We start from the raw sequence: 288,358 nt of genomic DNA on the forward strand, positions 1-288,358 counted from the left end.
GTTCTTCTGAACACAAAATAATATATTTTGAAGAATGTTTGTAACAAAGCAGATAGAGCAACCATGTACTACCATAGTATTTATTTCTCTACTATGGTAGTCAATGGTTGCTCTATCTGCTTGGTTACCAGCATTCTTCAAAATATCTTATTTTGATATTTATCAAACCCACTCATTGTCGTAATCATACTTTAGACCGTGGTACAACGAGCACACTCAGGATCTTAAAACAGCAGCCAGAAAAATGAAGCGCAGCTGGAAGAAAACAAAACTGGAGGTTTTTCACATTTCGTGGAAAGGGAGCATGATTGCACACAGAAAGGCTGTAAAAACTGCTAGATCTGCTTATTTTTCGCCTCTCTAATGCAGAGTTCAGACTGCATGATTTTCAAACTCGTCGGATCACTGTTCTTTTCACACTGCATGACTAGCATTCAGTTGCTGCTGTGTTCACACTGCACGATGGATCGGCGACAGGGGATTTCACACTGCATGACTGTACAAGAGGAAGAATCACAGACAGCTCTGTCCCGTCCGCAAACTACGTTTCACAACAAAACACAAGCGAGAAGTGAGAAGGAGATAACGCAAGATCACACAAGATGGAGTTCTCGCACGAGACTGGAATTGTTATTAAAAATATAGACTGCAGTGCAGAAACTTGCGATCCAAATTATCTGTGCGCTGATTTGCAGCAAAAAGCAGAAAAAGATTATGGTGGATGAAATGGTTGGGGAGACATAGGGAGCAATGATTGTGTTCTGCAAAGAGAGTTTGAGGTAAATAAATAATTTTGCAATGTGCTACTGTTGCGGCTGGTCAAGCAAATGTTTGTGCTTTGTTTCTGTTTGATAGAATTGCAAAAATATCTATTAAAACATTGATATTCTCGTCTATAACTCCTCCCAGAACCTCCCGCTGCCCTGTATCTTGTTCTCTCATTGGCTGTAGGTCATCGCCGATGTAATTTTCAGACAGAACACATTTCACACAGCAGGAGTTTGAATCGCCAATAGGTCCAGATATTTAGCATGCCAAATACCTTGCGGGCGTCGGCGATTCTCTCAGAATGATATCTTTGATCATTCACTCAAGTGCACGAGCACCGATTTGCCTATGATTTCGGGCATTTGTCTGTGATTTTGCAAAACCTGTCGGCGAGTTAAAATCGGGAAGTCTGAAATTGGCATTAGAAGAAAACAAACACAACCCCAGGTATTTATTTCATATAGTGGCTAAATTAACAAGAAATAAAGCTTCAACTTCTGACGTTTGCAAACAGCACAGCTGTAATGACTTTATGACCTTTACGTGCAAGATTGACAATATTAGTTAAACAATTATAACTATACAACAACCATCTACTACAGTATCGCATCAGACAGTGCATTGTAGTGTCACTGAGGAAAAATTCCACTCATTCACTGTTATAGGAGAGGAAGAATTGGCTAAACTCGTTAAATCATCTAAATCAACAACATGTATGCTCGACCCTATACCGACTAAGCTACTGAAAGAGATGCTGCCAGAGGTCATAGATCCACTTCTTAAAGGCATATGTGACTGGTCTGGATCTTCGCTCTGCGTTGTGTTGGCAATTAAGGCAGACCGGACAACAGAAATTCCTCAGACCATTTTTTATTCTGGGTGAATAAAACACTCAAAGTCAAGACAAACCAACTCCGTAGGTGTAGAAGTTTTAATGCTTTCCAGAGGAGCTCGAGCAGCTGGCTCAGGTGTTTTTGCTAGAACACACCTCTTGAAACACTTCACGTATTCTCTGATCTCATGCTCCATCTTGGGCCAGAAGAAGCGCTGTCTCGCCCAGTGAACTGTTCTAGCCTGTCCTTGGTGTCCAGCAAGATCATGAAGACAGTGTAGGGCTTTTTCTACCATGCTCTGAGGCAGAACATACTGATGTCTTCTCTGTCTGCTTATTGGGTCCTTAGTTACCCTGTATAAAATCCCATCACACATTTTAGCTGATCCCATTGCTTGACAAGGGCCAAAGCTCTGTAGTCAAGCTTTTCTCTCTCTCTCTTCTTGAAGGGAGTCTTTTACGAAGTACAAAAGGGAGAACCTTGGAAATGGTGAGGTAGAGTTCTTGACTTCTTTGCAACTCATCATGAGAGAACATAGGCAAATGCTGTTAACCTTGGCTAGTGTCTGCAACCTGCTGAACTAACTGCACTAATTGAACTGCTCGCGTCATTGTCGCCGTTTCCCAGTCATCCTGGACTTGGCAAAGTGTCTCAACAGTTACTGGATCACATGACTGCAGATGACAACTTGATTGACATTCAACCTGATCACTCATCTTATGGCACTCAACCTTCAGACGAAACACATCCTGTATTCCTCCTTCACCTACAGCATCGGCTTCAGTAAGTAATCGTTTGTAACTCTCATTCATGACTAATTGACCCCGGAATGGATCTCTGCTTAAGGTATCAGCCACAATGTTCTTGACTCCTGCGATATGTTTTATGTCGAAAGAATAAGGGGCTAATTTCGAAACCCACCTTTGTTCACAGGCGTCGAGTTTTGGCTTAGTCATAATGTGCGTAAGTGGATTGTTGTCAGTCCAAACTGTGAAGCTGTGCCCCTTGAGCCAGTGGCTGAACTTTTCACACACTCCACTTCAAAGCCAGAAACTCGAGCCTGTGCGCAGGGTACTTTTTGTGTGACGCGGACAGGGTTTTGCTGGCGAAGGCAATTGGCCGAGCTATTTCTTCCCCCAGCTGGAACTTGGGATAGTACAGCAACTAGCCCGTCTAGAGATGTGCCAGTTGAAAGAATCAGAGGCCTAGAGAAATCAGGATGCGCAAGCACAGCACAATTCAACAACTTTTCCTTGAGTGTATTGAAAGCAATATCACATTCTTCTGTCCAATCACTTGGATTCAGCTTTCTGAACGTGCCAACAGGCTTCTTAACTTTCTCTTTACCTCTTCTCTTCTGACCCGCAGTTAGAGCAAAGAGAGACTTGGCAATCGAAGAACAATTAGAAATAAAGTGTTGATAGTAGAAAATCATTCCTAAAAATGACTATGAGTGCAACCATCTTCCTCCATAAGTTGCAGCTTGGACATTTTGGATATAACATCCACCTTCGTGAAGTCCACAGAGACACCATGGCCAGAAATAACATGACCCAAGAATTTCACTGAATCACGCAAGAAATTACACTTTTTGGGACTCAATTTGAGGTGATGTAACCTTAGCCGCTGAAAAACCATTTCAAGCCTGCTCAAAGCCTCTTGCTCAGTGGGTGCAAACACAAGCAAATCATCTAAATAGCAGAGCAAACTGCTGAAGTTCATATCCCAAAAATGCTAAGCATCATCCGCATAAACGAAGCTGGGCTGTTGCACAGTCCTTGTGGCATGCGGTTATACTCATGTAGTCCCATGGGAGTAATGAAAGCCATGTATTTTTTTGTCTTGTTCATGAATGGGCAAGTTGTAGAATCCGGAGGTTAACTCCAGAGTGCTGAAGTAATTGTTACCTCCTAAAGCAGCAAGGCAGTCGGACTGATGAGGGAGTGGGTGAGCATCTTAGAGTGTTCTTGCATTAAGCCACCTGAAGTCTGTACAGATGCGGAGGCCTCCATCCTTTTTCCACACAAGTACCAGTGGTGATGCGTATTCGCTTAATGATTTTCTAATTATTCCTTGCTCCTCCATTTCAGTTAACACCTGACGCAACTTCTGGTAATGATCCTCCGATATGGCAACCGGAAAGGCCTCTCATCTGTAAGTCGGATATGGTGTTCAAATTCCTTAGCCTCACCACAGTCTAAAGGATGCTTAGAAAACACGTCATTGTAATTCACCAATAACTGTACAAGTTTCTCTTTGGATGCATCAGTGACTTTGCAGAGATCAATGTTAATTTTGCTCAACCCAACATCTTGCAGTCTCAAATTTGAAGCACAATTGGAGTAGCTTCCCAGATAACAATTTTTGGTTCCCAGAACAGGCATCCTAACGTTCTCTATTGGTTAGCCAGGAAAGTTTTCTTTACGTAAATGGAACGTTCCCTGTTGGTTTGGAGAACGTTCCCCTAACCTTCTCAGAACGTTCCCGGAACGTTCCCCTAACCTCTTTACTCCGATATAATTTACCCTGCTGTATGTCAGTAATCGTCCAGCAATGCCCGCGTCCCATATGGTATAAGCGGCATGGAAAACGGATGAATGGACATCAATAATCAGTAGCCTACTACAAACCATGTCTTGTTTTGAATTTATTTACTCAATAGAAATAATTCAAGCACATAAACCTTCATATGGAGGATTAAATAAGATTGAATTATGCATTAATATGTACATTTCGTAACTTGTATCACTGACACCTACTACCACAACTAGGTTTTACGTTTAAGTGCCAAATAACAATGACTTCAACACAATATGTGGTTTTAAAATATGAATTTTATTCACAGACATTACAGTATTTCACAATTGCTAAAACACTAAACCCCATTCTCTGAACCCAATGCTCCCATTTGTCAAATCAGTCACCTTGTAGACAAAACCTTAAACAAGTTCAGGTAGTTAAGACACTGTTTGCAAATCTCATCCACTCTTTTTGCAAAACTCTAAACACATTCTTACTCACTAAAACACATTATGCAGTGTTGCAAAATGGTACATACATGTGGCAAAAGTTAAACACAACTACAACACAGCTGTCATTTACACACAACAACCCAAAATTGTTCACACTTGTTTCTATTGATGTGATCAGATCAGTTATCTAGAATATAAGCCAGTTCAGAGCACACAGGTGGCCCAGGTACGTTGAGTGTTGATACCACAATGGATGGAAACCATATGAGAGGAAGAGGAGGAAGAGTAAGAATAGTAATTTCAGATCAAATTTGGGCAACTGTGATAGACCATGTTCCTGTTCATGGAATGACAATGAGGGAAGCAGGACAAAGATTACAACCCAATTTGTCCAGATTCTCTGTGGCCACCATAATCAGGACATTCAGAGAAGAGAACAGGTAAATGTATTGTTTTTCTAATTTGTGCGACTGAAAGTTTACTGTATACATTTGATATAGTACATCAGTTTGTCAATAGATAAGGGAGTGGGGGAAAAAAGAAAAAAATATTTACAATACACTTTACATATGAATGTGATGTCCATTACTATTGTTTCTGTATGTATATATTTGTAAGAGCATTTTCCCTTTTGTAGAATTGCAAGACTACCAAATGAGGCTGGAAGGACTCTTTTGTTCTCCAACAGCAAGAGGCACTCATAGACTTTGATTTTGCAATTGCACAATATTTTGTGTAATACGCTTTTCATTTAGAGTTGTCTTTGTTCTTTGGCCTTTATTTTTATGCTGAAAATACAGAAATTCAAAACTGTATTACTTTCAGTACTTACAGTATGCAATATATTTGCTGTACTGAGTTGTGAATTATTTACTTTTATTTATGGTATGGCAAAATTACTTTCTATATGCAATAAAAAAAATTTCTCTGTAACTACATGCCCTGGACGCTGTGTTCTCAATTTTGATGTAGTGTCTAATGAATGCTGATGAGTGTTTATATATTGACTGGCTGTTTTTATGATTTGAAAGTATTGTTTGATTTTGAGCACAGATCAAATGGTTTTGAGGCAAGTGTTTGATTTTGCCAGAAGAGTCAGGGGTTTTGTGAATGTAGTTTAAAGACTGGGTTTTGTGTTTAAAGTTTTTAGAATATGGGTGAAGGTTTCAAGAAATGTGTTTTAGCAATTGAGAAATACTGTAATGAATAAAGATTACTTTAACTGGGATAACATTGCATTATTTTCTTACCACTGAATTAACGGAACGTAACTTGGCCTACTTCTCTCTTTTGGTCAGTAAACCAAAACTCCTCAGTTAACATCATGTTGTCTTCAATTACGTGTCAAATCTCTCTGAAATCACACTATTTACACTGGTATATTTATTAATTAGAACCCATTATTCAATAAAGATCGATAAACTAATGTAAGTCAGTCGGTAAAAACATTCCCACGTCTAAATGAATTTACAGGTGCAGAAGGGCTTTGCATGTTTTGTTTTAGCACACGATCGAGCAAATCGATAAGAGACTGAGTACAGCTGTCACTTGTCGGAACTGGTGGTGTAACTGGTAACCCACCTTGACCTGCTGACACATTCGGCTCATTCCCAGATGTTCCATCATCTAAATTCGGCATGTGGGCATTAGCAGCTACAGTTTTCGCAAAGGCAAGACGGTTGGACTGTGCCTTCATTTGAGCTCTTTTCTCAGCTTGATATTCATCAAGACGTTCTTGTATTTCAGCCGCCGTCCACCTATCAGCAGACTTGAACCTCAAAATGGTAGAAAGAGATTGGTCAGGGCAATATTTGACAAACATTCGTGTCACCTCACGCGTAGGCTCCTCAATATTTCTGCCCTGTCTCCTCAAACATTCGTCAGCGACATCAACAGCTTTAAGCCGAATCCAATATTCCATTGCTTTCTCTCCTGCTACAGGTAAAGTGCCATAAAAGTCAGCAAGTGGCATGGATGTTTATATGGATATTAACAGGAACATGGATATAAAACATACCTGGGTGAATAAAAAAGACACTTTGTGAAAAAGAGGCCTTCACCGTTTCACCATTGGCCTGTCAGTCAAAACGGATAATTTTAGTCACAGATCTTGGTAAAACACATTTTCAAAACGAATACATATTTCATGTTCCATTACCCTTCAATAAGATTAAACTTAATTTCTAGCACAAAAATAGATATTTAATGGCAAGAAACAAACAAATTTTTAGCTTCTTTGAGGGAGCTCAAACAAACCTCCCCTTTCCCCAGCCGCATTTACCGCGAACTGAAGGAAAGCAACCGGAACTAATTTCTTAAAGGGGACATGTACCAAATTTAACAATTATTTTTACTCACCCTTAAGTCATTCTAGGTGTATATGACATTCTTCTTTCAGACGAATAAAATCAGAGTTATATTAAAAAAGTCCTGGCTCTTCCAAGCTTTATAATGGCAGTGACTGTTGTTCTGTTTTTGAAGTCCATGAGAAATGCATCTGTCCATCAAATAACGTGCTCCACACGGCTCTGGGGGATTAATAAAGGCCTTCTGAAGCGAATTGATGCGTTTGTGTAAGAAAAATATCCATATTTAAAACTTTATAAAGTAAAGTTCCAGCCGATCACCTTCCGTGGAAAAGTGTTGAAAGTGCCTTTTCGCAATTCAAGATACGTACGTGACTTCTGACGAGCGTACCTGGTAACGGAAGCCTTTTGAACGGCAGAGGCACTTCCAACGCTTTTTCCATAAATGGAATATGGAAGGCGATCGGCCGAAACTTTTAAAGCTTGGATTAGCCAGGACTTTTGTAATATAACTCCGATTTTATTCGTCTGAAAGAAGAATGTCATATACACCTATAATGACTTGAGGGTGAGTAAATCATGGGCTAATTTTCATTTTTGGGTGAACTACCCCTTTAATATCATTAATTCATCCTTGTCATTAGGACATTAGGAAACTTTTAAGCTGGCTATTATTAAACCACTTATTAAAAAAACGCAACTTGTTTACAGGCCAATCTCAAATCTACCCTTTCTGTCAAAAATACTAGAAAAGGCAGTGTCTTCACAACTATGCTCCTTTTTTAGGAAGAAATGCTATCTATGAGGATTTCCAGTCAGGATTAAGACCGTATCACAGTACTGAGACTGCTCTCATTAGAGTTACAAATGATTTGCTCTTATCATCCGATCGTGGTTGTATGTCGCTATTAGTGTTACTTGATCTTAGTGCTGCATTTGATACTATCGACCACAACATTCTTTTGAATAGACTCGAAAATGATGTTGCCATTAATGGAATTGCATTGGCATGGTTTAAATCACTTATCTGACCACTTTCATTTTGTAGCAGTAAATGAAAAGATGTCATACCGATCACAAGTTCAGTTTGGAGTACCTCAAGACTCAGTGCTAGGACCGTTGCTTTTCACCCTGTATCGGCTACCCTTGGGAGATATCATTAGGAAACATAGCGTTAGTTTTCATTGTTATGCTGACGATACTCAGCTCTATATTTCTTTGCGCCCTGACGAAACTTACCAAGTCACAAGATCAACGGAATGTATAGCTGATGTAAAAAAATTGGATGACTAGTAATTTCCTACAACTTAATTCTGAAAAAACGGAATTATTAATTATTGGACAAAAAAACCTCTGCACGTAGTAACCTAGAATACTGTCTAACACTTAATGGCTGCTCTGTCAAGTCCTCGTCGTCAGTTAGGAACCTGGGTGTGCTCTTTGATACCAATCTTTCTTTTGAAAGCCACATTTCTAACATCTGTAAAACTGCACTTTTCCATCTAAAAATTATTACATCTAAATTATGGCACATGGTTTCAATGCAAAATGCTAGGGATGCACCGAAATGAAAATTCTTGGCTGAAGACGAATAAAAATAAAACACTAGGCCGAAGCCGAATTCCGAACACGTTTTTTTCTATTTTTTTTTTCATTTATTTTGCCAATTTTTTCACCATTGCATAAATTAAATAGTAAAATTAGCTTTTTATTATTTCGTCTTGCTTTTTTTTAAAGAAAAATAAATTACAAAACTACAATTTAAAAATATTTATTTAACACTGAATTTTTTTTGCATTCCAGCAGATATTATACAAACAAAGCACAATATAACAAAAAAAAACAACAAAAAAAGTATAGCCTAATAAAAATATTTTTTTCTTGGTCATCTTATGCCATCTTACCTTTCTATTATGCCTACAGGAATCGTAATCAAATCACTGAAGGTGCTTCTGAAATCACAGAGGGTGCTCTTTTAAAGTGCAGATGTAGGCTAAGCAATGGCTTCGCCACAGCAGTGAGTGTACAGTGAGACATTTAAGATTATATAGAATTTCAAAAATGTTTTGCAACAAATTTTCTATTAATCTATTACTCTGCCTTTACATTGCTTTACTATTTCACTATGTCACTGTTGAAACTTTGCTGCGTGCAATTGGCCATTAATCCTTTTAGCAACATGTAAAACAAGTTTTATTTAATGGATTATATAGACTGTAGACTCAAAAGCAGGGCCGGATTGGGACTCATTTTCAGCCCTGGAGTTTCATGCCTTAGACCGGCCCACTTTAGTTCACGACTGACTATATTAAAATAATGTAATTAAAACCTCAGAATATAAGTCTGCAATAGGCACACTGTTCTCTACAGCCTTGTTATTCTTTGTATTTTTGAAAAATATCATCATTTTCAATTCAGTGCCGCAAGAAATCTGATCGAGTGCCGCGGGAATGCAGACCAGTCAAATCCTGTAGTCACCAGTGTGCTATGAATTCTGGGATAGGGTAGGCTGCGTCTGCTGTACCCTTCATTTGCCTGAGAAATGGACGGAGCATTTTGAAGTCGCTTTCGAATTGCGGCAGCCTTCGTTGCGCCGCTTTGACGCAATCGCACTTCAAATGCGTTCTTCAGAGGTGCAGCTTTCACATTAGGCTTGCTTGAGATGCACCTCGCCTCGCCTCGCCTGTAATTCAGCCGAGACCAGGCGGCTGCAGTGAGGGGAGGAGTGAAAAAAGTGCAGGCAAGACGGACAGTTCTCTTTTCTCGTAGTGGATCAGACACCTGCGAGATCAAAGGCGGATATTGCGGGATTCACACTCGTGCGCTTTGTTGCTGATAAACTGGATGTAATTTGAGTTATTTTGCTTTTATATGAAAATAAATATGATGAACAAGACACCCAAAGTTTTTGTTATTTATTTCCATTCGAAAGACGTGTTTATCAATCATTTTTACTTTAATTACATACTAGTTTTTTTTTATTTGTATGACTGCAATCACATAACCCACAGAGAGATCGCACTGTCCGAGAGTTTGGGAATATTCAAACATAAAAACATATCAGAGTTTTAAAATCAAACATTTTAAAAAAGAACCATACATCATGGTTGTTTAAACCAATAAGCATTAAGCTGTTTCGTCAGCAAGTAGTTTCCCATCATGCTTTTGCTCAGCGCAGTCGGTGGAGAGCAACTGCGCTCGACTGCAGAATCCGACACATCCGCCTTTCGCTCGTGAGAGTTTTTTTTACAAACGTCAGCATGACATCAGAGCAAGGCAGACCGCCCTCGGACACATTTCTAACCGGCGTGCATCTCGCGCTGATCATCGGTGATCGGTTCTGCGCAGATTTTGCTCATCTCAAACAAGCCTATTGGGATAGCCTTCGTAGTGCCGCTATGACGCAATCGCACTTCAAATGCGGCCTTCGAAGTGCGTGCCCTTCACTTTGGGACACAGCTACTGTCTGGTCTTGTTTGAGTAAGGACTCACCCACTTGCTATTACCTACCTGCGTCACACGAAGATTACCGTCACCATCCACGATTTCCACATCATCGTACAACAACAGAGACTGTCAGTATTCTCATTCTTCATTCAACTACCATCCCTCATCTCTGATATACTTACCTATTCATCTCCATACCCATCTGTTATCAATAAACTCTTTTATATTTACATTATTCCTGGTTGTGAGTCTCTATTCCATAACACAAAGAGACTAACATTAGCATAGATGCCATTCTTTTTATGGTGTTATGGGAAGTGTTCCTGGTTCCGGCAGACCTAGTTTATGCAGCCTAACAATCATTTAACTAATTTAAATAATACAAATTGATAATTGTTCTTTTTGTATGTCATAGTAAAGAGATGTGTTTTTTTAGTCTAGATTTAAACTGACAGCATATGTCTGCTTCCCGAACAATGCTAGGAAGACTGTTCCAAAGTTTAGGTGCTAAATAGGAAAAGGATTGACTGCCTGCAGTTGATTTTGATATTCTAGGTATTATCAACTGGCCAGAATTGAGACCGCAATAGATGTGATGGAGTATAATGCGTTAAAAGCTTGTTCAAATACTGGGGAGCTAACCATTTAGTGCTTTGTAAGTAATAAGCAAGATTTTAAAATGAATATGATGTTTAATAGGGAGCCAGTGCAGTGTTGACAGAACTGGGCTAATATGGTCATACTTCCTGGTTCTAGTAAGAACTCTAGCTGCTGCATTTTGGACCAGCTGCAGTTTATTAAGCGAGCAGGGCAACCACTCAGTAGAGCATTACAATAATCTAGCCTTGAGGTCATGAACGCATGAACTAACTGTTCAGCATTTTGTAGGGATGCACCGAATGTTTGGCAATTCAAATTATTAGGCCGAATAAGTGAAAAGACAGAATATAATTAACCGAACAATGATGTTTTTGATGACACCATCAAATATAGCGACCAGCGCGTGTGAGAGGCGCGCACGCTTCTAAATGCAGCAAATATGTCAGAAGTGTGGAAGCATTAAAGTGTCCGAGATAAAAAAATGGCCGTTTGCAGACACTTTCTAAGCACCCTCAAATGCAAGCCAAAGCACCATCAGTTGATACTGTAATAAGATATTGCCAAATGCTCCAGTGCAGATTTGTGTCTGTAGAATGTCAAATGTATCCATTTACGTATTTCTGCAGCGCTGATAAGCTCGCAAAACCTTTTATGAACAAACAAACTGTAGAAACGAATCGACGTAAGTAAGATATTTATTGTGCATAGCAGCTTCATTGAACTTCGTACTTTGTGAGATCGCAATGAACTGACATAGCTACACCGTTTAGTGATCGTAAATGGAGCAGTCTTGGCTCGCTTTTGAGCAGGCCCGGATTGGCTAATCGGGAGCACCGGGAAAATTCCCGGTGGGCCGGTCTGTTTTTTTGGCCGCGAGGGCCGTTATTGTCATGGCACTGGGTTGAAATATGGATGCTGTCCCTAGGCTGCCTGCACTCACAGCAGCCCCACTTTTTTATTTATTATTTTACCGCAGTCCAACTCTTTTTATTTATTATTTTACTGTAGTCGAAGTCTTTTTTTATTTAATATTTTCTCGCAGAGTGGAGCCTGCAGGTTAATGATGACGTGATTATCTTTTGACTCCCTGGGCCCGCCCCCGACACAGCACCTTGCAAGTTGCAAAAAAAAATGGTCAGATAAAAATGGATAATAGGAAGCTCAAAGGCGGCGCTGAAAAGGCCAGAATAAAAAAGAAGAAAGCTTTGGAAACTGACGCGGGCCAAATGTTCTAAGCTGAGCACATTTTTCCTAAAAAAAAAACAAAAACAAATGAAGACGAAGAGGCCGGTAAGTAAGCTAACGTTAGGGTAGTTAGGAACAGTGCAAGATGCTAGTGACCGTGCAAAATAACGTTGTCTGCAAACCACGTTCATGTATCAAACTTTTTCTTTTTGCCTAGTCCGGTTTGCTGCTAACAGTGAAGAGCAAGGCCCAGTAACGTTACCTAGCTCCAGTCATGAGCCCAACACACCAGAATGGGCAAGTAGGATTGTCATTCAGAAGAACTAATAGTAATGAAATAGTAAAGAGCCCTACTCAATGAAAAATGCCCTGAGATAATTAATGATACCTGATGATTCAGCAATACATTAATGAAACTGACTTGACTTGATTTGAAAGCTTTTTAAAAAGGGGATATTTGTAAATAAAATATCAATTTTAAAAATATAAATTTAATTTATTGTCAGAAAGAGATCCAGGACCCAGTTGTGAAGAGACTAATGCTCTCACTGTGAAAGACACAGGTAAGCTGCTGTACCATAGTGTGTGAATAAGCAAACATTATCACTGAAAAAATGCTTTTCTTACTTAGTATCTTACTTGTTTCCAGTTTAAAAATCTAAATATTCTTTTAGAGGGGGAGGGGGGGGGGCATCTTATTTATTGTTGTTGTTGCTTAAAACAAGCTAAATCTAAATATTTTTCTTCATTTCAATGTTTGGATATTTATGAATACTAATTCTTAAAGAAAATAGATTCTGGTACTGTCCTGTTATTTACTGTTCTAATAAATCTTCACTGTGAAGCCAAAAAAAAAAAAAAAGTTTTTGCACTGAATTGAAAATGATGATATTTTTCAAAAATACAAAGAATAACAAGGCTGTAGAGAACAGTGTGCCTATTGCAGACTTATATTCTGAGGTTTTAATTACATTATTTTAAAATAGTCAGTCGTGAACTAAAGTGGGCCGGTCTAAGGCATGAAACTCCAGGGCTGAAAATGAGTCCCAATCCGGCCCTGAACTGGGGTGTTTTGTTTACTTCAAGTTCAAGTGGTTGCGCTGTTGTGTTCAATAGTATCCAGGCTAGACTTGCTGACCACTACCGTCTTTCACTGGGAAATTTAATCCAGTGTCGCAAGAAATCTGATCGAGTGCCGCGGGAATGCGGACCAGTCAAATCCTGTAGTCACCAGTGTGCTATGAATTCTGGGATAGGCTGCGAAGTTGTGGGAAGGTTCCATCTGTTGTACCCATAGACCGTAAAAACATATGGACGACGCAACTTCATTGACTTCCGCTGACCAGAGTTGAAGCTTTCGTAGGCCCGCACACGGCGCTGACATCTTGGGACCAAAGGTGTTTCTCAATGTCAAGGATCCTTCCTCTGCAGGACTGGTCCTTCCAAGTCACTTCCTTCAGAGGCTAGGCGAGGCTCCTCTTAAGCATTCGGAGAACACGTAAATGGAACAGGCTAGCAAGTGCACGTCAGCCTCATTACTTCAGTGAAAAGGTCCGTTAGCCATCAATAACGTAATTTGTATAATATCAATTACGGTTGTAATTTGTACTGGCATTTAAAAGTTAAACTTTACTTATATTTACTACGGTTATAACAAATGTTTGGTAACGTAAATACTTACACTTGAAAGCACATTGAACCCGTTAACGCTCCAACGTCTGATATTTTGTATTTTTTGAACAAGATAGCAAAGCTGCGCGCATAGGATTGTGGGTGATTTGAGAGTGCGAAGTGCGCGAAGGCTACTCGTATGAATCCTTTCCTGTATATGGCATATTTTTCGAACGAAGGACTCAGACCTTGGTTGAAATTCCGAGGATCCTCGACATTGGAACAGCCCTTCGACGGACGTCGATGATGTAGCATCCTCGGAATTCTGGCTTCCGAGGATCCTTCCTTGACATTGAGAAACGCCTCAAGTCTGCACAGTAGCGATCTCGGGACTGGAGTTGCGCAGTAGAGAGCAGAAAGTAGAGGCGCGATTATCAAAAGCACACCCACCCTCTCACAGATGCAGAACAATTAATTATGTTGGTGTGAAATAAACAGTTATAGAAATGTAGAAATAAAAGCTAAAGCTCCAATCTCCTCCCAAAAATCCCGAAAAAAGGCTGTTAGTGCCTCTGACAACTTCCCTCAGAGAAGCCGTCAATCTCAGCTGTCAATCATGACGTCACACCCCCGTTTTTATAGTATCAAATTACTAAAATTAACTAAAACTAAACTTATTTAAAAAATGAACACTTGAAATGAAATCATCGTAATAAAAACTGCCTAAAATGACAGAAACCATCTTTAGGAAACAATTATTTGAAGTGTAATTGAATTGTTTAGTGTGTCTCGCATCCATTCTAATACATGGAGAGGTGGGGTTTGGGAGCTATACTGGGACCGGGCCACCGGGGGGCGATCGAGGCGCGGAGGCTTCAGTTTTTGACACGAGTGCTACAGGCTTAGTTGTACCCTTCCTTTGCCTGAGAAACCAAGGGAGTAATCCTACACCCGGAAAGCGTACCTTCCATAGGGGCGGCCATTGCTAACCAAGCCATTACCTGCTGTTAGCATCCCATTGACTCCCATTCATTTTGGCGTCACTTTGATAACGAATAACTTTGCACCTGAGGCGTTTAAAGACTCCATTTGACCATTGTTTATTTCTTAAGAAACACGACAATGTATAAAAGGCTCCATTACCTTGTATCTTACACTATCGCCCCATAGAAGCCATTTTTGTACGTATAGACAGGAGGAGAAGCTCGCAGGCAATCTTTTACTGTCTATGAGGCAATCGGGTGGACGTGGAGGCATAAAGTCCGATAAAGTCAAGGGAGAGGCATGGGGAGAAGCCCATAGAGAGCCAAAAGCAACGGGACAAAATATTTCAACAACGTGATTCAGATTTCTCTTTGCACAACTACTAGAAGACTTGTCACTGTCAGACAGGCTGCTCACATCACATCTATGTGGTCAAGCTCAGTCTGAGGCTGCGCAGTACGCTCAGCCATCAGGAAGTCAAGTCAAGTCAACTTTATTTATATAGTGCTTTTAACAATGCAGATTGTTTCAAAGCAGCTTTACAGTGTTAAGTGAGTGCTTCTACGTGACTTCCTTTTTTCTATGTCAAGTCTATGGGGTCGCTGTGTCCATTTCTTTTACAGTCTATGTGAGAAATGGAGGGCGCATTTTGAAGTCGTTTTCGAATTGCGGCAGCCTTCGTCGCGCCGCTGTGACGCAATCACACTTCAAATGCGGCCTTCAGAGGTGCAGTTTTCACATTGGGACATCCTTCGTAGTCCCACTGTGATGCAATCGCACTTCAAATGCGGCCTTCAGAGGGTGCAGCCTTCACATTGGGACACCCTTCGTAGTGCCGCTATGACACAATCACACTTCAAATGCGGCTTTCGAAGTGTGCGCCCTTCACTTTGGGACACAGCTTCTGTTTATCTCAAGGTTTACTGTAGTCTGCCGGATCCAGATCAGATGGTGGACCTGCGCCTAGACATGACCACAACGCAGCCCTGAAGTGTCAGCAGAGACCGTGTCAACTAGAGACTAGACTCTCCCCTGTGAAGGCCTCCTTCCCTTCCCATCTGTACAGATAAAAACACATATGCACGCATACGTATTCAAACGGTCTTGCCTATAGGCTGAACACATAATGCTTGTGTACATGCCATCGCCGTTTTCACGGATTCACCTTTTTTGGCGTTTGCACAGGGATGAAGATGGTATAGTTTCAAAACTATTTCAAACCTATTTCATGGTTTGCGTTCTCAGGCCACCAAGTGCTGTTGCCGTGCGGATAGGTGTCTGTGCATTGGGGATTTTCTATTTTAGTTGAGGATGGTGTTGTTTAAGTGGCACCAAATTAAATAACTAACCAGTTTTTACAACAGAAATTAATCAATCAAAAACCTACTTTAGTTTTTCTTCTAAAGCAAAATTAATTTCCTATGATCACTGTAAAGCTGCTTTGAAGAAATCTGTTTTGTAAAAAGCGCTATAGGTGACTTGACTTGACTTGTCTGTGTTTTTCTCCATCGTGGATTGCACGGACAGAAAGCCATCTTTTGAATAGCTCAATATGTTTTTAAACGTGACTCAACTGATTCGGATGTTATGTATGGGTGACATCGCACCGCTGTAAAGGAAAGGAGCTGAAAGCGGCATCATGTTTTTATAATCATTGGAAGCCAAAATAAAAAAACTAAACTAAATCAGCCCTAAATCATTCTTGAGAGCAACGGGCCCCCTTGAGGTTCGGAGCCCTACGCAACTTGCATACTTTGAGTATAGGGACAACTGGCACTGACTACATCAACATCTCTCATCATAGGGGTGGGGGAACGGACTAGGACAGCTGGATTGTTTGCCGTCGGATCTTGTTATGCTCCGGATATGCTCAGTTAAAGATACAATGATGTCTTTAAAGTCTTTAACTTTACATCACAGACTTATCACAAATTGGCCGTGAGGATGTAAAGTTGTCACAGGATGTCACCAACAGTGCTGGAGTTATTACACCCCAATGGAAATATGTGCTGTCTTGATGGAGTTCCAGTCACCAAGCCAACAAAGCTCACTGATGGTAATACACAATATTTTTAGCCTACCTTCCTAACTACAGTTAGTAATCCCTTTCTATACTAAGCACTACTGACCACTCAGCAGGATCTGTGGATCTAACCATGCTTGCTTACGGCCTCAGAGAAAATCAAAACAAACGACAGCAATGAATGACTTCCTGTCCAGATATACCACTCAGGCCTGACACACCACAGTAATAACATCTCTCACCCACTTTCTCTCTCCTTCTTACATTCTTTGTTCTTTTCTGTCATATGTTTAGCAGAGTCTATAAACAAACTCTTTTTTGTTCTCTTTTGCTGTCTCTCTTTTTCTTCCTGTGTTTGCTGATCAGAGCAATGAGATCACAATTTTCTGTGTGACTCCAGACTTCCAGAGAATGTTTCAGTGTTTAATAGTTGATTGGTCACACGTCCCTCCTCCTCCTCCCTCTCAATCTCTCATACTCCTCGTCTCATTCTATTCTGCAAGATTCTTACCTCTCTTTATTTTTTTTAAGGTTCTAGTGACTAACTGTGGGACTACGTGTCCTGAAGTAGGCTACTCAGGTAAATATTTAGAGCACTCTGAGAAGTCTTAAGATGTAGACAGGCATAAACAGATGTTTTGCAATGCCTTGCATATTATACAGATTAGAGACTTTATTACTTGCTGTTTCATGCATCTCCAACAGATATCCTGTATGATATCTGTTTTTTTGTTGTTGTTGTTTTAGCACTGTCTCCCTGGCTAACAAGTCAGAAAATACAAAACTGCATCTGGTATGTATAGTTTAACTCTTATTTAGAGTATTCAGAATTAATGTTTATAATCGTGTATATCCGCATGCGTTCATGTGCTGTAGTATGAGTGCATGAATAGTGTTGAAATGTGTAGCTGAAGTAGTCTGGAAGTAATCAGAGTTACCGGGCAGCACTCCAGCGCCCCCTCCCCATGATGCAACTGGAGTTCTTAAAGTGATGGAGAACAGAGTGCCTGCTGGGCGTCAGGGGGAGGGGACCGTCTTTCCTTCTCTTCTCCCCACACTCCTCCCAGCTGTACAAAGTTACACTGAATGAAATTTACAATGGAAAATATGCCAATGCACTCTCTTAAATCATGGATTTAATGCAAGGTCAAGCAGAAGATTTGCAACCAGTGAAACACACACAAAAGCTTGTTTTGGATTGGCCAAAAGAGAAAATGTATAAAGTCTTCAAATCAAGGAAATTCTGCAACTTTTTGCTAAGAACTTAAACATGTTTTAATTATTACCTAAAAGTATGTTATATTTTAATACAAAGTTTATTATAGCATTTATCATGTTCAAAAAACATAATTTAGTATGATTTATAAGCTTTTTTCCTCATGCAGACCAAACAAATGACCCCACAAGGTCAAAAATGACTGATATTACAACCGTTGTATAGGGATTTGGTATGTGTGTGTATGTTTATATACATATGTGTGTTTTGGAGCCATCTGTAGGGCCTAAATTACAGGGCACTTTTCAGATGGAAAAAGAAAATGGTTAAAGAATCAAGTGATTTTGTTTTTGTTGGCTAGCAAATATGTATAGCTCGCTGTGAACGGGTTAGTATGGTAATTGTTACCAGACCTTATGTCATAGGCTACATTACAGTAAGCATAGAGAAAATTGAGCTACAACAGAGGATGTGTGTTGAAACATATAAGAGGTAGATCAAGCAAACTCTGTGAGTCAGAAACGTTAAATACAAATGAAGTATCCCATGAACTACCTCAATTTGTATCTTTTGTGAAGTATGCGTCACTCTCTGATCAGCCAAAAATCAGCGTTCCATTAGAGCGCGTTCTCCATCAACCAAAAAGTCAGAGTTCCATTGAAGCGCGTCCCCGCTGAGAGGAGGCGTGCCCGCAGACACGGCCATGGTCTTGCCGCACTCAGCGTCGCGTTTGTCCTCTTTTGTCATGCTAAACTGGCTGGATACAGAGAGGGGACCGACCGCGCATCATTCTCCTCCTGAGGCTTCGTCAATGGGACACTAAATTAGGTTAGTTTTATTCTTTCAACTGAAAACAGAGCTAAAGAAAATTACTTGGAGTTTAGCGAAGAGCATAACTGCGTTGATACGATTAGTTTGGCGTATTGTATATATTGAGTTTTACCACAGTTTATTAAAAGTAGAGTTTTTAGAGTTCTTTGGAGTTTTACCAAAGTAGATCTTGTGGACCACAAGATCTAAATCTTGTGGTCCAGTAAATCGGGCAGGGATCGACATAGAGAAGTTCTGAGCCGGTGTGTGCTTTTTTATTCCGTAAAGTAGTTTAAAGGCACGTTTATAGAACTTTAGACTGACAAACACCAGTGAACGCTGTTTAAACAGAGTCGTGTGTGCGGTTGTTTGCTTTGCGGCGCATGCGAGCAGATTGTTGATAGCAGTACAGAAACAGACTCCGTTATGCTGCGTTCTCACACAACGCGAATAGAGCGTCAAAATCGCGTCTACCGCGTCTAGTTTCACGCGCGAACATTTTGAATGCATTCGCGCGTCCGCGGCGAATTGGACGCGCGTAGAAATCGAGTGTTTGAAGCGAAATTGACGCGCGTTCAAGGCACTCAGAGAAATATGTCATAAAACATAATTCTGCCTCTTTTCATTTTCATTAAATATATATATTAAACATTTAATAGCCACACACATGTGGTCCAGACAACTCCTACATTACCTTCACTGCATTTATATGTAAATATCCTTAAAAAATAAAGTTATGAAACTTCTCTTTGCCCTCAGTCAAAACGATTTGGCAGACAACAAAGTATAGATACATGACACCAAAGATCGGCCGTTAGATCTACACAAGATGCACCACTACAGAGACATCAGAGCCAGCGGCAAACGGCAGAAGGACTAGCCGAGGAAAGGCTGCTCTCGCCGGGGTTATGAGCGGTGATTGCCTGGATCTCAAACTCCAAAAACACAAGATAATTTTTTTTAAATAGGCGCTCTCTTTATAAATAAACCACAGATTTGAGCTTTAAACAACCACATTCTCACCTGAAAAAGTCTTAAAACTACATTTTGTGACACAATAGTACTATTTTTAATTTATGCAGGGTTTCTCATCAAGTCACTTTACCACGTGACAGCAGCAAGCAGGCTCCTGATTGGTTAACGCGGCGCAAATTGACGCCAATTCGCTTCAAACGCGTGAATGCACAAAAGCACCACTCGCTTGTAACGCACGTATCGCGCAAGACGCTCAATTCGCGTCCAATTCGCGCCCAATTCGCGCCATTCGCGCGAACTGGACGCGCAAATGAGGCGGATTCGCGTCCTTCGCGAACTCCAGACGCTTGTAAACGCGCCTTTCCATTGACTTAACATTGAAATCACTTGCGCCAGACGCTCTATTCGCGTTTGGTGTGAACGCAGCATAATGACAAATATCGCGCACGCTTATCGAAAAAAGAGATGTTTTTCGGTGCGTCTTGACCCAGCAAGCAATTTTGCGTCTAAAAGATGTCTAATAGCCGTCAAAACACAGCCCAGAGTCTAGGCTAAAACAAGGCTAAATTTGGGCTGTCAGTGAAAATCTAATAGACGTTTAATCATAGCCCAAGAAAAAACGTCTAATCATAGCCCAAGGTTAGACGGCTATTGAACGACTACATACGATACGTCTAATAGACAGCAAATATGGGTCTAGGCTAAAACAAGGCTGAATTTGGGCTGTCAGTGAAAATCTAATAGACGTCTAATCATAGCCCAAGAATAGACTAGTCATCAATTAGACGGCTAACGAATGACTACTACATATACATCTAATAGACAACAACATGGCTAAAGGATTCTTTTCACTCAAATATAACAGGTTTTCATAAATAACAATCCATCCAAATTAAAGTTTTATTTAGAAAAAGAACAAACAACATAGACAACTTAAGATAATACAAAAAGATCAAAACATAAAAATTACCAAATAAAATGTTAAAAATACAATTAAATATACAATTAGGATAAGAAATATGGAATATTAACAACGCAATATAATAAAAAATATAAAGAATTACAAAATATTAAGTTAACCCTTTTGTTGGTTTATAAAACATCATTGTTGGCTTTATTGCATTCCTTAACCCAAACTCTGTTGCCGCTGGGAAGTCAGTCATCACGGCATCTGCCAAATAAGAAACAAAATATTGCACAAGAAAAGCGGTGGTGACATCATAATGTTTTACTTTATTTACAGTAATTGTGACAGTCATTCTCTTTTGCTTGGATGCAAACTAGAGCTGGGAGTTAAGATACATGTGTGTGGCATGTTTAAAGAGAGAGCCATCATTTTCTCACCCCAAGTTGTTTAAAACCTGCATGGGTTTCTTGCTTCTGTTGAACACACACAAAAATATATATATTTTGAAGAATGTTGGTAACCAGACATTTGATAGCCATTGACTTTCAGAGTAGGGAAAATAAATACGATGGAAGTCAATGGGGCCCATAAACTGTTTGATTACCCACATTCTTCAAAATATATTTTGCGTTCAACAGACGAAAGAAACAACTTGAGGGTGAGTAAATTGGGTTTAAAACATGTTTTAGCCACTATGTTGCATTAACACAATGAGATAGAGAATTGGGAAAGCTGATTGTATTCCTCTGTGTGTGCATTGTGCTGTGCATGTAAGTGTTCTGTATATTTATTGTTGTGCTTTGTTGACTGATTGCTGGATAATTTTCAATCAACCTAGTGTCTTTAAATCCAAGAAAGTGGATCACATCACTCTAGTTCTGAGGTTTTTACACTGGCTTCCTGTCTGTCAAAGAATTGATTTTAAAACACTATTGCTGGTTTTTAAAGCATTGAATGGTTTAAGGTCAAAGTAAATTTCTGGGATCACAGGGATGCAGGGAGTATGGCAACGGGATGCAGTGTTTCGTTCCCTTCTCAGGGAACTATGGTTATAGTCATAACCTGAGACGTTCCCTTTTGAGGGAACTTCACACTGCGTCCACTAGGGACAGCTCTGGGAACGAAATACCAAAACGCCATAATACCAAATGCCTGTCGTGTGAAACTGTGGCACATTCAAGACAGGAGCACTGAAGAACCTGGAGCACATTCCAGGTCAAGATCATAGTATCTCACAAATGTAAGAGGCGAGGACCAACCAACCGCATCGCAGACTTCTTTGAGGGAAACCCCCGATACCAAGGCCTTAGAGGCCGCCATACTCCTAGTAGAGTGGGCTCTGACAGCTAAAGGACACTGCTGACTAGAAGACCCATATGCCAGTGAGATAGCCTCGACTATCCACTTGCTCATTGTATGTTTGGACGCAGGGAGACCCCGGTTCTGAGGTCCAAAACAAACAAACAATTGATCCGCTTTCCTTCACAGGGCAGCTCTGTGGACATAAGCATCCAGTGCTCGCACTGGACAAACAAGGTTCAATCTTTCCTGGTCTGGATTAACAAATGGAGGAGGACAGCGAGCTTGCAGCACTATAGGCCGTGGAACATTGGTTAACACCTTCGGAACATACCCTAATCTAGGGTAAAGGAAAGCTTGAACCATCCCTGGTGCAAACTCCAAGCACAAAGGGGATATTGATAAGGCCTGAAGGTCTCCTACTCTCTTAATAGAAGAGATGGCAAGAAGGAAGATGGTTTTCAGAGTCAGAAACGTTTCTGAGATGATGTCAAGTGGCTCGAACGGAGCCGCAGATAAACCTTCCAACACTATAGCCAAATCCCAAGTAGGAACTCTAGTGCGCACCGCAGGCCTCAGCCTCCTAGTGCCACGAAGGAAACAAGTTACCAACGGGTTCCTCCCCACAGTAATAACATCCACATGGGCATGGTAAGCTGAAATAGATGACACATACGCCTTTAGTGTAGCAGGGGACAACCCAGAAGAGAAACGCTCTTGTAGAAAATCTAGCACTGAACCAACAGGGCAGTTGACTGGATCTAATTGTCGAGCTTGACACCAAGAAGTGAACAACCTCCACTTCAGGGCATATAGTCTCCTCATGGACGAAGCTCTGGAGCTGAGAATAGTCTCCACTACCTCGGTAGAGAGACAAGACTCTATGAGCTCGGCCCCCTGAGCGGCCAAACCCACAGGTTCCACATTTCTGGGCGGGGGTGAAATATTGAGCCCTCCGCCTGAGATAGAAGATCCCTCCTGATCGGAATCTTCCAGGGTGAGCCATCGAGCAGTGCTATGAGGTTCGAGAACCAAATCCGACTCGGCCAGTAAGGAGCTACTAGCAGTAGACTTATCCCGTCCCGGCGAACTTTCTTCAGAACTCCCTGGAGCAGAACAACTGCGGGAAAAGCGTACAGACGCCGCCTCGGCCACGTCTGTACCATGGCATCCAGTCCGAGAGGAGCTGGATGTGTCAACGAGAACCAGAGTGGACAGTGCGTCGTATTCTGAGACGCAAACAGATCCACTTCCGCCTGGCCGTAAATCTCCCAAATGAGCTTCACCACCTCGGGGTGAAGTCTCCATTCCCCTGGCCTCAGCCCCTGTCTTGACAGGATGTCCGCTCCGAGTCGACGACATTGTGCCCCCAACACAGGACCTTGGGACAGGAACCAGGCTTTCTTCCATATGACCAAGGCGCGGAGACACCGCCGCGTGATCTTGATCATACGAAAAGGGTTCCCCCTCAGGGAAAACCCTCTGGTCCTGAGCCACCACTGTAAGGGTCTCATGTACAGCAGGCCAAAAGGAATCACGTTGGACGCCGCTGCCATTAACCCCAGCAACTTTTGAAACTGCTTCACAGTGAATGACTGGCCTATTTTTACTCTCTTTATAGCTGACAGAATCGCAGCAATGCGCGTGGGTGAAAGCACTGCCCGCATTGCTACGGAATCCCAAACTACGCCTAGAAAAGTGGTCCTCTGTACTGGAGAAAGCACACTCTTCTACGCGTTCAGCCTCAACCCCAACTATGAGCGAATATGAGCGAGGACGACATCTCTATGCCGAACCGCCATCTCCTGCGACTGTGCCAGGATCAGTCGTCTATATAGTTCAGAATGCGTACGCCCTGCAGCCTGAACGGGGCCAGAGCTGCATCTACGCATTTCGTGAACGTGTGGGGTAAAAGAGCTAGACCAAATGGAAGAACCAAATACTGGTACGCTTTGCCCCCGAAAGCGAACCTCAGGAACTTCCTGTGTTGTCGAAGGATGGAGACATGTAAGCATGCGTCCTTCAGATCTATTGTGACAAACCAATCCTCGGATCGGATTTGGATCACTGAATTTTAGTTTTCTGACTGTACAATTCAGACGACGAAGATCTAATATAGGGCGCAACCCTCCATCCTTTTTTGGAACTAAGAAGTACCGGCTGTAAAAACCCGACTCTCTGTTCTGTACAGGGACCGGTTCTATAGCCTCCTTTTTTAACAAGGTTTCCACTTCCTGTTCCATTATCAGAGTCTGCTCGGGACGTACTGATGTTAACAGCACTCCGTTGAATCGAGGTGGGTGGAACCCAAACTGAATTCTGTACCCCTTTTCTACCGTCTGCAGGACCCATAGCAAAATATTTGGTAGACGAAGCACCAAGGGTGGCGGGGTTGGCAGAACGGTCCCCTGAGGGCAACGAAGTGGAGTGGGCACCGTATACTGAGGTAAACACCAATCCACTCTGCGGGGGGGGGGGCCCTTGGAGACCTGACGCTGCTGGCGTCAGGACCTCTTTTGGCCTGAAGCCTTCTTCGCCTGAAGCACGACCCTCAGGTCGGTCTTCGGCTTAGAAGGCTTCGGCTGAGAGTGCCGACCTGGCCCACCGTATCTCTGAGGTGGAGCACGAGATGCGACACTCTCTTTTTGCTGCTGCCTGTATGAAGAGCTAGACGGCTGGGGCTGCTCACTCCCAGCAGCCCCAGAGGGTTGGTGGCGGCGCGGAAGATATTTTTTAAATGCCTCCGCTTGTTTCTTATTCTCCTGAAATCTGTCAACGACTATATTTTACAGCGTCGCCAAACAAACCAGCAGGTTCAAATGGCGCATCAAGGAGAAAAGCCCTGTCTTTGTCTTTAATGTCAGACAAATTGAGCCACAGATGTCTCTCTGTCGCCACCAAGGCTGCCATAGACCGCCCAATAGCTCTAGCGGTCTCCTTGGTGGCTCTCAGAGATAAATCTGTGGCCCGACGCAGTTCGCCAACTGTCTCAGGGCTCACAGTTTCACCGCCATCCAAATCCCCCAGCAGTTCAGCCTGATACGCTTGCAAAATACTCAAAATATTGTATGCAAACATGCACCAGCCTGCCCTGCTGCCCTGTACGCTTTCCCCACCAGCCCTGATGTTGTTTTTAACGGCTTAGTGGGGAGCGTGGGGGCCTTCAGGGACGATGCTGAAGCAGGGGACAGATAACTCGCAAGTGTCCGATCTACTTTAGGCATCGCCCCATAACCATATTCCCTCAGCCCCCTTATATCACTATATGTTTTAACTTGAGGGCTGAAGAGACGTGATGAATGTGGTTTCTTCCATGATCTACACAGCTCGCTGTGTAAATCAGGAAAGAAAGGAAGACCCCATGGTGAAGGTGACACATTTGATGACAAAAAGCACTCGTTTAATTTGCTTTTAGGACGAGCGCCTTGTTTCTCGGCTGGCCAATCAATATTTAACTTCGCCACAGCGCGAGTAATCACCTCCACCAGCTCTTCGTGTGCTGGGGAAAGAGATGGCGAATCATCTTCCCCCAATCCGACGCTCAACGCATCCACCTCCTCAGAGCTGGAGTGTTGAAGTGACGGGCTCTCACTCTGGGCGGAAGAAGCCGCAGCGCGGGCTTCCGACACCAGAGATTGAGCGACAGATCTCTCGGGTGAAGGCAGAGAAAGAGCGCTCGCGCCCGTCTCAAACCCCGCCGAGCAGTGGCGGTTCTAGACCACGGTAACTAGTGGGGCCAGGCAGGGGCCACTTGTGCTTTTAGTGGGCACACATTTATCTTAACCAGTAGATAAATAGGTAGTTCACCTAAAAATTAAAATTCTATCACCATTTCCTAACCCCCATTTCGTTCCAAATATGACTTTCTTATGTTGAACACAATATTAACTTATTTATTTACTAAATTGTTGTATAAGATCAGTATCACATTTGCACTCATGCTATTCTGGGTAGAAAAACATAACTCGTGTGACATTGCACTCGTTACTCATGTTATAGCCTATTGCTTACTGTAGTCTATATCATGATGTAAATGTGAGGGCGTTTTCACACTGGCAGTTTAGTTCGAATAATTGGTAATGTGAAAGTTGTCATGCTTCTTTTTTATTTGGCCATGTACTGTATCACTCTGCAGTCTCTACACGTGAAGTAAAATAATTTCAAGTTCATTGATTTATTTGAAAAGTAATGTATCTGTAATATGATCATGCTCAATTTATAAAAGTAAAACGAAACAATTTATTTTGCATGTTTTGTAGCCTATATCTGCTCTCTGTTAGCGGACTCTTCGCAAAGTTAGCATAGGCATAAAAACAAACATCTAATAGGCCTAGCCTACTCTATAAGCAACACTGGACAATTGGATAAAATATTATTTCTTGCTATATGTGATCAAGACTGAAATTATATTATTTTCTGTATCTCGGGTATGCCTATCTCTGTGGTGAAATGACTGAATGGAATTCAAAGTCGTCAAGTCAGTAAAATTAATCTACAGTATCACTGCTGCGTATGGGTGAAGTTACACACAACACAACGTGTATAAAGAGAACTTATTTTATCTGAAATCAAGTGCGTAGCAACCATTATAGCCCGCGTTTTACAACTATTTGAGCGAATGCAGACTGAGTGACAAATCATTCATAAACAGACTACTTGCGCGCCACAGCGCGCAGCCTCCTCCATTCTTCTCTGCATTGGTTATTGGTTATGACACAATAAAGTACTCTTTTCATCACATACCGCCACAGCAAAAACTGCACATTGCAACCAGTTTCAGAAAATTGATTGGGGCGATATGATTCCAAATTTAGGGGGGCCAGAGGGGGGGCCAAGCATGTTGACACAGGGGCACTGGCCCCCCTGGCCTCCCCCCTGGAACCGCCACTGCCGCCGAGAGATCCATCTGCGATCCCCATGATGTCCTTCTCCGCTGTGCCTCGGCAGCAGCGGGTCCAGAACCAGAGGGAACGCGATCCTGATCACCCTTCTCAAAGAGTGACAGGCGGGAGCGGAGCATGCAAAGCGGCAGCTTCTCACAATGCTCACAATCAGCCCCCTCGAAGGCTGATAGAGCATGCTCCACTCCCAAACACATAACACACAAATCATGTGTATCCACCCGTAAGGAAACGGGGACACGGAGGAGTACACTGTTTGAATACTGATGTGTTCGCCATTTTTAAACTGAGACTTATTGTGCTTTTGACGGACAACAATAAATAGACAGAGACAGTTTTCACACAGATCGCTTAGCTGAGGCAGAAAAGCTGAAGTGCGATCGGACCGGATTTATATTTATCCTTTCCTGGACGTGACGTCACCCGCCCGTGACGCTCACTCTCGCCATTGGCTGAGTTGACATACGTGCATCAGACGCTATCACGCTGATAGCCAGATATTCCAGAGCTGTCCCTAGTGGACGCAGTGTGAAGTTCCCTCGAAAGGTTTTTTTTTGCACAGTTTATCTGGAACAAACTCCCAGAAAACTGCAGTTCTGCGGCAACTCTTAATTATTTAAAATAAAGGTTAAAGACTTTACTGTTTGCCGCTGCCTTTTATTAACTGGAAAGGAATAATGATTATACATTTCTTACACTCCACTGTCACGTTTACTCTACTGTTTTATCATGTTTTTTTTTTCTATTGAACTATTTTAAAGTGTTTTTAAATGTCTTCTTATATTGTCTTTTTATATTACCCATTGTTGATTTTATGTTTTATGTAAAGCACTTTTGGCTTGTTGAAATGTGCTGTACAAATTTGCCTTGGCAAGTCAAAAACACATATTTTCATATAATGATCCAAAGAGTAAAAGTATATTTGGGGCTTTCATAACAAATTATAATTGGTTACACATGTTTCAAGTTTATCCCCTTGGAGGTACCTACAGGTACATGTAGCATGTTAAGCTAACCATGACATGGCTTATTCTACAATTACTAGCTAAAATCTCACGGTTCCTTCACATGATAACAAATAATGTACACAATGAACACGTCAAAACGAAAAAACAGGTACTTACAAGGCCAAAGAATGTCCTTTAACGTTTGCTGTTTCCTGTTGTTGTTCTCCTCCTCTTGTGTAAAAAAACCCCATCACAACGACAGAAATGTTTTCCGCGATATCTGCCGTTTGCCAGTAGTACAGGCTACAGTTGCGATCTAGCGGTCGAGAGTTGTAATTGCATTTTTTATTTAACTTAAAATGGAAGAGAGACCAGTAATATCTACGATATTATTTGACTGTCTTACAATTTAAGTGAATGTTATGCGGGACAGCAAAGCTAATACTAATTCAAATGTTTACAAATGGGTGGGCTAAAAGCAGATTACACGTAGCCCGTCCAATTCAGAGCTAAATCGTGGCTACAGATAGACCATGTCATGAAATGACACCTTGCAGATATTATTGACATTGCGAACATGATGGGATATCAACAATATCATGCGCTACATTGCCAAAAACTACAATTAATCAGTTTTGTCTTTTGGCTAAATGTGGGCTACAAATAGCCGGTCTGCATAGGGGCTAAATCGTGGCTACGCACAGCCTACGCATAGAACATGTTAAAGAAAGGAAACCAAACACCTTGTAATCACGGTTGACTTTGCTTACATGATGGAATATGGCGTTGCTGAGAAAGATAAGAAGTATACAGTGACGTAAGACCTGGCTCTGTTGTGGCTTTCAGCATGTGGAAAAGCAAACAGATCTTAGAAGGCTCCTCAGTCGAACCAACCATGAACTGGTATTAGCACTGGCTCTGAACTAGTATTCAGCCTGGTTAATTCTGGTGGAAAAGGGGTATTACAGTCACTTCAGCAGCTCTAGGCACGTGAACAAAAGCGCAGATCTCATTTGTCAGCCAGTTTTTAAAAATAAAAAAACAAACCCGAGGCGTTTTTTTAAAAAATGATGCTTTTACGCCTGCCGTTTTGTGCGTCGTTGTGCACACTCACATTGGCGCCCTTTGTTTAGTCACGAGGCGTTTAACGTCGGCGATAAACGCGTGCGAAAACCGTCCCCGGTGTGAACATAATATCGTGAGAACACTCGTTTAATCAGCATACACAACGGGACATTTGACTGCAAATCACATTTTTCAGAATATTGATTCTTCTTGCAATCGTAATGCAATGGACTGTGGCCTAAATTAAATCTTTAAATAAAAGGTTTACACAGTCATATACAATAAACGAGCTTGTACAGCGACAGGAAATAAAAATTAACGCAAAAAACCTGCCAACCTTACCAGAGCATGCAAGCAAAGTAAAGCGGAGCTTCACTCATGAACCATTCACTGGTAAAAGGACATGCGCTCAAATCCCGCTCCAACATGACATTTCTCTGTAGCCTACTATAGCCTACTATACTTGTAGCCATTAAAACACGTAATTAGTTTCAGTTTAAATATGATAATGTTATTTTTTTATTTAATTTACGTTGAAAAGTGAACAGGAGTCAGGACACATAAGATGCAAGATGCACAGGGGTCTTCAGCTAAGTTCAATAACACTTCAATAAGTTTTATTTTGTTGAAAGCCTTTCTTTAAAGTGAATTTCGTTTTGTATAAATTGTATCTTAATTTTAATCTATGTTTTATCAACCAAATTGCCCGGATTTAATAAATAATAATAGGGCTGTAACGATTTGACCAAAAATAAAAACCTCAATTAATTGAACATTTGACCTCGATTACGATTAATGAACAATTATTTTGCTTCTTCTTTTTTTTTTTTTTTTTGCTCTCATAAGGTTTTTGAGTAAGTTCACTGATAAGGTTTGTACTGTAAATATTTTCTACTATTAAAGGTGGAATTTTTTTTTCTAATGAAAAAGTGCATTGTGATTTTAAAATACTTGAAGGAAACGGTTCACTTTCAGGTTTCAGCAGTTATTGTCTATGGAGCAGATTTCTGTTTGTTGTACATCAGATACAGATACATTAACACTGTAGGCCTACATTACATTTATTTGAATGCATTAATGAGAGAGTGATTGTGTGTGTGAATTACTCTTACTGTCTCCATTCATTATGAAGCTGTGGTTTGTACTTACTTCAAAGGTATTAAAATGTATGCCTATAACGGTTGAGTTTCTAAGCTACTTTAGTGACTTTACTTTAGTCACAGCTTCTGTCTGAGTGTTCGTTTGTCAAAATATATCAGGCATTAGTTCAACATAATACACATCTGATGGTCGAAACTCGCTTTAATGTTCAAACTGGCAGGGCTTAAACCACATACAAATGACAAAGCTTTGTGAGGACGCAGGTGAAAGAGGTCTGCCTTCAGGGCGCGCGCGTTTTTAGAGAGGCAACACGGCTCGGCTCTGTGTCACTGAAAAAAGCTGAGCGCTGAACGGAGAAGTTTTCCGTATTGTTGTTTTTGAATAGTTCACAATCGCTTTAAATGTTGAAACCGGCAAGCCTTTAAACGCATTTACTTGACAAACTTTATGAGCACGAAAGTGAAAGCGGCTTCGGGGCTTGCGCGCGCCATCTGTGTGTGTGTGTGTGTGTGTGTGTGTGTCAGTGTGTAGGCTATAAGAACAGCAATTAACTGACCTGTATAAACTGTGTAAAACATGCAGTTACTATAGTGATTCTGGGTATCTATAAACACAGATAACCGCTCCTGCATCTCTGTGTGTGCTTTCAAACTGCACTTGATGTGAATGACGGGGCGGGATTCACGTGAAAACCGAAATAACCAACATGGGAAAAATACATCGGTTAGAGGTTCTGAATGTCGGTTTCGGCTATTTTTCGATTAATCGTACAGCCCTAAATAATAAGCAAATAGCCTATAACAGACAATGACATGGAGGCGGAGGCGGCCGCGCAGCATGATCAACGGCTTAAATGAACAACTACTAGAAAATAAAAAAAACTTTAGTCAGGGGCAGCCCTTACTATTTATTTCAGATAGACCTATATTTGATCCAGCATGTCACAAAGGGAGTTCTGGTTTGAGTGCGCGGCGCTGAGCGGAATGAGCTTCAGAAATTAACAGAATCTCCAGAAAGGCGCTCTCCATTGGAGGAAATATTACCGTTCTTTCAACGCACACACCGCAACAGTCACAATATGACCTCATGTATGTTTTAAAAACATCAAATCAATTCAACTTATAAATAATACTTTTTAATGGGCCACTTAAAATGTTTATTACAAATAAATGATTAAATTCTAAAAAGGAATAAAATGAACAAAAATTTGCAATCCTTTGAAACCACCCCATTTCCCGCGCCCCTGATGATATCTGTCCTCTGGAACGCTATCGCTTTTCATTTAAAACGGTTTATTTGAAATAGATGGAATTCGAAATACAGGCCTGCCCCTAATAAAAGCCTGCTTCAAATAAAAGCCGGTGACCTTCTGCAGTTCAGGTAAATAAAGGCCCCAGCTTTTATTTGAGGAAATACGGTAATAGCTCCGCCCCGACGCCATAAGATCGTGTATCGGCGATCTCTCAGGCTGACGATATGGCGATTGGAAAATTAGGCATATCGCCCAACACTAAAGCATGGCACTATTTGTTCTGTTTAAACAGGCTTTATCACTTTGGCAGAGACTTTGTGCTGAAAGGCTGACAAGTGCACAGAATGTACGTGGTCTGTACATGCCCAATTCTGTAAAGCTCCCTTGCAGTCTATTCCCAAGACCTAAACAACTGCAAGCTGTTAAACTTCAGAGAGCAGTGATTACAATATGCATGATATCATTATGGAGACATATTATAGTATGTAATTGTACACTCCTCCAGTCCAAGAATATGCTGATCAAATGATGTGCTTTAGGCCGGGAAGGAAGGGAGGGTTTCCATATGTTTGAGAGTTTGTCAGGCGGTGATGGAGAGAGTGTGAGAGAGCCATCGCAACAGACCCAAGAATTTGACACATTTGAGAGAGCCTGAGCTATAATCATATATCATAACATTGCAGCTAAAGTACCTCAACACCTTGTTGCAAATAACTGCATTGTTTCAATAACAATGAAACAACCGTCATGCAACGTCACAGTTCACACAGTTATTAACAAATGGGGCAAGAAAATTCCCAGTGCTCTGCCTGTCTGTATAAGACAATCAGCTCAGCCCTTTGTTGGTTTAGACTAGTGGAAAGCCAAAGCTTTCTCAGGTGGCTGGTGATGGTGAACTCAGGGTGAAGGATTGTGTCGCTGACAGCGTAAAATGATCCCCCACTTCCTGCGCAGACTCCTCATAGGCAGCCACAGACTGCAGGAGTGGGCTTCTCAGGAGAGTCTGATGGGAGTTTGTGTTCATGCAGTGTGTTTGATTAAAAGCCTGTGTGCTTACAGCATGTTTTTTGTACATTGATTATTGTACATGTGGCGGTCGAGTGCAGTGGTGTTTTGAAATGAGGAGGTAGTAGGTAAGTCCTCACTGTGTTTTAATGCGTTTAAAAAAATAAAATAAAATATATGTTCCAGTTGCACTTGCACTTAATGTTGACACATTTTACGGGTTAAAGTTCTCCAATTATGCTTTTTCGAATATTACCTTTTATGCAGTGTGTAAATATATATAGTTGTTTGGGAAAGTAAAAGTTTTAAAGATCAAAATGCGAAACACCTATGTAACAAATTTGTAAGTGTAGACCAATCACAACAGACTGAGCAACAGTCAGAGCTGAGTAGGCTCAAATATTTGAGGTTTGATTATGAGAAAATTAAAGTGTTTCTTCTTATTTTTGGATCATCAGTCATCAAAGCTCAGTAAACACTGGATGCGTTATGATGGTCACAGACATGGAGATGTACCTTTAATTTGACCTAACTGATTGCTCACTAAAAAAACCTGTACAAATAATTTTTTTAAAGTCAATTCAAGTTTGGATGTGATATTAAGTAGGTGAGTTGTTTAGTTCCTTTTTTAATTAATCTCCACACTAACACATTATTACGTGTACGTTTACACGACAACGATATACTAAAAACGGTAATGTTTTTCCTTTTTTGTTTTTCCGTTTTTTTTTGCGTTCAGATGACAATGTCAAAATAATCCCTGTTCACACGCAAAAATGCCTAAAAACACTTTATGCATGCCAGGCCAGTAGTTGGCAAAGTCACTTTGTAAAGAAACATAAGCCTATAGACTGAACATGTAAAATATGCATGCACATGGCGACACCGCTTTGTTGTGTAAATGAATGGCCAAAACACATAAAAAGTTTCCTGCTTTTAGTTTAAAACGGTGTCATGTAAACAACCCCTCATTCATTCAGAACGATTTGAGAATGTGGAACGTGCACAAAAATTAAAGATGCAAATTATCGCGTGAACAGCATAATCGTACCAATTGTACACAGTGCGATGGAGGCATTGCCTCCCTTGTCTCTTCGGAGGAAACTAATTTAAACTAATCTAAAACGAAACAGGAAAATAATACAACAGAATTTGATTTGGCTGTACAGCCGCTCTGGAGAAAATGGTGATGTTATCCAGCTCATTTCAATTATCATATAGTGACAATGCAGGCAGATCAGTAAGTTATTTGAAAATGTATTTGAAAATTTAGTGTCCCCAACTGAGCAAGCCAAAGGCGACAGTGGCGAGGAACCAAAACTCCATCAGGTGGCATAATGGAGAAAAAAAAACCTTGGGAGAAACCAGGCTCAGTCGGGGTGCCAGTTCTCCTCTGGCCAATGTACAAACAGTGTATGATTATGATCCTGGCAACATTACAGGTCAGAAATCATATTAGATCGGAATATTCAAAGATCAGAATCAGAATCAGAATGAGCTTTATTGCCAGGTATGTTTACACAAACTAGGAATTTGTTGTAGTGACAGAAGCTCCACAGTGCACAGAATGACAGTGACAAGACACAGATAATAAAAATAAAAAATAAAAATTACAATATACAAATATACAGACAATGTACAAAATAGCATAGACCCAATATAAAAATTAAAAAGAAATTAAATAAGCAACATACTATGTACACGTATTTTAGGTTTAAATTAGAAATGTAAATAAGTGTGTTAAAAATAAGTGAATAAAAGGAATGTACAATTGTGTGTGTGTGTGTGTGTGTGTGTGTGTGTGTGTGTGTGTGTGTGTGTGTGTGTGTGTGTGTGTGTGTGTGTGTGTGTGTGTGTGTGTGTGTGTGTGTGTGTGTGTGTGTGTATACGTGTGTGAGTTTCTCGTTTATTGTGAAGTGTTCATGAGATGGATTGCCTGAGGGTAGAAACTGTTCCTGTGCCTGGTCGTTCTGGTGCTCAGTGCTCTGTAGCGTCGACCGGATGGCAACAGTTGGAAGAGGGAGTGTGCTGGATGAGAGCGGTCCAGAGTGATTTTTCCAGCCCTTTTACGTACTCTGGATAAGTACAGATCTTGGAGAGTAGGGAGGGTTGTACCAGTGATTCGCTCAGCAGACCGCACTACCCTCTGTAGTCTCCTGAGGTCAGATCTGGTAGCTGAGCTGTACCAGACGGTAATTGAAGTGCATAGGATGGATTCAATGATGGCAGAATAAAACCGTTTCAGCAGTTCCTGTGGCAGATTGAACTTCCTCAGTTGGCGGAGGAAGTACAACCTCTGTTGGGCCTTTTTCCCAATGGAGGCCATGTGAATGTCCCACTTCAGGTCCTGAGAGATGGTGGTGCCCAGGAACCTGAATGACTCCACTGTTTTCACAGTACTGTCCATGATGGTGAGTGGGGGGAGAGCAGGGGGGTTTCTCCTGAAGTCCACGATCATCTCCATTGTTTTGAGCGTGTTAAGCTCCAAGTTGTTCTGACTACACCAGACAGCCAGCTCTTTAGCCTCCTGTCTGTAAGCAGACTCGTCACCGTCCCGGATGAGGCCGATGACTGTGGTGTCATCCGCAAACTTCAGGAGCTTGACAGAGGGGTCTTTAGAGGTGCAGTCGTTGGTGTAGAAGGAGAAGAGCAGTGGGGAGAGAACACAGCCTTGAGGAGCTCCAGTGCTGATGGTGCGGGTGCTGGATGAGAATTTACCCAGCCTCACAAGCTGCTGCCGGTCTGTCAGGAAGCTGGTGATCCACTGACAGACAGAGGTGGGCACGGAGAGCTGAGTTAGTTTGGGCAGGAGGAGGTTTGGGATGATAGTGTTGAAAGCCGAGCTGAAGTCCACAAACAGGATCCTTACATAAGTCCCTGGTTTATCCAGATGTTGCAGGATGAAGTGCAGACCCATGTTTACTGCATCATCCACAGACCTGTTTGCTCTGTAAGCAAACTGCAGGGGATCCAGTAAGGGTCTGGTGATGTCCTTCAGATAAGCCAGAACCAGTTTTTCGAATGACTTCATGACGACAGACGTTAGCGCCACAGGTCTGTAGTCATTAAGTCCTGTTGTCTTGGAGTTCTTTGGAACCGGGATGATGGTGGAGCGTTTGAAGCAGGAGGGAACCTCGCACAACTCCAGAGATCTATTGAAGATCTGTGAAAAGATGGGGGCCAGCTGATCAGCACAGGTTTTCAGACAGGCTGGTGTTACACCATCTGGGCCTGGTGCTTTTTTCCTTTTGTTCTTCCTGAAGACCTGGCGCACGTCATCTTCACTGATCTGAAGTGGAGGAGTGGGGGAGAGGGGGGTTGTTGGAGGTGTTAATGGTGTTCTTTCAAACCTGCAATAGAACTCGTTCAGTTCGTCTGCCAGTTGTTGATTCACCACAGTGCTGGGGGATGGTGACTTGTAGTTGGTGATGGCTTTCAGACCTTTCCACACTGATGAGGAGTCGTTGGAATAGAACTGGTTCCTTAGTATTTCGGAATAGTTCCTCTTTGCCAATTTTATCTCCTTTTTTAGTGTGTATTTGGCCTGTTTATACAAGACTCTGTCCCCATTCCTGTAGGAATCTTCTTTGGCCTGGCGGAGCTGTCTGAGTTTTGCAGTGAACCACGGTTTGTCATTGTTGTAAGTTAGATGAGTCCTGGTAGGAATGCACATATCTTCACAGAAACTGATATATGAAGTAACAGTATCTGTAAGCTCATCCAGGTCGGTGGCAGCAGCTTCAAAAACACTCCAATCAGTCCAATCGAAACAGGCTTGTAAAGCTTGCTCTGTTTCAGTGGTCCATCTCTTTACAGGCTTTGCTACAGGTTTAGCAGATTTAAGTTTTTGCCTGTAGGTTGGTATGAGATGAACTAGGCAGTGATCAGAGAGCCCCAAAGCTGCCCGTGGGACAGAGTGATATGCATTCCTTATTACTGTGTAACAATGGTCCAGTATATTACTTTCTCTGGTGGGACATGTAACATGCTGTCTGTATTTTGGCAGTTCATTGGAGAGATTTGCTTTGTTAAAATCTCCAAGAATGATTAAGACAGAGTCCGGGTGCTTTTGTTCGGTCTCTGTAATCTGATCGGCAAGTTTCTGTAACGCCAGGTTCACGTGCGCTTGCGGTGGGATGTAGATGCTTACGAGAATGAACGAGCAAAACTCTCGTGGCGAATAGAACGGCTTGCAGTTAATGAAAAACGCTTCTAGATCAGTACAGCACATTTTCGTTAATACTGTTACATCTCTACACCACCTTTCGTTGATGTAAAAGCATGTCCCGCCGCTGCGCGATTTCCCCGTTGATTCTGCGTCGCAATCCGCTCTAAACAGCTGATAACCCGGCAGATGAAGCGCGCTGTCCGGTATCGCGTCATTCAGCCAGGTTTCCGTGAAACACAGAGCAGCAGAGTTTGAAAAATCCTTATTAGTTCGGGAGAGCAGAAGAAGTTCGTCCGTTTTGTTGGGAAGAGAGCGGAGGTTCGCCAGATGTATACTAGGCATCGCCGTCCGAAATCCGCGCTGTCGAAGCTTCACAAGTGCGCCGGCCCGCTTGCCCCGTCTGCGCGTCCTGAAGCGTTTGAACAGTGCAGCCGCTCCACTAACTACAACGTTCAGCAAAACGTCCGAATAATTGAAAACCGGTTTGAGATTCTGAGGTGCGTTCTGCCGAATGCTCAGCAGTTCATCCCTGGTAAAACAGATCGTGTTTCCAAAACAAAAAACAGGTAAAACTAACAAAAACACTACAACAACTGGGGAGCTCAGCACAGAGGCTGCCATCCGCGGCGCCATCATGATCGAAGATCATGAGATTGGTGTCATCACACCGGATCAAGAGATTGGTGTCATCACACCGGAGATGGGTTTATTGAGGATGTTGTGTTGATGAGGCATTTATTAGATAGGAATATTCGAAAGATCGGAGTCATCACGCCGGAGACGGGTTTATTGAGGTTGTCGTGTTGATGAGGCAATTTCAGGGGGGAGACACGGTCTCTGCGGACACATGTGGGATGCGTTGGTCATGTCTGGGCGCAGGTCCACCATCTGATCTGGATACGGCCCGGATCCGGCAGTCTGCAGTAAACCTCGGGATAAACTGAGAGACTAACATTAGCGTAGATGCCATTCTTTTTATGATGTAACGAGTACATCAGGTGTTATGGGAAGTGTCCCCGGTTCCGTCTGACCTAGTTAATGCAGCCTAAAACAATCATTTAACTGATTTGAATAATATAAATTAAAAATGTTCTATGTGTATGCGTATGTAAAGAGATGTGTTTTTAGTCTAGATTTAAACTGACAGTGTGTCTGCTTCCCGAACAATGCTAGGAAGACTGTTCCAGAGTTTAGGTGCTAAATAGGAAAAGGATTGACCGCCTGCAGTTGATTTTGATATTCTTGGTATTATCAGCTGGACAGAATTTTGAGACCGCAATAGACGTGATGGAGGATAATGTGTTAAGAGCTTGCTCAAGTACTGGTGAGCTAAACCATTTAGTGCTTTGTAAGTAATAAGCAAGATTTTAAAATGTATGTGATGTTTAATAGGGAGCCAGTGCAGTGTTGACAGAACCGGGCTAATATGGTCATACTTCGAGCTGCTGCGTTTTGGACCAGCTGCAATTTATTTATTAATCAAGCAGGGCAACCACCCAGTAGAGCATTACAATAATCTAGCCTTGAGGTCATAAACCCATTAACTAACTGTTCAGCATTTTGCATTGAAAGCATGTGCCGTAATTTAGATATATTTTTAAGATGGTAGAATGCAGTTTTACAGATGCTAGAAACATGGCTTTCAAATGAAAGATTGGTATCAAAGAGCACGCCCAGGTTCCTAACTGACGACGAGGACTTGACAGAGCAACCATCAAGTATTAGACAGTTTTCTAGGTTGCTACTTGTGGAGGTTTTTTGTCAAACAATTAAAAATTCAGTTTTTTGAGAATTAAGTTGCAGGAAATTACTAGTCCAATTTTTTATATCAGCTATGCATTCCGTTAATCTTGTGAATTGGTAAGTTTCGTGAGGGCGTGAAGAAATATAGAGCTGAGTATCGTCAGCATAACAATGTCAGCATAACAATGCCATGCTTCCTAATGATATCTCCCAGTGGTAGCATGTACAGGGTGAAAAGCAACGGTCCTAGCACTGAGCCCTGCGGTACTCCATACTGAACTTGTGATCGGTGTGGCATCTCTTCATTTACTGCTACAAACTGATAACAGTCAGATAAGTATGATTTAAACCATGCCAATGCAATTCCACTAATGCCAACATAATTTTCGAGTCTATTCAAAAGAATGTTGTGGTCAATAGTATCGAATGCAGAACTAAGATTGAGTAACACTAATAGAGAGATTCAAACACGATCGAATGATAAGAGTAAATAATTTGTAACTCTGATGAGAGCAGTCTCAGTACTATGATACAGTCTAAATCCTGACTGGAAATCCTCACAGATGCCATTTTTTTCTAGAAAGGAGCATAGTTGTGAGGACACTGCCTTTTCTAGTATTTTTGACAGAAAGGGTTGATTTGAGATTGGCCTGTAATTGACTAATTCTGTAGGATCAAGTTGCAGTGGTTTAATAATAGCCAACTTAAAAGTTTTCAGTACATATCCTAATGACAAAAAAGAATTAATGATATTAAGAAAATGATCCATGACCTCTAGAAGCATCTCTTTTAATAGCTTAGTCGGTATAGGATCGAGCATACATGTTGTTGATTTAGATGATTTAACGAGTTTAGCCAATTATTCTTCTCCTATAGCAGTGCATGAGTGTAATTTTTCCTCAGTGACACTAAAATGTCTGATGTGATACTGTAGTAGACGGCTGTATGGTTATATTTTTTTCCCTAATATTATCAATCTTGCACATAAAGAAGTTCATAAAGTTACAAACATCAGAAGTTGAAGCTTTATTTTTCGTTAATTTAGCCACTGTATCGAATAAATACCTTGGGATGTGTTTGTTTTCTTCTAAGAGAGTTGAGATATAAGCAGATCTAGCAGTTTCTACTGCCTTTCTGTATACAATCATACTTTCTTTCCACGAAATGTGAAAAACCTCCAGTTTTGTTTTCTTCCAGCTGCGCTCGATTTTTCTGGCTGCTGTTTTAAGGGCCCGAGTATGCTTGTTGTATCACGGCGTTGGACGATTTTCTTTAATCTTCTTTAAGCGCAGAGAGTAACTGTGTCTAAAGTGCTGAAAAAGAGAGAGAGTCAATAGTTTCTGTTGCAACATTGAATTCCTCTAGGCTCTCTGGGATGCTGAGGAGATGGAACTGATGAGGAAGATTATTTACAAAGCAATATTTAGTGGCAGCGGTGATAGTCCTGCCATATTTGAAATGAGGGGACGGCTTTGCAGCCTTAGCTAAATTAAGTACACAATACTAGGCAATGATCTGAGATGTCATCGCTCTGCTGCAGAATTTCAACAGTATCAACATTTATTCCATGTGACAGTATTATTATCGAAAACGTCCATTTTTCTTACAGATATTTTGCACCAATATCCCAGGAAGTGACTATTTTGTGTACTCTTGAACACATGTAATGAAAACAAGTAAAGTCAAGTCATATATATATATATATATATATATATATATATATATATATATATATATATATATATATATGATATATATAATAATAAATATATAGTTTGCATTTTTATAACTATTTAAAAACTTTTTTGCTTTATTTATGAATCGTGTTTCCAATAGAGGATATCACCACCAGGGGATTTTGTCAGTTTAAGCCCACTTATGGAGATAAAATCAGTAGTAAAAAGTAAAGAGAGAGGGAAAGAAATGAAAAAGAAGGGGAGAGAGAGAGAGGATGTGCCCCAGACTTGAGGGGAAAATCAGTCTTGTGGATTTAAGTCTTTGAAAAGACTCTGTGGACTTTGCTTTTGGAGAAACTTCAAACTGGGTCTGAAATCTGAGCTCTTTCTGGATCTGTTTTTTCACTTAATCAAGAGGCTGTGTCTCTCTTTCTCTTTCTGTCTTTTTGAGCTGAATTCGATTCAAGATGTGAAGAGGGAAAAGAGTTTTGTCTTCAAAATACCATAGCTCTTTGTCATTTTATGTAACTTTATTTGGTCATAACTTTAATACTACTGTGAATGTGTATCATTCTTGTGGGCTTGTACGTCTGAGGTAATGATTTATTACGGCTTAATTTCCTTACCAGTGCCTTGGACTTGAGCACAATGTTTTTATGTTAAAATGACTATGTGTGTGTGATGTGGTTCTCCTCAGGGTATACTCCTTGTCTTGGTAAATATTTTTTTCTGTTTCAACCACCCAGAAGAGGCAAATCACATGAAGAACATGCTGCCAGAAAAGACTGCAGGACCCGCACTATCTCTCGCTACGGGTGAGTGACCAACTCCTCCACCATCCTCGCGATCAGCTCTTGGGTTTGAATCCATTCTGCTGCATTTTTCATAAACAAAGTCACTTGCTTGTAGCCTAATTGGTCCCCTCCATTATCATGCCGCAGACTATACACAGGAAGAGTGCAATTCAGTGCATCTGTTCTGCTCTTCTGTGCTATTTTGTTTGTTTGCTTGCTTGTTTGTTAAACATGTAAATATACTCATCAGTCTCAATCTTCTTCTTGTCTTCTTCTTTCCAGTCACATTACCTGTAATTTTCCACAAATAGGGTACACAATAGGGCCTTAAGCTCTTAATAGTTATGTATTTTTAAACAAAATGTCAGTGAAACATTTCGCAACATGAGTTGCTTAAACTTCTAAGAATGTTGATCGCCAATTTCAAAGGTAAAACTAAATATTATAGATCTTTTATTTTCTATTAATTTTAAATGAGGTTTGGGACATGTCTAAATAGTGTAAAACCCAGATTTGTGTACATTTGTAATTATAGCACTAAACAGTAAGTATATTAACATATATATATACAGTAAACACATTTCTTTGCAGTGTACTTGTACATTTGTAATGACATTAAACTTAAATCTAATCTAATCTAATATTTTAAAATTATTATATTTAGAAAATGTTGTAACGAGTAACAGATTTGTAAATTTCGCCTAAATTCGTTCAGAAGCAGCTAAGCTAATTAAGGGCAAAATAGTTATTGATAATATTTTCTATACATTAAAAATTGTTTGTTGTATTTGTTTGATCGGTTTTTTTTTACAATAACTTGGGCTACAGGGTTAAATGTTGGAGCTAGATTAATTAATTTTAAGGAATGTTTTTGGTAATAATAATAAATGGTGTATAAATCTAGTCCGTTTATAACAATAAATTGATTGATTCAACAAGTGATTTTGACATTGTATGTGTCATGATTCCTGTCTTGTGTTCCCCTTGTCTTGTGTGGACTTTTATTTTCTATTTTGCGCCATGTTGTGTAGTCCTTTGTAGTTTTTATTGTTGATTAGTCAAGTCACCTTCATTTATATAGCACTTTTTACAACATAGATTGCTTCAAAGCAGCTTTACAGTGATTATAGGAAATTCATTTTGTTTTAGATGAAAAGCTAAAGTAAGTTTTTAATTGATTAATTTCTGTTGTAAAAACTGATTAGTTATTTAATTTGGCGCCACTTAAACAACACCATCCTCAACTAAAGCAGAAAACCCCCAATGCGTTCTGGACCCCCATGCACACGGCAACAGCACATGGTGGCCTTAGAACGCAAACCATGAAATAGGTTTGAAATAGTTTTGAAACTATACCATCATCATCAGGATTAGTTCTTGATTGTTTCCAGGTGGGTCTTGTTTGCCTATCACCCCTTGTGTATTTATATCTTAGTGTTTCTCATGTCCTTTGTGGATGTATATTGTGAGTTGTTTTTTTAAGTTCTGTTTTACCCCTCTTTTGGATTTACTCTGGTATTTACTTGTCTCCTGCTGTTTGGATGTTTTTTTATTTTGTAAATAAAGGTTAATAAAAAATCTGGATCCTCTACCCTTCAAAAACCCTTATGATGACCAATAAAAGGAGGACCGTGACGTCGCCCGGTATGGCGCAGCCGGGGCCCCACCCTGGAGCCAGGCCTGGGGTTGGGGCTCGTATGCGAGCGCCTGGTGGCTGGGCCTTCCCCCACGGGGTCCGGCCGGGCTCAGCCCAAAGGAGCGACGTGGGGGCACCTTCCCGTGGGCCCACCACTCACGGGAGGGACCGTAAGGGGCCGGTGCAAAGCGAATCGGGCGGCAGTCGAAGGCGGGGGCCTAGACGACCCAATCCCTGGACACGGAAACTGGCTCTTGGGACATGGAATGTCACCACGCTGGCAGGGAAAGAGCCTGAGATTGTGCGTGAGGTTGAGAGGTTCCGACTAGAGATAGTCGGAATCACCTCCACGCACAGCTTGGGCTCTGGAACCACACTCCTCGAGAGGGGATGGACTCTTCACCACTCTGGAGTTGCCCATGGGGAGAGGCGGCGGGCTGGTGTGGGTTTGCTTATAGCCCCCCAGCTCTGCCGCCATGTGTTGGAGTTTACCCCGGTGAACGAGAGGGTCGTTTCCCTGCGGCTTCGGCTCGGGGATAGGTCTCTCACTGTTGTGTGTGCCTACGGGCCAAACAGCAGTGCAGAGTACCCGACCTTCTTGGTGTCCCTGGGAGGGGTGCTGGAGAGTGCTCCGACTGGGGACTCCGTCGTTCTACTGGGGGACTTCAACGCCCACGTGGGCAATGACAGTGAAACCTGGAGGGGCGTGATTGGGAGGAACGGCCCCCCGGATCTGAACCCGAGTGGTGTTCAGTTATTGGACTTCTGTGCTAGTTACAGTTTGTCCATAACGAACACCATGTTCAAGCATAAGGGTGTCCATCAGTGCACATGGCACCAGGACACCCTTGGTCGTAGGTCAATGATCGACTTTGTGGTCGTTTCATCTGACCTGCGGCCGTATGTCTTGGACACTCGGGTGAAGAGAGGGGCGGAGCTGTCAACTGATCACCACCTGGTGGTGAGTTGGATCCGATGGCGGGGGAGGAAGCTGGATAGACTCGGTAGACCCAAACGTACTGTGAGGGTCTGCTGGGAACGTTTGGCCGAGTCTCCTGTCAGAGAGATCTTCAACTCCTGCCTCCGGCAGAGCTTCGACCAGATCCCGAGGGAGGCTGGAGATATTGAGTCCGAGTGGACCATGTTCTCCACCTCCATTGTCAAAGCGGCTGCTCGGAGCTGTGGACGCAAGGTCTCCGGTGCCTGTCGGGGCGGCAATCCCCGAACCCGGTGGTGGACACCGGAAGTAAGGGATGCCGTCAAGCTGAAGAAGGAGTCCTATCGGGCCTGGCTGGCTTGTGGGACTCCCGAGGCAGCTGACGGGTACCGGCAGGCTAAACGGACTGCAGCCCGGGTGGTTATGGAGGCAAAAAATCGGGCCTGGGAAGAGTTCGGTGAGGCCATGGAAACAAGGAAGTTGTTCGGCTGGCCTCGAAGAGATTCTGGCAAACCGTCCGGAGCCTCAGGAGGGGGAAGCAGTGCCCTACCAACGCTGTTTACAGTGGCGATGGGCGGCTGTTGACCTCGACTGGGGATGTTGTCGGACGGTGGAAGGAATACTTCGAGGATCTCCTCAATCCCGCCGTCACGTCTTCCATCGAGGAAGCAGAGGCTGGGGGCTCAGAGGAGGACTCGTCCATCACCCAAGCTGAAGTCACCGAGGTGGTCAAGAAACTCCTCGGTGGCAAGGCACCGGGGGTGGATGAGATCCGCCCTGAGTACCTCAAGTCTCTGGATGTTGTGGGGCTGTCTTGGCTGACACGCCTCTGCAGCATCGCGTGGCGGTCGGGGACAGTGCCTCTGGGATGGCAGACCGGGGTGGTGGTCCCTCTTTTTAAGAAGGGGGACCGGAGGGTGTGTTCCACCTATAGGGGGATCACACTTCTCAGCCTCCCCGGGAAAGTCTATGCCAGGGTACTGGAGAGGAGAATTCGGCCGGTAGTGGAACCTCGGATTCAGGAGGAACAGTGTGGTTTTCGTCCTGGTCGTGGAACACTGGACCAGCTCTATACCCTCTACAGGGTGCTGGAGGGTTCATGGGAGTTTGCCCAACCAGTCCACATTTGCATTCGACTGTGTCCCTCGCGGCGTCCTGTGGAGGGTGCTGGGGGAATATGGGGTCCGGGGTCCTTTGCTGAGGGCTGTCCGGTCCCTGTACGACCAAAGCAGGAGTTTGGTCCGCATTGCCGGCAGTAAGTCAGACTTGTTCCCGGTGCATGTTGGACTTCGGCAGGGCTGCCCTTTGTCGCCGGTTCTGTTCATAATTTTTATGGACAGAATTTCTAGGCGCAGCCAAGGGCCGGAGGGTGTCAGGTTTGGGGACCACACGGTTTCGTCTCTGCTCTTTGCGGATGACGTTGTCGTGTTGGCCCCTTCTAACCAGGACCTTCAGCATGCACTGGGACGGTTTGCAGCCGAGTGTGAAGCGGCTGGGATGGGGATCAGCACCTCCAAATCCGAGGCCATGGTCCTCAGTCGGAAAAGGGTGGCTTGCCCACTTCAGGTTGGTGGAGAGTTCCTGCCCCAAGTGGAGGAGTTCAAGTATCTAGGGGTCTTGTTCACGAGTGAGGGGAGGATGGAACGGGAGATTGACAGACGGATCGGTGCAGCTTCTGCAGTAATGCGGTCGATGTACCGGTCTGTCGTGATGAAGAAAGAGCTAAGCCGTAAGGCGAAGCTCTCGATTTACCGGTCAATCTACGTTCCTACTCTCACCTATGGTCATGAGCTTTGGGTCATGACCGAAAGGACAAGATCCCGGATACAGGCGGCCGAAATGAGCTTTCTCCGTAGGGTGGCTGGGCGCTCCCTTAGAGATAGGGTGAGAAGCTCAGTCACTCGGGAGGAACTCGGAGTAGAGCCGCTGCTCCTCCACATCGAGAGGGGACAGCTGAGGTGGCTCGGGCATCTGTTCCGGATGCCTCCTGAACGCCTTCCCGGGAAGGTGTTTCGGGCATGTCCAACCGGGAGGAGGCCCCCGGGGAAGACCAAGGACACGCTGGAGGGACTATGTCTCCCGGCTGGCCTTGGAACGCCTCGGTGTCCCCCCGGAAGAGCTAGAAGAAGTGTCTAGGGAGAGGGAAGTCTGGGCATCTCTGCTTAGACTGCTGCCCCCGCGACCCGGCCCCGGATAAGCGGAAGAAGATGGATGGATGGATGGATGGATGGATCCTCTACTTCCTTGTTTCTGAAACATTCCACGTTACAGAACACCAGACCAAACATGGATCCAGCAGTATGTCTCGTCCGTCTACGCCAAGGAGCTCACTCACTTGAGGACCTCATCAGAGACTTTCTGAACATCGCAAACAACACTGACCTCCCTGACTTTGCTTTGGTTTGACTTTTTTTTGCCACAGACTCAACAAACAGAATAAATTTAAAGGTCCCATGGCATGGATTTTTTATTTGATTTTATAATGTATTCTGGGGTGTACTTATATTGTTAGTATGATTTTTACATCATAAAATGTCATAATTTAGAAATAAAAGGCATTTTTTCTATACTGATGTTTGCCCTCTGGCTGAATGCCCTGTTTCAAGGGGCGTGTCTGCTGTGTGACTTCAGTTTAAACGCCCACTGTTGTGATTGGCTGACATCTTTGCATTTGAAATGAGCTGAGGGGGCGTGGTTTAACGAGGTCAATGAGGCACAAGGCTGCCAGAGAGACAGATGTCACTTCTCTTCAGTTCTCTCAGCACGTCTCAGTTCAGTGAACTGTTGTAGTCACTAGCATATACTTCAGGTTATTAGTTTATTTCTAGTTGGAGGGACTGTCACTCATGTCAGAAAGTTAGTAACTTTAGTAAATGATGGATCAGCGCTGACTCGAGAAGCGAACCATTTAGAACGATTCAGTCCGATTTGGTGAACTGGTTCGACCGGTTCACTAAAAAGAACCGGTTCAAAAGAACGATTCGTTCGCGAACCGTACATCAATGGACCAGAGATGGAGAGATTGCTAACAAAGTGATATTGTACTGAGTTGTGAGAGCGCTGTCAGTGCGAGTTTATTTTGTTTGTATCTGAGTGTTCTGAATAAACACGAGTCCCAGTCACGCCGAGCCCGTCTTCCTCCTTATTCTACCAACTTTGTAAAACATGTAATGTACCATTACAGCTGTCGAGATGAACGAGTTACGAGTAAGTGTTGATTATAGCATTATTTTTAGATATTTTCCTATCATATGAAAAGCGTCAGTGTACACAGCGCAAAAAAAAGACTCAACAGGGCAGTAATCGAATGTAATCCAGTTTATTGTGGGGATAGCTGGCTAGCCTAGCCCGGATACGCTCACGCTTACCCCCCTTCTGCTTAATTTCACACCGCGTTTGGTGCCTCCGCTGTGGGCGAGATGCAGTACTGGGGGTCGGTGATGTTGAAGGCCAATCCGGCCAGTGCAGCCCGAGCTTCGGCGTGCGTGAGGTTTATCTCTAAAGATGTGGCTTTGCCGATGTTGAGCAGAAACTCACGACTGTATGCACATTTTAGAACAGATAGACGCGACGAGGACGTACAAAAACACTGACTCACAAGATAGAAAACACCATTCTGTCGGGAGAGAGAGAAGCCGCAGCGTGTGCATGAATAATAAAGTTCTGTGTGAACTTGAATAATTAGCTACACATCAGAAATCACTGATCACAGATCAGAAGGAACTGAAAAAAGACTTCTGTTTTCATCTGTACATCCAAACACTGAGAAACGGTCAGCATTCACTTGTTCACAAGCCATGATCTCTCGAGGACAAACAAATATGGCGCTCGCAGGGGCATGCCAAATTCTCTGGGCGGAGGAAAGGGAGGTAACCAACATGGCGCAAAACAGGAAATAACAAAAGTCCACACAAGACAAGGGGAACACAAGACAGGAATCATGACAGTATGATTTTAATTGTATACATCCAAGAAGATCAAGACTTAAGAGGTAGGACAGGCCAAAATAATTATTTAGGGGGGAATGCAGATATATTATACTTTTAAAGGGATTGTAACCCAAAATTAAAAATGTGGTCATTACTTACTCACCCTCAAGTTGTTTCAAACCTGTTTGAGTTTCTTTCTTCTGTTGAACACTAGTTAAAACGTGACAACAATATTTCCCGTTGAGGTGAAAAGCTGTCTCGCGATATCAGCATGACTGAGTTGAGTTTGTGGCAACCTTTTACATTGCTTGCATTATATTGTTCTGTCTTTTACTGCATATGGTAGTTCATACTCAGAAAGTAGAACTTAAATGACATTCATTACAAGATAATTAGTGTAGGGATGTCACGTTTCCTCGATTAAATTTGGGTTAAATCAAATACTGGAAGAGATTCTACGGACGAGAATACAGGAACTGCATTATTAGATTGTTTTGTAAGACTGCACAATATATTAAAACAAAATTTAAAAATCCATAATATAGCATAGTGCTATCATTTATAAACCTACACCAGTATGGTTGTAAATATGCTAACTGTTGTTCATCACGATTACAAAATAAAAGTTTAAACCCTCGCACTGAGGTTGCATGTTTTGATGTCCACATGTGCTTGGACTATTTTTATTCCAACAAAAAATAAGATCCGATTACTCAACTAATTGTCAAAATATTTGACCAATTATTTGATTACCAAAATAATAGTGACAGCCCTAGATTTGTTAAATAAGTAAAATGCAGCTGAATTGTTTTGCATTATTTGACTTTCAGTTGAATAAAAGACTGTTTCCAGTCATATTTTATCATTGAAGATTTCTTAAAGGGGCTATATGCGTTTTTCTGAAATTTAAACTCGCGACTGACACCTGTGGCCAAAAAACAAAACTGCTCTTATTTTCTGCTCGCTCTCGCAGCGGTGGTGACGTCACATCCGCAGACAGCGCGGGAAAAAAACGGCCCCCCAGAAAATAGGATACAGGCTTATAGGTGCACCCACTGTGAGCGGACAAGGTGTCAGTATGCTCATCAGGAGATGTTTGAGTCATAAATGGTAAAATAAAAAAGCTATTGTTACGTTTATTTTGGGGAAAAAGTTGCATATAGCCCCATTAAATATAGTGTTTCTTAAAAATATAATCTTGTCTCGTGAATGCAATATCGCGTATCGTGAGCTTAGTGTATCGTCACACCCCTATTGAACACAAAAGAAGATATTTTGAAGAATGTTGGTAACCAGCCAGTGATGCCACTCATTGACTTTCATTGTAGGAAAAAAATACTATGGAAGTCAATGGGTGCCGTCAACTGTCTGATTACCAACATTCTTCAAAAAATCCTCTTTTGTGTTCAACAGAAGAAAGAAACTCATACAGGTTTGGAACAACATGAGGGTGAGTGAATAACAATTTTCATTTTTGGATGAACTATCCATTTAAAACTAGCTACATTTCATGCTAGCTTAATTTTATGTTACATAATGGTTTATCTGATAGATCTTATAAAAAAGCATGGGATTTGTGCTTCCAATTCTTTAAAAAAGTCATGGGACCCAAAGAGTAAAGTATTCCTGGAAAGTGCCACCTCTGTTTTTCTTCTCTTCTTTTCTCATTCTCTCTCTTTCTCTGTAGAATTTGTGTTGGCTGAGAGACCTTGAGTTAATACAAACAGTCATCTTACCACCATGTAGCCGCAGCTGTACAAATGACCATGTTACCTTGTAAATAAATGACAACGTAAAATCCCTTCCATATGGCTCCAGGTCAACCACTTAGCTAAAATGATTTACAACCCAAAACACAGATAAACATTCTGGAGTACAGGTGGTCCACACGTATGCTGTGTGTGTTCTCTGACGGAGACCACACTGCTCCCACAAATCACATTCCGGTTGCAGAGGAGTACTGACCCAGTCCCTTTCCTCTGCACCAGTGCCAGAAAGTACAAACCCATTCTGGCTTTGGTTCTTCCATTTTTAGACAACACTTTTCCCCCTAAAACCCAAGGCATCCATATTTGTGTGGGCTGAGATTTGTATGAGAAAGCTTTAGTCAGCTGAGCACATGTGACTCTTGAACTTCAGTAAATCCTAAAAATTAGCCAGAACACACGTCTGATTTATTTTGTCAGATTTTGCAAACCTCTTTGTGTATGTATCTATGACAGCCTGTCCAAACATTGAGCTTTTTTATAAGAACAAGAAGATAGCATCAAGGGTTTGTCATGTTACAACTCTTGAATGGTTCCAGTTAAAGGGATTGTTCACCCAAAAATGAAAATTCAGTCATCATTTACTCACCCTCATGATGCTCTAAACCTGTATGAGTTTCTTTGTTCTGCTGAACACAAAGGAAGATATTTGGAAGAATGTTTGTAACTAAGCAGATAAAGCAACCATTAACTACCATAGTAGGGAAAAAATACTATGGTAGTAAATGGTTGCTCTATCTGCTTTGTTACAAACATTCTTCCAAATATATTCCTGCAGAACAAAGAAACTAATACAGGTTTGGAACATCATTAGGGTGAGTAAATGATGACATAATTTTAATTTTTGGGTGAACTATCCCTATAAACGCTATTTCATTTACCTGATGTAATTTCAGTCTCCATTTAAAATTTGCATGCCTCCAGATGTTTAATTTGGCTTAGGCTTTCCACCACTAGATATCAGAGGAATTTATAGGTAAAGACTTTGTGTACATTAAACCTTAAAGGGGTCATATCATAAGAAAACAATTTCCTTGGTGTTCTGAGAGTCTTCTGAAGCCATATGATAGCTTTTTGGAAGGAACAGACTGAAATTTAAGTCAGCTGTCAATTGACTGAAATTTAAATCATTATCTACTGAAAATGAGCTCTCAAACCTCAGAATCACTGCTATGACCAATACGATTTGAGTTTTTAGAGATTTGAGAGGTTAATGACAAATTAAGTTTGTCAAGAATGATTGATTAAAACCTGGCTCTGTCTTTCATTAGAATCAGAATCAGAAGCTTTATTGCAAGTATGTTTGTACATACAAGGAATTTGTTTTGGTGACAGGGCACCATGTTTGAATGTACACAGGCATAAATTACCTTTTTTTCACCAGAAACAACAAAGTTTCATTCTAATGGTGGCACATTGGTTGGATCCAGTCTTCGTGGCACACGCTCCAAGGCAGAGCTTCAGGAGTTGATGGAGAGCTTGCAGCGCAGGAAGTCTGCTCTGGAGGCCAGCTTAAAGGCTACTGCAGACCGTGGTTACCTCACTTTGCCCCCCCCTCCCAGTCCCCACTCGGCTTCTTCCTATCTACAGGACCGTCCACCCCTTTCTATTCGAGTCCCATCCCCTTACACACCCTCCAGCAACCTGAGCATGCCACCATCACCCCACCAATCAGAGCGTCCCATAAGTCCAGTCCCGAGTCAAACCCGTGCCCGACACCAATCTCAGGACAACCTGTTGCTTTGCCACCCTTCGGAAGGACGACATCCCAACACTGCCAGCTCACTCCTTTCTATGTGGAATGGCTCTTCTTCCTCCTACATGACTGATGCTGTTCTTTCATCTCGCCGAGGTCCAAGTGGCGCTGCCAGCATGCCCTCCAGCCCTCGCTTGGGGCGCAGGCTGCTAACACGAGAGGGGGAGTCCACTGTTGAACCCTCGCTCCGCCAAAGGAAATACTCCACCGGCTCACTGAATGGCCTGGGGGGACATAGTCGCTCTCTGCCCCGGTTGTATCGAGGAGATGCCCCAATGCTTTCTTTGCCACCCAGGCGTACCACCAAACCACGCCGCAGCCTTCTATCATTGGAGAAACCTCCAGATGTGACTGTGATAGCCAACGTGACCAGCAGTTCTCGCAGGGCCAGCCTTTGCTCTGTGGGATCTGCCCCATGTTTGGATCTAGGAGGAGGAGAAAGGCGGCTGTCATTTGGTAAAGGAGGCCTGGGGCCCAGCATGGGGCAGAGAAGGGGCAGTATCAGTTCTCTCAGTGGAAAAGAAGAGCTCCGAGATTATCATCAGAGACAAAGAGATGAGAGACTTCGAGAACAGGAAGTGGAAAGACTGGTAAGAAGATCTGCACTAATCCAAAACAAACACTTAAACCAGGGAGTATCAACAGGTTTCAGAATTCTGTTTTAAATAACATATCACATGATATTATTATTGTTATTATTATGATGATTATTATTATTATTGTATTTATTAGTAGTCATTTTATTAGCCTAGGATTGGGCCTTACAGCGCATTCGGCGGTGGAGCATAGAGACAGACCATATTTAGAGCGTTGGATTGGGCCTTACAGCGCATTTGGCGGTGGAGCATAGAGACAGACCGTATTTAGGCCACCGCCGAATGCGCTGTAAGGCCCAATCCAACGCTCTCCATTGACTTTGTATTGCGTGAGGCTGCCTCCTTGTCATTTCGGACTTATAACAAAAAACAGAACAATGTCTAAATTAAAGCTGATATGTGACCAGGTGTACAGCAAACGAGCTAAAAAACACAGAAATATGTTTTTATAAGCTGTCGACCCCAAAAAACGAGCGTTTAAGGAGCCAAAAGTGGATACATGCAATAAGACGTGAAGCTTCAGCAGGAAGAATGGGTACATTTTGGGATCCTGACACTCAGTATGCCTATGTGTGCAGTAAACATGTTGTCACTGTTAAGTCAAATATGCAAATGTCAGTTTTATATATCATACTTCCTGTCGCTGATTATGTTCCCCTCTAGTGGGTGTAGTTCTCAGTGTAATATAACATGTCACGCTCTGTCTCATTTGCCTGTATCCACTTTTTTGTCCTTAAACACTCGTTTTTTGGATCAACAGTTTATAAAAACTTCGGTTTTTTCGTTCTGGGTTGTTTAGCTTGCTTGCTGTACACCTTGTCACATATCAGCTTTTATACATTGTTCTGTTTTTTTTTTTAAGTTATAAGGCCGCTTCACGCAATACAAAGTCAATGGAGACGGTTTGATTGCCCGGTGGGCGTGGTCTTCAGATTATGACGCGTGTCGCTCTGTCTCTATATCGGTAAATATTTTAATGCGCTAAACCTTTTTCCCAAAAAGCCTGGAAACCTGCTACTGTGGTTACAAGAGCTGAGGAAGCCTCTGGAGCTGAAATTCAGATATGGTAAAGGATGTGTCGTTTCCAACTCATGCTATAAGGGGTAGACCAATTTGCTTGTGGCCAATCACAACAGACTAGGCCGCCTGACCAATCAGAGCAGAGTAGGCCCACGGAAAGGAGGGGATTATAGACAGAATATTCGAACGGACAATTTTCAGACACTTTGAGAGACCTCCAAAACAAAATTAGGAACCTTTAAAACAACATAATAGGGGCACTTTAACTTCTGACTATTGAGCTCAGTTAGTTTTGTTTATAATATAATGTATCAGGAATGTATGGTCCAAAAGTCTGAGACCACTAGTAGAAAATGCTTCTATTTTGCATTATAATAGATTACAAATGACACAGAATGTAAATATTAATTTATCATCGTAATGTACTGTTTCATTTTTATTCCACTCTAGGAGCGCCAGCGTCTTGAGACCATCCTGTCCCTGTGCTCTGAGCTGGGCCGGTCTGATGCGTGCCAGATGGAGACAGATTCGAGTGTCTCCGCTGTGATGGACCTGCAGAAGATCAACCGAGAGCTGGAGAAGCTGCAGGTGTCTGATGATGAATCAGTGTTCTCAGACTCTGCAGCAGTGTCTCTGGATAGCGGGTATCTGGTTAAGGGTCGGACAGAGATCCTGACCCAGAGACAGCGTAGATTCAGTGGACATAGGGAGACCAGGCCCCAGTCACCCACCACCAGCCTACGGAGCTCAGCCCCCTCACCCTCTCCACACCTTCGTAGCAAGGTGAGACACTGCACAATATGTAATATCTACCTGAATACAAAAAAAGGAGTTTTAAAAATGCAGAACGGTTTCCGAATGCAATCTTTAACAGTTAACGATAACAGTCGGCTTGTTTTAAGCGCGGGAAACACTTCAATCCGAGTTCCCACACGAATATATTAAGTATTCAGTTCATTTTATCACGAAATTCAAACGATAAATGCTGTTTTGACGCTTTTTAATGTGGCGTGACTGATCACAGTTCAAGCGGCTGCGCGCATCTGGAACATCTGTGAACGCGATCGTTCATCTCTTCCTAAAGAATAAACATGAATGAACATCTGAAGGGATACATTACAACTTACTGTCACGTATCATCTGTGGTGTAATTGCTCAGTGGTGTAATCGCTCAGTGTTTCAACGGCGGAAATACCTCAATATAACTGCTGTAAACTAAACAATGTCAGCATCATATTTACCTCAGGCAGTCATTCAGTGCCCACAGAATTTTATTCACTAGAGAAATCAACTCTTTTACTAAATATATGCACTATATTAGCCGTTATATTCATTATAATCTACATTATATTCTACTGAACCTGTTAGTAATGTCTTGTTTATTTAATGTAGGTTTAAATTTAGGTTTTTGTCATGAAAACGTCACTGTGTATAAATGATTATATTTCAACAACGAATTGGAGAAAAAAACAACATCTAGCCACAGGACGTCACATGCCAGTGTACCTTTTGTGCCGGTCCCAAGCCCGGATAAATAGAGAGGGTTGTGTCAGGAAGGGCATCCGACGTAAAACTTTTGTCAAATCCCTTATGCGAATCACGAATATGACTTCCATACCAGATCGGTCGGGGCCCGGGTTAACAACGACCGCCATCGGTGCTGTTGACCTACAGGGCACTGGTGGAAATTGGGCTACTGTTGGTTGGTTAGCTTTCCTGTAGCTCAAACAGTAGAGCGTGGTGCTAGCAACGCCAAGGTCAGGGGTTCGATTCCCAGGGAAAGCAAGAACTGACAAAATGTAAAATGTGGACCTTGAATGCAATGTAAGTCGCTTTGGATAAAAGCGTCTGCCAAATGCATAAATGAAGAAGGAGAGGAAGAAGGCGTGTCCATAGGCAGAGAGAGAGGAGGAAAGGCAGGAGTTTAGGACTGAAAATATTGACTTTGAATGTTGGTACGATGACAGGTAAAGGTAGAGAGCTGGTAGATATGATGCAGAGGAGGAAAGTTGACATTCTGAGACAAGCTTTAGGTGGTCAGGAGGCGCTTCCAGATGACTGGACTACTACAGCCAAAGTGATCAGGTAGGAAGGTGCTAGGTGTGTCATCTGGAAGGAGGAAAGAAGACAGGGAGACTTGGTGGTGGAGTGAGGAAGTCCAGGAGAGTAGTTAGAGGTTAGCTAGGAAGAAGTGGGACAGTGAGAGGACGGAGGATAGTAGCCAGGGATATAGGGTGATGCAGCATGAGGTTAAGATAGAGGTGGCAAAGGCCAAACAGAAAGCTTATGATGACATGTATGCAAGGTTAGATAGTAAGGAAGGTGAGAGGGATGTGTATCGGTTGGTGAAGCAGAGGGCAAGAGATGGAAAGGATGTGCAGCAGGTTAGAGTGATTAAAGATAGAGATGGAAATGTGTTGACTGGTGACAGGAGGGTGAGGGAAAGATGGAAGGAGTACATTGAAGAACTGATGAATGAGGAAAATGACAGGGAGAGAAGAGTTGTAGAGGCAAATATTGTTGAGCAAGGAGAAAGGATTAGCAAGGGTGAAGGAGAGCTTTGAAGAGGATGAAGAGAGGAAAGGCAGTTGGTCATGATGACATACCAGTGGAGGTATGGAAGTGTCTAGGAGAGATGACAGTAGAGTTTTTAACCCCTAGGAGTCTGAGCTGTTTTGGGGCCCTTTAGAAGTTTTGACATGCTCTGAAATTTGTGTTTTTTTTCAGTTGCTTATAAACACATTAATGGCAAAAGTGTAATTACACTGTATTCAGCACAAACTGGGCTACCATAATATGTGAGCAACTTGTATGTACATGCTTGTATTTTTGAGAGAAAAATATATGCACAGTATATGCACAGATTTTGAAAAAACAAAAAAATTTGTTTTAAAATTAAGGCCCCTAAACACAAAATAGATATCTGTTCCCAAGACCTTTGACTCCTGTCTGTATTTGCATAGAGTTTTTTCTTTATACTGATGTGAGAATCATTGAGCCTACTCATTCACATAAAACAATACACTGATTTAAAATTTGTAAGACAGTTTCTGTTCACAAAGCCAATATGCGAGGAGGCGTGGTATCTAATGAATAATGATGAGATGAGATTTGCACCTGAGATAACAAAGGACTCGCATTAATGAGCTGCATAGTGAATGAGCTGCAGGTAGGCCTGTGACAAGAGAGCAACAGAGCAAAGGAAATATATATTTTTTTGTAGTTTATTTTATTTGGAATGTAATCAACAAAGGCCTATTATATTTTAAATGATCAGAAGATTTGACTACACTGCAAAAAACTTGTTTCCAGTCCAAATATTTAAAATTCTTAAATCAAGATTAATTTACTAGACTTAACTTTATTGTCCCAGAGGGGAAATTCTGCTTAGGCACAGTGCAGAGTTGGTTCATAAAGGTAGACCAGATAACTTAAAACAATCTATATTCTCTGCCACAACAATTTATGATTTATTAAACTATAATTTATGATTTATTACACCAATTGTTTTAAATAAACTTATGTGATCTCATTTGGCTTTGGATCAAAAAATCAGACAGAAAATATATTTTACAATATTCTGCATAATTATAAACGCTCGAGTAGCATTGCATTATAAATATAATCTATTATGAAAACACCCAACATGGTATAAATAACACAGATAAGCCATATATTGTCGCGATTGTGTGTTTATTATCTTCAAACTTGTCTATCTGCATGTTAGTCTAACATTGTTAGAACGATTTCTGGAAGCTGTTTATGTCAATGTCACCAATGTGACATTGACATAAACAGCTTCCAGAAATCGATCAATGAATATGAAAACCTTCGGTACCTTCTAAAGATTGTAATACGAGCGTCAGCTGCTCTCATTCATAAAAAACTCTTCAAAACTCTTCATACTTCATACTGGCATCCGGAGGGCGCTCCGTGCACATGTAGTCCATATATAGCACGCATGAAGAAGATATCTTCTATATATGGACTACATGTGCCCGGAGCGCCCTCCGGCTGCCAGTATGAAGTATGACGAGTTTTTTATGAATGAGAGCAGCTGACGCTCGTATTACAATCTTTAGAAGGTACCGACAGTTTTCATATTCATAACTCCTGACACATATTAACAAATTACGGTCACTATATGACTTTGAGAATAAAACAGAGGTCAAAAATGGAAGCTTGAGTCTTAGATCTTTTAAATGATGTATAGTTTGTCAAGGTAATTACTTACATCTGACAGTAATTCTGAGCTAATTTAAACAAAGAAAGCTTCAGTGCGCCTCGTTGCACGATGTGTTTGTTTGAATTGATGTGTGTGTGGGCGTCGCCTCAGTATTTGAATCTCAATAAAGCGCACGCTTAGTGGGCGTGGTCGCATTAGTCTAATGAGCCACTCAGGAACGACTAACATCGATCTGCTTTCAAACGGATTACATAAACACAGAATATTTGTTTTTGATTTGATTTACAGTGTTTAAAACCTGACATTTCAGCGTTTCTTTAGACTTATGGCTCATGTTTGTCAGACAAGTAGTCAATAAGCTAGAGGTCATTTTCTGAAGACTATCTGAATGAACATCTTTGACAGAGAGGCTGCAGATCACGCATCATGTTTGATTTCTTTATTTTGCAAAAAGCACAACCATTTGTTTTTATTGTGACTGTACAAAAAAAAAATAGAAACTTAACAGATTATAATGATGTATAACACTTGCCTGAATGATAAAAAACGACTGAGTTATTTGAGTCTCTTTGGCACTGATAAGAAAAAAAGCAAGCCAAACCGGCGTGATTGCCGACTCGAGAGGGTTAACTAGGTTGTGCAACGAGGTCTTAGAGAGTGAGAGGATGCCTGAGGAATAGAGGAGAAGTGTTTTGGTACCTCTTTTTAAGAACAAGGGAGATGTGCAGAGTTGTGGAAGTTACAGAGGTATTAAGCTGATGAGCCATACAATGAAGTTGTGGGAAAGAGTAGTGGAAGCAAGGCTAAGTGGAGAAGTGAACATTTGTGAGCAGCAGTATGGTTTCATGCCAAGAAAGAGCAACACAGATGCATTATTTGTTTTGAGAATGTTTATGGAGAAGTACAGAGAGGGTCAGAAAGAGCTGCATTGTGTCTTTGTAGATTTAGAGAAAGCATATGACAGGGTGCCAAGAGAGGAGCTGTGGTATTGTATGAGGAGGTCTGGAACGGCAGAGAAGTATGTTAGAGTGGTGCAGGATATGTATGAGAGCAGTAGGACAGTGGTAAGGTGTGCCTTAGGTGAGACAGAGGACTTCACAGTGAAGGTGGGACTGCATCAAGGATCGGCTCTGAGCCCCTTCTTGTTTGCGGTGGTGATGGACAGGCTGACAAATGAGCTCAGACAGGAATCTCCATGGACTATGATTTTGCGGATGACATTGTGATCTGTAGTGAGAGCAGGGAGCAGGTGGAGGAAAGTCTAGAGAGGTGGAGGTTTGCTCTGGAGAGAAGAGGAATGAAGGTTATTCGCAGCAAGACAGAATATATGTGTGTGAATGAGAGGGAACCAAGTGGAACAGTGAGGTTACAGGGAGAAGAGGTAAAGAAGGTGCAGGATTTTAAATACTTAGGGTCAACAGTCCAGAGCAATGGGGAGTGTGGAAAAGAGGTAAGAAGAAGTGTGTGCAGGCAGGTTGGAATGGGTGGAGAAAAGTGTCAGGTCTGTTGACCTGTTGAAGAAGGATGGCATCCATCCCTCCTGGGGTGGTTCCGCTCTTCTCTCTAGTAATTTGGCTCATAGTGTTAGAGCTAAACCTTGACTCACTAGGGCCCAGGTCAGGAAGCAGACAAACTGGCTAAACCGACCATCTGCTAGCTGTCTCACGTCACCGGAGTCAGATAAATCACAGCACATAGAGACTCTTTCACCTAGATATTATCACATAGAGACTGTGTCTGTTCCCCGAATTAGTAAATACAAAAAAACATCAAAACCATTCAACAGTAAAAATTTAATTGATGTCCAACAAATAAACAACAGATATAATACAGATGAACAATTGATAAAGCTCGGGTTGCTGAATATTCGATCCCTTTCCCCAAAAGCGCTTATTGTTAATGATATCATTACAGATAATAATCTAGATGTGCTGTGTTTGACAGAAACCTGGCTAAAACCTGACGACTACATTACTTTAAATGAGTCCACCCCCCAAAAGTATTATTATAAACACGAGCCGCGTCTGAAAGGCAAAGGGGGAGGGGTTGCTGAAATTTATAATAATATCTTCAGTATTACTCAGAAGTCTAGTTTCAAATATAATTCCTTCGAAGTTTTAGTGCTTTATGTAACGATATGTAGTGTAAATGATAAATCCCGTTTAACATTTGTGTTAGCTACTGTATACAGGCCACCAGGGCACAATACAGACTTTATCAAATAATTTGCTGATTTTCTATCAGAATTAGTTCTGGCAGTAGATAAATTACTAATTGTTGGTGATTTTAATATCCATGTAGACAACGGAAAAGACGTATTGGGATTAGCATTTAAAGACATCCTAAACTCTATTGGAGTTAGGCAACAAGTGTCAGGATTGTCAGGATATTGTCACATGCAATAAATGTTTATACAGTTGAAATTCTGCAGCAGAGCGATGACATCTCAGATCATTACCTAGTATCATGTATACTTAATTTAGCTAAGGCTGCAAAGCCGCCCCCTTATTTAAAAAATTGCAGGACAATCACTGCCGTCACTAAAGCTTTTTAAATAATCTTCCTCATCAGTATCATCTCCTCAGCATCCCAGATAGCTTAGAAGAACTCGATGTTGCAACAGAAACTATTGACTCTCTCTTTTCCAGCACTTTAGACATAGTTGCTCCCCTGCGCTTAAAGAAGATTAAAGAAAATAGTCCAACGCCGTGGTACAACGAGCACACTCAGGCCCTTAAAACAGCAGCCAGAAAAATGGAGCACAGCTGGAAGAAAACAAAACTAGAGGTCTTTCGTAATTTGTGGAAAGAGCGCATAATCGCATACAGAAAGGCCGTAAAAACTGCTAGATCTGCTTATTTCTCGACTCTCTTAGAAGAAAACAAACACAACCCTAGGTATTTATTCGATACAGTGGCTAAATTAACCAAAAATAAAGCTTCAACTTCTGATGTTTGTAAACAGCACAGCAGTAATGACTTTATTAACTTCTTTACATGTAAGATTGATAATATTAGGAAGAAAATTTTAACCATGCAGCCGTCTACTACAGTATCAGACAGAGCATTGTAGTGTCACTGAGGAAAAATTACACTCATTCACTGCTATAGGAGAAGAAGAATTGGCTAAACTCGTTAAATCATCAAAATCAACAACATGTATGCTTGACCCTATACCGACTAGGCTATTAAAAGAGATTCTACCAGAGGTCATAGATCCTCTTCTTAATATCATTAATTCATCCTTGTCATTAGGATATGTACCAAAAACTTTTAAGTTGGCTTTTATTAAACCACTTATTAAAAAAACGCAACTTGATCCTACAGAATTAGTCAATTACAGGCCAATCTCAAATCTACCCTTTCTGTCAAAAATACTTGAAAAGGCAGTGTCTTCACAATTACATGTCTTTTTAGAAAGAAATGGTATCTGTGAGGATTTCCAGTCCGGATTTAGACTGTATCATAGTACTGAGACTGCTCTCATCAGAGTTACAAATGATTTACTCTTATCATCCGATCGTGGCTGTATCTCTCTATTAGTGTTACTCGATCTTAGCGCTGCATTCGATACTATCGACCACAACATTCTTTTGAATAGACTCGAAAATTATGTAGGCATTAGTGGAATTGCATTGGCATGGTTTAAATCATACCTTTCTGACCGTTATCAGTTTGTAGCAGTAAATGAAGAGATGTCACACCGATCACAAGTTCAGTATGGAGTACCGCAGGGCTCAGTGCTAGGACCGTTGCTTTTCACCCTGTACATGCTACCACTGGGAGATATCATTAGGAAGCATGGCGTTAGTTTTCATTGTTATGCTGACGATACTCAGCTCTACATTTCTTCACGCCCTAAAGAAATTTACCAATTTACAAGATTAACGGAATGCATAGCTGATATAAAACATTGGATGACCAGTAATTTCCTGCAACTCAATTCAGAAAAAACTTAATTTTTAATTATTGGTCAAAAAAGCTCCACAAGTAGTAACCTAGAATACTGTCTAACACTTGATGGCTGCTCTGTCAAGTCCTCGTCGTCAGTGAGGAACCTGTGTGTGCTGTTTGATACCAATCTTTCATTTGAAAGCCACGTTTATAGCATCTGTAAAACTGCATTCTACCATCTTAAAAATAAATCTAAATTACGGCACATGCTCTCAATGCAAAATGCTGAACAGCTAGTTCATGCGTTCATGACCTCAAGGCTAGATTATTGTAATGCTGTACTGGGTGGTTGCCCTGCTCGCTTAATAAACAAACTCCAGCTGGTCCAAAACGCAGCAGCTCGAGTTCTTACTAGAACCAGGAAGTATGAGTTCTGTCAACACTGCACTGGCTCCCTATTAAACATCGCATACATTTTAAAATCTTGCTTATTACTTACAAAGCACTAAATGGTTTAGCTCCCCAGTACTTGAGCGAGCTCTTAAAGGTCCCATGGCATGGCATTTTTCTATTTTTTCTATTTTCTATTTTTCATTTTTCTATTCTCGGAGGGGGCGTGGTTTCCGTCTACGACGCACAAGCTGCTGCCAGAGAGACGGATGGACCTGAATTCACTTCACATCAGTTCCCTCAGCATGTCTCAGTTCAGGGTGAACTCAAGATTCAAGATTCAAGATTCAAGATTCAAGATTCAAGAGTTTTATTTGTCACATACACAGTTATATACACAATATACAACTGGCAGTGAAATGTAAACAGGTCCGCTCCATGGACAGTGCAAATAACAGTTACAAGAAATTAAAATAGAAATAGAATAAAATTAGAATAAAAAGTATTAACATAAGTAGAATTATAAATAAATCAAGTAAAGATAAAAATAGGAAATAAGATAAAATAGAAATATAAAAAATATGTGGATATGATAAGTGAGATAAACTGTAGACTTAAAAATAAGTGGTTAACATAAAATATATATATATGTATATATAAAGAAGTATAATGTGCAAGGTTTATTACAGGTTGTTACACAGTAACAATAGGAACGTAAAGTGCAGTGCAATGGCAGTATGTGGATGTTAATGTTTAAACTGGATGTTTATGCGTGTGTGGGGTGAAGTGAAGTCACGTGACTGAGTTCAGGAGTCTGATGGCCTGGGGGAAGAAACTCCTCCTGAGTCTTTCAGTCTTTGCCATCAGGCTACGGAAGCGCTTACCAGATGGCAGCAGGGTGAAGTGAGAGTTTGCAGGGTGATTAATGTCTCTGATGATTTTAGTAGCTCTACCTCTGCAGCGTTTGGTGTAGATGTCCTGCAGAGACGGGAGAGCTGAGCCTGAGATGCGCTCGGATAAGCGCACCACTCTTTGCAGGGCTTTGGAATCGTGACTGGTGCTGTTCCCGTACCACGCTGTGATGCACTGAGTCAGGACACTTTCTATCGCCCCTCGATAGAAAGTTTTCAGGATGGCTGGTGAAACCCTGAATTTCCTCAGCTGGCGCAGGTGGTACAGTCTTTGCCTGGCTTTTTTCACCTGTGTCTGGATGTGTGTAGTCCAGGTCAGATCCTCGGAGATGTTCACACCCAGGTATTTGAAGCTGCTCACTCTCTCTACCGGTGACCCGCTGATCATGAGAGGGGAGTATGACCGATGCTGTCTCTTCCTGAAGTCCACAATCAGTTCTTTGGTCTTGTTAACATTCAGAGAGAGACAGTTGTCCTGGCACCATGATGTCAGTTGCTCCACTTCGTCCAAGAACTGTTGTAGTTACAGCATATACTTCAGGTTATTAGTTTATTTCTAGTCGGAGGGGCTGTCACTCATGTCAGAAAGTTAGTAACTTTAGTAAATTATGGATCAGCGCTGACTCGAGACGCGAACCGTTTAGAACGATTCAGTCCGATTTGGTGAACTGGTTCGGTTCACTAAAAAGAACCGATTCAAAAGAATGATTCGTTCGCGAACCGGACATCACGGAGACGGAGCGATTGCTAACAAAGTTATTTATAGTAACTACTGAGTTGTGAGAGCGCTGTCTGTCAGCACGAGTTTATTGTGTTTGTATCTGAGAGTTCTGAATAAACACGAGTCCCAGTCACGCCGAGTCCGTCTTCATCATTATTACCAACTTTGTAACACATGTAATGTACCATTACAGCGAGATGAACGAGTTAGTAAGTTTGATTAAAGCATTATTTCTAGATATGTTCCAATCATATGAAAAGCGTCAGTGAGTATCATTGAGTAACTTACACAGCGCAAACAAAGACACAACAGCAGTAACCGAATGTAATCCAGTTTATTGTGGGGAAAGCTGGCTAGCCTAGCCGGATACCCTCACGCTTACCCCCCTTCTGCTTAATCTCACGCCGCGTTTGGTGCCTCCGCTGTGGGCCAGATGCAGTACTGGGGGTCGGGATGTTGAAGGCCGAGCTTCGGCGTACGTGAGGTTTATCTCTAAAGATGTGGCTCTGCCAATGTTGAGCAGAAACTCCCGACTGTATGCACATTTAAGAACAGATAGACGCGACGAGGACGTACAAAAACACTGACTCACAAGATAGAAAACACGAAAACACCGTTCTGTCGGGAGAGAGAGAAGCCGCAGTGTGTGCACGAATAATAAATAATTAGCTACACATAAGAAATCACTGATCACAGATCAGAAGGAACTGAAAAAAGACTTCTGTTTTCATTTGTACATCCAAACACTGAGAAACTGCCAGCGTTCACTCGTTCACAAGCCGAGGACAATAATATAGCATTTGCATGGGCGTGCCAGATTCTCTGGGTGGAGGAAAGGGAGGTAACCGTTCCTGCTTGGACGTCAAACCAGGAGACTTCAGGATTGGCTCGTCTGGCCTGTCATTTTCTCAAAGGCAGAGAAAGACAACCAGAACTCGGTTTTACACAGATCAACATTTCTATCCACTTGGGGACAATATTCAGGCTAGGGGAACTCATATTAATGTTGAAATACCTCATAAAATGAAAATTTCATGCCATGGGACCTTTAACACATTATACTCCATCACGTCTACTGCGGTCTCAAAATTCTGGCCAGTTAAAGTCTCTGTAAAGGCAATTCTGAGATTTGTTTCTAAACACATTATAAATGTTAGAAATGTATTCAGGGTTCCCACGCTTCTTGAAAGTACTTGAAAGTACTTGAATTTCAGACACATGGATTCAAGACTCACAACTGCATTTAACTTTTTTTGGATCATCTTTTGCCATTTCAAAAGTGCATCCACACTTTAGAGTTTCTTATTCCAGGCATTGTTAAGTATTCCCTGCCGCCAAGATGCGCCTCGTCTGTCACGGATCAGGGAAAGTGAAACTTAAAATCTGTCACAGGGGTGGTTGGATTTACACACACACACACACACACACACACACACACACACACACACACACACACACACACACACACACACACACACACGAAATTTATTGAACGCTTCTTTCTTTTCACGTTTTTTTTTCTTTTACAGCATCATCATAATTAAAGGCTGTATATAACTTTATATAATCGTACAAAACCAGTAGTTATGTGTGAAATTAGACATTGAGCACCCCCATATTGCCAAAATGGTATGATCCTCGTTTCATAACACCCGCAAAGATTCGACTGTGAGATCGGTGGTCGAATCAGGCTCCGGATATCGATGCATCGAATCTTCGACTATTCGGGGTCACCCCTAGTTTGTTCCCTGAATTTCAGCGACAATGGTTTATAAACAAGGTACAGTTCAACTTTTTTTTTTGTAAAATTTGTAGCTCGCCTAATGCTGAAAGATGGAGCAATGCCAGGTTTGCAGGTAGCAGGTGGTGAGTAAAAATGCTTCAAATGTCTTTGTGTTGTTAGCTATCGATTCCATTGTTTTTCTATGTAAAAATGCATAGCTCAGTCAGCGCACTCGTCATTCTTTAGCTCTGCCCAAACGATACGCCCCCAGCCGCTCTGCTTTTTTCAGAAAGACTCGGTACAGCGTATCTTTCTTTTATAAATATAATAAAACTAAAGACTTTTCGGAGATATGAAAGATGCAATACTACTCTATAGGTACTCAAGATTGACATGATATTGACTGAAAATGAGTGTTTCACCCCCCCTTTAAGTCCCAAAAAGTCGACGTGTTCCTTTAAGTAACCTACTTTAAGAGGTCTTTCGTGATGCTACATATGCTGGGTTATGAATCTGATAGGTGCTTGAAATAAAATGAATGGTGCTTGAAAAAGTCCTTGAAAGTCCTTGAATCTGGTGTTCATGAAAGAGTGGGAACCCTGTGTATTGCTGAAACACATTACAAAGACTGTGAACTATGTAGAATTCAGAAGATAGACCGTTAAACAGTTTTTCACCGTTGCTGTGTTCAGGATTTTCTGGGCAGGGCTAAAACGATGGCTCGATGACGCCCTGGAGCCTCCAAGCCTGGCTCCTCCCCTAACACGATCATAACTAGAACACATTCGTATCAGTTTGCCCGCTCGATCGCAAGTTACTGTCAGTACTGTTAGAACAGCCTACAACTTACAAAACAGCTTTCAGAACAAAAATGATGATCAAAAAGAGGTGGATTAATTTTGTGAACAGCTGCCTTGATGGAGAGCTGAGGATCACCACCAACACCTGCCTCTAAAGTGACTTACACCGGATAGTTTTACAAACTTTCACCAGAGACAACTGGGTTTCACTGATAATCCGCTGCAGAACCAACTATCCCCTGCCCAGGCCTTCATCCTCCCGTCCCGCCGACATCTGGTGCGTCGTGATCATAGACGGTCGTGATCAGTAGGCTACTTGAGTGTTGTCTTGTGTGCTACGGCAGCTTTCCCGCAAGTGGGCGTGGTTTCGGCGCCGACAGCGGACACACCCCCAGCGTTTGAGAGCAGAGAATGCTGCTCCTTTTTTCAAGTTTTTGATAAGCTATTTTATGTATTTGCCGGATTTTTTTATGATTCAAATTTGGCTGGGTGGTTAATAACACATTTATCTGTGGTGTGAGGACCTCAGAACACATGTTTAGTTTTGACTTTACATGGGACTTTAATAATACCTAGAATATCGAAATCAACGGCAGGCGGTTGATCCTTTTCCTATTTAGCACCTAAACTATGGAACAGTCTTCCTAGCATTGTTCGGGAAGCAGACACGCTCTGTCAGTTTAAATCTAGACTTAAAACACATCTCTTTACTATGGCATACATAAAACACTTTTTCAATTAAATGATTGTTAGGCTACATTAACTAGGTCAGCCGGTACCGGGAACACTTCCCATAACACCTGATGTACTCGTTACATCATCAGAAGAATGGCATCTACGCTAATGTTAGTCTCTCTGTTTTATCCCGAGGTCTACTGCAGTCAGTCAGCCGGATCCGGGCCGTATCCAGTTCAGATGGTGGACCTGCGCCCAGACATGACCAACGCATGACCCTGAAGTGTCTGCAGAGACCGTGTCAATTAGACTCCCCCTGAAATTGCCTCCTCGACACGGCATCCTCAATAAACCCGTCCCCGGCGTGATGACTCCGATTGTTCGAATATTCCTATTTAATAATTGTTAAATTGATATGTCATCTTCAATAAAACCCGTCTCCGGCGTGTTGCCTCCGATCTTTCGAATATTGCACTTTAATAATTGTTTCATCAATACGCCATCCTCAATAAACCCGTCTCTGGCATGATAACTCCGATATTTAGATTATTCCTATTTAATAATTGTTTAATCGACACATCATCCTCAATAAACCCGTCTCTGGCGTGTTGTCTCCGATCTTTCGAATATTCCGATCTATTATGACCTCTGACCTGTAAAGTTGTCAGAATAATAATCATACTCTGTTTGTTAATTGGCCAGAGGAGAACTGGCACCCCGACTGAGCCTGGTTTCTCCCAAGGTTTATTTTTCTCCATTAGGTCACCTGATGGGGTTTTGGTTTCCTTGCCACTGTTGCCTCTGGCTTGGCTTGCTCAGTTGGGGACACAACATTTTTTGACGAAATATCCAAATAAATCTAATTATTAAACTAAATTAACCATATAAACGAAATTACTGATCTAATTACTGATCTAATGCCCACATTGTCACTGTATGATAATTCAAATGAACTGATGACATCACAGTTTTCTCCAGAACGGCTATATGACTGAATAAAATTCTGTTGCATTATTTGTCAGGGTTCAGAAATAGGAGGATTCAATTTGCAGGGTAATACAGTTTATTGGGAAAACAGGAGGTGAACCAAACAGACGCAAGAGTTGGGTCCACAGTCAATGACGGCCTCAGGAAGAAAAGACAGAGTCCAAAGAGCAGTAACGCTCAACCAAGAGCAGCCAGCACAGAAGGTCCGGGATGGTGGATGAGACCGGGGAAGCAACGAGCAGTGATGGCAGGGAGACTGAATGGAGATAGCAGCGGGGAAGCTGGAGGTGGCAGAAGGTGTACACCAACCAGCAGCCAGGGAAACTGGATGACTGGAGAGAAAAAAACTGACCTGAAGACTAGCCACAGAAAACAAAAAAAATAACTAAATAAACTGTAAAGCCAAAAGGGAGAAAAAATATAACTACTAAATAAAACAAAAAATAACCAAAACAAGGTTGGACCAGAAATAAAGCTCAAGGCGGAGCAATAACAAAAATAGGGAAAAAACAAAGAAGCTAAAGCAAATACAAGCTAGAAGAAAATAAGGCTTGACTAGATAAATGGACTATCAGACAAGATGTGAGCAAGACATGAAAGACACAACGCACAAACACGATCTGGCATGGAACAAAAAACACAAAGGGAATATAAAGGGATTCTAGTGAGGGTAGCACGTGAGCTTAATTAACCCTTAATCGTCCCTTGGGGTCCAGCTGACCCCACTGGACTTTTCCTCCATTTTTTAAAAGTGTTCCCTTCATCTCAGGGCCATGAGACTCGGTGACTTTTCCTAAATAATCTATCTAAACATGCACAAAAAATCTGGGCTTGATTTGGTTGTTCTAAAGGTGTGTGAAAAAAATTTTACCGTTTAAGTCCCTCGGGGTCAGATTGACCCCACATTGAAAATGAATGGGAAAGTGTAAAAAATAATTTTTTGTCACTTTTTTTGTCAATTTTTTTTTACTAAATCCAGTATAAATCTGAAAATTTCCACATTTATATCAAGGTCTGGTCCTAGAGCATAAACACAAAGTAGAACAAACTTTCTGTCTCATACACACACGCACACACACACACACACACACACAAACACACACATGTGTGTGACTGCAACAGAGAGCATTTTTATAGAAACTGGCAAATCAAATCAACAAAACTGGCATAAATCTGAAAGATTTTCATACATAAATGAAGTACTAATACTAGAGCACAAATGCAATATGGAACAAGCATGTTCACTCACACGCACTGACACACACACACACACAAACACAGGTGTCTGGAGAATTTTTTTGGATTTTGGCAATGAATGGGAAAATGTAAAAAATGCTTTTTTTTTCACTTTGTTTGTAAAAAAAAATCAACTAAATCCAGTATAAATCTGAAAATGTCTACATTTATATCAAGATCTGGTCCTAGAGCATAAACACAAAGTGGAACGAACTTTCTGTCTCATACACACACGCACACAAACACACACATGTGTGACTGCAACAGAGAGCATTTTTATAGAAACTGGCAAATAAAATCAACAAAACATGGCATAAATCTGAAAAAATTCCATACATAAATGAAGGACAAATACTAGAGCACAAATGCAACATGGAACAATCATGAGAAAGAGAGGGAAAAGGGCAAATAAAAGAAAGATGAAAGGCAGCTTAACTTTTGCATAACTTACCTATGGACCTCTATTGGATAATGTGGTCATTGCACTCTCTTTCTCTTTAACTATAATTCCTAAAGTTTTTCCACAAACCTACAGATGGCGGTATTCTATCCCTAACACATAGAGCAATGTCCAAAAACTATTTATATTTATTTAAGATCATCATTCAAGTGATTTTTTCATTAAAAAAATGATTTTTAATGAGCCAATTTATGACATAGTTAGGTATTTGTGCAGCAAATAGGTAAAAAACTACCAAATACCCACAAAAACACAGCATAAATGTATAGTTGAGAAGTAAATAAAAAAAATGATATATAGTTTTCCATGTAAAAAAATTATATTTCCTTATGCAATCGCTCTGTAAAAGTTTGGGGTCTATCTGACCCCAAGGGACTCAAACGTAAACCCTACTTGAGGGGCGATTAAGGGTTAAAGAACTAACAGGGTAACAAGGGGGCGGGGCGACAACTGACAGTGAACGCACGGCAACACAGAACACGTGCCGAAGCAAAGCGCGTGCGCGGACAAGACAGCCATGCGCTCCAAACAAACAACGGCACAAACACAACAAGACAGATCAAACCGCCGTCCTGACATTATTTTCCTGTTTAACACTGTGAAGCTGCTTTGAAACAATCTGCATTGTTAAAAGTGCTATATAAATAAAGTTGACTTGACTTGTGTGATAAAAGAGTACCAGCAAGAATGAAAGGAAAGGTGTACAGGACAGTAGTGAGACCAGCGATGTTATATGGTTTGGAGACAGTTGCACTGAGGAAAAGATAGGAGGAAGAGCTAGAGGTTGCAGAGCTGAAGATGTTGAGGTTCTCTTTGGGAGTGACGAGGATGGATAGGATCAGGAAAGAATACATCAGAGGGACAGCACATGTGAGACAAAGTTAGAGAGGCAAAGTTAGAGAGGCCAGGTTGAGATGGTTTGGACATGTTCAGAGGAGGGAGAGTGAATATATTGGTAAAAGGATGCTGGGGTTAGAGCTGCCAGGCAGGAGGTCGAGAGGAAGACCAAAGAGGAGGTTTATGGATGTAATGAAGGAGGACATGAAGGTAGTCGGTCTGAGAGAAGAGGATGCAGGGGATAGGGCTAGATGGAGGCTGATGATTCGCTGTGGCGACCCCTGAAGGGAACAGCCGAAAGGAAAAGAAGAATTGGAGAAAAAACTATTTTATAATTAGATTTAGAAGTTATTGTAAAAACTGCCTTATGTGAAAATTACATTTTTGCGTACTATGTTATTTGAGTGTTGATTATTATATCTAAAAATAAATAGCAACTGAAAGTAGGCTAATAGTTTGGGTTCTGTTGTTAACCTTTAATAGTAATGTGCAGTAGTAATAAGGCAGTTGATATATAAATTGAGATATATATATATATATATATATATATACTCACCTAAAGGATTATTAGGAACACCATACTAATACTGTGTTTGACCCCCTTTCGCCTTCAGAACTGCCTTAATTCTATGTTGCATTGATTCAAGGTGCTGAAAGCATTCTTTAGAAATGTTGGCCCATATTGATAGGATAGCATCTTGCAGTTGATGGAGATTTGTGGGATGCACATCCAGGGCACGAAGCTCCCGTTCCACCACATCCCAAAGATGCGCTATTGGGTTGAGATCTGGTGACTGTGGGGGCCATTTTAGTACAGTGAACTCATTGTCATGTTCAAGAAACCAATTTGAAATGATTCGAGCTTTGTGACATGGTGCATTATCCTGCTGGAAGTAGCCATCAGAGGATGGGTACATGGTGGTCATAAAGGGATGGACATGGTCAGAAACAATGCTCAGGTAGGCTGTGGCATTTAAATGATGCCCAATTGGCACTAAGGGGCCTAAAGTGTGCCAAGAAAACATCCCCCACACCATTACACCACCAGCCTGCACAGTGGTAACAAGGCATGATGGATCCATGTTCTCATTCTGTTTACGCCAAATTCTGACTCTACCATCTGAATGTCTCAACAGAAATCGAGACTCATCAGACCAGGCAACATTTTTCCAGTCTTCAACTGTCCAATTTTGGTGAGCTCGTGCAAATTGTAGCCTCTTTTTCCTATTTGTAGTGGAGATGAGTGGTACCCGGTGGGGTCTTCTGCTGTTGTAGCCCATCCGCCTCAAGGTTGTGCGTATTGTGGCTTCACAAATGCTTTGCTGCATACCTCGGTTGTAACGAGTGGTTATTTCAGTCAAAGTTGCTCTTCTATCAGCTTGAATCAGTCGGCCCATTCTCCTCTGACCTCTAGCATCAACAAGGCATTTTCGCCCACAGGACTGCCGCATACTGGATGTTTTTCCCTTTTCACACCATTCTTTGTAAACCCTAGAAATGGTTGTGCGTGAAAATCCCAGTAACTGAGCAGATTGTGAAATACTCAGACCGGCCCGTCTGGCACCAACAACCATGCCGCGCTCAAAATTGCTTAAATTACCTTTATTTCCCATTCTGACATTCAGTTTGGAGTTCAGGAGATTGTCTTGACCAGGACCACAATCCGAAATGCATTGAAGCAATTGCCATGTGATTGGTTGATTAGATAATTGCATTAATGAGAAATTGAACAGGTGTTCCCAATAATCCTTTAGGTGAGTGTATATATATATATATAAATACATTTAATAAAGCATGATTTTCACTACTCTGAACAATAAATAATATTAATGTTTGTTATTATTCCTTTATTTAATTCTGGGATAATTAGGTAAAACAATTAAGTATATTATAATGAGTATATTATCTCTTTATTACTAAATTGTCATTATGTAACACAAAAATCTAATTCACATTTGTATGAAATAAATTGATATAATATTTAAATTGTAGTTATATATCATTATTTGTTGTAACTTTAGTAAATTCAGATTTTAAAAAATCAATTAAAATCAATACATTTTTTTACAGTAACTTTTGATTTGAGGTTGAAAATGACCCCTCTCGATGTGGAGAAGCAGCGGCTCTACTCCGAGTTCCTCCCGAGTGACTGAGCTTCTCACCCTATCTCTAAGGGAGCGCCCAGCCACCCTACGGAGAAAGCTCATTTCGGCCGCCTGTATCCGGGATCTTGTCCTTTCGGTCATGACCCAAAGCTCATGACCATAGGTGAGAGTAGGAACGTAGATTGACCGGTAAATCGAGAGCTTCGCCTTACGGCTTAGCTCTTTCTTCACCACGACAGACCGGTACATCGACCGCATTACTGCAGAAGCTGCACCGATCCGTCTGTCAATCTCCCGTTCCATCCTCCCCTCACTCGTGAACAAGACCCCTAGATACTTGAACTCCTCCACTTGGGGCAGGAACTCTCCACCAACCTGAAGTGGGCAAGCCACCCTTTTCCGACTGAGGACCATGGCCTCGGATTTGGAGGTGCTGATCCCCATCCCAACCGCTTCACACTCGGCTGCAAACCGTCCCAGTGCATGCTGAAGGTCCTGGTTAGAAGGGGCCAACACGACAACGTCATCCGCAAAGAGCAGAGACGAAACCGTGTGGTCCCCAAACCTGACACCCTCCGGCCCTTGGCTGCGCCTAGAAATTCTGTCCATAAAAATTATGAACATAACCGGCGACAAAGGGCAGCCCTGCCGGAGTCCAACATGCACCGGGAACAAGTCTGACTTACTGCCGGCAATGCGGACCAAACTCCTGCTTCGGTCATACAGGGACCGGACAGCCCTCAGCAAAGGACCCCGGACCCCATATTCCCCCAGCACCCTCCACAGGACGCCGCGAGGGACACAGTCGAATGCCTTCTCCAAATCCACAAAACAAATGTGGACTGGTTGGGCAAACTCCCTTGAACCCTCCAGCACCCTGTAGAGGGTATAGAGCTGGTCCAGTGTTCCACGACCAGGACGAAAACCACACTGTTCCTCCTGAATCCGAGGTTCCACTACCGGCCGAATTCTCCTCTCCAGTACCCTGGCATAGACTTTCCCGGGGAGGCTGAGAAGTGTGATCCCCCTATAGTTGGAACACACCCTCCGGTCCCCCTTCTTAAAAAGAGGGACCACCACCCCGGTCTTTCATCCCAGAGGCACTGTCCCCGACCGCCACGCGATGCTGCAGAGGCGTGTCAGCCAAGACAGCCCCACAACATCCAGAGACTTGAGGTACTCAGGGCGGATCTCATCCACCCCCGGTGCCTTGCCACCGAGGAGTTTCTTGACCACCTCGGTGACTTCAGCTTGGGTGATGGACGAGTCCTCCTCTGAGCCCCCAGCCTCTGCTTCCTCGATGGAAGACGTGACGTGAGATTCACTCTTCAACTCCAAATTACATAGTTATTTCTTGCCACAATGATATTTATTCTTACTGTATATAACATAATCTCCAGTGTGTTCAAATCTAAAGCAGCCTACAACTGAGTATTCAATATCCAATATATTCAATATATATTCAGATTGAACTAATAATGTAGTGGAAAGTATGCAGTCCTCTGGGATCTAAAGTATGCAAAATGGTTTGGGAATTATGTGGAGTCTTTATACCTGACACACTCTCTGTTGATGGGTCTGTTTCTAAACAGCATGACAAAGCGAACTTTGAACTTTTAAAACGCTTTGCAGTCAGATACTGAAATGAGTTTTAAAACAGATTCTGTCTGCTTTTTTAGCACATACGGTGCCAATTCCAGCTCAAGATGGGGTCTTTGTGGAAGAAGTGTTTTTCCATTGGATACCTATAATGACATAATGGTGTGTTTGAGTTTACAGAGGGGCAGTTATTGCCTCTCCTGCAAAAGGAGAGGAACAGGAAATGACTCTATTCCCGGGTGGATTTGCTGTGCGTGTGTGCGTCTATGTACTCAAGACACATGTGACAGTAATTGTTGGAAAGAAACGCAGAACTGCAAGGAAAGAATGCAGATCTGCATATCATTTCTCCCACATTTATCATCTCCTCTTAAGCAATATTTCTTAATAAACTCTCATGACAGTTGCTATTGTCGATCACAGTTTGCATTTAAACATATTCACAGACCCATCCGCTGCTGGATATTTCTGGTAAATGTCAAATGCATTGAGATCAGATGCCATTATCAGACAGAGGCGGCTCTGTAGTCTCATATTTGTTGCTGAGCTACATTCCTCTGCGATGTCACTGAAAAACCTTGTGGCCTCAGAAACGGCCAGGCTGTCATGAGGAGCTGTATATTAATTTCAGAGTTCAATCAGAGTTCATGTCAAGTCTGAATGTCTGTATTTCTGAGTGTTTAATCCATCTTTTCAAATCTTCATGTAATTGTGATTTTGTGTTTGTTATATCAGTCGAGAAACGATGCAGGAGTTAAGCAAAACCTTTTTTTAAAAATTCCTGATGGTCCGAACAAACTGAATTGCCCAATCATCATCCAGGACTGAAACCATTAATTTTATAAAGTGCATTGTTTGTTAAAGTATGTTTGATCTCTAATATTTTTCTGTTTTTTAAGCAGGTGTCTGAAGACAGGCAGCTGAGGCAGGAAGTGAGACGTATAGAAGAGGAGAGGATTCAGGTGCTAAACAACATTGAGGAACTTGAACAGAAGATCAGAGATCTAGACACACAGATGGATGAGTCTATCAGAGAGGTGTGTGTGTGTGATTAAATAAGAAGCTTTGTGTTTTAAAATGAGGTAACATGTTTGATAAGCGTTCCTGTTGCTCAAACAGTAGCGCGTGCTAGCAAAGCCAAGCTCATGGGCTCAATTCCCAGACATCGCAAGCCGTTTAAAAGTAAATATCTTCTGAATCGTCTCTCACAAATGTCTCCATGGTTACAAGACACGCTCCCTGTGCTAACAGGTTGTCACACTGGTCATGTTGACGGAAGTTAGCCTATTTTCAGCCGCTGTGTAATATCATTACGCCTCTGTACCCATGGTACGTCAGCACAGTTCCTTGATCATTACACTGGAATGAGAGTATAGTTCCTAGCCATACTGGTCTAGAAAATCACAAATTTTCATTTTCTGTCGGTCTTAGTACACGATGTAAATGCAGAAGAGTCAAGTTTTAAATAGGAAAAATATTGAAAGTCTTTGGTCATTTTTGAGCTCGATGCTAATGGTCTAATCCGATTTAATGATCTATGCTAAGCTATGCTAAAAGTGCTACCGGCCAGATACAGAGATCGGCTGAATGGATTCATTTCGAACTCAACTGTTTAACTCTAAGGGACTCGGAAAATGAGCCTATTTTCAAAAAAAAGTGGAGTGTTCCTTTAAGCATTCTATAGATATATTTATCATGTCTTTGAGGTAAGTAGCCTATGCGCTGAGTTTCGGATATTTTTTTATATTCTTATTTTACAAAAGCAAGTTTTTTTGTTATTGTGGGCCGGCGCCTCCATGTCATGCAGACAGCACACTATACTTTAGCTTCCATACAAACGGTAGGATATGCGTCTAATAATAGCACACATTTATCTACGTTAACGTTAGAGCGAATGGCCATTTAAAGTTTCATAATAACGTTGAATGATAAGCAAACGTTTGAATTTCCTGCCCGATATACTGTAATTACTACAAGGACCTCCCGTTAGTGATCTGTCCATGTAACTTCACCGCTTCCCCGACTAATACAATTTTGGTCGACTAACGTTTAGTCGACTATTAGGAGGCAGCCCTAGTTAACAGTAAAGCTCAAAGTATGCTTCTTTTTATTTAACACACAGCCTTGCAAAGTATACTTAATTTGATCCATACACATACACAGACGTTACACGCATGCACTGTTTTGAGCAATGCACGGTTACAAAAATCCGGCAGTGCGTGAACAGTACGCGCATATTCTTCTGATGATGAAATTCGCGTCACGCATACTGTGCGCTGACTCTTGTGTATGCGTAAAAAGTATACTTTGGGCTTAAGAACACTGTTCTGCAATGAGGAGCTTAAGTCAATAAACACTGTCTTGATCTGTCCTTAGATGGAGGTGGAGAGAGCTCTTTTAGACGGTGAGCAGGAGGCAGAGGTCACTCAGCTACAGAGAGATAAAGAAATGCTGGAGCAGCAAAACGGAAAATTGGGGAACATGGAGAAAAATGCTCAAAGAAATGAAACTCAGGTAATCATCAGGTAACAATGTATTTGTATAGCTTGTAAAGTTTGCATATACAGGGAGTGCAGAATTATTAGTCACGTTGATTTTCTGATCATATTTTTTTTCCAGGCACATTTGACCAATTCCAAACCACAGTAATCCTAATAACTACTATTGATTTAGTATTTAATAATGTATAAGTGATATAAAATTGTTCATGAAGGCTGGAAATGAAAATCACCTTATATTCAGGTGTGAAGAATTATTAGGCATGTTTTCTTTTACAGATAAATTGAGCCAAAAAAGAGATTTAACTCAGACTGAAAAGTCAAAAAGTATTAAATGCCCATGAGAAGGATGCAATACTAATGCAATACTAGACATTGCAGTTAAGGCATGACCATTGGACAGTGAAATGCTCGTTGGGTCAGCAGGATCTGACAAAAACAGATGGTGAAGAAAAGACACCTGTTAACTGCAAAAGAATTAAGAATTAAGGTGAAGAATTAAAGGTGAAACCATCAGGAACCCTTTAGTCTCCAGCGCCACCATTTTCCAAAGCTGCAACCTACCTGGAGTCTCCAGAAGTGCAAGGTGTCAGGATCTCAGAGACTTCAGTTAGGTAAAGAATCCTAAAAAATGACCCCCACTAGATAAGAATCACAAGCTGAAGTGTTGTAAAATACATGAAGAAGGTTTTTTTATAGGCTTTATGGACAGATAGGTTGAGAGTGACTCTTGAAGGACCAGCACCACATCCTCTAGTACCACTGTTTGAAGAATTCATCTTCCAGAATCTGGCACTACGTTTTGGGAGTTCATTTTTAGTCCATCTCTGCAAAACGGACTTCAGGATGGACTAAAATGAACTCCCAAAACGTACTGCCAGATTCTGGAAGATTCTGGAAAAACCTTCTTCATGTATTTTACAACACTTCAGCTTGTGATTCTTATCTAGTGGGGGTCATTTTTTAGGATTCTTTACCTAACTGAAGTCTCTGAGATCCTGACACCTTGCACTTCTGGAGACTCCAGGTAGGTTGCAGCTTTGGAAAATGGTGGCGCTGGAGACTAAAGGGTTCCTGATGGTTTCACCCTTAATTCTTCACCTTAATTCTTAATTATTTTGCAGTTAACAGGTGTCTTTTCTTCACCACCTGTTTTTGTCAGATCCTGCTGACCCAACGAGCATTTCACTGTCCAACTGTCCTTAACTGCAATGTCTAGTATTGCATTAGTATTGCATCCTTCTCATGGGCATTTAATACTTTTTGACTTTTCAGTCTGAGTTAAATCTCTTTTTTGGCTCAATTTATCTGTAAAAGAAAACATGCCTAATAATTCTGCACACCTGAATATAAGGTGATTTTCATTTCCAGCCTTCACGAACAATTATATATCACTTATACATTATTAAATACTAAATCAATAGTAGTTATTAGGATTACTGTGGTTTGGAATTGGTCAAATGTGCCTGGAAAAAAAATATAATCAGAAAATCAACGTGCCTAATAATTCTGCACTCCCTGTATTATATCAAAACTTCAGGACAAAATCTCCAAAAAGATGCAAACATGGGGGTCTCATTCATCTACCGTACGTAAAACCTGTGTGTGAACATTTTTACACAGAAATCATGATTCATGAATATGTTGGCACTTAAAGTTTAAACTTAAGAAAACTTGTACTCCATTATTAGTGAATTACACACACCAATATCACATCTACCTACCTTTTTTTTCCAGTTTATCTCTTCCTTGCTCTAACCCAACCTTGCACTTTCTCTATTTCTTTGTCCATCATATTTGTGCCCATCTCACCACTCTGTGCTCTGTATATGTACATCATCCATACGCGTCGCTGATGTGCTGTAGGACAAAGCCCTGTTGGAGGCTGAGAGAGTTAAAGTAGAGAGGCTAGCTGAGCTGATCTCAGAGCAGAAGACCCAGCTGGACACCTGTCCTGAAGCACTGAAGGAGCAGCTCCAGATTCAGCTATCCAGGGTCAGTCAGTTACCGTGGTCTCCCTCGTACCTGCGCCCACCTGTGCGGCCAACTATTCTGCTGTCTGTCTGTTTTTTCCTCTCTGCAACAGCTCTGGAAATGCCATTTGTTCTTGTTGGTAGGCCTTTCTTCTCTGTGTGTTTTAACATACCCACATTTCCTGAGAGTTTGACCTTTAGTCACTTGTTGCCTCTGGCTTGGCGTGCTCAGTTGGGGACACTAAATTTTTCAACTAAACATCGAAATACATCTAAATAATAAACTAAATTAACCATTTAAACTAAATTACTGATCAAATTATTGATCTAAAGCCCACACTGTCACTGTGTGATACTTGAAATTTTTCCAGAATGGCTATACAGCTGAATAAAATTATGCTGCATTATTTTCCTGTTTAACACTGTAAAGCTGCTTTGAAACAATCTACATTGTTAAAAGCGCTATATAAATAAAGTTGACTTGACTTGACTTGTCTGTTTAGCACAATCCTGTGAATTATTGCTGATTGTTCAGTTAGTTTAGTTTGTAGTTACACCATGTAAAAATGCAATTTATTGCCTCATGCTAAGTGTTGTTGGCTTTTTTTGGTAGGACACTGAAGCTTTGGAAATGGAAACAAAGCGTTTTGAAGATTTGGAGTTTCAACAGCTGGAAAACGAGAGCCGTCAAGATGAAGAGAAGGAGACGCAGATGCAGCAACTCCTCAAAGAGATCGCAGAATGTCAGAGATCTTTTGTCACTCGCAAGGTGTGTAGATTATTTTAACCTTGGAGTGTTTGTGTGTGGACAAAGAGCTTTTTATAATCATATTTTCCTTCTGTACATAAAAACTGTTTGCATTATAGGAGAGGCTACTTACCCTGAAGAAGCAGTCGACCCAGATCACCCAGCAGGCACAACGGGAAAAGGAGAACTTCTTGAAAGAGAAGAGCAACCTCATTTATATGCTGCAAAGGGTGAGTATATACACAGATCAGGCATAACATTATGAAAATATTGTGTTGGTCCCCTTTTGCTATCAAAACAGCCCTGACCCGTCGAGGCATGGACTCCACTAGACCCCTGAAGGTGTGCTGTGGTATCTGGCACCAAGATGTTAGCAGCAGATCCTTTAAGTCCTGTAAGTTGCGAGGTGGGGCCTCCATGGATCGGACTTGTTTGTTCAGCACATCCCACAAATGCTCGACTGGATTGAGATCTGGGGAATTTGGAGGCCAAGTCAACACCTCAAACTCGTTGTTGTGCTCCTCAAACTATTCCTGAACCATTTTTACTTTGTGGCAGGGCACATTATCCTGCTGAAAGAGGCCACAACCACCAGGAAGTACCGTTATCATGAAAGGGTGTACAATGGTCTGCAACAATGTGTCAAAGTAACATCCACATGGATGACAGGACCCAAGGTTTCCCAGCAGAACATTGCCCAAAGCATCACACTGCCTCCGCTGGCTTGCCTTCTTCCCATAGTGCATTCTGTTGCCATGTGTTCCCCAGGTAAGAGACGCACCCGGCCAGCCACGCAATGTAAAAGAAAACATGATTTATCAGACCAGGCCACCTTCTTCCACTGTTCCGTGGTCCAGTTCTGATGCTCACGTGCCCACAGTTGGGGCTTTCGGCGTCGGACAGGGATCAGCATGGGCACCCTGACTGGTCTGTGGCTATGCAGCCCCATGCGCAACAAACTGCGTTGCACTGTGTATTCTGACACCTTTCTATCAGAATCAGCCTTAACTTCTTGAGCAATTTGAGCTACAGTAGCTTGTCTGTTTGATCGGACCACACTGGCCAGGCTTCGCTCCCCACGTACATCAATGAGCCATGGCCACCCATGACCCTGTCGCTGGTTCACTTGGACCACTTTTAATAGAAACTGACCACTGCAGACCGTGAACACCCCACAAGAGCTGCAGTTTTAGAGATGCTCTGACCCAGTCATCTAGCCATCACAATTTGGCCCTTGTCAAATACATTTCTGTATATACACAGAAATGTATATAATTTAATTCAAATGTAATTTCGATAGATATCAAACCATGTGGTAGCTGCAAAAAAGACAATACATGATGATGTTTCTCACACCTAACTTCACTATTTTTTGTCAATTTTGGCAATGACCTTTAATCCACTGGTGTCAGGGTGAATTTTTTTTTTTAGGACATGTATAAGGTCACTTCTCATTAACATCTCATTATAGACATGTTCCACCAACAACAAGATGCCAAGATTCCTTTTTGACCTACACATGTATAGTTTTATCATTTGAAATTGAGCAAACTTGAAATGTTTTCTTGAAAATTTTGCTTGTGCTATCCTTACAATATGTGGCACTTGGTTTAATATTTTGTTATCTAATCCAAGGATATTAAAAATTGTGTACACATTTCTGAATGGCCTCTATTTCCTCTTCAGGAACGGGAAAACCTTTCATCTCTGGAGAGGAAGTACTCTGAGCTGACAGGTGGTCAGGCATTTCCTCTTAACCCTGTGTCCATGAAAGAGGTATCGCAAAACAAATTCTATGTGTTAAGAAGAAACTAAGCGCAGGAATGACAAAAAAAAAGTTTTTTTCAATATTGAAAGACTATTTTATCTTTCTGTTTGAATATTTCAGCACTTTTTCTCTTTGGAGGAGAGGAGGCGGAGCAATTGCAGTAAAGAGGGTGGTGTTCTGCTGAGTGACAGTGGAATGTCCCGTAAAAGAGAGAGGCAAAGCTCTGGAACCTTAAATTCTACCCTTAATCGCAGTCTGTCGCCCAAGGTCAGACAAAAGATACGGCACATTGGAAAAGTATTTGATACAATCTTAAAAGAGTAATTTACATTTAAAATTTCAGTGTTTATGGTTTTATGTGAAAGGAAGATTTAAACTGTCTATTTTACTCCGTATTCTTAATTCTGTAGTCTCATATGCCGCTGTCTCAAAGCTCTAGCTGTGGTAGTGTACTCCCCCGAACCCTGTCTGTCACCTCCCGTGACCTGGACACTCGCCGCCTGCTTAAGGGTAACACACTGATTCATCTTATGACACAGATTTCTACAGGTCTACAATAGTACAAGTTTTAAGGGTATTAAAATCATATTTTTGAAATCTGTTAAGTATATTGACATGAACATAAATAATATATAAAATTATTTTGTTACTCTCCTTTTCAGTGCACTTTGTGTGTATAGCGTTTTGTGTTATTTATAGTTATATGTATGTATATGTAACTTATTTATGTGATTTATATGTATTTCCTTTTTCTTTGTAATCTTTCGGGGCCAAGCACCGAAGGTTCAATATCACCTATTGTAATTGTTAGTTTTCTTATTATTTTCTATGGCATCCCTTTGAACCCTAAATAGGAAAATTATGAACATTGGAACACTTGTAGTGATGGTAATGAATAGTAATTTGTCCAACTTTGGGGTCTCTAGGACCAACTCTATAGCGCCACCACCAGTTCAAAAATGCACTTTTATAACTTTTGAACCCTTTGATCTAGAAAAATGAAAATGTACACCTGAAAGTATGCATGATTCCTCTCATCATGCTGATCACATTCAACATCTTTGATTAAGACTCATTACAGTAGTGTCCATTTTGAGAAGTACAGTATTCAGTTTTTGTCCAAAATGTTGTCCAAATTTTGTCCAAAAAACGGAACAGATGATATTTGGACTAAACTGCACAGAAACGACTGAACAGATTTTTTTTTATTCATCTTTGTTTAAAGGTTATGATGTTGTGAACTTAACAAGGTCTACCCAAAACCCATTTGGGGTTGGTGATTGGCACAAATATCAATTTCGATCTTGATTCAGTATCAATTCATATATATAACCTACTGTACATATAAGGAAAAATAAGTTTTCCTTTTTAGCACTAGTTTAAACTTTTCTTGGGTTAAATTATATTTGCTTGCATTCATTAATATTCACTTGTGTGTGCTTATATAAGTATCATTAAAAATATTAGGATGCAAGTTATTAACGTTTTAAAATTTCACATTTAAAGAAATCTAGTGTTTGATCATATCTAAATATGTATTCAAATGCAAAACCTAAAAATAAGTAAGCAGTTATGATCTGCAATACTTTTTGAGCAACTAGACTAGATACATGTATATTTATTAAAGAGCCATACAGGCACCTATAGTGGGTAAACCATGGCATTACAAATGAAATGTATTATTTTTCCAGCCACAAAATGACTCCAATTTGCCTCTTTGCATGGGAATTCTCTATTTTAACCTTAATTACCACACTAATTGTAATATAAATAAGAAAAATATTAGAAGAAAAATATTTTAATTCATTAAATGGTCATTAATGGACCATAATTATTGCACAAATAGTAGGCCTATTTAGTACCAAAAGATCTCCTCAAAATATACAATAAATAGGCTTTTATTAAACTAAAATATAGAACATTTATTTAATTGAAAAATAGTTAAGCTGTATGGTGAATTTGACCAGCAATGAGTATGAGTGTGACTAATTAGCAAGGAATACCTGAGGGCTAAATACAAGAAAAACATTAACATTAATGTTAACAATGTTGCATCTCCATAATAAAACGATCATGTAAATATGGTTGACGTAATAATCAATGCACACTATGCTGTACTGTTTACCAAAAATAGCTGCAAATACCTGTATAGTTGTATTAGTGAAGCTGTCGTCTATCAATTCAAATGTATTGACAGCGCTGGTTTGTTTGGAACTATTAAGCGCTACGTGAACCACGTGACCGCACGCGCTGCCGGGAGATCAGAGCATGTCTCTGTTTTTCACAAGGGGGTAATCCAGCACCCGGAAAGCATACCTTCCATAGGGGGAGCCATTGCTAACCAAGCCATCACCTGCTGTTAGCATCCCATTGACTTCCATTCATTTTGGCGTCACTTTGACAGCGAATAACTATACATCTGAGGCATTTAAAGACTCCCTTTGACCATTGTTTATTTCTAAAGAGACGCGACAATGTATAAAAGGCTCCATTACCTTGTATCTTACACTATCGTCCCGTTGAAACCGTTTTTGTAAAAAATAGGCTAACGATTGTGTCATAACTACGCGACTCTGTCGCATAGTAGAGAAATTACCGTATAGACAGGAGGAGAAGCTCGCAGGCAATCTTTTGCTGTCTATGAGGCAATCGGGGGGATGTGGAGGCATAAAGTCCGATAAAGTCAAGGGAGAAGCATTGGGATAAGCCCATAGAGAGCCAAAAGCAACAGGACAAAATATTTCAACAAAGTGATTCAGATTTCATTTTGCACAACTACTAGAAGACTTACTTTCAGACAGGTTGCTCACGTCACATCTACGTCGTCAAGCTCAAATCAAATCAAATCACTTTATTGTCACACAGCCATATACACAAGTGCAACAGCAGGTGAAATTCTTGGTGCAGTTCCGAGCAACATAGTAGTCACGACATGACATGTACAACATTTAGAGCAGCATCAGATTACACTGATGCGCCCACAATTACTCACAGCACATTAAACTCTACAATAAACAATAAATAATTCACACAATGTGAGTGTGGTTCTCACAGCTTTAACCAATATACACATACTTACAATATACATATACTTTAAACAATATACTTTAAACAATATACTTTAAACAATATACACACTAAAACATACATTAAACAATATACATTACGCTATAATAATAATAATATAGTATACAATGTACAGTATACATTATTATTCACAGTAGAGATCCAATGTGCAATAGGTGCTATATGATAAATAATAAATTATATAAATGTGTATATAATGTGTGTGTATCTACAGTGGGTTGTGCTGAGTGATATTCTGTCCAGTGTGTTATGGTCCTGATGTATCAAGAGTTCAGGAGTCTAATTGCTTGTGGGAAGAAGCTGTTCTGGAGTCGGCTGGTGCGTGTTCTGATGCTCCGGTACCGTCTGCCTGATGGCAGCAGTGAGAGCAGCCCATGGCTCGGGTGGCTAGAGTCTCTGATGATCCTCTGAGCTCTCTTCACACACCGCCTGGCGTAAATGTCCTGGAGGGAGGGAAGCTCACCTCCGATGATGCAGCTGGCCGTGCGCACTACCCTTTGCAGGGCTTTGCGGCTGCGGGCGGTACTGTTGCCGTACCAGGTGGTGATGCAGCCAGTCAGCAGGCTCTCTGTAGTGCTGGTGTAGAACCGTGTGAGGATGTGGCGGTTCATTCCAAACCTCCTCAGCCGTCGCAGGAAGAAAAGGCGCTGATGAGCCTTCTTCACAACGGCCTCGGTGTGGACGGACCATGAGAGTTCCTCTGTGATGTGGACACCGAGGAACTTGAAGCTGCTGACTCTCTCCACCGGTGCTCCATCGATGGTGATGGGGCGGTGTTCTCTCTCATTCCTCCTGAAGTCGACCACCAGCTCCTTGGTCTTGCTGACGTTGAGGGAGAGGTTGTGCTCCTGACACCACCGTGTCAGAGTGTGCACCTCCTCTCTGTAGGCCGTTTCATCATTGTCAGTGATGAGACCTACCACCGTCGTATCGTCAGCAAACTTGATGATGGTGTTGGAGCTGTGGGTTGCCACACAGTCATGTGTGTACAAGGAGTACAGGAGTGGGCTGAGAACACAGCCCTGAGGGGCTCCAGTGTTGAGAGTCAGTGGTGAGGAGATGTTACTGCCCATTCTGACCACCTGGCGTCTGTTTGACAGGAAGTCCAGGATCCAGCTGCATAACAGGCTGTTTAAGCCGAGAGCCCGGAGTTTCATGTCAAGTATGGAGGGCACAATGGTGTTGAATGCTGAGCTGTAGTCTACAAACAGCATTCTCACATATGTGTTCCTCTTTTCCAGGTGGGAGAGAGCAGTGTGAATAGTGGATGAAATGGCATCATCAGTGGAGCGGTTTTTGCGGTATGCAAACTGCAGTGGGTCCAGTGAGGGGGGGAGAACAGAGCAGATGTGGTTTCTGACTAGTCTCTCAAAGCATTTGCTGATGATGGGGGTCAGAGCAACAGGACGCCAGTCGTTTAAGCAGGTGGTTTTTGCTTGCTTCGGTACAGGAACAATGGTGGACGTTTTGAAGCATGTGGGGACCACAGACAGGGAGAGGGACAGGTTAAAAATGTCCGTGAAAACTCCAGCCAGTTGGCGCGCGCACGCTCTGATGACGTGGCCCGGAATGCCGTCTGGACCCGCGGCTTTACGGACGTTCACCCGCCGGAAGGATCGGGTAACATCCGCTACAGATACGGAGAGTGCACTAACCTCTGTATCTTCAGCCACGAGCTCTCTCTCCGCGAGGGCGGTGTTAGTTCCCTCAAAGCGAGCATAGAAGGTGTTTAGCTCGTCCGGGAGAGAGGCAGCGGTGTTCACGGTGGAGTTTGTGTTCCCTTTGTAGTCCGTGATGGTGTTAATTCCCCTCCACATGCTTCTGGAGTCGGTGGTGTTGAACTGTCCTTCAATCTTGTCCCTGTACTGGCGTTTTGCTGCTCTGATGGTTTTCCGGAGGGCATAACTTGCTTGTTTATGCTCCTCCGCATTACCGGAGTTAAAGGCGAAGGTCCGCGCATTGAGTGCCGCGCGAACATCCACATTTAGCCACGGCTTCTGATTGGGGTACAGCCGTATTGTTTTGGTCGGAACAACGTCTTCTACGCACTTCCTGATGAAACACGTTACGCTATCGGCGTAGACCTCGATGTCGTCATCAGAGGCCGACCGGAACATCTCCCAGTCCGCGTGATCAAAACAGTCTTGTAGCATAGAGTCCGATTGGTCCGACCAGCACTGGATGGTTCTGAGGGCGGGTGCTTCCTGTTTCAGTCTCTGCCTGTAAGCGGGCAGAAGGATGATGGAAGCGTGATCCGATTTGCCAAATGGTGGGCGCGGGAGTGATTTGTAACCATCCTTGAAGGGAGAGTAACAATGATCCAGAACTCGGTTCCCTCGTGTGTTGAAGCTAACATGTTGGTGGTATTTGGGTGCGATGCGCTTGAAGTTGGCTTTGTTAAAGTCCCCGGTCACAATAAACGCAGCCTCAGGATGCGCGGTTTCCTGCTCACTCACTGACCTATACAGTTCCTTCAGTGCCCGGTCTGTGTCGGCTTGTGGGGGAATATACACCGCTGTGATGATGACCGCTGTGAATTCCCTCGGTAGCCAGAATGGTCGACACATAACCGTGAGAAATTCCAGATCAGGAGAACAGAAAGACTTGATAGAATGTACGTTCCTCTGATCACACCAGGATCGGTTGATCATAAAACATACACCCCCGCCTTTGCTTTTCCTGGAGAGATCTTTTTCTCTGTCCATCCGATGCACGGAGAACCCCGTGGTTTCGATGGCCGAATCTGGAATCTCAGCGGACATCCAAGTTTCTGTAAGGCAGATAATGCAGCAGTCCCTCGTCTCTCGTTGGAAAGAGATCCGTGCTCTCAGCTCGCAGAGTTTATTGTCCAGAGACTGAACATTTGCCAGTAAAATACTGGGAAGCGGGGGTCGGTTTGCGCGGCGTCTTAATCTGATGAGCACGCCGGCTCAGTCTGAGGCTGCGCAGTACACTCAGCCATCAGGAAGTGAGTGTTTCTAATTTACTTCACTTTTCCCCGTCAAAGCCTATGGAGTCGCTGTGTCCATTTCTTTTACTGTCTATGGTTTTTCAACGCCTCTGGCTTTAACTGCCACATTAGCGCCAAAACGCTATTTATTGTTTGAATTTCGTATTAAAACTTTAACATTTTTAAAAGACTTTGTTTCATATCAAAAGCAGGTTTGGCAATTTGAGAGCGAGAGATGCGTGTGAGTGATAGAGAGACGGAGGGAGAGCAGGGAAAGGACATGCAGCTGAACGAATACGCTGCGTGTTTTAAATAGCGTTAAAAAATTAAGAATAACGACACGCAATATGTGGCGGCCGGTGTTGATTCTGTGGTGCACTGCCACGAATTAGTCTATGTGTGCGAAACACTGCTATGGATTCCTTGGTGTCATGCCAAATCTGAGGATACCGATTTTGCCAAGATTGGATGGAATCACGTGTCCGCCCTTTTGAATTGTATCATAAATTGCAATATCTTTTAAACGATTTGACATGTCTTCACAAAATTTGATAAGGATCATTGAAAGCATGTCCTGAATGTACCTGAGAAGTTCAAATAAAGCGCTACCTAGTGTTCCAGAGATATAATTTTTTTTGCAAAAACGCTTATAACTTTGGAAAACATAGTTCAAAATTTTATTTTATTTTGATTATATTTCATTAAATTCCTTGGTTTATGCCGATTCCAACGATATCTCATGTCATTTTCCAACAATGTGACTGTCCGCCATATTGAAGCAAATGAAAAACTATTATTACAGTGCATCCGGAAAGTATTTACAGCGATTCACTTTTTCCACATTTTATGTTGTTAAGCCTTATTCCAAAATGCATTCATAATTTTTTTCCCTCAATTCTACAAACAATACCCCATAATGACAACGTGAAAGAAGTTTGTTTGAAATCTTTGCAAATTTATTAATAATTAAGTAACGAGAAAATCACATGTACATAAGTATTCATAGCCTTTGTCATGTCACTCAAAATTGAGCTCAGGTGCATCCTGTTTCCACTGATCATCCTTGAGATGTTTCTACAACTTGACTGCAGTCCACCTGTGGCAAATTCAGTTGATTGGACATGATTTTGAAAGGCACACACCTATCTATATAAGGTCCCACAGTTAACAGTGCATGTCAGAGCACAAACCAAGTCATGAAGTCCAAGAACCTCCGAGACAGGATTGTATTAAGGCACAGAAACATTTCTGCAGCATTGCAGGTCACAATGAGCACAGTGGCCTCCAGCTTCCGTAAATGGAAGTAGTTTGGAACCACCAGGACTCTTCCTAGATCTGGCCACCCAGCCAAACTGAGCGTTCAGGGGAGAAGGGCCTTAGTCAGGGAGGTGACCAAGAACCCAATGGTCACTCTGACAGAGCTCCAGCGTTTCTCTGTGGAGAAAGGAGAACCTTCCAGAAGAATAATTTTCTCTGCAGCACTCCACCAATCAGGTCTGTATGGTAGAGTGGCCAGACGGAAGCCACTCCTCAGTAAAAGGCCGCCTGGAGTTTGCCAAAAGGCCCCTGAAGAACGAGAAACAAAATTCTCTGGTCTGATGAAACAAAGATTGAACTGTTTGGCCTGAATGGCAGGCGTCATGTCTGGAGGAAACCAGGCACTGATCATCACCTGGCCAAAACAATCCCTACAGTGAAGCATGGTGGTGACAGCATCATGCTGTGGTGATGTTGAGGGACTAGTCAGGATCGAGGGAAAGATACAGAGACAGAGACATCTTTGATGAAAACCTGCTCCAGAGCGCTCTGGACCACAGACTGGGGCGAAGGTTCCTAAGCACACAGCCAATATAACAAAGGAGTGGCTAAGGGACAACTCTGTGAACATCCTTGAGTGGCCCAGCCAGAGTTTTAATGATGCACACTTTTAGTGATGGTAATAAATAGTAATCTGACCAATTTCTCTAGGACAAACTCTATAGCGCCACCACCAGTTCAAAAATTAACTTTTCCAAAAGTTATAACTTTTGAACCCTTTTAGAAAAATTTTGTTCACCTGATTCCTCTCTTAATGCTGATCACATTCAACAGCTTACATTAAGCTTACATTAATTCCGACAATATCTCATTTGTCATTTTCCAACAATGTGACTGTCCCCCCATATTGAAGCAAACGACAAACAGGTTTTTTGCTACTCCTCTTACAAATTTTGCCCAGTTGTGTCCAAAATCGTGTCAGATTTCGATTGAGCCACACAGAAATGACTGAACAAATGATGATCAAAATGATTTTTGATATTCACTACCATTCCTGAGAAATACCTCTCTGAAGATTACCTTGCCTGTGTTTGTTGTCTTATGCTAGTTAGCTTAGCATGCCAATCAAGTAGCAATAAACATAATTTATGTTAGTGACCAAGTTATCTTAGATTGCTAATTGGTTAATATGCTAACTAATGCTTTGGTGTGCTCGTTCTCACACTGAAAGCTCTCCTCGACAGCTTGGTGAATCAGCGTCAACTGAGTGTTGCAACTTGTTAAGCCACAAGCCCAGAACCTTTCACCCTTCTTTTTTGTCTTTGTTTGCTTGTTGTACTTTTTGCTTGCTGTACATGCTATGACTATGAAGAAACAAACTAAAAACTAGTGATTAAATAATATAATTAAATATTTCAAATATATTAGAAAAATCTTGTAAGTCTCGAGAGAAATACATTTTTTGGAAGAAATTATTTTTCTTTTTATTCAATTCTTCTTTTGTCTTGCAGCAGGTCAAATGTATCTGGATGACGAGAGGCAGAAAATGAATGAGATGTCCAATAGAACGGTTTCTGAGACAAACGTCTTCCTGGAGCCATTCCTTTACTTGGATAACGGACACAACTTTGACACAATGAGCGTGGACAGTACAGAAAGCCTGGAGACCAGCATTTCTGCTTGTTCACCAGACAACATCTCAAGGTGAGACCAAGATCAGGATAAGTCTTTTCTGACCATTTAAACCATATTTTTAGCATTCAGTATTTTAGCATTTAGATGATTTAGATGTCAGATATTTGCTGGAAACCTAAGATATACTTTTTTTGGCACCTAAGAAAATAATTTAAAGGTGCAGTAAGTGATTTCTGAGAAACACTTTTGATATTTCAAATCGACACCCAAAACAAACACACCCCTGCCTTCATTGCTCCTACCTGAAATAACGAACACGCTATGCAACACAGGCAACCATTAACAGCTGGGCTGGCGAAGTATGGATAAATCAGCTGTGACTCAACAACAACAATAGCATATCTTGATTCTGTGAAACATAGCAAAAATCAATGCTACTCTCGTATCGAGCAGAAACAAAGCAACCTCGGCGTCCGTTTTCACACCTTCCTGCTCTCTAACGTCTCTCCAGCGCTCTCCAGAGCTTTTCCAATATTAACGTGGGTCCTAGCTCGTACCTGCTCAGAACCCTTCTTTTTTCAATCATATTCCTCTGACCTTTTCCTCTTTGGTAACATCTCAGCCATCTCTCTTTTTGCAGTCTTCCTACAAATGTCCAGCTTGCTCACTCTCTCCCCCAGCATATACACCCCCTACTGCTGATTGGCCTCAAGAGTGCTGTGGCGATTGGTCTGATCCACTTAGTTTTTTCTCCTATTTACACAGCCTATGACTGCAAACACAATATTTTTTAAACCCACTCACAGAACAGACATCTAGCAAATATTCTCATAATTGTTTGTTTCGCAAAATCGCTTACTGCATCTTTAAAACCTGGTACACAGTAACATCCACTTTAAAGGGGTCATGAACTGGCTTTTTAATTTTTTTATACGGTTGTCTGAGGTCAGCTTATGAAGTTTGCTTGGTTTTTACTTTCAAAAACACCATAATGAATAAGTAATAGGCTATTTTCTGCCCTGGTTTTGAGCCTCTCTCACATGGAATGCTCAGTTTTTATGGGCGTGCCACACTGAAGACTTGGAAGTAAATGCACACTGCTATGATTGGATAAGCTTTGCATATTTAATGAGCTTCGGCTCCCCCGTGAGTACACATGAGGCATTGTTTTGAAAGTGTATGGAAAAACCACAACCGGAATGATTCGTCCCACAGCTAGGGATCACAAAATGTATTTATCAAACAAACACAATGATTTATCTCTCATCCACCCGCAGTTGATTGATTATTTTTATGTTACTTGGCCCACCCGATCGGTGGATATAACCGCAAACCGTGCATCACACACACAAGTACACACACAAGCCAAGTACGTTGCAGACAGCATGATCAAAACTTCTGCGATTGTATTTTTCCTTCAAGTATCAAGTCAAGAGAGTGAACAACGCACATCAAGAAAGGAATGTTATTTCACTATTTAAGATGATACGTATTGTAAGCCCGTCTGGAAAACACATAGCCCCACGACCTTGGGCTTTGCGAGCCCTGTGACAGCGTGGTAAGTTATGTTTAGTTAGACATGTACACATAATCAATAGATATCAAATGATCTGTAACAATGCAATACTATCACATATAAAAAACATTTTTACCCACATTAGTGTGTTGCTTCATTCATTCATGTAATCTCATTCTGTCTGCAAATCCAGTATCTTGTTTACAAACGAATCCGTGGTGAAATGAAGGAACAAATGTGCAATGTCTTACGCATTTGAGCTGGAACTTCGTTAAAAATAAAGTTCAACCACACATTCCCAATATTAGAATCCGAAGGAAGCTTAAGCAGCGACTGTGTTCTTCCACAACCAGGCACAGAGCAATATCTTGCTATCTTCAGCATGTTTATGGGCGGGGCTACATAATCAGGCGTACTGTTGAGACGGCGTTTCACGATGACGTAAAGGGTTGGCATATTCTGAGATCGAGCGTTTGCTGGGCCTGGTGTCAATAAAAGCTTTTTTTTTTACTAACAAGGACATTTTCAGCTCCGAAACTTACAGGATATTCTTATATCACGATAAACTTGTAAATATCAAAGGCTGAATGAAAAGTAGATTTCTCAATTCAAGACCCCTTTAAATGCAGCTTTTAAAGTAACTATTATATTGTTGGCATTAACATTGTTATTACTGTTTATAAGGATGCTGTATAGACAGAAGTCTGCCTTTAAGTAGCCTAGATATACACACATATACACACAGGAATTTTTATTGCATTCCAAGGTCGTTCCAAGTAGTTGAACCTTAAGAGGCTCTGGAACGCATTGCAAAATGAGGTTGAGGGTTTTAAATCTCTGATTTTATTGGACAATTTTTATACTAGATTTTTACTAGAAAAATCTTATTAAGACCTGAAAATCATCAGTTTTAAACATACTGTCTAACAAAAAATGTGTGTTTGTCGGTACAGTGCTAGCACAACTAACATGGCGAAGATAGAGGAGATGGAGTGCATGCTAAGAGAATCTCAAGCTGAGAAGAACAGACTGCTGGAGCACAGGGTACATCGGTTTCTTCATAAACTTTCTTTTCTCTGAATCTGCATGCTTTTTAAAAAAAATCCAATTTACAGATGCATGAAAATAGAACGTGTTTTCTTTCCCATGTGCAGGAGAGGGAGATGGAGTTGCGCAGACAGGCTCTTGAAGACGAGAGGAGAAGGAGGGAGGAATTGGAGAGGAGACTGCAGGAGGAGACAAACCGCCGACAGAAACTAGTGGAGAGAGAGGTGAATCTCCAGAAAATAGACATAAAGACCAGTGGACATGGAAGAGAGGAAGATTCATCTTACAGCATTTAATGCAACTCAAAACTTTGATTATGGATGCACTGATTTGGAAAATACACTATTATAAGCACACACAATGGATAAATAAGAATAGATACAAATAAATATTCTAATATTCTACTAACTATTTTCATTCAGTAATATTTGTACTTTAAACTTTAAAACCTACTTTTGATCAATTTTGATAATTATAATCATAAATGATGCATCATAAATATATTTGTCTTTTATAACATAAGCACATTTTTCTTTACAAAAAAATATTTTTTTGCTTTTTTAAGCAACTAAGTTTTTTTTTTAAAGGGATAGTTCACCCAAAAATGAAAATTACCCCATGATTTACTCACCCTCAAGCCTAGGTGTATATGACATTCTTCTTTCAGACAAACACAATCGGAGATGTATTTAAATATGTCCTGGCTCTTCTAAGCTTCTAAGCTGTATTCGTCTGAAAGAAGAATGCCACATACACCTAGGATGGCTTAAGGGTGAGAAAATCTTGGGGTAATTTTCCTTTTTGGGTGAACTATCCCTTTTTTTTATCTATGACATAAGATGCAGCTAGAATCCAAAATTAACTTTTTGCCATGTCATCACTATCAGGTGATTTTAGAATTTATTTTCCAAAATATTTTTTTTCTCTGACAAAGCTTGCATTTTGCATCATAATTGTTATTTTTGTCCTATTATTTATGTTGTCCATATTTATTTATTATATTATGAATAGAAAATGCTGTAGATCCTATACAACTTAATAAATGTAATAATAATAATTATGATTGTTATTATTAGTATACATTTTATTTATAGGTCCGAAACTCTGGAATAGTCTCCCACTCTATGTGAGGTCAGCTCCTTCAATTGTCGTTTTTAAGTCTTATTTAAAAACATATTTATTTTCGTTAGCATTTGAATGTTGAGTTTGCTTGGGTATATGCAACATTTAAATGTTGTTTTATTGTTTTAATCTTATCTCTGTACAGCACTTTGGGGCAACAGCTGTTGTTTAAAAATGTGCTATATAAATAAATTTGCTTGCTTGCTTTTCAGGGTACTTAAAAATGCTTTGCAAGAGATAAAAGTACAAAAGCAGTATAGCAAAAGCTTAAAAACAACAAAATCAATATAATAAAACCAGTAACGCACCAATAATCACACATTAAAAGCTTATTGACGATGGTTTTAATTTGATAATAATCAACGTATAAATATGGGTGGCCAATAAATGAGTGCATCTCTGCCTCTGATCAGATCTGAGAGAATGTGTGCAGTAACATTCTAATGCTAAATATGGCTAGTTATTAGACTCCCTCTTTCACTCTTTACAAATGTGTTTACACAGACACACTTTAACGACCTTGTATAATTTTTGCCGTTTGTGTCTAGTCTCGTCCGTTGACACGCTATCTCCCAGTGAGGAAGGATGACTTTGACCTGAGAGGTCACATCGAGGCAGCGGGTCACCATCCTGAAACTTGTTTTCACCTAGCCATCACAGAGAAGACCGGCAGGGGGTTCTTGATTAAAATGGGTGGAAAAATCAAAACATGGAAGAAGCGCTGGTTCGTCTTTGACCGCAATCGAAGGACACTGGCATATTATGCTGGTAATTACAATGACTTTTCAGTTGGACTTATCAAGCTCTATCAACAGTGCCTGTGGCCTGCAGTGAATTACCACGGAATATTAAATGTTTATCTGTCACTCATTTTGTATAAACAGTTTTAAAATGTGCTTACAGTAATGCATTTCAAATAGAGACCTTGCAGGCAAAAGTTCTGGAAATCTGAAGCATTTTTTGGGTAGTGAACTTTATTTTTCCAGACAAAAAGTCTTTGTTGAGCTGTAAATAATCATCCATTAAAGCACTGTAATTATCAGCCTTTTTTAACCATTTTTCAGTAGTAATTATGAACAAGCCACAGATATATTGAATCCAGAATACTTATTTAATTCTATGTTTTAATTTTTTTTTCTATGCATGACAGTGAAATGTAAACTTAAACTATTAACTAAATATGACCTTATTTATAAGTCATGCAAAATAAATTTGCCGTGAAACTAGATTACACCACAAGGGGGCAACACCGAGCTGTGCCCTTCACGGACATCACAGGAGACAATGGCTATGTTCTGCAATAACCTGCAAATCATTCCAGATTTATCATACAAAGATCTGTTATCCACCACTTTTTTATTTTACACAGTTTTACTTGTATACTTATAAATAGGCATAGAATATTTGACTTTAACCTTTGTTAAATTGTTTTATTATACTGTAAAATAGAAAAAAAAATAACAAAGGTTAAGCCACATGCTCTCTTCAAAAAAGATAAATGGTTTTATTTTTCTCCAGATAAACATGAGACCAAAATGAAGGGTGTTATCTACTTCCAAGCCATTGAGGAAGTGTATTATGACCACCTAAAGAACGCACACAAGGTGAGCTACAAAAATGGTGCTCGTTGTTACAATTGATACTTTTTTTCCTCCCATTCATCTTGTTTAATCCACACTCTTATATTCCATCAGAGCCCAAACCCCTCCCTGACGTTTAGTGTGAAGACACATGACCGGGTTTATTACATGGTGGCTCCTTCCCCAGAAGCCATGAGAATCTGGATGGATGTTATCGTCACTGGAGCGGAGGGATATACACACTTCCTGGTGTGAGCAGGGCTCACCTGTAACGACATTTAACAAGCCCAAAGTAAAATGGCTTATTCTTCACAGTTCAGCTCGGCCTGCTGAAGGATCCGGGTAATAGGCACATTCTCCATGTCCACCTTTCAGAAGAGGTTACACTTTTATGATTCTCTTTTACCAGTACTGATCGTGACGAGAGTGTGGACAGTGCATTTTGCAGTCCTCCATGACCTAGTTTGGAAAAACTGGTGCTTTACCCACTGCCTCCTGTCCTGAGTAGAAGCAGCTTTCAGACTTCAAAGGTACCAACTCTTGAATTTTTTCACCCTGTTTTGTTCACTTCTGGGGTGAGACCAGACAGGTGTAAGAACAGCACTGTAAATAAGAAGCTGTGGACTTCACACCTCACAAACGTGCCAACTCGTAATGAAGCTTTGACATGGATATACCTCAAAGAAATAACCAAAGACACCAAAGTCAGAGTGTTCCTGGTGTGCCATACAGACTCTACCAAACATCAGGGTATTGTTCAGTACTGTTTTATATCCAACACTACTGAACATGAATTTAGAAATGTTATTTCAAATGACATTTAGAAGTTTTTTTGTTAATTGACATCTCTGTCTTTATACAATTTATATTATTCCCTCTTTTACCAAGTGCCTTGCATTTGTCAATATCTGATGAGAATAGTTATAAATTTAGCTACAGGACTTGTAGAATGACATAAACAGACTGTGTTTATTATACGTTTTTTGTACTGCAGTAATGACGTATTTTTGTAGGCCAACCCGAAAGTTAGCATCACCCTGGTTCCCTCAATAAAAACACATTAGGATTTTTCCATGGGCTTTTGGATTATTGCTGAAAATGAGATCTGTGACTAACAAAAGTTAATGATTCTTACATGTTTTGTGTGAATACGATCGGCAGTAGTTAAAAGCTAAAGGTAGGCTCTAAACAAACTACAGACAGTTGCATCACTTCAACATCACCATCACTAAACTTCCGCAAACTTGTTCAGTCTTTATATAAAAACATTTTCCCTGAAAGTTACTCTATAATAGTTTGCAAGAGCATGATTAAACACACCAAGACTATGAAAGCGGACTAGTGAGTAGATGAGTTTCACCCAAAAATGAAAATTCTGTCATTAATTACTCACCCTCATGTTGTTCCAAACCCATAAGACCTTCTTTCATCTTCGGAACGCAAATTATGATATTTTTGATTAAATCTGAGAGCTCTCCGACCCCTCCATAGACAGCTATTTAATTACCACTTTCAAGGTCCAGAAAGGTATTGAAAACATAGTTAAAATAGTCTATGCGACTCCAGTGGTGCAATCTTACTTTTATGAAGCGCATATTCACACGCACGCATCGTGGTGCCCACCAATGGTAAGCCGGCGTGTTGGCGTAACTCTGACGTAACTCGGAAGTGCTGGACTGTATTTACTACGTCAACAGCATAGGAGACTGACACAGACGTGAAGAAATTGTTGAATAAAGTCGTTTGTTTGTTTTTTGCGCACCAAAAAGTATTCCCGTCGCTTCATAAAATTAAGGTTAAACCACTGGAGTCACATGGACTATTTTATTGAAGTTTTTACTACCTTTCTGGGCCTTGAAAGTGTTAATTAAATAGCTGTCTATGGAAGGGCCTGAGAGCTCTCGGATTTCATCAGAAATATCTTAATTTGTGTTGTGAAGATGAATGAAGGTCTTACGGGTTTGGAACGACATGAGGTTGAGTAATTAATGACAGAATTTTCATTTTTGGGTGAACTAAACCTTTAATGTCGCTGACAATCTCTTGTAGTCCCATTTAGCCACTTGTTAGCTACCTTTTTCAGGACACATAAAAGGTTTAAAAAAATATTCACAAGAGTGTATTATTGATGTATTTTATGTCGTAGTAGAATAAAATATAAAAATATATTCACCACAGACCTTATTTCAGGCATTTAACCAAATACCCATTCAAAAAAACCTACTGTCTTCAGTATGATGGAACCGGAAGTGCTAAAATGCTAACCCGTTTCAGGGTTTTGGCCTACACAAATACGTCATCCCTGCAGCACTATTATTGTGCCTCCCTGATGCTCAGGAACATTCCAGAAGGAAGAATTTAGCACCAAAGAAAAGCTGAATTTTAGTTTCAGCATGATATGAATGTAATACCGTACACCCATTAGATTAGATTTATTAAATAGATAAGGCTTTTAAATAAATATTTTTTTTTATTTTCATAATATTTTTTTATTGAATTAATTGATTTCTCTATGTCATTGTGGGTTGTACCGCAGCTGTCCAGCAGATGCTTTTACTTGCAGTGATATTGAAATGATTGCAGAATGCATTCACTGCAATAATCTCATTTGACCCCTACAAAAAGTTTTGTTATCGCTGAACAAATCTATATGCATGTCTGATTGTGTATCTGATATATATATAAAACATATATATATTATTATTTTTATTTTTTTTTACTTTTTTTAATGTAGGAATCAGTATAATTTCATTTAGAGTAATAGCAAAATAGAAAATATATGAATATTGGTGTCAAGAAGAAATGCCAAGGTTGTCGTGTTAGGAAAAATGAAGGCACGTGCAGTCTAAAAGCAAAACATCTTGTTCAGTGGTTCTCAAGTGGTTTTGTTTCAGAAACCAGATTTTCATACATGCAGCCTTAGACAAGAGATATGGGAAGTGTTTTTCTTCCTTTTTAAAAGTTTATCAATCTATTTGTTTTGCCAACCCAATAATGTGCAATTATAAGAGTAGTTGCATTTTATTTGCATTGTTTTTTCTCCTAACATCATCCCAGTTAAAGGAACACGCCACTTTTTTTGAAAATAGGCTCTCTTCTGTAGTTAAATTGTGTACTAAGACCGACGGAAAATGAAAAGTTGCGATTTTCTAGGCCAATATGGCTAGGAACTATACTCTCATTCCTGCGTAATAATCAAGGAACTTTGCTGCCGTACCATGGGTGCAGCAGGCACAATGATATTACGCAGCGCCTGAAAATAGTCCCCAGAATGCTCCCTGTGCAAGCAGGTTGTCACGTTGGTTATGTTGACGGAAGTTAGCCTATTTCAAGGCGCTGCGAAATATCATTCTGATATGATGCTGCTGCACCCAAAAATGTCGAAACTCTTTGGTAATTTTCTAATCAGATTCAATGATCTATGCTAAGCTATGCTAAAAGTGCTACCGCCAGACCCGGAGATCGGCTGAGGGAGTTGGAAAATGAGCCTATTTTCAAAAAAGTGGCATGTTCCTTTAAGAACCACTGATGATATTTGAAGGCCAAATTGTATCATTCTTGCAATCATGTCTGTCATTCAGCCTCATTTAAATCACAGGGCATTTTTTCTGGCAAATACTTCCACATTTTCACCAACAATTTGGCCATGAAATGAATTAATTGTAGTTTGCCAGCCAAAAGATCATTGTTGCACTTTGAGACTGAACAGCATTTTAGAGGAGCTTTTTCAGCTTTCACTATAGACAATACAGTACATTACTGCATAAGCACAGCAAATCATTATAAAGATTACAATAATAAAAGTAGGCCTACTTCTTTCAAATATATCACAATACTTATATATTCAGCTTTTATCAGTATTTTTTTTAACTATTCAGTGTTTTTTTTTTAGATAAAAGCTATATTTTTATTGTAAGCATGTTTTTAGCTCATTTAAAATGTGAACCATAATAAAATCATATGTACGAAACCAATGTTTTTTTCCCCCATTTGTCTGTATTTTGAAAATTATGACTGATAACGTTGGCTTTGAGCTGAATGTTTGTGTATATTTATGCATCATTGTTATTTGTGATGAATAACTGCAGAACATGGCTGCAAATTGAGACATGAAACATGAGCATATTTCCCATCCCGCCTCTCACACCCTCTCACCTACAGTACACCCAGAAACATGATCAAGTGTGATTCAATGAATTCATTACAACTAGAATGTTCAATACAGCCCATCTGTCACATACACTACCAGTTTTTAAAATGCTACATACTACTTTTAACATTTTGGACAGATAAATTGTTTTACGTGTGTAATGTGAGAGTCCATTTTAGAACTCCTTGCCTCCTCACCACACCCCTCCTCTTCCCGGTCCCTCATTGGCTGACCTAGTGAGGTTGCCATAGCAACGTTTTTTTCAGTGGTGCATGGATAATTAGCCAAACATCTCCTAACAGAACATCTTTTCACTGGTGGTGTTTATATACACCAATAGGGAATAAGACACCTTCTGTTGTTATGACCTGTTTTAAAGTATCAGGAGAGTTTATAACAATCCATCCATCTTATAATGGTGCATTTGTTATTTTTTGTAAAAGGAATATGAACTAAAGGGTATGTAATATCAGACAACATGGTTCAAATATTCTGATGGTATCCATTTCTATGCATTTCCATTGTGCCTTTGCTTTGAGACATAGGAAATGGTGTTTTCACCTAGTTTCAATGTTTCAAAACAAATCTCTTAGAGAGATTATGATGTTAATCTCATGTTTGGATGCACGTAAATAAACTAAAAGCATATGAAGATAATCTTAAATCGCATTTCATTCTTTGTGATTATGTCTGCATGTAATTATGAATATGGCTATTTGTGCCATCTGCTTTAGGGGAGGATCACCTCTGGTACTGTCCAGCATGGCTGCATTAGCATGCCAGCATATTTCATTAAATTTAGACAATTCCATCATGCAGGATTTATCTTTTGCACATCTCCCTGCACTGTTCAGCTGCGCCTTATATCAGACTGCAGGCTGCATTTGACATTTTCGCTTTACAATGATTCACTTAAATGTTTGTAATTGAGGCTACGTGATCATCATCATTATTCATATTCACAATCAGACCTCAGGTTTTGCCGTGTTTGGAGCAGCACATTCTGTGACGGAAAAACAGACAAGTTATTTCGTATGCCTTTCATCTTCTTCAGACCCCAGGGGGTGTCAGATCCATAAGCAAGGGACGGTTTCTATTAACAGTGAGCTGCTCTTTGGCTAATCACCCTGTGAAGTGAAGTCCTCGTGTTGTTCCAGTTAAACAATCCTACTGCCCTGGGCTCTGATTTGGACAACAAAGCCTTGTTTGTGCTGTGTCTGCTGATGTGTTGTTTTTCTTTTTCCTTATGGGAAAATTGCAAACTCCCTCTACCTCTGTTCACCCCGTGATGGAGATCAACACCTAAATCTCTGTCCTTACAAATATCAAATCTGTTATTTGATTTCAAAAGTATGAGTTTAAAAGAGCTGTGGTGTTAGTATAGTATGCAAAACATGCTAAAAAAGAATGTGAGTGAAAGACATCCTTACAAAGTGCTTTTAGCATTTCTTGTTATGTCACGACCGTCAAAAAACACAGCTGTGATGGAACCAAGTCTTGCTATTTTCTGCCCTCCCCTTCCTTGTTTTCTCTCTCCATCTGTACCACAATCTCTCTCTTTCTTATTCTCGTTCTCTATCTGTGCACCACTGTTCCCCCATTTTAGTGTTCATTCATTCCCTCAATTAAGTTTTATAAAGGATCCTCCATCCTCCGAGGATAAATAACTGTATCCTCGTTTCGATTAGAGACAACATAACAACCCATTAGAAAAATATAATTTGCATACAGCAGCTGCATGCTTGCGTGGCAGGAATTAGTGTATTAGCATCTTAGCATACAGCTCACTGACCAGGGGATGCTGACATTCATTAAGGTTTGCTATTCAGGTCAGTGGGTTTTTCAGCCCAACAGCATGGCGCTGCAGAGGAAGCTGGGGGTGGGGGTGTTTGGCAGTGGTGGGGGCCTGGGTCTTTATAGTGGAAAGCTCTGTGGGGATCCCATTCTACTGTCTGTCCTCGAACCGAAGAGTAACATGGTTACATAATGTGACTGCAGAGGACAATGTACTTCACCGTAAGTCCCTCACAACCTAATTCTGTCCTATGCAATCGATTACCAAACCACAAAGCACCCTGCATGACATTGAAATCGTTCTAGGTATAATCACATTTTATTGATTAAATAGGAAACAATGTGACATTAAGATATTCACACCCACTCATTCACATATACACACGCATACACACAAAAATAGTACTCTATTAAACATGTGATGGCAACTTAAAAAAAGGTTTCATCCAAAACTGACACCACTGTCATCCATGAAAGTCTTAGCTTACCTATAACACCAACTGCCTGTGAAACATCATCTTTACTGTCCTTAGACTTCTTTAATGCAGTCTCACACAAAGTTCAGTTCAGTGCAGGCAGAAAGAAAGAAAAATCCACAGAGTTAGATCCATATGCCTCATGGTTGTTCGATGACATGTTACATACACGTTACAGTTGACAGGCACTGTGTGACTTAACACAGTGTTTAAAAACAGCAAGAAAAGGACATTTGTGGGGAGCGGAAGAGGAGTGTGATGGCTCGTCTGGTTGAAAAAGTAGGGCATGCGTTCTGCTACATACATTCAAAAGATGCTGTGGAATATCCTGTCTTGGCATGAACTGTACAGGTAAATTTTTTTGTTTGTTTGCATACAACACGTGGGAGCTCCAAGAAGACTTGTTGAAGACAATGTTTTGTTCCACAAAGTTCAATTGAAAAAGAAAAAATTGGAAAAAGACACTAAAAAAGAAAATCTAAAAAAGAAGTCCAAGTAACAAAGGCTACAAAGATCCCTCCATCGCTCTGTAATAAAACATTTTTTTCTGTGTGGCAGTCCAGGAAGATAAGAAAAAGCACCTTTGTGATGATACTGGGCCCCTCTAGTGTGTTGTAGACCTGGACGAAAACCACAAGACTCGATGATGACTCGCTTGTTTCTTCTCTGAGGCTGTTTATTGCCGCAAAATACCATTATGGATGACACCGGAGATAATGGAAGGATGCATTGGTTGTTTCTTCAGAGAAGGTCTACACAGCTTTAGATTCCATGTGAGGGCTCTTGTGCTTTAGTGCCTGCCACTTAATTTGCATGTTTGGTTGCCATGGGGATTGATTAGACAGGGCCTGTGCATGTGCATCTGTTCCTGGTGGAACACAGAGTTGAATCCACAGCTTTAGTCTGTTCAAGAGTGATATGAATATAAACACCAGAATTGTGAGTAACACTGGTGTGTAAAATAGTTCAAATAAAGATAACAATCCAGTTGTTCCTGTGAGGATATTTGCTGCAAAAAGGAGTAAACCAGGCACAGTGATGCCTGACCAAATATGTTAAAAAGTATATCTTGAGAAAACCTTTGCCAGTGGAATGTTTCAAGGTTTTGTCATAGACAGGATTAGAATGTCAGTTATTTTCGGGTGACGGCAGCTGTAGCTGTTGGTGCAGGCTTATTGCTGGTCCGACGAACAGGCATTTTGGACACTGGTATCTTGGAACGTGCAGCTTCTGCCCTCCCCTGCACAGAATGGTAGGTTGCAGTAGATCCATATTTGATGGGGATCTTGGACTCCCGGGTTAAGCTTGTGGCACCAGCTATTGGATGTGTCTGGAGACAAAGTTTGTCATCAAGAATGTCCTCTTGGCTGTGAGAGAGGGTTGGTGTGACAGCCCCCGATTCTGTGGAGACATCGCTGAGGGCCTCTTTGCTGCTGCTTTCCCGTGATAGAGTGTATGGACTTTCCTCTTCATGTACCGGTGTTGGTAGATTTGAGTGGTCCTCATCTCCATTGGGCTGGGAATCTCGATGATGCAGCTTAGTAGGCCTGCCTCCACCACTCACAGGGATCTTACTCAGAGTTGTGGGCTTCACTGCAGGGCCCCTTTTCACAGCCTTGCTTGTGCTTTGAGTAGCCACTGAGTCTCTTTTGTCAGTTCCTTCTTGTCTTAACCTATCCTCCCTCAAATCCATGCTGACATCATCTTCTGCTCTTTTTGAAGAAATGAAGGATCGAGTATTACCTGGAGGAGACTTCAGGGCAGGAATTTGGGGTGTGGTGGTAACTGTTGGTGATTTCATCGTGGCAGAGGTAAGAATAGGAGCAGGCATGGATGTTGAGTGTGACGGGGCAACGGCAGATGGAAGTTTAGCAACAGGAGCAATTGTTTCAGAGATGGAGGCTTTTCTTACAGATGTTGTGCCAGTGTGGGTACTAAATTTTGAAGTTTGTCCTGTAGTTTGTTTTGTCTCAAGCTTGGAAATAGGAGCAGTGTTTCGGCTTGTTGATAATCCAAATGTTGTTACAAGTTTTGGTCTTGGTGTTGGTGCAGGGGCTGGAGTAGGTTTACCAAATGGTGGTGGGTAAGGGACATATTTGGTTGCAGAGGTAGACGCAGTATGTTTGGATTCGTGGGTAATGTTCAAAGTGGGTTTTGTTGCAGGGGTTGATGATTGGGTAGGTTTAGACACAAAGGTTGGGACAGGTTCAGTTTTAGTAACTGCAGCAGTTTCAGGGGTAGAACTAATTGTGGGTGAGGGGAAGATTTCAGAAGTAGTGGTCAAGATGGTCGGAGGAATGAGTGTAGAGGTTGGGATGGGTTTGGTCATGGGGGTAGTTGTGGAGCTAGATATTGTGGCAGGTTTGATTTCAGGGCTAGATTCAGGGGACAGGGCAGGTTTAGCTGGGGAAGTGGTAGATTTGGTTGTAGGGCTTGATAAAGGGCCTGGGGCAGGCTGTGTAATGGAGACAGATGTAGGGGTTGGTGTAGGTTGGATAATTGGAGTAGTTGAAGTTGCAGTGGCTTCATGTATTGGGATAGGTGTTGGTATAGGCTGGGTTATGGGCGTTGCTGAGGATGTAGGGATGGGTTTAGCGAGAGGGCTGGATGTTGGGGTAGGGATAATAGGGACAGTAGGCATAGACGGTGACATTTTGGTCACCGGAGGGGTCGTTGAGGTGACTGCAGGTTTTGTCAAAGGGCTGGGATTAGGTTTGGTGGTGGTAGGTGAAGGGGTGGGTTTGGTTGCTGAAGTAGGGGATGGTTTGGAGGAGGTGGTGGGGCTTAGAGTAGAAGTAGGAGAAGGACTAGGCTTTGATCTGGTAGAAGTTGAAGATGATGAAGTCTTCTCAGAATTATCCACTTTCTGTGTGCTAGGTGCTCCCTCCATTCTACTGCTAGCTTTGACCCATTCCGCCTCAACATCTGCTACAATATCACCACATGCCGTCAGTGAATCAAAGCTCAAAATTGATGAGATATCTCCGAGCAGCGTGCTCAAGCGTTCATTTGGTGGAGGTTTAGTCACCCTGCTCACCTTTGCAGAGTCCTCAGATGACGTAGGTCCCTCTTGCGGTGTAAGAAGCTGATGCTTTTCCTCTGTCTCCTCCACAGAGCGAGATGGAGGCCCAGGTGTTAATGTGAGACTCTCCTTTATAATCTCAACACTGTTGGAGCGGGAAGCAAGAAGGGGAGGGCCAGGTTGAGCCTCTTCCTCATCCTCCTTTTCTTTACCACGCCAACGTACTGTACCAAACAATCCTTTTAGGCCCTTCCGTTGGCGTCCAGGCCTCTGAGACTCGGTCTGAGCCTGCCGTTCTCCCATCAATCCCCGTCGGCCTTTGCGAAGCATATTGAGGAAGCTCAAAGACTTAGCAGAGGTGAGCGAGGAGATGGAATGCCGAGTAGGGGTGGTTTCTGAATTCATGTTTCCGCTCGTGAACTCCTCCTCCATTGGAGCATCCTCCTGTTGACTCTCATCCTCCTGGTCAAGATCCACCTGCTCTGCCTCTGCTTCTGGGGCAGTAGGCTCATTTAATTCATCCAGGGTTTTGCTTATTGGCGGCGGTGATTTAGGGCCACCATCTCCTTTCCCACGCATAGAGAAGATGCTAGCGACGCTGCTCCCAGGCTTCCGCTTGCCGAACAGTTTGAAGGCTTTTCTGATTTTACCTGGAGGCTGAGGGTCACATGGCGGTGGTTCACAGCTCTCAGACTGTGCATCCATATTCCAGCTCCACTGCAGTGTGTTTTTTCCTTCGCCTCGACGTCTCGGTCTACCCTCACACGTTCTCTCTTTGTAACCTCACGCTCAGATGAATGAAATACAACTCTGATGAGAATAAACAAATAAATTACCTTTTCCCTTTATATTTCTATAGATATATCTGTTTTTGCTGTATCTATCTCTGTCTCCACTCTCGTTCCCTCCTTCTGTCTATTGCTCTTTTTTTCAAGCGCTCCCTCTTTCTGTCTCTCTCTCGTTCTGTTCCTCCCTCTCTAGCCTCCGCCCTCCCTCTCTTTCTCTCTGCTTCTCTCCTCTGGCTGCTCCAGCTGGTCGCCATAGCAACTGAGGGTCTAAGCAGCTTTCGTCAGCAATGGAGCGGAGCCAGGGGCTGTCATCATCCTACCCTGTTTCCTTCTCTCTCTCTCTCTCTCTCTCTCTCTCTCTCTCTCTCTCACTCTCTCTCCTTGTCCACTCCCTATTTTCATCCAAGTGTTCCCATATCTTCCATCCCAGTTACTCATCCAGATTTATCATTTCTATTTGTGACCGTGTTCTCTTGCCATCAGCATCACTGCTGCAAATGGGACAAAGGACAACACAGGCAGCAAATGGCTCGGTTTAGAGCATCCCTGCTGTGATAGATTTACAAACAAGCCGCTCAAATATCAATCTGATCAAAATATATTACCACTCCAAGCCTGTGTATTGTACATCAAAGGGAGGACATATCGGAAGGGTGTTGAAATTTTTTAATGAATATGGCTGTGATTCGTGTGAACTGTCAAGGCTTAAACATTTCCCCCATAATTTCCCTCACTTTCCCCATCTCTTGTCGTCTCATATCCACTGTCTTTCTCTAACACCCTCTTCTTATGCCCCTCCCACTCAACCACCCACAATCTGTCTCCCACACACACAAAATTCCCGTAGGACATCACTACGTGCTCTTGTAGCCCGTCCTTTTGCTCAGTTGTCCCACCTATTTATCTGGGGTCTTATTGACATGAGAACTCCAATCATTGGAACTCATTTTTATTTATCAGCATTCCTCTCATCATGAGTTTGGCCCATCTCTCCATGTGGTATGTAATTTCATACGTAAATGGAAAAAAGAGACAAACGGAGAGAGAATTGCTTTGAAAAATAGGGAGATCATGAAAGCCAGCCAGAGGAAGAGAGACACTGATGCAGAGATGAAGGGGAATGGCCAAACCCATATCTCTTCTCTAGCACATCCATTTTTTTTAATGTATATAAGCAAAGCGGATTTTGAATGCAAAAAAAAGAAGACATTATTAGGTTGTATGATTCTAGGCAAAAAAAGTGATTTTTTTGTGCAAATTTACAAATTGAATTTAATTATGTATTTTAATTCTCTTCACAATTAGATTTAATATTTTTCTCATACTCTCTAGACTGCTCTGTAATGTATTTACCATCTTCATTTCTTTTTAATATACTTTGTTATTGATAAAAAAGTTTAAGGAAAAATTACGTTTTTGTCCCTTAGCATGACACCCCGTCTACATCCATTCTACATTTATTCTACTTTTCTCTCCTTATCTGCTCAGTATTCTCTCTTTTAAAACAGGCCTCTTTCCTCCTTTCTTCACCCCATCGCAACGAAACAATTAATTAATTCATCCCTGGATGATTTTATTTCAGTGCTGTGACGTATTTCCAAGTGAAACGGAATATTGAATAGAGGGCAGGGTTTTACTTCAGCGCTCCTCCTCTCCATCTCTCGCTCATAGCAGACTAACGGTTGGAGGGGAGTGGTTAAGGATATTCAAACCCAAACCGTCAAACTGCCGTCATCGGAAAGGGAACGCCATTCCAGACCGGAAGTTACTGTTCATATTTTGATTAAAGATTACCACGGCAAACAATTTTTTTTCTGTGTATTAACTTGCACGGATTAATTGTTCACCATAAGACCTGTAATGTGTGCTAACAAAGTAAATAAGATCGATTTTGATTTCAAGGGGACTTTAAGTGGTGCTTTCACTGGGGCTCACTAAACAGGCGTGACTCGCCAGACAGAATAACACATTACTCTGTGATGAGACACGAAAACACACATAGTTATGAAAAAAGAGTGATAGGAAGAAATGCTGGAAGAGATAAACCACCCACGAATGTGTCATCTAACTTAATTCTCTTCTTAAAACAGTTGTAAATTCTGTATATTTTTCACCTATTAGAGGCGGCTCAAAAATAATTAAAGAAAAAATACTTTTCTTCTGTATTGGGATGTACATCTGAGTAAAACGGATTATCGAGAAAAAAAAGTAGGGTGTTGATTGGTTGGAGGCAGATCTGAATCCCAATAAGCTGACAAAATTATTTTTAAAAGTCTGGCATACGTCACCAGAGAATGTCAATTTACCAGAAGGTAGAGTATTACTTATTAAAAAATATAAAAATGTTTTTTAAAATGAAATGTATAGTAATAATAATTTGTCACATTTATATAGTGCTTTTCTGGGTACTCAAAGCGCTTTATATATAGAAGGAGGGGATCTCCTCAACCACCACCAATGTGTAGCATCCACCTGAATGATGCGACGGCAGCCATAGTGCACCAGAATGCCCACCAGCTTATTGGTGGAGAGGAGACAAGGTGATGAAGCCAATCAGTATATGCGGATGATTAGGAGGCAATGATGGACAGAGGCCAATGGGCAACTTTGGCCAGGATTTACACCCCTACTCTTTTTCCGAAGGACTTTTTTAATTTTCATTGAATGTCGTTTCTGCTGTGCTCCAAATTGTCTTTACAAAATGTACAAAAACAGATCAGTAGCTTATATCAAAATTCACAGCTAGGCCACATAGAGGAAGAAGACTAATAGCTATATGAGGGTAAGATTAAGAATTTGTGGATTTTTCAAAGTGAGTTTAGATTTCAGGCATTGTAAATTTTAATTATGCAAGCTAATTTAGTTTAATTAATCACTGAAACCTACTAATAAAGCTTATATCATCCAAGTGTGAGGTGTAGTAGATGTACAAACCACTCAGTTACCTAACAGTCACTAGAGGCTCAAGACTGCTTTTACTTTTATCATCTGAAATAAATCTGTACTGAATATAAGTCACCATAAAGTTAACTGGCTTACAAAGGGGACTCTTTATATTCACATACAGCGCAGAGCACAAAGAGAGTGAGACTGTGTATGAGTATTTTATCAAGAGCAAGTGTTCTAAATCAGGCTCAGCACAAGATCTCCTTATCACGTAACAGACAATTTGTTCTTTGTTCTGTTGGTCCTCTGACGAACTCTCTTCTGAAAACTCCTGAAGAGAAGAGCAGCGATGGAGAGAGATGACCGGAGGAGTCTGTTCTCTACAGTGCAGAGAAACTAAACACATCTGGTCCCAATATTGCAATTCCCCTGCAGGACAGGAGACACAGGGTAGAAAACGAATCTAATAAAACTCACAAATATACCGACTTACCATCTAGCCCACCTAGCCAGCAAACTAACAATGAACCCAATTATGCACAAATGAAAAGTACCACACTGATGAAGGTGACACTTTGGACATCCAGTCTAACTCATTAACTAGATTAAATTTAGCTGTATGATTCAAGTCCATACAGACTGTAATATTGATTTTTGCGTCCAATGCTCAAGTCCTCTCACCTCTTCACTGTCTCAATGGGAGACCAACAGTGATGCTTAAACTACTGCTCTGCTTCCCTCTGCTGACGTGATGGTGAGTTGCAGATAAATTCTCAAATTAGTTCACCCAAAATGAAAATGTTCTCATTATTTACTCACCCTAATGTTGTTCCAAACCTGTATGAATTTATTTCTTCTGTTGAACACAACAGATTATATTTTAAAGAATGTTGGTAACTGTACCAGACAGTTGAAAAGTAGGAAAAAAATATTATGGAAGTGAATGGCTGCCTGGTTACCAAACATTCTTCAAAATATCTTCTTTTGTGTTCAAGAAAGATACTCATACAGGTTTGGAATAATACGAGGGTGAGTAAATGATGACACAATTTTCATTTTTGGGTGAACTATCCCTTTAGTCACCATGATATCAAAATTGATAATTCTTGTTTTTTTATGGAATATAAATTACATATCTGTGCACATCATCATTACTATTTTTTTTAATTAATGTGTTATGAGACGTGACAAATTCTCATGAAATATGAATTTAAATGATCTAGTATTGGAGTTGAATAAAATAACACCAATGTAGCAACAATAACATGTAATTAACCAAGTAAAGTGGGAAAATAAAGGCAAATTAATACATTTTCAATATGCACATTTAAACAGTCATAAGCATGTTGACTTTGGATGTAGGTCTACATTTTAATTATTAAAATACATATTTAAACATTTATTAAAATAGGCTTTTCAATAAAATAAAATACATTTATTAAGCGAAATAAAATAAAAATGTAATTAATAAAAAAATCTGAATTCATCACTGAAAAGAGTATTAGTTTTCTGAAAACACCACTGTACATGCATTTTATTGGTATAGGCCTATATAATAATTTGCACGCACAGCAAACCACATGTCTTTTAAACCCTCAGATCATTGAAACAACAAAATAATAATAATAATAATAAAAAGTAAAATAGATGTAAGGCAGAATGGCAGAAAGGTGAAGTGAATGTTGATTTAATTTGGTTCCTTTAAGGCTCACATAATAAAACAAAACTAAACTACATATGGGAGGAAAAATGTATGTTTATTGTGTTATTAATTTAAAAAAAGCACTTGTCGCTTAATTGGACGATAATGGGTAATTAATGTGCTGCTGATGTGAAAGCAGCTCTTTGTTTTTCTCCGAGCGCAGCGATCGGACGAGCCTCGCGCCGTGACGTCACCGACACCCTTTCCGAGGGTCGGATTAAAGATGGCGCCCTTTCAGGCGGTAAGATGCTGTCAACGGGGCTTATCCTGGATACCTGTGATTTTTATCAACTTGGTCGTTTGCTGGTCCTACTACGCTTACGTGGTGGAGCTTTGTATATGTAAGTGTCGACCCGAGTAGACTTGGTTGAATGTAGCACAGTAGATAAAAGTTGATGGTTAGTTGTTGCAGTGGTGGTTAGGGCAGGAAGTGACAGTAACAGACTGGTACCAGATATGTATTCAAATGCAGCTCGTTTTCTCTATATAGTATTAATTTATGTGCGTAATTCACGTCGAAAGCCATGAATGTGTTTGTAAACTTTCTGGTTTCATTTAATTTATTGTTCAGTCAGTGTTAATTCAAGCTCGAGCGAGCTGTTAAACTGATTGAGAGGCTTGATTCTTGAGGAATAGATTTGACAAGCTGACTTGCTGAAAAGAATGGCGTTATATGATTACTTTTCATTTAACTTAAAGCTCACTTCTCTGGCGGGAAGATTTCTGACCTATACATTGTTTAGTTTGTCAAACAGTGACAGTGTCATAGGTATGCTATAGCTATTTCATAATTTCATAGTTTTGTTTTGAAAATGGCTTGTATAATTAATTATCATATGCAAAATTTCCTCATTAATTGTTAAATAGACTTAAAGTGTCTTACATTTTCTTTAAATCAATTTCTCACTCTGCAGGACTATTTAAATTGACAATTAACCCAAAAATGAAAATGTTGTCATAATTTTCGCATTTTAGGGGTGAACTCCTTAAAAAAATTTTTTTTTTAAACACTCTTACTGTTTAAGTCTTTAACTACAGCTGTTTTTAACCACTTCACAGTGATCTCTGCACTCACTGTAGTTACACCCAGTTATTACTTCCCCATCAGATTCTAAAAATACTCACTTGTGTGTTCCGGTCCATTTATTACCCTAGTAAAGTGCAGTGATATATTGTAACCCCTTCCTTATTGATTCCCCTCACTTTTTTGGATTTTTTAGAGTCTTTTAGAAATCTGACGGGATGACTCTGATGGAGAGTTGCAAGTAAAATCTCAAATCAACTTTTGCTCTTTTGTTGTGTTTCTTATTTTATTTCACAAATGTAGCAAGGATTGTGACACCAGTGACAAATTCAAATAAAATATTAATTCCCATTAAATCATAGATTAATAAATTAAATAACAACATAATGTTACAACAGTGAGTTGAAAAACGTTCAATATATTGTGCAGAGTACTTAAATTATTAAAATACATTATAAACATTTATTCAAATTATAAAATAAAAAAAAGTATTTTTAATGAAAAAAAATTTAATTAATAAAAATATTGACTCGATTTCATCACGACATGCATCTGTCAGTCACTTGTTGAGTCGTCATGACAACCGGGGTTCTCCATCCATGATGGACACAAGGCTCTCTCTGACAGCACTCTGCCAGATGCAGTACCAGTCGCCCGGTGCTCTGGCCTTACTGGGCTGATCTGGAGGGAACTGGACGGTCGGGAGCTGAGAGAGAATTAGCAGTATCCTAGCACTCAGCAGATGTCTTTGTGAATCAGGCCAGTTGTTCTTGATGGAATTGCTGATTGACATTTGCTTCTTTCTCTCTGCAGACACAATCGCTAACATGGAGGAGCAAGGTAAGAGGAACGCCAGTGAAACCAAGTGCACAATATTGCAAAAGCAGTTAACAAATTCTTCTGTTGGCTAATCTGGCCTCCTACTGTTTTTAGTCACATGTTTTGTCACACCAGAATGTACAAAACATCCAATTTCTGTTATGAAGTAACAGCTTTTTTTGTTTGTTTGTTACAAAGTAAGTATGAGTTATCATTTGTTTTTCTAAAATTCCCCTCATTCTATTTTTCTCGCAGTTTTTTATCTGATAGTGTTTCACCTCTGTTTCTTCATGTTCATATGGTCCTACTGGAAGACCATCACTTCCAAGCCTGCCAAACCCTCAAAAGAGGTACTGTAGCCTATCTCTCTCTTTGTCTCTCTGTTCTTGTTCCTTTATTTACTAGTTTTTCCTCAGGGCCCAGATCTTGCTTTAGAGACCTGTTGTTGGCCCAACAGGATGTCATGTGTAATGTTTAATGTTTAATGTAGTCTGCTTCGTATTTTATTTTACTTTGTCTAGTTCAGTTTCTGGATTTTGAGAATGAGGGCAAGTTGTATAACTTGTCCATGTTGCCACCTGTCTGCTCATTCATTCTACCAAGCGACAGATGAATTTGCTTCAAATTATTGTAGAAATTGGTAGCAAAAAGCTTTTTGGTCAAGAACAATTAAGAACTTTGTTTAACATAACGTTTGATCGATATTTTTATATGGTTAGTTTTATAGTTCGTTTTATATAACTAAAATAAAAACGATTAAAAGACATTTTCTGGTAATTGAAGTAGCGCTAAAAATTCAAAATATCTAAAAATTAGATATGTTGCCATAGAAAGTTGAAGTACTAAAATTGCATACTATAATATTATACTAAAATGATTTATAGTATACTAAAAAACTGCACTGGTCTAGATCATGTTAGTCTCAGCCTCAGACGTCATGCCCACGGACCACTCAAACTCTGTTTGCTTGAACGTCTGATGCATATGGCACACAAAACTGAAAACACTTTCGCGAAGGCAAAAGTCTGAATCTGATTGGTTGACTTCTACATGTTTTCCGGGAGCCTAGTGTACAGCGGAGTTTTATATACAGGGGTGAACACAAGTATTTCAGTCTGGTTCACTGCACATAGTGTGACCCATTAAATAAAATAATTAATTATAGCATTATTGCACTTCATTTAGTTAGTTTAAAAATAAAAATAAAATAAAATAAAAAATAAAGTGTGATAATACTATTATATTTTAAAATAAAAAGATTATTTAATAGTACACTTAAAAATACAATGCTAATATTTACATTTAAATTATTTTCTTTTGTTCCTTTTTTCTTTTTTTAATTTTCAACATTTTCAAACTTAAAATCAACAAGATTTTATTTTGGCGGGTTACCAGGAAATAAGTATATGCACTGCCGGTTTTAGCACTTGCCAAGTGAAGCGCGTCAGTGAATGTCACAGCTTTGTGTTTTGTTGTGAAACTGGCAAATTTATTATGCATTCATTTCAAATGGGAATCTAGTACAGTATTACAGTTAGTCGATCTAAAACGGTGATTGTGCATTAACAGCTGTCAACCATATTGGTACGCAAATGAGTGGTCTGAACTTATTTACACAGCGAAATTTTTATTTTGGTTGCGTATGCGCACTTGCATACTACTTACAGTGAGGAAAATAAGTATTTAAACACCCTGCTATTTTGCAAGTTCTCCCACTTAGAAATCGTGGAGGGGTCTGAAATTGTCATCGTAGGTGCACGTCCACTGTGAGAGACATAATCTAAAAAAAAAAAAAAAAAAGTATGATTTTTTTTTACTATTTATTTGTATGATACAGCTGCAAATAAGTATTTGAACACCTGTCTATCAGCTAGAATTCTGACCCTCAAAGACCTGTTAGTCTGCCTTTAAAATGTCCACCTTCACTCCATTTATCATCCTAAATTAGATGCACCTGTTTGAGGTCGTTAGCTGCATAAAGACACCAGCTCGTTAGCTGTCCACCCCATACAATCAGTAAGAATCCAACTACTAACATGGCCAAGACCAAAGAGCTGTCCAAAGACACTAGAGACAAAATTGTACACCTCCACAAGGCTGGAAAGGGCTACGGGGAAATTGCCAAGCAGCTTGGTGAAAAAAATTCCACTGTTGGAGCAATCATTAGAAAATGGAAGAAGCTAAACATGACTGTCAATCTCCCTCGGACTGGGGCTCCATGCAAGATCTCACCTCGTGGGGTCTCAATGATCCTAAGAAAGGTGAGAAATCAGCCCAGAACTACATGGGAGGAGCTGGTCAATGACCTGAAAAGAGCTGGGACCACCGTTTCATTCTTCAAATAGAACTTTTTGGTCATAATTCCACTAAACGTGTTTGGAGGAAGAAGAATGATGAGTACCATCCCAAGAACACCATCCCTACTGTGAAGCATGGGGGTGGTAGCATCATGCTTTGGGGGTGTTTTTCTGCACATGGGACAGGGTGACTGCACTGTATTAAGGAGAGGATGACCGGGGCCATGTATTGCGAGATTTTGGGGAACAACATCCTTCCCTCAGTTAGAGCATTGAAGATGGGTCGAGGCTGGGTCTTCCAACATGACAATGACCCGAAGCACACAGCCAGGATAACCAAGGAGTGGCTCTGTAAGAAGCATATCAAGGTTCTGGCGTGGCCTAGCCATTCTCCAGACCTAAACCTAATAGAGAATCTTTGGAGGGAGCTCAAACTCCGTGTTTCTCAGCGACAGGCCAGTAACCTGACTGGTCTAGAGAAGATCTGTGTGGAGGAGTGGGCCAAAATCCCTCCTGCAGTGTGTGCAAGCCTGGTGAAAAACTACAGGAAACGTTTGACCTCTGTAATTGCAAACAAAGGCTACTGTACCAAATATTAACATTGATTTTCTCATGTGTTCAAATACTTATTTGCAGCTGTATCATAGAAATAAATAGTTAAAAAATCATAAATTGTGAATTCTGGATTTTTTTTTAGATTATGTCTCTCACAGTGGACATGCACCTACGATGACAATTTCAGACCCCTCCATGATTTCTAAGTGGGAGAACTTGCAAAATAGGAGGGTGTTCAAATATTTATTTTCCTCACTGTATATGCACCCCTGTTTATATATTTTATTTACTTGTGTACTTACATTATCGCAAATGTTTGCAACAATCATGAGAAACTAATCATTGTTATATATTAAATATTATTGTTATATGTTATATGTTTAGTATGGTTGTTTTGACCAAGTAAAGGCCTGTTCACACCGGGACGATTTTCGCACGCGTTTATCGCCGACGTTTAACGCCTCGGGACTAAACAATGGGCGCCAATGTGAGTGTTCACACCGACGCGCAAAACGCCAGGCGTAAAAGCGTCATTTTTAAAAAAATGCCTCGGGTTCGTTTTTTTATTTTGACGCGGCGCGTAAAAAACTGTCCGACCAATGAGATCGGCGCTTTTGTTCACGTGCCTGGAGCTGCTGAAGTGACAGTAAAACACGACTTGGTGGCGTTCGAGCACAAAACGGTCTTGCCGAGCACACATTGATACGACGAAGAAGTAGTAAGTAGACAAAGAAGAAGATGAACTGCTAATGCTGCTTGCCAGTTAGCAAAAAGTGTGTGAATGGTTTTGTCCATATACATAATATGTCTATGGTTTTGGCAAGCACGTAAATACTGTCTCTCTTCTCCTTCTGTGTGACAAGCGAGTGTCAGAGGCTTAAAGTGCCGCAGCACCATCTTGTGTACCGGGAGCGCATCGACTGAATGTGCACGTTCACTCGGCGCAACGCCAGTGAAAATCGCTTGGGTGTGAACACTCAAGACGCGCCGAAAACGTCACGAAAAACCCTGGCGATAAGCGCGTGCGATATTCGTCCCGGTGTGTACAGGCCTTAAAACAGCACAGCATTACCCCACAATTTTAATTTGTTGAATAAAGTGACCTGTATGACTTCCGGCGGTTTCATTAGAATTAAATAAAATAATGATGTGAATTTAAGTGATCAAACGTTACTTTACATATAAGCAGCTCCGCATTCTGATCCCACAGCTCTCGGCCCTGCCCTGCTTCATCATACCACAGTAACGTTAATAAAACTTTAATACATTAGCTCATTCATGAAAATTATTTCTGTCCGAGTCCCATCGGATTGCTTTCCATCGGCTGTGGAGGTGATGACTACAACTCCCATGATTCCACGCTCATCCATGGCATCATCAAAGTATGCCTTTGTTATTGTTTTGAAAAAGCGACCTCTAGCGGGAAACTACTTACATACTGTGCCTTTAAAGGAGATGTATGTGTTCCCAAGTTTACTCAATGGGATACGTGAAAAGTGTTATTTTCTGAGCTTGGCCAACCCTTTGGATTCCCAAGTGATCCCATTTTATTAGTTGTATGTCCTCTCACATCTATAATGGAAGATCAGGTGAAATACTTTACTGAGAAGGAAATATGTTTAGTAATGGTCTGTTATTGTAGCGACATGCATGAGCCCCTAAACATGATATTGAACAAAACAAAACTGTGATTGGTCACTTTACATGTCAGTTAGGCCGCTTTCTGGCTAAGTAGGTGGTGCTTCACCAATTACAGTGGCTATAGATGCCAGACCTTATGTCGTTAGGTAAATGGTTAATGGTTTCTTCCTTATTGCCAGGCTCTCAGGTTTTCATTTCACCTGGGTCATTGGGAGCAAAAATATTTATCATATTGTACTGTGTATGTAGTGATGTTCCTCACATCTGGAGGAGCAGCAGCAGCAGCAGCTGCAGTTGCGGGAGACTTTAAACTCTGGTTGCTCTGTAGTTTTATTACCACAGAATGTAATGACAGAGAAGAGAAGAGGAAGAAAGGCAAAGAAATTGATGTTTTTGCATTTTTTATTGTCCGTGGGGTGTGAGGCGTGGTTTAGCAGTTAACACACATGCTCTAACACACTGAGCTCATTTGGAGCTCATTTGTCATGTATCTATCTTGTCAATAAAGATGGCAAAAATAATATTAAACATGTAGTAATATTGAAGTGTTATTTTAAAGTGATTCTGGTTCCATGTTGCATGGTTTCATGTGCATGTCATATTAGTCTCTTCACACACACATCTCCATCTTACATCCTGTTGTCCCTCTTAGTTTTGTCTCCCTAAGGCTGAAAAAGAGCTGTATGAGAAAGAGGAGAGACCAGAGGCCCAACAGGAAATCCTGAAAAGAGTGGCCAGAGATTTACCCGTGTATACACGCACAGGATCTGGGGGTGAGCTTAAAAAAAACACAACGTCATTTATGTTCCTCATACTTCTTTAAGATGTTCTGTAGTTAATTTAACTCCAAACTCTAATATTTTGTTACTTTTGGTTTTTATAAATGTATATCTTTATAAATGTATTATTTTAAAGGGATAGTTCACCCAAAAATGAAAATTACCCCATGATTTACTCGCCCTCAAATCATCCTAGGTGTATATGACATTCTTCTTTCAGACGGATACAATCGGAGTTATATTAAAAAAGTCCTGGCTCTTCCAAGCATTATAATGGCAGCCCAAAATTTGAAGCCCCAAAAAAGTATAGCCATCCATTATAAAATTAATCCACATGGCTCCAGAGTGTTTAAATTTAAATTTTGGGCAGCCATTCACTGCCATTATAAAGCTTGGATTAGCCAGGACATTTTTTAATATAACTTAGATTGTATTCGTCTGAAAGAATAATGTCATATACACCTAGGATGGCTTGAGGGTAAGTAAATTAAGTGATACATTTTCATTTTGGGGTGAACTATCCCTTTAACGGCAAAAAAAAAGTTGTTTGGATTTACATTGGCAAATGCTCAAGAGTCTATAATTGACCTATCGGTAAGCCCCGCCCCCCTTAGTTACTGTTGCTAACTCGGACAAACAAACGGAGTTGCTATATCTTACAATGACAGCTAGGGCTGAACGATTAATTCCATTTGCGATAATATCGCGATATGATAAAACACGATTTCCTAACCGCAAAGGCTGCGATTACAGTCTGGTCACGTGACACGCGAAAGTAAAGTCTGCAAGCATCAACTTGGCACGTTACACATATCATATGCCTGGCCTAAAAGGAAAAAAAAAACGTTCAGGATGACAATGTAATTTTCAATGCATCAGGCTCAAATTGTGAAAGAATGGTTGGGAGGGAGCTTGAAGAATCATTGTCACACATGAATTGGCACCTCTTGAGTTTAGACCTTTAATTCATTAAAAGTCAAGTCAAGTCACCTTTATTTATATAGCGCTTTATACAGTGCTGATTGTTTCAAAGCAGTTTCACAGTGTTAAACAGGAAAATAATGCAACAGAATTTGATTCGGCTGTACAGCCACTCTGGAGAAAACAGTGATGTCATCCTGCTCAGTTCAATTATCATATAGTGTCAATGTGGGCAGATCAGTAATATAGTTGAACATTTAGTGTTCTCGACTAAGCAAGCCAAAAGCCAAAGGCGACAGAGGCGATGGTGGCAAGGAATCAAAACTCCATCAGGTGACAGAATGAAGAAAAAAACCTTGGGAGAAACCAGGCTCAGTCGGGGTGCCAATTCTCCTCTGGCCAACGAACAAAAAGTGTATGATTATGATTCAGGCAACATTACAAGTCAGAAGTTATTTTATATATATATATATATATATATATATATATATATATATATATATATATCAGAATATTCAGAATATTTGTCCTGTTCCATCTGATTGAAGATCGGAGTCATCACGATGGAGACTGGTTTGTTGAGGATGTCGTGTCGATGAGGCCTTCACAGGGGAGAGTCTAGTTGACACGGTCTCTGCAGACCCTTCAGGGATGCGTTGGTCGTGTCTAGCGCAGGTCCACCATCTGATCTGGATACGGCCTAGATCTGGCTGACTACAGTAAACCTCGGGATAAACAGAGAGACTAAAATTAGCGTAGATGCCATTATTTTTATGATGTAACAAGTACATCAGGTGTTATGGGAAATGTTCCTGGTTCCGGCAGACCAAGGGTGTATCTCATTCAGTTCCCTAGCTCCTGAGCTCGTTAATCATTATATCGTTTACACGGGGTCGGGCACTGATAAGGACAGTAAAAGATGCTGGCTCACTACACATTGGGACACTGATGACTCTATTTCCGGCGACGTGACAACGTCCTCATTGAACAACATCATTACTGGTATTTATGAACAACAGCAGAGCTTATATCTTTCTGACATTACTTGTAATGTTATTTAAAGTACATTATGATAAATACTTTGCTTGTTACAAATGCGTGCAACATTTCAGCCGTAAATAAATTATAAATGTTAGATAGATTGTGTTCATGACCTGTCTAACAATGTATGTTTATGAAGAAATAATGGTTTCTGTTTTTAAAAACACATCGCGTGTCATTATCAGTCATTATGTGTAGTGAGTTGGCTCACGTGATTTGATTTTCACGCTTCAGAACTTCCGTTAAGGGAGCATTATGAGCATCGATGCACCCTGGGTTTTGCGGTGCATTGTGTGACTTTTTAGGGTGCGAACGTTTCAGTGCACTGAAAGGATTCTACAATGGAGACAGCCCTTAAAATGGCCGACTCCCTGATCAGTGCCCTGACTACTGAACTAGGGAGCTGATTGAGACTCACCCCAAGTTAATGCAGCCTAGAACAATAATTTAACTGATTTAAATAATAGAAATTGATAATGTTATATGTGTATGCCATAGTAAAGAGATGTAAACTGACAGAGTGTGTCTACTTCCCGAACAAAGCTAGAAAGACTGTTCCACAGTTTAAGTACTAAATAGGAAAAGGATCGACCACCTCCAGTTAATTTTGATTAGGTATTATCAACTGGCCAGAATTTTGAGACCGCAATAGACGTGATGGAGTATAATGCGTTAAGAGCTCGTTCAAGTACTGGGGAGCTAAACCATTTAGTGCTTTGTAAGTAATTAGCAAGATTTTAAAATTTATAAGATGTTTAATATGGAGCCAGTGCAGTGTTGACAGAACTGGGCTAATATGGTCATACTTCCTGGTTCTAGTAAAAACTCTAGCTGCTGCGTTTTGGACCAGTTGCAGTTTATTTATTAAGCAGGCAAGGCAACCACCTAGTAGAGCATTACAATAATCTAGCCTTGAGGTCATGAACTAACTGTTCAGCATTTTGCATTGAAAGCATGTGCCGTAATTTAGATATATTTTTAAGATGGAAGAATGCAGTTTTACAGATGCTAGAAACGTGGCTTTCAAATGAAAGATTGCGATCAGAGAGCACACCCGGGTTCCTAACTGACGACAAGGACTTGACATAGCAGCCATCAAATGTTAGAGAGTATTCTAGGTTTTTTGGCCAATAATTAAAAATTCAGTTTTTTTCATAATTAAGTTGCAGGAAATTACTAGTCATCCAATTTTTTATATCATTTATGCATTCCGTTACTCTTGTGAATTGGTAAATGACGTCAGGCCTGTTGGCCCGTGGCCAGTAAAAGAGTATGTTGTGCTAGTTGAATGGCCGCGCGGGCCAGTGATTGGCCATCCGCAAAGGCAAAACAAACGTCATACCCGTCATACAGAATTACGAAAACATTGGCTCTCAGTACCTCACCGATGTAGCATGTCGAAGGTAAGTTACTCAACTAGCTAGCTAATATATCACCGTAACTTTGCTCATAAATGATAGATCTAAAGTGTGAGTACTTGTCTTGTGTCATGAGTGAATTTGGGTGTCATTCCAAAGGCAGCGCGCATATAATATGCTAGAAACATACTGTTCGGAATTATGAATTGATTCTGAATTCTGAATCCTCTGGCCTCCTCAGCTATCCGTTATTGTGATCGGTGTCAGCTGATCAAACCAGACAGATGTCATCACTGCTCTACCTGCGACAAGTGAGTCCACTCAGAAAACATAGTTATCTTGTATTTCTTGGATTTGCAAATTTTATTGTGATCTTTTTTGTTTTTCCCAGGTGTGTGCTGAAAATGGATCACCACTGTCCATGGTACGTGCATCTGGAGCTGCGATCAGTTTATTACCTGAAGTTATGTCGTCACATAAGCTGTCACCTTTGAGCTTGAGCTACTATGTAGAGTGAAAATGACCCTTTGCTGTGTCTTTCAGGGTTAATAACTGTGTTGGATTTTCCAACTACAAGTTCTTTGTGCTGTTCCTGGCATACTCCATGCTGTACTGCGTCTACATTGCCGCCACAGTTTTGCAGTACTTTATCAAGTTCTGGACAGTAAGTCGACACATTTATACAAAGACATCTGATTCCTCTCATGTATCACACTTCTCGCTTCTCACCTTGTGCTATTTGGAAGTGCCAACTTCCGCTTGTCTCTCCATCTATCTGTTTTCTATCTGCATGAAAATGAATTGCAGATAATCTAAACAATTATGTGAAGGATAATGTACAGTCATGTGGTAATATTACAAAGATAAACAAATCGACCTGTTGTGGATTATTTGTTGTTTATTTTAGATTTATTGACCTCATTATATCCTGCTTAATTACACAGCTACATGCTAATAAATAAATATTATTATAAATTATTTATTATAAATAAATATTGATTCTAGTTTAAGGGTGTGTTCACACTTGTTGTTTGGTTTGCTTGGTTCGTTTTGGTGCTGTGTCCACTTACCGGACAATAAAATGATAATAAAAAACAGGTATGTTTGAGCATTCTGACCTTTTTAGGGTTACATCTTGTGACACCATGTCCTGTTTTTGATTCATTTACATGTATTTGGTCCATGTTGTGTTCATATTTCATTTGAATTGCACCAGAATTTGCTTGGAAGCAGTCTCGGTCCGCTTGTTTGTTGTGCACCAGGGTTCAGATGGCAGAGTTCCCACTTATTCAAATTAACCACACTAACAGAACAATCGCTCCAGGGTTTGTTTTAATTGAAGCAAACATGCCAAGTGTGAATACACCCTAAAGGTACACCGTGTAACTTTTAATGCTTCAGCATACCAAGACATTTTGGACAATTTCGTGCTCCTAACTTTGTGGGAACAGTTTAGAGAACAACCCTTCCCAGAAGAGTTGAAGCTGTTATAGCTGCAAAGGGTGGGCCAACTCCATATTAAACCCTACGGCTTAAGAATGGGATGTCTTTAAAGTTCATGTGCATGTAAAAGGCAGGCGTCCCAAAACTTTTGGCAATATAGTGTATTTCTGTTTTTACTAAAACATTTTCAATGTTCTTAAATGCCACAAGTACCTTGGTGTTTGCATGTCAGTTTCTGAGACCGAAAGATGGAAGAAAATGTGTCTGCTTCTAACATTCTGTCTGTTTTTAACACTTTGTCTGAAGCTTTGCAGACGGAGGGCTATAGAGCATTGCCCGGAGGTAAACCACTCACGCTTGCTTTGCACTGTTGTGACTGTTGCTGTCTGTTTTGCGTTGCACTGTTGAATCATTTAGTTTTGCATTCTTTCACGGAGGAAAATAAACAGCAGTGTTGCAATAAAGAGTGCAGTTTAGCATATTAAATTATACAGATGCTTTTTTTGAGGCACAACAGTCAGCTCTTACCAGACATGGACATTAGTTTTGACGCAGTTAGATGAAAGGGCTTTCTTGAGCCCTGCAACTACATCTAATGCCAGTAAACGATTTTTGACATCTCACAATATTAAATGTGATGTGCGTAATCTTTTAAAAATATTTTTAATTAATTTTCTTATATTCTTAATATTCAGAGACCGCTTAACAGCAACAAATTTGAATCCACCAACGGTGTGTTTGGGGTGGGGCTATATTTTAACAACCAAACTGGGGAGTGTCTGTTATTTTGTTTACTTCGTTTACTGATTCTAAAAAAGGGCACATTTCACCTTTAAAAAAAAAATCTGCCAATTCAATTTATTTGTAAATCACCTTACAAATTACCTGTTAGTGAGGGTCTAATCTGAATAAGCATTTGTAGTGTAATAAAACGCTGATCTACAAACTACATTGGGATACTTAATGAATGTATTTATTTCATTTTATCACGTTCTACTTTCTGACTCAACAGAATCATCTGCCAGACACTCATGCAAAGTTCCATGTGTTGTTCCTATTCTTTGTGGCGGCCATGTTCTTCATCAGTATCCTGTCACTCTTCAGCTACCATCTGTGGCTGGTGGGAAAAAACAGAACCACTATAGGTAAGATGTTAGTGTTGCCTGCTCCTTTCTCTTCCTTTTTCTCCTCCTCATCCTCCTCTTCCTCCTTTTTCTTCTTTCTTTTCCAACACCTTCTGGTTCTCCTCATCCTTCTCCTTGTTGTTGTTCTCCTCCTTTTTCTCTTCCACTCCTTTTCTTCTTTCTCCTTTCTTCTGCTTCATCTGCTTCTCCTCCTCCTTCTGCTGCTTCTTTTCCTTTCTTTCTTAATCTCTAATGTGTCAATCGCATCATACAGCTCAGATAGTCATGTCATTTGTCATTTGAAAGGTCTCATGGAGCAGAATACAACAAGCCTAAACTTGTTTGACTAAACTTTTAGCAAGTTTTTGTAAGTTAAGTCCTGCAAGACCCATATGTAAATAATATACTGATGCAGCATTCACGTGGCGTCTTTCACATATTACTTCATGAAACGTGGAAAATAGCACATCATTTTTTACAGCAGATTATCACGATTAAAAAGAGCCCAAAGTCACCATAATCTGTCATTTAGATCTATAAATATCTCTCGTTGAAATATGACACACAAAAAACAGCACAGAAGCACATGAGCGGAGTACAAAAATAACAGTTGCTTAGACTTGGCATTTTTGCTGAAAACTTCATGAAACAAGCTCCGATCTTTAAAAATGGCACACCCTTATTTATAGCAGATTCACACGATTAAAAAAAGACCAATAACACCATAATTCGTCACTCTCATCCAAAGGTAGGACTCCTCGAATTATAACCTCACAGGCGCTAAATATGCTATCGTTGTGCTAAAGTCGCGTTTATGCTTGTAACTTCATAAAGCATTATCTGATCGTTAAAATTGACACATCCGTATTTACAACAGATTCTCACGATTAAAAAGAGACCAACACCATAATCCGTCAGTCGGATCATAAAATATAATTTATGGAGTTATATACATGCAACCTGACAGAAGCACATGCTATTTTTGCACTAAAGTCGCGTTTATGCTTGTAATTTCCTGAAACATTCTCCGATCGTTAAACATGACACATCCTTATTTACAGCAGATTACGATTAAAAAGAGACCAAGGACACCATAATCCGTCACTCGGATCATAAAATATCACTTATGGTACTAAACACATTCAAACCTAACAGCCGCACATACTCTAAATAAGCTATTGTTGCACTAACGTCGCGTTTATGCTTGTAACTTCGTGAAATATGACACAAAAACAGCACAGAAGCACATGAGCGGAGTACAAAAATAACAGTTGCTTAGACTTGGCATTTTTGCTGAAAACTTCATGAAACAAGCTCCGATCGTTAAAAATGGCACATCCATATTTACAGCAGATTCTCACGATTAAAAAGAGACCAAGGAGACCATAATCCGTCAGTCGGATCATACATTTTCGCTCATGGCATTATTACAGTATAGCCTGACAGGAGCACATGCGCTAATAAACAGTGGCTTTAAAGTCACGTTTATGCCTGTAACTTCATGAAAAATGTTCAGATTGTTGAAAATGGCACATCAGTACTTACAGCTGATGCTCCCGATTGAAATGAGTCCAAAAATCAACATAATCCATTGCGCCAATCACGAGATATTCCTCACAGATGCTGCGTTTATCAATGCAGTTTGAAGTATATATGGCTGTTTGTTTTATATAGCAGCTAGGGGGCGCCCGCGGGCGGTACACACTGTTTAGATCAGGGCTCTCCAAACTCGGTCCTGGAGGGCCACTGTCCTGCAGAGTTTACCTCCAACCCAAATAAACACACCTGAACCAGCTAATCAGTGTCTTACAAGGCCCTAGTTAGAGACACTGATTAGCTGGTTCAGGTGTGTTTAATTGGGGTTGGAGCTAAACTCTGCAGGACAGCGGCCCTCCAGGACCGAGTCTGGAGACTCCTGGTTTAGATGAATAACTCAGCGCTCGTTATGAATTTATCAAAGAGGATAGATGCATTGGAAAGCTGAGATCCATCATGTGTTATTTAATTTTATAATATATATATAATATAATATACATAATATTGTAATAATATATGTACTTTATCAGCAGTTTCTCAGCATTAGATTGTCCAAATGTAATAATAATTTATATTTTCTAAAAATATTAAGTGTTTTAACAAATGATACATACTTTTTGACTCTTCTTGCTATAGTTTGAGTAATGAGTCTTAAAATGTGTGTATTTCACTCAGAAAACAACAGTTTTGTAAATATCAAGGACTGAACAAAAAGGCTACCTTTGATCTAAATGCTGTAACTTTTGATTACTTTATAATATCGCCACAAAATTTCATCCAGATTCAGACCACATATAGGGGAATATCACCGAAAAAGATTTTTTCTGCTGCCCTATTTCCTTCCTGAGTTATTGAATGTTAAATAAGAAATATTTGTAAAATTATACTATTTTTTAAAATTGCTTTTTATCAGCAGTTTCTCAGCAATATAAAGTCCAAATATAATATTTATATTTTCTAAAAATATAAAAAGTGTTCTAACAAATTATACCTACCATTTTACTCCCCTTGCTATAGTTTTGGAGTTATGAGTCTTTAAATGTGTGTATGTCACTCAGAAAACAACAGTTTTCTAAACGTTTTCAGGGTGTCAAAGACCGAACAAAAAGGCTACTTTTGTTCTAAATGCTGTAACTTTTGATTACTTTATGCAATCACCACAACATTTTATCCAGATTGAGACCACATATAGGGGAACATCACCAAAAACAGAATTTGTGTGCTGACCTATTTCCTTCCTGAGTTATTGAATGTTAAATATGAAATATTTGTAAAATTATTAAAAAATATATTTTTAAAAATGGCCTTTTATCAGCAGTTTCTCAGCAATATATTGTCCAAATATAATAAGATTTATATTTTCTAAAAGTGTAAAATGTTTGCTAACAAATGATACCTACCTTTTGACTCCTTACTATAGTTTTGGAGTTATGAGTCTTTAAAGTTGTATATGTCACTCAGACAAAAAAACTCTAAAAAACCTTCAGGGTGTAAGGGGTTAATTGAATCGCTACTTTAGGATCAGAATACGATACCTCATACTCCAACTCCCTACAGCCTCCTTAACTTAAACTATAAAATATTTAAGTGAAGGTGAAACAAAACAAATGTAACTTGCCCTGCACTCAGTGGCTAAAAGGAAAAGAAAAGAATCCTGATATAATCAAAATAACATCTCCTAAACACTCATCTCAAACACTAGTGAGATCTCTTACATTGGATACCAATTACAATGCAGAAAACAGAGCTAACATCTGCAACAGGAGACAGGGATTCTTCGCAAGAGACGGAGGGTAAAACCTCCTTCCTTCCTTCGCAGAGCTGGACGTTTTTTTTATAGCAGAGCACATGGTTGCAGGAGCAAATCAGCAACGGGAGACACTCGGGGCACTGATGAACAACAGGTGTTGCTACTCATCCTAAGAGAGCAGAGAAGAAAAAAGAAAGACATAAGCACACACACCTTTACAAGAATACGTACAATGACGTAACAATGACGTATTTTTCATCATTAAGCTTTTACTGAGGGAAAGTACAGTCACATGTTCAGGCAACAAATACAACTTGTAAATGAATGTGGGCAATTGGATTGTGAGTGTGCTTATCAAGAATTTTAGGTCAAACTTCTGGACAAAATAAAAACAACTAAAAACTTTTGTGTCCCCTACAATGAATTTTGATACCCCTACCAAAATTAGTTCAAAAGTAGATGTTATTTGTTGAGAACAGGAACAGACGTCATTCTAATCTCTCATTCTTTGGTTCAGAGGCGTTCAGGGCACCGGTGTTCAGAAATGGCGCAGATAAAAATGGCTTCACTCTGGGCTTCCGCAAGAATATTACCCAGGTGTTCGGGGACCAGAAGCTATGTTGGTGCATACCCATTTACAGCAGGTATTTATTTTTATTTTTATATGCAACAATCAATCATTCATAATTACATGCATAAGTTTATATTAAAAAAGTGAATGATAATTTTAATGTCAAGTTAACCTTAAGACTATAAGCACCATTCAGTGTTGTGTGGCAAGTTATGGTAGCATGAGTAGCTGTTTTTTCCTCTAGTTTGGGCGATGGCTACACATTCCCTACCCGCCTAGTCAACGTTGACTCAGAGCAAGGCAATGTTGAACAACAGGCTATTAAATGGTAATTACAATCTCATTTGTTTACAATACGTCATGAGAAAAAAATTTAACCATGATTATTTTTCCCTTCTGCTGTTTTAGATCATTTCGTTATGTGATTCTCTTTTAATCTCAGACATTCTAGAAGTCTGTTTTCCCAGAAATGTCCTCAGAGCGTCACTGTTAATAGTAAAATATAACCAGGCTGAGGTTTATTTTGGGGCTGTGAAAATCTCTGTGTTTGTGACTGACACATTATGGTTGTTATGGTAACAGCACTGTTGATGGACAGACAAACCCCAGACCACTGAGTGAGTCACAGAATCATCTCCTAGGCAACGATATGCATTCTGAGGAGCAGAAAGATGGCAGTCCTGCTAACATAGGTACTTCACAGCTGCGCTTTTACACTGCTTCTATTGCTAGAAAACACTGTGAAAAAATATGGTGTTTTTTTTATTTTTATTATCACTAGATATTGGTAAAAGTCCAATGATTTCCCTGAAGCTTTATGGAGACACACTGCTCCTTAATATATTGACTGATTACATAAAAATGTGAGGAAAATGTATGCGTTTATGAAACTGATCTGGTCTGGATTTGTCTTCCAGAGGTATGTCAGCCTGTTTCTGTTACCATGGAGAATGAGTCCTAATCAGGTGAGACTTCGCCTTAGTTTGAATGGGGAATCTCTTTGGGGTGGTGTGCTGTAGTGGTTAAAACATAAACGTTTTTTTCCTTTGCTTTTTTCGTGTACAGACATAAAAACCCTGTTTTTAGTTGAAAACAATCTGTGCAACAGTTTATAGCTTTGAATCTGTGTTTTCTACAGAGGTGTGTTTTGTTTCAACTGGGATGTTTTCTAAATACTTTGTTATTGTTGTTTGTTTTTTAAGTTAAAATGTAAATACTAAAAAAAATTGTAAATGTATATCTTTAACCAAACATGGTCAAATGAATGTAATGTAACGTTAGTGATTTTAGGTTTCAAAAAATTCTGGCATGTGAAACTTGCATATTTAGACAAACATCACTGAAAGTCCAGTTCAGTTAGTCAAATGTTGATTCAGTGACCGCTCTGATTATCTCCGTGGAGATGCATCAGACTGATTCAAACCAAGGTCTGTACGCACACCAAAAATAATAAATACGGAGTTCTGTCATGAAATTCTAGATGACGCAGGGCCGCAGTCTCATAAGTCCTTAACACAATCTACTTGCAATTAAATAATTCTCTATAGGGCACAGCTGATTTGTTCCTGCTGTATTGATAGCCAATGAGCTTGCTGCTCAACATTTAAATTCTTGCCTATATTGTTTGCTTCCAGAAACCCTCCACCATCCCCAGCTCCACCTGTATAAATCTGCTATAGGGGTGATTCATGTATGCTATATTGTACAGCAGCAGCATGTCGTATTGGCAGTGGCAAGTTCTTGCTCTGCAGCAGCAGCGTAGCAGCTCTATTCTGCCAAGACTAAACGCATTAACATTGTCATACTCATTAGTCATCTTTACCATGCCAAACTCTGAGAGTTGTCATGACAGAACTATAATTATTAATTATACTATTAACTATATTAGCATCCGCACCAACAGACAAAGACATTGTTTATTATAAGCATGCTAAATACTCTTTAAAGTTGGATGGATTCAGAGTTTGAGCGTTTTAAAATGACATGCACATTTAAACTTTTTTGACTGGTGGTCAAAGGCTACATTCAGGCCCTGTCCACACGAACACAGATATTTTCAAAACCGCAGCTCTTTCCACGCGGTTTCGCTGTTCGTCAACACGCGTCGCAAACGCAGTATCCGGTTACTGAAACCAGACTTTTTTGAAAACTCCGGCCAGGGTGAAGATTTTTAGAAACTCCGGTTGCAGCGTTGTCGTGTAGATGGTGAAACCGGAGATTTCGGCTTGTGAAGTCGAAGTGTGCGCCGTTCTCTCCTTTGTTTGACGTCAGATTGTGCGCTGTTAACTCTTTTGTTTACATGAGTCGAGTCTATGCAATGGCGGATGTAGCTTTTAATAACTCTTTAATAAAATGTACACAGATACATCATTGTATTGCAGAACAGAGGCGCCAGAATGCAATAATACAAAATAGTAAGGCAAGTGTGTGAAGCTATACAGTCCACTTGGGTCCTACCCCTGTGTATATGGGTCAAAGACGAAATAGGGGTTTTCAAGCATCAAAAAAATAAATGTGTAATACAGCTTTAAATTTAGTTTTTTCCTGTACATTAGAATGTGTCCTGTTTAATTTTATATTTTCTTAGCAAAAAATAATGACTATCACACATTTTTTACCATGATTTACAGAAGACACCCACTAAAATGTCATTCAGTGTAACAATATTTATGTATCAGAAAATCTTATTAGGCATATTTAAAACAGGAATCATTTGATGGCATATTAAAAGACTCTATTTAAGTATCAAAGTCCAGCCCACAAATACTAATTAATTGTAATTTTTAAATCGTTATACTTTGCCACTATCCTTCAAACCACTAGGTTTACCTATTTGCCAGGAAGAAGTTTTTGTAAGGAAGTGAAAATCATTTAAAATATAATAAAATTTTGTATGATCACATTATTTTATATATTTTAATGATTACAGGTTAGAATAAGTACATTGTTTAATTTTTTACATAAATATATCTGTTACACTGAATGAAAAAAGCATTACCCTGAATGACGAAATTCTACTTCAGCTTATATTGCAGGCCATAAGCTGGCCATCTATATCAAAAAGTGAGCTTGACCAGTAAAGTTAATCACAATTATTCACATCTACTTATTTTTAAAAAATTCTAACAATATAAATGTTTTTTTGGCATTTCACTGAATGACGTGCGGTTTTGTAACTTAGATACCACACCATGAAAAGGTGGAATTATCAAATATTTAAGAGCAATGAATTCACTTTTCTGCTGCACCACATGGTCTTCAGGGGGCCTTTAGATGATGTCACAGACTGTCGAATGACTATCTGTTTTTTATATGATTTCAGAATGGCTTCTTGATCCTGTTACACTGAATGATCTCTTACAAACTGGATTTTCGGGACAAAAGTCCCCTGGTTATTTAAATACTTAAAAAAATAAGTAAGACATAGTCCTTTTAATATAACACAGCCAACACATATTTGAAAATGCCAAGAAAACAATTTTTTTTTTTTTTACAAAAGTCTTTGAGCCATATACAGTTACCTGTCACTGAGTCCAAAGTAAAGGAACTTGTAGAAGGGTTTCACTGAGCCCATGGCATCCCTCAGTAGATTGGTGCCGTGGATGGGACCCATGTGGAAATCAGGCAGCCAATCATAGTGTGGTTTTGCGTTTTCATGTGGACAGAGATTTTTTTAAACCGTGCTTGTGTGGATGCGATTGAGGAAAAACTCTGGTTATAAAAATACCCGTGTACGTGTGGACTAGGCCTCAGACTGCAGCCAAATGTGGCCCAATCTGATTTTTTTTGCTCACATGTGACACTTGTGAACAGCACAAACCACATGGAATCTGATCTTTTCAATTCCGATTTGGGCCACTTCCATATGTGGTCCTAAAATCAGATACAGGAATTATGCGAGTCTGAAACAATCAGAATTCATGCGACTTTTACATCACTCTAGAGCAACAATCGTCACAATTCTGCGCTCATGGTAGTCACTTAAAAGATTTTACATACCTGAAGTTATCAAGGTAGTCAGTGAAGGACAGTGATATCAGAGCATTCTGCTGAACTCAAGCAAAACACGAGGGCTCGTATCATAATTTTTTATTTATTTATATATTGCCTGTGCATAAATTCGCCGGCTTAGGGGGCAGATTACACTAGAAATAAATGCGTAATCACTTAATTTACTTCCGTATGACAGCATGCTGCGTTACCTTTTTTTTATCGTTCTTTTGCACATGCGGCCCAGTCCAGGACCATGATCTGTTCGCACTGGAATCTAATATTGGCTACATTTAAAACAACAATGTGAACAGCTATACAAAAAGCAATAAATTGGAATTGACTAAAGCCCAGCTGGGATACACTGCACGATTTTAGCAATCCTATAAGATCATTACAAATCACACTGTGCAACATGGATCTATTAAACTTGGGTACGACATGTATGTAGACTGTACGATGATAACGCCTTTTGACTCGTAGGCTACGATGCAAGTTTCTATAGAAGAATAAAACGTCATCAGCATGCGCTAGTGGTAAACAAAAAGTTCATGATGAATCACATTTTGGCAGTTTTTGTGTGTGCTGAAAAAAAGGATGCCACGAAAGAGGAAGGGAAAAGATATTAAGGGAAGCAGTTTTAAGTTTTAGTGCCATGTCGCATTGATTTCATGTCGCATTTTTATTGGCTGTTCAGTAGACGTAGGTCGTAGCGGCAAACACTGCGGTGATCATGCTGAATTTCTGACGCTGTCAGAAAAATGTTGTAGGCTATCTTTGGTCTCAAGACTGTTCGTGATGGCAATCTTTAGACTGGGACAGCAGAAAATCGTGCAGTGTGTCCCGGGCTTAAGACTCGCGGTGTGAACATAGCCAAAGTGTGTGCTAAATGGATACTTGCGTTCTTTCTGTATATTCAGAGGATGGATCTTTCCAGTGTTGGTTTATTCTTACACAAATCTGGTTTCTCTCTCCTTACAGGACTTCAGAATGGCACCAGGATTATTTTTCCTCTCTCAAGGATTCTCTTGTTCCAAGACCTCGTGTGAAAGACCACATAGCCCTCAGATATAATGACTTAAGGTTAGCAGCATCATCTCATCTCTATGGAAATGACCTGCGGCACGTCGCTGCAGTGGATTGATTTAACCTGCGATCAGATCCGCACAGACTCTTCACACCAAACATCGACTGAACTCGACGACTCTTTCACCGGGTTTTATGGCGTGGTGACTAACACATTTTCTTTTTTACGAAATGCATATTTATTTGACCAAAATACCCTAAAATGACCTTCAGGTTTTTGTCTGTCCAATAATGTATTTATACTGGTTAATCTCTGGGATTACTTCATTTTTGTAGGCCAAAAAAGTTCGGCAGGTGTTTCTAACCAAGATGCACTTTTGTTAGCAAGGATTTGTGTGGAATGGTTGTTAATAGATTTGAATTAACATGCAAGTGCAATGCAGTATTTTATTAGAATTTCCTCCATTGAGTAAAATTTACTACAAGGAAGCGTCAACCTCAACTAATGGATCTGAATGACTGAGGAGTTCTATTCAAGTATTTTGTGAGATAATTCAGAAGAAAGTGCAATACTTTCCTTCTAGATCTTAACATTAATGTACTCTATTTGTGGAAAACCTAATGTAGTATTCAGTGGTCTCCAACAACTTTTTGGTCCACTACCCATTCATTAACACTATTTCTTCCTTTTTGTTCCTTCAAATTCCTAGTTTTTCTAACCTCAAGCGCATCAGCATTATACTATCAGCTTTGTGCCTTCGCTTGAGGGCTAGATCTTGCAGCAGATGATGTGAATCGTGACATTAAAGCGCACTTAAGATTTCTAGGTTGCGTAGCATGTGCAGTTCAGTTGTTTATTACACAAGGAACTCAGACCAAGACATTAAACTTTTGCCTGCTGCAGCAAAAATGGCAAATGAATTCTAGCAAATAGTGTCATGTGGAACTTTGACAGGAATTCCTTAATCTAAGTTTGAAGACAGCTGAAGTTTTTACTCCATGTGAATGTGTAATCTTGGTGTACAGATTTTTGTTTGTATAGTTTTGTTTCTGCTATTCTGTCAGTGGGAGGGGTTCAGCGAGGTCTGTTTACAGATGCACTGTCTTCATTTATTCCCGGAGAAACGTGACCTCATAAGGAAGCTCTTATGTGACTGAAATACATGCATATCTCTGCTTGAAAAAGAAAAAAACTCATTTCAGAGTTGATGTTTATGGAAGTCATTGAATTGTGTTTGTGCTGAACAGTTATATGAACAGTCATATTTTTTTTATTATAGTTTTTCAGAATGTTCTATTTGTTATTGCATGTTATGAAAAGCAATGACCTAGTTAAAGGGGCTATGAATGACCAATTTAATTATGACCTCTCAATAGCATTTCAGCAGAACTTGAGCTGACGTAACCATTACAAAATCAGAAGTAATTACTGATAGGCTGCTGGGTCTGCTGGAGGTCATGTGGTCTTTATAAACATTTTTATAGGACCGTGATTATGCCAAAAATAATAATTTTAGTATCAAGGAATTCACTAATCAATCACTTACTCCCTCATGAATATGTCATGTATTACTGGAATTTGAAAACCAAACATATAGAACCATTTTCATTTTTTCATTTGTATTATTCTTTCCCAAAAACAAAAAAAAAGAACAAAAAGAATTTTCAGCTTTTTTTGTACTTACCCTGCAGGCCAGTTTGGTTTATGATGTTATATTTCAATATGTTTCTGAAGTCTGAACAGTTTGCACAGATTTTCCATGTCTAATTCAATTTAATGTTTGTACTTTGCAGATTTAACAAGTATTCAATGTATGCATTATAAAATTAAGAGTTAATAAAATAAATTGGCTCTCCATTGGCATGTGATTGATTTTGACAGTGAAAAAGGAATGACATCGTTTTTGGAAAGAAATCAGGCAAAAAAAAGTATTTATCTACAGGAAATATACTCTTATCTAATTGTATAATTGAGAACTAAATTACAAGAATGCTCACTTCCTGTGCTGAAAGAAAATATTCCTTAGTTATTGCTCCATGGAAATAAACCTTTTAGAAGTCATTAAGACATTTATATGAAATAGTGACATGACAGTGACAACACAAATGATTAACTCAGAAATTTTTATGAAATTCACAACATTAAAAACAAACCAGAAAGACTTGTAATCAGAGGTGAATAATTCAGATGCTGGTTAAAGCACAACCTGGCTTTTTGTTACCACAGAACAGAAAGGTGAGGAGGATGATAGTTGACCTTTAAAACAAACAGGCTCTAACAAGATGACATACCAGGTTCCATTAGAACTAATACTTCAGCTTTGGGGAAAAAAACAAAAACAAGCACAGACGACCCACTCGAAAAAAGATTGAGTAATTAATCTGGGTAAATAATTCGATTAATTTCTTTAAAAAAAGGGAAACAAAACTTAGTTCTGTTTTGCTCTACCTCAATTTCAGATTTTATTTTCCATTCATTCAGGGACAGATACACCATGTGAATAATTTTCAGCAATGGAAAGCCTAATTTAAATAAGTAGAATGGACTAGTTAGTATTAAAACTACTTTGATGACAGATCCATTACATCAGTATTTACTTGACACAGGAATACAGATGTTACAATCCAAAATTCAATTTCTGATTTGATTTCCCACACTTGATGCACAAAGATGCTTTCACACAGCTACTACAGAAGATTGACAGTTACGAGTGTATTACGAAAAAACCATGTGACCTAAATGAAAACAAGAACCTGACACTGTCAAAACTGAAGTCAAAAATGCAATGCAAACTTAAATATGTAAGTAAAAATAATAAGAGCTTTAAAACAATCATGCTTAGAGCAAACCAAGCATGCACCGGTAGGCAATGAAAACGCAAACGGCCTCTCGGGCCACAGAGCAGGAACGTGAGACCGCCTCACGCTGCTGCCCCCTACTGGAGTGCTTACCTCATCACAGGCCCTTTGAGAGTGACGGAAGCGCTGGAATGAGCTCATCCGCCTGCGTGTGACTCCACACAAACACTACAAGCTGACACTAAACAGCAGAGCAGCTGACGCTGGTTTCTCTTGCCAACACACGTACACCTTGCCTGCTTCTTCTTCATACGGCATTTCTGCACTTTAATCAACCCCCCTGAATCAGCTAAACTGCTTTCAACCCCCTCCAATCGCACCTATTTCCCCCTCCGAAGTAAGCGGTTGTCTATGCACGCTGTGTTTTAAGGGGAAAATCCTTATTTCTTTCTTGTTAAAGTAGCTTGATGTGTCACTCCACTTTTTTTGCCAGTTTGACAAAAACTTGTAGTATCTTGCCCCTTTATATTCATCCTCTCTCTGTGATATCACTTCCTCATCTCCAACTGTTGTAGTGGATGATGATTGGTTTGTACAGCAGCAGGTCAGGCCTGCGGTTCAGCCTACTTTAGCCCAGATCAGGAATGCGGGGATGTCTCGGACCGGGACGTTGCGTGTGAGAGCTTTGACTCGCAGGTTGCGGTCATCCGTGAGCAAGACCACCTCCCTGCGCAACCGCGCCGCCCCATCTGGTGGAGAATACAAAACTAGTCAGTCAGGAAAGAAAAATACACATGAAGAAACCGAAGACGACTCAAATTAAAATAGCATTGCACAGGAAGTATTCTTGCATTTCATAACGGGATGTTATTTCAGTGTTAACGTATGTTTATTACACGCTCTATAAAATGCTTGATGGTCGTGACATTCCGAGGTCAGTTATTGCCAAATTCCTGAAATCTATGGGTGCTTCTCAAACTGAATATTTTATTAGCTCATTAAAGCTTTCGCAAAGAACAGTTCCTAGCAAGTTCCTATCAGTTTTGACTTGAGCCTAGATGAATGAACAAGCTAAAACAAAGCTAAAGGGTTAGTTCACCAAAAATTCTGTCATTCACCCTCATGTCATTCCAAACCCGTAATACCTTCATTCTAGCCTGGATGCCAGCTGAATTTAGCCCCGCCCACAAATTTTTTGCTCGGGCAATTCGGTCTGGACTCGCTCCATAGAGGAGGAATTATGCCCGAACAGAAACTGTTCGGACCAATGAAATTGTCAGGGCGGGCTTTAGACGATGATGGACAGATGATCAACAGTAACGTAATCATCCACGTCATCGAAGGCTCTTGGGTTGAATTTGCTCTTATCCTAAACGGTATATGCGTTCACCTTCACTATTTCTCTCAGAAACGATGATCGTGTTGGTAAGTACTCTGTGTATCCTTAAATTATTTTATTACTGGCAAAGATTGTTTACACTCATCTTTTTCTTGTAACGTTACTTAATCCAGCGTGCGTGCGTTCCAAGTGTTTTTGCAATGTCGCGCACAATTGCTACTCAAAACTATAGCCCAAAACAATAACTTTCCGGGGGGTTCTCCGGAAAAAAATGGCGTTTGGTTGGCAAAATATGTTATTTTGGCAAGGTTGCCTGCTAAAATTCGCATTCCTGGGTTTATATAACCACATAATTGGGGTCGCTTCAACCCGCGGACATGGAGAAAAACACTGACTTGGTAACACAGTGCAGTTGAGTTCTGTTGACATTTGACAACTAACGTTACGCGTCGCTCCGTTGCTCTGATTGGTTGTGGGTCTATCCAATTGAGGTCTTTCCTGGCTCGGTTGAAACACGCCCCATAATCAAAGCTCAATGGAGCGGTACCAGACTCATATTCTGACTAGAATTGAGTATGGCCACGCCAGGCTACCTTCATTCATATTCGGAACACAAATTAAGATATTTTTGATGAAATCCGAGAGCTGAACAAAGGTCTTACATTAATGACAGAATTGTTATTTTTGGGTGAACTAACCCACTTTAAGCCCGGGGTATACTTCACTTTCCGCGCCCAGACCCTGTCCGTGCGTCTTTCAAAGTATACTACACCACGGATGCGAGCAGATGATCGCGTTCGACAAATGCGCAGTAAAAAAAATATCCTATGCTCTACCAGACATCGGAGGGCAGCCTGTCAGAGTCCTGTCATCAACGGGACATTTGCTGGGCATGATCGTAGAATAACTGTAGTGCATCCACCATTGCAACATAGTTTGGAAGAAACACTGAAGAATCAAAAATGTTCTCTTTTTTTTCTAAGCGTGTTGTTTTTAAACCGGTCTTTTCACACTCTTCTTCGACGGCTGAACACTGTGCTCAATACTGTGCGTATTGCCACCTAGTGGACTCTTCTGTGTTGTTTTAAAACCGGTCTTTTCACACTCTTCTTCAACGGCTGAACACTGTGCTCAATACTGTGCGTATTGCCACCTAGTGGACTCTTCTGTAATGCTGGCGCATACGCTGTTGCACGCGGACTGTTCATTACGTCATGCGGACCGTGCATGAACGCGGCCGGCCGAAGTATACCCGGGCCTTTACCCACTTTATATTAGGTGGCCTTAAAGGGTTAGTTTACCCAAAAATGAAAATGAGCCTATGATTTACTCACCCTCAAGTCATCCTAGGTTTATATGACACATCCAAGCATTATAATGGCAGTTCATTTTTGCCTCGTTTATGAAGTCCATAAAAGTGCAGATATCCATCATATAACTGCTCCACACGGCTCCGGGGGGTTAATAAAGGCCTTTTGAAGCGAAGTGGCATGTTTGTGTAAGAAAAATATCCATATTTAAAACTTTAGACTAAAATAACTAACTTCCGGCGGATTGCCATACGCATCGGTTTATGGCGAAAGAGTAACCCTTGAACCCTTGACGCATGCGTATTGACGAACGCAGAAGCGCAGAGGATGGAGCAAAACAAAACACCAGTCATGAATTAGAGTCTAAAACGAGAATTTTTAAAGAGAAATGGCAGAGGATTTCGATATAAGAGAAGAGGGGCTTGAGTTTGTTGCCCAGCACTATCCGCGAGAAGCGTCAAAGCTTGCAATGCTTCTATACATCGTGTCAGGGGATACTCTTTTGCAGAAAGTCGAATTGCGTACCACTGACCGCCGAAAGCTACACTCTAAAAAAAAAAGGCTCGTAATCATAGGGGAACCTTTTTTAGTGCTATATAGCACCAATTTTGGTGCTTCAGTGGTTCTTCAGCGGTTCTTCAGAGGTGCTATATAGCACCTTAGTCAAAGAACCGGTGAAGAACCACTGAAGAACCGTTGAAGAACCTCTGAAAAACCACTGAAGCACCAAAATTGGTGCTATATAGCACTAAAAAAGGTTCCCCTATGATTACGAGCCAAGAACCATTTTTGGTGCAATATAGAACCTTTTTTTTTTAGAGTGTAGTTATTTAAAAGGCCTTTATTACCCCCCTAGAGCCGTGTGGAGCAGTTTTATGATGGATATATGCACTTTTATGGACTTCATATACAAGGCAACAATTCACTGCCATTATAATGCTTGGATTAGCCAGGACTTTTTTTATTTAACTCCGATTTTATTCGTCTGAAAGAAGAATGTCATACAGTGGGGAGAACAAGTATTTGATACACTGCCATTTTTTCCAGGTTTTCCTACTTACAAAGCATGTAGAGGTCTGTAATGTTTATCATAGGTACACTTCAACTGTGAGAATGGATTCAAAAATCCATTTTCAAAATCCAAATTTTTTTTGCATGACATAAGCATTTGATCACCTACCAACCAGTAAGAATTCCGGCTCTCACAGACCTGTTAGTTTTTCTTTAAGCCCTCCTGCTCTCCCTGCCGATTTTGCAGGCTGCCCATTTACAAAGCACGTAGAAGTCTGTAATTATTATCATAGGTACACTTCAACTGTGAGAGACGGAATCTAAACCAGAATCCAAAAATCCAGAAAATCACATTGTATGATTTTTAAATACTTAATTTGCATTTTATTGCATGACAGGACAATAGGCAAGCAGCTTGGTGAGAAGGCAACAACTGTTGGCGCAATTATTAGAAAATGGAAGAAGTTCAAGGTGATGGTCAATCTCCCTCAGTCTGGGGCACCATGCAAGATCTCACCTCGTGGGGCATCAATGATCATGAGGAAGGTGAGGGATCAGCCCAGAACTAGACGGCAGAACCTGGTCAATGACCTGAAGAGAGCTGGGACCACAGTCTCAAAGAAAACCATTAGTACCACACTACGCCGTCATGGATTAAAATCCTGCAGCGCACGCAAGGTCCCCCTGCTCAAGTCAGCGCATGTCCAGGCCCGTCTGAAGTTAGCCAAAGACCATCTGGATGATTCAGAGGAGGAATGGGAGAAGGTCATGTGGTCTGATAAGACAAAAATAGAGCTTTTTGTTCTAATCTCTACTCTCCATGTTTAGAGGAAGAAGAAGAATGAGTACAACCCCAAGAACACCATCCCAACCATGAAGCATGGAGGTGGAAACATCATTCTTTGCTGATGCTTTTCTGCAAAGGGGACAGGACGACTACACCTAGGGCTGGGCGATATGGCCAAAAAAAAAAAATCCCCAAATTTTTCACAAAAAATCCGATTTACTATTTAAATCAATTTTTCCCCTACTTAAAAAAAATCTCCAGATAACAATTAGAAATTGAAACAAGTTTTAACTTTATATTGTTTATATAAAATATTTCCGGCTTGGTAGCACATACCTGGGGACCAAAACTTTCAGCATGTGAATAAACCCTGGCTATTTCACAGTCTAGATGGGCACCATATATATTGCAATATACATATCAAAGGTTTATGAATTGATATGCAGATAAAATTATTTTTTATTAACAACAGTAGCTAATGTTCAAAAAAGTATAGGGACCATTTAAATATTCTGCTTTTATTAAATATAGGTTAACATTGTTCTTTTATAATCTCACACTGAACTGACCAAAAGCTTCAGTGATTAATAAAGGAATTATAAAAATAAAATAAAAAAAAGACTTTCTTCCACAATACAATACCCCTTTACACTTTTAGTTTTACAAATCAAAACATTAAAAAAATAAAATTGGATAATATTGAAGCTTTGAAGTGCTGGAAAAAGTGTGAAGCACTTGAAAACCCTTAAAGTGCTTGAATTTCAATCTCAAAATGTACTAACCCTGAGATGAATAATGACAACAACATTAAATCCACGTGGTGTTACTACAGTAAATCATGGTGAATGTTGGTGATTTGTGACTGAAACCCCTGATCTTCTCTCATGTTGTTTCCACATCAGCTGTGTTTGATCTGATATCTGTGGTTTATAACAGAATTGTGCGTTGAACACTTCCACTAGATCTCACAGTAGCGATGTTATTAATACTGTGGTGAATTCAAACTATTTCTTGCTGGATCTCCCAGCGCTGTGTAGTAACGGTGTCACGAGATCGGCCCGTGTGTGAGCTGAGCTCCCGCTGCGCTGTCTATTACTGCTCCGAGCTGAGAAATGTCCGTGCAGCTCAAACGAGTAACGTTAGCGCGGTTCCGTTCAGACTTCAAACACACTTTGCAGCGGGGTATTGTTTGTTCTGCGACTGACGCCGAAATCCCGAACCAATTACGAATGACACTGTATGTTGTAAGATGACACAGCCCTAACTGCACCGTATTGAGGGGAGGATGGATGGGGCCATGTATCGCGAGATCTTGGCCAACAACCTCCTTCCTTCAGTAAGAGCACTGAAGATGGGTCGTGGCTGGGTCTTCCAGCATGACAACGACCCAAAACACACAGCCAGGACAACTAAGGTGTGGCTCCGTTAGAAGCATCTCAAGGTCCTGGAGTGGCCTAGCTAGTCTCCAGACCTGAACCCAATAGAAAATCATTGGAGGGAGCTGAAAGTCCGTATTGCCCAGCGATAGCCCCGAAACCTAGTGGGCCAAAATCCCTGCTGCAGTGTGTGCAAACCAGGTCAAGAACTACAGGAAACGTATGATCTCTGTAATTGCAAACAAAGGTTTCTGTACCATATATTAAGTTCTGCTTTTCTGATGTATTAAATACTTATGTCATGCAATAAGATGCAAATTAATTTCTTAAAAATCATACAATGTGATTTTCTGGATTTTTGTTTCGGATTCCGTCACTCACAGTTGAAGAGTACCTAAGATAAAAATTACAGACTTCAACATGCTTTGTAAGTGGGCAAACCTGCAAAATCAGCAGTGTATCAAATACTTATTCTCCTCACTGTATGACATGGGATGTATGTCATATAGTGAGGAGACATACTTATTCTCCTCACTGTATGACACTGTATGACACCTAGGATGACATGGGCTGCTTTTCATTTTTGGGTGAACTAACCCTTTAACTACTATTTACTACCATTTAAATTAATAATTTATATAATGCACTTATTCTGTACATACATGTTTTTACATTGTACTGTACATTGTACTTACATTTTAAAAATGACCTGCATGTAATTACATCTGTAATTAATTTCTGTAGTTACATTTATAATTAAAGATAAAAATATATGTTTTATTTAGCAAGCATGTAACCAATTCGAAAACCAAAAGTAACTTATAAAAGATCATATAAGAGATTGAAAGGGTACAGCCAACATAACTGGGAGCAAGGAGGATTGGGAGGTCAATTGCAAATTAAGAAAATAATATTTACAGGAAAAAGACAATAATGTTTTAATGTTACATTAAAATAAGTGAATGTAAATATGATGAATACGTTTGCTAATGGTTCTCAGCAAAGTATTGGAAACAATAGTTTGTGAGCAAATGTAAGTGTTATTTTACAATTACTTTTCATACTGTACATTGGTTTAAAAGTTATCTGTTTAATAGGGGACATTGTGTATTTTATATCGGAAGTTTTTCAGATGTGAAAGAGTTACAATGTGGTGTGCCTCAAGGAAGTTGTTCAGGACCATTACTATTTTCTATTTTACCAATAAACTTCCTCTTGTTTTAAAGTGTGCACGGACAGTCATGTATGCAGATGAAACAAAATTATATTTAACTGCAACATCAATTAAGCAGTTGTCTACTGCTTTGGATGAGGAATTACAATTGGTCGAAGTAGGTACAGAGTAATATGTTGGTTGTAAACTTGACAAAAACCAAAAGCATTTTGGTGATCCATAAATGTCACTCACGAAAGCCAGATATACTATTAGAATAACTATTTCAGATTAATAATTAAAGGTAATTGAAGATTGTCTCTCTGCTTTGTTTTATAAGAAATAATTTGTCGAGAGTTCCTAATGTCCTGTAATGTCAACTTTTACATAGTAGTACTAATCATAATTTCAACACCAGGCATGCATCAAAGGGAGGTTTTTTACTTCTGGTTTCGAAAACTACTGTAAAACAACATACTGTAACAGAGGAATGGAAATATGGAATGATTTACCATTGCATATTACATATTTGAAGTAAAATAAAAAATAAAAAAAAGTTCTTTAAAGTCTTTAAAGGAACATTTAATGGCACAATAGTAAATTGTTGATTTTGATATTTGAAATTAATTTTGGGTTTGTATGTTTCATTGACTTTTTATTGTTGTGGATTAATGTATTTTTTACTTGTTGGGACCTCAGGAAGAGTAGCTACTGCCTAGGTACTGGCTAATGGGGACACAAACATTTTTTTTTCAACTAAACATCGAAATAAATCTAATTAATAAACTAAATTAACCATTTAAACTAAATTACTGATCTAATTATTGATCTAAAGCCCACACTGTCACTGTATGATAATTGAAATGAACTGATGACATCAGCGTTTTTTCCAGAATGGCAATACAGCTGAATAAAATTATGCTGCATTATTTTCCTGTTTAACACTGTAAAGCTGCTTTGAAAAAATCTACATTGTTAAAAGCGCTATATAAAAAAGGTTGACTTGACTTGACTAATGGGGATCCAAATAAATAAATAAACTTAGATCATATGAAAAAAGACCATTTACGAAGGAATCATTTTTTAAATAAAAATGTTTACAAAAATTGGCAGTTATAGCACCACGTCTTGCCGTATCTCCACCACTTTTTTAGGTGTCCTCAGAGTGTGTCAAATTTGTAATATCTCACTTAATTTTGAGGTTATAGACCAGGGGTGTCCAAAGTTGGCCCTGGAGGACCACTGTCCTGCAGAGTCTAGATCCAAGTTGCCTCAACACCCCTGTCTGAAAGTTTCTAGTATGCCTAATTAGACCTTGAATAACAGTGGCCCTCCAGGAGCAGGATCGGACACCCCATTATAGACACTTGCAGTATATTTATGAGAGTACAAAAATGACTAATGGGTGTAAGATTACAAATGTATTAATGTTTGAAATATTGTGGTATAGTTTAAGGTAAAGATTGACTACATTCTAACATGATTAAGTTAATCAGCCCATGGGTTGGAGACATTAAGGGTGCTTTCACACTAGCAGTTTTGGTGCGCACCCGGGTTCGATTGACGTCAGAGTTTGGTACGTTTGGATGATGTGAACGCGGTCTTCCGAACTCGGGTGCGCACCTGCGAACCGTACCAGAGTCCGCTTAAAAAGGGTGGTCTGGGGTACAGTTCATGTGAACCCCGGTACGGTTCGCTGCTGCTGTGAACGCAATCGTACTAAATCGCGGAAGTGAAGCGCTATTAAAGGATGTATGATTTGATAAAAATGTGTGTTTGTGTGTGTTTCACTCATTTTCCTGACGAGCCTGACTGACATACTGCAAACAGAGAGCTGTAGATCTCATTTCTGCTCGTCTTCAGCGTTCTTTAGAGCATTGCAGTACATTTGCGGCATATAGACGCAAGTGCCATTATGTACTGAAGCTTTAGAAACAAAACCAACGGTTAAAAAACTAAAATATTAAAGTGAGGTGAGCAACGCTATGCATTTTGCCGCCTTCACGCTCGCTGTCGTTAATAAGCAAACGGGTAAACAGCTGCTGCTTTGATGGCGCAAACGCACCCCGGTTTGGACCCAAATAATATAATATGAACACAGTCCAGCGGGGGCAGGGGTGGGGGGAGCAATCGAACTCGGGTTCGGTCCAGGCAATCGAACCAAGTGTGAAAGCACCCTACGCCTTTTGTCTTTATGCACTTCCTGACCATTTACCATAACAAGCTCAGAACACAATATCGTTTGGCTGATTGGGATTAGGATTGGAGATACTCTGTCTGAGCGGGTTTCCCAAAACCTGTATCTTCCCGGCCAGTTCCTGTTCTAAGAAAAATGAGCACCATTTTGTCTTTAATGGCTCTTGGAGCCCTTGAGTGATTGGATTAGCATCTATGCATTTGAATGACACTGTTATGCTGATTGAATCTGGACGGGTGACCCAGTTAAGTAGGGTGTGTCCTTTTACCTATACAACATTTGCATTGTATTGTTCAGAGTGTCTCCTCCCCTGCTGTATAATCCCTCCCCCTGAAATGTAGATAAATTACAATGTACAACTCCTTGAGTGAGACTTGATGACCTCAGCGGAAAGACAGCACGCTTTTCTCAATAAAGAATCCTGCTGAAAAACCTATCCAAGTTCTCCTGGTCTCTACTTCAAGAAACAAAAGAAGTTCACAACAGATGGGCAACATTGATTGGATTTTACTTCATATCATAGTTTTGACATTTGGACATTATTGTTTAGCTATTGACCTATGTTATCAAATTTCCTGTGGTGGTTTTGTCTCGATCGGACTAGCGGTTTCGGAGATAATCGCAAAAGTTTAGTAAGCGCTAAATTACACAGTTACACAAACCATAAGGCAAAACCTGCCATGTTTGGTATCGTTGGACTCAGCAAGGATTCAGGAGTCTAAGGAGGTGACTCTCGTGAAAAATACTGGCTTGAAACTTCTAAGGCTCCTTCAAGGCATTGTACCGATGATGCAAACTGTGTTTTTTGAGATACACCAATGTTCTCATAGACTATCATGGCACCCTGGACAAAGACACTGCATGCCACTTATCAGATTAGTGATTGGGTGTGGTTATAGCCATTTTCATGACATTTTTTTCCGCTTACAGCGCCACCAAGTGGCCAATCGTCGCAATTTTTGTCATGTGACCGACGTTTCAGCTTATAGACATGTGACCTGAGTTTAGCGAAAATATCTTGTTCTGTCCCGACACGTTGAACATTTTGGTTCCCCTTAGAGACTATGAATTAAAAAATCTAATTTTTTTTCATAATTATTGATAGTCTCTCTCCAATGAACATTTCGAGGGGCGTGCCTGGGTGACGCTGGTAGTCGGTGTGAGTACTACCAGCCCTGAAAGTTTCCAGTCTCTACGACTTACGGTTTGGTCTGCCCGATCAGTTTTAGATGGAGAATGATGCATCATGGGAAACTTAGTGATTACAATAGGGTTTCAGCCTTTCAGGCTTGAACCCCTAATAAGGGCCTAAAAAAAGCCTATAAAAATAAACTATAGGGTCTGAGAACTTGATTTTTGAGCTGCTGGTTACAAAAACTTTATCAAGCATTTTGACATGTGCATCGGAGAGGAAAGAGGTACATTTTTGCATTTTCAGCTCATTTATCATGGAAATGTGGTGTTTTCTTTTTAAACCTTTTAAACTGTAATACCTCTACTGGTGGCCCGATCTCCATAAAAGTTCTTTAGAATAATATAGCGCACTTGCTCAGCTAATTTGGTGAAGTTTTGCGCAGAGCAGACCATTTTTCAGTCATTCAATGGTCATTTTGCATAGGATAATATAGAGCATTTTTTCACCTTTATCAGAGTTAAAACCCCATTAATGGCCCAAAGTCCATAAAAGTTTGCAAGCTTCTTTAGGACCACGTGACGCATGCGCACGCCCGATTTGGTGAAGGGCCGCTTTCAGCCATTTAATGGGATTTTCTATAGAAATGCATAATTTTGACACCTTTCCCTTTCAGGCTTGTTCTGTCTGTTGAATTAAGTATTGTAGGTTTCTTGTCTGGGACTCTTATTTTGAAAATTACCCGACTAAGCAAGGGAGCAGCCATTTTTAGTTCAGTTTGCTCAGCTCTCTCAAGCATTAAGCTGCATGTGACTGCTGCTCCAGTTTTTCTTTAATGTTCAAGCCTTCGAAAGCATTGTCATTTCATTCTCATTCAATGTATATTGGAGTAAACATCAGGAGTTTTGGAAACTACACCCTGGCTCCAGTCTTTATTTGAAGGGAGTTTGGCTCACTGCTGAATTGTGTTCACACATATGGAAACATATGGAACAAAATAAGTACATAGTAGCTAAGGCCACCTAACATAAAGTGGGATCAACTTTAGACTATAGACTAAAAATTAAAAGCAAATGCAGATGGAATGCAAAAGCCCATGTCCTGTGTGAACGGCCCTTTAACAAGTAAATGTAAGTGAACTGACTTCTCTCCACAGGCATGAAGTCCTTGGCTTTGTCCTGACAGTAGTGCAGACAGCAAGACAGGATGACGTCATCGTTGTTGCCCTGGGGAAAGAAGGAAAGAATGAGCGGGTGGCTTTAAAACAGACTTTATAGTCCCATATCATCCCTTTATGAACTTTAAAATTAACCTTTTTTTCACACTAGAGTTGCGGTTGATGTGAAATCGTTTTCCAAACCACAGAACCGTGTCTGAGTGTTACGTTCCCAGAAGACCACTGTTAGACTCAAGGCCAATTTATACTTCTGCGTCGAGTGTACGCCGTAGGCTACGCATTTATACTTCTGCGCTGTTGTCCAATGTGCAATTACACATGCAGACGCTAGTAGGCAGTGTCCTCGGGCATGTTGGTGTAATCAAGACAACAGCCGAAGAAGAAGCAGCTTGTTGTGTAGAATGTGTACATTCATGTCGCAATATCAGCAGCAGTGAGAGAGCGGCTTTTCTTGCAGCTTGAGTTGTTGTATCTAATACAAATTAAGCATCTCTAGTTGATTAGTAAAGTTAAATAAGGTGATCTGGCGCTGGAATGCGTTTGTGAAATCATGCAGAGTGCTCGTGGCCGCTGTTTTCACAAGCGGTGGCTCGAGCAATCGATTGCTGTTGCGGGGATTTCATTCACGAAATGTACCCTAATGTGTCCCTGTTCTTGATATACAATTACTGATTAACATCTTTGGTTTTAATGAGAAAATAAATAAACTATACTCAGCGGATCTATGTATTTATTTACTAGAATAAAGAATCGCTGGACTACAAAATATTGTGTTATAGCAGACGTAAGGAACTATCATCCCATTTCTGGACACACACACTCCTATAGCAGATTTTTTTTTTATTTATTGACCTGAGGGAGGGGTTCTGGCAGACCAATCACAGCGCTTGCGGTCCGCGTAGAATTGACGCGTTGTTCTATTTTTCGAGAGGAGCACGTCAGGGTACGGCGTTGGGTACGCGCGTATCACACAGCCTACGGTGTAGCTACGCAGTCTCTCCTTGTCTTGTGACTTATGTGAGAGTTTTAACTCTTTCCCCGCCATTGACGGCTTTACGCGTTTTCACTGTTATATGATAGGGGGCACTATGCAAATCTTCTGAAAGAGTACTGAATCTCCTGATCAAAAGACATTTGAAGAAGAAGCAGAAACAATTGATATCATATGTAAAATAACGCGGTCATCAACATTAAACAGCATATAAATCAGAACTGCTATAGGACTATGGGTGGGGGTGTTGATGTTCCTGGAGAAAAAAGTACCTGGGACAAATTGTTCCGGATAATTACGGTGGAAACGCGGATTTACTGACCTCCAACTTTTGAGGGGTAGCATAAACAAAAAATAATTAAAAAAATATTTTTATTTAGTGAGAAATAATGTGGAAATCAACATTGAACATTTTGTAACTAACATGAATTTTGTGGCTACATGAATTTAAATGGCTGTTAGTCAACATGATACATTTCCTGACTGTAATGAAAATAATACAAAATATAACATTTTGCAGAGAAAATTCAAAATATCTCGCTTCCTGTCGGGTTTTCAGATTTTGCTCCCAGGGTAGGTATTGGGCAGTTACATGTGTCTACCGAATGTCATACTTGTACGTGAAACATACAAGTAGCACAAACGCTTAATTGGAATTTTGTAGGTGGCACTTTTTCACTTCTGATGTGTGTGCAAAGTTTCATGAGTTTTTGAGCATGTTTAGTCCCTAAAAAATCATTTCATTTCAGAGAAGAATAATAATAGACCAACCATAGGGCTGGTCCGAATACCATTTTTTGAGCTTCGAATATTCAATGTTGATTACTACTGAAGCTTCGAAGCTCAAACATTGAATATTCGAAGCTTCGGAGTGAAGGGGCTGAACATATTCTTCTCTCTAATAAAAGCAGGAATCTGGAGAAGCGGCGCACCTCACACTTATATGTGCAGGGCTTATATGCTCCGAGAACGGACACTGCAATAGTGATACAAAACACACAGGTCTGTTACGTCCCAGTTTTGATATATTATAGTAGTAAAATCATTTTGTTCAGTTAGAGAACAGATTAACTACAATTAAAAACTGAACGTGCAGTGTGAGCCAAACGAGAGTCGCAGAACAAACTGCAGCAGGAGTCAGATTTCATTCATCACGAGAGTGAGGAGCTGAATGACAAGATGATCGCAGAAGATTTGGTTTCAAAGCGAAATGTAAAAGCGCCTATTTAAGGGAGTTTGTCATTGTACTGTTTTGTTGCTGTGTTTTTCATTAAGAATAATTGGCTAATGAACCCACAATTCAAGCAACCCGCCCCCGAATTACTGCTGACGAATCCTCACCTTTAGCACTCAACTTGATGGAAAACTTACAAAGGTTCAGATAAAAACAAAACAATATGGAAAGAGAGGAATTGAATAAAACTGAGGTTTGAACCAAGTGTGAAACAGCATAATCCTCTGTAGATTAACGCCACACAAACCTTTTGTCCAGAGGTGTCCTCACTGCGGAAGGCGATGGACTCCAGTGTGTTTCCTCTGCTGGTAAGTGCTCTGATGCAAGGATCTCTGGACTCAAAGGCTTTCTCTAGAAACATGACTGCTGCTCTGGCTCTCTCCTGCACCTGTCGGGCATGGGCACCATTACTGATCCCCTCACGACTGTCCTGCCCTTTAGCCAGGCCGTCCAATTCCGTGATCACTGTCACAAAGACACAGAGAAACATTAGACAGAAAGGAAGAGTGAAACATTTTTGTGCATTTTAATGATCAAAGAGGGTCTCACCGATAAGAGGCACAACCAGAATGTACGTCCCACAGGCCAAAAGCTTCCTCAGGCCCTCCAGATGATCTATGAAGCCGTTTGTGTCAGGGACTAGATAGAATGGCCTGATCTCAATCTCCAACTGCCCACCCATCTGTAGAACAGCCTGGACGACAGAAACGGACACTTTGTCAGCTTTAATTAATTAGCTTTATTTATTCTGGTGCATGAAACACTAACATTAGAAGTAAACAATGTGTATAGATAAAGATGGCATCTTGAAATACTTGTATCTTGTCCCTGCGTTTCTGCTGCAGTGCCAGCTTGTGTGTGAGAGCGTGGCGCCGTGCCCTCAGCTCTCTGATATCATCCTCACTTCCGTCTCCATCAATCTCTCCATCGATATCCCCTTCTGATGCTGAGAGAGATGATTCCTCCACAATGACATCATCCTCCTGAGAAAACAGTGGAATTAGCAGTGCATTGCCCAGATAGCTAACCACACACTCTACTATATTGGGTGGGTTACTGGAAAAAGATTGTTGACGATTCAGGGAAATGCAAAACAAAACAGATGAAATTCTATTTCATTCATCCAGGAAATGAGAGGTTTGCTGTACCTGTTCTTGCATTTGCATCTTGTTCTCAGTATTTGCGCTGGCTGTAAGAGGTGTTGCCATGGAAATGTACTTTCCTCCCTTAAAAGCCAGCAGTGGCTCTTCCTGCCCGCACAGAGCTTCCAGGAAGTACTTCAGAACGGTCACTCTCTTACAGTCAGCTGCTATAGCCTTCCATACAGAAACAATGTGAGGTAACTACAGCTGTTAATTTATTCAATGAAATATGTTTAATATCATAAAACTAACAATGAATTTGACTAAAGTGATTCATTGAGTTGTGTGATTTCTATAACTGATCAGAATAAGAATGGCAGCACATGTTTTTTAAGTAAAGGCAATGCTTAATGGAAAAAGTACTGTATTGTCTCCTATGCCCACAAGAGGGCGCAAGCGAGCGCAACAAGCAAATGAAACCAAATCAAGCATTGCGTCTTTTATTGAAATGGAATGACATTCACTTTTTACAGTGCATTAACTTTTCAAACAATTGTTATTAAATAAAATATAATTTCATTAATGAGCATGTAAGGAAAATTAGGTAACAAAAGTGCATAAAACTGCAAGTGCATCAGTAACCTGAGAAAACACGACAACGTCATGTGAAAACAAAATAGCAGACATTCAGAAACAATCCATTTCCACTCACTAAACATCTACATATTAGGGATGGGCATTTTTGTCAATTTCTCATTTCGATCATCGATAGGTCTCAAAAACGAGTACTCGAGTAATTGGGGGCGGGGCATGTGCAGGGGGCGGGGCCTGTCCGTCATTGAGATAATGAAAATACTGTTATGAAAATGGTTGTTGACAAATACAAACGTGACATGAAAACGGGTATATGAAAACATGAACATATAAAACAAAAAATAACTGCTAGATTATGATGCATAAATGTCTTTGAAAAAGAAACATCTTTATAAAATGACCGTCTCAAATAACCAAGTCAGTAATATCGCGCATTGCCTTTGCGCTGAAACTGTGAAATAACACCACCCTACAGAGCTTGCTAGCTGGTTAATAAACTCAACCAAACGCACCCTATATCAATATTAATATGAAGATTATTATGAACCTATTACGACATAAATCAACACAAAAGGACGTGAATGCGCACGTGAACTTCAGCGTGCTAGATTTTACAGGCGAAGGGTTTGAAACGGAACATTTTGAATGCGCTCTTCCCTTAACAACGCTGATACACGGACAACGAAAGCACACAGAAACAACATTTTATTAAAATCCTGTTCTCATTATAATGCTTTGACAGATTGACTCTGCACATCATGCACTTAATTTTATTATTCATGATCGAAGCGTTTACAAACATCACTGCGCGTTTTCGAACTCATAGCGAAAAACAACTTTAAATAAACTAGGTCTACTGTTAAAAAATACGAGAACAGTTTAGCACTGCTGCATTACTAATATCAATGATTCTGAGAAAGAAATAGCCTATCTAAAAAGAATATGACCGTCTCTAAACCATCATGTCGAGCATGAAATATGCGTTTGAGCTGAAACTGAAGAGAATGAACAACAGCCGGTATAACGGCAGCGCTTTTCTAGCTTATTAAGCTCAACCAAACGGTTCTTATATTAGATTAATCAGATATAGAAAACATAAAAGTATCTTACAACGTGCATCTGCAGAAAAGGACACGAATGCGCACATGAACTTCACGCGCTAGTGTTCTCGCTAGTTTCTCTGTGGATCAGCTGATACACGGGGAACTAAGCACAGATCATTTACAGCTTTCTATTTCCATTGTGTTCTCATTATAATGCTATGTAGGCTATGACAGATTGGCGCTGCACATCTTGCACTAACCATTTAATGATCACAGTGATTCCAGACATCACTGCAGTGCACGCCTCAGTTTCACTTTATTTCGCCGCGGTCTGGAGGCGCTGTATAACACTAATCAATCAGACCTCCGGTACCGCTCAAAACGACGCAATAACCAATAAAAAAGAGACAAATATATATTTTTCAGGGCGATCATCGTTCTCATGATCGATGATCGCTGTCACGTTCGAGTACTCGATTACTCGACCACTGTTGCCCATCCCTACTACATATTGCTCGTCAAAAACACCATACAGTCAACTTGACCTGCAGCGAGTACTGAACGTTTTTTGGTGAGGTATGATCAAGTTTGTCTTTGCCAGCTGCGCAATATGTGGATACATATAACGTTATACCGCATGATTTTGCCACCAACTGAGAGGATTTTCGTCAGCAAGTAGCGTATCTTCTCTTTCATTTATATCCACCTCATGCTCCAAAGCCCTGATTGCCTTCTTCTGCACTGCTCTGTATCTGACTGTATACGCAGTTGAACAGGTTGCCCATTTTCTCTCTGACTCCGAGTCCTAACTGTTTTTTCCGCCTTTTTTCAAATGAACAACACAGCTGCACCGCGCTAGCCTGACAAGCAAGACCCACATCAAGATGTTGGGTCTGGGAACTCAGCATTGGCATTGCTCAATCCGAGGGGCGGGATAAACTGTTGTCTTTCAAATTCCCTCTGCACGCAATAGGATAGCGCTACAACCAACCAGAGCAACGAAGAAGGTGAACCGGAGATAGTTGATAGATTAAACTTTTGCTGTATCCGGTCGGCAAACCTCCGAAAACACATCTTCCTTTCTTAAGAATGACTTCAGTGCCGTTCTTTGTTCTTTTCTTAAAGAAAATCTTAACTCCAAGTCTTCCAGAGTCGTGGCCAAAGCCGATTCGAAAGACCACTGTTCGCCAGCTTCTTTGTTTACGAGTAGCACGCGGAACCGCGGCAACTCTGCCGTCATTATGTTAAGCCCACCCACCGACTATATACACGATGTGATTGGCCTGACCAGAGTTTGGTTTTTCCAGCTCGTATGCCAACGGAGAGTTGCTAGACTACCCTGGCTGCAAATTAGATTTGCTGCCGCTAGGGTGCGTCTAGATTTCTAGGCTAGCACCGCGCTGTACTGGATAAACAAACCACATCAGTTCCGTCATCATCATGTCTCACGCGCCTCTACCAAAAATTCGAATGCACGGATGTGCATTTTTTTTGTAAATTCGACAAACATTCGAAATTCAAATTTTTATTTGACAGCCCTACTAAGAGCACCAATTTTGATACATTATTCACCCAAGAGGCAGTCAATTTAATCAAATTAGAATTTGAAATAAATAAGTAACTAATGTTTTCATTAAAATAATTTAGAGTAGAGTTTTAACTAAAATAAATCAATAAAATAAAGGTTAAATAGCTAATTATTGTAATCTAAAGAGTCCTAATTTAATACATTATTCATCCAAGCATGCAATATGGGAGTGTAATGTGCAATGATGTAATGTGTTATTATGTATACATGTGTACATTACTGACCGCATCTGTTCCTTGGTCTATATAGCAGGCTTCCTGTGGGGCAGCGAGCAGTGGGACAAAGCCAGAGAGCATTTTGTCCTCATCTAGCTGCAGGACTCTGAGCTCCTCATCTCCTTCTCCATCTGCATCAGCTTTATATAGCAGAACCTCACCATGATACACATGTGAGAAAGAGTTGCACAGATCTGCAAGACACTGCCACACATCTGGACTCCCCCTACAAACACACAGAGAACCATATTACTCCAGCTCAGCTTCAAATCAACACAGTCCTGTGAACACAAAGCGAGCAGGACTCACTGAATACTGCAGGGAGGAGGGTTCCACTTGTCTGGGTGTCCAAGCATCCAGTCGGACCAGACCTTCATGCTGGGCAGCAGCTCTCTGAGGTCGGGCAGGAAAGCGGACACCCGTACCATCCCCTCTTCATCATCCATCTCATCAAACTCCCCCAGCTCTTCTGCTGGGATAGGCTCTGTGAGAGACAAAAAAGAGAAATCACACTAACAGACAAAGCAGCATAGGGCTACCAAATACCGAGATTTTTAACTAGAATGAGGCCTCTTAACCTCTTAAGGCCCTTTCACACCAAGCGTGATTAAACAGGGTGAACGTATGCTGCGATGACATTCTTTAATCAAAACAATAGATCCCTATCCCTAAGCTATTCACACCGGGCGTGAACAATCGCAGCGTGTCGATTTTTCTCTGTCGCCCCGCGATGAAATGAGCTGTCCAACTAGATTTGAGCTTACCCAAGCTGCTGCTGAATGGATGTTGAGTGTTATCATTGGTGTCTGAGAACAGGTTTATTCTTAAATGTTCTTTATACAGATGATCCTTTCTATTAATTTTCCACTGACTTATGCGATCTGAAGAGCTTGAAACAGTGTACAGAGTCAGAGAGCTCATTCGCTCTAGAGCTGTCAATCATAATATGTGATCATAACCAGGGTTCCCACTCTTTTTTAGCAATCATTTTCCAGGACATTTTCAATTTTACTACGGTGAGAATGAAAGACAAGGATCACACCCTAAAGTAATATATTGTAAGTGGCGTAGTTTATTGCCATGAATTATAAAATCAGTTTTTAATATGAGCTCTTAATCATACATTGATTGATTAAGAAGCTTGTTTCCGCCACAGAATAAAATCTAAAAAAGGTAATTGTGACTTTTCATCTTGCTATTCTGACTTTTTTTCTCCCAATTGACCTATCGTAAGCCCCTCCCCTTGAACGCAGATGAGCCAGTGGCAGCTGAGTATCAGTTGCGCTGAGACCGGAACTCTGACATCTTTAGGTTTCAGCGCCATAGAGAAACATTGGAAAATCCTATGCTCTCATCTGTTTGATAGTGTTTATGCTACAAAAATGGTAAAACGATGTGTCTGGGGTACTGTAACACTGATTCCAGGTATCCTGAGAGGATATTATAGTTGTCATACTCTCATTAATTTACGATTAAAGTTAGTGAGTCCCTGCTAACATACAAACCAAAATAACTAACAGTTCTCACGTCATGTACTGTTAGTCATGTACATGTCTCAGTGTAAGTAAAAAACGAAGATCTACATTTCAGTGCATCTCTCCATATTAAGATGGTTAAATGTAAATTAATTAAATTTTACCTTGCGGTACATGAACAGTGTTGATCCTGGATGTTGTCATCTGTGATCGTGACGACCATAATGAGGCTTCTCCCGCTTGCATTGAGATCTGTAAACCCTAGCTTCCAAATTAATCTCCCACCATATTTATTTTAAAATATTTTATATATTTAAGTCCCACTTGAATGCTCCTCGACGAGAGGTGGTCCTTCTGTGTCACAGACTTTATTGTGATTTATAGTCTAATTTGTTTTAGTATATTTTTTAAGGAGGACTCCTATTTTGATGGGTATTATAGTCTGTGGGTAGTGAAAGGGAGAGCTAACAGTTTACCATTTAGTTGTTTTCAGATACAAAGTTTACAGTTTATTAGCACCCCCGAAAAGGTATAAGGTCTGTATATGTTTGTTTACTGTTAGTTGTATGAGTGTTTCGTATAATTTTCTGCGTATGTTAATGATAATGCAATGGAGAGAGAGAGAGTTTGTGAATGAGACGTTAATGCACTTCTGCTTTGTTTGTTCAACTCTTACGGTGTTTTTTTTTGGAGTGAAAAACGATGTAATATAAACTTCATAAACCATCAGTAAAGTTTAGCCATCATTCAGATGGGGTCCGCTACATTCTGTGTCCAAAAACCTCTTGGGATAAGGACACTGACAGCTGTCATTGTAAGACTGTTAGCAACTCTAATGTTTGTTTGTCCGAGTTAGCAAGAGTAACTAAGGGGGGCAGGGCTTACCGACGGGTCAATTGTGAGTTATAAAGTCAGAATTGCGACGTGAGTGAAGATTTGGGAAAAGAAACGAGATGTCCATTGGGATAAAATGGACTAGGCCTATTGTTAAAACTCACGGAAAATCGAGTGATCAGATCGCAAAACAGAATGAAAAAGTGCTATCTGACCTTTATTTCCTATCTAGGCTAAACAAAGCTTTGTGCTTCACTCCTGTGGTAATATTCACGTGAAACAGCATTCACATACAAAACACTGGGTTAGTAAAAAAACAAAATTATTTTTTTTAAAGTAGAAAATAGTATTTATGTAAAGAGATATATTAAAATAAATGGAGCTCAACTCTTAAGTGGAAGGAAGCTATTTTTTTCCCCCTCACGTGCAACCTAGCGGATGAGTCATTATTTGGGTTAATAAAAATAACGAAATGATATATAGCTTTAAGTAGAAAATAGTATTTATGTAAAGATATCTAGTAAATTGCACCCCCTTTTTTTCAAATTGTGAGTTTATATCTCTCAATTCTGTCTTTATAACACGCAATTGTGAGTTTACATCTCACAATTCTTAGTTTATAACACAATTGCGAGTTAACATCACTAAATCTTTACTTTATAAATCGCAGTTGTGAGTTATAAAAATCCACTTTAGATCGCAGTCGGAAGTTATTACACATGTTCGATGATGGTTTCTGTGTAGTAGCAAAATGTATGCATCTTAATTTACTATTGTATGTTGTGCAACGGACGAGGTTAAAGCCAAATGAGAAAATTTACAAGATATATACGTACAAGACAAGATATACAAGATAGCGAGGCAATCAATCGTTTCGCATACATTGTGAAAGCTCCGTTCTTCTGCGATTCGTTTAGCTTTATCGCGTCACTCTCAATGTGAAAAGGCCTTTAAGAATGTAGATTGAAGAATGCAAATGTTTTGTTCCAAAACCTTACTGTGTTGTTGTCTACATAGACAGCTTTCTTTTAAGCCAGAATCCTAACTACATATATAGCAACACAATGTTGATTCATGTTGTCATTTTAGATTTTTAAAAAAAGATTATAGTAATGTTGTAATGCACAGTGGTATTGCAAGCTCTGTGCAGTCCAAATTTTGGCCAAAATAAGTCTCTTACCTAATTACATTGTCTAACTTTTTCTTTTAAAAGCAAAGGATTTGAATAACTTTACCAATTACTGTATATCAAGAGTAATTAGTTACTAGGGAATGTAACTTATAAGTTACTTTTATGTCTGCTTTTTAAATGTAAATGAACAGTAGTGCTGTCTATGTAGTAGATCATCTACTCACCAGCAGGTGTTTCCTTCAGGAGTTCAGTGCAACGTTGGACAAGGAGACCAAACATTGCTAAACCTAGGGATATGGTCTGCTCCTCCAATACGGACCGAGTTTCACCCTGCCCTTCAGCTATGAGAAAGAAAGAGAGAAAAATTGAGTGGCATAAAGTGAGAAGCAAGAAAGATTATTTTCAATGGACGGGAGAAGCTCTATGGCCACTGCTGTTGTATTTTTACCTCTAATCTGTGCATTATGAATGGTGAACATGTTAATTGTGATGATCTGCAGCATGCGTGAGCTGCCGAGGGGGGACGGGCTGTGCTGGAGGAGAGCCCGAAACTCCTGCAACACTCGACCAGCTACAGCAGGAAAACTCTCCATCCTGAGGACCAATCACAATACATTATGCAAATGAATTAATCAGAATAGTAATATTTTAAAGCAAAAAAAAAAAAAAACCTTTCTGTGGTATTTACCAGCATGCCAAAGATTATTTAGATATTTTATTTATTATTATTATTATTTCTATTTATTTATTATATCAGCAGAAAACAAATTATGGCAAAAATTACATCATTAATAATTTTGATATTTGAAAATCAAACATTTCCCAGGACAAGCAGGGCTCCAGACTGTGACCATTTTTTGAGAATGTGTTAGATTTGTCGTGGTCACATTTGTGCGAGTGCATTATTTCTGCAAAAGTACTCTCAGTTGATATTGTAATACTATATTGGCGAAACAGATTCGGCAAGCGCTCCAGTGCATATTGCGCTCTGGAGAACGTCAAATGTATCCACTTACAAGCAATGGCCAATCAGAGGTGTGTAATAATTTCACTTTCGGGCCCACCCAGGGACGCCAATTATGTAGTGATTTTACCTTCGTCCATCCAAGGACGTTAAGTAAGGTAGTGATTGGCACTCACGTCACCGCTGACGTTGTGATTTTTGGATCACACGTCACTTAAGGTGTGGTTATGAGTACATCAGATGACCACCTTCCCCCTCTATTAGTTTGGGACACTAGTCAAGGTCTTTTACCTTGGCCCTAAGAGAACACTCCAAACAGGAGGCGGTTCAATCATTTTAGATTGAATGTAAAGTGGGGAGAGTTGGTCAGCTGATTTATCTGAAAGATTGGTGAGATTTCTAACTTGTAGAGTCTCTTCTGTATTATCAGCACAATTGTAATAAAATAGATTTTATTAACAAAAGATAAACAAGAATTAAAGCTGCAAGCAGCGATGAAAGGGCCCTTGCACATGCACCGCCACCCGGTGGCCTCAGGAAAACAGTGAATAGTGGGCGACATGCATTTAAGTGGGTAAAGAATAGGCGAAATATGGCAAAGTCACTTCAATGTGCCACACTTCCTGCTGCCAGAAGGTGGCGCTATGACTATAACAGAATATTGGCATGTAGATGTCTTCAGGTTAGGACTTTTATCAAACATGTTAAGTTTGGGGCAGATCGGACATTGTATGCCTGAGTTACAACAACTTCCTGTTTTGTGGCGTAAATCGCATACATTAGCCCTTAGCCAAGTTTTGCTTGATTTAATGTGTTTCTAGTATGCTTGGGACTTGACGGCATATTTAAATGTGTTTCTGGGAGGGAATTAAAGAATAAAGCATGGAATTTCCTTTTGCCAGCAGGTGGCACTATGACTAGCTAATATTGGCATGTAGATGTCTTCAGGTCAGGACTCTTATCAAACATGTGAAGTTTGGGGCAGATCGGACATTGTATGCCTGACTTACAACAGCTTTCTGTGTCAAGGCGAAACATCAGACTTTGTCAGACCGCCACGGACCATAGACCGTAATAAAATATGGATGACGCGACTTCATTGACTTCCGCTTACCATAGTTGAAGCTTTCGGAGGCCCGTACACGGCGCTGACATCTTGGGACCGAGTCTGCGCAGTAGCGATCTCGGGACCGGAGTTGCGCAGTAGAGAGCAGGAAGTAGAGGCGCGATTATCAAAAGCCCGCCCACACTCTCACAGATGCAGAACAATTAATTATTATGGTGTGAAATAAACAGTTATGGAAATGTAGAAATTAAAGCTAAAGCTCCAATCTCCTCCCAAAAAAAGTCTGTTAGTGCCTCAGTGACAACTTCACTCAGAGAAGCCGTCAATCTCAGCTGTCAATCATGTCACACCCCCCGTTTTTATAGCATCAAAAAACTCACTAAAACTAAACTTATTTAAAAAACGAACACTTGAAATGAAATCATCGTGATAAAAACTGCCTAAAATGACAGAAACCATCTTTTGAAAACAATTATTTGAAGTGTAATTGAATTGTTTAGTGTGTCTCGCCCATTCTAATACATGTAAGGGGTGGGGTTTAGGAGCTATACTAGGACCGGCTACCGGGGGGCGATTGAGGCGTAGAAGCTTCAGTTTCTGAGAGGAGCACTACAGGCTTGACACAGACACGCACTTCAGCGAAAACTCAAGATCTTCACAATTTAACATCACCAAGACCTTAAGATTAGACTGACCAAATATGATGTTGATACGTTTAAATCTCAATGAGGAGTTAATCACAGTTTAAAACATGTCATTTCCTGTTGCCCACAGGTGGTGCTATGACTGTAACTGAATATTGGCATGTAGATGTGTTCAGGTCAGGACTCTTATAAAACATGTGAAGTTTGGGGCAGACCGGACATTGTACGTCCGAGTTACAACAACTTCATTTTTCATGGCGAAACAATGAACTGTCAGGCCGCCACGGACATGCCCTTCAGCGAAAACTTGAGATCTTCGCAATTTAACGTCACAAAGTCCTTTAGATTAGACTGATCAAATATGATGTTGTTCTGGTTAAATCTCAATGAGGAGTTAATCACAGTGTAAAACATCCCATTTCCTGTTGCCAGTAGGTGGCACTATGACTGTAACTGAATATTGACATGTAGATGTGTTCAGGTCAGGACTCTTATAAAACTTGTGAAGTTTGGGGCAGGTCAGACATTGTGTGCTTGAATTAAAACAACTTCCTGTTTCATGGCGAAACATCGAACTTTGTGAGGCTGCCACAGACACGCCCTCCAGGGAAAACTCAAGATCTTCGCAATTTAACATCGCGAAGGCCTTTAGATTAGACTTACAAAATATGATGATGATCTGATTAAATCTCTAGGCGGAGTTGATTAAAGTACAACTTCTGGAAATGGCAAAATTTGCAACAATTTTGCAAAGAAAATTCAAAATATCTCACTTCCTGTTGGTTTTTCAGGTTTGGCACAAAGAGACTTTTTTGTAGGTATTGGGCTGTTACATGTATGTACCGAGTTTCATACCTGTACGTGAAACGTAGCGGGAGGGGCACTTAGTTGAAATGTTGTAGGTGGTGCTATCGAGCCATTTTTCCATGCCTAATTCTGAAACTCATATGCAGATGTCCTCAAGCCAGGACTCTTATCAAACAGGTGACGTTTGGGGCAGAGTGGACATTGTATGCCTGACTTACAACAGCTTCCTGTGTCATGGCGAGACATCAGACTTTGTCAGGCCGCCACGGACACGCTCTTCAGCGAAAACTCAAGATCTTCACAATTTAACATCACCAAGGCCTTAAGATTAGACTGACCAAATATGTTGTTGTTCTGGTTAAATCTCAATGAGAAGTTAATCACAGTGTAAAACATGTCATTTCCAGTTGCCCACAGGTGGCGCTATGACTGTAACCGAATATTGGCATGTAGATGTCTTCAGGTCAGGACTCTAATAAAACATGTGAAATTTGGGGCAGATCGGATATTGTATGCCCGAGTTACAACAACTTCCTGTTTCATGGCGAAACATAAAACTTTGTCAGGCCGCCACGGACACGCCCTTCAGCGAAAACTCAAGATCTTTGCAATTTAACATCGCCAAGGCCTTAGACTGACCAAATATGATGTTGATCTGATTAAATCTCTAGGAGGAGTTTGTTAAAGTACGACGTCTAAACATTTTTGCAGAGAAAATTTAAAATATCTCACTTCCTGTTATTTTTTCATACTTTGCGCCCAGGGTTTTTTTTGTAGGCATTGGCCTGTTACATGTGTCTACCGAATTTCATACTTGTACGTGAAACGTCGCTCGAATGGCGCTTAATTGAAATTTTGTAGGTGGCGCTATCGAGCCATTTTGCCACGCCTAATTCTGAAAGCCATATCAGACGTACATTTTCACCACTGTTTTCGAGCATGTTTAGGTCCTCAAAAATGCAATTAATTTGGGAGAAGAAGAAGAATCGTCTGAGCAATTACAATAGAGTCCTCACACCATCGGAGCTCGGGCCCTAATAACTAACACAACTACTAAGTGAATACAATGAATGATAAAGGAATAAAGTGCATAAGATACATAAAATACATGTGATTAAGTTGAGTGTGGCTATGGAAGAGTTGCGTTATCTTATGGAAAGATAAACTGTTGTTTCTCTGAAACTAAGGTGAAGAACCTTATTATGCATCAAACAAATAAACGAAAGATTATTTGTTATTAACTAGCATCAGTTAAATGACCTCTAATGTAAATTAGAAAATCATATACTGATAATATACAACAATGCCATGGTTTCTGGATAGAGGTTTGGTTAAGTGATATTTACGTTCCACGTGGTTGAATAAGCAGTCTGGTGGCGGTGATTCTTCCACTGGTTGTGCTGGGTGACAATGCAGTGGGGAAAGGAGCTGGAATCCGTTTCAACAGTCTTGAACACGAAGATCTGTGGGATGCTGATCTCCTGGAGCACCAAAGGCTCCTAAAATCTGGAACACGCAGATGAGGCCCTGAAGTAGGTGCAGAAGGTCCTGGAACACGCAGACGAAGGAACCTCGAAGTGAAGGTTTGTTCTCCTGAGCTTAACCTTGTTGAAAATGTCTCTGTGTGTCTTCTGACTCTGTGGGTCAGACACTCAGGACTTGGTCAATCCGCTTTGGTCTCTCTGGCATGGAGACTCGGGACGTGCTGTAGTCGTCTCGCTGGACTAAAAACTCTGAACGTAGTGATTGTTAATGTCTCTTTCCTCACAGGCTGGAGGCTCAGAACGTGGTCTTATCTGTTGCTGCCTCACAAGCTGTAGACTCAGATCCTCAGATCTTTTGTTGTCTCTCTGGATTAACCAGAGACAGAGAACTTGGTGATCTGTTTCAGTCTCATCCTTGCAGGACTCAGAACTTGGTGAACTGTTTGTCTCTCTCAAGGAAAAACGCAGAACTTGGTTGCTCTGTCACAGTCTCATCTTCGCCGGACAGACTCAGAGCTTGGTTGCTCTGTCACAGTCTCATCCGCGCTGGACAGACTCAGAACAAGGTGTGTCTGTTGAAAGGGTACCTTTATCCTTTTCCGAATAGGAGGAGATTGCAATTTGGCGCTTCTCCATTCCAGTGTTGCGATTGGCTGCTGGCAACAGAGGGGGTCCACAGGAGGCTCACCCTCCTTTCCCCTGTGGAACTTATCTGCATACTGTACACAATTGGAAGTTTTTAAAGTGTCTTTCCAAACCACTTTTAAATAAACTTTTGCTGATAATTTACTCACCCCCATTTTATCCAAGATGTGCATGTCTTTCTTTCTTCAGTCGAAAAGAAATTAAGGTTTTTGATGAAAACATTCCAGGATTTTTCTCCATATAATGGACTTCAATGGGCTCCAAACGGTTCAAGGTCCAAATGACAGTTTCAGTGTAGCTTCAAAGGGCTTTAAACGATACCAGACAATGAATAAGGGTCTTACCTAGCGAAACGATCAGTCATTTAAAAAAAAAAAAAAGTTTAAGTCTAATAAGCATAAATTATCACCTTGCTCTGTTCTGTGATGCGCGTTCGTGACGTCACGTAATACGCAATTACGTAGTGTTTACAAGTTGAACGTACACGTGTACTCACACTAGGCACTGTTGGCTTGGGCACGGTATAAGCCTTGAACCATTTGGGGCCCATTGAAGTCCATTATATGGACAAAAATACAGGAATGTTTTCATCAAAAATCTTAATTTCTTTTCGACTGAAGAAAGAAAGACATGGACATCTTGGCTGACATGGGGGTGAGTAAATTATCAGCAGAAGTTTATTTAAAAGTGAACTAATCCTTTAAGTAAAAAGTACCTGATTTTAAATGTACTTTAAGTATTAAAAGTAAAAGTATTTGCATAATTTATTCTCTTAATGTCTATATTCTAATAAATAAATAAAAACTGTATGGGCTTACCATCTGTGACCCAGTTTACATTCTGACTTACAATTCTGGTTATCTATCAGGGTGATCTGCAGAGTTAAATGAGATTATTCTGAAGCAATATTCTCACCAGTGTTCAATCAGCTTCGACGCATTTAAATCTGCATATTTAACCCAATGGCCAAGCTGGGGAGATGGACCAACAGGGAGGGTCTGGAGAAGAAAAAGCTCAGCTGGCGTGACATCTGGCAGATGGAGGGAGCTTGGCTGAGTTTTGTAATAAGAGCCACATATGACCTGCTACCCTCCCCCCAAAATCTGAAAGAGTGGTATGGAGAAGACCCTGCCTGTTCCCTGTGTCAAGTACCTGCATCCCTAAGGCATATTCTATCAGGGTGTACTACAAGCCTTACCCAAGGGCACTATACTTGGCGGCATAACCAAGTACTCAGAGAGCTGGCATCAATAATGGAACAGAGGCGAACCACCACAAACAATCTCCCACAAACATCGGCAGGACAGGTCAACTTCACAAATTTCTTACCAGCTGGCCAACATCAAGAGAATAGTACAACATCTAAGGATGCAAGCATCCTTCAGTCAGCGCGGGATTGGAATTTGGAAGTAGACCTTGATAAGAAGCTTGTGTTTCCCCCAGAAAAAGTGGCTACAACACTCTGGCCAGACATGGTCCTGTGGTCTCCAACAAACAAGCTGCATATGTTGTAGAATTAACAGTACCATGGGAAGATGGGATTGAAGAGGCTTATGAGAGGAAAAAGAACAAATATTCCGACCTGGCAGCTGAAGCATCTCAGAACGGCTGGAAGACCAGCATCTTCCCAGTAGAGGTGGGACGCAGGGGATTTGTTGCCACATCTACTACCAGCTTACTAAAAAAAATAGGGGTGAAGGGTCGCTCTCTCCAACAGGCCATCAAGTCGATGTCAAGCTCTGCCAAAAAAAGCAGTAACTGGCTCTGGATCAAGCGTAAAGACTCTAACTGGGCAGCAAGGTAGAGACAGATGGTATGCAGTCAGGCTTAGGCCTGACTCAGGGAGAAGGACGACCCTGCCATGCAGAGCCCATCAGGGATATGGAGGGTAAGGCATGGAGGGGGGTGTACCTGGGACGCTGGGTACACCGTTGAGCCTTCTGGAGACGTTGTGGGCTTCAACCAACGAAACGTCGATGAAGCAGGGTGCCCACCTGATGATCCCAATGACATACCATACCCTTCTTTTCACCACGCCACACCGTCTGCTACTGTCAAGAGTTTCCTACTAAAGGGATTGAAATATCTAGTTCTATTAGCTTTACCTCTCGAGTCGGCAGTCGCGCCGGCGCGATCGGCTCTTTTTTTTCTCTTATCAGTGCCAAAGAGACTCAAATAGCTCAGTCGTTTTATATCGTTCAGGCAAGTGTTATACATCATTATAATCTGTTAAGTTTCTATTTTCTTTGTGTAAAGTCACAATAAAAACAAATTGTTGTGCTTTTTGCAAATTAAAGAAAACACACATGATGCGCAATCTGCAGCCTCTTTGTAAATGATGTCTAATCTGATTCTCTTCAGAAAATGACCTGTAGCTTAGTGAAAACTTATCACACAAATATGAGACATTTGTCTAAAGAAACGTTGAAATGTCAGGTTTTAAATAAATTAAATCAAAACGAAAACAAATATTCTGTGTTTATGTAATCTGTGTGAAAAGTTGGAGATGTCAGTCGACTCATTATCTGACTCATTATCCGCTAATGCGGCCACGCCCACACATCAACTCATACAAACAGATCAAGTGAAGCGCTATAGTTCAGATACATCATCAGATACATTGTTTCCCTCATGGAGAGCTGTTCATGTTCTGTCCAGAGGATTCAGGGCTGATTGTGGTAGGCTAAGTTTATTCTGTTAGCATCTGTGAATATTAAACACAAATGCACGCATGTCTCATAAATTAACTGAAGCTCGAAATGATATTTGAGTATTGTGTGTATCTGATCGTTTACAAAATCAAATGATTCCGAAAATGTCTGCCATTGAAATGACTGGGAAAAAGATTATGATGTGTTTATTGTTAAAGAGCCTAGTGTCACATCAATAAAGCTTTTATTCGCAAATGTCTGCTCAGATGCTATAAATATAGTACCGGTATTTTGCTTCATATTGATGTTTAAATATTATACCGTAATGTTATTTTTTTTAATTTAATATCAACGTTTGTCAGAAATGGTTCTGGAGTTTTGTTTTGTAGAAAATCAATTGCTTTCTTTTAAAGTGAATTTCGTTTGGTATAAATTGTGTCTTAATTTTAATCAATGTTTTAATATATTTGATATAATATAACAGACTGATATAATGGTATATTTGATACCAATATAGCAGACAATAGCCTCAGCGCTGGTGATCATGCATTGGCATGCGTGTCTCATAAATGAACTGAAGCTCAAAATTATATTTGAGTATTGTGTGTATGATAGTTTACAAAATCAAATGATTCAGAAAATGTTTGCCATTGAAATGACTGGGAAAAGTGTCCCAATCAAACTGAATTCACCCAATACTATTCAAAATCATAATTGCATTGCATCATGTTGTTATAAATCCCAAATATTTTACTTATAAAATATGTTCATCATTACCAGTTATTCAGTTATTTGTTGTATACTGAATTGGGTTCAGTGTCACAACAGTTTTTTTTTAGCATGAGACTTCTTTCAAACACATTTCTGATTTAAATCTTGTTTTGGCAGATAATTTAGCTTGCTTTAAGTAAAAATTCACTTCATTTTGATTTTCCCCCTCAGAATTCTTTTTTTTTTTTTTACTGTTACTGTTCTTATCTAGTAAACCTAAAATCTAGTACCTGTAGCTCATTCATTATGCATCATGGTCGTTCACGCCTCCTCGCATACTGGGTTAGTAAAGAAAAATGTTTTACAAATTGTTTAAAGTTTAAAGCAAAAACTCTAAACAAACACACCCAATAATCAAAGGTCTTGTGAAGACATATCTATTGTGTGTTTTGAAGCCTTAATTTTAAAGGGGTGGTAAAACACATTCTTTTGAAGGCTTGATTGTGTTTGTGGGGTGCACTGTAACGTGTTCATGCTTCGTTTTAAAAAAAATTGCCTTATTTTTCATATATTTGACCTTTATTCTACACTGCTCTGTCCCTCCTTGTAAAACGGTCTGATGCTTTCCGGGTTGTATGAAGCCAGTCCCTCAAAAATACGCAGTGGGCTCAGATTGGTTAGCTGGCCCAGTGTGTTGTGATTCGCTAACCGCAGTGCACGTCGGAAACGTCACGCCCCTTACCGCCCGAATCAGACCCAGAACATTTTAGTAAAGATGATCGAGCAGAAGCTGTTCAGTCCTCGAGAGTAAAGACTGCGGATCTATAATGATCGCTACTGAATGGCACTTTAACTTTTGTATTTTTAGAACGATTATAGCCAAATATCTGTCGCAAGAACTAACCCAAAACAAACACTAAGCACTGGCTTTAACTAGTAAGTTAGCCAAATCACACACAGAACCATGTTTAGCATGCCTGTAGATAAACAATACATAAAAGCTCTAATCAAAGAATCATTTACACTAATGCCAGGTTCGCTGTTGAGATTTTAACGTTAGTGTTTGTAACGATAGGTGTTCGTCGGATAACGTTAAGTATGAATGAGCATTTAACAGACTGGTTTGCAGAACAGCGCTGTCATCTGTTTACTTCCTTGCTACAACCTATTACAGGAAAACACATTGATGAAAAATAAATCAGACTTACAGGTTGTGGCCCGTAAACAGCTTCTGTTTGTAAATCCAGCTTTCAGGACAAGCCGTTGTGCATATCCTGTATTGAACTCGCGAAGTTTGTGGAAGATTGTGTTGTCCTCCGTGAAATGTGCAGCGCGCGCATCCACGCACCGGCAGTGTTTTTTTCACGCAGCTGACGTTGTGCAAATCTGGCATTGAAATCGCGAAGACGGTGGATGCAGGGAGCCCTGCGCGCGCCTGATTCCCCGCTGACTCAAACACACGTGCATATAACATGCTGTATGTTAAACGCTCTGCAACGCACCCCCGTCCCTATGAAGGCTGAACAGAGCAAGTACCCCAGACCTGCAATCCGGATGAAAATAACAGCGTTTCTTCGGCATTGCGGCAAAAACACAGCCTACTAACGCTTCCCCGCGGCGATACAAAATTGCCTCGCCCCCCTTATTTCATATTCCCCGGAGGAGGGGTTTATGTAAATATTGGGCCTGGTGATGTCAGCAAAACCTGGGTGAATGTGTAGTTTGCTGTAGTCCTTAGAAACTGATTTCTTTAAAAGCAAATATCTCCCTTTGCTTTAAACTTTGAACGTTGTAACTTTGCAGATGTTGTTTATGCTCAAGCAGCAACATTACACGTTAGCTAAAGTTAGAATAGTGAAATCGTGGTTTACCACCCCTTTAAAACACATTTTTTCTTTTTTCAAATATCATGCATAAACATTATTCTCTCAAAAATACAAGCATGTACATACATGTTGCTCACATATTATGGTAGCCCAGTTTGTGCTGAATACAGTGTAATTACACTTTTGCCATTGATGTGTTTATAAGTAACTGAAAAATGCACAAATGTAAGAGCATGTCAAAACTCTAAAGGGCCCCAAAACAGCTCAGACTCCTAGGGGTTAATCTATTTGTACCTTTTATAAGGGCATTTTCCCCCTAATCTTATTAAATATAGGCTAGGCTTCAGCTTTCCTTTCATATTCTTAAATTGTATCAATAAATTAAATTAGAATAAGACTATATAGGGCTGATACCAATCAAATTAAATAATTTACACTGAAAAATTACAACTGCATTAAATAATGTTATGAGATTGTTTTAAATATTTTTTTGAATACAAATAAGAAATGTTGGAAAGAATGTTTAAACATGAAACTAAACTGCCAGTAGGTGGCGGCAGGTCTTTATGAGTGAATCAGTGAGTCGATTTGTTCAAACGGCTGATTTGTTCAGGAATGAGGCTATTATTGTGCTGAATGTTATTATTATGAGTTTCTCTGTGTGAGCGACGCTGATTTTTTTCCATTTCTCCTCATGAGGCTTGTGAGCTTCAACAGCGCAACCTTGTTACCGTCAGTTCATTATATTATATAATATTATCCACTGTCGATCACCACTTACAATAAATTAATGCAGAATCATTCTTGTATTTTGGTGATTCCCCAGTTATTTTTTTTATTGACCAGGGTGGGAAATTAGCACCCGACACCAGCCAATGGCGGGTACTTTTTCAAAGTGGCAGGTGACTTTGCCTTGTATACCAGCCACAGTAGCGATTGGATTGAAAAACATATTTTTATTAGTTATTAACATTCCTTGTAACGGATTGGACAGCTTTTGTCAAAGAATGCTGTTGCTAGTAACAATAATGCACTTTTGTCGAGTAACTCATTTGATTGGTTTTCAGCGCTGAGCTGATACAGACGAAAGGAAAATTATTGGTTAAAAAAATGTGGCGACATATCCCCGGTATTAAGAGGCCCGTCACGGAATCAGCATCTTACTCTTGCTGCTCACTTTTCATAATCAACATATGAAATAAAAAAATAATATTATGATTTGATAGGACAGCTTGTCTAAGATGATTATTTGAGAGTAAAATAACCTGTTGAAAACCACTGCTCACTTCACGCGACGAGCTTGTGTTAAAGGAACACACCGACTTTTTGGGACTTTAGCTTATTCACCGTATCCCCCAGAGTTACATAAGCCCATACATACAATTTTCATCTCCGTGCGTGCCATAACTCTGTCTGACGCACCCACCGCTAGCCTAGCTTAGCACAAAGACTGGAGGTAAATGGCTCCAGCTAGCCTACTGCTCAAAAAGTGACAAAATAACGCCAACATTTTCCTATTTACATGTTGTGATGTGTATAGTCACAGCGCGTACAAATAACAAGGTTACATGAGACACAGCCATCTTATAAACGTATACATACTGAGGACTATATTCTAAGAAGGCGCAGCACTGCTCTACTTCTGCGGAGTGATTAGCTTGCAGCACCTGAGAAGCCCCGTGGTGAAGAGCAGAGAGTTCGCTCAGAGTTGGAGTAATAGTCAGCAATTACTAGATAGTTTACAATCATGGGTGTTCGCTGTATTGTAAAGAACTGCAACAATAAACAAGGGAGAAAAGGTAATACCATGATATAGAATTTCAATCCAAAAAGCTGACCTGATGAATCTATGGCTGCTTGCTCTGGATATAGATCCAAACACACCTGTAGCCAACATCAAGTACCATCGCATTTGCTCAGAAAATTTAACCAAGGAAGACGATTTTGCTATTTGGCTTGGCGTGCTCAGTTGGGGATAGGGCTGTCAAAAATTTTTTTTAATTTCGAATATTCGTTGAATTTACAAAAAAAAAGCACATTCGAATGCAAAAACTGTGCATTCAAATTTTTGGTAGAGGCACGCGAGACATGATGATGACGTAACTGACGCGGTTTGTTTATCCAGTACAGCGGTGCGGCTGTAAAAAGGCGTACAAAATGGGCAACCTGTTCAACGGCGTATTCAGTCAGACACAGAGCAGTGCAGAAGAAGGCAATCAGGGCTTAGGAAAATGAGATGGATATAAATGAAAGAGAAGATATGCTTCCTGCTGACGAAAATCCTCTCAGTTGGTGGCAAAAATCAAGCGGTATATATGTATCCACATATTGCGCAGCTGGCAAAGACATACTTGATCATACCTCAGCAAAAACGCTCAGCACTCGCTGCAGGTCAAGTTGACTGTTTGGTGTTTTTCACCAACAATATGTTGATGTTTAGTGAGTGGAAATGGATTGTTTCTGAATGTCCGTTTGCTATTTTGTGTCCACATTACGTTGCCTCTTGAAGCATGTCTTCTCAGGTTACTGATGCACTTGCAGTTTAATGCACTTTTGTTACCTAATTTTCCTTACATGCTCATTAATGAAATTATATTTTATTTAATAACAATTGTTTAAAAAAAGTTAATGCACTATAAAAAGTGAATGTCATTCCATTTCAATAAAATATGCGATGCTTGATTTGGTTTACATTTGCTTGTTGCGCTCGCTTGCACCCTCTTGTGGCCATAGGAGACAATACAGTACATTTTCCATCTAACATTTAAATATTGCCTTTAGAATTCGAATATATAATTCGAATTTTGCTAATATTTATGAAAGAATTTCGAATTTAGCTTTTCAGACATTTTGACAGCCCTAGTTGGGGACACTAAATTTTTCAACTAAATATCAAAATAAATCTAATTATTTAACTAAATTAACCATATAAACTAAATTACTGATCTAATTACTGATCTAAAGCCCACACTGTCACTGTATGACAATTGAAATGAACTGATGACATCACCGTTTTCTCCAGAATGGCTAGACGGCTGAATAAAATTATGCTGCATTATTTTCCTGTCCCCAGTATGTATGTTTATAAGATGGCTGTCTCATATAACCTTGTTATTTGAACATGCTGTGACTATACACATCACGACATGTAAATAGGAAAATGTTGGTGTTATTTTGTCACCTATTGAGCAGTAGGCTAGCTGGAGCCGTTTACACCAGTCTTTGTGCTAAGCTAGACTTAAGGTGGGTGCGTCAGACAGAGTTATGGCATGCACGGACACGAAAATGGTATGTATGGACTCTGGGGGATACGGCGAATAAGCTAAAGTCCCAAAAAGTTGGCGTGTTCCTTTAAGGTGCACGAGTGCCAGACGCGTTCTCTGCGAGACGATCTAACCATAAATATCTATGGTTCTAATAACGTATTGGTCTAACAGAACAGTCACTGACAGACGCGCATAATCATTTCTGTGTTCTTGCTCCACTTCATCTGCCAGTAAACGCCTCGCTCTAATAGCTCTGCTGCCGCCATGTTTGCAAGACCTGGCCACTGCGATGATTGACAGGGCGGGGCGGAGACTTGATCGGCTCGGATTGCATTTTCAATTCCACACTGAATTTTGCTGCATTCATTGTGGGACATATAATGAAAATGCAATCGCAAGTATCTTAACTGTGAGTATAAATGCAATTAAGAAAAATAACATTTAAATTATAATTTTGCTACAATTTTTGCTTGAACATGTTAAACACATCTAATCATTTATTGTAATACATTTTCATTTTGAGACTTATAAAGCGTTAACATGTATATTTAAATTATATGTTAAGATTAGGGCTGTCAAAAGATTAATCGCGATTAATCTCATCCAAAATAAAAGTTTGTGTTTACATAATATATGTGTGTGTACTGTGTATAATTATTATTTATATATAAAAACACACACAAGCATGTATATATTTAAGAAAAATGTATTATATTTATATATAAAATATTTATATTTATATATAATATAAATTATTTAAATGTATATACAGTATATACATGCAAATATTTCTTAAATATATACATGAATGTGTTTGTATTTATATATACATAATAATTATACAGAGTACACACAAATATATTATGTAAACACAAACTTTTATTTTGGATGTGATTAATCGCGATTAATCTTTTGACAGCCCTAGTTAAAACTAGTGTAGGAAATAGCAAATGTAAATTATATTATTCAATTTGAATGATCATTTTGCTCCAAATGTTGCACACGTTATGGAAAATGTTAATTTAAATACTGAAATGCATTGCCATTTTACATATTGCATTGCCATTTTGCATATTGCATTGCAAATTGAATATTGCTATACATAAGCTTCCATATCATTTTGTGATATGGTAATACAAACCTGTATTAATTTTAGAGTGGAATTTTTCTACAATATTCACTCGTCATGACAGTAAAATAGGGCATTCTTAGTCAATCTACTGCAGTATTTCCCCTCTCAATCAGTAGAAAATGTGGTTAACACCCTGCCATGCATGGGGGAAAAAATACCATCATATACCGTGAAACTGGTATCATTTTGAAAAATACTGTGATATACATTTTTGACCATACCGCCCAGCACTAAAGCAGACTAATAGAAAACTATTCATTGCAAAATATTTTTTAAATTCGATTCCAATTATTGGTAAAAGTGATAAACTTTTAATATAATCTAAAATAATCTTAAATGCCTCACTGTACACTGCTATGGTGTAACCATTGCTTAGCCTACATCTGCACTTTACTAGAGCACCCTCAGTAATTTCAGAAGCACCCTCAGTGATTTGATTCTGGAACCGGGCCTGCATTGATTAATCTCATGTTGTATCTCCAAAAAAAAAAAAAAATTCATGTGCTGGTGCGACCAACTGAGAAAGTTGGTAGCACCACTGCAACCATTGGAAAAGCTAGTCTGGAGCCCTGACAAGTCTTTTTTAAAAGGTCCATTGAAAAAAATTCTGAATAAAACAGTTTTTCAACAGTTTATATTTTTAAGGCAGGACATTCCAATCAAATTTGCTTTATACACAATTCAAATATGCATTACAGTCAATATAGTCAACTTGTTCTGATCCCAAAAAGTTCCTCAAAGGAAACGTTACTTATGATCAGTGATGGGAATAACGGCGTTACAGATAAACGGCGTTACTAACGGAATTATTTTTTTCAGTAACGAGTAATCAAACGAATTACTGTTCCTCCCGTTACAACGCCGTTAGCGTTACTGAGGGAAAAAAAGCGGCGTTAGTCGCGTTACTATAATTGAGCTCACTGAAGCGCTTTTCATCCGAACAGGCTCTCTGTCAGTCAGACCTGCAACGTGTGTGTGTGTGTGTGTGTGTGTGTGTGTGTGTGAGCGCGCGCGCGCACCAGCCATGCGTGTTGGGGGTGGGTGCGGTGGTGCACATAACTGATGATGATTGGTGGATGGGAGACAAGGTTGAAGTTGATAGGTTGAGTTCACACCTATTTTTTTCACGGTCTATGGTTCACACACACACACACACACACACACACACACACACCAATGACGCACACGCATATGCACATTCAGCGATGGTCCAACGACTTCAAAGGTAGCTTTCGCAAACTGGAAGCATAAGCGCTACTTTTCTCTCGTTGAGGTGAAAGGTAAGAATATTTATGTAACATGCAACTTATGCCCAGGAAGAAAAAGTGATTCTGAAGCGCCTCACATCATCATATGCCACAAAATTAGTGGCTAAAAACCCAGGTGATAACGTGAGCTCCACTACCAAAGGAAAGTATAGTACTGATAATATTTACACAATATTTACTATAGTAGGCCTACTGATAATATTTACAATAATGCATTGAATTTGATAGGTGTCTCTCACATTGTCCCACAGCAACATTACAATAGTGTACATTAATGTACAATGTTTTATAATAATAATTTATTCTATTTAGTGTCCAATTCATTCATTTAACATATCTAATACTGGGGGCATCCAAGTTATTTGACATATTTGAACATTTGAAAAGAAAAAGAAAAAAGTAACGCAGTAATTACTTTCCCTGGTAATTAGTTACTTTTATAATGATGTAACTCAGTTACTAACTCAGTTACTATTTGTAAGAAGTAACTAGTAACTATAACTAATTACTTTTTTAAAGTAACGTGCCCAACACTGCTTATGATACATAATCTAGGTTCTCTTCAAAAATTGGACTGAGATGACCTTCAATGTCAAAGGTGAATTTAATGGCAAAACAACACAAAAACAGTGTTTTCAATGAATCTGTCGACATTAAGACTTACCCTACTTTAGTGAAGAGCTTTCCATGAGCGTATAGGAAACTCAAAATAAACCTCTTATTGAGCTGTAAAGAAAAAGACAGAAAAATATGAGGAAATTTGCAATTTACCTTTAGCTAAAAGAGTTAACTTTATTAAAAAACAGCTCATGTTTTCCCCCACTGAAACCAATAGCTCCATAGCTGTGTGCAGTCACCAAGAGTTCATGTATAAACAAAATGGTCAGAAAATTGACCAACTCGCCACAGGAGGAGCACCTTTTTTAGGTGATGAACCTACAACGCTCTTATTTAATGAAATCAGTGTATTGCCTGAAGCCAGAAGCAGAGGGCTCAAAACAACCTGCTAACCTTTACAAAAGGTTGGAGACCGTTGATCCCCTTCCCTCATAAACTGCGAACTCTCCTACCTCACATCTGCCTTCACTTTGTTATTTGCACTACCGACTGTTTATTACAGTAACAACTGTTTACTTATGCATTCTGCACCACCATACCGTAACTGGATTATGCTCATCTGCACTGCCGACTGTATTTACAGTAACAATGTTTACATTTGCATTTTGCACCGTACTTCTAACTGGAATATGCAACCACTTTCCACTGCACTTTTACACTTTCTTTCGGATAGCTCTGTCCATAATTTATTGTACTAACTTAATCCACTGCTATATTCCTCATATTAGCCTAACATATTATTGTATACCTCTAACTGTAAAATTCTGTTCAAGTAATAACCGTCTGTATATTTATTCATAGTACATAGTCACCTGTAAATTCTGTTTATAGTAATAGCCATCTGTATATTATATTCATAGTACATATTCACCTGTAAATTCTGTTTATAGTAATAGCCATCTGTATATTACATTCTAGTACATATTCACCTGTAAATTCTGTTTATAGTAATAGCCATCTGTATATTTATTCACTGTATATATTCATCTGTAAATTCAGTTCTACTTATAGTAATAACCATCTCTCTACTTATACATATTTATATATATTCAGAACATTTTTATGTCCTGCACTTACGCAACCATTGTATATCCTGCACTTGCTGCTATTGCACTTCTGGTTAGACCTAAACTGCATTTCGTTGCCTTGTACTTGTACTTGTGTAATGACAATAAAGTTGAATCTAATCTAATCTAATCAAAAAGAACAATGGTGGGGTGGAAAGAGGTCAGCTTTCTTTTAGAGTAAGTGTGCATTTAATGCTGACATGGGCAAATATCCAAGGATACCGAAATGAGGGCACAATGATGCTCTTTTCTCCCCCTGATGGGTGACTCATAGTCAGTGCATCCTGTGCACTTATAAATAACTTGACGTGACCTCTTTGGCCCCCTAATGCGTGCAGGTGTTTGTACGTGTGTTTGTACTCATGACGTTGTGTGCGTCTGCCTCTTTGAAACATTTGTAAAAACATTTGTGTGCCTCAGAGGAATATTTCTTGCCTATAGTGCAACAGGCTGTTAGTTTCTTAAAAAACGTTTTAAAAAAAATATAAAAATTTTATCCACAGTTTTTGTCAGCATATGTATTGGCAACGGTGGCCTTTTATTTGGTAATTTCTCTGTAACAGAGAGAGTTAAGAGATCAGTGAAAGATCTGGGCAGTGACATAAATCTAAACACTAACCCTATGTTAGTGTAACAACCTCAAGACATATTTAACCCAGCACAAATAACACTTGTTTTCAAAAGCACTCACATCACTGGCACTCAAAGTTCCAAGCTCTCCATCCTGCTCAGAGTCCTTTCCCGATTCACTGCCTGTTGGACGAGAAGTGCCTGGATTCCCACTTGGACGTATCCAGATCTCCACACGTGAGGTGTCCTCCCCACGACGCCCACCTGCATGACCTCTGGAACCATGGGTACCGCCATCTGAATCCTGCTTTCGTCTACATTCAATCTGGTCAACCTAGGTTGGGAGAACAAATATGACACTCAGAAAACATTTTTTAAATTATTTTGGAGCAGCGGTGTTAACATGCATACCTTGCGCTTGGCTTCCTCAAACAGACTCATTAGGCTCTCCTTGGCTGTGAGGATCGGGTTACTAGCGGCTAGACTACGCATGTAATAGTATACAGCATCCAGCTTTCGCTTCTAAAAAAAGAGATGGGAGGAGAAATAACTAGTTTAACTTTCATGTTAATAATAGTCATAATTTAAGCCAATAACATACAAGCAACTATTGAAGAAAAAAAATAAGTTCAAAACTGACAAGACTACAAGATTTTTTTGCCAGTCTAAGACAAAATATTTAAAATAATTTCTAAATAAAAGTGCAAATACTTTTATATTTATAGATTTATATATTGTATTTATATATTATGCTATGCTGGTGGTCTCACCGTGTACACTGCTAGAAGGGCCAGCTGGTTGTAGGGTCGACCGTTTTTCGGCGCAATCTGCTGAGCTTTTAGATACCAACTGCACATGAGAAAAGACAAATTGTCAGTGTTGAAATGTGAAAACAACACCACAACTTAACCGATGACTTCTCAAGGGGGGGGGGGGGGGGGGGGGGGGGCGATAAAGATTTATGTTCCACCAATTCAATTCAGTTTAGCATGCGAGACAGAGCTTGTTTGTGTGAAGTGAGAATTTGTTTTGTGCTTGTGTGACTAGGGCTGCACGATTGATTGATTTGGCATAGTGAGATTATGAAATCGCAAAGGCTTCAATTTTTACATAAATAAATAGATATATGTGCCATTGAAGCACAGCACTGTTCAGAGCGGATCAATCAGTTTGCAGTAAATGCTGCTCTATCTCTGCAAGCTCTGTGAGATTGCGTTATTGGCAGTTTAGTTTGAAAAGTGGCATGGTTCGCATGAAAAATTGCTAATGTGAAAGCTGTCACACGAAGCTCGGTGCGCACCGGGGTAGCAAACCCACGACTACCTGGAGGAGATGGAAATCTCACTCCAACCTGATCTTAAAAGTTGGCAACCCTGTTGGTGTGAACGCAGCATAATAAAGACGAGGAAAAAGCTTAACAGTAGGCTAGCATTAAAAAGGTATTAATAACGCATACTTTGTATAAGCAAGCAGATTAAATCAGGTTATGAACACAACATTGTTCCTCACAACATTTTTCTCCCAAAGAAAACCATTATAAAATGCTTAATTTGCAATATAGCTGTGACAGAGGAGCCTTTTTGAAAAATTGTATCTGCCGTTTTCGGAGTTGTGAGATCCAGTCAATCAGCGGCGATCAGTGGGCGCTCTTCCCGCCGAAAGCAGCCTTAACACGGCTAGTCCTTCTGACGTCTGCCGCTGGCTCTGATGTCTTCAGATATAATTCGTCTTCAAACGGGCGATCTTTGGTCTCATGAATCTATAATTTGTTCCCTGGCAAATCGTTTTGACTGAGGGCAAAGTGAAGTTTCATAACTTTATATTTTTTGGCTATTAAAAACAAACTGACATTTAACAAAAATAGACTGAGTTGTGTTTTATATAGTGATAATCACACTTGTCTGAACCACATATTAATGTTTTTTTTATGTAAACGAAAAGAGGCAGGGTTTTTAATATTTCGTTTTGTTATAAATATACATGCAATAACATTGCCTGCACTACATTTGTGTGGCTATAATATGTTTAATATTTTTTAATGAAAAGAGGCAGAGTGGTGTTTTATCATATATTTCATTTTATTGTAGCCTAAAATATACATATATACACTGAATAACACTATCAAGAACGCTGCTGTTCCATTAGCAGAGTACCGGACTATTGTCCTCCCGCCCTCGGGAGTCCTCCGGAGTTGAACTTGGCGAGCCTGAATTAACCACGGACGCAAGTCAGAAGTTCGCGTAGGCCTACTTGGTATAGAGAAACGTATATTTCAGGCTACAATAAAACGAAATATGTCATAAAACACCACAAAAAAATCTTAAACATTAGCCACACAAATGTCGTTCAGGTGACCAGATTTCTGAAATGGAAACCGGGGACATTTCCTATTTGAGTGGTCAAAATATCACTAATCTCATTTGTTATTATCTTTTAATTAAAAAACGGGACAATATATTTTTAAATGTTTTTGTTTGTTTATATGTTGTTGTGGGCTCTCTATATTATTATTAACATTAATAATTATTATGATTTAGTTTGATTATTAGGATTTTTATGTGGATTTAATACAATTCAACGCACCCAATTTTTTTTTTTTTAAACAGTTAATAGTTGCCATTGTAAATAACAAGCAGTTCAAAACAATATTATAACATGACTTAACAAAAACACATTACAAAATAAAACATAAATATGATAAATAAAACTATTTAACAAATATTTTAACATTTTATAATTGTATTTAATATTTTAATTTTCACAAGTTTATACTACTATATAAGTAATACATAAAAAAAACATTTTTTTACTTACAAGGCTTGTGCTTAAAAATAACTCTTACTATCCTAAATTGGTCTTGTTTTGCATTTTAGGCTTATTTTAAGCAGAAATGATGTGTATTCTGGATGTGTTGCATGTGACAAAACAATGCCGTTCCCCGTTGAGGCTCTGTTATAAAGCACATGCAAACAGTATTACTTTAATTGATGATAATGTTGCTCTGCTCTCGGTTACGTTCTTAGTAGTAGAGGCTCGCGCACAACCTAGTTCAGCTTATCATGCGGGGGGTGTTGGGGGGCATTACTGATCGTTGCGTCCGTTGGTGCGAGATGCATTCTGGGATACCGGTCTGTCTGAAGTCTCCTCTCGATGCATCCTCGATAAAAGGGGCGGATCAAGGACACATCCGGGCATTTGAACTGTACTTGTCTATGGCTAGATGTGAACTTAGAATTGGAACAGTACTTGGGCAGCGACTGATGACGTTTCACAAGTCCACGAAGACACAAGTACAGACAAGAACGCATATTGAGAAACGGCCTAGGTCAAGTTCAAATGATGAACACCTGTGTTTAATTACAGTGATTGGCATGGAGAGACAGTATGAAACCTGAGGGAAATCATCAATGGAGGAGAGAGAGACTGACTGGGAACTTGTGCGGACACTGGGAGCTGGAAAGCTGAGAGGAAACAAGTTATATAGTTCTGAGTTATTTAGAGCGCTGTAAGCGCAACGTTTACTTTGTGTTGGACAAAGAGAGTTATGAATAAAAGCACGAGTTCCAGTTATGCTTACCCTTAATTGTCTTCTTCCTCCTTGCTATTTGAACTTTGTTACAATAGCATGTTCAATAAAGTGTATAGCCTACTCAGTTTTAATACCGTCTTACTGCATGAAGCCACGTTAAGCGTTTTCTTTTATAATAGGCTTTATGTGAGAAAACGCTTACTATGATAAGAGCCTAGAATATGAATGCGACGCGCAAAGTAGGCTATCACGTGCAGGGCATTTCATCCACTGTTAAAAAGAAAACGCTTAGCGTAGCTTACTTAATGCAAGACAGTGACATTAAATATGAACTCAAAACGCGCAAAGTTTCACATTGTTTCCTCGGGAATATTCTAAAACGCATTATGAAGACCGTGCAAGACCAAACTCTTATTAATAAAGCATAGGCAAGCATGTGCAAAAAGGCAGCTCTATAATTACGTTAAGCATTTTTCTGCACGCTTAACGTGCATGGCTTAATTATAACCAGTAGTATTAAAAGAACAAATTCTGTACTTCACTAATAAAGAATAGGCTAGCTATATAGTAGCCTATATGTAGGCTATATAAAAACAGACGAGTCCAGAATAAAATTTTAGGCCTACCTTAAGCCTTTTCCAAGAAACCCGTTATAAAGAAAGCACTTAACCTGGCTTAATGTAGTAAGACATTAAAATACCAAACTCCGTATAGGCCTGCATACATTATTAATTTAGCAGATAAAAAGAAGCCTAGAATATGAGCGCAACTGGGGAGTTTCACGTTAAGCGTTCTTAACGGGCTCTAAGGGAGGAAATCCCCAGATTGCATTGTGTTATATTCTAGGCTCTTGCCTGTAGCCTAGGCTAAGCGGTTTCCTACCGTAGAGCCTATTAAAAGAAAACGCTTAACGTGGCTTAATGCAGTAAGATGGTGATAATAAAACTATACACCTAATTGAACATCCACTCGCTATATTGCATGTTAAGCATTGCATGTTTTCTATTGGAGAATAATGTTGTGATGAGAAAATATTGTTCATAACCTGATTTAATCTGCTTGCCTATACAAAGTAGGCTAGACTATGATTTTAATGTTAGCCTACTGTTAAGCGTTATCTTTACAACGAGGAAACATTCCCGTTTTGAGTTCATATTTTTCTGCTTGTCTGTAGCCTACAAAATATGTTTTATAAATAAAGTGTGTAGTGAATTTGGTGTTTTAATATCACTTTCTTAAGCCACTTATGCATAATATGGGTGAGAACGCTTGATTCCGGTGCCGGTGTCTGTTTTGGCAGATACTGCCATCTAGTGGCAGCAGGTTTTCTTACACATCTCTCTATGTGTGGATCGTGCAAGGCCAAACCGGCGAAATGAAAGTCTCAAAAGTCCAAATGAATCAAATAGGATCGACTCACAAACGAGTCAATGAATGCATGCGCATCACCTGATCCACAAATGCACGGATTACTTTTTGCACGTGGAAATTATGACACTTTACTACAAAATAGAACATTTATACTCAAAAAAATGACTTTATTGGTACAAAATGCTTCACGTTAATGAAAATCTTAATTCTACAGACACCATTTGAAAAGCATTTGTTTCAGTGTAGTAACGCACATTTGCAAATTTTTTAAATCGTTGACACATTAATGAATAGCAATTGGCTTGTTTGTTGGTTGTTTGTGTGTGTGCGGGTCTTGAAATACTGTAAACTGCGAAAAGGAAGTCTCAAAATCCAAATGAACCGAACGCGATCCACTCGAACAAGACGTCAATAAATGCACGCGTGTCACCTGATTCACAAATGCACAGATTACTTTTTGAATGAGCAATTTATGATTTATGAATGCAGAACAGAACATTTTTATTCGCAAACATGTACAAATCGCTGCACAATCATTCAAACCCGAATTCCACAGATTCAAATCGAATGGCATTTGTTTGTGGCTAGTAAGATACATTCATAACATTTATCTAGTACATGGATAATTGTGCGTGCATTCATTAATCGTTTAGAGTCTAAAATCATCCCACACCTGTCATTTTACTGCCAGGGTTCCCACTCTTTCATGAACACCAGATTCAAGGACTTTCAAGGACTTTTTCAAGAACCATTTATTTTATTTCAAGCACCTATCAGATTCATAACCCAGCATACGTAGCATCATGAAAGACCTCTTAAAGTAGGCTACTTAAAGGAACACGCCGACTTTTTGGGACTTTAGCTTATTCCCCATATCCCCCAGAGTTAGATAAGTCCATATATACCACTCTCATCTCTGTGCGTGCCATAACTCTGTCTGAGGCACCCACCGCTAGCCTAGCTTAGCACAAAGACTGGAGGTGAATGGCTCCAGCTAGCCTACTGCTCAATAAGTGACAAAATAACGGCAACATTTTCCTATTTACATGTTGTGATGTGTAAAGTTACATCGTGTACTAAGACGTTTCATTTTCAGCAAGTGTATGTACTGCTCTCCATCAGTTCAAGTTTTTTTTTTCCCGCTACCCCTTCATCCCCCAAACGTAAGCAACGTTTCGTTCTGTCTTTGATAGCACATATACTGTAGGACAATTTTTGAAATAACACCATTCTAAACAAAATTTATTTCAAATTTAATTCAAGCACTTTCAAGGACCTATATTTGTTTTCAAGTACTTTCCAGACCTTGAATTCATGTGTCTGAAATTCAAGTACTTTCAAGAAGCGTGGGAACCCTGTACTGCACCACACCGGCAGGCAGCAGTGGCATCATCTTATGCTTGCAAACAAAACACACATCACTCACTGGATCGCAATGCGTGGCTAGGACAATGTCTTCAAAGTCAGCAATAATTTGTTTTGCTTATGAAAATCATAAAGAATTTATTTGCAAGAAATCCGGTAAAAAGAAGCACTTTTGCAAATCAACTCTTACTGATGTGTCTGCCACGACTTACTACTGACATGTTCAAAGAAAACCTAGAAAAATGTAAGTTGCTGATTATAACTTTTAATACCAACTTAAATCCAAATAACTTGGGGCTGGGCGATATGACGATAAATATATATCGGATTTTTGTGTGCATACACTTAAAGCGGCAGACAGAAATGAGGCCGCCTCATCGTGCATCATCAGTAACGAGTTATCTAATGTTTTACACTTGGACTGTCAAATAAAGCCTGACACTCCGGAGTATTCATGTAAACACAGTCGGTTATGTCTTAAATAAATGTAAACAGTTAATCGTCAATATAGCAGTCCAATGAACCTGCTGCTGTAATGTAAATCAAACAACAAAAGACAAAGAGAAAATCACTCACTCACTCCAGTGTTAATTTTGACAGCAAATTTTGATTTAGTTTTAGTTATAGTCTTTTGACTAAAATGCCATTTAGTTTTAGTCATATTTTAGTCACCTGAATTGTTTTTAGTTTTAGTCGACTAAATTTACAGTAGATTTAGTCGACTAAAATCTAATGAGTTTAGTTTAATTGTAATACATTAAGAATTTAAGCATTACACAACTGACTGTCACTTGAACTGACATTGACGTAATTTTGAACAAAAGAGCTCAATTCACTTTTTTTTTTTTTTTTAAACATCTATATAGTTTTTATAACTTTGTATTTCTGTTTTAGTTAGTAGGCCATATCAGGTTAAGCTAAAGCTTCAAATAAGTTTGTTTATTTATTTTTTTAATTTCAGTTAACATTTATTTAATTTTAAGTTGTTAAGTTTTTTTTAAAATGGTTTTAGTTAACTATTATAACCCTGATACTTAATTGAATATGTGTCAAATACTGGTCTTTCCTCCTGATTATGAATTAAATGGGAATTAAATTAAATACAGTTTATTGTGTAATCAAAAATGAATATATAATGCGTGACTTTAAAGGGGGGATGAATTGAGAAATCAACTTTCCCTTGAGCTTTTGATATATAAGAGTTCATGGTTATATAAGAATATCCTGTAAGTTTCAGAGCTGAAAACGTTCTTGTTAGTCAAAGAAAAGCTTTTATAGACACCAGGCCCAGAAAACGATCTTGTGCTTCATCCTTACGTCATCGCGCGACGAAACACCGCCTCTACAGAATTATAAGCACGTGTAATTCAGTAGCTCCGCCCACCGACTCATGGAGCTGGTCGGATTACGCTAGCCAGCAGCAATAAACATGCCGAGGATATCACAATATTGCGCTATTCATGGCTGTGGAAGAACACAGTCGCTGCATTAGCTTCCTTCGGATCCTAATATTAGGAATATGTGGTTGAACTTTATTTTTAATGAAGCTCCAGCTCACGTGGGGAAGACGGTACGTGTGTTCGCTTCATTTCACCGTGGAATCGTTTGAAAACAAGGCACAGGTTGACACCGGATTTGCAGACATATTGAGATTGAAACACAATGCTGTTCCATCTATATTGGACCCGACAGGAATGGTGCAGCACACTTTTTTGAGTAAAACATGTTCTTTTTATACGTGATAGTATTGCATTGTTACAGATCGTTTGATATGTGTACGATTGTGTATTGATTATGTGTAGGCCTATGTGTCTATCCAGTCACACGAGAGACTTGTAACGTTATGTGTGTGTCCGCGCGAGTGAGTGTGTGTGTGTGTGTGTGTGTCTGTCTGTGTCCGCGTGAGTGTGTGTGTCCACGCGAGTGCGTGTGTGTGTGTGTGTGAGATTTAGTGTTTGTTTGATATTTTGCGAGTTCTCTGAGCATTTCCCCCAGACGATTCCTGGGACAGACGGTAGCTGAAGCTCATTAAATATGCAAATATTATCCAATCCTAGCCATGGGCGTTTACTTCCAAGTCTTCAATTCGACACACCCATCAAATCCGAGTGTTTCTCAGAGAGCCTCAAAACCAAGGCAGAAAATAGCCTATTACTTATTCATTATGATGTTTTTGAATGTAAAAACCACACAAACATTATAAGTTGACTTCAGACAACAGAATAAAAAAATAAAAAAGCCAGTTCATGACACCTTTAAATTATAAACAAGCTCGAAATACACCTTGACTCTTATTTTGAAATGTCTGCGCTTTACTATTGCAGTTGCAGGAGCTCATTCAAGTTCAGGAGATAAAATATGCATTGTTACAACCGTCTAAATCATATTACTATATAAACATCGTAAACATTGTCATTATTCATCAGCATTAGATCATAAACAATTGCCTGGCATAAATGTGCGCTATTCATGGATTGTGAACCGCTCTGAAGCGCTGTATTGGGGATGCGGGGGTGAGCCTGTAGAACGCGCAACAGCGCCGTGTTTTCCAGCGGTTAGATCAGCACGTTCAAATCAAGTGTGGACACAGGATATCAGTTCTGACTGGATCTCTTCCCTAATCGACCCTCCCTAACGTTTTCGTCTCGTTTTTATTTGTTGACGAAAATGACAGTAGGTTTTCGTCATAGTTTTTGTCATCCAACAGTAGTTTTTATTAAGTTATCGTCTCGTTTTCGTCAGTGAAAAAAGGTTGTTGACGAAAATTAGGACGAAAATTATTCGTCATCGAAATTAACACTGGTCTTGACTCGAACTCGACAAAGGTGGACTCGTACCCAACACTAGCAACATGTGCCAAACATCTTTCCAAACTTGTAATGAGAAGCGTTTACAAACCTTTTGTCCAACAAAAGAGAACATTTAATCGGGTGTTTGAAATAACGTACTTTTGTGATCTGACGTGCTTCACACATCACAGAAATTATATTATTTTATAATATTCTGTACAGTGATAGATTCGCGTTTAGAGAAGTGTACAGTACTTTTTTTTCTCTCTCTCAGTGAATGCATTTCCTGACAAAAATTAAGACTTTAGTCAAAAAAATTTTAATCATAATTTAAGATTTTATAATAAAACCATAGACCTTTCTAATGATTTATGGTTTTCTGTAAAATATAATAATTGTTATTATTATATTTATTCTTAAATACTCTGTTTTGTATTTTATAGTATTTTTGAGACATGGTAACAGACGTTTTATACATGTGCTACAATTCTTTGGCCTGTGCTACAAAACTTTCAACCTCTGTAGCATCAGTGCTATGTGCAAAAAAAGTTAACGTACAACCCTGTTTAACAACTTACCTGCGGGCCTTCCCATAGTTAGCAGAGTCACTAGCCTGTTCACGATATCGTGCGATATCGCCAAGACAGATCATGCAGCGTTGGGCACTGATCAGAGCATACTTGACCTGCAACAAGGTAAAGTGGATTCCCACTTGTTGAATGTGCTTGCATAAATTTCTATTCAACAATAGTAGAACTATAGAACTATAAAAGGCATATAACAGCTGGGCCTATTTTCTTAAGTAATTCATAGTATTTGAGAAACTCAAGGTGTGTACCGTCTTGCGTAGAGGTCTTGCTCGTATAGCCATACAGTCCATATAGTCTTCCAGCTTGAACTGAAACACTGTCTGCAACTTCTGTAGAAGTGAATCAAAGAATACGGCCCCCTAGAGAGAAGAAAAAAAAAAAAAAACATTGAATCTTCACTTTCTGTCACAAATGTATTATATTACTGAATGGAGCTTTTTTCCCCAACAACGTAATTCATAATTGTATTCCAAACGCCGGTGAACATTTAGGAAAGGAAAGTCTGCTAGTTCACTTGCTTTGTTCCGGACCAAATACAATGTAGATTTTTTGCTTGTTTGGTGTGGTTCGCTTTCACACTGCCCTTTTTGCAAGTGAACCAAAATCTGTAAACAAAACCACATGTGTGCTAAGGTCATCCATTCATTGGACAGAAATTCTCAAGCAGGGAAAAGCAGGAAGTGCAAAAACAGGCTAATCATGGAGATCTTTCATACTGCAATTTCTATTATTTTACTGATTTGGTGTTATCAGCTACTAAAGCAATATGAAGAAACGTATTAACATCATATGATACCATGTCATCTACACCAGGGGTTCTCAACTGGTGTAGTCTCTCTCTATATATATAGTATCTCTCTCTCTCGCTCTCTCTCTATATATATATATATATATATATATATACACACACACAGTATATATATATATATATATATATATATATATATATATATATATATATATATATATAGATATATATATAGATATAGAGAGAGAGAGAGAGAGAGAGAGAGAGAGAGAGAGAGAGAGAGAGAGAGAGAGAGAGAGAGAGAGAGAGAGAGAGAGAGAGAGAGAGAGAGAGAGAGAGAGAGATACTGTCTCTACACACACACACACACAGTATCTCTCTCTCTCTGTCTCATTGCGCATGCGGGAGTGAGTGGATGCGTGTGAGTGAGTGAGGGGTTTACGGTGAGAGTGAGTTTTCTTTCTTTATTCTCCCTTTCTTTGGTTGTTTGTGGTTGTTTATATTATTTTGTGTAATTAAGTTAGAGGGTAGCAGATTTTTAGGTAAACTGAGGAGTGCAGTCTTCCAGCGAGCGCTGGTTGGCAATGGCGTCCTCTGAATGCCTCAGTTATGATCGGCTTTCACGCAGGCATGGCATCAAGATCGCGTCTGCGATGATTTGTTCAGTGGAAGAGTGCAGTTTAGCGGTTGGGAATGTTTTCGGTCACGACAGCATAATGTCAGTGTCTCGTATGAATAGCGCGGTGGTGATTTTTTTTAGATAACATTGAGAAAGTGTGGTGCAAAACGGAATTGTCATACAGGAGACTTTTACGCCAGTAATGCCTTTAGTGCAACCGGCAAAAAATATAATTTTGTCCAATGTCCCCCCGTTTATAAAAGTTCCGTTGGGCTGTAAATCCCCTATACTTAAACACGTAGTCTCATTCAGGCGGCAAGTTTACATGGTACTAAAAAGTGAAGTTGAGGAAATAAATGTGGCATTTAAATTTAGGTCAGATGGCTTCGATTATGTTGTGTTTGCAAGTTCTGAGACGATGAAATGTTTTAAATGTGGAGGGGAAGGGCACATTAGAAGTTTGTGTCCGGGACAGACTGAGGATACTAATGTAAGTGCAGTGACTAACGCAGTGACTGTGGAGATTGATGCTGTCAGAACAGACGAGCATGAACAAGTTGGAGCTGTGAGGGATACAGCCGAGGCTGGGACGAGTGATGCAGGGATGGGGGGGGGGTTCAGGAATGGTAGAGAGGGAAACACCAAATGTTATTGACAAAATAGTTGATCTGGTGATGGATGATGGGGTCAGTGAGGAGTATGTGAGTGATGGTGCAATTTTTAAGACGCCCTCTATTAAGAGAAAAAGGAATAAAACGAAAAAAGGGGATGTAAAGTCAAAACAACTGCCAGAAGTAAAAGATGATGCACATAAGGATGCTGAATGCAGTACTGCTGAAGACTCTGATAGTGATACTTTGGACAAAAGGAGTAGGCGTAGTGCTTTTTGTGCACGGGCCATTTCCCTCTTGAACAGTTAAATAACCCCCCCGCCCCTATTTATATATTCATACTACTCAAATACTGTAAATATGTTCATAATCTGTAAATGTTTATTCTGACTAAACGTAACTGTGACCCTGTATTTTTTATACTATTTTTCATATTTTTATTCTTAGAATTTGTATTACTATGTTCTTGTTGTGTTTGTATTGTATATGTGCACTGGAAGCTTCAGCACCAAGAAAAAATCCTTGTGTGTGTACTTGGCAATAAAGCTCTTTCTGATTCTGATTTATAATTAGATTTAGAAGTTATTGCAAAAACTGCCTTATGTGAAGTTTACATGTTTGCGTACTAGGCTGTGTTATTTGAGTGTTGATTATTATACCTAAAATGTAATTTAAAAGTTTTTAGTTTAATAAAATTAAAAAAAAGCTATTTTGTAAAACTGCTGTACCGAACTCGTACCGAACCGTGACTTCAAAACCGAGGTACGTACCGAACCGTCAGTTTTGTGTACCGTTACACCCCTAATATATATATATATATATATAACAACAGTTACCATGGTGGTGAATACACAACATGTGAACTGTTAATGAAACTGCTCCTGATTAGGGATGAAACGGTATGGAAATTTCACATCATGATTATAGTGACCCAAATTATCACGGTTATCAATATTATCACGGTTTTCTTCAAATGAGATGAAAGTTTTCAAAAAGAACAGATGCACACACTTAAAACATTTCAACAAGTTTTATATTTGAAAATCAACAAACAACAAGTAAATCAAGCAGCTCTATGCACTTTAAGCTAGATTCTATTCTGTGGGATTTCCTTCCTTATAATGGCCGTCGTCAATAGCAACGCATAATGCATAAATAATAATAATTTGGTGTAAATATAATCTCTAATATTATCTCTGTAAATATATTCTCAAGCAATATTCTCATCAGTGTTCTTTCAGATATGATGCATTTAAATCTAGCATATTATGTGCAAGAGCCCAAACAGTATAGTATCCTAGTGAAATAATGCATATCCATATTTCCATATGATTTGACAGTTTATTTTATTAAATATCAAAATGTGTGCATCATACCCGACACCTAGATGAACACTTTACAGTCAGTTTTATGACTGTGATTCTCTTCAAATGCTATTGAAGTTTGAAAGGTGTATAACGTTACCAATGTTGTATGTAACTTTAGAGACGGTCCCCAAATTCGCCAACTTTACGCCAGCGCCTGCGTCAGACTGACGCTGACAGGACAAGATTTACCACGAGTTTTCAAAATCATGATAATCACACGTGGTTTTAATGATAATTAAATTTTAAACGATATTACTAACCGTCACTACATTTTATCGTGGTTTATCGTGAAACCGGTTATCGTTTAATCCCTACTCCTGATGAATAGAATGTACATCATACCTGCATGCAAATCCTTCCCAGCTAACACACGTCATACCAGTTACGGGATTTATTGGTTCTTTACTTTTATACTACGGGGCAGTTGAATGCTTGAATCTGATTGGCTGATGAACGTTCTGAGGGGTGCGATTATTTTCTGGGAAACGCACAGCGAACGTAGTTCCAGGCAGCTCTCTTGACCGCATTACAGTTCCATATCACTTCGCATAGTTAACTGAAATAACGGAAATTACAGGACTAAAAAAAATAACATGACATACGATTTTCCTAAAGTAAATCTTAATATTTACGGTGAATATAAAACGTTCAACAACTGGGCGGCAGCAGTATTAGACAGTCAAGATGAAAACCAACAAACGGAAGCGGACATCAAAGGCAAGCTTTTCTGTCTCATTACTGCAATCACACGTGCTCGCACACGCACTACAGTTTGCACAAAAAGGTGTCAGCGCTGCCCTGACGATTTTATCAGCTATAAAGCTATACTATATATAGTGTAGCAACTTGACATTTTTTCACTAGCAAGGTAATAACAGCGCTGTTTAGAGACGCACAGAGGTAGCCTAATTCACACAAGCGCTCGCTCTCTCTCGCGTCTCTGTCGCTCTCACTCTCTTTCTAATAACTTCATTAATAACTGCAGTAGAATGCTATCAACGGCTCAAGCCTCCGTTAACAGCTTTAAAATGACGTTTCGGAACTAGCAAAAAAGATGTTGGATGAGACGCGGAAGAAATAGTCCTACTCACAATAGCGATTTAAGTACAAAAACCAGACGAATCCCTTTAAATATATCATCGGATCGATGTCTTGAGGTGTGGTAACCGTAGTATAAGCGGAATAATTGACTCCGGGCCGTTGAATTATTAGAAAAATAATGCACACCCGAGGTGTAACGGCCACTCCGCTTCGCATCGTGACCGCATCACCACCTCGGGTGTGCATTATTATTCTAATAATTCAACGGCCTGTCGTCAATTATTCCTTACTTATTTCATGATTTACTAATTCTCTTGTGCTTTATATTTGAACTTTATATACAGCGCGTGCCGCCACATTTGCGTGTACAATAGAGTGCAAGAGTGCGCACTAAGAGCACAGTATAACGGCTGACAAGACAGGAAAGTTCGGTTTTCTGAGGTGAGAGAGACTTTTTATTTCATAAACTACGAAAATAACATTAGAATAATGACACTGACTTATGTGCGCCTACCACGGCATGCTGACAGTGGCACTGTGCACAAGACATATTAGGTTTAAAGTTTTCATCCATAGAGAGGGGCCTCCATACCAGATTCGTTTGGAACCAGACCGAGACCACCTCATCAGCTGGGTCTTGGTACGGTTGTTTGGTCCACACCCGAGTGCGATTGCTGTATACACACCTGCCCAAAATATCCGCACCAAGGGCGGAAAGTTTTTGGTTGGAGTTTTTGGTTCAATTGAAGCTAACAAGACAGGTGTGACTACACCCTGAATCCCCCTCACATGTGAAGCTAAAGCACTTTTGTAAGTGGCTCTGGATAAGAACATTGCTTTATACACTACCATTCAAAAGTTTGGAACTGGTAAGATTTTTACAAAACAAAACATACAAATATCAAGCAATATTGTGAAATATAATTACTAGGGATGCAACAATACAGTTAGTCCACAGGTCAATACATACCTCAGTTTTTTAACCACGGTTTTCGGTTCGGTTCTGATGGCTTGTCACATTAGTTTTTTGCTATTCTATTCTTAGGCGACAGAAACCGCAAGAGGTTAAGGAGAAAAATAAAATTTTTTATTGCAATACCCTTTCTTTATTTTACTTAAAAGACTTGAAAAACCTTACTTAAACTTAAAACTTTACTTAAAAAAACCCTTGTACACATTCCTAGCGTATAGTATAATATAAAATAAATATATATAAAGATTAACACTGGCTGCTCAGAGCTGTACTGCAGCATTCATGTATGAAATTGAATGAATAAATGTAAAAATAAAACACTACATAGTAGGGCTGTAATCTCCCAGTCGATTAGTCGATTATTAGTCGATACGTTCTGGCTCGACCAAAATTCTGATTGGTCGATTTTTTTGCTGCGTTCATTTCATCAGTTTTGCTGATTTCATTTCATCAGGTGGAAAGCACTAATTGCTAATGGGGGTGTTTTCAGAGCACCCCTGTTTCACAGGTAACAGTCTGTCTTCAGAACACCCCCCTTGTTTTCACTTCTTTTGGATTAGCCCAACCCACTGGAGAAGAGAGACAGATTGAAGTAGGCTACTTTGCAGTATATTATTTATTTAATTGTGAGAGCATTTTCCTAGTCAGCCCTCTTCTACCATGTCAACATGGTTATGTGTCCTTATCATCTCTACGGCAGAGGTGTCAAAAGTATTCGCATTCATTACTCAGGTAGAAGTATAGATACTGGGGTTTAAAAAGACTTCTGTAGAAGTTGAAGTATCAACTCAAGCTTTTTACTCAAGTAAAAGTGTAAAAGTAACTGGTTTCAAAACTACTTAAAAGTATAAAAGTAAAAGTAATGTAAGTGGAAAAAATGCCATTAAAGGGATAGTTCACCCAAAAATGAAAATTCTGTCATAATTTACTCAAATTGTTCCAAACCTGTATGAGTTTCTTTGTTCTGAAGATTGAAGAATTTTTGTAACCAAGCAAATTATATGCAACCATTGAATGCCATAGCATTTTCCCCCTACTATGGCAGTCAATGGTTGCTCTATCTGCTTGGTTACAAACATTCTTCAAAATATCTTCAGAACAAAAACTCATACAGGTTTGGAACAACTTGAGGGTGAGTAAATGATGAAAGAATTTTCATTTTTGGGTGAAGTATCCCTTTAAGGACAAAAGATTAGGCCGCGCCACAGTGCATACCCCACCTCCTCAAAAAAAAATTTTCTGAAGGCCATAATGACTATAATGTTATATTAAAAAGTTAATGTTGAACATTTTTAGATGCACTTGGCTACGCGTTTCAGCCGCATATATTCCCATTGAAAATGAACGCATTTTAGGACAATGCAAATACATTAAAGAACCATATTGTGTGCTACTGAGCATTAACGTGTTTCATGGAGTGGAAGATTTGATGACTAGTTGCCTATAAATATTGTAAAGGTGCAAAAAGTCAAAATTCAGAGGCATGTTATCAATAACCATTTTTTTATGTGTGATCAGTGTGGCCAGATTGGGTCAACAATTTCCAGCCCAAAAACCTCACCAAATGTACATTTATATATATTTTTTAAAATGGTTATTGATAACATGCCTGGTTATTGATAACAAGTTTGCACCTCTTACAATACTTATAGGCAACTAGTCACTCCAAGAAAAAAAACCAAAACTTTAACTGCCAAAATAATGTGATATTATTTTATTGCCATGCCAATCAATGTTGATAAGTAAGTTACCATTTTATCTCCTTAAAGCATAAAAAAATCCCAGTAAAACGGTTCAAATATGACTATATGTCCAGGTAGAAACTGTCAAAACCGCAATCCCTTAGAAAAACACAAGATTTTCAATGTCAACAGTAAGAAGCCAATTTACGTGCAAAAAGTGCCCAATATAGAGATTGGAAAAACGCTATGTAATTAACAGGCATTTCACACGTTAATGCACACACCAATGTCAAAATGCGTAATTCATTTATACTGTACAATAATCCGTCAACAAATAAATAACAACAATGCGCTTACCCTTGTGTTGCACTTTGCTTTGACAAAACTACAGTATGTCTTTCGTGAAGTACATTGCACATGCACTTAGCAGTCAAAACGGATTAATCGTTGATTTGAACCTCTTTCAGCAGCTGTCGGGGTTGCTAGTTGCAGATGTCCTAAGTGTGTGTATGATGATGGACGGGAGTCACGGTTATATTTAAAGAGTCTTCCAGTCACAGGTGTAATTCACGTTTGAGAGTTGAGTCACTCTCCCACTCTTTGCTGTAGATACAACTTACTGTGTATTTATGCCACTGGCATAGCGATCACTGGAATATACAGCTATGAGTTATCGCGCTAAAAACCCGGCTAAAGTCATGAATGAGGCTGAGCACGTCTGCCTGCTGATCGCTGATTGGCTGAAAGTGCGTGCTCGTCGCGAGAACCCGCCCTATCTGGCAACATGGTGTGTGATTTGTGCAGGTGCAGGCGTGATTGATCGCCTACAACCCAATAGGGTGTCAGAACGGTTTGTGTTTATCCTTCTCATCCAACCACAATCAAATTCACTCTGTCCGGATGGCGCGATTTATCTGGATTGTTGTTGTTTTTTTATGACAAGCCGGAATGAAAACATGCCGAAATGGAATAGGAGTAACGAGGCTATTTTTAAAATGTAAGGAGTAGAAAGTACAGATAATTGCTTGAAAATGTAAGGAGTAGAAGTAAAAAGTAGGCTGAAAAATAATTACTCCAGTAAAGTATAGATACTCAAAATTTCTACTTAAGTAAGGTAACGAAGTATTTGTACTTCGTTACTTGACACCTCTGCTCTACGGTGAACCTTCAGTTCTGTCCTCTTTTGAAAAATACTGTTCGATAACTGCTTGTGCTTGGTTTGTTACCACAGTTATCTGCGTACTTCCTCAGCGATGAAGTTCCACATTTGCAGCTATCCAATATACAAACTTTTCTTCAACTCCTCTGGATCCATCTCGACGAGTGCAGGCAAATCGCACGGGTGAGGTTGTGATTCTCCAGGGAGGGCGCGCACGGCCACAAATAAACTAATATGGATTTGAAATTATTTTATCAACTTGAAATACAGGCAAGGCATATTTTATATTATATATATAAAATCGAACGCGGTCTTGCCCAGGGTGCAACTCAATGTAGAACCGCCACTGAGTGTCTGTCAGTTATTATAATACATATGACAAAAACACAACTGTCTAATTGTCTAGCCTTCTAGTTTTTTATGTTTATTCATAATTAATTTAGGCAGACAACAAGGCTACCAAGTACTGCGCACAGTGCGCAGCTAATTAATGTAACTTTTTTTTTCTTAACGTTATTTTTAGTCGATTTTTAGTCGAAAATTTCAGGAATTCAGTCGACCAAGATTTTCTTTGGTTGATTACAGCCATACTACATAGACTTCACTATAAAATATACATTCATTCTTATTTAAGCTACTGTATTAAAGTTTTTCAGTCAAGAGTAGTGAGTGATTTTCTCTTTGTCTTTTGTTGTTTTATTATTTTATTAACATTAAAGGAATAGTTCACTCAAAAATGAAAATTCTGTCATTGATTACTCACGCTCAAGTTGTTTTAAAGCTGAAAAAACAGGGTGTCTACAGATATGAACAAGTTAAATTTAAGACTTTTTAAGACCTTTTTAATACCACCTTACGTGAAATTTAAGACCAAACCTGTGATGGAAATACACATTATATTACATACGTTTATGTAATATTTAATGCATTTAAAGGTCCCATGGCATGGCATTTTTCTATTATTTTATAATGTTTCCTGAGGTGTACTTATATTGTTAGTATGACTTTTACATCATAAAATGTCATAATTTAGAAATAAAAGGCATTTTTTCTATACTGCTGTTTGCCCTGTGGCTGAATGCCCTGCTTCAAGTGTCTGCTGTGAGACTTCAGTAAAAACGCCCACTGTTGTGATTGGCTGACATCTTTGCATTTTAAATGAGCGGAGGGGGCGTGGTTTAACGAGGTCTACGAGGCACGAGCAGGCACGAGCTGCTGCCAGAGAGACGGATGGACCTGAGTTCACTTCACATCAGTTCTCAGCATGTCTGAACTGTTGTAGTTACAGCATATACTTCAGGTTATTAGTCTATTTCTAGTCGGAGGGACTGTCACTCATGTCAGAAAGTTAGTAACTTTAGTAAATTATGGATCAGCGCTGACTGGAGACGCGAACCGTTTAGAACGATTCAGTCCGATTTGGTGAACTGATTCGGTTCACTAAAAAGAACTGGTTCAAAAGAAAGATCGTTCGCGAACCGGACATCACTAATGTACCAGAGATGGAGCTCAGCGATTGCTAACAAAGTTATTTATAGTAACTACTGAGTTATGAGAGCGCTGTCAGTCAGCGCGAGTTTATTGTGTTTGTATCTGAGAGTTCTGAATAAACACGAGTCCCAGTCACACCGAGTCCGTCTTCATCATTATTACCAACTTTGTAACACATGCAAAGTACCATTACAGCTGTCGAGATGAACGAGTTAAAAGTAAGTGTTGATAATAGCATTATTTTTCAAATAAAATAAAAGCGTCAGTGACGCGCGTTGAGTACACAGCGCAAACAAAGACACAACAGCAGTAATCGAATGTAATCCAGTTTATTGTGGGGCTAGGCTGGCTAGCCCGGATATGCTCACGCTTACCCCCCTTCTGCTTAATCTCACGCCGCGTTTGGAGCCTCCGCTGTGGGCCAGATGCAGTACTGGGGGTCGGGGATGTTGAAGGCCACCGGCCAGTGCAGCCCGAGCTTCGGCGTGTGTGAGGTTTATCTCTAAAGATGTTACTCTGCCGATGTTGAGCAGAAACTCATGACTATGCACATTTTAGAACCGATAGACGCGACGAGGACGTACAAAAACACTGACTCACAAGATAGAAAACACGAAAACACCGTTCTGTCTGGAGAGAGAGAAGCCGCATTGTGTGCACGAATAATAAATAATTAGCTACACATCAGAAATCACTGATCACAGATCAGAAGGAACTGAAAAAAGACTTCTGTTTTCATTTGTACATCCAAACACTGAGAAACTGCCAGCATTCACTCGTTCACAAGCAATGATCTCTCAAGCGCTTGCATGGGCGTGCCAGATTCTCTGGGCGGAGGAAAGGGAGGTAACCGTTCCTGCTTGGACGTCAAACCAGGAGACTTCAGGATTGGCTCGTCTGGCCTGTCATTTTCTCAAAGGCAGAGAAAGACAGCCAGAACTCGGGTTTACACCGATCAACATTTCTATCCACTTGGGGACAATATTCATGCCATGGGACCTTTAATGCAAAAAGAAAACAAAATATCCCAGAGACACAAGCATAGCATTTTGTTAACAGTAGTGGATATTATGTTATAGTGATTTTTTTCTGACACCATTTGTGTCACAGTCTTAAGTCTGGGTGTCCTGTAAAGAGCACAGTCAGGGATTTTCAGAGATACCATTTTGGAGGTTTCACCATGACTGTCTCTAAATATGGCTGGCACTGACTGAATGATCAAATTTTACATTCTTATGGAAATATTATATTTTGCAATTATCCTTTAAATCTAATTTTCAAATAGTTTGTTGTAAATCAATATCTAGGGAAATGATTATGGGGTTTCAAAATCAGAATATGACTTACTAAACTTACTTATGTTACTAAACAGGACCTCGATTTCATACGTCCAGTGTAGTGCACATCAGAGCCACTTAAAAGCACTTAAAGCATGTAAATCAGGCATTTTGGAAGACACAACGAGTGAACAGGAAAATAAATTATATATCAATATTTCCATGAAATATTAGATATTCTAATGAAAATGTTGCCAATTACTACTCACATTAGTACACTTCTTTTTTAATTTATTTATGGCCATTTTACACATATTGCATAAAGTAAAATAATCATTCTGTTGTACCTTTCATAAAATAGTTGAGATGTTCACTGATGTCCACTACAGTGTAATGTAACAATAAAAGCCCAATTTATCCCCACAAAGTATCGTATCACCAAGCTTTTTGGTGGTATTAACAATTTATTCTGAAGTAATATATTCATCAGTGCTCTTAAAAGTACAGCTTAATTTCAAGAATTTACTATAGGGCTGTGACCAATCAAATTAAATAATTTACAGAGCAAAATTACAACTGCAAAAAAATTATGTTATGAGATTAATGTTTTAAATAAAAATTTTAATAGGCCTATACGAATAAGAAACGTTTAAACACATACATTTAAGTACACTAAACCACCAGTAGGTGGCAGTAAGTCACTTCATTTCAACCGACTGGTTCAAAGCGCTGGAACAAAACAAAACAACATGCGGAGTGTCGCTGGGAGAACACGAAATGGCTTACTTCTGCGGCCATCTTTGCTTGGAACTATTTTCGTTGGTGAAACTAAACAAAACAGTGAATATTGTGTCTAAAAATGTAAGTAACTTTACTACTTGTTTGTTGAACTTAAATCAATGTAACGTGCACTCGTGAAAATACTCAGCAAAATAGCTCCCTTGACATGGTATATTATTTAACTACAGGAATATATTATAAATAAACTAAACATGTTGAATTTTTACCTCAGTATGTTTCTTCTGTGAATTTCTTTACGTTTGCCATTACGCTCATTTTATTTCTCCATGCAAGTTTCTCAGTCAGGCAGCGCAAGCCTCAACAACAGCGCAACACTAATACCAGAAATACACTATCCATTATCTATCGCTGAATGTAATAAAATCAGAAGAATCATTCTTGTGATATGATGCTGCCATTTGTTGTAAACTTGCATGAACCCATCTAAACTAGTTAGGAGGCTGGTCAGCTAACTGCTGTAGTTCCGACTGGATTCTGCCACCGCACTTCTCTCTGATGACGACGCAGTAGCTAACGTTACAGCGGGGAGAAATCTGTCTGCGGTTTGTCCAATGATAACAGTCACGGTGTCCGTCAGACTGGAGAAATTTTACCGGTAATGTGACCAAAAATATTTAAGACCCATCAAATCTGAATTTAAGACTTTTTAAGACTTTAAGGCCTTATTTAAGGAAAACCTTATTTAAGACATTTTAAGACTTTTTAAGGACCCGCGGCCACCCTGATAAAGTTCTTTCTTCTGTTTGACATAAAATATATTTTGAAAAATGTTGAAAACCAACCAGTTGCTGGTCCACATTGAAATAATAATATGGATGTCAATGGGCACCATCAGCTGTCAGGTATTCAACTGTCTGTGAACAACATTAGAGTGAGTAAATAATGACAATTTTAGAGGTGAACTGTCCCTTTAAGGACTAGCGGCAGCATGTTCACTAGGCTGCGCTGCTGTCAATTTAAGACCTGCACGCATCTAATATACAAACACACGCCAATTTTACTTTCACTTTAGACATAACCGACTGTGTTTATGTTAACCTTGTGTGTATTTGACAGTATTAGTGCATTAAGACTACTTAGTCCAGTAATCACGTGTTTGACAGGCTTTTAGTGCTTGCGCTCAGAAAAGCGCATGTTAAAACAGTGCATAAGCCCGCAAATTAAATGTTTAACCGGCAAGGCTTTAAAACGCATGCAAATAATAAACTTTCGTGATTGTGAATAACTACAGTGTTCCGTGAGTATAACTCTACCACTAACGTGTGATGTGAATGTATGTCGCGTTGTTCAGTATATTGGGATTTAGGGCAAATGATAGAATGTGTAGAAAAATAATTCATTAAATGCAAAACCGGAAAAAACGCAATTCACAAGCGTGTATTGAACCGTGAATGGCGTACCGAACGGTTCAATATTATATTGAGAATTGTGGCATCCCTAATAATTACTATTTAAAATAACTGTTTCTATTTTAATACATTTTAAAATGTAATATTCCTGTGATGGCAAAGCTGAATTTTCAGCATCATTACTTCCGTCTAGTGTCACATGATCATTAAATCATTCTAATATGATGATTTGCTGCTTAAGAAACATGTCTTATTTTCATAGATGTGGAAAACATTTGTGCTGCTTAATATTTTTGTGGAAACTGTGATTCTTTTTTTCAGAATTCTTTGATGAATAGAAAGGTTTTTTTAAACATTATAAATGTCTTTATTGTCATTTTTTATCAATGTAATGCATCCTTGCTAGATAAAAGAAAAAAATTTATCTTATTGACTCCAAATTTTTCAATGGTAGTGTAAATGTGCTATCAGGGGGAAAAAAACTAAGACAATGACAAGGACATTCATAAGGGGGGGTACCACTTTGTGCATATCTACCTCTTCCAGAATGGTCATCAGCATGGTTTTGATCTGTGGGGCTGTGTCTGAGGTCTGGTCTTTCAGTAGCTGCCTAAACCTCTCTATCACCTGGTAAAACACATTTTTCCACAGGGCCTGATCCAGGTTTTGAGAGTCAGAGAACTCTATGTCTGTCAAAATCACCCGCTCGTATAACGTCAGGAGTTCAGCCCTGCATAAACATCAGAAAAAATGTAAACAAGTTAAAAGAAAAATTCAACCGGCTGGAATAATGTCAATTATGAGACAACGGCATAAACATGTAATTGTAAAACTCTATTACAACAAATCTCATATTTTCCTATTTAAAATATTCAACTATCAATACACACCTGAGCTGGGCCATTCTCTCCAGTCCCTCTGGGCTCAGTCGTTCCCGGGACAGCAGGTTACTGAGTTGGAGTTCCTGACTGTCAGCCAGCCGAAGCAACTTTCCCAGCTCTCCTCTGGTCTGCACCTCTGCCTCTTCTGGAGTGTGACTAGATCCCGCTGGAGTGGGATAACCTGGCCCACCTTGCCCATAGGGTCCATAATAAGGTGGCATAGCAGAGGTGGGATAGATCCCATTAGATCCAGGAATTTGGTAGGGAATGTGATACGGGTAAGGATAGCGTGACGGGGTGTTCGGTGAATTGGCCGATAACGGATAACAGTAGGGATTGTCAGAATTCTGGAATTTGTAGTAAGCCATCGCAGCAGCCTGCTGGTTTTGAAAAAACTCCCCCTGGCGGACAGGAGGACTTCCTGCAGTCTCGTCATCAGTATCCAGGAAGTGCAGTGGCCCGCATCCACCCTGCTGCAAGTACAACGTCTGCTGGAGAGATGCATGCTGGGATTGTTTGCTTGACACCAGCGCTGGTTTCTTATCCGGGTTATTTGGATCCCAAAGTCGTCTTGTCCCTCCTCCACGGCCGCCTCTTCCTCGGCCCAGACCCATTCCTCCTCTCATTCCTCCAAGCTGAGGCCCAGGCTCAGGGGTTAAAGTTAGATCAGTGTGGGCAGGAAGCACTAGGATGCCCCTCCCACGACCTCTAGTGTTTTTTCGGCTCACTTGCTCTTCAGTTAGATGCTTATCCAAAGAAACTCTCAAAATTCCTCCTCGACCACTAGGCGCAGCTCTTTGGCCTCTTCCACCCCCTTCAGGACACCCGTGGATGCTCTTGGATTCATCAGCAACTCGGCCTCTTCTATCTTCTCGCTCCCACGCCTCATTTTCCTCCAGCGAATCAGTAGAGGACAAGGTCCGGGCCGTCCGTCTCCTTGGGTGGGCCTGGCTCCCTCGGACGAAATCCCTCTGTCCAGTGTTCCTCTCTGCAGTGCGTGCCGACATTGGCTGACCCTCTCCTCTAAGTCTCTCAGCTTCAGCCAGACCGTCCATACTGGTCCCGCTACTGGCCGAACTCGTGCTGTATGTGCGGTTTCGAGGTCGTCGGATGTCTGACTGAGAGTAACGCTTTGAGGCAGAGTTGACTCTGTTTGAATCGGTTCTCTCAGATGGTTTCCCTTTCTCTTTTGGCCTGTTCCCTGTTTGTTTTTCGTGGTTCATGTTCTGGTTATGGCTCGCCTCCTTTGCGCCAACATTCCTCTGCCTTTTTCCTTCAGGTTGAGCTGCCTCTGGACTTTTCCATCCCTCCTCCTTCTTAGCAAAGACCTGGTTGTTTCCTTTCTCCCTTCCTGCTTTGGACTTCCCGTTACCCCTCTCCTTTTTTTTGTCTTCTCCATTCCCTCCACCTGCTTGGCTTCTTCGCCCTTCGCCACTAGGTTTTCTTCGGTTTGTACCATCCTGCCCACTTCCGTCTCTACCTTCCTCGGACTCTAGTTGGAGTTTGCTGATGCTACCAGTGATATTCTTGACATTATTCTCATTTTTGTTCACAGAGGGTGAGTCTACATTTCCTTTGGACTCTTGCATTTTCCTGCCATCTTTCCCTCGCCTGTTTCTACGCTTTTCCTCTTTCTCACTCTTAGTAAGTGATTCAACAGATTTCCCACCCACTTCTTCCTCTTTTCTTTGATCTCCATCTAATTCTTTGCTTGCCCCGGTCTGAGACCTTCGCCCCCCTGGCTGATATATCTCACGGTCTGGCTTTCGCATCTTTCGTGACTGCTTTGGGGACCTTGGCATACTAGCAGCTTCAATGCTTTTAACAGCATTTCCATCCACAAGTTGGAGGCTATTGTCACCTATGTGTCCTTTAGTGTTATGATTCGTTTCAGGCTGACTGTCATTTGGAAAGTCTCTACTCTCTATACCAGGGATGTGAAAGCATCCAGGACTAGTAGGTGAGCCATCAGGCATTTTGGCATCATTACCAAAACTGCAATCTTCCGGTGGGTGCACAGGGTCTGAGCCGGCACCTTCTAAGCTGTCCTTATGTCTGCGTGGATGGCCAGATCCAGGTTTGTACAACTGCAGGTCTGGACGTTTACTGTCTCGTTGCCGTTGCTTCTTACCCTCCTCTCGCAATTCTGAGAAAAAGATATTAAAAAATATATTTTTATTGGCTAATCAGTACATTAGGGCAGTTGTCCTCAGCGCTTTTGATTCCCAGGCCTCCAATTGCCCATAAACATTTTTGAAGGCCCCAGGACTTTCCCAGTTTTTCATGATTTACTGGATAGGAATCTTATAAGAAAGGCTGTAAAATCGATTAATTGACATAATATAGTGTGTGTGTGTGTGTGTGTGTGTATACAGGGCTCAACATTAAGCCGGTTCACGTGCTTGTCCTTCGGACAAGTAAAAAGGTACTGCTGGGTACTGGTACAAAGTTTTGGGTACCGGTTAAAATGTGAACGGTACCCAACCCTACAGGTCAGCAGCAATCAATGGCTAGTTTCATGATCAGATCAACCAAAGTGGATGCTAGACGGACAGAGCAAACAAAGGCCCTCATCACTAAAATGATCACTAAAGATATGCTTCCGATCAGCTTTTTTTAGAAGGAGAGGGTTTTAGAAGTGTTGTGGAGTTTTTAGATCCAGAGTTTACTGTCCCGTCTAGAAAAACGATCACTGCCAGAATGGAGAAACTTTTCGATGACAATGTGAGGGAGCTGCGCAGTCAGTTAGCGAGTGTTGAACGAATCCTCGAGTAACTCGAATTCATCAAGGCAAAATCAGTTGCCTCGAAGCTTCGTGTAGTCCATTTAACTACACACGGTCATGTTGCAGAAAGACATTTTTTGTGTAAGGACTCGCGTGTACTGCGCGGATTGCGGTTATATCCGCGGGTCAGGTGGGTAAAGTAATAAAAAGTAACATTCCAAAAATTGTGGGTGGATAAGCGATAAATCATTAATGTGTTGATTTAATAATGACGGGGAACTCTCATTTCACGGTAAAACGCAATGAATGTGGGTCATTCTTTAACTTTCGGTTTCAGCTCATTTCAAGATCAGAGACTGCAATGCGAAAGAGAGCAGCATCAGCACTGGTAATATAATTTAAGCTGGGCATACACTGTGCGATTTTCGTCCGATTTCGAGCCGAATTCTGACTCGTGCGACTCTTTTTTGGGTCAGGCCGATTTTCAGCTTTATTGTGCGTCGTTTGTCGTGAGGTGTTCGTGCAGTGTACAGGGGGAAAAGAGACGCGATAAACCTCTCCCGATCGGCAATCGGATGGTCGAATGAATTTCTGGCATGTCAGAAATTCTGGTCGCTCCTCGTGAGGTTATTGCACAGCTGAAACAGAGCTACGAACTGATTGCTCTATTTGTCATCACTGCGCCTGCGTGAAAACAGAAGTTGAACCATTTCATCTTTAATGCAGCAAGATAGAAAACAAAAAGAGGGAGATCTTTAAGTTCTGTAGGCAGATGGGTAGTTGACAGATGACCAAGAAAAATTACTTTTTTTGGAAAACATAACTTTTTAAGAAAAATTACATATATTTGTGGAGTATGAAAACTGCAGTTTCAGAAAATAGTAGTGGTCACTCATTTTGTCAATGACTTCACATATTTTTTCACTTTTTCACTGAACAGTACTGTAAATGTGTCCTATGGTGTGACATTTAAAAAGTACTAAGAAATTATATTAAATAACAAAACAAATACTTGAGACCGAATTGTTCACATTATTAAAACATTATTTTCTTAAAGTGATATTTATTTTAAATGAAAATACTAATTAGAATCATTTTCACCATGAATAGATGAAGTTGATAAACTTTTCCCTACGAATGTCAATAAAACTTTTTCGCCAACCTTACAAAACTGTTTGAAATTGTACCTATCTAAGAGGAGATATTATTGTAACTCCCCGAATGCCAAACTTGACTCTTTTTATAAAAGATATTTTAAAATAAGTATATTTTTCTGTTGTTGTATGTTTGTCACACCATAGGACAAAACGTCACACTAAAGGACAAATATAGTCATTTCATAAAAAGAGTAAGAATATGTAGTGTTTATTGTAACAATTACAAAGGAGGACATTTGTTTTTATTTTTCAACAATATAAACTGTGCAAAACATAGCACACCAAAAGTAACTTTGATACTTATATATACATCAATAAGGAAACATTGATGCATATACACTCACCTAAAGGATTATTGGGAACACCATACTAATACTGTGTTTGACCCCCTTTCGTCTTCAGAACTGGTCAGAAACAATGCTCAGGTAGGCCGTGGCATTTAAACGATGCCCAATTGGCCCTAAGGGGCCTAAAGTGTGCCAAGAAAACATCCCCCACACCATTACACCACCACCACCAGCCTGCACAGTGGTAACAAGGCATGATGGATCCATGTTCTCATTCTGTTTACGCCAAATTCTGACTCTACCATCTGAATGTCAACAGAAATCGAGACTCATCAAACCAGGCAACATTTTTCCAGTCTTCAACTGTCCAATTTTGGTGAGCTCGTGCAAATTGTAGCCTCTTTTTCCTATTTGTAGTGGAGATGAGTGGTACCCGGTGGGGTCTTCTGCTGTTGTAGCCCATCCGCCTCAAGGTTGTGCGTGTTGTGGCTTTACAAATGCTTTGCTGCTTACCTCGATTGTAACGAGTGGTTATTTCAGTCAAAGTTGCTCTTCGATCAGCTTGAATCACTCGGCCCATTCTCCTCTGACCTCTAGCATCAACAAGGCATTTTCGCCCTCAGGAATGCCGCATACTGGATGTTTTTCCCTTTTCACTCCATTCTTTGTAAACCCTAGAAATGGTTGTGCGTGAAAATCCCAGTAACTGAGCAGATTGTGAAATACTCAGACCGGCCCGTCTGGCACCAACAACCATGCCACGCTCAAAATTGCTTAAATCACCTTTTTTTCCCATTCTGACATTCAGTTTGGAGTTCAGGAGATTGTCTTGACCAGGACCACACCCCTAAATGCATTGAAGCAACTGCCATGTGATTAGTTGATTAGATAATTGCATTAATGAGAAATTTAAGGTGTTCCTAATAATCCTTTAGGTGAGTGTAGTATCTTTGAGAAATTCAGAACATTTCAAAACAATACTGTACAAATCTTCCTTAATTCAGTTTGTCTCTTCCTTCCTAGTGCTTTAATGTTGAATGTATCCAATTCCCCGAGAGCCTTCTTTTCATGATATCTGTTTAAAATAATGATAGAATATTGATGAATTGATCAACAGAGAAATTAATGTAATGTATACTCAATTATGAACTCATGACCTACTGTGTTTTCCCTACAAATGTAACCACATACTTGTCAATTTATTATAAAACACAATATAGATTATTATTCTGTAATAACAAGCTTATTATGTAACTATTGTTGAACCTGAACCTCACACAGGTCTATTCTGATACTGAATAATAAGCTGTCATTCAGTCACTCAGCAAAATCCCTAAATTATTTTAAGATGTATATGGCAACATTTCAGTTTGATTTACTTTCTTTGTCGTTCTCTTAGGATCGCCTCCTTTCTCTGTGGATCCTTTTTAATTCGCTCCCTATACTGTTTGGTCCTCTCTTTTGCACTCATCTCTCCCTCAGTTCTTTCTGTTCTAAAAAAAAAAGTTAAGTAGCATTATAAGTAGTAGCACTGTATTTATGTACTTTATATTTGTTTATAGTTGTTACATTACACATTATAGTTGTTTTAGTAACACTTCAGAACATTTTATGTAGTCTCCAAAAAACGGCAATGAACATTAAAATGTAAGTCATTATTGAATTTAAAATCATCAAAACTGGTCAAAAAAGAATGAAAAGTATGTAAACAAACTTTATCTATTTGCTTTAATAGCTTCTTAAGGAGGTATTGTCCTATGGTGTGACATCTGTGTCCTATGGTGTGACAGGCCAAATTGTCACACCAAAGGACATTTCCTGTCACACCAAAAGGACATTTGAGCTTTTGTGGCAGTTAATAACAATGCTAATACTAGCTGAACTGTCATTAGCAATTAGCATGATACATTTGCATTAATATTACATAGTCCTGCTGTTAAAAATACAAATTTGAATTAAAAAATGAAATTTAGGGGTGTCACACCAAAGGACAAAAAAACTTAACAACTTCAGTGGTCTGAAAACATAGTTAAATATTTAAACAATTCTGAGAGAAATACTTACCATGTGCACTGCTCATGGCCTTCATAGGGGTCTTCAGTCACATGACCTTGAATGGGGTCTTTTAACTAAATGTAGTTGTCCATGATATTGGCCAAATTAATATCAGGTTTTTGCATAACACCAAAGGACATTTTTTTCTGTGACAAACTTTATGAAATTCCTACACTTTTAGAAATGTGTGTATAGGAAAAGTGATGGCCACTTCGTGAAATAGACACTTACACAATTATGCCAGGAGTGTTCATTAAGATTTTTAAACATTATTTTCTTTATTTATCAAATGTAAAATTTATGAAATAATGTTGTCTACCGTCACACCATAGGACAATTTTGAGATTTGGCTCAAAGTTGTAAAAAAACTAAAAATAACTTGGGTATTAAAACAACAAATTCATGTAAAAAGAAAATGTTTAACCATTTACAGTATTCAAAATGATGAAAATGTGAAATAAATTATGTTTTATCTTCTGTGACAGTGAAAAAGCCACGTCACGTCAACTACCCAGTAGGGCTGCTACGAAAATACGTGAAAAATGCGTGAAATGCGTCGACGCGTCGGCGGCACATTATTTACGTTCTAGAATGGAACAGAAGATCTAGAATAATGGCAGCTTCTGCTCCCGGGCATAGTGAAAATGATCATTTATCATATAAAGCCAGACCGCGACATTCAAAAGTGTGGGAGTACTTTAAACAGAAGCCGAATAAAACTGTCCTTTGTTCGCTCTGTAACGCCGGTTTCACACTGTGCGCGGTGGCAGAGCAGGAGCTGTGCGCGTGGAGAGCGGGAGCTTTCACACTGCAGTCAGTGTTGCCAAGTCCGCTTTTTTCCGCGGAATTGGGCTACTTCTACACTGTTGCCGCGGGCTGTGTCTCATGTCCGCAGGTTGAAGCAAAAAAACACACATATTTAACCCCCCGAACGCGATGTTTACCAGAGAACCTCCCCGAAACGCGATTGGGCTTGTTTTGGGCTAGTTTTGAGTAAATAATGGGTGGGTTTTGTTGTGAAGACCTGGCAACCCTGCTGCCAGTGTTCTCTCGCGCAGCTGAACCGTGGCGCGTGTATTGCAACAGACGGTCACATTTTCCTGGGTTCTTCTCCGACCCCAGTACGTCTCGTGCTTTTATTTATTATGGGCTGCATATATCTGCTGTTAATGCGACCTGGTTCCGCTCTGTCCCAAACACATATGCATAATAACATGCTGTATATAGGTAGTTTACATGATTAAAGTAACATTAAAGTTAAGATATGCCTCTAGCTTTAATAATTTAAATGTGTCTTTGAAGTTTGGGCAAAAACTTCGGGTAGCTTTAGTCGTTGTTTATGCACATGTATCTTCAAAATAGACGACTAGTTATACATTAACACTATGCTGAAAGCTCCTGTATGTGAACCTTTTGCAGATAAATACAAGTGCATTTTCGTTTACTATTGACACAAATCAATAAGTAAATCATACTCAACTACTATAGTAAACATCTTTTCCTAATTAGGCCTACTCTGTATACATTTTATGATGAATAGTATCATTATATATTATGTTTAAAAAGCTTCTTTTGTTCATATATTTCATTATAAAATGGCATACTATGTACACTACCCTTCCTGAAATACAATTAATATTGTCATCATTCATTGATTTCATGTTAAAATAATATACAAATTCACTACCCTCTTTGAAATACAATAATCAGTAAAAAAGAATAATAAGATTAATCTGGAAAAATAATCGTTAGATTAGTCGACTAATCGAAAAAATAATCGTTAGATTAGTCGACAGAAAAAATAATCGTTAGTTGCAGCTCTACTACCCAGTTATCAAATAGCAGCAATTTAGAAAACTGTTGCTTGCCTCCAGTTCGTGTTGTAAAATGTATAATCTAAGATGTTCAAACCACCGTGTTTAGCCTATCAGTGCCTCTTTTACTCATTTCACTTTGAACATTAATTTACTTGTTTTACTTTCACAAATTATTTTATTTACTATTATTAAATTTTTACTTAATTGTATTATCACAGGAAAAATGTGAACCGTTGTCCATCATTTGAAAAAAGAAAAGAATGACAAAATGTCACGGCGCAATATAGATTTTTTTTTTTTCGTTTTAAATCATGAAGGCGAGTCAAGGGATATCACGCAAAAACGCAATGTGCGCGAAAGTCGGTGAAAGTGAAAGTAAAATCTGACGAGCTTTCGGCGCATATTCTCACAGAGACAAGATACATCTTCTTTAACATATGCTGATAATGTAGCCTATAACTGTCTTAATTTATATTCTTAATATTTCTCTTGTGGCCCATATTGTGAAACAAATTAGAAGAGAGGTATAGGCCCATTTAGTGTTAAACAAGTTGTTTTTGAAATAAAGCTGCTCTTACTTTCTGATAATAATAATACTGATATTATTGCAGTGTTCTGAGATATTATAGACTGATAATAATTTTAATTATAGGCCAATAATTCCTTTTTTAATTGGGCAGAGTAAGCTAATCTATCTATTCTTTTATTATGCAGAGTATCGGTTATGCATTGATGCATTATAAAATTTGCGAGGGGGAAAATTAAATGTAATATCAATTTAATAATAAAAGTAGGCCTACCCTAATAATAATGTTAATTTATATACATAAATTGTAAATGCTAAATGCTCTTGATATCGATAGCTGATGCATTTGATAGGCTATCGCTCTATTATAGGTTTTTTGGCACATATTTCACTCGTACAGTGTGAGCAGACAAGTCTCGCTCGACGATTGGACCGCACAGTGTGAGCACATAAATCCTGAGCTTTGGCTTTACATCGCATGCGATCTACTCGTACAGTGTGAGTAGGTAACCTTGCTGAAATCGCACAGAAATCGCACAGTGTATGCCCAGCTTTAGTCTCGCTATTTTTAAATGAAGACAGCTGTGTGTTGAGCTTCAGGATGCGACGCTGAGCATTTAAGCTTCATTTGCAGCAGTTCGCGCTAGAGCCCGACCGATAAAGGATTTTTATACCGATATAAATATTTGGTGATTTAAAAATCCGATATTCCGATATATCGGCCGAGATATATATATATATATATATATATATTAGGGCTGGGTAAAAAATATCTATTTCTCGATTTTAATCGATTCTCACTTTTACAAAACAATATCGATTCATAAATCCCAAGAATCGATTAGTCTATTTTTTTTTTAAACGAAATTCAAAAACATAAATACCGTTTTGGCGCTGTGGCGTGAGATCGCTCTGCCTCAGCTCAGCTCATGAGAACCAGCAGACATGAACGGATCTTCTCTTCCGCCTTAATACCAGTAACAGCGCGAAATAAACACGAATGAGCTTCTGAAAGTGTGTTAAAGATACAGGACAACTTACCGAAATCCGTATCATGTCACATAGAATCGCTCAATCAGTGTTTCAACCGCAGAAAGATGCAAGTAAAACGGCTTACAAGTAAACAAGATCACATTTACCTCAGAAAAAAACATATCCAGTGTCCATAAACTCGTTAGTCAGCTAGAAAAATCAACTCTAGGGAGGAGCATTTTGCAAATTATTTCCACCACATTACATAGGCTATTGATTGTCAATGTTCTTCAATATTTAATAAATCTGGCAAGTTTTTATGACAGCCACCCTTTAAATGTTTATATTTAAAAAAAAACTAATTGGAGTAGAATTATGATTATGTAATTGTAAAGTTAATATTATCACTATTAATATATATTTAAAAAAACATAATTTAGTGTCATTTAAGTGTTTGTATACAAATCAGTTCATTTTTTACCTTCAATATTAGTAGGCTAATGTAGTACAACTGACTCCCATAGTTTACAACATTAGTTCAGAGATTTGTTTTCCTTGAGAAAATTGGCCATGTATTGTACCTGATATATATCTAAAGTAATCGATATTGAATTGAATCGAAAATCGAATCAAATCGAAAGCTTGTGAATCAAAATCGAATCGAATTGTGAAATTTGTTAAAATACCCAGCCCTAATAAATATATATATATAAGAAACGTGTAAAAAAAAAAAAAAAACCTGTCCCTTACATGAGTTATTTGTAGTTATTCATGAATCTCTAAAATAATATGATAATGCAGTTTCAAAATAAACTTTTATTGTCACAACAGAACAGAGGAACATAAAAATATATTCAAATTCTGATAAATAAAATGTATTAAAAATACAAACTTAAGATGTGAAACTTAAAGTCCTTTGGACGAAAACACAATAACAAAAAAAAAAAAAAATCAAAGATACCAGTATTAATAGACGTGGTAAGCTTCATAAATATAACTTTGAGAAAGACTGGAAGTTCAGTTAAGTTCTGATAAATAACAACAGTAAAATATAAGCTGCCTGCCTTCTAAAATGCAGTAAATCCATTATGTGACCTGTTAATGCTGCAACGCACTTTCGCTCACTCCTCGTGTGCCTAACTTACAATGCAGGGACTGGAACTACAAATATACTAGTTATAAATACAGTAATCATTACTTTATTTAGGCAGAATACGTTTTTTGTGATTTTCAAGCTCATTAATGTTAGCGGTCTTCCACTGATAGCCATGGCATTAGCTAGCTTTGTGGTAAGCTAAAGTCTATGATAAGCCATAATTTAGAAATGGACGTCATACTGCAAAATATTGTAAAACTTACTTTTTCAAAATAACGGGCAGGGAAGAGATGATACGTCTCATGCTGTGAAACTGTCACGCTATAACTTACTAGCTAATTCCGTTTCACTCTTGGCTTACATGTAACAGCAAAACTGGACATGGCAAAACTGAAATTTTGCCATGCTTATTTGAGTTAAGAGAACTGATGGGGATGTGCTTTTCAATGTTATTCAAGCAATGTATGTCTTGTTGCCAACTTACATGCACTTCACGGATGATCTCAGTTGTGTTGTGAATGTTTGCGGCACCAGCATGACTCGGCTGGATCAGCTCAGCTGGTGTTGCCAACCAGCAAGTTGTAGAGTGCCCTCTGGTGGACAAACTATGAAATGCCAACACTCATAATGTGGTTGAGTGGTGTTTCGTCCGTTTTTATAATTTTTTTAAATATTCATTTATCAGCCATCATAAATGCCGGTACCAATAGTTTGGAAAATGCCTAATATCGGCCAATAATATCGGCCCGCTGATATATCGGTCGGGCTCTAGTTTGCACGGCAGCTGAAGAGATACGAGCAAATCAAAACACATGAATGAACAGCATGAATGGAGTTTGCACATGCATCACATCATTGTGATGTGTAAGTGAAATGTTTAATGGGACTTATACTGTATATACTTGATATCTCTGAAATACACCATTAAAATGTTCTCAAAGCTAAGCGCAACAAGTAGCAGAACAAGCTGTAACTGTTGTGTCCGCATGTATAGTTCCTAACTTAATAAAACAAACTGTGTTACTATGATGAATGATTAGCTCAAAATGTAGATCTGTATGTGCGATGTAGGCTACTTTATCTGAATTAAATACAAACACATCTCTCTCTTTTGCTCACGTTCCAGCGGTTACTCCTCTGTGTGCCGTAGCTATAGGTTGTCAACCCTGGTTTAGGTTATTTAAGAAATGTAATTTCGCCAAAGAAGATTTTTTAAAGCAACCTACTTCAGTGTAGTTAATATGTTACGATAGCATCACGCTTAACACTGAGAATTTGAATAAATGTAATGTGACGATCGGGTGCGGATATCTAAATCATAGAAAATCATGTGTGGGTGGATGGTTTGTTTTTAACAGTGGATTCGGTGACGTTACAGCTGATCCGCGCATTTCTAGTATGCCCATCTCTATTCTTGTTCCAACTTTTCTTCCTGTCCAATATTTTTTGCTTCTTACAAAAGCCACAAAGCCTTCCAAGAAGACAGTAAAGGCTTATATCATGCCTGAGCTGAAGCTGAAACTTGCAAGTTAAGTAGCACAACATAAATGCAATGTTTAGGCATTATTATTATTTATATTACTATTATTTTGATTTATAGGTTGTAGGATTAGTTTTAGGTTGTACCATGTTTACCTTTCTAAAGTAATTTGAAATTGATTTTTATATTTTTATTTATGATTTTTTTTATTTATATATTTGTATTTTGAATATAATATGGCAATCGAATGCAATAAATTGGTTTAGTTTTCACAGATATTAATGTCTGCAACTAATTTTTTTTCTAAAAAGGAAACCAATTAGTTGTTCATTTTAAGATACCTGACTTATTTTCTCTTGTATATTTAGTATTGCTCTTTATTAAAGAAAAAGTACTTCTTATCCGATAACTCAATTAATCGATGGAATAATTGGTAGAATACTCGATTACCAGTGGTGGGCTGCTTCTCTGCTGGCACTGTCAAAATCAAAAATATATATATATTTTTCATAATTAAATTTATGTACGTCGGAACATCTCTAAATTCAATTACTGTCTATTTCACTACGTTACAATTATATTTCCAGAAATAATGTGGTTATTTTTTGTGAGGCTGAGCTGTATTTTCATCATCTAAATGCATCAGAGCTCCGTGGACCAGCACTAATACTATAGCTAGCCTTCAGTTGAATCTGCCATTTTCCATTGGATCATAACTTTGACTGACGTGGGTTATCAGCCAATCAAATTTTGATGCGGATGACGGGCTGCGCAAACTTCGTATGCATCCTGACGCCAAGCAGGTAACGTTAGCTGACAAGCTGCTGTAGGAATACGAAAGCTGGGGGGTGGGCGGCCCGCGGCCTGTGCGAAGGTCTGCCGAGATGGCAGAGGAGTTGCAGAGCCTCATCATCCCTCTTCTTTTCCTCGCATCTCTTTTGCATCAGTGTCAGTGCTGACCCAAAAATGCCCTCTGCGACCACTGGTGCGTCCAGGATGGCTTCTTTCTCCCTGTTAGAGAGATTAGCCAAGCTAAGATATCGTCCTCTCCCCTAAATGACCATTGTGGCCATGGCCTTGTCCGCGGCTTGAACCGCGCATCTCTGAAGACGCAGAGAGAGATCCGTACAGATCTCTTCCCAATGACGACAATTACAGACGCTTCTTCCAGTAGCTCCGCTTGGTATGCGGTTAGCATAGAGATCGCGTTCAGAGCCCTGACAGAGAGAGCGACTGCTTTGTAAGCGTGCTCCGTCATGCTCGACTGGAATCTGTCCGCTTTGGATGGTAAAGTCGGATTTGCAGCCACCGTACACTTTGGGTGTAAGTGCGTGGCAACTAATGGCTCCATGGGGAGCATTCGGAGAGGGCCATCCTTCTCCATCCCTTCCACGTCAAGAGCGTCATCTTGCTAGTGAACGGTTTGTCCTTCCATGTCACCGCAACCTCCTCCAGGAGCTCTGGAAATACTGGAAGGAGCTGTCGTGCTGCCCGTTTCGCTCTCGGCAGCCTCTTGCCCTCATAGCGAGACTTTGCAGTCTCTGCTACCATGGTCGTCCACGGAATATTTAGTTTATCTGCAGCGCGCAGATCTTGCAGATCAACTCTGAGAAGCGGAGAGGATGGTGCACCACCCGCCTCTTCCGTGGATCCCGCCGCGGCGAGGAGTTGTGCCGAGTGCGAAGGAAGGGGGAGTCCTTGAAATCTTGCTCTTCTTCAGAGAAGAAAATCGGATTGTCCCTCTCCCTCGAAATCAAGCGCGTCCTCATCCTCGTCCGTGCTGAGCACACTGGGCAGAGGAACGCACGCATCAAGCTCTTCACTCCAGGACAGAACTGCCGTGGTGGGCAGCTCTACTGCAGGAATGGTTACCTGCAGAGTGGTTGCTGGAACAGGGCTAGGTGACATGAGGGGATCTTGGCCTGACAGGCTAGCTTGGCGTGCTAGCCTGCGACGAAGGCTCTTCATGGTGAAGCGTGCGCAGTGTCCACAGGAGCCGGGGTTCTCGATCGCCAGTTGGGCATGTTTCAGCCCAAGACATGCAGAGCAGACCTGGTGTGTGTCCTTGCATGAAATTTTGTTCCCGCATGAACACAGTCGCACAGAATCTCCCTCACTAGCCGGGATAGTTTGAATTGCTGCAGCCATCGTGGAATGCAAATTGAAGGAGCCAGACGAAAAACGGCGTGGTGGCCAGTAGTTCGTCAAGAAGTTTGTTCTTTTAAAGTTTGTCCAAAAGGTAGGCTTCTAGGCTTCTGATGTGAAGCGAGAAGAGGTTTTTGAATGTCGTAGTGACGTTGTGTTGCCCCTTTTATACTGAGGGAGGGGGAGGCCACTCCCAGACACAACGTCCGTCTGCCAGCGAAGGTGAATGGTTAGAGTGAGACTCACAGCCTTGTTTTGCACACACACTCCACCTCGCTGCAAATGACGGTTTCAAGCTTCAGCACAAAAACCATGTAGTTGCATCAGCCATTCGTCTTGTTTCTTATTTCCATCACAGCACAACTGCAACACAAGCGCTGAAACAAAAGCAGCAATTGCAGAACTTATCTGAGCACAAATTAGTGCAGTACTGCCGGACTAGGTGGAATTCTATTCATGACATGTTCGAGCGCTTACTAGAGCAAAGATGGGGAATATATGCTGTCTTATCAGACAGAGCTTTCACTAAACTATCAGATGCACGAACCCTCGAACTGACTGATGATCGCTGGGGAGTTATGGAGGAACTCTTACCAGTGCTTCACTCACTTAAATGTGCCACCACTGCTTGTGTGGAGAATCCGGAGTATCCATCTCCATGGATTACCCAGAGACAGCAACTCTTCTGTCAAAACCAAGCTGCAACCTCCCCCAGTTTCTCTTGAAGCCAATACGGAAGTGACTTAAACTGCAATTCATCGACTGGCCGCTAGAGACAGGCTCCAAAAGGGAGCAGAATCTCATTGAGTCCCATGTTAAAATGCCCAACTTTACAGCAGAAAAAAACGTGTTTACAGCCTGGTACAAATTGTGGTTTTGGTCTATATATATAATTTTCCCCTTCATGACAACTGTGAGGGGGTGCATTTTTTTATAACTCATTCGTTTACATTATATAAAGCCTTAAAGTTCTGCATAATTAAGGGCGTGGCCACTTTGAATGACAGGTGGCTAGCCATTTGTCTGCTGTCTGTTAGTCATCATGTCACCTCAGCTCCACCCACGTCACGCCTTTTTGCCCATTTTCTGTTATCCGAGAATGACGCGCGATGACGTGCTGCCAAGATGGCAACGGCCAGCTCGACCCTACTTTATGCTTCAAAACTGCTCTTCAGAATCCTATGGGTGACGTCACTGACACTACGTCCATATTTTTTTTACAGTCTATGGTCAAAACACCTCAAAGAAATCCCAGGAGAGTCTCCCAAAGTCTCTCAGTTCAAGTAAACCGTCTCTACGTCACTGGAGCGGTGACTTGCACCTGCAGATGTCAGCAGGTTGCATGCATCACATCCTTCCTGGATCCTAGAGACAAACAGCTGAGGTTCGCAACTGAGGAAGTTAAGCGTGTTGTGCAGGTAGGGATGAAACGGTATGGAAATTTAACATCACAATTATAGTGACCCAAATAATCATGGTTATCAATATTATCACGGTTTTGTTCAAATGAGATGAAAGTGTTCAAAAAGAACAGACGCACACACTTAAAACATTTCAACAAGTTTTATATTTGAAAATCAACAAACAACAAATAACTAAAGCAGCTCTATGCACTTTTTTAATCTAGATTCTATTCAGTGGGATTTCCTTTCTTATAATGGACGTCATCAATAGCAACGCATAAATAATAATAATTTGTCGTAAATATAATCTCTAATATTATCTCTGTAAATATATTCTCAAGCAATATTCTCATCAGTGTTCAGCAATGATGCATTTAAATCTAGCATATTTTGTGTAAGAGCCCAAACAGTATCCTAGTGAAATAATGCATATCCATATTTCCATATGATTTGACAGTTTATTTTATGATATATAAAAATGTGTGCATCATACCTGACACCTAAATGAACACTTTACAGTCAGTTTTATGACTGTGATTCTCTTCAAATGCTAGTGAAGTTTGAAACGTGTAACGTTACCAATGTTGTATGTAACTTTAGAGACAGTCCCTAAATTCGCCTGCGTTATGCCAGTCATATCAGATGCGCTGTGGTTCTGCTGTGTTTTTTTAAAACCATTTTCGCTGCTGAAATAGAAGAAAAACAGTCAACCACTGTATGATGAGTGAATCTCCTGCGTACATCACACGTTTATCTCTGCTTTGAGTGTAGATTTCAGCGAGTGAGAGCAGCGCGCGGCTAATCTGAACGCCTTTGCTTGACATTGCTTTCATAAACTCAATAGAAACACGTGCAAGTGGTTATAATGCGCAACGCGATACAGCCAGAGTGGCAATAGTGTGCAGCCAAAATAACGTTACAACCGCAAATGGCGTTGCGCCAGACTGACGCTGACTAGACAAGATTTACCGCGAGTTTTCATAATCGTGATAATCACATGCGGTTTTAATGATAATAAAATGTTATACGATATTACTAACAGTCACTAAATTTTATAGTGGTTTATCGTGAAACCGGTAATCATTTCATCCCTATGTGCAGGCCAAGGTGTGTGATCTAATCTCGAACAGCTCAGAGAGCAAGGACGAGATAGGCTTAACAGAATCCGATGAAACGCAACCATTGGTCAAAAAGCCGCAAAGTGATTCGCTGTTACTCTGCGAATCGCAATCCTGTTTGGTGAGGACTATAACGTATAAATCTCAGACACAAGCAAACTAAATCAATACTGCCAGGACATGTGCCCACCCATCCATGTCGATCCCATGAACTGGTGGAAAACCAACAACCACAAATACCCCCAACTGGCCAAATTAGCAAAGGCATACTTGTGTGTGCCTGCAACGTCTGTGCCATCACAGAGGGTGTTCCCTGCAGCAGGACTAATTGCCCTCCCGTCTTCACCCCGAACATGTGAACATAAAAAAAATAAAAAATATGAGATGAAGACAGAAGTTAAAATTAACGTTCACATTAGTGCCGTTAGTGTTTAGCCTACATTCAAGTTAAAGCCTAGAAATCATTATGGCTCGAGGTATTCATGGGTGAATCATTTAACTCTCTAGATTTAAAAAAATATATATATTATGTTCATGCTAATTTTTTTTAATGGAAATATATACAATGTAGGCTGAAATGTAGGGGTGTAACGGTACACGTATTGGTACCGAACCGTTTCGGTACAGGGCTTTCGGTGCGCGTGTGTGGGGGGGGTTAGGTAAATAGGTAGGCCTAGATAATATACTATCTTTACATAAATAGCTACTATTCTCTTAAAACTATAATTTCGTTATTTTTACTAACCCAAATAATGACTCATCCGCTAGTTTGCACGTGAGGGGAAAAAATGGGTTCCTTCCACTTAAGAGTTGAGCTCTTTTTATTTTAATATATCTCTTTACATAAATACTATTTTCTTCTTTAAAAAAAAATTACTTCGTTATTTTACTAACCCAGTGTTTTGTATGTGAATGTTGTTTCACATGAATATTACCACAGGAGTGAAGCACAAAGCTTAGCCTAGAAAGGAAATAATGGTCAGAGAGCACTTTTTCATTCTGTTTTGCGATCTGGATCTGGTCACTCGACTTTCCGTGAATTTTAACAATAGGCCTAGTCCATTTTATCCCAATGGACATGGACATCTCGTTTCTTTTCCCAAATCTTCACTCGCGTCGCACCCATGTTCACAGGGGATTATAAACGTTTCTTCCTTTCGTTTGCTTATAATTAAGTACATTATAACTATTCACATCCTTTACTGTGGTAAAGTATAAAAAATACTGTAGGACGAATACCTTATTACTTCAAATTTTATTTAACACAGTTTGTTATTAAACTTGGTAAGGCGCGTCAAGTTTGGTTTATTTGAATAGCGCATTTCACACACACACCGGTGATTTTAGTTTCGTTTTCTCTGGCAGTGAATAATCAAAGATTGCCTAAATGTCTTGACCCCGTGGAAGATAAAATTCGCTCTTCAGACCTTTTACAACAAGTGTTGCTTTGCAACATCAGTAGAACATATGAAGATGAAGATATTCGAGAAGGTGTCTATCCAGCTTGTGTCCCGCATTCCTCTCAAAGCGCAGAGCGGCATATGACGCATCTTTGCGGGGAAATAGTAGGAATCAAATATTTTTCTAACTAATTAATTTTCTTATATTCTTGAGGTTACCATTATTTACTGAAAATCGTTTAAATGTTTTATAGGCTGTGTTGTTTCACTGACGGAAGTGCTTAAATAAACATGCATGCTTATGGATGTTTCAGCCTCAAATAATTTCAACATGTAGGCTATATATATCTGGCATAGATATTTAAACAGTATTTAAAATAGCATATACAGGGAGTGCAGAATTATTAGGCACGTTGATTTTCTGATCATATTTTTTTTTTCAGGCACATTTGACCAATTCCAAACCACAGTAATCCTAATAACTACTATTGATTTAGTATTTAATAATGTATAAGTGATATATATAATTGTTCATGAAGGCTGGAAATGAAAAACACCTTATATTCAGGTGTGCAAAATTATTAGGCATGTTTTCTTTTACAGATAAATTGAGCCAAAAAAGAGATTTAACTCAGACTGAAAAGTCAAAAAGTATTAAATGCCCATGAGAAGGATGCAATACTAATGCAATACTAGACATTGCAGTTAAGGCATGACCATTGGACAGTGAAATGCTCGTTGGGTCAGCAGGGTCAGACAAAAACAGGTGGTGAAGAAAAGACACCTGTTAACTGCAAAAGAATTAAGAATTAAGGTGAAGAATTAAGGGTGAAACCATCAGGAACCCTTTAGTCTCCAGCGCCACCATTTTCCAAAGCTGCAACCTACCTGGAGTCTCCAGAAGTGCAAGGTGTCAGGATCTCAGAGACTTCAGTTAGGTAAAGAATCCTAAAAAATGACCCCCACTAGATAAGAATCACAAGCTGAAGTGTTGTAAAATACATGAAGAAGGTTTTTTTATAGGCTTTATGGACAGATAGGTTGAGAGTGACTCTTGAAGGACCAGCACCACATCCTCTTGCACCACTGTTTGAAGAATTCATCTTCCAGAATCTGGCAGTACGTTTTGGGAGTTCATTTTTAGTCCATCTCTGCAAAACGGACTTCAGGATGGACTAAAATGAACTCCCAAAACGTACAGCCAGATTCTGGAAGATTAATTCTTCAAACAGTGGTACTAGAGGATGTGGTGCTGGTCCTTCAAGAGTCATTCTCAACCTATAAAATCTATAAAGCCTATAAAAAAGCAGGCTTCATGTATTTTACAACACTTCAGCTTGTGATTCTTATCTAGTGGGGGTCATTTTTTAGGATTCTTTACCTAACTGAAGTCTCTGAGATCCTGACACCTTGGACTTCTGGAGACTCCAGGTAGGTTGCAGCTCTGGAAAATGGTGGCGCTGGAGACTAAAGGGATCCTGATGGTTTCACCATTAATTCTTCACCTTAATTCTTAATTCTTTTGCGGTTAATAGGTGTCTTTTCTCCGCTACATGTTTTTGTCTGACCCTGCTGACCCAACGAGCATTTCACTGTCCAATGGTCATGCCTTAACTGCAATGTCTAGTATTGCATTAGTATAGCATCCTTCTCATGGGCATTTAATACTTTTTGACTTTTCAGTCTGAGTTAAATCTCTTTTTTGGCTCAATTTATCTGTAAAAGAAAACATGCCTAATAATTCTGCACACCTGAATATAAGGTGATTTTCATATCATCCATCGGCACAACCCTACCGAACGGTTACGAATGCAATCTTTAATAGTTGGCTTGTTTTAAGTGCGGAACACTTCAATCCTAGTTCCAACACGAACACATTAAGTATTCTGTCCATTTTACAACATTCTGTCCAAAATAGAATAGGAAAAGATGTTTATATGTCATTTTGAAACGAATACATATTAATAAATTACATTTTGATGTTTGAAAGCCTCTAGGTTTTGACCTAAATGCAGATATATTTGTAATTCTTAAAAAAATGTTTTATCGATTTTAAAATATTGCACCTGTCAATACAAAACGAAATATTCTGTAGCCTATTTTGCCGTCAATACAGCCGACATTGTCTTTGCTGTATCAGTAGGCTATATATTTATGTTTAACATGAAGTATAGGCCTTCCACTGTCACTTAGCAGCAGCAGCGCCGCGTCAGACACGTTTCTGGTGTGCAAAGACACAGAAAACGCCACGCAGCCGCCGCGCAACTGACACGCAACAGAAACGCCACGCTTGCATCATATGCCGTGTAATGGCTCAATCAGTGTTTCAACTGCGGAAAGACGTCAATATTAAAACAGCTTGTAAACAATGTCACGTAGCATCACATTTACATCAGGAGTCATTCAGTGTCCACGGCTGTTAGTTCACTAGAGAAATCAACTATTTCGCAAAATATATGCAGTATATTAGTCTATATATATATTAATTCTACTTAACCTGTTGGTGATGTCTTGATATGTTTAAATAAAACTGTCATTTGCCTGTGTATAAATTATAAACTGAATTTAGGCTAATAGTTTGGGCTCTGTTGTTAACCTTTAATATTAATGTGCAAGTAAGGGCTCCCTGTAGTTTACCCAGCATTATCTTTAAGAAACTTTTAGTTATAATTGAATTAATTTAAAAGCTGCAGTCCGAAACTTTTTTGGGTTAAAAATTATTCAAAATAAATTTTTGAGCAAGTACATAACCAGCCAGTGTTCAATACTATCTGCTTACCTTAGCTCGATTCACAACGGTAAGCTTGTAATAATGTTTTTAATTTCAGTGGTACTGGTTGATTTCCGCGGGAAATTCAAGCATGTCTTCGCATCATTACGTCACATCTGTACACATAAACGGCTAGTAGGCTATATTGCCTGTGAGGATGTTGGAGGTGGCGATTTATAGCCTTTTCTCACAGCACTTGATATAATTAAACGTATCAATTTGATGGCGGATCCAGAAAGGTTCAACCACAATCACCAGTGGCAACTGGAGACTCACCCGTTGTAAAATACAAAAGACTTCGGACTTTCGGGGTGCGTCTCAATCAGCTCACTAGTTGCTTGCGCACTGTCGGTCTCTCTATCGGACACACTCGGTCTCTCTATCGGACACACTCGGTCTCTCTATCGGACACACTCGGTCTCTCTATCGGACACACTCGGCATCTCTCGCGGACACACTCGGCATCTCTCGCGGACACACTCGGCATCTCTCGCGGACACACTCGGCATCTCTCGCGGACACACTCGGCATCTCTCGCGCACTGTCGGTTCAATTATGTAATAGAGGGACACTTGCTCACTTAATTCATACAGTTAAGGAGTTTTCTTTGTTGTGCCTTTCTCGTTTTGCTATGGTAAATATAAATTATTTTGTGCTAGCCATGAGGGAGCAATTCAGCTATACTCCACATTCATTTGTTGGTATATGACAGATAGAAATTAGACTGCACAGAAATGGAAACTAAACTACAGGTCACCCCAATACACATTAAATGTCACGCTATGCTGGTGTTGTTAACATTAACAATTTGAAAACGTAAGTATAATTTGCACGGTTTGATGCAAGATTTAATCATTGCAATTAACTTTTTTCCCCTTAGTTGGTCAGAACAAAAGTGGATGTTATCTACTTGTTCAGATGACATTTTCCGGTGAAAATGATTATGTTGGTCATACTTTCAAAAAGTATAATCTGTGATTCTGAATGACAGTCTCCACACCGGCGCGGTGACGGACAGCCACACATTCTCCTCAAAACATTGGATTCCTCCGCGCTGTGCCGTGCCGAGGCACAAATCACGTAAAGTTGATAATTCCGCGAATAACTGCAATTGCAGATTTTGAACAGAGATGGCGACAAAGAGGAAAAACTACGGACTGCAGCTTTAAGGACAGACAATTTTTTTCAATAAACCACTGTTTAATAAAAATAAATAAAAAGCAATTTTGTAAAACAGCTGTACCAAACCCATACCGAACCGTGACTTCAAAACAGAGGTATGTACCGAACCGTCAGTTTACACCCCTAACCGTTACACCCCTAATGAAATGTATGAAGTGGAAATGCTATAGCATTACGAGCAGTTGATCGTCGGACTGTTGTGTTTAAGTGCTGTCATTTGGTTATGTTTATTATATTAATATTAGGGGTGCACCAAAATTTCGGCCGCCGAAAATGTTCGGCCGAAAATGGCATTATTGGTTTCGGGCCGAAATAAAAAAAACAGACGAAAACATAAACCGAAAATGAATGTCACCCGCCCCTCCAATCTGTGCGCAAGCGCTTAGGTTTCTCTCACGGTCGAGGGTTTATCACGCGTCTGCCTATCAAAGATTAAGCATGTTAGCGGTATGAGAACAAATAGATACTGAAATATCTGAAACGATATGATACTCCTTTTCTATAGTACTGATACCAGCTGCGCTCTCCTCTCCAACCGACGGTGAGTTGACACACACCGCCTCCTCTCATTCAGTCCGGTTAACCCTCTGAACACGGGGAACGCGTGACTGCGTGTTAGTGTTGGTGTGACCGGTCTGAATTTCGCGCAGGATTTCACATAACATTAATTCTACTCATTCCCACAGATTTCGCGCTCGCATCTGAAGCGCACAAACACACACCGCAATAAAGCCGCCTCTGACATACAAGTGCAAAAATGAGCTCCTTTTTCCAGCTTATTAATGGTTAAATACACAAAAAAAATGTCTCAATGCCCATCTTGGTGAGTATTAACGTAAACAGTCGTCCAGTTCAGTCCAGGAATGTTTCTGTTTAACGTTAAATGTTCCACGGCTAGGGATATGGTACCTCGGTTCCATTGCTTGACAGAACTCCCTGAAGCCTGCCCCATCCATGACACTGATCGGTCTCAGGTCCTTACAAATGAACAAAATGAATTTCTCTGTTATGGCCTCTTGTTGTGTTGCAGACAAAGAGCTTGTGGCGGACGATGCAAAGTAAGTGTCAAGACGTGACTGTTTAGCTGGAGTTCCACGCATTATGCCATGCTCATTTGGGTGCATATTTTCGAGATGTGACCTCATGTTGCTAGTAGGGCTGTCAACGAATATTCTAAATTCGAATATATATTCGAATAGTTTTTAAAAAATGAATTTCGAAGGTGAAAATTAATATTCGAATAAATAAAAAAATGTGGGGGAAAAAACGCCCGCGGTAGTAGAGGCGTGGCTGTCTGCTTTGCGAGTAGGCGCGCTAGCGCGTGTACTTTGGCCCGTCTCCAGAGCGCGAGCCTCCGCTGACTGCGCGCGCTCCTCCCCAAACCGACGAGGCGTTTATATTTGACGCGCTCGCCGTTGTGCTTTTCTTTGAAACGACAGATGGCGACTCGGAGTAATTATTCTATAAACTATCAGGAAAAGCGTCGAGAAGAAGTGGGCTAATGTACACGGGTGACGATATTTATTTTAGTACACTTCACCGAAAACCACACTACAAAAGAATCATGTAAAACAGATCAAAATAAACCTTGATATTACTTGTGACATGAGAACAAAATGTATGTAGAAATGTAACGTTATACAACTCAATTTATGATATCTAAATGTTTCCTAATTTCACTAAACACTTTAGTGAGTTTTCACTTAGTTTCGTGAACTTTTCTTTATTAAACGGGCTTTTTATGCTTTTGTAGGCTCGTTTTGTAAATATAAGCAACTAATTTGTATGTGCAAACTGGACCAGCCTTACTTTGCGTCGCCCGCCACAAGCTCTCTGTCTGCAACACGACAAGAGGCCATAACGGAGAAATTAATTTTGTTCATTTGTAAGGACATGAGAGCGATCAGTGTGGTGGATGGGGCTTCAGGGAGTTCTGTCAAGCAATGGAACCGAGGTACTGACTGAATAGATATTGCATGAATGAAGGATAAATGCACTGCTTCCACTGGTTTGATTATTTACCATTTCATGTCAAGGAAAAGTTCCATGTTTACCACAGCACAGCTCGCTCGGAGCGTTCAATAATATGCTGTAAAACTTAAATTAAAATTAGTTTCAATCACTGAATGAAGCCTGCTATATTTGGAACAAGAGTCGCGACCTTAGATTGCTTGCACAAAACTCTTGATCAGCCTCAAAATGTGTTTGTTCATTTAAGCCGTTATGAGCAGAGAGCGTGAGGGCGAGAGAGAGAGAGAGAGAGAGAGAGAGAGAGAGAGAATGAGACAGCGAGAGAGAGAGTGAGGTCTGCGGTCTTTAGCCATTAGTTGATTTACTTGTTTTTGTGTAGGTAATACGTTGTCAAATATGTCTAAACTTAAATAGACTACCTATATAAGTAGTTATGTGTCTTTGTATTAATTTGTCCTGTTACAATAAATATTATTGCGTCGTCATTGATAAAACGCGTCATTGATAAAATTGAGATTACGTCATTGATAAAATGCGCAACCAGATGTTCGAATAGTTCGAATATTCGTGCTTTTTTTAGAGGGAATATTCGAACGTCGTTTTTGAGCAATTTTGACAGCCCTAGTTGCTAGAGGTCCAATGGTATGCTAACTGTATCTTTCATAGCTGGCATGCAACTTTATCTCGCGGTTCAACAATTTTACCTCCTACCAACCAAAATCCAAAGTACTTCCAGGCATGGCTTTTTAGATTTTGGGGGGTTAAAATCGCTTTCTCTGCTGCGGTCGAGTTGGGCTCTGCACTTTCTGCCATCTTCCATGCAAGACGCGTCAACTTTCCGCAGTGACGCTCTGCCAGGCAGTAGGGCTGGGTAAAAAAATATTGATTTCTCGATTTTAATCGATTCTCACTTTTACAAAACAATATCGATTCTTAAATCCCAAGAATCGATTAGTCATCCTGTTTTCAGTTAATTAATGAAATAAACATTGTAGCGCACCTCCCATCCAATAAATCGCTATAATCTTTGTGCTCTATTATTATATATATAAAACAAAGTCTCAGATTTCAAATTACGTCTATTTTTTTACGAAATTCAAAAGCATAAATACCGCTTTGGCGCAAGATCGCTCTGCCGCAGCTCAGCTCAAGAGAACCGGCAGCACGGAATGCACATGAACGGATCTTCTCTTCTGCCTTATACCAGTAACAGCGCAAAATAAACATGAATAAGCATCTGAAAGTGTGTTAAAAGATACAGGACAACTTACTGAAATCCGTATCATGTCACATGGAATAGCTCAAGTTTCAACCGCAGAAAGACGTCAGTAAAATGGCTAATAAGTAAATATAATGTAACGTCACATTTACCCCAGAAATACCATATCCAGTGTCCATAAACTCGTTAGTAAGCTTTAATCAGCTAGAAAAAATAACTCTAGAGAGGAGCATTTTGATAATTATATGCACCACATTACATATTCATTGTAATTTTTAATGTTCTTCAATTTAATGCATGTACAGTGAGGAAGTATTTGAACACCCTGCTATTTTGCAAGTTCTGCCACTTAGAAATCATGGAGGGGTCTGAAATTGTCATCGTAGGTGCATGTCCATTGTGAGAGACATAATCTAAAAAAAAAATTCCAGAAATCAAATAAGTATTCGAACACCTGAGAAAATCAATGTTAATATTTGGTACAGTAGCCTTTGTTTGCAATTACAGAGGTCAAACGTTTCCTGTAGTTTTTCACCAGGTTTGCACACACTGCAGGAGGGATTTTGGCCCACTCCTCCACACAGATCTTCTCTAGATCAGTCAGGTTTCTGGCCTGTCGCTGAGAAACACGGAGTTTGAGCTCCCTCCAAAGATTCTCTATTGGGTTTAGGTCTGGAGACTGGCTAGGCCACACCAGAACCTTAATATGCTACTTACAGAGCCACTTCTTGGTTATCCTGGGTGTGTGCTTCGGGTCATTGTCATGTTGGAAGACCCAGCCTCGACCCATCTTCAATGCTCTAACTAAGGGAAGGAGGTTGTTCCCCAAAATCTTGCAATACATGGCCCCGGTCATCCTCTCCTTAATACAGTGCAGTCGCCCTGTCCCATGTGCAGAAAAACACCCCCAAAGCATGATGCTACCACCCCCATGCTTCACAGTAGGGATGGTGTTCTTGGGATGGTACTCATCATTCTTCTTCCTCCAAACACATTTAGTGGAATTATGACCAAAAAGTTATATTTTGGTCTCATCTGACCACATGACTTTCTCCCATGACTCCTCTGGATCATCCAAATGGTCATTGGCAAACTTAAGACGGGCCTGGACATGTGCTGGTTTAAGCAGGAGAACCTTCCGTGGCATGCATGATTTCAAACAATGACGTCTTAGTGTATTACCAACAGTAACCTTGGAAACGGTGGTCCCAGCTCTTTTCAGGTCATTGACCAGCTCCTCCCGTGTAGTTCTGGGCTGATTTCTCACCTTTCTTAGGATCATTGAGACCCCACGAGGTGAGATCTTGTGCAAACTCTGGTTCAATATCTGGTTACTGAAACCGGACTTTTTTGAAAACTCTGGCCAGGGTGAAGTTTTTTAGAAACTCCGGTTACAGCGTTGTCGTGTAGATGGTGAAACCAGAGATTTCGGCTTGTTAAGTCGAAATGTGCGCCGTTATCGCTTTTGTTTATACATGAGTGGAGTCTATGCAATGGCGGACGTAACTTTTAATAACTCTGCTAACAGCGCTTATTACATATACAGATACATGCGCAGTTATCTCATTGTATTGCAGTACAGAGGCGCCAGAATACAATAATACAACATAGTAAGGCAAGTGTGTGAAGCTTCAGTCCACTTGAGCCTAGGGGTGCACCGATCCGATATTAGGATCGGATATCGGCCGCGATACTGACAAAATAGCTGGATCGGGGATCGGAAAAATTAACAGATCCACAAGCCGATCCAGGTGTTTTTTTCCGTCGCAGCAGAACCTACGTTATTCGTCAGCTTCACGTGTGTCGCATGCTAGAAGGGAGCGAGCCAGAGAGTCGGCTGTGTGGAGGAGATATTTCACGCTTGCCACGCCAACTAGTTCGTCGCTGTTTCGAGGGTATTACTGCAAAGTCAGGGTCTTTCCTGCATTGACATTTTTTTGACGGCCAAAGCCTAATTTGATGAGTTATTGTGATTTACGAGTGATGTAGAACAGATGCTGCGCTTGTGACTGAGTGACAGAGACCGATCTGAGAGCTCCTCCCCCGCGCGCGCTCTCTGGGTCTTCAAAATAATCAGTGTTCGCTCTCATATTTCACATATTAATCCAAATCAAAAGCTCGGAAGACCGAAACCATGTTGCACGTGACACATTCTGACAATTTTGTCCTTGAATTATCACTGGGTGTGAATTGCGCTCAAAAAACATTGACTCTTCTCTGACCAGCTGACATAAAGCATACTTTCAATAAGCGGGAGACAAATTATATCCAGTTATGAAGTGTTTTCTGTGTGTTGACATCTTTCGCGATGTTCTAACAGACGGGATTCGCACACAACGCGTCTGCTAATGTCCGATTCGTGACCTAATGACTCCTTTGAACCGAATCATTTTAACGACTGGCCAGAACAACTGATCTGTCCAACACTGAACTCATGAACTCAGTTCATTAATTTACTCAGAACGCAACTGAAATGAGAACACAAGTGTGCTTACCCATTTTAGCAAGAGTGGGTAGTAAGAATTATTTTTAATTATCAACAGTATTTCATCTTATTTCTGTTGACAATGTGTAGTAAAATAAATAGGCCTAGCCTACAATCATTTAATCTGGAGTGAGGTGAAACCAGAACAAAGTTGTTATTAGCTAGCTGAAAATTTTTATTAAATTGCATATGGTAGAAAATTTGACTATTTGTTAATTTGTAATGCTACTTTTTAATATTGATATGATTATATACCAAAACAATTATCTGTAGTGTAAAAAATGTTTGGTAACTGTCAGATTACTATTGTATGTTTGACCAATACACTGTTTTTTGTTTCCACTGCTACATTTTATTTATTTAAAGAAGTTAGATTACATTCTATTTTAGATTTGAATGCACAATTGTTTTTTAAATAAATAAGAATTCAACACCTTACATACATCTGTTATTTTGTCTTAGTTATGTTTAGTTAGTAAAGTCTGGTGCCTTTAGTCTCTTCAAGGAAGGTATAAGGTGGAAGATATACAGTTTATTATTAATTCAACAATATATCGGATCGGTATCGGGTATCGACAGATACACAAAGCCCAGGCATCGGTATCGGTATCGGGACTGAAAAAGTCGGATCGGTGCACCCCTACTTGAGCCCTGCCCCTGTGTATATACAGTTACCTGTCACTGATTCCAAAGTAAACTTGTAGAAGGGTTTCACTGAGCCCATGGCATCCCTCAGTGCATCGGTGCCGTGGATGGGACCCATGTGGAAATCAAGCAGCCAATCATAGCGCGGTTTTGCGTTTTCATGTGGACAGAGATTTTTTTTAAACCGTGCTTGTGTGGACGCTAGGGGTGGGCGATATCTCGATATTTAAAATATATCGAGATATTGTTTATATTTAATTCTGATTCCGCCACTTTGCTTGTTTGCCTTCTCTGTGCTGCGCTCGCCCCCGCTCGCTCGCCCCCCGCCTCCTTGCTTTTGTTCCCCCTCCCCTCGCGTGTTGTCATGGCGGCGTCGCAACCAGCTCGGAGGCTACAGAACTCGTCTTAAAAACAACTGGCTCCATTATATGGAGATACCTCGGTTAAGGCGTCGGACGAACAGCAGACAGATGTCTACTGCCATGAATGCCGACAGTTGGTTGTCAAACACTTGATCCAAGATACAGTTTACCTAGGCAGCATTACTTTGCGAGACAAGAACTCCCGCGACTGTACACTACGGAGAGAGAGCGGCTTGCTTGCTGGAGAAGGTTACTTACTATGCCCTTGATTTGAGTTGTTTTATTTTTGAATGAAAATTCATTATTTGCATGCGTTTTAAAGCCTTGCGCGTAGGGCACCATGCGCTTTCCCGAGCGCGCGCACTAAAAGCCTGTCAAACAAGTGATTACTGGACTAAATCTTACTGCGCTAATACTGTCAAATACACACAAGGTTAACATAAACACAGTCGGTTATGTCTAAAGTGAGAGTAAAATTGGCGTGTCTGTATATTAGATGCGTGAAAGTCTTAAATTGACAGCAGGGCAGCCAGTTAACACGCTGCCGCTTGTCCTTAAAGGGACAGTTCACCTCTAAATGATGTCATTATTTACTCACTCTAATGTTGTTCCAAACCTGTATTAATTTCTTCTGTCGAACACAGACAGCTGATGGTAGCGATTGACATTCATATTATTTCCTACAATGGGGACCAGCAACTGTTTGGTTTCCAATATTCTTCAAAATATATGTTATGTCCAACAGAAGAAAGAACTTTATTCAGGTTTAAAACAACTTGAGCGCGAGTAATCAATGACAGATTTTTCATTTTTGAGTGAACTATTCCTTTAGTGGTTAATAAAATAACAAAAAACAAAGACAAAATCACTCACGGCTCTTGACTGAAAAACTATAGTAGCTTTAATAAGAATCAATGTATATTTTATAGGGAAGTCTATGTAGTGTTTTATTTTTACATTTATTAATTCAATTTCATACTTAAATGCTGCTGTACAGCTCTGAGCTGCCAGTGTAAATCTTTATAAATATATATTTATTTTATATTATACAGTACACTAGGAATGTGTACAAGGTTTTTTAAAAGTAAAGTTTTAAGTTTAAGTAAGGTTTTTCAAGTCTTTTAAGTAAAATAAAGAACGAGTATTGCAATAAAAAAAACTAGTATTTTTTCCTCCTTAAGCTCTTGCTGTTCGGCTAAGAATAGATTAGCAAAAATCTGATGCGATTAGCCATCAGAACCGAACCGAAAACCATGGTAAAAAAAAACGAGGTATGTATTGAACTGTGGACTTACTGTATTGTTGCATCCCTACTTTGTTCCTACATGAACTGCCTACCTCTTTGCACTTCAATAAAAAAAAAGACTTTGCGGTATTTGGCATATTTGTTTTTGCAGTAGTTTTTGGGTTATTTTTCCTGTAAAGATATCGAGATATATATCGTATATCGAGATATAGCAAAATATATCGAGATATATTTTTTGCTCCATATCGCCCAGCCCTAGTGGACGCGATTGTTTTTTAAAACGGAGGAGGAAAAACTCCGTTTATAAAAATACCCGTGAACGTGTGGACTAGGCCTAACAGGTCTTTGTGGGTCAGAATTCTAGCTGATAGACAGGTGTTCAAATACTTATTTGCAGCTGTATCATACAAATAAATAGTTAAAAAAAATCATACATTGTGATTTCTGGATTTTTTTTTTTCCAGATTATGTCTCTCACAGTGGACATGCACCTACGATGACAATTTCAGACCCCTCCATGATTTCTAAGTGGGAGAACTTGCAAAATAGCAGGGTGTTCAAATACTTATTTTCCTCACTGTATGTAGCCTATGAATAAATCTGGCAAGTTTTTATGACAGCCAAATGTTTATATTTAAAAAAACTAATTGGAGTATAAATATGATTGTTTTTTTTATAAAATAATAATAGTTATAATATTAACTTTACAATTACATAGTTTAGTGTAATTGAAGTGTTTGTATACAAATCAGTTCATTTTTACCTTCAATATTAGTAGGCTAATGTAGTACCAACTGACTCCCATGGTTTACAACATTAGTTCAGAGATTTGTTTTCCTTGAGAAAATTGGCCATGTATTGTACCTGATATATATCTAAAGTAATTGATATTGAATTGAATCGAATCAAAAATCGAATTGAAAGCTTGTGAATCGAAATCGAATCGAATTGTGAAATTTGTGTCAATACCCAGCCCTACCAGATGGTGCCCATGGTGTGACTCCTGTGACCTGTCCCTGAACCCTCAGGCACGCTCGCGCCCACTCGCAAAGCAGACAGCCACGCCTCTACTACCGTGGGCGTTTTTTTCCACATTTTTTTTTATTAAAATATTAATTTTCACCTTCGAAATTCGTTTTTTTTAAACTATTCGAATATATATTCGAATTTAGAATATTCGTTGACAGCCCTAGGGAGAAGTGAGAGAGTGACGGTTAGCTTTGGAGCGAGTAGGAGAGACCCGGTTAAAAAAAAAAATAGATCCGATAAAGAATGTATAGTGAAACGAGTCTCATTTTTTCATAAACAATTTATCACATAATTATCGCCATATAATATTGGGCAACGTGATATCGCGATAACGATATTGAATCGATATATCGTGCACCCCTAATTTCAGGACATTGAAATTAGTGTTGTTTCCACACACGTGTTGTTTCCACACACACACACTCAGAAAGGATAATGTTTGATTTGTCATCGTAGCTTTATGCAGTCAAAGCGATTGATTTAGGTGTTTTTTTGCCGTCTCCGTGTGGTGCTGTTCGGTATCGCAGCTTGACTCGTCTAAAATGAAAACAATCTCGTTGTTGTTGCTCTCTACACATACTATGTGGGGTACCAAGTTTCTTGTATGCCTAGTAAGACTGATTTATCACAATAATTTTCAACAATTTTACTTAAAAACATTTAATTTAGCTTGCAACGTTGGCCTTCAGTAGTGTACTAGTAAAAAAATATTAATGTAAACAATCCCTTGACAAAATGTAAAACTAAAAGAGTAAAAATGTGAAAAGGTACAAATTTGTAAACCAACATAAAAAAAGAGAATATCAGCAAATACTTTTTATATAGAATAGTGTTGTCACGATACCGAAATTATGACTTTTATACGATACCAGACTAAAATACCTCAATACCGATAAGTTACTGAATCGATACCATGGCAAAAAACTGTAAAAGTAATTGAATAATATGACAGAACTTACTATTCATTGTTTTATCATTGTTTAATTGATGTCCACTAAATAAAGAACAGATATAATACAGATGAACAATTAATTAAGCTTGGGTTGCTGAATACTTGATCCCTTTTCCCCTTTCCCCGCTTATTGTTAATGATATAATTACAGATAATAATCCAGGGCTCTACACTAACATTTTTCTTGAGGAGCACTTGTGCTCCTAATTTAAAAAAATTAGGAGCAGTCAAAAATTTAGGAGCACTTTGTGATCAATAACACGCATTCCAATTATAACTTTCCCATTACAGGACTATCTTTGTCCCTTTAAATGAATGTCCTGGGGCATTTTTACCATTATAAGAGCAATTTTTTCTAATCTTATTAAATACATGGATCATCTTATCAATTTCTTCAATTAAAATAAAAAAGTTGTTTTTAAAATGTTAATTTAAAAAATAAATTCAGTTAGAGCAATAAGACACAATCAGACTGTTACCAATCTAATTAAATCAGCATCAAAAGATCCATCTTTGCAGTGTAGAAGTGGCACAGCAGCTCTATCTGAAGTGGTGTTTAGACTGTTTAAGATGACGGGACGCGCGCAGCTCATGGGTAAATAATGTTGTATGAATGTTTTAAATATAAGTTTTTGAATTTAGAAAGTTTAAGTAAGGTTTTTCAATTCTTTTAAGTAAAATAAAGAAAGAGTATTGCAAAAAAAGTATTTTTTCTCCTTAACCTCTTGCTGTTCCTGTCGCTTAAAAATAGAATAGCAAAAAACTGATGTGACAATCCATCAGAACCGAACCGAAAACCGTGGTTAAAAACCGAGGTATGTATTGAACCGTGGACTAACTGTATTGTTGCATCCCTAATATATATTTATATATATTTATATATTTGTGTGTGTATACAGTAAACACACACAGAAATATATATAAATATAATATACACACAGAAAACACACATTTTATGTAAACAGACTTTTATGTTAGATGTGATTAATCGGGATTAATCAATTTTACAGCCCTAATAAGAATTAAGGTTACCATTTTTTTAAATGAAAAATATATTTTTAATCAAAATTTCTACCCGATAAAACATTTTAGAGCTTGGAACAAATAAAAAATGAATAAATTATTTATGAAAAATTATGAGATTTTATTAATTTGCATTACTTACAACTTGCAAGTTGAATTTGTTGAGGGGATGGATAAAAATATGAATCTTGATTTTGAGCTGTTTTGGCTCATTTTAAATCATGTCATCATTAGGGACATTTTTTTATTATTATTATTTAGCCATTATTTAGGAAGTGGGTGACTGTTTATACTACTTTATAGAAGACAAAAATAGAAAACATATACTTTTTATTGATCAAGAAAATCGACCAAATTGCTGTCACTCACCATATGGCATCCGAGGAAAATAACCTGTTGCACATGCTTACCCAAAAATACTTTTACAACACACATAAATAGACAGTAGTAATCAATTTATAATATACAATTAAAGAGTTGGGGTTGGATGCTAGCTTGGTTATAAACGCTCCACTTTAAATAAATATCTAATTTAGGAAGTTGCCGCCTTCAATAGCCAGTATAATAGTTAGCATTATAACTTATATGGGTGGTTTATGCTAAGCGACACAGCAGGGCCTATTCATTGTTATTTTGCAGGGAAAAACGGCAAAAAAAAAAAAAAAAAATTCGAAACAAGCGCCGTTCAACCCACATGAGCGACACGACTGTTGTTAACTGTTATGCTAGCTAGCTATTAGCAAACTGAACCCCAAGTTTGACGTGACATGTCAAAATAGGGCTTGTCTTCGACTACTCCGTTTCTTACAATGTTATAAACATTAAGAGAGCTCCTGACCTTTTATACTGTCGCCGTGTGTTGTGAAATTCGACGCTTCTGCTCGTAGCTCCGCGGCTGAAATTCGTACTCTTGCCAGCTCATCCGCCATTTTCGTCAGAACCAAACACAAACACACGGCGACTCGGTAGGGCCAAAAAGCCGTAAAACCATAACGCGTTTAAAAAATAAGACCATCCCATTTTTGTAGTTTGCCTTGACTAGACAAAAATAATAAAAACAATATTAATTTTATGTAAATTAATATTTGCATATAATAACGAATGAAAAAGCAGCGTATATATCAGGGTATTCTGATTAATTAAAATTATCATTCTTTCATTTTTGTAAAACTCAAAAGATTTACAGTAATTCTAGAATTATTTTTGAAAAACAGAAAACAATTGCTTTTTTTAAAAGAAACTTACATTTATGAGTAGGCTATACAATTTCCCTAAAATAAAATAAAAACTTTACATCTTCATGTTTTTGTATTAAAGAGTAGCCTATCCGTAAAATAGCTTACCTGGACATTAGAACGCACTGAAGTCCAAAATTCTAAATACAGGTAAAACACCTGAACAAAAATAAATAAGGAAAATTCCGTCAAATTGTTGTGCTCTATTTTTACGGATTTTTGAGTGTATGAGATGAAATTTGCCCAATTCTGCCCTGTAACCCAGCATTTCTGTGAGTTCGCTTTTCCAGAACTCAAGAAAATTTCAACAGGGTTTTTGTCCCAGGATTCATAATTGAATGTAATTATGAAATTTGGGGCCCCAGATTTCACAGCCGTATGCTGTCAAAGATTTTCAGCCACAGTTTAATGGGTGTGTTGAATTTAAACAGAGGTTTTCTTATACTATAATAAGCCCTACGTGCCTTACCGGTCAGATCTTTTATTGCAGTTTCAAATTGTCCAGAAGCTGAGATTGTCAGACCCAAATAATTATCACAGATGACATAATTTATAATTGTTCCCCCAAGAGTAAAATTATATTTCTTGCCTATTATTTTTTCTGAAAGATCTTGATTTTTTTCATACAGGTAGCATTTGATTTCTCTGCCCTCTAGGGTCAGACCAGGACAAGAGGACTTTACAAGTGTTGATGCCAATTCATTATGGCACATTATTTTGAGTGTCTGGGGAAAAAATAAAAGTCCAAACTAGCATGACACTCTCCTGTGGATTTACATTTTTAAGATTTTGGTTTCACTTGAAAGAGACTGAAAAGTAATAGCTCCATTCAAAGTGCATCATAAATACATTTACAAAAACGAAAGTTGGAAACACATCACAACCAATAATTTAGCTATCAAGTCCTGATGGCAAATTATTCAAATTAATAAAATCTCTCCCTGTCAGCCATGGGTCTCTTCTCTTCTCTTCTCTTCTCTTCTCTTCTCTTCTCTTCTCTTCTCTTCTCTTCTCTTCTCTTCTCTTCTCTTCTCTTCTCTTCTCTTCTCTTCTCTTCTCTTCTCTTCTCTTCTCTTCTCTTCTCTTCCTCTCTCTCTCTTTCTCTCTCTCTCTCTCTCTCTCTCTCTCTCACTCTCTCTCAAGGGATGACAGGGTTCAGTGAGAACAGAGAGGTGGGTACTATGAGTCATCCTTGTGAGTCATGTGCTTTGTGGTTGTGTGTTCATATGTGTGTGCAAATGGGGAAGGTTAGGAAATTTCATGGCAATTAAGGAGCCGAAACACTGTACATGCAAAAACTCTAAATTAATAGGACATAGAGCCCCCGATGCATAAGAAATTAGTTGTTTTGTGTCTCAAGGTTTTTTTGTTGGTTTTTTTGACTAATGTAAAGTGCAGTTCCTCCAAATGGCAAAGGTGTCAGTGTTGTTACATTTTCAAGAACAAACTCAAAGACGTTCATTAGAAATTTCTCTACATAGTTGCATCGTCTTTTATTTCTCTTCTGCTTGACAAGAATTTGCAGATGTTTTATTGCAGATATAAAACCTCTAAATGTATCACACACTTTTTTTAAAAGTAAAAAAAAAGTATTGCATGGGGGTGGTTTGGAAGTTAAAAAAAAATTAGACAGAGAGAGAAAGTGGCTGAACAACTTTATTAAAATGTGGTTCATAAAGTCGGTTTTTCATGATATGGGTCAACCTACTAATTTCTGACAACCACATGACAATGACTAGTACGAGCATTCAGTTATTTATTGAAAATTAAATTAGCGAGTAGTGAGGCAAGTAGGATGCAAAAACAGCATCTTGAGAATGAAAAAAATGCACAAAGAGAATGGAAGAGAGAGAAAGTGAGAAAGAGAAAACGTGGAACGCAGGAGAGTCAGCCAGCTCACACTGCTGTTGGAGTAAACATCTCTATTTCCCTAGCAACATGGCATCAGCCAGGCATTTAAAGAGACAGGAGCCTATTCACCTTTTGTCTGAATTCCTTATTTATGGACATGCTTCCTGTCAACTCCACAGGGTGTAACACCTCCCGGATATCACAAGAAGCCTACATCGTTCAGATGTCAATTTAAGGTGTGTGTTTTTTTTCTGGTAGTAATGTTTACTCTAAATGTCTCTAAAACACTCCAAGTTGTGCATGTGACTTTTTTTATTATAAATGTACTAATTAAAGTCAGTATAAATCAGACATTAATAATCGCATTTAATGTCAGAATCACTTTTTTTTTGTGAATTTCTTATAAAAAGTACTGTGGTGGTACTTTAATATATATGTTGCTGCTGAATGATTGCCATATTCATATACCATGAATGGAATTTGGAGGGTGAATGAATACAAATTCCTTAAAAACATGTTATTATTACAATGCCAAGGTAATATTGTATTACAATGGTGCCATGTCCAGAAAAGCATGTGACCATGGCACTTTCAATAATTTTATTTAATATATTTTATATTAAAAATATTAATTTTAATTTTATACCAGCTTATGCACTAATATAGTGCATTTCAACTGAGATGAACGGAAAAGGATAACTGATGTTTCATTGCTGCACTATGCTGCAGGTAAAGTAATACTGAGGGACAGAGGCAAGGGAGGAGGGGGAGATGAGATATCGAGGCGGGAGGAGGGAGAGAGAGCAGAGAAAAGACTCAGAATACAGATGAGCAGAGCGGAGGTGGGAAAGGCAGGGAGTTTTCTGCAGGTGAATTCACAACACCAGGGGGTTTTTCCTGCCCCCTCATTTATCCATCCCTCTCCCTTCTCTCTCACACACACTTCTGTTCTCTCCCCCGCTCTCCCTTGGGATGTAAAAGGGAGGTGGGTGATCGGCTGAAGCCAACTTTTTAAAAGTAATGAGAGAAGAGGTGGATGATGGTGAAAGGAGGGATGAATTGGTCCAGGTGACACATGGGGAAAGAGACAGTGATTAATAGGAGATCATTAAATGAAGAGGTGGAGAAGGTGCAGAAAGAACAATGAGCAATGCAGAGATAATGAATGCAGTGAGAAGAACCAGGAGGGAAGAGGAAAACGAGGCATAGGGGTTGGAAAAACGGTTTGAGAGGGTATAGAACCTGTGACGTATGTATCCCAATAACCTCAAGCCTCTGAAAGATTTTTAATGTTTAATTCACATTAACAGCTCTAGGGAGGAAGAAGAACAGAACAGGAGAGAGAAAGAGAAAAATGCCAGACTTCCCATGAAGCAAAAGACTGAGGAAGTGTGTTCAATTTACAAGGCACTCAAGTATGTACCAAATGAGGAGGAAACAACTTTACATAACTTATATGAATATATATGAATTAAGTTCTTGGTTAAGACATCAATTATTCAAAGTATATACAAAAGTCTGAGACCTAATTTTCATAAATTTATATATATATATATAAATATATACACTCACCTAAAGGATTATTAGGAACACCATACTAATGTGTTTGACCCCCTTTCGCCTTCAGAACTGCCTTAATTCTACGTGGCATTGATTCAACAAGGTGCTGAAAGCATTCTTTAGAAATGTTGGCCCATATTGATAGGATAGCATCTTGCAGTTGATGGAGATTTGTGGGATGCACATCCAGGGCACAAAGCTCCCGTTCCACCACATCCCAAAGATGCTCTATTGGGTTGAGATCTGGTGACTGTGGGGGCCATTTTAGTACAGTGAACTCATTGTCATGTTCAAGAAACCAATTTGAAATGATTCGAGCTTTGTTTTGGTGAGCTCGTGCAAATTGTAGCCTCTTTTTCCTATTTGTAGTGGAGATGAGTAGTACCCGGTGGGGTCTTCTGCTGTTGTAGCCCATCCGCCTCAAGGTTGTGCATGTTGTGGCTTCACAAATGCTTTGCTGCATACCTCGGTTGTAACGAGTGGTTATTTCAGTCAAAGTTGCTCTTCTATCAGCTTGAATCAGTCGGCCCATTCTCCTCTGACCTCTAGCATCAACAAGGCATAAATGCATTGAAGCAACTGCCATGGATTGGTTGATTAGATAATTGCATTAATGAGAAATTGAACAGGTGTTCCTAATAATCCTTTAGGTGAGTGTATATACTGTATATATATATATATATATATATATATATATATATATATATATATATATATATATATATATATATATATATATATATATATATATATATATATATATATATATATATATACAGGTGTATCTCAATAAATTAGAATGTCGTGGAAAAGTGAATTTGTTTCAGTAATTCAACTTAAAAGGTGAATTTAATATATTATATAGACTCACTACATGCAAAGTGAGATATTTCAAGCCTTTATTTGTTATAATTTTGATGATTATGGCTTACAGCTTATGAAACCCCCAAAATCAAAATCTCGGAAAATTAGAATATTGTGAAAAGGTTCAGTATTGTAGGCTCAAAGTGTAACACTCTAGTCAGCGAATTAATCAAAAACATCTGCAAAAGGTTCCTGAGCCTTTAAATTGTCTCTCAGTCTGGTTCAGTAGAATTCACATTCATGGGGAAGACTGCTGACCTGACAGTTGTGCAGAAAACCATCCTTGACACCTTCCACAAGGAGGGAAAGCCTCAAAAGGTAATTGCAAAAGAAGTTGGATGTTCTCAAAGTGCTGTATCAAAGCACATTAATAGAAAGTAAAGTGGAAGGGACCTGCCCACACTGCCAAAAAGTACCAAAACCTGGTTCAATGACCATGGAATTACTGTGCTTGATTGGCCAGCAAACTCGCCTGACCTGAACCCCATAGAGAATATATGGGGCATTGCCAAGAGAAAGATGAGAGACACGAGACCGAACAATGCAGAAGAGCTGAAGGCCGCTATTGAAGCATCCTGGTCTTCCATAACACCTCAGCAGTGCCACAGGCTGATAGCACCCATGCCACGCCGCATTGAGGCAGTAATTCATGCAAAAGGGGCCCAAATCAAGTACTGAGTACATATGCATGATTATACTTTTCAGAGGGCCGACATTTCTGTATTTACAATCCTTTTTTTTATTGATTTCATGTAATCTAATTTTCTGAGATTTTAATTTTGGGGGTTTCATAAGCTGTAAGCCATAATCATCAAAATTATAACAAATAAAGGCTTGAAATATCTCACTTTGCATGCAATGAGTCTATATATTAGTTTCACATTTTAAGTTGAATTACTGAAATAAATGAACTTTTCCACAACATTCTAATTTATTGAGATGAACCTGGATATACAGGTGCTGGTCATATAATTAGAATATCATCAAAAAGTTGATTTATTTCACTAATTCCATTCAAAAAGTGAAACTTGTATATTATATTCATTCAGTATCTCAGAAAATTAGAATTTTGTGAAAAGGTTCAATATTGAAGACACCTGGTGCCACACTCTAATCAGCTAATTAACTCAAAACACCTGCAAAGGCCTTTAAATGGTCTCTCAGTCTAGTTCTGTAGGCTACACAATCATGGGGAAGACTACTGACTTGACAGTTGTCCAAAAGACGACCATTGACACCTTACACAAGGAGGGCAAGACACAAAAGGTCATTGCAAAAGAGGCTGGCTGTTCACAGAGCTCTGTGTCCAAGCACATTAATAGAGAGGCGAAGGGAAGGAAAAGATGTGGTAGAAAAACGTGTACAAGCAATAGGGATAACTGCACCCTGGAGAGGATTGTGTAACAAAACCCATTCAAAATGTGGGGGAGATTCACAAAGAGTGAACTGCAGCTGGAGTCAGTACTTCAAGAACCACTACGCACAGACGTATGCAAGACATGGGTTTCAGCTGTCGCATTCCTTGTGTCAAGCCACTCTTGAACAACAGACAGCGTCAGAAGCGTCTCGCCTGGGCTAAAGACAAAAAGGACTGGACTGCTGCTGAGTGGTCCAAAGTTATGTTCTCTGATGAAAGTAAATTTTGCATTTCCTTTGGAAATCAGGGTCCCAGAATCTGGAGGAAGAGAGGAGAGGCACACAATCCATGTTGCTTGAGGTCCAGTGTAAAGTTTCCACAGTCAGTGATGGTTTGGGGGGCCATGTCATCTGCAGGTTTTGGTCCACTGTGTTTTCTGAGGTCCAAGGTCAACGCAGCCATATACCAGGAAGTTTTAGAGCACTTCATGCTTCCTGCTGCTGACCAACTTTATGGAGATGCAGATTTCATTTTCCAACAGGACTTGGCACCTGCACACAGTGCCAAAGCAACCAGTACCTGGTTTAAGGACCATAGTATCCCTGTTCTTAAATGGCCAGCAAACTCGCCTGACCTTAAACCCATAGGAAATCTATGGGGTATTGTAAAGAGGAAGATGCGATATGCCAGACCCAACAATGCAGAAGAGCTGAAGGCCACTATCAGAGAAACCTGGGCTCTCATAACACCTGAGCAGTTCCACAGACTGATCGACTCCATGCCACGCTGCATTGCTGCAGTAATTTAGGCAAAAGGAGCCCCAACTATTGAGTAGTATTGAGTAAGTATTGAGTGCTGTACATGCTCATACTTTTCATGTTCATACTTTTCAGTTGGCCAAGATTTCTAAAAATCCTTTCTTTGTTTTGGTCTTAAGTAATATTCAAATTTTCTGAGATACTGAATTTGGGATTTCCTTGGTTGTCAGTTATAATCAAAATTAAAAGAAATAAACATTTGAAATATATCAGTCTGTGTGTAATGAATGAATATAATATACAAGTTTCACTTTTTGAATGGAATTAGTGAAATAAATCAACTTTTTGATGATATTCTAATTATATGACCAGCACCTGTATATACACCAATCAGGCATAACATTATGACCACTGACAGGTAAAGTGAATAACAGTGATTATCTCTTCATCACGGCACCTGCTAGTGTGTGGGATATAGTAGGCAGTTAGTGAAAATTTTGTCCTCAAAGTTGATTTGTTAGAAGCAGAAAAAATGGACAAGCGTAAGGATTTGAGCGAGTTTGACAAGGGCCAAATTGTGATTGCTAGACGACTGGGTCAGAGCATCACCAAATCTGTCTTCCCTGTCTGCCACAGTCAGTCTCCCGGGGTGGACTGGGGCAAAAAAGTGGCCCTGGACTTTCTGGCACAAAGCGGCCCATCACATCCGGTCTGCAACACACCTCACCATAAACCCACCAGCTCATTATACACAGGGCAATTTTAAACACCGAAGCTATTTATACAAAAATATGAATTATATTAATTGTTTTATTGAAATGCTTATCATACTGAATGACTGGCATACTTCTTCAGGTTATAATTTGTCTTTCCTGGTGCACATGGAATTTTTTTTTTTTAATACAAATTTTGATTTCTCTTTTCCATACACTTAGTTTAATATCACTAAGTGCAATACCTACCATAAAATTAGACCATATAGAATGCTATGATCTAGAAGACTTAGGATGTAGTGCAGAATGTGGACTGTTTTAGGGTGCCTTTCTAGTGGTTATAGTATCTAGACATCTGTAATTTTATGGAATTGAGCTCAAAGAGTGGAAAAGAGTTAAAAAATTATATGAAAAATACAGCATATTAAAATGATTTCTGAAGGATCATGTGACACTTACTGAAGTAATGACGCTGAAAAGTCAGCTTTTACAGAAATAAATTACATTTTACAATACATTCTCATTGAAAACAACTAGGCCTATTAGAAATTGTATTAATATTTCTTAATATATGTGGTTTTACTGTACAACCCCAAATCAGAAAAAGTTGGGACAGTATGGAAAACGCAAAAAAAAAAGAAGAAGGGATTTCTAAATTTAATTTGACTTGTATATCATTGCAGACAATATGAACAAAAAATATTTAATGTTTTGTCTGGTCAACTTCATGTCATTTGTAAATATGCATCCTTTCCTGTCATTCAGACCTGCAACACATTTCAAAAAAAGTTGGGACAGTAAAGCATTTACCACTTTGTAATGTTGCCATTCCTTTTCACAACACTTAAAAGACGTTTAGGGACTGAAGACACCAAGTGATGAAGTGTTTCAGGTGTAATTTTGTCCCATTCTTCCTGCAAACAAGTCTTAAGGTGGGCAACAGTACGGGGTCTTCGTTGTCACACATTCTCTATTGGAGACAGGTCGGGACTGCAGGCAGGCCAGTCAAGTACCCGTACCCTCTTCCTCCGCAGCCAGGACTTTGTAATGTGTGCAGAATGTGGTTTTGCATTGTCTTGTTGAAATATGCATGCACGTCCCTGGAAAAGATGTCTTCTTGAAGGCAGCATATTATGCTCCAAAATCGCTATGTACTTTTCAGCATTAATGGTGCCTTCACAGAAGTGCAAGTTACCTTTGCCAAGGGCACTGACACAACCCCATACCATGACAGACCCTGGCTTTTGGACTTGTTGCTGGTAACAGTCTGGATGATCCTTTTCTTCTTTGGTCCAGAGCACACAGCGTCCATTCCTCCCAAAAAATACCTTAAATACTGATTAATCTGACCACAGTACACGTTTCCACTGTGTGATGGTCCATCCCAGATGCCTCCGAGCCCAGAGAAGTCGACGGCGCTTCTGGACACTGTTAACATAGGGCTTCCTTTTGGCACAGTACAGTTTTAACTGGCATTTGTGGATGTAACTACGTATTGTGGTACTTGACAAAGGTTTGCCAAAGTAGTCCTGAGCCCATATGGTGATATCGCTTATAGATGAATGACGATTCTTGATGCAGTGCCGCCTGAGGGATCGGAGATCACGGTTGTTCAGTTTAGGCTTGCGCCCTTGTCCTTTACGCACTGAAATTCCTCCAGATTCCTTGAATCTTTTAATTATGTTATGCACTGTTGAATGTGAAATATCCAAATCTCTTCCTATCTTTCTTTGAGGAACATTGTTTTTAAACATTTCAATAATTTTCTCACGTATTTGTTTGCAAACTGGCGATCCTCGGCCCATCTTTGCTCCTAAAGGATTAGACCTTTCTTGGATGCTGCTTTTGTACCAAATCATAATTACAATCACCTGTTGACATCACCTGTTTCAAATCACATCATTATTTAACCATTTTACCTCATTACTAGCCCTAAATTGCTCCTGTCCCAACCTTTTTTGAAATGAATGACAGGAAAGGATGCATATTTACAAATGACATGAAGTTGACCAGACAAAACATGAAATATTTTGTGTTCATATTGTCTGCAATGAAATAAAAGTCAAAGTAAATTTAGAAATCACTTCTTTTTTTTTATTTGCATTTTCCATACTGTCCCAACTTTTTCTGATTTGGGGTTGTATTTTTGATCAAATAAATTCAGCTAATATTTTTAAAAACTCAAACTTTTGATTACCAGTGTGTAAAATAATGCATGTGAACTAACTAGCAAATTATGTATTTATTTTCATATATGACACTTTACATAGGCTACTTGAATATGAATGTTGCCAGTGTTAGCATGATGTATGTGTAGGCTAAGCCTACGTTTCAGAAATATATTATGAGTATTATGAATAATTTGAAAATGATTGTGAAATTACTGAAGAAAGCCTGGAAACAGAAAGACAAAATTCCCTCTGATATGCTGAAAACTGCGACACCTATGCTAATGTTTCTTTGTGCATTCTGTGACGAATAACGTAAAAGGCATTACAATCTGATTAATTCTAAAAGGTCAGCAGTAGTTTACTGTCACAGGGTGTTTTGGTGACGGTTCATCGGGCCGGGCTCAGACACAACGTGCACGGGCAGGGACAGGCTTGATTTTTTTGAGCCCAATCTAAGCTCTAATGTGTTTGTCAAATAGGAAATATGAATGTGAAGCCTATGTGGTCTCGTTTCAAATGCATTGATCAATAAGCTTGTGTCGACTGTAGCCTATAGCCTATATATGTGCAGCTTCCGTTCTGAGTGTTCTGACCACTATGGAAAATATAAGCGCTTCCATTTCAGAGTCCCTGTCTGTTGAAGATGTTGCTGATCATGTTTGTTAGCCCAGGACATTTTACAAATCCAGACCAGACGCCTTCCTCATTACCCTACGCAGGAATAAATGTAGGAAGAAATAAATGTAGAAATAAATAAATGTAGAAATGTATTAATGTGGAAATAAATAAAAGAATAAATAAATAAATATGGAAAAAAATAAATATATACACAAATAAGGAAATAAATGTATAAATAAATATTTATTTTCGTTTTTTTGCTTTTCTATGTATATTTATTTAAATATTTATTTATTTAATTATTCTTTTTTACATTTATTTGTATATTTATTTATTTATGTATTTATTTATTTTTAATAATGGCAGGTTTGGAATTCCATATTCGGCTGCTGTGCACAGAAAAATCCCGCCTCCCGCCCACCTTTAATTTGATTGGATATCGCAAACATTTTGACATTGACGAGCGATTTTACACCACTGAGACACTGGGACTGAGCAGGCTATAGATTAGAGTTTTAACTCAAGTGGGCTGCGCGGGCCATTCCTCTCCTCTGGGCTGACGGAAGGAAATATATGGGCTACGTAGTTTTACTATAATTTATTCTTCATATATATTCACGTAGCAACGGGCCGGCCCACATTGTCCAGCGGCCCACCGGGAAAACGCCCGGTACGCCAGATGGCCAGTCCGCCCCTGTCAGTATCTATCAAAAGTGGTCCAAGGAAGGAACAGTGGTAAACCGGCGACAGGGTCATAGGCGGCTAAGGCTCAATGATGCATGTGAGGAGCGAAGGCTGGCCGGTGTGGTCCGAAAAAACAGAAGAGCTACTGTAGCTCAAATTGCTCAATAAATTAATGCTGGTTCTGATAGAAAGGTGTCAGAAACAGTGTCAGTGCATCGCAATTTGTTGCGTATGGGGCTGCATAGTCGCAGACCAGTCAGAGTGCCCATGCTGACCCCTGTCCACCGCTGAAAGCGCCAACAGTGGGTACGTGAGCATCAGAACTGGACCACTGAGCAATGGAAGAAGGTGGCCTGGTCTAATGGTGCGTTCACACCGGACGAGAATGACGCAATTCACGCGAGTGATTTACATGTTAAGTCAATGCAAAGATGCGAATAGACATTCTGCGGCACAAATTTATCGAATTGAGCGCGAATTGCCCGAGTTGAAAAATCTGAACTTTGGCGGATATTCACGCCACGTTAACCAATCAGGAGCTTGTTCTAGTAGTGACAACAATGAGGGGAAAATCTGGTTTACATTAATCATATATTAATATCTGGTTCAGTGTGCATATGATTATCACTGTGATAACATTAAATGACACTTACCTGGGGAACACATGGCACCAGAATGCACTATGGGTATGTACATCAACATTGGCTGGTGTAAGAACTGTAAGAGATTCAAGATTCAAGATTCAAGAGTTTTATTTGTCACATACACAGTTATATACACAATATACAACTGGCAGTGAAATGTAAACAGGTCCGCTCCATGGACAGTGCAAATAACAGTTACAAGAAATTAAAATAGAAATAGAATAAAATTAGAATAAAAAGTATTAACATAAGTAGAATTATAAATAAATCAAGTAAAAGATAAAAATAGGAAATAAGATAAATAAAAATATAAAAAATATGTGGATATGATAAGTGAGATAAACTGTAGACTTAAAAATAAGTGGTTAACATAAAATATATATATATGTATATATAAAGAAGTATAATGTGCAAGGTTTATTACAGGTTGTTACGCAGTAACAATAGGAAAGTAAAGTGCAGTGCAATTGCAGTATGTGGATGTTAATGTTAAAAAACCGTATGTTTATGCGTGTGCGGGGTGAAGTGAAGTCACGTGACTGAGTTCAGGAGTCTGATGGCCTGGGGGAAGAAACTCCTCCTGAGTCTTTCAGTTTTTGCCATCAGGCTACGGAAGCGCTTACCAGATGGCAGCAGGGTGAAGTGAGAGTTTGCAGGGTGATTAATGTCTCTGATGATTTTGGTAGCTCTACCTCTGCAGCGTTTGGTGTAGATGTCCTGCAGAGACGGGAGAGCTGAGCCTGAGATGCGCTCGGATAAGAGCACCACTCTTTGCAGGGCTTTGCCATCATGACTGGTGCTGTTCCCGTACCACGCTGTGATGCACTGAGTCAGGACACTTTCTATCGCCCCTCGATAGAAAGTTTTCAGGATGGCTGGTGAAACCCTGAATTTCCTCAGCTGGCGCAGGTGGTACAGTCTTTGCCTGGCTTTTTTCACCTGTGTCTGGATGTGTGTAGTCCAGGTCAGATCCTCGGAGATGTTCACACCCAGGTATTTGAAGCTGCTCACTCTCTCTACCGGTGTCCCGCTGATCATGAGAGGGGAGTATGACCGATGCTGTCTCTTCCTGAAGTCCACAATCAGTTCTTTGGTCTTGTTAACATTCAGAGAGAGACAGTTGTCCTGGCACCATGATGTCAGTTGCTCCACTTCGTCCAAGTATGCCGTCTCATTGTTGTTGGAGATGAGACCCAGGACAACAGTATCATCAGCAAACTTGATGATAGAGGTGGAGCTGTGTGTGGACAAACAGTCATGGGTGTAGAGAGAGTAGAGCAGGGGACTCAGCACACAGCCCTGTGGAGCTCCAACACTCAGGGTGATGGAGGTGGAGGTGAACTGGCCTACTCTCACCGCCTGGGGTCTGCCAGTGAGGAAATCTTCAATCCAGAGGCAGAGAGAAGAATTCAGGCCTAGATCCAGGAGTTTGTGTGTTAGCTTAATGGGAACTATGGTGTTAAAGGCTGAGCTATAGTCAATAAATAGCAACCTGACATAGTTCCCACTTTTGCTGTCGATGTGAGTGAGGCAGGAGTGAAGGACGTGAGAAATGGCATCTTCAGTCGATCTATTGGGACGATAGGCAAACTGAAGAGGGTCCAAAGTGTCAGGAATGGAGGAGCAAATGTTGTTTTTAATGAGTCTCTCAAAGACCTTCATGACTAAAGATGTGAGAGCCACTGGACGATAGTCATTTAGGCAAGAGGGTTTACTGATCTTAGGTACAGGGATGATGGAGGATCGTTTGAAGGAGGTGGGGACAACAGATGTAGCAAGGGACTCGTTGAATATGGATGTAAAGAGCCCTGCGAGCTGATCAGCACAGGACCGCAGAACACGACCTGAAATACCATCCGGCCCAGCAGCTTTCCTGACATCCACACGTTTGAGTGCCCTCCGAACCTCGTCCTCCGAGACAGAGATCACGTGACCGTTGCTGCTCTGAGGGACTCTCTCTGACGCGTCACTCGCCGGAGTCGCGCTGCCGCGATTACCATCAAAGCGAGCGTAGAAAGAGTTTAACTCGTTCACCAGTAACGGATCAGCTCTCACCTCTGCAGAGGATTTAGTTCCAAAAGCACAGATGGTTCTCAGTCCCTGCCACATCCGCCGGGAGTCGTTGAGTTGGAAATGAGATTCCACTCTGTCTTTATAGCGGAGTTTTGCGGCTTTAACGGCGCGCCGGAGGGCGTAACATGAAGCTTTGTACTCCCTCATATCCCCCGTTAGGAGACCGGCATTGTAAGCGGTGGTGCGCGAGTTTACTGCAGTGCGAATTGAACTGTCCACCCACGGTTTCTGATTAGGGAAGGACGTTATAGTTAATGTTTGTGTGGCTTGCTCTGTCAGTGTGTTGATAAAGCAGAGCGCCACTTCTGTGAACTCGCTGACGTCTTCAGAACTCGCGCGGAACATGTCCCAGTCGACGTCATCAAGAGCTGCCTGTAGCGTGATCTCTGAATGGGATGACCAGCGTTTGACTTCCCTCCTCACCGGGGGCTCTTGAACGAGCCTTTGTTTATATTTCGGTGTGAGGAAAATGGCGGCATGGTCCGATTTGCCAAAAGCTGGCTGTGAACGAGCTTTGTAGGCGTTCTTAAACGGAGAGTAGCAATGATCCAGTGTGTTTGCTCCTCGTGTGGGACAGGAGACATGCTGGTGAAAGTTTGGCAATACTTTCTTTAGGTTAGCTTTGTTAAAATCACCCGCGACGATGAAAGCAGCGTCGGGGTGTTTGTTTATGAAGCCGCTGGTCACATCATGGAGGGCAGATAAAGCCAGCCCCGTGTCTGCTTGTGGTGGAATATAAACGGTAGTGGCGATGACCGAGGAAAACTCCCTCGGCAGGTAGAAAGGCCGGCAAATGATAGTTAAATGTTCCAAGTGAGGCGAGCAGGATCGCGAAAGAATGGAGATGTTCCTAGGATCGCACCATTTCTTGTTTATCATGAAACACACTCCACCGCCTTTAGATTTCCCGGCCTCGGCTGTTCTGTCCATCCGAAAAACAGAGAAGTTCTCGGACGGCGTCACAGCTGTATCCGGGACCGCTGGCGTGAGCCATGTTTCGGACAGACAATAGATGTTGCAGTCTCTCATGTCCCGTTGAAAACTTATCCTGGCTCTAAGATCGTCCATCTTATTCTCCAAGGATTGGACATTTGCGAGCAAAATGCTCGGGAGAGGAGGACTGAATGCTCTTTTTCTCAGTCTGTTGCGGATCCCAGCGCGTTTCCCGCGGTGTTTTTTGAATCTTCGCCGTCGACTCGAGTGGCCATTGTTCAACTCGGCGTCCCGGCGAATCTCAGATGGAAGATTGGAGAAAGTGTCCTGAAACAGGTCAGTGTAGCGGTAACCAATTTCCAGAAGTGTTTTGCTGTCGTAACAGATCAAAGCAGATGATCCGTTGGAAAAAATAGAGAGTAAAAGAGAGTAGAATAATAAATAAAAGCAAAGTCTTAGCGGAGCGACCTGAACGGCGACCGAGCACGGCGGCGCCATCTTGCAAAAGGATGGCCATATACACCATATACACCATAAGACCATATACACCCACTGCTGTCCGGACCTGGAAGCACTGACAGTATAGTGTAGACCCTATTATCAGCCGCGAGAGTTCTCGGTAGTGCTCATTACTGCTCTGTACATACCACCAGATGCTAATGCTAGCATAGCTCTCGCGCTGTTACATGACTTGATGAACAGACAGCAACAGGCTTATCCTGAAGGAGTGCATATAGTTGCTGGACATTTTAACCAAGTGTGTTTAAGGACTGTGCTCCCTAAATTTGTACAGTATGTACAGTGTGCCACCAGGGGAAAGAACACACTGGACCGTGTTTATTCCAACCTATAACACACATATAGAGTAAGTAAGTAAGCTTTATTTCTATAGCACTTTTCACAGACATAAAGGTCACAAAGTGCTTCACAAAATTAAAATATACACATAAAAGATATACACAAACACATAACATAAAAATATACATATATACAAGAAAACATACAAAACCATAATTGCTAATTAAATGCTTGTCTAAAAAGATACGTCTTAAGGTGTTTTTTAAAAGCTTCCACAGAGTCCAAAGCTCTCAAGGCTAATGGAAGAGAGTTCCAAAGCCTTGGAGCCACTACACAGAAGGCTCGGTCACCTCTTGTTTTAAAACGTGTTCTAGGAACAGTTAAAAGGTCTTGGCCTGAAGACCTCAAAGAGCGACCAGAAATGTATACATGCAGTATATCCTGGATATAAGAGGGAGCTTGATCATGCAAGGCTCTGTAAGTAATGGTTAAAATTTTAAACTGTACTCTAAAACTAATTGGAAGCCAATGTAGAGCCTTAAGTAAAGGTGTAATATGTGTTCTCCTGTTGGTCTTATTCAAAAGTCTTGCAGCTGCATTCTGTACCACTTGCAATTTGTCCATGGAGGATTTGTTTAAACAAGTGTACAATACATTGCAAAAGTCAAGACGAGAAGAAATAAAAGCGTGAATAAGCATCTCCATCTCTTTTTTTGAAACCACTGATCTAATCTTAGCGATGTTCCTGAGATGGAAAAAACAGGAACGAACCACAGATTTAACATGACTGCTAAAACACATCGATTTATCAAAAATGACACCCAAATTTCGCACAACATTACAGTCCGAGGATGATATAGCCCCAATTGCCTGCCTAATCCTAGGAATAATGTTGTCTGGTGCAAAAATCAGCACCTCAGTTTTGTCTGGATTTAGTTGCAGAAAGTTGTCTGCCATCCAATTTTTAATGGAGGCTAAGCAATTGTGCAACAAGGACAGTTTGTCCAACCTATCAGGGCTAAAAGATAAATATAGTTGAATATCATCAGCATAACAATGGTATGATATTTCTCCAAAGCTACCAATAATCTGCCCAAGAGGAAGCATATACAGGCTGAACAACAGCGGGCCAAGCACCGAACCTTGGGGCACACACAGGACAAAGGAGCAGAGTCTGACATATATGTTCCTACGGACACAGAGAAACTCCTGTCTGAAAGATAGGAGGAAAACCAATCCAGAGCTGATTCAGTAATGCCAACAGTTGTTTTCAGTCTATCAATCAAAGTGTAGTGATCCACAGTATCAAACGCTGCACTAAGATCTAATAGAACCAGCACAGAGCATGTACCCCCATCAGCAGCCATCAAAATATCATTTGAAACCCTAAGAAGGGCAGTCTCAGTTGAATGATTTTTTCGAAAACCAGATTGAAACTTATCAAAGATATTATGAGAATCCAAAACATTATTTAGCTGGTTCGCAACAACCTTTTTTCTAAAATTTTAGAAAAAAAAGGCAACTTAGAAATAGGCCTGTAGTTTTTAAATGAAGCTGCATCTAGATTGTTCTTTTTCAAGGTAGGCTGAACAACAGCATAGAGCAGTGCCCATAGAGCAGTGCCCATGCCACATCTGGGCCTGTCTGACCATCTCTCACTGTTCTTACTCCCAGCATATACTCCGCTGATAAGACAAACTCAGCCAGAAAAGAGGACAGTAAGAACCTGGCCATTGGATGCACTCACTCAGCCGCAGGACTGTTTTGCACACACAGAGTGGAGTATTTTTGAGTCCCAGGACCTGGAGCAATATACAGAGACTGTGCTGTGTTACATTAGGACTGTACAGAAAATCTGACTGTTGGCAGACGCATTCGGGTCTACCCCAATAACAAACCCTGGATGAACAGAGAAGTACAGTTTCTACTCAAAGCACGTAACTCTGCTTTCAGGTCCGGGGACAAGGCCCAGTACAGCGCAGCGAGGGCTGACCTGAGGAGAGGCATTAAGGCAGAAAAAGAGGACTACAGGAGGAAAATAGAGGACCATCTGCAGCAGAACAACACACGGCAGGTGTGTCAGGGACTACAACATCTCACCAACTACAAGAGCAGACCACCGGTGGCTGTCGGATGCAACACTGAACTTGCAGAGGAGCTGAACCATTTCTTTGCCCGGTTTGAGACAACAACACTGCCTCCAGTCACCCTGCCTCCACCCTCCACCACACTGCACACTTTCACGCTACAAGAACACCAAGTGAGACGTGTGCTGGGGGCAGTGAACCCAAACAAGGCTGCTGGACCAGATGGAGTACTCGGCAAAGTACTGAAGGCTTGTGCAGACCAACTATCAGGGGTCTTTACAAAGATTTTTAACAACTCCCTTACACAAGCATCCATCCCCACTTGCCTAAAGTCTACCACAATTGTCCCTGTTCCCAAAAAACCTGCAGTCAGTAGTCTTAATGACTACAGGCCTGTAGCCCTGCACTTCAGTGGTCATGAAATGCTTTGAAAAACTGATCGCTGAGAACATCAAGGCCAGCCTCCCTCACAGCTTTGACCCCCATCAGTTTGCATACAGATCAAACAGGTTGACAGCAGATGCCATCAACACAGCCCTTTACACCGCACTGAGCCACCTGGAGCTGCCAGGAACTTATGTTAGAATGAGGTTTATTGATTATAGTTCAGCATTTAATACAATCATACCAGGCACACTGGTGGATAAACTGCTGCACCTAGGATTTCCCCTCTCTACCTGTACCTGGATTTTGGACTTCCTCACTATCGCCCACAAACAGAGAGAATTGGTTTCCACTCCTCCTCCACCATCACAATTAGCACCGGCTCCCCACAGGGCTGTGTGCTGAGTCCACTCCTTTATTCCCTGTACACCTATGACTGCGCTCCCATCCACTCCTCCAACACCATTATTAAATTTGCAGACGACACAACAGTGGTTGGCCAAATAATGGGAGAAGATGAGTCAAAGTACAGGGAGGAGGTCCAGGCACTGTCCAAGTGGTGTAGCAACAACAACCTGGAGCTGAATACCAAGAAAAACAAAGGAAATGGTAATTGATTTTTGGAGGAAAAGGAATATTTAGTCCCACTACAGATAAATGGCGATGAGGTAGAGCTGGTCTCCACCTTTAAGTTCCTCGGGTCAACCATCTCCGAGGACCTCTCCTGGACTGACAATACAACGGCCATAGTGAAGAAGTCCCAGCAGAGGTTGCACTTCCTGCACTCCGAAAAACCAATCTGTGGAGAAATCTGCTGGTGACTTTTTATCGCTCCACCATCGAGAGTGTCCTTGCATACTGCCTCACAGTGTGGCACTCAAATAGGAAGGCTCTGCAAATAGTTATCAAGACTGCTGGAAAGATCATTGGCTGCCCACAGAGCCCCCAACATAATAAAGGATAACACCCACCCTGGACATGGACTGTTCAACCTCCTGCCTTCTGGGAGGCGATACAGGATATTATTATTCATTTAGTGTTATTTATTTAATTTTTATTAAATCTTATGGACTTTTGTTTTGTGTGTTTGTGTGCTTTTTTTTGTTTTTTTTTGGCACTGATCAGATGGGGCACTATAATTTCTTTGTACTGCAATGACAATAAAGCTTCTATTCAAATTCCCCAAATCTTAATACAATCAAGCATCTGTGGGATGTGCTTAACAAACAAGTCCGATCCATGGAGGCCCCGCCTCGCATCTTGGTGCCAGATACCACAGCACACCTTCAGGGGTCTAGTGGAGTCCATGCCTCGACACAAACAGGGCTGTTTTGGCCGCACAATTGGGACCAACACAATATTAGGACATAATGTTATGCCTGATCAACAGGGTTTGACATTAACTTTTTTGCTCACCAGCCACTGTGGCGAGTGGTTTTCCAAAGTTACAAGCCACTCAGCATTTTCACTGGCCACAATTTTGCTGTTTGGAAATTAAATTTTACATGATTAAAATTGACGTTGGCATGCTTAAATTACTTTTTTACTTTTTGAGTCATTTTACTTGATTTCGAAGATTTAAAAACCTTTCAAACTTTCAAACGCAGAGTGACCACCCAAATCAAGGTGGGTAAGGGGTGGGCAATATGAGCATAGGCTAATATGAGAAATTTAGTATGATAAGAGTTATTTTTGTTAGGCTATATAAGAAAATTAGCAAATTACAAAAACAATAATAAATTAAAAAAAACTTTTTTTCAGATAGAGTAGGTTTATTTAATGTATACATTTATTTAACATCTGTAGTTGTTTGATAAACATTAATGAGAGACAGGTATTTAATTGGGCTGCTGAATGCATGGACGTAATATTCTGACACATATCCAGTTATTACCACTGTACGTATACACTTAAACCATAACCGACTGTGTTTATGCAAGATACTCCACACAATCAGACTGATCTCATGAAATGGCGTATGTATGACACGCCAATTCGTTTGCCATTTTGGCATGCTATCAAGACGCATAATCGTTTTTTAGCGTGTTTATCAACGCCGTTTCATTCTATCCCCCTACACTGCCCCTACCCCTAAACCTACCCATCACACACACACACACACACACACACACACACACACACACACACACACACACACACACACACACACACACACACACACACACACACACACACACACACACACACACACACACAGCCCCTAAACCTACCCATCACAAGAAACATTCTGCATTTTTACATTTTCAAAAAAACATAATTTAGTATGTTTATAAATCCATTTACATTGTGGACACACACACACACACACACACACATAATGGTTCGTTTCGCCGTAGACATTCACGCGGAATCACACGGCGTAGACATACACGCGGAGATGATGGTTCGTTTCGGCGTACACATACACGCAGAATCACACGGCGTAGACATACATGCGGATAGCTCAAAATGCGTACAGATAACACGCCATTTGGTGTCATGTTGACACAATGGACATTTTGACTGTGTACACGTGTATTTGACTATTAAGGCGCAAGAACTGATCGCGCGTGCAACAGAGAGAGAGCGCTTCAGTTGTGTGTCATTCAGCGCGATTGTAATTGAATTATCATTTTGTGATACGACGGTCTTGGCATTTAATTTGGCTGTAGGCTGAAATTATATTCAACCCGCCAAAGTGGCTAGTGGGAATGGCTGCCTTACCCGCCACAGCTGAAATCTACCCGCATTTGGCGGGCTGGCTGGTGTTAATGTCAAGCCCTGCTGATCAGTGTATATATATGCTGCCAAAACAGCCCTGACTCGTTGAGGCATGGACTGCACTAGACCCCTGAAGGTGTGCTGTGGTATCTGGCACCAAGATGTTAGCAGCAGATCCTTTAAGTCCTGTAAGTTGCGGTGGGGACCTCCATGGATCGGACCTCACATGCAATTGGGGGGAGATTTGGGGAATTTGGAGGCCAAGTCAACACCTCAAACTCGTTGTTGTGCTCCTCAAACCATTCTTGAACCATTTTTGCTTTGTGGCAGGGTGCATTATCTTGCTGAAAGAGTCCACAGCCACCAGGGAATACCACATACACATTTCGGCAGTGGACAGGGGTCAGCATGGGCACCCTGACTGGTCTGCGGCTATACAGCCCCATACTCAACAAACTGCGATGCACTGTGTATTCTGACACCTTAATATCAGAACCAACATTAACTTCTTGAGCAAATTGAGCTACAGTAGCTCGTCTGTTGGATCGGGCCACACAGGCCAGCCGTCGCTCCCCATGTGCATCAATGAGCCATGGCCACCCATGACCTTGTCGCCGGTTCATCACTGTTCCTTTCTTAAATAACTTTTGATAGATAGCTGCCGTTTTGCAGATGCTCTGATGGCAAAACGAGGCTTCCTGAACCACTGAGACCTCGCAGCCCACTGCTTCACCAAAAGGTTCATTAGCCGAAGCTACATTCATCATTGCTCACTAGTGACACAGAGCAACAGTGCAAAGAAATAGCAGACAAATCCATTAATCCTGAGCCAATGAACTGAGCAGACATTTGTCCATTGCCTGGGTATAAAATAAAATGTGTATGCTATCTTTCTCTGTCTGACAACTGTCAGACACACTGTTAAATAATTATTTATTTTTACTGTGATCAACCTATCCAGCAGATGCCAAAGGACAGCTAATAATAGAGGAAAACTCTTTTAGAGAAATTCTAACCTAATAGTAATAATGTAGTAGAATATACGGTAGTATAATAGTATAATGTAACAATGTAAAGCCCTAACACATATGAACCACAATAATGACAATGACACAACTCTCTAACACTCACACTTCTACTTCTCCTGACACTTCCCTGGAACGCCACAACAACCACAAGGTGGAGTGAATTTCGAACCCGAAGCGACACTCAAACCGAACCGAGGACGTATTTTACACAAACCGAGGCCTCGTTTGTCATTGGTCACGTGATTTCTCCGTTAACAACACAAGCCTCGAATCGGGGCTTCATCTGGCACGCCCATTTATTCTCGACATAAGCTCCGATGCCTCGGTTCAAATGTCCCTTCACTAGCTCTGACCCAGTCGTCTAGCCATCACAATTTGGCCGATAATCAGTGTTATTCACTTCACCTGTCAGTGGTCATAATGTTATGCCTAATCAGTGTATACACCACACAGCATAACATTATTATAACCTAATATTGTGTTGGTCCCCCTTTTGCTGCCAAAACAGCCATGACCTTTCGAGGTGTGGACTCCACTAGACTCCTGAAAATGTGCTGTGGTATCTGGCACCAAGATGTTAGCAGCAGATCCTTTAAGTCATGTAAGTTGCGAGATGTGGCCTCCATATTGGACTTGTTTGTTCAGCACATCCCACAGATGCTTGAATGAATGGATTGTGTTAGGGAGACTTAAAAGGACTGTATTTTACTTCTATTGCTGGATCTACTGTTGTGTGGCCATCACTCCCGGGTGTCGGTCAGAACACAGGAACCAGACCAATAACTTAATTGAGGGTGTTTAATAAACTGTTGCAGTATGCATGTGCATACAATTTCCCAATTATATATATACTCATATATGCTGGTAGGTATGTGTATGTGTGGTTCTGAAACAAACAAATCATAATTATGAATAATAGCATTATGAAATAAATATCCATATACATACATTCCAATACTAGTAACGGATGCATTAACTACCAATACAGTCAAAAGCATACGAACGGCCGCTAGGCGGTGTCACGTGTACATAAACGTGACTGGCAATAATACCTGCGTAACATTGTACTGAATATGACTGTTTAAAGGATTCAAAGTATCAAACGATATAATCCACAATATAGATAAATAATATCTGCACTAGATGCATAAAACTTAAATATTCACAGAGAATAATGAAGCTAAACAAAGGGTTTAACACAATAACTCTAGCATTGTGTCAGTAAAACATTAAAGATACATATCAAAATATAACACACAAACATGATTATCTTTGTTACTAAATAGCCGATTAAGACTGAAACCATAGGCAGAGTTTCACTTTTGTGCTGGGGGGGTCATCAGTGCTCCACCAACCGGCAGACCACAAGCTCAGATTTTTTTTTAATACCATATTTCATATATTTATATATAATTTATTCTGCATTTAAAATACATTTACAATGAACAAGGACTGTATACAAAGAGTAGCGTTAAAAACGCTCTTGACACAGACTCTTGAAATGCTGTTTTGTTTTGCATCGGCAGTGATAGGGTAACACAGGGAGTTCAGAGGTGCGGGAACAAAAGCAAGAGAGTTGAGATGGGTGCGCTTGTGTGACAGCGTTCTTCTTCGTTCCGATTAAAGTTCATAAACAACAGAGCCTCCCTTGTCTGTCATTCTTCAGACATTACAATATCTTACCTAATGCAGAAGAAGCCGCCTCTTTTTCCGAGATGCGTAGATGTCCACTATCTTCTCTTTTGATAGAGTTGCAGTCAAATCATTCTCTATGTGCAGTAGGGAAAGATCCGAGAATCTGTCCTGAGCCATTGCAGATCGGAGCCAGTTTCTTATTCTTCTCATAACTGAAAAAATTCTTTCTGACGTAGCAGAGCCAACAGGCAGTGTGAGTGCAAGCTGCAGCAGACGGTAAAAGTTTGGATATCTATCCTTCCGTACTTCATCTTGAAGTTTTTTAAGGGTGATCGACGATGGGATTGCACATTTCACAAGATCCATTTCAGCTGTCATTAGCTGAGGGTGAATCTTAAGCCTTGCATACATGCTTAGTAAAGGACCGATGCCGACTATTGACTGCTGAGGCCGCATCAGCCATGGTTGTACTTGCACCTTGCAGTCTTTTGTGTGTTACATGTACAACTCTGAGAACTTCCTCAAGAACAATTAAGGACGTAATGAAGCGGAGACTTGTCATGTGGTTATACAACCCACTTGCGTCCAAAGACCACTTTTCTCCCTCTTCTTCCATCTCTTTCAAACAGCGAGTGATGGCAGCATATTGTGATTTGACAGCATAAACACACCTATATTTGCAAGCCCATCGTGTTTCACTTTGCTGTACTAGCTCCTTTGGTTTAAGAGCCAGTGTCTTTTGCATCATTAGAAACCTGCAATGGTTGCTTGGCTCTGCAAACAAGGAGTACAGTTTGTCAATGACATTTAGACACGTTTTAATATCTCTGTTCACTGTACATGACTCAACAAGTACGAGATTCAGCTTATGTGCCATGCAATGCACATACACAGCAAAGAGGAATTCCTCTCTGATTCGTTGCTGAACTCCACTCAAATGCCCCGACATTACAGAAGCACCATCATATGTCTGAGCAATTATGGGGATGTCCTTCAGCCCACACGACTGCAATCCTTCTTTAATACCAGAAACAATCCCAGCAGCATCGCGAGAATTGGAACAGTCAACAAAGCAAATAAATCGCTCCTTGATCTGAAGTCCCTCTGTGTATCTAATGCAAACAGAAAGTTGCTCAGTCTTTGAGGACTTTGCTTCATCAGCGATAACAGCAAGAAAACCCGTCTCATGTACTTTCTTGGATATTTCTTCACAAATGAGTTCTGCACACAATGCAATTATTTCATTCTGAAAGTCTCCGCTTGTGCAGTTAAAATATTTGGACTGCATGGATTCGAAATCAGTGTCGTATTTTGAAAACAAATTACATATGCTTAAATAATTCCCCCTTGTTTCTGCATCAGTTCCTTCACAATATCCGCGGAAAGGGAGGCCTAATTTAACAAGCAATTTTATAATATTCACGGATTTGTACATGTATTGTCTGTTTTTTTTCTACTGTGCTTTGATGGCTGTGTGACAGCTGTGCTGCCACAGATCCTGATGCACCAGCCTGTTTGTAGCTCTCCCACATCTTCATGCTATTTAAATGTACCTGTGACGAAGCGTGCTTTGTCAGCCGACAGTTTTTTCCAGTTCCGAGCTCCCACTTTTGTAAATATTTCGTCTGCTTCTTATCTTGCAATATTTGAAGAAAAGTGGCGACAGCAAAAACAAAACACAGAATCCAGTGACACTGAGTACTCCATCCATGGGAACTTGGGATAGTAAAATGCAGAGAAGGCACGATTAACATTTCCAATTAGGTGCTTAGGGAAAGAAGAAAGTGTGAGGTGACTTAATGCATGGGCTGTTTCGGCCCAATAGCTTTCTCCCCGAGGTCATTGATGGATCCAGATCCAGATGCGGCAGGTTGAGCGGGTATCTCCGCTGACACGGTGGCGGTGCTGCTGGTTGCTGATGTGGCCTCGATTGCTGTGTCAGTAGTAGCAGAGGTGGAACTGATAGTTGAAGTGTCAGAGTTAGAAAACTCCACACTTTTAGTGGTGGGTTTATTAAAAAACCGACTAATGTCCATTTAGTTAAATTCAGCGCGTAGAACAGAACGAGAAGAAAGTCCACACACGTAGGCCTACCGTGATACTTTGAGATTCGCAAGACGCGGGAGAATGAGATTATTTTTTTTAAATACAGTTATTAAAAATTATTTAGCCTTATCTTACTCATTATACACACAAAAATAATGAGATAAGACAAATAAAATGAGAAAATATGAATTCTGTAATTTTTTATTTATTTATTCAAAGCAAGGCAGGCATTAATTGGCTCTGGTCTGGGGGGGCAGTCCACAAATACATATATATCCTGTGACACCTATAATTCAATGGACAATTAAATGCACAGCCATTCGCAATTTGTTCTCTGCATCGAAAATATATATAAACACACTGTTGCATACCTTTGATAACTTTTGAGGCTTATTTTGTGGAGTTTTTATAAGCCGTTTGGTCGGTTAAATGGCCGTAAAGAGCGGTTACACTCACAGTGTGGATGAATTGCGTTTGTGTGAAGACTCAGGATCTACTGAAGAGAACATAGGCAACGCAGAAACTCATACAAAGCGGAAAAACACTTGTTTTTGATCCATTAATGCATCTCTCACTTACTGTGTGCGATCTCACTGTTTGAAGCGCCGGTCAGAGGAAAATGCCTATCAACGCGTGCTGTCATGAATAATTAAGCGCGTGCTGTCATGAATTAAGCAACGCGTCTCCTCATAGGACAAAGACACGCAGTCTCATGAATAATTATGAGATATCGATTAGTCATCGCCGTACTATAGTACGAGAAAACGTCACAGCATATGACGTTGACATGAAGACGAATTTAAACCAGTAAGTTGAAAATAGAGCAAAAAGGTTTAAAATTAACTAGTTTTCTCCTCCATTCAAAACTAACAGATGGTAACATTGTCTTCCATGATCTTCAACACACATACTTCTGTTAAAATCTCAGAAAATTTGGTTTAGGGTTTCATGACCCTTTCATTTACATTTCATCCCCCTCACCCTCATCTCTCCTCTCCACGTGTTGAAATTCACCCAAAATCGAAATGGGTTATTGTGAACAAGTACTATACAGTACGTGTTTGGAATCATTTGAAACGTCTCAGTGCGACTGGTACAAAGGTCTCATTCCCACAAAAGTAAACTAAAAGGTAACAAAGGTTTTAAGAGTTTAGAGATATTTTGCTTTTTGTTGTGGGTGTGTCCTCTGCGAATTGGTCTTTCTTGCATATTATCTCCTGTCCTTAATAAGGTAAATTACAGGTCTACAGGACTTGATTAATGCAAATATTTGAAAGAAGTTTCTGTCTTGGTCTGAGTATTTAAGGGGTGTTGCAGGAGGGTCAGGGCGCGATCCTTTACTCAGGTCTGCCGTAATGCTGAGTGTGTTCTAGACACTCAGTGTTATGTAATTGTCAGGTATCCATCTGATGTTATGTTTTGATTATCTTTGAATTGATTATGTAATTGGCATGATACATTTACCTGACTAATAATAAATTGTTACATTGATTTATTCTGACTTACTCTGGAATTATTAACTCTACCAGATTACGTTAAATCCATAACACCGCAAATCTATGCTCAGGTTAGTAGCGGACTAGAGCATAGTTAGGTAAAGCAGAGGGGCACACCAGACTGATGTTCTAGAGCTCTAACTAACACATTGGCATTAGTTACGTATAATTATACTGTAGAGGCTAGTAGACCTAATGGGTTTTCCTTTTAGAACAACAAAATGTTGTTAGACCAATCTAAATACAGTAGGCTGAGCCTCAACCTTCTGCTTATTGAAATATTATTCTAATTACGTATACGTGGGAAACCACGGCATGATTATGTAAAGTTACCATTATAGAAAATTAAGTTGGTTGCTTGGTTCTGGTAATGTGCATGGCCTCTGGTTAGATATAGTCTTGCATTAATTAAGTAAGTTCAGATCTCTGGGGACTGAATAAAATATTCTAGAATGAGCAACGTGTCACAGACACGTCAGGTTCCAACCTCCACCAATCACAACGCACACCATCCCCTGAGTACTGATCACCATCACCTGCACCTCATCACGGCACTCATCACCAGCACTATAATACACACACTCACACAGCACTCCATGTCCGGTCTCGTTCGCATATACTCTGTGCTATGCTTACCTCAAGGACTTCTCTTCGCATACTTACCTGTCTCCAGCGTGTCTCCTTCCCTTTGTGTTCCTCGTCTGCTGTGTGGGTGTGTTCCAGTCAGCTCCTCAGTTCTCCAGCGATCTCCAAGCTCCAACGTTCATCTATCTGCAAAGCAAAGGACAGTAACTATCTCTATCATCCATTCAACGTCTATCTACAACCAGTTAACTCACCTGTGTTACTTCATCTGCTCTACTGAGGTCAAATAAACTACCATTACCTGTTACGTCTGTGTCTGCCTCCTGTGTACTGTAACAGAAGACCGGACCCAAAACAGAAGACCCTGTATGAGCCAGCCGGATCCCTTTCAAGAACTGGTGGATGCGCTTCGGCGCACATTTCCTCCACCACCCACTCCAGTTACTGTCCCTTCACCTGCACCAGCGAACACCAGCAACTCTGTCAACAGTCCTCCTTCACTACCTCCGTATGCAAGTCCCATGGCCAAACCGGCGCCCTACTCAGGATCGGCGGAGGATTGCAGCGGATTCCTACTGCAATGCACACTGGTCCTGGAGATGCAGCCGCACCTGTACACGAGCGACACATCTAAAATTGCATTCATCATCTCTCAGCTCAGCGGCAAAGCATTGATGATCGATTCCATCTGGTCAAAACAGGGCGCAGTAACGCAATCCTACTCAGCGTTTATTTCCCACTTCCGGGAAGTGTTTGGGAAACCGATCACAGATTCTTCAGCTGGTGAGAAACTTTATAATTTAAAACAAGGATCCATGTCTATTTACGATTATCTTCTTTGTGGCAAAAAAGGACTTACGGCCATGTATCGATTATCGTTCTCTCAATAAAATCACCGTCAAGTTTCGATATCCCCTTCCTCTCGTCCCAGCGGCCCTGGAACATCTCCGTGGTGCCACTGTGTTTACCAAGCTGGACCTCCGCAGCGCTTACAACCTCATCCGGATACGTGAGGGGGACGAGTGGAAGACTGCCTTTATTACCCCTACTGGACACTATGAGTATCTCGTCATGCCGTATGGATTGGTAAACGCCCCCTCCGTATTCCAGGATTTCATCCATGAGGTGCTCCGGGAGTTTCTCCATCGATTCGTCCTAGTCTACATTGACGACATACTCATTTACTCCCGGAGCCAGGCCGAACATCGCCAACACGTTGCGGAGATCCTCAACCGTCTATGTCAATTCCACCTGTTCCTCAAGGCAGAAAAGTGTTCATTCCACCAAACATCAGTTTCCTTCCTGGGTTATCACATAGACCACAGTGGCATCCGGATGGACGAGAGGAAGGTGGAATCCATCACCAACTGGCCAGAACCCACAACCATCAAAGAACTCCAACGCTTCCTCGGATTCTCCAACTTCTACAGACGTTTCATTAAAGGTTACAGTTCGATCACTCATCCACTCACCAGTATGCTATGCAATAAGCCCAAGTCTCTGTCCTGGAGCCCGGCAGCCACCAACGCCTTTGAACAACTTAAGAAAGCCTTCACCACCGCTCCCTTACTCGTCCATCCAGATCCAGAAAAGCCTTTCATCGTGGAAGTGGATGCCTCCACAACTGGAGTGGGAGCGGTGTTGTCCCAGCAGCAGGGGACGCCTAGTAGACTCCATCCATGCGCCTTCTTCTCCCGCAAGCTCAGCCCGGCGGAAGTCAACTACTCCATCGGTGACAGGGAACTCCTTGCTGTTAAGCTTGCCTTGGAAGAGTGGAGGCATTGGCTGGAGGGAGCCAAACATGCGTTCCTGGTGCAAACGGATCACAAGAACTTAGAATATCTTTGATCAGCCAAAAGACTAAACCCAAGACAAGCCCGTTGGGCTATGTTTTTCTCCCGCTTCAATTATACCATCTCTTATCGCCCAGGTACAAAAAATATTAAGGCTGATGCTCTCTCCCGTCTTCATGCTCCTGATGAACAAACCGAAGAACCAGAACCCATTATTCCAAGTTCCCTCATCGTAAGTCCTATTACCTGGTCTGAAGAAACTATCCCCTCCTCCAATGCCTCCACGAACCCTCCGCCGGGCTGTCCACCAGGCTTGTTGTACATCCCACGGACACGACGCACTTCCACTATTCACTCGGCTCACACGTCACTTGGTACTGGTCACCCGGGGGTCAATGAAACCCTCTCGTTGCTTAAAGAACGCTTCTGGTGGCCAGGGATGGCTTCGGATGTCAGAAGGTATGTGCAGGGCTGTAGGGAGTGTGCCATTTCCAAATCTCCTCGTCATCTGCCAGCTGGGAAACTCCTTCCTCTGCCCGTTCCAGAACGCCCATGGTCACACCTAGGAGTGGACTTCATCACTGACCTTCCGGCCTCAGACGGTAATACCACCATCCTAGTAGTTGTTGATCGTTTTTCTAAATCCTGCCGTCTGATCCCACTTCCAGGATTGCCTACTGCCATGGAGACAGCCGAAACACTCTTCAACCAAGTTTTCAGATACTTCGGAGTACCAGAAGACATTGTCTCAGACCGAGGTCCCCAGTTCATATCCAGAGTATGGAAATTGTTCTTCTCCCTCCTAGGTGTGGCCGTTAGCCTGACGTCGGGATATCATCCACAATCGAACGGGCAGACGGAAAGGAAGGTACAGGAAATTGGCCGCTTCCTACGTACCTTCTGTCATGACCACCAGGACTCTTGGAACCAGTTCCTGGGTTGGGCCAAGTACGCCCAAAACTCGCTGAAACAGTCAACCACAGGACTCACCCTGTTCCAGTGCGTACTCGGCTTCCAACCTCCACTGTTCCCCTGGGATGGGGAACCCTCCAACGTTCCAGCAGTGGACTACCTGTTCAGAGATTGCGAGAGGGTCTGGGACTCAGCACACCATCAATTGCAACGGGCCCTGCGCAGACGCAGGATGGTAGCCGACCTCCGACGGTCTGACACTCCTGTCTTCCAGCCTGGTCCGATGGTTTGGCTATCAACCAGAGACATCAGAATGCATCTGCCTTGAAAAAGCTGAGTCCCAGGTTCATTGGCCCATTCCCCATCATCAAGCAGGTCAATCCAGTCACCTACCAACTCCGTCTTCCACAAGGGTATCGTATACACCCCACTTTCCATGTGTCACTACTTAAAGCTCACCATCCCTGTTTCACCCACAGGACCTGACGTGGTTCCCGCCGAACCCCCCCTTCCACTCATCCTAGAGGACGGAACTGCCTACAAGGTTCATGAGATCTTGAACTCCCGACGTCGTGGTGGTCAGCTGGAATACTTGGTGGATTGGGAAGGATATGGCCCCGAGGAACGCTCCTGGGTCCCGAGGAACGACATCTTAGACCCCAGTTTACTCCAGACCTTTCACGACAGTCACCCTGAGAAACCAGCACCGCGGGGTAGAGGACGTCCACCACGGCGTCGGGGTTCTCGGCCCTCTGGAGCGGGCCGTGGAGGGGGGGGGGATGGGGGGGGGGTACTGTCACAGACACGTCAGGTTCCAACCTCCACCAATCACAACGCACACCATCCCCTGAGTACTGATCACCATCACCTGCACCTCATCACGGCACTCATCACCAGCACTATAATACACACACTCACACAGCACTCCATGTCTGGCCTCGTTCGCATATACTCTGTGCTATGCTTACCTCAAGGACTTCTCTTCGCATACTTACCTGTCTCCAGCGTGTCTCCTTCCCTTTGTGTTCCTCGTCTGCTCGTTTTTCCAGAATGGCTATACAGCTGAATAAAATTATGCTGCATTATTTTCCTGTTTAACACTGTAAAGCTGCTTTGAAACAATCTACATTGTTAAAAGCGCTATATAAATAAAGTTGACTTGACTTGACTTGACTTGTGTTACTTCATCTGCTCTACTGAGGTCAAATAAACTACCATTACCTGTTACGTCTGTGTCTGCCTCCTGTGTACTGTAACACAACGTGGAGCAGGGCCGTCTAGGATATCAGTTAATCGCCTCTGTCTAATGACCAAGACTGACGAGTTTGTGATAAAGAGATTGTAAACCTGGCCGGTGCGAGACTCGAAGTGTTATTGGGATCCGGATGAACGGGTATAATTTAAAAAAAGAGTTAAACAGAATAATCAAATGTGTAGTTATATTATTATACAAATGACCAAATAACCAATCAGCATCCTAACTTAAATTCGAGGTCATGATAAAATGGGGTCAGAGAAAACTAAATTGGAATTAAATCCAATCCAACGCGTGAAGCGACCTCCTTGTCTTTTCTGACTTATAACAAAAAACAGAACAATGTCTAAGCTGATATGTGACAAAGTGTACAGCAAACAAGCTAAACAAAACCCAGAACCAAAAACCCAGAAGTTTGTATAAGCTGTTGACCCAAAAAACAAGCATTTAAGGACACAAAAGGTGATACAGGCAATAAGACGTGAAGCATCAGGAGGAAGAATGGGTAAATTTTGGGATCCTGACACTCAGTATGCCTATGTGTGCAGTAAACATTTTGTCACTGTTAAGTCAAATATCCAAATATCAGTTTTATATATTATATTTCCTGTCGCTGATTACGTTCCCCTCTAGTGGGTGTAGTTCTCAGTGTAATATAACATGTGGCGCTCTGTCTCAATTGCCTGTATATACTTTTGTGTCCTTAAACGCTTGTTTTTTGGGTCAACAGCTTATTAAAACTTCTGGGTTTTTGGTTCTGGTTTTTGTTTGTTAGACCCGGTGGGCGTGGTTTTCAGATTATGCAACGTGTCGCTCTGTCTCTATGGCCACCCTGACTGGTCTGCGGCTATGCAGCCCCATACGCAACAAACTGAACTTTTATAGAGATGTACTAACATTCATAAAGAACTAACATTCAGTTTTCATGAACATGAAGAACTAACATTCATACAAACTTTCCATTGAACAGTTCTTTATAGTGTAAAAAGTTCCTTTACATTTCCTTAAAGTTTCCCTTTATTATTAAAATGTTCTTTATGCAAAGAAAAATGGTTCTTTTAAGAATTGTTAAAAGAACCAAAAATGGTTTGAGAACCCCCTTTTTGGAACCTTTATTTTTTAGAGCACATAACTTATTCAATGTTTAATGTGTATATTATGTCTATAGGGTATTGTGAAAATTATGTACACAGTGATTATATTATGTGCACTAAAAATCAGGCATAAAGAATTTTAAATAGAAATTCTAACATCAAAGTTAAGTCAATAGTATTATTTCGCATGAATAAAACAACCTAAATACAATATATTACACTACGAAAGTAATTTTTAAGGCTCAGATCAGGTAAAGCTATACTAATGTATTGTGTTCTTCTGTCACCGACTGCAATGTGGTTGACGCACCTAAGATTTCACTCTTGCATATAGTGCAGTGATTTAATGTGTATCTTGTTAAAGGAATATGACTCTGCCGACAGCTATTGGTCACACTGTGGTTTCACAGCGGTCCAGATTGTTCTTTTGATGTATAATGAATGAACTTGTATCAAAGAGAGAGAGAGAGTGTGTGGATGTGCTGGGCGATACGGGTGGGTGTGGTAGGAGGAATAGAAATGTGTGCATTTGGGGGTCTGAAGGTGTGTGTGTGTGTGTGTGTGTGTGTGTGTGTGTGTGTGTGTGTGTGTGTGTGTGTGTGTGTGTGTGTAAATGAACGCGGAGGTGGAGGGGGTTTTACCAATCAGAACCCACTTGCCTCTTGATTATCCTTCTTTTTCACTTGTTCTCTCTGGCAAACCTCATTATATGCAAGTCAGCCTTGCAATCAGAGAGAGAAAACACAAACTGGGCTCAGGCATGCAGGGATTTCTGCATGAGTCACAGAGAGAGAGAGAGAGAGAGAGAGAGAGAGAGAGAGAGAGAGAGAGAGAGAGAGAGAGAGAGAGAGAGAGACGTGGGTGGGAGGGGGTGAAAAGAGAAGGGAGGCAGAGGATAAGGGAGGGGTGTGGGCTTTTTTTGTATTGATCTGAGTGCATTCTGCGCAGCGAATACAGAGCGAGACACAAAAAAGGAAAGTGAGAAGGGAGACAGAGATAGAGGGAGCAGTTACTGTCTCCAGACATCAAGTCTCGCCTTTACAATCAATCTTCAGAAAATTCTGATATAATTATCGGCGTCACTAGCAAACTGAGGAACATCTGCAAATGCGGGGAGAGAAACAATACAGTGACAATGTGGAGAGATGCGAGAAAGCAGGGAGAGAGAAAAGGGAGAGAGGGAGGGAGGTGACAGTTTCTGTGGGGGCGATTACATTGGAGAGGGAGGAAGAGAGCAGGATGAGAAGGGTGGGCGGAAGTGACAACGAAATAGAGAGCAAGTGAGAGAGAGGAGATAACAAAATTCAGCATCTCTTCTTGTTATTTTTAACGAAAGCTTTAACAAACAGTGCATTGCAAAATATGCCCACGCATGTGACTAAAAATCTGTCAAATTTCTCTTTGAAATCGTGCATGCATTTTCATCCATATTATGAACTACAATAATCCTGCACTAGTATGTTTTAAAAACGAGGACATTTGGAGGTCAGGATGTTCTAGAAATAAATCACGTGCTATTGGATGGAGTCTACGGCGTACAGTCTAAAAAAACAAAACATTTCTGGAGAAAAGTCATAAACAAATATGAATCAACTAAGCAAAAGATGGAGGGATGTAAAGAGTAGGGAGAGATGACAAAAAAGGAGCTCTGATGGGCCTCTGAAAATAGAAGCGGAAGTAAATGCAGCCTCCCAAAGACTCTTCCCACTCAGTGTCTAAGAGAGTTATTTTCTGTCCTCTGCTCTGAAATAAATTTAATTGAATCCGGCGGTGAGCTTCCTGCAATTGGTGATGTGTGTGTTTCGCTCTGAATTCAAAAAGGAAAGCACGTGTTCACCCGAAATTCCCCGTTAAAGTTCAGAAAGGGTTCTGTAAAATAACTAGATTGGGGTTTTATTAAACAAATGGGACCTCCAAAACCACAGAGCTAACAAATGTTTGAGTATTGCACTGTGGCTTGAGCCAAAGGTCCAATTAAATAAATGTGTCTTTTTGATTTAGTTGTGGTTTGTTTTCAAAAAATGTGTTCAAATAATTCTTAAAGGACTATTATAATATTTTTGTAAATTCTGTCCTCCAAGCTAACATTCCAATATCATATTTATGATAATTTTGGATAAACAAGTGTCCACAATAAAATTGTATTATACTGTATATTCAGGCAAGAGTCAACAATATAACGATGGTAGATTAGAACCAAAATGTTGAACTGTGTTCTCAGGACAAGGGTAAAAGTTATCTCATTTATATCAGTGTGATTTTATACAATTGATTAATTAAATTATGTGTTGGTTGGTGGTCACTGTGATTTTGCCAAGTAAGACATGTTCCTGGATCAACATATTTTCTAAACTTTACCCTACCCATAAGTTATCCCTAAAATCAGAGGGAAATGAAGGTGAATAACCCTGATGTAGAAGCACCTAACCCTGGTTGTAAGCCTAAACTTGATATAAACTGTAAACTTGATTGGAATGTTGTTCCAGGATCAACAAAGATGTTGATGGCGTCATTTCACACTTGGTGAAATGACGTTCACTGTTGGGTGTTATATGCATGTTTTCTTGTGTGACTACTTACCCTATATAGTGTGCCAATATGCCCCTCTGTCTGCAGCACATAAGGTCAACATAAAATTAAAGCTGCAAGCAGCGATGAAAGTCACCGCCACCTGGTAGCTTTAGGAAATGGTGGGCAAGATGCATTTAAGTACATAAAAATAGGAGCTGCTACCAGCTGGTGGCGCTATGACTATAACTGAATATTGGCATGCAGAGGCCAGGACTCTAATAAAACATGTGAAGTGTGGGCCGATCGGACATTGTATGCCTGAGTTACAACAACTTCCTGTTTCATGGCGAAACAACGAAATTTGCCAGGGACAGTGAAAACTCAAGACCTATCTAACTTCCTGTTGGGTTTTCAGATCTTGCTCCCACAGACTTTTTTTGTATGTATTGGGCTGTTACATGTGCGTACTGAAATTAATTAGTGTACGTGAAACGCAAACGGCACTTTATTGAAATTTTGTAGGTGGCACAAATGAGCCATTTTGCCACACCTAATTCTGAAACAAATATCAGACGTACATTTTCACTACTTCTGACGCGTGTGCAGTTTCATGAGTTTTCAAGCATGTTTAGGACTTCAAAAATGCTATTCATTTTGGAGAAGAATAATAATAGGCCAAGCAATTTCAATAGGGTCCTCATACCATCAGTGCTCGGGCCCTATAATTGCATCTGTTTTACTTGGCAATGTCAGTGGAAATGTTAAATGCACTTTCTTTTTATAGCAAATAAAATTACTTACAACATTTTTTCAAAAATACTAAAAGATATATATTGTTAGGTTTATAGCTAAATGGGCCAAATAATGTCAAAATCTAAAAATGCAAAAAGGTCGTTAACTTAATTTATTAAAACACGTTCTTAAGTGTGAGAAGGTAAAACAAGTCATTCTTGTTTAAATAATATGTTCACTGCTATAATATTCTAAGTAAGTTGATGAGCACAGCAAAAGTTAGAAAAGCAGCAAACTTCCTCAGGGATGTACCCTTTGCGGGGGCACGCGGTGTATTCCGCTGTCTTGATCATCCCACGTTCAGGAGGGAGAATACGAGCTACCCGTCTGACATGTGCGTTACGTCTCAGGGTTCCCCAAATCACTATCCAGATTTGGTCATGAGGACGTTGACTACCGGTTGTACGCATTTGCGTGCTCTCGGCGCACTTAGAGACTTCGAATTGAGTTACACTTGTATTAATTTCAAAAGGCTGATCAATCCTCTGCTGCTATGTTTGCTTCCCATTGACGTCTGTCTGAATATCTAAACGCGAAACGCACTCGAGAAGGAGACAGCGACGCGCTCCGCAGAAAGCTTGACATTCTGCGCGCTATTTGAAAGCAAAATTCGAAATCGGTTTATTGAAAATCTAAATCTAAATTGGTTTATTAGGCTACAGAAGCCAAATGGCTGTCGACATATATGCCGCATCAAACATAAGAAATTTGACTGCGATGTTCCGTTCTTGCAGGAAAAAAGGGAGTCCGCACTGAAAAGCTATAGGCTAGGTAATCAAAGGGGGAACGGCGCGCGAGGAATCACGACTCACGCGCTTACGCAGAATAATAAATATAAATAAATAAATAACATTTTATTTTCTCTAAATTACATTAATTATACAGTAGGCTACATATAACTGTAAGGAAAATAAAAAGACTATAGCCTATAGCCTATGCTTTTGTTCAATCTCTCTTAGACAGAGTGGGGAGACTAATCAAATTAAAGTAGGCTAGTTTACAAATCCACAACTTGTCCTTAAACTGTGGAAATTAATATCAAGTACAAAGAGGGCTGTTTTTACTGCCTACTCCACTAGTTGGGTGTAACTGAAACATTTGAAATGTGTGCATGCATTTGTTATGGTATAGCTTACATCAAATTTGTGTGTTCAAAATAATAATTATTCATTTTAAACAGTTTAATTAAAAAGAAAACTCCGGAAATATTTTAATTCAAAAGATCAAATAAAGTTGGACAAATAACAAATCCATAAAACTAAAGACTAACAAATCTAAAACATAACAGACCATATTTAGACCATAGTGCCATCGATTTGGTAAATGTGGCCTATACAATGCCACATTTTGTGCAATCTTAGGTCAAGTAGAAGTACATTGGAATGTGTTTCTACCCTGCATGATATTAAAGCCAATTTACACATAGGTAAAAAGGTTGTGTGTAGCCTATGTTATATATTGGTTTAAATGAGAACTCAATGCTTCAGGTGATAGTTGTCATTTACATCCATGAATATCTCAAATCATAGCCTACTAAAAGGTTGTGTGGATGTTATGTAGGCTACTGGTTTAAACGAGAATTATGATTCAGACGATAGTTCTGTTATTTAACATTCATTAACACTTCAATAAAACAGATGTGAAATTATACTTTCTTATCTTTTTTAACTAATGGTGTTAAAACGGCTCCTGGTCTCCCTTACATCAAAACCAGCATGTAATCATAATTGCCTGGACCTGAACGTTTTTAACAATTTTTTAGTCTTGAGATTTTAACTGGCAGGTTCAGAAAAAGGAACAAGCATACACAGGCTATATATAATCGTTCTGTGCTCGTTTAACCGAGCATTGTGAGAATCCAAACTCTCCTTGGTCTTTATAAATAGCAGCCCCGTTGACAAAATTCCGTCAATGACGTAGTGCACGCGCGTAGTTGAGTAGGTGATGGTTTTTAGTGAATGAGTTCCCCCTCCCTCTCCAGCTTACTAGTACTATCAGATCTCTATAAAAAGCGCACAGTAGATGGAAAAGCGCTTGAGAGCTGCTTGTTTCTACCAGGAAAAAGAAGACGAAACGAGCGTGACGAGTGTAGACAGTGGTCCATATGGAGACACTCAGGCGAGAAAGAACTTCTCATTACGCAGTACACCGTGTCTTCCTACCGGAACGACAACATCTAATAGACAAAGTACTAGAAAACGGACAGCCGTCACAAATTCGACTGCATTTTTGACGAAGACCCCTATATTTCAAGGTAAGAGTGATTTGACACTGTTTGGTTGAAAATGGCACAGTGATAACCTGGAAGTTTATTTAGAAATTACCTGAAGGTTGTAAAATACAAGTCTTATAAGTTTGTTTTCCCCTCAGAGAACATTTTAATGCGTGTTTATTAAAAGATGTACGGCATATTGCAGACGACCTGAAACTTACTGCAGTGTGACTCACTTTTTTCGCACGTGGGCAGCATGAAGACCCTTTAAAGAGAACAGTCTAATGGACAATGCAGTTGGTGCTGAAAAAGGTTGCTTTCACAGGCTAAATTAAAGAATAGCCAGTGTTTTTATTTGTAAAGAAACGTTTTATCGTAGAATTTGTGAAGCTAAAATGTATTGTTCAGTTGCCTCATTGTGTGTTAACCATTTGGGAAAGACAGACATAGGTTAAATAGGCATTTTTGTAATTAATATATATGTGTATTTAGTGAAACAAGTTATATAATTGAATGTCGCTGTAAGTGAAGCATCTAAAAGTACAATACCACCCGAATCTTCGCTGTAAACTCTCTCGTGAATGTGTGACACCGGGAGATTTCCGGTAGAGATGACTGTCGTCGTCTCGCGCAGTGTTGCCAGATGTTGGTAGAATACATTTCTTTTTAAATAGCATGCAGTTATTCCGTATAATAATCCTCGGAATAAAACGCACTTAGCTATTTCTCCTTCCGTGTATCTGAACAGGAGCAGAAACACCCCCAGCCTCCTTCAAATTCCTTGTTTAAAGAGACTTCACACTAAATAACGATGAAGCAGTCAAGCTCAAATACGCGATTGTATTCGAATCCATATTTTTAAGTGAAAAAACAAGCTTAAAATAGCTGGACGTGGCAACACTCCCCCTCCCCTTCCGGTTGATTCCTTCGTACCTCCAGTAACCATCATTTTATTTTTGCCGTTCTATAACAGTCGTTTTCTTTTGTTTGTTTTACCCCCCCCCCCCCCCCCCCCCCCCCACCTAACGTTTCCGTTCACCTTTTTTTTCTACACAGATTCTGTGACGTGTATTCAGGCGTTGAAGTCAGGTCTGCGTCACTCTTGCGCACTTTGCAGATGATTCGTAGTCACCTACTGTAACCCTTTAAAGAGACAGCCCGCACTTAGCTACAAACACGCACACAAATGACTGCAGCACAAACCTTTTATTTTTCGCGAGGGTGTTCAAGAAGAGAGTGGACGTCTGTTGTCATTCAGTGTTGATGACACCTTTATTCATTCTTTGTAAATTAATGACTGTACAATTGAATTAGCAGAGCAGACACTAATGACCAATATTTTGAATTAACCAGTACACAAAATGTATTTGAACTCTTAAAGGAACAGTGCACACAAAAATGTGTGAAATGCTATGATAATTATTCACTCATCCTTATTTTGATGTATCTTTTCACGTGGAACTCAAAAGGAGATGTTTGGCACAATATCAGTCAGCATTCACTGCAATTGTATGTTTAAATATGCCATGAACGTGAATGTTGACTATACTCTCCCTATAGCTTTCCCTAACTATATAGTTTGAAGAATAGTGCAATGGAAAATATTTCTTTTTAAAACTAATCTAGGATTAATAACTTGATAACTTCAGTCATTTATGTGACCCTGGACCACAAAACCAGTCATATGTGTCAATTTTTTAAAATTGAGATTTATACATCATCTGAAATCAGAAAATAAATAATCTTTCCATTGGTGTATGGGTTGTGGATATGACGATATTTGGCCGAGATGCAACACATCTGGAATCTGAGGGTGCAAAAAAATCAAAATATTGAGAACATCGCTTTTAAAGTTGTCCAAATGAAGTCCTTAGCAATGCATATTACTACTAATAATACATTTTTTATATATTTATGGTAGGAAATTTACTAAATATCTTCATAGAACATAATCTTTATATTATATAATCTTACTTAATATCCTAATGATTTCTGGCATAATTTTGACCCATACAAAGTATGGTTGGCTATTGCCACAAATATACCCATGCGACTTATAACTGGTTTTGTGGTCCAGGGTCACATATTTAACTATAATGCTGTAAAAAATACCCATGACTGCTATATTAAATGGGTCCTTCATTAGAATAAAGCAGTAAACTTATGTTTCAGCACCATGGACAGCGTTTAGTGTTTAGTGTGGAGGCTACTTCCTCCTTTCCCAAAACTGAACACAATTAAGCAGTCTAACATTGGGCAGTCACTAAAATGAATGAGTATTAGGTGTTATATGCATAATAAAATATAACTGAAAAAAACGTTTAGGTAATGGGACGACTTTCAAAGAGGTTCAAGCCGCATCTACGTCACTGACCCAGCAGCGGTGCTCGTGGGAATCAATGTTCCCGAGAATATTCTGCTTGGGCAAACCATAGCCAAACCTTCTAATGAAATAAACAGTTTTATGCATCATTCATGGGCAAAAAGGGCATTCATTTTAAAAGTAATTTTATATATATTCTAGGTGTTTTATAAATCCTGTTTTTGTAACACTTCTCTTTAATTGCAGTAGATGTTCTATCTCTCCCTCAGTGAGCTGAATTCTTCCTGGTCTTGCCCAGCATGGCTGTAATGAGAGTCTTTGCCAGTATGCCAGCACTTCATGACCTTGGCTCTAGACTGCTTACTGCTTATGGAGTCCAACAGTACAGTAACAGTCTACAGTCATGGCTACTGAAGTCTGGCTCTTGCATCACAAATACGCATTTGATTACCAGACCTAGCCAGATTTAGCCTTTCATCTGTATGACTTCGGTTGGATTTCATAGGAAACGCTGTGAAAATGTACACGCACACATCAGAAATACTCGGCTGTGACGGCAAACAGTTGCGTATATCTGAGCCTGTATTGGGGGAGTCCTGTGCTATGGAGGCATGGCGTTTCATCTAACAAGCCAATAGAATCGCACTATTTCCAGTTACCATGCCAACACCCCCTCTGCTGTCTCCATGGTGACCGTGGCTTTAGATTGTTACTGTAGCGATGGCACGTGGTAACAGTCTACAGCCATGGTCGCCAAGGGGCAGGTGTTATAGCGACAACTGGAAGCATAATTGTGACTAGCAGGCTTAATTACGTTTCATGTGCGTGACCAGAACGCACATGAAACTGTAACATGGTGAGGATTTGCTAGGAAGAATTTACAGAATGATTTGATTTTGGAAAGTAGGTCAAAGTCTCACTCTATTTATTTATATATTTCCCTCCTTCTGAAACTCTATTGAGAGACAGATGTGAAAGTGAACACGTTTTTCTCCTTCTCTGCCTGCTGAAAAGCATCAAAACTGTACATGTGATACTGTTTGATTTGTGACTGTAAACTTTATTCTTAACACAACATACATTAAAAACTTCAATACAAACAGATTATTTTTCTGTTGTAATTGATTCGTGTACTGTACCAGAATACAATTATTTCACTCTAATGTTTTCCTGATGATTCACTTTGTTTCCTGATGGCCAAGTGATTCATTCTAATGTGGAGTGCCAATGAATGCTCCTTTCCCCTCAGACAATTTCCTGTGGAACAGGGAGAAGCAGTTTCAATTAGGATAGAGTGATAGAATATGTTTAATGTGTAATTGATTAAAGCCATAAATTTTTTACCGGTTCCAGTGCCATCTGGGACAGCAGGACAGGTGTTTTGGTGAATTAAGTGAGTAATTCCTATATATTAAATTAACAGGGATGTCTTGTCTGAATGAGTTTTGATCTGCAGACATGTTTAGTGATGTGCAATAGAATATGGCCCAAATCCTAAAGAAATAGCGGTCACATGTCGCCCTCTGGAGGAGAGAGTTTGTAGTTGCACAAAACAATCTGTGGGCCATTGTTGTGTAAGCAATAGAAATAAATTATATTCAGAAATTTTTATATGAAAATTAAATTACATCAGATCTCGGCATCCAAAGACAATGTAATGTCCCATGTTTTGGTTTTAATATTTGTTATTGGGCTGGATGCAAATCTTTTTAAGCCTTATAATATATATATAGTTGAACATTAAATTTCAACATTTACCAGACAACAATAAATAAAAAAGTATTTACAATACATAAATTTGATCTTAAAAAAAGTTTTCTCTATTCTTCTGCATTTTTAAAATTATTTTCTAGCTTGTGTATTACTCAAGCTTACTCTTTCTGAACTATTGTTGCCTCTTGTGACATTAATCATTTGTTTCTCAATGATTAAATGTAAATGTTGATCTTCCAAAACAAAGTGAATACTTTGAAACAGTGTGATGAGAAGTCGATAGAGACTCTTTTCCCTACAAGTAAGAGATCATGTGCTGATATTGGAACCTCAGCACATAAACTCTTACTGTTCAGGGCTAAGGGCATCGTGCACACACACACACACACACACACACACACACACACACACACACACACACACACACACACACACACACACACACACACACACACACACACACACACACACACACACACACACACACACACACACACACACACACACACACACACACACACACACACACACACACACACACTAACTTAACAATTATTAATGACACATTAATTCAGCCTCTAAAAGAAGACAACCCTGGCAATGTCAGACAGTTAAGCAATACAGAGAAAATAATGTAAGAGATCATCAGCAAATGGCAAATGTTTTGAGCATTAAAAGCAATGATTAGAAATGGAAAGTATAGTCGATAATTCACCTCCACCTCCACTTGACCCCAATGGACCCCTGTAACAACTAGATTCACAAAGAACAGCCAAACCACAAGAATTTGAAGGTTTATGTCCAGATCCTCTTCACCAAAACCTTATAGTTCTTACCAATGATAGCACAGAGTTCCTGCAGCTCAGAAGGAAAGAAAGAAAGAATACTACCAATATTACTATAATTTACAGTCCTGTTTCGCATGTACATATATATAATAACTGGGTAATAAGGTACTAGCCCTGACCCCTAAAACTAATTTTAACCCATGTAGTTACCTAATATTACTTAGTACTTTCTTGGGTAAGTACACTGTAAGTACATTGAAAGTTCACGTACTGTAAAATAAAGTGCAACTCTTATGTTGTGCACTGTCCACATATACAGGAAAATCAAGAAGCAGTAGTACCGTGTATGGATCAGGCTGGAAATAAATAAGTAACTCAAACCACACTCTGCTGGATGAATTCCTGGTTACAAGACACTGCACGACTCTCTAAGAAAAACAAATCCTACATAGTTACAAAACAAACCCACAACAACCCCTAAATTCAGAATATTAAGCAATTTTGAGAGAAAAAGTCCTTCATTCTACATCCTGTCTTACGCTTCATCACAGGGACATCATAGTTATTCTTTAGGTTAAATAATCTAATCCTTGGGATACTCCTTCCACCCTCTCTGTCACTGCTGACTCTGAGATCTGATTGGTTAGTCCAGCCACACCAGCAAAGCAGCGTCTTTCGCAGTGACCTCTTCACCATAACAAATTTATGGGAATTAACCTTCTTCTGTTCTTCTGGGAAACCTCATAAGTATTTTCCAGTCTTCTTCAAATATTATATATAAGCATACATCTAAGGTTTTGATTCACTCTAAAGCAACATTCTCACCTACAGTATGAATAAATATATATATAGGTATATACAAACACATTTATATATATATGCAAAGACATATGTACGTTTTCATACCGTAGGCTACATAAACCTATGATTACACTCTTCAGCTTCATTTTACCACAAAACATCTTTGAAATGAGACTGTACAGCACGATACATACATGAAGACACCCAAAATCATCACTTGTCCAAACACATCACTCCTCAAAAATCTCCCATAAAGATGTAGATTTCCAGAAAATAAAGGTAAACGTCCAGAGACAATGATATAGTCCATATAGTCAGCTTTCAGGATGAAAATACTGAGTCCTTCTTATAAAAACACTGTAGCCTCACCCACATTCTCAAAACCACACCTTTCTCATTCCTCAGAGAAAAAAAAAAGTCCTGTTACATTTAACACAGGTTGCTGGCATCATCCTGCCTTCTACTATAGCCCACCAGAGGCAAAATATAGCCTTATGCACCTCTCTTGCCCTTCTTTTCCAGACGTTTCTTACACAACTCTCCATCTCACCCCTGGCCACTACTGTTGCGCAAGTCCATGGATTCCTGAGGCTGGGAGTCACGGAGCTGTTGTAAAACTTACTGGCAAGAGGGAGTCTGTGTTTCTCCTCTTCTCTTGTCTCCCATTTATCAAAACCATATGTTTGTGTGGAGAAAGAGACACGTGGCACTGAGGAGAGAACAGAAAAAAGGACAAATGATGTGGGAGGGACTGACAGAAAGAGGGGAAAAACAAATGAAGGGGAAAAATTAAAAAGTCAGTAAAATATGATCATTGGCTTGGTATTGATAGCAAGATGAGTTAGTATGTATATAAATATTTCTAATATCAATAATCTATAATATAACAATTATAAAATAATTATATATAAATAAATCGAATTTTCCCCCATCACCATATCCCTTTAAAGGCTCTTTGTTTACTCAAGTTACTCAAACTCTAGAAAACAAATGGGACCAAGTGGACCAGTTACAGTTTTTAGTATGAGCTAAATAGTGATAATTAGACATAACCTACTATTTCCTACATAATGAAAATTGTTCATAGTGCATTGAAGATGCACAATAAAACTTCAAAGTTTAGTAAGAAAGTAATCAGGTTCGTTGTTGATTTCATGTTGACATTCATAAAATAGGCCTACAAGTAGATACAGTGTGAACTGTTTAAAACAATAAATCACAACCTAATAGTTGTTTTATTGCTGTTTACAAGAATAAGAGAGGGATGGAGCCAGGGAGAGAGAGAAAAAAGAGTAAAGGAACCGTGATAGATATGGTCATTAAAGGGAAAGGGAAGGTGTGGAGGCGCTCTGAATACATTGGAAAGAGTGAGTGAGAAGAGAGGAGTGCTTTCCACAAACATCTGGAAATCATCATGAACGCAATCCTGGGCCGCCAAACTTCCTTTAAGCTACACGAGAACACAAAGTTCCCAATCTGACCGTGAGCGAGCACAAACACACACAGACACAGACAGAGAAATCAAAATGATAAACAGCTGCAGGGGGAAACACACTCACTAACGCCCCCACTGGAAACCGGAGCAACTGCATCTGCCAGCACTAAACTGAATATACAGAAAATCCACCAACTCATCCCCCAGAACAGGATTCTCACCACCAATAGGACTTTACAGCTCCAATACCTCACATTTTCTATAGAATTAATAGTAGCACTTTAACAAATAATAAAATAAAATTATGATGAACATATCTGCTTTAACCTCTTAAGCTCTGGGACCATTTTTGGGACCATTTCTGCCTGGATTTGGCCTACCCAAATTGAAAAGCTTCCCATACCCACATACAGTGGTCTAAATACACAATGTTGGTGTCATTTTAAAGGAAACCCTTTGAAGTTTCATAAACCACTGCTAAAAGTGATAAACATGTAAGTATATGTTGTCTAAGCTGTAATAACCCCCCAAAAAGAGACGCTTTTTTATTATTTTTATTTATAAATTAAAGGGGAGATGAATTGAGAAATCAACTTTCCATTAAGACTTTGATATATAAAAGTTCATCGTGATATAAGAATATCCTGTAAGTTTCAGAGCTGAAAACTTCCTTGTTAGTCAAAGAAAAGCTTTCATTGACACTAGGCCCAGAAAACGATCAATCTCAGAATATGTCAACCACTGACGTAATAGGATGCAGAAGCACTGCCTCAAGCCCACCCACCGACTCGTGGAGCTAAATAGGTCGCGCTACCGAGCAATAAACATGACGGTTCCAGCTCATGTGCGTAAGACATTGCGTGTTTGTTCGCTTCATTTCACCACGGAATCGATTGTAAACAAGATACAGGTCGAGACTGGATTTGCAGACATATTGAGATTAAAACACAATGCTGTGCCTTCTATATTGGACTCGACAGGAATGGTGCAACACACACTTATGTGAGTAAAACATGTCTTTTATATAGTATTGCATTGTTACAGATTGTTTGAAATTTATTGATTACACACCTTAGCACGCGGCCACAGGCTGGAGAATCCTCTATTTTAAGTGTTATTGCTTCATACGTAATCATACTCGGACATGTAACGTTATGGGCCAGGGCTCGGACTTGATGTTTTTAAAAGCCCAACGTCCCCGGGGCTATGTGTTTTTCAGCCTGCTGACGGGATAGCTTAAGTAGTGAAATAACATTCCTTTCTTGCGCGCGCACGCACGTGTGTGTGTGTGTGTATGTGTATGTGTGTACGGTTTGCGGTTATATTCACTGATCGGGCGACAACATTCCAATCAATCGCGGGTGGATGAGAGCTTAATCTTTGTGTTTGTTTGATAAAGATATTTTGCGAGTCCTGTGAGCGATTCCCCAGACGCTTTCAAAACAATTCCCACATGTTCTGAGATGAGCTGAATCTCATTAAATATGCAAATCTTATCCAATCCTAGCCGTGGGCATTTACTTCCAAGTCTTCAGTGCGGCACGCCCATCAAAACCGACCGTTTCTTCAGAGAGCGTCAAAACCAAGGCAGAAAATAGCCTATTACTTATTCATTATGATGTTTCTGAATGTAAAAACCACACAAACGTCATAAGTTGACCTCAGGCAACAGTATACATTTTTACACACAGCCAGTTCATGACACCTTTAAGTTTTGAAAACAACTCAGGACCTGTGTGCTCTAGCACCCTGCAGACAGTTTGGGCTGTTTCCACTAGATTCCAGAAAATACTGGAAAAAAGAATTTTGTCTGTATCGAGTTGTATGCAAGATTTATAGAAAAGGATCTGAAGAGAGGAGTCGAGTTAGGGAACATTGTCAGAGCAGAAGGAAGCTATTTTTCTTTCAGGATAATCTTGTACGGGGCTTGAGTTATTTTATCCTTCACAAAGTATCTGCCTGATTCTAGCCTTGCTGAAGAACCACCAGATTGTCACCAATCCTCCACCAAATTATGCGAGAGAGACTGTGGATTGTAGGCCTTTTTTTACTAATAGTCGACTAGAAAAAAGTTTATTTGTTAGCAGCCCTAATTAAATCTGATTCTGTTGCGTAGAACTGAATAAAGAATAATATATTAATGTATTTAAATGTAATATTATTTTAATATATTTTCTGTCAAATTGTGGTGTGTTACTTTAAATAAAAGTGTGGTTATTTTATTTTATTGTATTGTTTTTTTATTATTAGATTCAGTACAATTACTAAATTTAATTAAAAAGTCTAATGATAATACAATTATACAAAAAATAATTTAAAATAAGAAATTAATCATTTGTTTTTTAAAAAAGGTCATTTTCGGTTTCAGTTTTCGGCCAAGTGCATCCAGAATTTTTGATTTCGTTTTTTTTTTAGTTTTTTGAGTTTTCATTTTGGTGGATTCCTAATATATACATGTAAAAAAATCGTAAAAAATTGTCAATGACAGTCAGCTACGGCTGCCAAACAAAAAACGTAAAATTGAAGTAAAATATCCTAATTTAAATAGAGTGCATAAAACTTTAACATAAATGTTTTACAGAAAAACACTGTTATTTTAAAGGTATTTCCTGAATTATTAAAGGGTTGTATAAGGCCATTTTTGTACAAGTTAATATGATTCTTTAGTGTCTAAATGGAAAGTTTGTAATATACTTTAATTAAAAATTATCATTACTATTGTAAGAAAAAACTAATTTTACCTGGTCAAAAACAGCTCTGTTTTCAGCAAGCCATTTCAGTGCATATGACTTTAAATGAAAATGAGCTTTGCTCACCCCGCCCCTCTGTTCAGTGGGAGTGTTGCCTTGACAACAGTTGAGGGAATATTTTGGATTAAGAATGGCAATGGGAGTCTGAGTGCAACCGTATCAATTTGAACCGGAGTCGGACCCGGAACAAGATGACAGCCCCAACGAGGTTCGACAATTAAGGTTTCTGACGTTTATAACGTTTCTGAATGGTTGGTTAACGTAATGTCACTTTGATCTATCTTTGTACTGGCAGGGTAGCGTAGTGAGATACGAATGCTATGTGTTTACTGATGTATACGTTAGTTCATTGACAGATTGTAGTGTTACCACGTTATCTTTATCACCAGCGTACACAGTTTGTAATAACCATAACGCGTTGTTCATTATAAACGTGGGATTATGAATTATATTGAGAACGTCATACATAGAAAGCCGTAATGTAACTTACCCTGTAAACTTTAGCCGCATTCATCGTGAAGCGTGCAAGCGATTTGCAAAGATTAATATAAAGGTTAATTAAACGTTACACTCACTTCTTCTGGAGGTGCAGCAGGAACACGAATAGTTGGTACCGATCCTTTTTTTAGGAGCAGCTTCTTAGCAAAACCTGCTTTATACTGACTCTCGTTTATAAAGCAGTCTGGTGAGAAATGATTTGCGCAAACATGAAAGCATTGACGTTGATCGGGGGGAATATTCCCTTCGAAAACAAAACTCAGCCACTGCGTCTTCTGCGGTTCGGATTTAGGAACATCAAAATGACTGCTGTGTTCGTTATTACACCCAAGAACAGAACACCACAATCGCTTAGACGCCATTCTGCTCCAGCGTATCAACAATGGTAGACTATGATGACAGCTTGCTCAGGGCGGGTCTGTGTTGTCAATTATTGCTGCTGTAAATTAACAATCGTGGGAGGATCGTCCGACCGTGTGACGTCAGACGGCTCGATTTGAGACGGGAAAATATATAAGGAGATTAAAAAAAAAAAACACTGGATGGATTTTTATCATTATAGGATGGTTGTGTACAGGCACTGCCAACACACATTTCCGTACAATCAACTTGTAAAAGTGCATGTACCATTATATGACCCCTTTAAGATCAAATACTTTCACTGTAAAAAAAGAAATCTACAAAAAAAGGTCAAATGACTGTCAACAGTGCTGCCAAACAAAAAACATAAAATGAATGTAAAATACCCTAATTAAAATAAAGTACAAAAAACTTTTACAGAAAAACACTCTTATTTTAATAATATTTCCAGAATTATTACTAACAAACACATTCATTATAAAATGCAAATCTCTTGCAGTTAACCAGAAATAGCACACATGACTTACTGTAACTGTCACTGCATCAGCAACTACACAGTTACTGCCTCTTAAATAAAGCAACATGCAGCATAACGCCAATGATTTCTGGCCCATCCTGGACTGAAGCACAGGCTCTACTCTTCAGCACAATGGAGACCCACAAAACAGACGATACAGAAACCCAACAGAACATTAAACACTAACAGATCTCTCAAGACCCCACCATCTTCACTTATTACAATCCAGACTTTATTTCTTTCATACGAAAGCTCTTATTGAGAACTAACAGAGGTTTAGATGTTAATGTTTTATTGAAAATAATCAAATGTGTCACCATTATGGTGATCAGTGTTTGCTTTAGTTAGGCTCTTGAGCCTTCTCTACAACAATGTATATCATGTTGTAAAACTGTGAAATCAGAAGATGTTAGTTTTTTTTTGAATGACTATATAATCATATTAACCTGGGGCCTCATTTATAAAACTTTGCGTATGATTTGCGTCAGAAGTGGCGTACGGATGAAACATAGGACGTGCGTACGCACAGAAATATTCGGATTTATCCGAACGTGTCACGCCCATGGTTGCTCATAAATAGTCCGTGAAACGCCCACAAGTTAATATTCATAATTTGCGAAATCATGGCAAACACAGAGAGGAAATCACAAAAACGTAACTTCACTCAATGTGAAGTAGAAGTTATCGTTGGTGAGGTGGAAAAGAGGAGAACAATTTTGTTTGGAGGGCACAGTGTGGGCATTACTAATGCCAAAAAGGCACTTGAGTGGCAAAAGGTTGCAGACGCCGTAAATGCTGTAGCCTCACAACCTCGGACCATGGCCGAAATAAAAAAGAAATGGTCGGACATCAAAGTCGAGGCAAAAAAGCGCCTAGCGCTCCATCGCCAGAGTGTGTCTGCCACGGGTGGGGGAGAGGGGACACCGGAGCTGACCCCTCTTGATGAGAGACTGCCGGCAATTATTGGGGAATCCCTATTAATCCCTATCCCTATTATCTACGTGGAAATGTGAAATAGTTCAGTGCAAATGTAATTTCTTGCAGTTTTCTGAATGGTTGAGACATACGTCATACGTTATTTTATCAAAAATAAAACAAACTAAAGGCATATGCATGAATAGGCCTACCATATGATTCCGTAGCTGATGAATACATTTTTACTATGAAAACAACTTTCCCCAGCGGACAATTAATCTATCTATCTATCTATCTATCTATCTATCTATCTATCTATCTATCTATCTATCTATCTATCTATCTATCTATCTATCTATCTATCTATCTATCTATCTATCTATCTATCTATCTATCTATCTATCTATCTATCTATCTATCTATCTATCTATCTATCTATCTATCTATCTAATTGCATCTATATCTGCTCCGCCAGACGGACACATTGACGAGAATATCAGTTTTGTAGGCTACATTATTTCGTTCTGCTTACCATATTATTTATGAGGATGAATTGCATAACATGGCAATATTATTGCAGAACATATTTCACTTTTCTTTTTGCAAATATGTGTTAATTTGCATTTCTGTTGTAATTTTCGTTTGTTTTACACTGCAGATCGATCAAACGGGTGTTCGTGTAGGCTGTTAATTGTAAGACTTGCTTTGTGAAGTCTTCATGTTATTTATGAGAGGCAGTATAGCCATTTCTTTTACACAACGTTCTACAGTTTCACACACTTTCACGTGTTTCTTCCATCTGCCGACGGTGTCGCCATTTCTCATTTCACCCGTTTTTGTGCGTACGCCTGGGTCAGAGCTTGCGTGAAGGACCGCACATTTTCCCGTCAAGTTTGCTTTTTATAAATACCAATTATTGCGTAGAGAGCGGCGTACGCATTCTTTTGTGCGTACGCAACGTTTATAAATGAGACCCCTGGTCTGACTGCATCTGAAGTCACTAAACAATGATTTGTCATAAATACATAGAGGCTTTGTGTTACCAAGCCAATGAAACACACTGAAAAAACAGGAAAACACATGTTGTCCAATTTACTTAATCGTATTATTTGTGATCTACGCAACAAATTTGTGTTTCTCTTCTAAACATGATTTTATTGCTTTCGATTAATGTAATTCTCTAAAATGTGCAATCTACTAGATTAAATTATTTGGGGTGAATGTGAACCAATTAAGTACTCGAAAATGATTTTTGCTGAAACTGTAGTTCCCAGCATGCTTTGCTTGGGACTTGACGACTAGAGTAAAATTGTTGAAATTTAGTGTTATTTTATGTGTTTTTGGGCAAAATGAGAAAAAGGGGGATACTTTATATTGTTTATTAGTGTTTAATGTTTAATTATGTTGGAATTATTCTAACCATTTAAATTACACTGGGTTACCATAGTGGAGAAGAGCGGAGCGATTGCTTAGGCTGTGGACTGACTCAGCACATGTCATTAAAGAGCATTTCACACTTAGCACATATGATGTGCTATTGCTGGCAAATATAATGAAAGCTACTGAGTACTGCATTACAGTTCAGTCAAGTGACAAAAATTGGCGTGCTCAGTTGGGGACATTAAATTTTTCAACTAAACATCGAAATACATCTAAATAATAAACTAAATTAACCATTTAAACTAAATTACTGATCAAATTATTGATCTAAAGCCCACACTGTCACTGTATGATACTTTAAATTTTTCCAGAATGGCTATACAGCTATTAAAAGTCAAATAGCGCATACAAGATTTTAAACTACTGTTTTATTCGGACACACACAGACATCAAGAATCAGCATATTAATCTCAACAATGGTGACAAACAAAAAGTTTCATGCAGGGTATCACCAGAGTACAAAAATCCCAGCATGCACTGCAGTATGAATAATTGTAATTGTATGAGAAGTGAAATTGAAAATTTGTTTTTTACAGCTTTGCTATACCTGAACATCAGTCAATAACCCCAAAATTCTGAAATGCTCAAGTGTTTATTATGAAACACTATTGCAATTGCTTAAAATAAACTTGCTTTAGAAAGACAAAAGGGTCACAAGCTCATTGTTTGACCAATAAAATATCAACATCAGTTCTCAACAATAAATTCTGTAGACGTGTGACAGATATGAAGTCAATCTGGTTAGTAATAAGTGAAGCTGGTAATGCTGTTTGTGGAGTTGTTTAATCCCCCTTTGCTAAGATCCTCATTTGATTTCATCTAAGGCTGTGGCTAGAAGTCAGTTGTAGTTAAGCTTAGGCTTGGCTTGTTCAAGATGCATCAGCGCTGCACAGACCGAATGGCATATGACATCTTAAGTACCGCAATAGCAATTGGAGAGCACACCTTGAATCTTGAGGTCCAAAATTGAGGACCCATGTACTAAATTCACAAACAAAAAAAAACATTTTAATGTGAATGTGAAACAGATTCATGCTAATGTTAAAAAGTCACTGGTCAAGAGCCCAACTAAAGCATACACTGATCAACATAATGGTGACATCAAACTTTTCTTTTTTTTCTCAATATGACATCAACATCTAAACCTATAATTCTCAACAAGAAAATTTGTATGAAAGAAATAAAGTCAAACTGGATTGTATTAAGTGAAGATGCTGAGATCTTACGAGATATGTTAGTGTGTAATGCTCTGTTGCTGCCAGTCATTTGAATTAATTCAGGAAATACCTGTAAAATAACTTTTTTTTTGGTTTATATAAATTATCATATTTTACTTTAATTTTAGGGTTTTAGTTTGGCAGCTGATGCTGCCAGTCATTTGACCATTTTTATTTTTTACAATTTTTTTACAGTGAAGGAATTTGATTGTAATAATTCAGGAAATAAAAATAAATAAATAAATAAAATAACTGTTTTTTTGGTTTATTTTAATTAGGATATTTTATTTTAATTTTACAGTTTTTTTTTGGCTGCCAGTCATTTGACCATTTTTGTTACTGTTTAATTACAGATTGATGTTGTCATTTTACATCAATATGTATGTAATTACTTCCAATACATGCATTTCTGTAAAAAATAATAATATTTTTTTTACAAATTATATTTTACAAACTCCAAATAAAAAACATTATATTAAATATTATATTTTATCTGTTTATTTTATACACCATGCCACAGAGCCCAACTAGTTTTGAACCCCCAAATATCCCTAGACAGTCAGACAAATGAGCTAGACAGCAAATGAAACTGCACTGCATACCTGTGAAAGTCTGTATTCAAGTAACCATTTTCCTGAGAACAGTGTAAAAGATCATTTTATAACCCTTTCAATGTCCAAGGCTTTTATAATGTAGCTATAATTCACTTGTCCTGATTTATTTCAGGAACCCCAAGATATTCTTTAATCCTCTCACTGAAACTTCTTAAGGAAGTCTTGGTATGTCTGCCTGTGTGAGGATGCCGCCGGAACAAAGTGTCCACCAGGATGAACGAGGATTTGAGCTCCATCAAACGTTGGCAGTAGATCTCGGCTCATCTCCTCTGGAATTACACGGTCATCCTGTCCAAACACATGCAGAGAGGGGATTGTTAGCACTGGTCCTTTGTAGAACCGCTGATGCTGGGAACAGGCACTGCGGAATCCGGCGACCAGAATGGCAAAGCGGAAATTGAAATCAGGCTGTAGTTTTTGTTCTTGCAGGGCACAAAGCATGGCCACCAGGGCGGCACCTTGACTAAAGCCCAGGATGCCATCGAAAGGGCCGAGATCCTTCGTTGCAGTTTTCACAGCCTCTATACTCTCTTCCAGACCCAGGCTGCTCTCACACTCCTGCTTAGCATTAAAACTTTGTGCCTCGACATCAGAGAACCACCAGCCCTTCTGATCTTCTTCACCACAACTGGCCATCTTCTCTGGCTCCTGATTGGCTGATTGCAGTAAAATAGAAAGATTCAGCAGTGACACTTGCGTAGGAAATAGATCTAAATATTTATAAGTTTGAATGTATACAACCAGTCAAAAGTTTGGAATAATTAAGACTTTTTTATATATTTTAAAATGTTATTTATTCCTGTGATGGCAAAGATGTACCTTCAGCATCATTACTCCAGTATTCAGTGTCACATGATGTTTCAGAAATCAATCTAACACATTTCTAATTATCAGTGTTGAAAACAGTTTTTGCTGCTTAATATTTTTGTGGAAACTATTCAGGATGTCAGGATTCTTTGACGAATAGAAAGCTCAAAATAACAGCTTTTATTTTAAATAGAAATCACTTCACATTATTAATCTGCATGCTGAATATTTTTTTTATACAGTGTAACATGTTTATATATATATATATATATATATATTTATAAACTTTCTTAACCCAAACTTTTGAATGGAAATGTATCAAAGTTTCACCAAAATATTTAGCAGCACAACTGTTTTCAACATTGATTTATAATCAGTGGTGGAAATGGTCGAAAATCACTAGGCGGAATCTATCCAATATGAACATTCAGATTGTATATGCTGTCAATTGATTACACATTTTTTTTCTGTAATTAATCACGATTAAAAACATTGCGTTTTTAATATTTTTATATTGTAATAATTTCACAGTTACTCTCCAAAATAATGTAGAAACAACTTAGTATATTTTAAATATTTGTAGTAATGGCATCTTTTTATGAAGGCTAGTATCACTGATAATAAAACTGCTATAAATAAAAGCTATATTTTCCCCTTTATTCCCTTAAATCCTTATTTTATTTTTCAGGTAGCCTCATTACATGCTTGGCCTGTATTTTCATTGCATTTTCAGTTTTGATCAGCGTGGGTCGGCATTTGTGTGTGTTTTGTGCATATCTCGCATGTATTTCTGGATAACAGTGTGCGTTTCTGGACGTTACAGTTTTCACTCGATATATAGACCTAATGGGAATCCGAGCTCTTTTCGGGCAAGTGCGCCGGATAATTTTTTAGATAAACATTTATTTATTATTATTATTTGTAGACCGGATAATTTCTACATTAACACCGCTTTATCTATTTCAAAGATTTTGTTATGGCATCTGTTAAAGATTTTCGATCAAAATCACAGTTAATCATTCCAAATAATTTACATCAACGGTCTGCTTTGAAGTTCTGTGAGGAATAAAACGCGCACCGATGGAGAAGAATTTCCATTGGCTGCAGACTGCCACGTATACGCTATGTCTATTATATTGTAGACTATTGAGTGGATAAAATATGGAAATCCTTTTAATTAAAAAATAAATAAAATAAAAATCCTTTTTTTTTTCAACTGGAACGCCGTCCCCCCTCGAAATTCACTCCCCGTAAGTTACTCCGTCCCCCCGCGTAACCCCCATTTTCACCCCTATATGTCTTGAGCAACAAATCAGCATATTAGAATGATTTCTGAAGGATCATGCACCACTGAAGACTGGAGTAATGATGTTGAAAATACATCTTTCCAATACCATAATAAATAGGAAAGAAAACTGTTCTTTTAACTTGCAATAATATTTCACAACATTTGTTTTACAATATTTTTGATCAAATACATTTCTTTCAAAAATAAAAAAAATCTTATTTTAATTATTCCAAAATATATAATGCTAGACAACCCATTAGTGTTTGAGGTATAGCAAATATGATCAGTTTTATACTCACTTTTGTTTTGAATTGCAGGAACTTGGTGTGGCGCACTAATATACACCAGCTCCACTTGTTTCTTTAATAGTTTGCGTAAAGCCCCTGTCTTCTCTCTAAACGAGTTTCCATTCTGTCGATAACCATGAATACAGAGAATTCGGAGAGGAACAGCAGCTTTAGACATTATTAATGATCTGTCAAAGCTTTTTATAGTTTTCTAGCCTCTCCAAACTCGAAATAAGGTACTAACGCTAAAGTACACACGTCCAAACAAACGGGGACAAGCTGACTTAACACTACAGAGTTATATTGTTTAAAAAAATTTAATTATATCCGAAAGTCTAAATAGAAACAAAACTTGACAACAGATATGCGACGGATTCATGGCCGTGTGGAAACATAACGAATCAAGAGTTCCGCTTAGGAAATATTATATGAACTTGTACAAGTCGCAGAGTACAAGCTAGCACTAAAGCCATTTGATAAAATGCGTTTTTATGTTTAATTCAAGGATGCTTTCCATAAATTGTACTTTATTGTTTTCCAAAAACAGAAACAAAAATATAGTTCCGAATTAAAACACCAGGGGGCAAGCGTTCCCTAAAGAAATGTGTAGGGTGTTCTTTTCTTAGTGGCTCATATAAACTTTAGCCTCTCATTTGCAAATGTCTTATTTTTATTTTATAATACGATTGCAACGGATTGAAATGTTGTACTTATTTCATTTACAGTTTTTCTCAGTCGCTTTGGTACATTTGCAAAACAGTAAGTGCATTTATCAAAATAATTCGTACATATAGCAAAACACCATGGATTACCTGCCAGTCTCTTGTTCAAAATCCTTAGTTCATCTCTCAAAAGTAATTATCTGTGTCAATGAACATGTCAGAGCCATCAGAATGACCTTGTGTCATTGTGCACTGATAAGACAGTCATTGCTTTGTCATGTTGTCAATACAACATTGTACTCTGGAGGGATGTTCTGATGTAAACTATGGCTAAAGTTTTGATGACAATTATTGCAAATAGTCATCAATTGTAGGTTACACATTACATTAGTGTATGTGGGAGTTTGATTGCAAGAGACTGTACAAGATTCATAGCACAAAGAAAAAACAAAACAAAAGTAAAAATGTGAATGTCTAATGGAAATGTATAGCCTGCTTTACATATTATGACAACTTGTTCAACCATTTGGCATGTAAAGACTTATGCTATGAACTAATGCATTAAATGTTGTGGAAGGTGAGACTATTCAACAGAGACCCATTATAATACAT

General features: G+C 39.8%; 5 protein-coding genes across 5 annotated transcripts; 2 read left to right on the forward strand and 3 right to left on the reverse strand.

Moving 5' to 3' along the window:
• The first annotated feature begins 18,673 nt into the window (after window positions 1–18,673).
• phldb2a (pleckstrin homology-like domain, family B, member 2a) lies at window positions 18,674–95,004 on the forward strand. Its single transcript, XM_079805381.1, has 17 exons — window positions 18,674–18,773; window positions 40,541–40,609; window positions 50,241–51,202; window positions 52,679–53,011; window positions 73,654–73,788; window positions 75,128–75,265; window positions 77,836–77,991; window positions 78,090–78,200; window positions 79,657–79,746; window positions 79,859–80,005; window positions 80,149–80,248; window positions 88,544–88,736; window positions 91,137–91,227; window positions 91,338–91,454; window positions 92,901–93,120; window positions 93,871–93,956; window positions 94,047–95,004. Exons 2-17 carry the CDS (start codon window positions 40,555–40,557, stop codon window positions 94,185–94,187), a joined length of 3,075 nt encoding a protein of 1,024 aa, XP_079661507.1. The 5' UTR covers window positions 18,674–18,773; window positions 40,541–40,554; the 3' UTR covers window positions 94,188–95,004.
• Window positions 95,005–100,180: 5,176 nt separating this feature from the next.
• Window positions 100,181–104,079, reverse strand: LOC307119223 (uncharacterized protein; the record flags this gene model as incomplete). The annotated part of the gene is made up of 1 exon (XM_079805382.1): window positions 100,181–104,079. One exon carries the CDS (start codon window positions 104,077–104,079, stop codon window positions 101,485–101,487), a length of 2,595 nt encoding a protein of 864 aa, XP_079661508.1. The 3' UTR covers window positions 100,181–101,484.
• Window positions 104,080–108,951: 4,872 nt separating this feature from the next.
• zdhhc20a (zDHHC palmitoyltransferase 20a) lies at window positions 108,952–132,482 on the forward strand. The gene is made up of 13 exons (XM_079805386.1): window positions 108,952–109,091; window positions 110,588–110,614; window positions 110,849–110,943; window positions 115,739–115,859; window positions 119,427–119,496; window positions 119,577–119,609; window positions 119,729–119,849; window positions 121,641–121,773; window positions 125,556–125,682; window positions 125,854–125,937; window positions 126,192–126,301; window positions 126,527–126,574; window positions 130,581–132,482. Exons 1-12 carry the CDS (start codon window positions 108,974–108,976, stop codon window positions 126,568–126,570), a joined length of 1,083 nt encoding a protein of 360 aa, XP_079661512.1. The 5' UTR covers window positions 108,952–108,973; the 3' UTR covers window positions 126,571–126,574; window positions 130,581–132,482.
• Window positions 132,483–132,679: 197 nt separating this feature from the next.
• On the reverse strand, window positions 132,680–231,471 carry smg6 (SMG6 nonsense mediated mRNA decay factor). Its single transcript, XM_079805380.1, has 19 exons — window positions 231,360–231,471; window positions 197,466–199,602; window positions 197,113–197,305; window positions 183,706–183,816; window positions 183,446–183,552; window positions 174,584–174,662; window positions 174,225–174,335; window positions 173,935–174,147; window positions 172,223–172,284; window positions 155,543–155,688; window positions 155,319–155,435; window positions 151,963–152,137; window positions 151,663–151,879; window positions 148,280–148,447; window positions 147,947–148,114; window positions 147,681–147,825; window positions 147,379–147,596; window positions 144,874–144,955; window positions 132,680–134,173 (listed from the first exon to the last, which is right to left on the reverse strand). Exons 1-19 carry the CDS (start codon window positions 231,448–231,450, stop codon window positions 134,043–134,045), a joined length of 4,671 nt encoding a protein of 1,556 aa, XP_079661506.1. The 5' UTR covers window positions 231,451–231,471; the 3' UTR covers window positions 132,680–134,042.
• A 52,708-nt stretch (window positions 231,472–284,179) lies between these two features.
• Window positions 284,180–287,474, reverse strand: ovca2 (OVCA2 serine hydrolase domain containing). The gene is made up of 2 exons (XM_079804238.1): window positions 287,097–287,474; window positions 284,180–285,358 (listed from the first exon to the last, which is right to left on the reverse strand). The coding sequence occupies exons 1-2, from the start codon at window positions 287,260–287,262 to the stop codon at window positions 284,841–284,843; spliced, it is 684 nt and encodes a 227-aa protein (XP_079660364.1). The 5' UTR covers window positions 287,263–287,474; the 3' UTR covers window positions 284,180–284,840.
• Between the last annotated feature and the right edge of the window lie 884 nt (window positions 287,475–288,358).

The sequence above is a fragment of the Gobio gobio genome, assembly GCF_949357685.1.
Source record: "Gobio gobio genome assembly, chromosome: 22".
Lineage (NCBI taxonomy): Eukaryota > Metazoa > Chordata > Actinopteri > Cypriniformes > Gobionidae > Gobio > Gobio gobio.

What these genes read in the sequence shown, in the direction of transcription:
- ovca2 (XM_079804238.1), bottom strand. Translation starts at nt 287,262, where the DNA reads ATGTCTAAAGCTGCTGTTCCTCTCCGAATTCTCTGTATTCATGGTTAT. An exon ending in TCCTGCAATTCAAAACAAAA is followed by an intron (nt 285,359 to 287,096) that starts GTGAGTATAAAA and finishes TACTGCAATCAG; the next exon opens with CCAATCAGGAGCCAGAGAAG.
- zdhhc20a (XM_079805386.1), top strand. Translation starts at nt 108,974, where the DNA reads ATGGCGCCCTTTCAGGCGGTAAGATGCTGTCAACGGGGCTTATCCTGG. An exon ending in TACACGCACAGGATCTGGGG is followed by an intron (nt 115,860 to 119,426) that starts GTGAGCTTAAAA and finishes TGGCCTCCTCAG; the next exon opens with CTATCCGTTATTGTGATCGG. An exon ending in GAACAACAGGCTATTAAATG is followed by an intron (nt 125,938 to 126,191) that starts GTAATTACAATC and finishes TTATGGTAACAG; the next exon opens with CACTGTTGATGGACAGACAA.
- phldb2a (XM_079805381.1), top strand. Translation starts at nt 40,555, where the DNA reads ATGAAGAACATGCTGCCAGAAAAGACTGCAGGACCCGCACTATCTCTC. An exon ending in CGCACTATCTCTCGCTACGG is followed by an intron (nt 40,610 to 50,240) that starts GTGAGTGACCAA and finishes TTTTTTCACCAG; the next exon opens with AAACAACAAAGTTTCATTCT. An exon ending in ATCGCAGTCTGTCGCCCAAG is followed by an intron (nt 80,006 to 80,148) that starts GTCAGACAAAAG and finishes TTAATTCTGTAG; the next exon opens with TCTCATATGCCGCTGTCTCA.
- smg6 (XM_079805380.1), bottom strand. Translation starts at nt 231,450, where the DNA reads ATGGCGGATGAGCTGGCAAGAGTACGAATTTCAGCCGCGGAGCTACGA. An exon ending in CCTCCTCCCTGCAGTATTCA is followed by an intron (nt 151,880 to 151,962) that starts GTGAGTCCTGCT and finishes GTGTGTTTGTAG; the next exon opens with GGGGAGTCCAGATGTGTGGC. An exon ending in TCTGGTTGTGCCTCTTATCG is followed by an intron (nt 147,597 to 147,680) that starts GTGAGACCCTCT and finishes TCTTTGTGACAG; the next exon opens with TGATCACGGAATTGGACGGC.